The sequence below is a fragment of the Tympanuchus pallidicinctus genome, unplaced genomic scaffold, assembly GCF_026119805.1.
Source record: "Tympanuchus pallidicinctus isolate F22 unplaced genomic scaffold, pur_lepc_1.0 scaffold1, whole genome shotgun sequence".
NCBI classification, from domain to species: Eukaryota; Metazoa; Chordata; class Aves; order Galliformes; family Phasianidae; genus Tympanuchus; species Tympanuchus pallidicinctus.
The window spans coordinates 63,266,043-63,554,400 of record NW_026294618.1 but is presented as its reverse complement, the minus strand read 5'-3'; the positions used below and the strand labels follow the sequence as shown (position 1 = coordinate 63,554,400).

Below are 288,358 nucleotides of genomic sequence, written 5' to 3'. Positions count from 1 at the left end.
ACACTTCAGTTTTAATTCATTAAAACTTCTTAAATGAAAAGCACTCTAAAAATAAGAATGAAGAGTATTATTCCTTTTGTTCAAACTGAAGATAAGAGGAAACAAAACAGCTTTTCAGACACTCCACTTTAAATTATTTAAAGCATTTAAATAGAGTTCTGTCCAACTTCACTCAGCTGTATTCTTTCAATACTTTGATATTCATGCCAGCTTGAAGTACCAATCAGTTCTCATCCCTCCATTTCTTGTAATTTGGATAACTCAAATATTTCAGCCACCCACTCTCCCCGAACACTTCTAACAAAGAAGCATATGTGCTACACTTAGCAGGAAAAACACAGCTGAATTTTCCCCACTGTACCTTTGTATTTATATACTGAGTAACAAGTTTCTTCATCAAATGCATCAGTCACTGAACTCTGTGACTGACTGACTGCTAAGCATTTCAGCAAAACTTCATGGCACACAAAACGCTTTAACCTTACATACCAAAACTGATGGCATCTAACAGAAAGATCTTAAAAACGTTCAGGAAAGAATCAGTTGGGGAATATTACTGGACAAAGAATGCAATTTTATTTGTAGCCCTTTCACCAAAGCTCTCCTTTTAAGTAATTCCTGTCAAATACAACAGTCTACCTGCTGATAGACCAAAACAACCTTGGAATTTTGCATCAGTACTAAAACCAAACTCCAGGTTTCCTGGAGTCAATCAGAACAGAGATCTGAAGGAACCTCTTGGATTACATGTTTATTTTAGAGCACTTGACACATAATGGAAACAGCCTTGAAAAAGAACAATGTTTGTTGAGAATGAAAAAGACTTCATAGGGCCCAGCCCTCCCTGCATCTAAATACAGCCTGGCTCCCATCAGTCTGGTAGCAGCAAAGCTTAATTTAATCAGTAACCCACACAATTACATTTTAAAATAAATAAATGTTTACCTGCTTTGCAAAAAGCTGTGCCCCTGGCTCAGTTTAAGAATCAAGCTGTTTCTAGACCAGGCAGCAGGTTTGTTAGCTAGAGCACAGAGCTATGCTAGCACTGCTGTCTTGCTTCTAGGCCAAAGCTGGCTTACATTCAGGCTGCTCAGAATGCAGTCAACCAGAGCTCATGTTTGCCTGCACCATTTGTGTAGACATACCCTAAATTAGTCAACTACCATTAAATACTACCTTTAAATAGCCCATGTGAGCTTGCACAGAAGTACATTCTATTGAGACAGTAAAACATCCTCCTCCCTAGCATGCTATCTTGGTCTTTACAAGTCAGATTGTGAAACTCGAGTTGTGTGATTATACCAGCTTATCTCAAGCTCCAAGGCTCCTTTCACACAAGCTAACCCTTACCAAAACCTAACGATCTCATAGAGAAAAATGAGATTTTGAAGTGTGTGAGAAGGAGACAGAACCTGGTAAAAAACATTAAATACCACTAACAGTTTATGAAGACCACATCGGATTCTAAAATATCATATGCTACCAACAGGTAGATGCTAATTCTGATAGCAGATGTTTTCAGCTGGTTTTTTTTGGTTGGTTGGTTGGTTGGTTGGGCTTTTTTAATAAAGAAGCAGTTATGTAAGCGAACAACTAAATAGCTGAAAAAAATCTACTCTCTCAGAACCTTTAAATTAGAATTTTACTGACACCTACAAAAGCCATATTGGTATTAAATGTTTTTCCTATTAAAATTCAAATCCTGTGGCTCTATGAGCAATACATGATCTAAAAGCTATTTGGACATCAGTAGAGCATCAGCATGACTTTCACTACAGTTCTGCACAAGTCTTAACTTCATAGCACCTGCTGCAGAACTGCTTGTGAACCACAAAACTTAGTAACTCTTTGATTCACCAATTAAGTGTATCCACACATGAATCATTTTCCTTTGAAGTTCCACAAATGAGGTATTACTACACAGAGAGCATGAGCCACCACCTTCTTCCCAAACACTATTTGATGAAGAAAAAACTATTGGATAAAGGATAAAGAAAACTATTGCTGGATGCAGCAAGCTCTGAAGCTGTGCTATCGATTACTCTGATAGACAAAAGTGAAGACCCCGTAAAGCACACCAATGCTGACCAGAAGAAAAACAAGCTGTCATTAAAACACATGCAAATAACATTTACAGTGTTTGTACCCCATTATGTTTCTTGCCACAATTTGCTGAGAAGACAAAATGTCAAATCAGTGACTATAGCAAGAAGGAACAGCTGTCCTTTTCTGATAGCATAGTGTCAGCAACTAAGTTCAGTTCATATGAGATGCTTAAGTACACGCACTTGACTGTTACCAGCAGAGAAACCTAAAAATACATCCAGTTCCAATGAGGTGACCACTGGTCTCAGAATTTGTGCAATCACTTGATGTTATTGTACATACTATACAGTCAGCTGACCAAATCAGCCAGAGCATGCTTTGAAAATCTGTCATAATTAAAAGGATTAAAATTCCAGCTGCTACAGCCACATGATTTTCAGTTGCTGTTGTAACACAAACATTAAAATAGCATAACAGGAGTTTTGAACAGTCACTGCACAATAGTTCAGCTTAAGCGGGAGCTCTGTCTTCTGTACCACAAAGCGTAAGCGTACTTAGTTTTAACAAAGTTGCAATCTGCTTACTTACTCCCCTCTACATGAACTCTTTGGTCCCAATAAGAAGGAAATCATTGCAATTACTGCCACTGCTGGAACCTCCATTACTCAGATGCTTTCTATTCAACAAACCTATAAAAGCTCACCTCTCTTCAAGACTCTTCCGTCTACCAAATTTGATTAAATAGGCCAACAGGTTCTTAAATTACTGGTGCGAGGAAGTAGAAGAACAGAGATACACAAGCAGCACTACAGGTTTAAACTCCCAGGAGCATCCAAAACCACCCACAAGCAACCATATGTATGCAAACCATTCTAAAAAATTTCCTGCTGTTCTGGAGATTGAACAAGTCACTGAATCTTCCATCTTTTAACCATCTCCGTGGCTAAGATTAGATAGCAAGAAGAAGAAAGAGAGCAACATAAGAACGTTTTAGAATATTCTGCCAAAAATAGAATTGGTAGTCCTACAGAAAGCACAGAACAAACTATCTTGTTTTCCTACATTCTCCAGTGCATAGGAGAGTATCATTAACCTTGACTGGAAAAGCTGCTGAAAACAAATTTCAGTCTTCTAGAAGGTAAGCTATTCTTGTCACAACTGTCTTGCACAAGTATAACAACTTTCATACTTACAAAGCATACAGAATATTTGTGTTACGCATGTTACACTCGCTTTCTGTTGTTGGTTTTGTTTTTTTTTTTGTGGAAGTTTTATCTGGTTGGTTGGTTTGGGGATTTGTTGATTTGTTGTTGTTGTTGTTGCTTGGTGTGGCTTTTTCTGATTTATCAGTTTTCAAATGATGGATAACATGAACTGGAGGTTTGTTCTTCTGACACCATTCCAACAGGAGGAATGACAGGTATCACCACTAGCTGCCATCCCAGCTTGAGACAAAAAAAAGGCAAATCTACTCATCAACCTCTGCTCACCAAGACTCAACAAGGACCAAGGTTAAACAGCCTCATTCTAAGGCTTCTTCAAAACCAATGCAGCCTTTGTCCCCCACGTTAGGGAGCAGGTCACCTCAAATCCAACTTAAATTTTTGTCTCTCTACAGCATTGGGAAGACAGGAAATAGAAAACACAAATATAGAGGAAATAGGAAATACAAATTTTAATCTAATGCTACACTAATTTTCAGCTACTCCTTCAAGTGACAAATTCTGAAGCACAACACTCAACATTACAAACTGCTAGATCCTTATGTGGAGTAACATTATGAAGAAGTGACAAATTTACACATTATGTACTTTAGCTGCTCAAGTAATAGGGTAGTATATATAGCCACCTTATATCTTATAGTATCCTACATATGAGGCAATATATATTTTTTTTTAATACAGCTTTCCTAGTTCCAAAGAGAAGTTCTTGACAGGGATTTTATGAAGCCTTATTTCTTCAAATTGGTTTATACCAGAGAGACTTCAACAAAGTAAAGTCCTTTCAGATACCACACTTAAAACCTCAACATTATACAAGTGACTCTTTTCCCCCATTTCTCAGAGTTCATCAAGTTCATCAACTCCAGCTTCTGTTACAACTAGGTGCATCGCAGTTATCAACCCAAATGTTCTGAATGTAGTTTTAAAAAGTTTTCCCAGCATACCAAAGACAACAGCATCATCCCTGGCTGGTAGAGAGTGCACATGTTGGATATATGAGATTAAGTCAGGATTATTTCATAATCAGTGAATGCAGAACAAGCAGCTTCAATTAACTAAAGCCCAAACTACTACACAAGTAGTATGCTGCTTTCACTATTATCATCACAGGCTACAGCAATTTACATGTAACACATCAAAGAGGCAGAAAATGATCAGGCTCGAAACATGGCTTCTTACTGCAAGGGAAAACACAAGCATACATCCTTCTGCAAGGTTCTGCTTTTATCAGGGATATAGCACAAAGGATAGTATTAGTATTAACTGTTTTATGAACTAAAATTTAAAGTTATCCACCTACTTAAAAAATACAAAGCAAATTAGAAATTTCTAACTACAGCAAAATAGTGAGTGTTAGAATTTGTAAAAAAAAAATAAAAATAAAAAAAGAAGTGCAAATTTTTACGTGCCAATCTTGAAAAGAAGAGCTTTTCTGTGTCTACCTCCTCAAAATATCCATCCTATTACACAAGCTGACCTGTATTTTGCATTCTTTTGGGTAACACTTTAGGAGTTCCTTTTTCCCCAGTGGTAAAACATCTTCCTCCCATTCATAGAATTCACTGAGATATTTCCTTTCAAATCACTGCAGATGAAAAAATAGAACCAAAAGCAAAACAAAACACTGCTTTGACTGAAGCAGACACTCACTATGCTTTGTGTATCTTGACTGCTTCCACTTTACAGCAGAACACTTTCTCTACTGCTATCAAGATCCAAGAATGTAAAAAAAAAAAAAAAAAAAAAAAAAAAAATACCAACAAAAAACCAAAACCAAACTACTACGCTTTCCTTAGAGTACTTTTGTGACAGATTTGCCATGCATTCTTCTTGACACATTCCCCAAAGAAGAAACCAGAAGGCCTAAATGTGCATTTTGCCACAGGACAATCACACCAGGAACAGCTATGCTTGCTGCATGGCTCAGGCACAAAAGCACTCTACCTGTTGAGATGGTGACAGGGCAGAGTCAGCTAGAGAGCCAGCAGATTTCATGTGTAAAGTACTTCTGAACTTGAGCTCAGTGTGACTCCTTTTGATTGCTGCAGACTCTGCAAAAAAAAAAAAAAAAAAAAAAAGATCAAGGTTTGATTTCTGGGATATAGATTGCTTTCCATATGTACAATCCTCTGAGAAGGTTGTTTGGTTATGCTACCTGTAGCTACAAATGGTTAAATATTATTGCATTTTTCAGAGAAAAATAAACAGGTCTTTAATAGACTTTAAAACTGCAATGTCATTCTAGTTTACTTCTAGCTGTTAGTCACACTAGATGGTTACTTCAATGTAAGGCTAGAAAAGACTGCTCTTCAAAGTTATTATTACAACCTGCTTCACTTTATTCTCTGGTTTGGCTCACCAGGAATCCTGCAGGAAAAATATGCATGAAACTTGAATTAAAGACTGCAACAGTTGGAGAACTAAAAAAACATTTCAAGTTTGATTATTTTATAAACTGCCTTTTATTCTAGTTAAAATTTGTCCAGCTTCAGTCTTCAGACTTAAAAACTTATTAAACCGTTGCTTAATATGAATTAGTTCTTTACTAAACAGGCTTCTTCTATGTGTTCATACACATGCACTTATTAAAACTCAACAGTGATGGAGCAGAGGTTATATATCTGAATAAACAATGCCACGCTCAGATATCAAGTCACAAATCCTACCGAAAACCAGAAATGAAAATAAACCATCCTCAGAAATCAGAACCATAGCTACTGCTTAAAATGTAAAGCTTTTTTCATTGCAGCTGGTAGTTGTACATCCAGAAGAAGGCAAAACCAAATTCCTATTCTTCTCCTTATACAATATTTTAATTCATACACGGTGCTGCAGAATACCTGCCCTTACATTTACAGAGATCAGGCCAAAAATCTTGTTACTGTACCACTTCAGGTCTTACTACGCAAGTTGAACCAGTTCCCACAGCTATGTAATAAAGTGACTGCAAAATGGAACGTGAACACAACTGAATCTCTAAAACCAAAACACAGATGTAGTGTTCTCTGCACACATAAGGATATTTTACTATTAAAACATATATCCCTGCTAGTGGCACGGAGCCTGATCACTTTATAAGAAAAGCAGTTAGCATACCAAAATCTTAACGTTCCATCTACCTCCTCCCCACTGCATCAGATAATAGTGAACTACAAAGACTATCCTAAAATAATTTGAAATTTTTAATGTAGATGAGAAAGAATAGGAAAACAAGATCAGAAGTGATGCTAGGAATTTCAACCTATCCCATTTTCAGGTATTTGGCTTCCCCCCCAACATACTACATGGTTTTAAAAGCAATATCCAGTTTCAAAGAAACAAAAACCAGCCAACCAAACAATAACCACAACAAACAAACGAGAAGCAGCAGAAACCCCCCACCATTTTCTAAACAGAACAAAACTTATCTCAAACTGCCCTTGGCAGGAAGCTGGCAATTTATCTCCTGATGAGCATGTAATATGCTGATCTTTCAATGCTTGTAACTCAGATCTAGAACTGGAAAACACACAGGTTTGTGGACATACAAGTCATCAATTTCTGATCTCTAATATAAATTAAACCGCCCTTCCCAAGTGTCAGTGGGCACAAAGCTATTACTTTTTCCACAGACTCCAACTGAACATTCCCATCCAAATACATCCCATGGCTGATGACAATAGTGACTCAGCTAAAAGAAGTTTTTGGAAGAGCATTACAGTTATGAAAATAAAGAACACCTGAAAAGATCCTATTTGCAAAAACCTGGCATTCCAACAAATTTCTCTATCCCACTGGATTTTTGGAGAACTACAGTTTATACTAGAGATGCTGCTAAGTAAACAAATATGAAGCTTAACTTCCATAAGCAACCACCATATCATCTGTCTCCTGGCACCTATGAGACGAGATCCAACCCAGGCATCACTACACAAAGATCACTGAATCAACAACAGAAGTTCCACACAGAATGCTGTAACCACACAAATTGAGAGTTTATCTCAGTGAGCCTCTTGTTCTCATGCCTTAAGTTTAAACCTATCAGGTTTTCATCATGGTTTCACATTAAGAGCTCAGAGATCAATGTTTGACATTTGGTCAACAGTGCAGTCTACTCAATTAGATGTCCTACAGGCTGTAAAGGTTTGCACGGTATTTTACATTCAGATGGCATTAACAGATTATAATGAAATGAAAAACCATTAAAAACAGCAGCTTACAATGAAAGTCAGAATCTAGAGCTCCCCTGCAACTTCAATTTCCTTGGTCTGTTTTATACCACAAGATTTTACTGTCCACGCTAAAAAACAGTGTCTGGACCTTGAAAAAGCTTACATAGATTTCTCTATAATCCTTACTCAATTTTAAACCCTCACTTTAGAGCTGTCCTTTCAGGAATATTCAACCTCTGAACAATCAAGATGCCTCACTGACAGAAACTCAACACATCTTTACTCTTACTGTTCAGATAAGGAAATTGAAAGAGAATTGTCACCAGTGCAAATCATCATTACCTATGCGATTCCCTATGCTCATCCCTGTACCACTTGTTCCCATTGCCAGAGGCAAACAGCATTTGCTTCATTTGAGATGGAACTCACCAAAGGAATGTGTTCATCAATAAGAAGGAAATTATGTTGATGTGTTGGTTTTCTTTCAGTTCAATTGAACACAAAAGCACATGTTTGTTACAATGCTGAAATCCCCAGCAGCTGCAGAAGAGCACTCACAGACTGACATCCCTATGCTGTCACAGCCACGTGCTTAACATAAGTACTGGAAAAAGCCCTTCAGGACATAGGTTAAAAAAAAATAAAAATGGGTTGCCTATGAATGTACAGAAATCTTGCCAAAAAACTTTCCGACCAGGTACTGCAAGTTAGACATATCACTCATTAAACTTCTATCATCAAAGTAAGAGGCGAATTACAAAGTTAATTGAGTAAACCAATAATTTAGTTACAAAGAGAAAGAACATCCAAGAAGCACAGCAAAGACACTGCTTTTGCTTAGACTTTGCCCATTCTGCTAGGACTCTCCTATTCTCTAACACCTTCCAACTTGAGGAAAGAATGAGACAGAGGTCCCGCAAAGAGTCTCAGTTTGCAATACATCTTCAGTTCATTGTGAATCTATTTCTTTTCCAAGTGCAGCCAGACCAGTATTGAAAAAATACTCAAAGCCGTTTAGAGGCAAACAGAGCAGAAGACAGACTAAAGTTGCCAGTGTATCTCTTTGCTTACTTTGCTCGGCAACCAACGAGCTTAACAATATTTTCTGTACTTGTAGAAGAGAAGTGTTGAGAGAAAGACCACAGAAAAGCATCACTAACATTCTCATCACCACACATCACTGGGGATACATGAGCCTTAAGCTTCCAAATCACAGCACAAGGTGTATGACATGCATCAGATGGCAGCAGCTGCACAGGGAAAGGATTTGAGTACCAAAAGTGTTCTTCAGGAAAGAAAGAAAAGACAAAAACAGAGAAAGCAGAGGGAGATCTCCTTCCTTAAGCAGCAGCAGAAGCAAAGTGATGCTGCAGTTACAACAGTACAGGCCCAGTTTAGGATCAGCACACTCACACACTCTGATTCTGGCACAATAACAACACAATCAGCAAAAGGGAAGCAAGGATTAGGAAAAGCTCCTCGGCCAAACCTGCGCAGAACTTTACAGAACAAAAGAAAGCCCTCTCTCCGGCCCACGGGATCCCTCCCTTGGGATTTCAAACAGCGGCAGCACCGCAACTTGTGAAAGCGCGGCTGCTGCACCGTTTCAGTGCCTCAGTTGCGTGCCTCAAACCAGCCCCTGTCACAGCCCGACACGCGACCGATCACCGACCTGCGGGGTCACACGAGTGCAGCTACGCAGCCTTCCTCGCCTTTACGTGGCAGACAGAAGCTTCCAGCACAGGCCTACAACCCGTTAACAAAAGGAACGGAGAGAAGCAAAAATTTTGAGAAAGCGCAACGTCTTGCATAATCCGAGCACGGCGGCTGGGAACCCGGGGGGGATTTTACAGAGGGCTTTCGGCAATACCTCTGGATTACTCCCGCTCTTCCCCTCTCACACCCGCAGACCTCACCGGGCAGCCCGGCCCTGCCCCGTCCGTGCCGGTGGCGGTGCAGGCGGCAGTGTTCGCTACGCTCCGGGCGGCGGCAGGCCCGCGTCAGGGCCGAGCGGAGGGGGCGGGGCGGGCACCCTACAAGGCCCGTTCCCACCGGCACGGGGCGGGGAGGAGGGGACACGAGCGAAGAGCACCCCGAGCCCCCGGGCCGCCTAAGGGAGGCCGCGATCGGCACCGCCCCCACGTCGGCCGGGCGCTGTCAGGGACCCCGGCACCCCCCCCGCCCCGCCGCCGCTTGTTTACCCCCGGGCTGCCGGGTGGCCGCCGCCGGCCGGCCGGCAAAGGGACGCGGCCCCGCTGAGAACGCAGGCCTCGGCCGCTGATAGCCTCAGCTCACCCGTCGCCGTCGCTCGGCAGGCAGCAGGGAGCGGAGGAGAAGGGCCGCGTCGCCGCGCCGCGCCGCGCCTCGCCCTTTCCCCGCTGGGATCTCGCCGAGTGCCGGGCTCACGCGCGGCCCCGCTGCCGGCCGCGCCCCCAACGGCCGCGCGCGCGAGGCGGGCGGGCACGCGCGCGCGAGACGAACAGACGGCTCCTTCTCGGCTACGGAGGGGCGTGGCCACGGGGCAGGGCGAAATGCCCGGATGTCGCGTGCTTTCCCTGCACTCTCCCCCATCCCCCCACTGACGCGCGCCCAAGGCGCATTAGCGGCAGTGGCAGCGGTGGAGTCTGCGGGCTCAGGGAGCCCCACTGAACAAAACGTTTTGGGTTTTTTTTTTTTTTTCTTTTTGTTTTTTTTCCTAGAAACCTGGCCTGGCTCCCGGCCAACTGCAAGACAGCCGCAGCCAACTCCTGCCTAGGCCGCGGTTTTTTTGTCAGGATGAACACGTCCTGCTTCGAGTGCATACAGCACGCCTTCTGCTGCAAGGAGAGCAGCTACGTTTTAGCCAAGCACTTGAAGGAGCACAGTAACGTAAGCATGCTTTATAGTCACTGGAAATAGAGATTCACGGTACCAGTCTATTGACTTGTGGATGCCCCATCCCTGCAGGCATTCAAGGCCAGGCTGGATGTGGCTCTTTGCAGTTGGTCTGGTGGTTGGTGACCCTGCACATAGCAGGGGGGTTGAAACTAGATGATCATCCTGGTCCTTTTCAACCCAGGCCATTCTACGATCCTGTGATTCTGTGACTTCAGTGTGGGAGCAAGTAAAAGACATGGAAGTTGCAAGTTTAAACATTTAGAATCCTTAGAACTTATTACCTCTACTTACTCTAAAAATAAGAGAGCATGGAAGAAAGATAGATGTAAAAGAAGCCACTGTGTTAATGTTTGGAACATAAGAAAACCTAGGATGACCTCAACAGAAGGCATCATTGCCAGCTCTTCCTTTAATAAGCATTCTCAGGTTTGCCCCACCCTTATACTACAGCCTTGATCTTCCTCGATCCTGAGAACAGGCCATATATTTCCTTTATAGGTTTGATTATAGGATCAAGACATAATCATCTGGCCAAGTGAGCTCCAGAAAATGGTAGGGACCAGCTCCGTGACTCACAGAAGCCAAGCAAAATAATTTCATCTGCGCAGCAGGCAATTACACAAATTGCTGGGCAGAATCCATGTAAGCACTCACTGGTTTTCGCAACTGCTGCTGTTTATTGGTAATGTCTTCTGTGGGACAGATTTAGTTTGCTTTGTTGTTGCTTCTCCCCACAGAGTGGAGTATAGTCTATGACTGACAGATCGACCTGCTGCAATAGTATTAATTACATAGGGCGTTGTAGAGCTTTTGTTTCTGATGGACTGTGCGTAGCAACCACGCTTCAATGATGGAAATGGAGCCTTTTTGTTTTACTTGTCTCTTTTGAATGAAGAAAATGAACTTCTGTGGTTTAGACTTCCCTCATGACTCAGCTGAATCTCGTCTGGTCATTTGGTCTATTCAGGGAAGAGTCTGCTGCTTCTGTAATGCTTTAGTGCATAGTGGTGAGCAGGCCCTGAGCTAGCCTATTCTGCCATTCAGTGTGATCCAGCAAGTTGGAATCTCACTGTTTGGCTTAGTACCATTGCCCTACAAGCCAAAAAGTCTTGGAGAATACTGTCAGTGAACAACTGTAGAGGCTCTTTTCTACTGGCTTAAGTCCAAAGTGAATGAAACTTCATTCTGGTTGCTCATAAATGGAAAATGAGCATCTGTATCTGGTCCGGTATTGTTCTGTACATGACACTGACACTGAAGTTGTCAGAAGAGTGAAGTGTAAATTGATTCTTGTGGCAGTGTAATTCACTTATCTTCCCAAGTCTGAAGCAAAACCTGTATCAAATGCTGAAGCAGTCAGTGAGATGTGCAGACTATCTCCTGTAAGCTGCTAACTGTGCATGAAATAAAGCAGATTTCTTCGTGAGGTCATAAAAGGTGAAATCTGTTTACCAATACGCTTTCTAATAAAGGCAAATAATTTAGGCACTTTCTAGTTTCACATCCTAACAAATCACAGTTGTTTTTCTCTGACAGTTGTTTGTGTCTGGAAATTCTTTTTACATGCAGATATAGAAGAAAAAAATTACAAATGTTTCCGAAGCTCATTTGCAAGTAGATTTATTAATGCTTGAATGTTCATATTTAGCAGTGTGCAAAATAAACAGCTGAGATCTGCCCACAAAGCCTCATAAGCAATTTACACTTCACAGCTTTGAGAGCAAAATATTTCCAAACAACAGAGACCTCAGCAGAAGTTTTTTTACACCTCCTGATTTCATTTTCAGCTTAGGGCCATAAGGAGACTTGAAACTTTACTTAATATCTCTATGGTAATACGTCTCCTGTAAAAGCCTTTCCCTTCAGTAAGGCACCTCTTCTGTCATTAAAAAAGACATAACCTATAAATTTGAAATGATGCAGGAGTCAGATTCTCCTTTGCAAAGTTTTTGATAGTAGCCATGTTTAAGCTTTTAGAAGTCCTGCTATACAGAATGTAAGAGAATCAGTTACAACAGCTCTTTTGAATTTTGGTGCTTAAGATTGTTTTTACATCATTCTATCTTCAGTATGGGAAGGTTTTTATGATGGGATAGTCCACATTTGCATCAGGTCAGATGTCTCAATTTCAGCATAATTGCCCGCCTACCTGGTTACAACCATAGAAGTTGTGGTGGGTGGGTACTGCATATGTTCTGGGGGAATGCACTGAAGCACAGGTACTGGGATATAAATACCTTCAAGTCAATCTAATTTTAATCAGTCCAACTGTACTCCCTTTGTTGGCCATAGACCTATGGAGGAGCAAGACAGAAAAGATCAATGCTTTTTCACAGAGCGAAAAAAAATAATGTTACTGCATCAAAACTCTTTTCATCAAAACCAAATTGAAAACTCTCAGGTGATAGTTAGATACCTTTCTCATAGGTTAAAAACAAAAAACAAAAAACGCAACAAAAACAACACACTATAGCTGTAATAAATTATAGCATTTATATTTCAGCTAGTCTTAGTGAACTACATGGGAGGACTAAAGTAAATATTGAAACATCAAAAACATTAGTTCTGACACCTTCAACTTTATATGGAATTAAAAACCATAGACTTCAGCAAAATAAGCTTCAGTTAGATTTTCTTGTGATAATTGAGACCAAATACTGGAAGACATGGCAGAGAAATCAGCAGATCATGAGGCTATTTCTAAGTTGTGAAAGTAGCATAGTCAGCTGAGCTGGCAGAGAAGGGGATGGTTTTATTAGATGAAAGAAAAGTTTTCTAAATATTCCACTTACGATTAGAAGTACCATCAGTGCTCCCCTAGGGACTAAGGTTTCAGTTGACTGAACTTTTAGTCTGGAGAGAAAACAATAGGCAAGGTTTATAGAGGATCCTCTTCCAATGAAATCTAACCAATAATATATTATCTTAAAAGAGATCAGGTTCCCTCACTTCAAAAGCGTTTATGAAAGAACATTCCTGCAGCAGGAATTACCACTGCAGTGTTTATCTGAGGGGGAAAGGAGCTAAGGATCAAGTGCTACATCAGGTGATTCAACTTGGGAGTACCGGGTCAGAATATCAAATACAGACTGCTGCTGGTTGTGCAGTTCTGTAGCTTATTTCTGTCTTTGGCAGCATCGTGATAGATAGATTGAAAAGGAGCAGTCAGGAGTAACTGGAATGCAATTAGAGCTGGTTGGTCTATCAGTAAGCTGTCAAACACGTCACAAACTTGTGGCTTCAGTTTTGATCATGGCTTATGCACAGGAAGGCATGGTAGCTCCCAGTCTTTGAGACTGGTCAGGAAGCTAAACTCATTAGTCACACAGGAACATCAGGCTGGGTTGTGCCTGTACACGCTAATCCATAAGAGTACACAGATAAAGAAATCATGCCCCTTCACAGCATGTGCACAAATACATTCAAGTTTTGGGATTGCAGTAGATTTAAACTATAATATACTCAAACTGTGGTAAGAATCAATCTTCAAAGCATTGTCAGGTTGTATTTTTGTTGCTGTTGTTTGTTTGTTTTTTTCTTTAGAAACTTACTGGTGAATTTCACCAAGCTGTCTAAAAAATTACGTTTTAAATGAACTGCTTTACAAATCACTTACTTCAAATTGCTTCCCACTGTCCGCTTAATGGAACTACAAGGTACAATGTGAACTGTGTGTCTTTTATTTCTGGTCATTCCACCATGGTTAGTACAATGCTTGTAAAAGAAATTGCAAATTACCAGACTTGTATATGTTTCTTTAAAAAAAATAAAATAAAATTCATATACAAAAACATCTGTTTAGAAACAAAAAGTCACCAGAAGGTTACCATGGAGCTCTGTGAGGCCCTATAGAGGAGTTATTTTCTTTCAAGAAAGAGCTCTAACACCTATGTATGCAAACCAATACATCATGTACACCAGAGATACAAGACATAACTTGTCCTGAAGCCAAAGCAGGAGCATCTGCTACTGAGAGGACTTGCGGTGGAACACTAACTTTGTTTTTGTAGACAGGCTGGTTCAAAGTCATTTGAGGACAGCAGCGGCCTGAGCCCACAGACCAAGACAAGGAGCTGCAGACAGCCTGCAGCAGCCTGCATGGGTATAGCTATGCCATAGTTCATTTCCTGCCACTCCAAATCAAAAGATTCTTAAGAACTCAGCACCATTCACAAAAAGATACAAGCATTACGTCTGAGAATTACCTCCCAATCACATATGCTTTTAGTCATATAGGTGGATACACTCAGCAAGAAGAACAGTGAAAGAAATTTATAGTGTTTAAGCCTGAAAATTTTTGTTTCACACCATGGGGTTTTTACAAACTCTTCCAGTTTGTCTGAAACTTGAACTGCAGCTACATTTCAGAGCTCTTACCAGCAATGTCAGTACATTTACTGGTCAGATTCTGTATGGAAAAGGTTACTGGTACATATTAGATTATAAAATATTAGGGTGCTAAAAGACATACTAGAAGATACTTTAGCATATATATATATACTTACATATTTATAAATATACATTATAAAGAATATAGGTGGTTTTTTTGTTTGTTTGTTTTTGTCAGCGCTTGCTCTCATGTGGATCAACTTTCTACATGCAGTGAAAATTCCCAGCAATGGATTAAGTTTTGGTGAACAGCAGACACAGGGACAACTACTGTGGCTACTACAGAATATGAATAGTACATGCTTTGCTCTTCATGATAAAACTGGAACTGTTCTGCTGCAGTTTTGGCACTGCAAAGAGAGACTGCATGGCTGCAGGGCTGTCAATATGGTACTGGAGAGAATAATTCTTCTTGGAAGAGAGTGTAACCAGGAGAGCAGTTTTACAATGAATATTCAGATTTAGCAGTTTACAGAAAAACAATGTATGGTGTATTTTAAGCCATTTGAAAATTTGGCTTTCAATAGTAGTTTCCCTCTTTCCACTCTTTCTTTCTGAACAAGCAGGCTCAACCAGTACTCTCTGCAAATAGAAGATAGGCCAATTATTCATATTAAATGTTTCTGCCTGTAATCACAGATCAAATTTGGCATCCTGCACACTCCCTTTTTCCAAGAACAAAGCCTCATACATAGTGATCCGGTTCTTGAGAATGATGCCGGGGAACTCCACTGAGCAACGCCAGTGAATCTCTTAGCATCTTGCTTGGATCAGGGTAGGGAATTCCCAAAGCGCTCAGTCATCTGGGGAAAGACCTTGATGTCGGTGGCATTGACCTAGTACAGAGATATCCAGTTCTCAAAAAGAGTGAATTTCAAAAACAAGACCAAGGATTAAGGAAGAACTTTCACTATCCACAATAAAACATATCAGGATTCAGAAATTCTACCCCTTTCACACCCTTGCAACATATCCAGGACTGGACATCCAGGTCAGCTGCAGAGACGAAAATAAAACTTTGCTTCATTGGTTGGGCTCTCAGCCCATGATTCCCTCCAGTCACAGCTGTGCAGGAGAGTTACTAGGGCTTTAGCTATCCCTCCTCCTTCATAAACACAAATTCTAGAGGTTTGGATCTGTCCAGTTAAAGACATTGTGCAGAGTCAAATGAGGTCTACAGAATGAATCATTGGGCATAGGACTTCATTTATAGCTGTAAGATTTCCTACAGCAGGCCATTTTCCTTCTGGTAAGTGAGATACTGCATCTTCTGATCCTAAGATATTGCAAGCACTGACAACTTTGTAAGACCAGAGAAGGACAGTGCTCATACATTAGACTAAGACCTCAATGTCACTTTGTTCCAAAACAAAACAAAAAAATTAGCATGGCGAAAATCTGCTTTACTCCACAAAGAAAGAATGGAGGCAGCTACAAATGTTGACCACATCAGGCTGCATATTTTGAAAAGGAAGCAAGGTTGACCATGCATTAAATTTTTTGGTTTTTTTTTCTTTCCTGTAAATTCTGCTCATTTGTACATGCGTCACAGCTATCATTTATTTATACTAATACAATTGAAAGGATATTCAAATCCCTTTAAGATAACTGCTACTTGATAGCTCGCTGTGATGACATCAAGAATGAGTCTTCAGATAAATCCTGTTGAAAAAGCTGAGGAATCTTCGAGTCTTACCTTAGTAGTGGTCACTATGGAGTATGCCCTCCTTGCTATGGTGCCATAGCATCCTTCCTTACCCCAGTGCTAGATTGGATTAGGCTAGAGACTATCAGGAAAAATAAGTAAGTCAGAAGCAATAATAAGTGACTTATTTATGCCCTTGAATGTATTCCATTAAAACCTGGTAACATTGAATTGCCAAGTTCTTGAATCACAAGATAAACTAAACAGTGATGTAATAAGATCACATGTTACTGAAGGTTTTGTGCTTTGTCTTTTCAAAGGAAGTCCATGCTGTTGAGTGAACAACTTACATAACAAAGTCTGAAGCAATAAAAGACATTTATATCCAAAATGAGAAGCAATCCCTAGAATTGTTTTTGTCAGATTTTTCTTGTTGCGTACATTTACAATCTTGTGACTTTCAGACCCAGCATGCTGGCATTTCATATTTCTCTTTAAAAGAATAAACTGGCTCATAAAACCTTGCTGTCAGTGTTGCCATTAATGTCTAAACTTCTACCACCAGAAACCAGTGAAAATATGTATTGTATTTTGTGTCATAATATCTCACAAACACTGAAAGCATCGTATAGCATTTTATGTTCAAATCTACAGAACATTCCTTTCATGTGTTTGACTAATAAATCTTATCTCCGTTACCATAACGAAAAGAATTCCACAGCATAAACACCTTTAAAGCTATCCATTCTTCTGGATGGAATATTATATTGCTCCTATTAGAAGTCTCCTATTTCAAGAGCCCGTAACTCATTACCTGAATGCTTGTAAATGTCACCTAGTTGGAACTCAACAAGCAAGTACTAGTCTGTGCTTTCTGGTACCACATTACACTGTCCAATCAGAGAAAGACAAATTCTTTGGTGTTTGTTTTCCTTTGGGACTACAGATGTACAATTTAAGATGTAACCTACCATCAGCACAGATCTTTTTTTCTATGCATGGCATTCTGTGGACATGCTGCTCTAAAAATAATATTAAGTATCAGTCCAAATAATGTAAACAAAACACAAATAGATTTCAGTGGGACTTTTGCCTGTTTGATCATGGTTAAATAATTTGATACATAACTATAAATCCAAGGTTAAAACAAAAATCGTTGCTAGTGCTCCTTGTTTGCATTTCTGCTGAGTCACAGCCTAGGCTTGCAGTAGGAATTATTATTCTTGAAAATGGGGATGCTAGGCTTTGTGGTTGAATGACTTGTTGAGGACTACACACCAATTCAGTGACGACCATTGGGTTCTGAAACTCCTATGAGGAATGTGCTCTCAACTTATAAGGTCAGCAGTAACATAATTTCATCTTTGTCCTCACATCACATGCAAAGAAAAGCTTATGGGTTTGCAGACAGTTGCACTATTGTGACACATCTGAACTTTGCTGTGTAGAAGAGTGTTGTAAGAGACACCAGCAAATCTGGACATTTGGATCCTAAACACTGCTTCCACTCCTTCTCTATTCATTAATAAAGTGTTTCATCATTGACAACTTGTTGGCAACTATATAAAACAAAAGGTGTGGCACAATAGGATCCACATGCCACAGAACTTTTACTGTGGAACTGATTCTATGAGACATTGAAGAGATTTAACTAAATAGGATTTGGTGACTAAACTTGATATTTGTTTCATCCCACAAAATAATCAAAATTAGAACTAAAGGAAACAAAATAAGATTGAGAAAAATAGCAGTGAGTGAGATTTTGCTGATATTTTATTCATAAAGTGACTTCTTATTCAGAAGGCTGTTTAGAAAAATGCATTCACACCTTTTCACTGTAGAAAGTCTCAATTTGCACATCCTCTTTCAATTACTACTTCAAATTTTCCCATTATTATTTAAACATTTCTTTTTTTCCAGATTTTTGTTAGCCAGCAGATCTTAACTACACAGAATAGGATCATAAAGTAACTCCAGGAAACATGGTGCCATCCTTAATCAGAATGTTTTAGATTTTAGGTTTTATTTCTTAGCATTCTTAATGAAATACAACATATCTGGAGAGGGGCAGGAAAGAGGAACTCTATTTCAAACAAATTTTCCTCTAAGAATAAGTCTTTCACTGTCTGGAACATTCAAATCTCTTTCTTTTTTCTTATTTTGTTTTGTGTCCTGCCTCTACCTATGTTAATTTTTCTGCACATTTAAAATCATCCAATAAAATTGGAAGCTGTGACGATCAGTGTGCTAAAAGATTTAATGATAAAATTGCAAGACAGGCCATCCTAAAATTACTGGAATGCAAATGATTTGAGTGCAGCCACCAAGAAGTTCCATTAAGGATTACTTGCATTCAGTTACAGGCCCTAAGGGAAAGGGCATACATAAATACGTCTGTCGTGGGGAACAGCTTCTGCTAGTTTACCTATTTGGCTCATCAGTCAGTAACCTGCTTCTGCACCCTGGTCCAAATTAAGGCCTGCTGCTATTTAAAACATTTTACTTCTTTTTTAATCCAGAGTTCTGAGCTGAGCTGGTAAACCAGCACAGAGGAGGTTTTGGAGAAGAATGAGTGATGAACAGCTGGGAGACAGCAATATCTTAACCTGGACCAAGAGCAGCTGATAGTCAAACAACAGCCCCTGCCCTTGCAGTCTGCAGCACCAACTATTGCTCATCCGCTGCTTGACGTTCCATTCATTGCTGGCAGATAAACACATTGCTTGGTGTTTCTGCTCAAATTATCATCAGTGAAAAGGCAATATATTTAAATTAGTACCAATCTTCATTTTACTAATTTGCAGAGGTGAATTGCAAGCCCCTTTTAGAACCTGATGTTCTGTGCAGACATACAGAGTGCAAATCTACATTTACACAAATGCACCCTTACCCAGTGCAAATTTGTATTTACTTAACGTGTTCTAAGTTTTATATCCTAGCTGCTTTAGCTGGTAACTATTGTAACCCAGTCTCAAATTCTGGACCTAAATAAATAAATAAATAAATAAACAAATAAATAAAATAACATTTTAAAATATGACTGTTCTTTAGAACATATTACCTTCAAATTCAGTTTGGAGAGAGGTTAAACCAACTCATTTCAGTTCTGCAACTAGTTTTGGATATTACTGACATTATTCCTTCATTGTAACGTCTGACCCTCTTTCCTTAAATATTTGTTAAATATCAGTGAGAGCTCTCTTAAATTCATGGTGAAGTACACTGGCTGTGTCAGCTGTTTGGCACCACTGCCTCTCTTCCAGTCCTCACCTCGAAAGTATTTGAAAAAAAGAATTAGTCACAGAAGATACCAAATTGATTTTAACAAAAACATCCTCTTCCAGACTCAAAAAGGTTATAGTAGTCCACGTATCCTCAAACTTTGGATCTTCTGATACCAACAATAAGATACAGAAATTCCCATCTTCTGTGTTTATTGTAATCATTTGAGATTGACCTCAGGGTTAGACAGCCTATGAATGGACTACAAGAGGTGTGGTCTGAGCTATAAAATTTCTCGTTCCATGCCTAAGTACTGTACATTTTAATTCTGATTTTGTTTCTTGGGATGCTGAAGAGCCTCTTACTTTAAATATACAAAATTACTGCTTTTAAAGTCACGTGAACCAGCATATTTTCTGAACAGTGATAGTGCCAGACTCACTGTGCTTCTGTTGTTTTCATTTGACAGATGATAAATGAAACTGAGTTTGTTCCAGAGCTCCATTCAGCAAAGCTGTAAATTAAAACCCAAATTCTACTCAGTTCATGAGGACGCTGGTGTGGGGGAGGGAGGCTTTATGGCTGGCTTAGGACTTGTCTGTCCTCCCCTGAGGGGCTACGTCTGTCCAGTGTTCATCATGCTCCCTGCAGCAATTCAAGAACTTTCTGACTTTGAGACTTTGATCTACAGGATCCTGGAAGAGTTACAGAAAATTTGTAGGTTTCTATGGCCTAAATTGAGGCCACAATGGAAGTTAAAACTTCAGCATGCTAAGTAAGCTCAGAAGTGCATAAAGCAATTGAGAGATCTTACAATCTGAAACAGACCAAAGCAAACCCTGTTAGCCTCGCTCCTCATTACAGCAGATGATGCACAGCAGGATGAAGCCATTTGCTCAAAGCCAGACAGGAGGTGCAGGGCAGAGTCAGACAGCAGATGTGGGACTGAGTCAGTCCAAGCCTGAAAACCCTGCGTCTGCCCTGGACAACATCAGCTGTCCATGGATGATGGACAGGTAGATCCAGATGGGCTCAGCTGGAAAGGCACTCTTCGGTCAGAAACATCACTTGGCTGCTCTTTTTGGAAATCTTCAAGCAGAACAGTTCAATAGCACCAGTTAGGAAAAAAATTACCTGATGTCAACAGTGATCTTGTTCTCCCCATTAGGCCCTTGCTCTATATAACTAGAAGATTATTGGCTGATAAAGGTTCTTGCAAGCACATTGGAGAAATTACTCTGCACTGTGTTTGCGAAGACAATATGTGCATCATCAGAAGTCTGAAAGTCAATAAAGAAACATTAGGAGACTTGCCAGCAGTTACTGTTTATGTGAAACCATCATAATGGGAACATTTGTATCACTGCGCTCTGCAGAGCTCCATTACAAGTAATCACCATTAATAACAATTATGTTTACTTTGTTAACGCTGAGATACAAAGAGAGAGCTCTTCTCCCACTGCGCAGAGCACAGACTGCAGACAGCCTGCGCTGGAAAGCTTCCCATCCTCATGTTCAGGTTTGGCTCTGTCTGCAGAAAGAGACAGCATTTTGTCATTTAAACCCCCCAGGAACCAGATAGCTAGAAGGGAACCTTAGGCCAATACTCCAGGCTTGCTTTTGTCCTCACACCAGCCCACCCGAGCACCTCAGCACATTACAGTGATGCACTCAAAGCAGCAGACAAGAGCCTTAGGGAGTAGAACTGCTTCAATCACACCACCTGTCTGCCAGTGTAGTCCTGGTTGCTTTTGAGCCAAGTTCAAGCCATGTCTGGTAAAGGTATAGTTCCCAGAGACAGTGAGGTTTCACACATACTGAACATAAAACAGCAAGTAGGCGGAGAAGGAAAACCTCATCAGTGCTGACAGAGAGTAGTGCCACATCTCTCTTCTCTTTTCCATCTTGAGTGAACTGCTGGCCTGGTTAGCATTGGGCTCACCAGCTACAAGACTGACTGGCCATAGCCCATGGCAGGGTGTGTGGTAAATACTGGTGCAAGTTTTTGAGGGACCAAAAGAGATGTGAGGAAGAGTGGGGGGTATTGCACAGGGGCCGAAGGGAAAGGAGGCAGCAGCGTTGGCTAGATGAGGACCCAGAGAACCTTATCCATAGGCTGACATTTAACACAAGTTAGGACCACTAGTCTCCACAGGCCCCACCAGCCCAGCTGCCCTGTGGTCAATTCAACAAATGCTTGGCAAAGGATGGAAGATGCAGAAGACTTGAAAGAAAACAGAACACTGTGGTGGGGGCAGCAACAGAAGCTGATAGTGCAGGAGTGGAGTGGAGGCAGGAGATAAGATGCAAATCCTGAAGGAGCCAGATGCAACTCAAGATGAAAAAATGAACATTCCTTAAAGTAATTTCAGGCTAACTGTTGGCTCCAGACATGATTAAAACCACACATCAGACTGGTTGTAGAGCCAGAAGAACTCAATGACCTTTTCGGTGATAGGTGTCTAAAACTCAGCAACTCTCAAAAAATCCTTTCTTTCTGCATGAAGGATTTCCTATGAAGTGGCTTTTGAGAGAATATTTTTCTCTTCATTTCCTCAATATACACATCTGTTTATCCTGATTGTTTTTTTTTTAAACATATTTCATTAATTTTGATTGCAAATTGTAATTATGGCTGTTAATTTAAGGAATGTAGCTGAAGAAAAGGGCTGTTCTTCATTTTATTTTTCTATTTGCCTATGGTAGACCTTCTGTATCTGACTTTTTTTTGGCTGAGATTCCTTCTTTACTTGTATATTCTGAAGCAACATGTATAACAAATTCATGTTTGTAGAAAGATCAGCTCCCAGGGACTGAACAACATCAGCTCTTTGATTATTGTCTGTCAGTACTTCAAAGAAAATTACAATTTCGCAGAATATGCATAATTGCTTCTGTTGCCTAATGCTTTCAGTATCTTACTAATGATGTTATTCAAACCATGCATTAAGTTTATGCGAACTTTTCCTTGTCACTGTACTTTCTGGTAATATCAGCAGTTCTCATGAATGTTAGGGTGAATAATAAGAAACTATTGCAGAGCAGCAGCAGCAAGAGAAGACAGTAAAAACGCAGAACTGTTTGCTTCAGCATCAAACACGTGTGCTATTCTGTAGCTTAAGCCCCAGCTGCAGCACCAGAAGAAATAAACATGGCATTGGAAAGAAAACTTTTTTTCTAACAGCAGCCCTTTGTACACATTACCGCTCTGCTTCTGCAGCCTGTCAGATTGGTTTTAATGCTGAACGCATAAATGGTTCCTTTTTCAGTACCACAACATTCAGCACTGTTCAGGTATAAATCAAAGATCTGGAATAAAACGATCATTTTTAACAGCTTATTATGTTTTATCAGCTCATTTTATATCTAAATGGTCATTATCTTATTTATGCACTTTCCAAGCTCTGAAACAGAGCACTTCATTGCTAAGAACGAGAGCAAACAAGGAGCTGTTAATCCTAGCCAGGCATTTCAGCAAAAAGCCCCTCATCATTCCAGAATGTTGAAATGGGTGCTTGGGTGTCGTCTTTGTATCAAGTTCTAAACTACTGTGAGACAAAATGTGGCTTGCAGAACCAGAGGATGTACAGCTGATGATTTAGAGCTGCACGGGCAAAGAACAGCAAGTGAGAGGGCTTCTGTGTTCCCATTCGCCCAGAATTCCTGCGGTAGTGGCACAGAGCACACAGTTAGGCTCAATGTACAGCCCTGGAGTACTGCAAGGAGAACTGTGATTTTTTTCTTGCAGAGGTTTGCTGTTGAATTGCAAAAAGAGAAGTTCTCATTTCTAATCATCTGCCTGGATTATCTGTACCGGAAGACAGCCGTAACACAATCCTCTAAACTTGATTTAGGGAGCTCCAGCAAAAACCTTGCTCCTTTCTTTCTGTGAGGTTTATGCCTCACAGGAGTTTTCTTAAATAACAGATGACTTTCCCAATAACTTCCATTTATCAGTACGTTTGGACAATTAAAGACCTTTTGTAATTGACTGCCAAACCCAAGAAAGAAAAAACACTGTCAACAACAATAAAAAGCTGTCTGTATAGGAATTAAATTATTTCCTGACTAAAGAAGCAGAGCAACAAACAAGAATGTTTTGAACCAGTTCAAACGCTCACTTTTTCCTCAGGTCAACTCCAAAATGAGAAATCTGATTTTAAAGGCAACTAACATATTTCAGAAATAATCACACACATATATATATATCTGTATATACGCTTATATATGGTATACATAGTATACATATCCTATATATGTTTACTTTTCCAGCATGAGACAAATCATTAATAATGTGGAAGCAAAATATTTCAGTGTTACCATAATTCTGTTTTCTTTGGTTTTGACTGAAGTGCATGGTAAAATTCAGCTTAAACTTGCGTATAGGTCCCCCCCTCTTTTTATGACACAAAATCCAAGCATGTTTGATTGATAAAAGAATAATAAATTGCCCAGCACAAGGTAAGAGATTAAAGCAAGACAGTAAACACCATGTGAAGATAGTAAACAGCACATAGGTGTTTACAGCTCCAGCAAAACGCGTGCAAAGAACAGATTTCACCAAATTTGTCATTTACACATCAGACCAGATGGCAAACTGGTCTCATTGTGCCCTATGAAGTCCCTGGAGAGATCAGTCTATATTAGGAGGTTTGCAGGTGAACTCAGGAGTGATGGGGCTGGTACTCTTTTATCACTTCTATTTTAACATCTTCTGTTCTTTCTCCAAGTTGATAGCCTGCAGTTATCTCCACACCACCACGTCCTATTTTTGTTTTCTTAATTACTGAAAAGGGAAGAACTCTAGAAAGAATTAAAGAGATGTTTGTTCATCCTTTTTGCCCGTCCTTCTGATGCAAAGATTGCCAGTGAGACAAATACATCCAGATTAAAGTCTAGAGGGTACTGCAGAGCAAGGTCCCCCATGATTTCAGAAATGCCTTGCACAGCCTGTCAAAACTCAGGAGATTTTACACTATTACAGTAATTCCAACTATAGGAATATGCAATCATCACTGATACCAAATGAAAACATACTGATTATAAGGTAAAAGACAGTTGAAAGCATAAAAATACCTGATTTGTTTAATGTGGATGTGCTCATAGTATCATGGAATCATTAAGATTGGAAAAGGCTACTAAGATCACCCCATCCAGCTACCAGTCCACTCCCACCATGCCCACCGACCACATCTCTCAGTGCCACATCTACATGGTTCTCAAACACCTTCAGGGACAGTGACCCCACCACATCCCTGGACAGTTTTTGCCAATGCACCACTACTCTGAGAAAAACTTTTCCTTATATCCAACCTGAAGCTCCTCTATTGCAACTTGAGGCCATTACCTCTTGTCCAATCAAATGCCTCATAGTATATATGGAGTATTTAACCCAGCACTTTAAAGGAAAACAACTAAAAAAAAAAACACCAAAAAAACAAAAAAAACCCAAACAAGTAATAAAGATGAAATCCAAGAAACAAAATACCTGTTAGAAGGAACTGGGTGTTGTGTTGAAGATGTATTTAGCCTAGAAATTATACATCAGCTCTAGAAACAAAAGTGGAGTAAGAGCTCTAGTCTCAACTTACTGGTTATACCTTAGGAGTCCCTAATGACATGTAATGTGTGTACAAGTGCAACTCAAGCACAGGTTTTACTTTGAGGAAATAATTCTTTGTATCCAGCCATGATAATCACATCTCTGGGCTAACTCCAGCTGTGGCAGCACCATTTCCTTGTGGTCTGCTTTGCCTCCTGGCAGTGGCCATGGCTCGGGCTGCTCACACAGCATGGGGCAGCTGAGTAGGACAGCACTGGTTTTGCAGCTGCAGACCCAGTTTGCTTGAGTGGGTGACTCAGATTGCCATCATGAAACCTCACCATGCTCTGCCCTAACCTAGCAGTTCCCTACCTTGGAGATTGCTGTCAGGAGATTGCTGCCACAACATGCCAGGAAAGCAGTAATTACTGCCTCACACCTTATTGCACTAAGGAGGTTAATGATCACGGAGACCTCACCACAACCCACTGGTAGTCATAGAGACAAAATAAACCTTTTATGTGTGACAGCAAATGACTTTCATCGTCAAAATGGTTCTGTTACTTCATCTTTTCCAAGGCCAGGTTAGATGGGGCCCAAGACAGCCAGATCTAGTGGATAGCAACCCTGCCCACGGCAGGAAGGTTGGAGCTTGATAATCTTTGATGTCCCTTCCAACTCAAACCATTCTGTAGTTCTATGATCGTTAGGCTAATTTTTACAATGCAAGATTTCTCTGATAACTGTTTATGAATCTTTTAGGCCTGATGTCCTCTTTCTCCTTACCCAAACCACTCAGGGCAAGATCCTTAGCAAAGGATAGTCCATCAGATAGAAGTAACACAAACCTTCTTCGTTCAGACAGCAGTTACAGCACAGACAGCAAGACGCCAGCCTGGCCCTATGCTACAGCAGAGGAAGGTGGAATTGAGGATCAGAGTGGCAGCCAAGGAGTGGCTCAGCTGTTGAGTGGCCCCAGAGTGCAAGATGGAGACGTGTGGCAGCCTGAGGAGCGGCTAAAGGAAAAATAACATCATCTGCTAGATGTAAGCCAAGGTGTTTATTTTCAGTTTCATTAGCACTGCTAAATATACACTCCAGGGAACTGGAAATTAGCTCGGAGAGATCTGGTGTGTTTATGTTCAGTGAAAGAGTTACAAGCACTTGTGTGCCCACATCTGTGCCCAGCACAGGGACACTGTGTACACCGAACATAGACAGGAATGTGAAGAGCATCCCACGGGTTTCCGGGTCAGACATGGGACGTTTCTGTCCAGATCTCAGCAAATGGTGCAAGGAATTAATTGTAATGTGGAGTTCATAACAGGGGAATCATGGTTTGTTTTGCAGATTCTTCCTAGTAGCAATGCCATCAGTGCTGAAGGCAGCTCACAAACCAACAGGGGCTAGACTAAAGTACATGAACAGGGGCCATGAGACCCAGAAAGTTCACAAGTACTTACAGCTTTGGCTGGCACAGAGAGCAGACTGTGCTGTTGAGGGGACATTCCTGCCTCTCAGCATGAGATGCTAATTTTGATTAAAGTCCAGTACGGCTGCTGGAACCAGAGGGGTTTGGAGGCATCCACTCTGACACTGAATGATATCTTGGCATCATTCCATGAGTGCTGCCCTGAAATGCCCTCTTCCAACCACGTGTCATCCTGCCTTACAGGTGAACCAGTAGAAAGGCCACTTGCAACCTACTACCAGAAAGCCTGCTCTGAAAAAGGGCTCCTGGAATAGGGAGGCACAGGCTTGTCCAGAGCAGACTGGAGGACTGTTCAAAATGTAGGAGAAGCAGCTCTTAAGCTGAAAAATGATCTGATAGTGGGAAGTTCCTCCACTAGTGTATACGTGAGTATGTAAGAAAAGTAACAATGAAATCATGCGTTGCATAGATTGATGAATAGATAGGTGATATTCAGTTTCATATCACTGTTGTGGCAATTCCAGTTGGTGCAAGAGATGATCTCCAGCAATGGGAGACTGTTACGTTCTGCATCACAGGCTGGGAGGGCTGGTGAATTCAGCATTAAAGCTCTGCAGCCTTTCTCCCTCTAGCATTTATTTAAAAAAAAAAAAAAAAAAAAAAAAAAGAAGAAAAAAAAAAAAAGGGGGGGGGCAGATTATTTCTTCATTTACAGAATAAGCACCCCAGTCTCTGCTTAGCACTGAGTCACCCACTCAGCACCAACAGACAGCAGTGCACTCCACTCTGCCTCAGCAGGGCAGCTCCTACTTACTGCCAGCTCACCCCTGGCACAGAGCTACAGCACTTCCGCCACATCCTGCTGGTTTATGAGCAGCTCTTGCTGTAACTGAAGCAGCTCATGCAGGCCTTCAGGCATTGTCTTCCAGAATGACATGATGGTTATGGTTACTGGTTTTAGACCTGCGTTCTGGAGTTGTGGGAGGTAACTTGATCTGCAACTCAGAATGTCTCTGAACTTTAGACACACAGGAGGTATGAAAGCCAGTGCTGACTTTCTAAACAATCAGCATCACTGTCAGTTTTCATTGTAGCTCAGTTAGCCCTCTCTTAGGACAGAGACCCAGGTATTATCAAATCACACGTGCCCTGGTGTGGGACAAGCTCAGGCTGGAATTCTCAAAGCATGGGAGAAGGCTGCTCCACTCCCACTGCCATTTCAGACTTAAGTGTATTACTGCAATTAGAAAATGCAAGGCAGAGGAACTTCTCAAGCAGAGGTTTCTGTACAGGAATTAAGAGAAGCTAATTTTAAGCCTCCTGAATGTAGGTTTTCCTGCAGAACAGAACACTGAGAGCAGATGCTGTCCTCAGGTTCTCAGATGTTTTTCTTGGAAGAAACCCTATGCTCCTGTGAAATGGTCAGCAGGGGCCTGATTCTTCTCTCATTTCTATAAACATCCCAGTGTTTACAGCAACATCCCAATGTTAAGTGTTACTGTACCAAATCCAGATGTCCCAACTCATACAAAACTTTATGAAGTCAACAGGAATGCTTCTGTGGATAAAACAAGCTGCAGCTTGCTGTAGATGGATGTAACCAGAGCCAAAGTTTACTCTCACAGTTGTGCTGGCAGGAGGAGCACAGAAACTCCACAAAACCCCAGATTTAGAGTGGACTGACTGACAGCAAAACGTGTTCCCAGGGTACTGAAACATACTCAAAGGAACAAACTTGTTTTAAACATCTTGATGGAGCTGGCCAGTGGAACACTCTCACTTTCGATTTTTCTTGCCTCCTGAGACTCCTGTTCAGCTTTTATCTCTATCAGAAATGCAGGTCTTCACTTTTCCCACACCACATGAACACCTAACAACTTTTTGTTGTCAGGAGACTGTTGTCCCCTTTGTTTTCTCAGCCTCCAGTCGCAGCCTTTGCAGCAACACAGCCCCAGCCACTGACACCTGGCCTGCACGTCTCCAATGCTGGAAGCACCTTCTGACTCAGAGCAAAACCTGGGTATGAAATGGATGTTTTCAGGGTGAACCACTGAAATCCTTTTCTCCCATTTCCATTTCTTCCATTTATATAATCCTTCCATATTTAAGAATAAATGGACCTCTGAGAAAGTTTGGGCTTATTTAGCTTGGAGAAGAAAAGTCTCCAGGGAGACCTCATTGTGGCATTCTGGTACTTGAAGGGAGCATATAATCAGGAGGGGGAACGGCTGTTTACAAGGGTGGATAATGACAGGACAAGGGGGAATGGCCTTAAACTGATACAGGGGAGATTTAGGTTAGATACTAGGAGGAAGTTTTTCACACAAAGGGTGGTGATGCACTGGAACAGGTTGCCCAAGGAGGTTGTGGATGCCCCATCCCTGGAGGCATTCAAGGCTGGGCTGGATGTGGCTCTGGGCAGCCTGGTCTGGTGGTTGGTGACCCTGCACACAGCAGGGGGCTTGAAACTGGATGATCTTGGTGGTCCTTTTCAACCCAGGCCATTCTATGAAAATTTAAAAAAAAAAAAAAAAAAAAAAAAGAGGGAGAAGAACTCACAACCCTCAATTCCTTAGTGCAAGTGCTGGTACAGACAGCTACCATAAGATACTGTCATCACACTGACAGCCTGTCACTCTCACCAATTATTTTCTTTTCCGTTCAAGGAGATCACCCAGTGTGGATTGTCTACAAGAACTTCTTTTCAACAACCAGACTCCAAAGAGCCTTAGAGCTTTCCTTTATCACATTTAACACTCAGTTACTTATTTAAGTGTCTATAAAATCCTGACCAGCGAATGCAGTTGTTTTTGATTGCTGCAATCCTTTGACACAAAACCTTCATCTCCCACCTATTTACATCAGAACCATTTCAGCACATCACACTGTCAGACAGTCTGTTCTGTTAATAGATGTGTTTTTACCAAGTCATACCATCTGGTAAAAGCTGTAAACTAAAGCGTGGTGACACAGGACACAACCTAGCTCTGCCTGCACGCAACAGCAGGGAGCATTGTGAGGAACAACTGAGCGCCTTTGTGGAGAGGCATCCATACACAATAACACAAACAGCAGGCACAGGGCCCCGCTGTGTGCCAGCAGGCACAGTGTGCAACAGCTCGAGCTGAACACCTCCAGCACTCACTGTGCCAGCAGCACTGTATGAGAGGCATCCCAACATCGATGCTTCTGACCTGGCTTCCCATGGGTGAGGGGTCTCCTTCCTCTACAGCAAGAAGGGGCCAGGGCGCAGAGCTTCTCTGTCAGTGCCCATCTCTGGGTGAGTCCTTGAACTCCTTGTGTCCTTCACAGCTTCTGTGTGCTTTGCTCACAAGTCCTCCCTCAGGGGGGCAGATCTACAGACTCAACAGAAAACATTCAATCTATCTTAGATCTGGAACATGGATGACAGTCCAAGCATTTGCATAGTGCCCACAGAAACAAGGACATGCTGGAGTGCTGACTTAATGCTACCTGGAGATACCTTACTGCCAATATAACTTTTCACGCTTTGTCAACATTTTCTCTTTTTTGCAACATTCAGTTATTTTCCTCATTCTTCAGATTGTAACTAAAACAAATTATGCTGCTTTTTATTTTTCAATCATTTTTAAAAAATGTTCAGGGGAATTCGTAATACCTGAGCTGCAGTGCAGCAGTGGGTCCAAGAGGACTATTATGACACTACAGTCTTTAAAAAAAATAATGCTTTGTGCATTGGGATTGACCAAGGATGACTTAGAGTTCTAGGAAGGCAAACATGATACAGTGGATCCAACAGGCAGCTTAATGAAGATGTCTCAGCCCTGGTCTCTATAGAACAGGGGACCACACTGAAGGAACACTATAGAGAAACATTTGCTGCTTCCAGCAAGCAGGCAGCTGTGGTAGAGCTGGGTTACTGATGCTGAAAAACATGCTGAAAAACTATAGACTCTTGGGCTTCCACATACACAAGAACTGTAGTTCTGAAAAACAATTATTTACACATGCAGAGCATTTTTATTAATTGGTATGCTTTAACAGGCAACATCTATCGCACAACTCAGTGACATACTAAGGAAAACACAGATTACTAAGCAGTCTCTCAGAAGAGGCACCAGCTACTTTCCCACAGATCAGAGAGGAGGAAAGAAAATGTTATTCAACAAATCTTAACATGGTCATCGGTAGCATGATAATATAAGACAAAAATTTGTGTTCACAAAGACTTTGGAAATAGCTGCAAACTGTAAGTGATGATGTGATGCAATTCTAAACTGAATGCAGAATGAAGGCTATTGGCAGGAATGTAAAATTATTCAGAGACAAAAGGAAGATTAAGTTCTAGCTCTATTCACCACCGCTATGTTTCAAATAAAAAAAATACTTTTGCTACTTTGTAGATATATTATTTCCTTAAGTAAAATATTCTGTTGGATGCAAGGAAACAGGTCAGGTAATCCAAATAATCATTCTTGGCTCATCATCTAGGAATGTCAGTCTTGGAATACAATTGAAAATTGCTGCTTTCACTCTCATGGGTTGATTTCTAGAAGTCATTAACTCACCACTGCATAAGTGATGAATTTCACTACCCTAATGATAGAACAATTATACTCTGTTTCCACAAAGAACTCTGTAATTATCAGGTAGAAAAATAGAGAAGTGCTTGTAATTACCAGGCAAAATATTTTGTAACATTTATTTACATAGAACAAATATTTCCTGTCAAAAATTTATTGACTTCATAATAATCTGATGACTAAAAATATCTAACAAAAACAAAGAGTGTAACTTAAAGAAATATCTGAGGATTAATTTGCAAATACACATTAAACTTAGCATTATTACAGTAATCAAATCATAACAAATAAATGAAGAACCAGCATAGCTGATACTTAAGACAACCAAACGTGGCACTTCAAAATCTGTTTCTACTTACATCTAAAACATTACAAAGATCCCAGCTACCTTTCTAAAAGAAGTAGAAAAACTCAGAGGTTATGAAAGAAAATTTGTTTTGGTAATACCTAAAAATGTTCCGCTTCCCACTGTACCAATGTGACATCATTTTTTATCATTACACAATGATAACAGATTTCTATTTAAGTTTTAAACTGACATCTAGACCAGCATTCACTAAACAGCTGGCTCACAGGGCTTCTGCATTGCTACAGCTTCTCTCTCCTCCATGGTAACACCCTTTGTTGATAACCAATGACGGTGTTTCCTTCAAGAAAAATACACAAATCACTCTCCCTCATGCCAGCATAAGCTGCTGAAGTTAAAGGCATCAGTGCAGAGGCAGGCAGGACACCAAGCAAGCAACATCTGCTAAGCACATCCAGCATCGACCTTCCCTGTGGTTCAAAGCAATAAAGCTAAGACCAATTTGAAGACCTCCCTGTATCTTTGCCCTTCCAGTTGCTTTCATTGGCGGGAGTAAAAGTCAGGTTTGGGGCTTTTTTTTTTTCTTCTTTCTTTCCCCAGTAGAAAGCACCCCTCAAGACATTAAGTCCAGGGTCATCATTTTGTCTTTAAAACCTCTGCACAGAATGAAACATCTAAAAAAAAAAAAAAAAAAAAAAAAAAAAGCAAATGGTGTCCTGTGCCCTATTGGACTCCTAAAGCTCCTCATTAGGGGAGACCAAGCCTACTCAAAAAGCCTTTTCTAGAACTGATCGCCCAGGACTTCACTTCCACTTGCATATTTCCCTCTTGTGCTACAGCAGCAGCACAGTGTGTTTGTTACTAGGCAAAAGAGAGTCTCCCTCACTTCACTCACCTTCTATCCCTTTTGGTGCTTCAAGCCGTGCAATTCTACCATGGAAGCTTTTCATGAGAGCTGTAAATGAGTCAGAGGCCACCTTGGTTAAGATTGAATAGAAAAAAGAAATGCTCACAAGGGAAACGATTTACAGAAAACATACACTTACAAGATGACTGATGATTAGAGCATATAAAGAGGAAAGATTACCCCCAAAACTTCTTTGAGATGGCCCTCATTGACACAGCAAGCTCAAACCTTTGGCAAGATGCCTCTGCACCATCTCCCTGAAGATGACAGGGCGAAGACAGCTCTGCACTTATTGCCTCCCACCTCCACTGCTGATATGGGGGGTTGCAGGGCACAAAACTTCCCAAGTGTGGCAGTTACTTAGTCTGCTATCTTGCCCCATCAGAGACACTTGCCCATTCACAGCAAAAGTGGTCAATTACCTTTCCTTTATTAAAGAGGATTCAGCAGTTTGTTCCAGGAAGCCCATGCACTCGTGAATTTTAACTGATATCCTTCACAAATCCATACCGTAAGTCTCGCTATGATGTCCTAAAACCTTTCTTACATGCACATTAAACGTCAGGGCTACAACTTCTCAATATTCCTATTTTCTTAGTCACCACAAAGCCGTGTATACTGATATCCCAAGGTTTCAGTAGGAAAATGGCTATAACCTCCAGCCATGAACACACAGAAATGTACCACTGCATTAGATGAACGCTGACCTCCAGTGAATAAGTTACATACAGGATCTGTCACTGTTTATTCACTGCTCATATCAATGACTCATTCCTCCCACACGAAAACCAGCAGAAGGGCACTCAGATGTTTTTTGTCTATTTGTTTCTGTTTGTTTTTATTCCTTAAAGCTCCCCCAGTCTCCTTTCCCCCCAGCTCCATCCAATCTAGATTCTTGCTCAACAGCAGCAGAGACAACCAGAGTAGCAGGTATGAATGAATCAACACAATTCACATACTTTGCTTTTCAGGCCAGCTGAAATGCTCCGAGATCCTCTGCAAGAGGAGCTATATGACAATGTCTTTTCATCAGATCTAACATTTTCAAGATCTAACAGTGGTGGCAGCAGTTAGTACAGTATAATCTATTTCCACAGAGTCATGTGTTGCTTTAGTAAGACTTTCAAGAACATCAGGAGAGACAATGCAGGTACATGCTCTCCTTGCTGCTGGCCCCTCTTCCTGTGGAAATACAGCCTGTCAAATTGACTTACTGTAAAACTTTAAGTGCATATGAAGGAAACAGTGAAGTAGTGGTTTCATACCAATGTACAATTTCGATAGCAAACATCTGATTACCCAAGACTATACACTGAATATGTATATGAATATACATATGCTCTATTTGTGCAGAACAAGCCATAAAAAATGGCTGAATGCGCCTTGATGGCTAAGTGCCACTTTATGCTCAGAAACAGGACAAAACTCCACCAAGGTAACAAGAACAGCAGCCTAGATTTTCTTCCTTAACCTACTGACATAGAAAAAAAAAAAACCCCAACCAAACAAAAAAACTAGGTACACTGGCAAGTTATTTGACAATTAATGGCAACTGGTTTGCATGCAAAGAGGGCACTTCCCAGTGACACAGTGTGAATCCTAACTCCCTACACCCATGACAGGACTGGAGGAAAAGCAGAAGGAAAAAAGCAATCTAAGCCAGCTTATGTTAACAACCAGTCAGACTTTATACTTGGTTGGATAAATACATATCACTAAGGAACTGGGAACTCAAGACCTGGCAGGTTAACATCTTTTATATAAAACAGAAAATGAAGCCAGAAGTTGTCAGAAACAACAGTCAACCTTCAAAACAGTGTTATTCTACTTTTCATTTACTTTCTCACCTGAGAAAACGGCCACAAGTTGCACCAGAGGAGATTTAGATTAGACATAAGGAAGACCTTTTTCTCTTAGAGAGTGGTCAGGCACTGGAATGGCTGCTCAGGGAAGTGATGGAGTTGCTGTCCCTGGCAGTGTTCAAGAGGCATCTGGATGAGGAGCTGCGAGGTATGGCTTAGTGCTTGTGGTAGCAATGGTAGTGGGAGGACAGTTGGACTAGATGATTTACAGGTCCTTTCCAACCTTGTGATTCTGTGATTCTTCCCAGATGACTTAATTTCAAAGCCACAAGTTCAATAACTGTGCTCTGTAAAGTGCAACAAATAAAATCACTGCCTAGAGCTGAATACATTATTGCAGTGATTCAAGAGTTCCCTATTCTTGGTCCTTCTCTGAAGAGAAAAGGAAAGAAAGGGAAAAAAAAAAAACCTGGATGCACATGGACTTGTGATAATGGTTCATGCGCTCTGTTTTAATCCCAAACTTACAGATGTCATAACTAAAAACAAGTAAGCATCACTGATTGCTGAGTAATTAGATTACTGGAACTTTTTATATGCAAGTTGTACAACAGAAATCCATAAATATAAAAATTCAGACACAAATTAAACACCTATAGTGAAGAACAGAGGTAAATAAAGACATCACAGCTAGCAAACAACCAAAAACCCCAGCAAAACTCCCCACAAAAACAAAACCCACCATGCTGAAATTCCCTTCCTGCCTGACACTTCTCTGACACAATCAGCCAGTTTTACTGCAGCCATTTCACGGGTTGTGACTCACCTACTCTACTTCCACTGAGCAAACGCATTGTGTGTAATAAGCAGAACAAGCTGTGAGAGAAAGAGAGGGATGGGATGGATTTCTTGGACCGACTTTTTTCCACAGTTCGAAATTCTTTTAACTTACATTCAAAGAACATAATCTTGTAAAGAACATACTCGCTTCAGGCAACCAAAAAAGGAAGAAAAACACAACTACAGTAGCTTTGTAGCTGGCTTCAGTGTCTATAGCAAAGCTCCTCACATAGCTCCTAAGCAGAAGGTTTTTAGATTAAGCCTTAAAAAATAAGTTTATATATACTTATATACGTATGTATGTTTTTTTTTTTTTAGAAACTCATCTAACTCCTTACTTTCAGGGCACAATACATTTTGATGTTAATTGACATTCTCCAATACAAGAATGACCTATAATTTTTTCCAACTCTGACTTACCTGAATAATAGCAGCTATTAAAGGAATAATTCTGAGTCTTGTGGAAAGCCTATATAGTCATAAGGACTGCAGAAAGAGGCTGGAAAGAAGACAGCAGATATTCTTTCCGGTGTTTGCACTATTTGTGTTGGAAAAGACATTGGTAGAAAGTTGCCAAATGGTCCTTACCCACTAATTCATACAGAATCACACAGGGGAAAGTATGTCTAATAATGGTTTTAAGCAAGAAACACCTGTACAATTCCACTCACACTCATCTTGAAGCGCACTTTTAAAGCAGAACACATTTTGCTGGCTGACAGTTTGTCAATATCCAAGTGGAGACTGGTGATGAGTGGCATTCCTCAGAGATTGGTACTGGAACCAGTGCTATTCAACATCATTATGGGCAACATGGTATGGGTAAACAGACAGTGGGATCGAGAGCACCCTCAGCAAGTTTGCAGATGACACCAAGCTGAATGCTGCATCTGACATGATAGAGAAAAGGGATGCCACCCAGAGGGACTTGGACAAGCTTAAGCAGCAGGCCCATGACACCTTCATGAAGTTCAGCAAAACCAAGTGCAAGGTCCTGCATCTGGGTAGGGGCAAATGGAAGCAGAAATACAAGCTGAGCAATGAATAGCTTAAGAGCAGTCCTGAGGAGAATGATTTGGGGATGTTGGTTGATGAAAGACTCAATGTGAGCCAGTAACACACGCTTGCAGCCCAGAAAGCCAACCATATCCTAGGTTGCATCAAGACAAGTGGAGCCAGCAGGACAAGAGAGACGATTCTGCTCCTTTACTCTGCTCACATGAGAACTCACCTGGAGTACTGAGTCCTGTTCTGGGATCCCCAACACAAGAAGGACACGGAGCTGTTGGAACAGGCCCAGATGAGGTCCACAAAGATGATCAGAGGGCTGAAGCACATCCCCTACAGGGACAGGCTGAGAGAGTTGGGGCTCATCAGCCTGGAGAAGGCGTCATAGCAGCTTTCTTGTACCTGAGGGAGGCCTACAGGAAAGCTAGGGAGAGACTTTTTACAAGGACTTGTAGCAATAGAATGAGGGGAAATGGCTTTAAACTGGAAGAGAATAGACTTAGACTAGACATTAAGAAGAAATTCTTTACTGTGGGGTGGTGAAACACCAGAACAAGTTGTTCAGTAAGACTATGGAGGCCCCCTCCCTGGAAGCATTTGAGGCCAGGCTGGATGGGGCTTTGAGCAAACTAGTGTAGAGGGAGGTGTTCCTGCCTATAGCAGTGTGCTGGAAGTAGATCATCTTAAAGGCCCCTTCCAACCCAAACTATTCCATGATTCTTTGATCTTGAATGCATCTACAGACACTGGCAGAAAAATAGTTTTAGAAAACGCATCTCACTAGAAGCATCATCAAGTCCATAATAACAGCATACAACAGTCAGTATTTCCAGATTTCTGCCTTCTGTGGAAACACCATTTCTATTGGCATATTGGAGCTATTAAGACACGACAACGTTCATTTCCAATTAAGATGCTGTCTTTCAAGAGCATTTGCTCCTGACAGAGCGAAATCATCACAGCACCACGAAATGAAGCTCACTCTGTTGTTGTTAAGAGACTAGCACTGCAGAGACACAAGCTGCAATCTTGGCAGAAAATTAGTTCATTTCATGAACCACCTTAAAAGCATCTGAAAAATCTTTGTTAAATAACTTAAAGGTTGCAAAAAGTAATTTAATTACTTTTCAATCTCTTTTCCAATATTATTCTTTATATTTAATCTATGTACTTAATGTAATGGGACATTTGAAGACACTGTTTTCCTACTGACACTAACAGTATACTGCAGTAATTGAGTTTTACAATTGCAAGATACGATGCTGTATCTCCAGACTGTGTGATCATACTCCAGTCCTCTGAAAAGCACTAAGAATTGGCATTGCATGCTGTTACAGAAGCATTAAAAACCACTCAGGATTAGAAAGTCTCATGCACCACTTCATGAGAAACTATGCTTTTGGCTGGGAATTCCAGCCTCACGTTTTTGTAAATAAACATTCTAACAGCCATCTTTATACAAGCAACCCAAGAACTTGCAGAGCTTGGGAAGTCTCCCACAGAAGAATTATCACTTTGCTTCTTTGCCTTCACATTCACTGACAACTATTATTCCCACATCCAGTTATTTAAAATGGAAGCTATGAATGTAAACATTATTTGTTTCCACATTGTTTTAAACATAGATGTATCACTTCTCACAGTGAATAGCAGCTCTTTGTTCAGTCATGTTGCATAATAGATACTAAAATTCACTGAGGATGATGAGAAAATTGGAATGTTGCTGCCCTTAGAGTTCCAGGAGTATGTGTACAACACGATATTCACTATACTGTAAAATAACTGAAGCTGAAAGAGATCCATGGAGGTCATCTGGTCCAACACACCACTGACAGTAGGGCCAACTCTGAAGTTATATCAGCTGGCTCAGGCTCATTTGAGTTCCAAATACATTCAAGGATGGAGACATCACAGTCTCTGTGCAAACTCTTTGATCAATATCACTGAAAATATAAGTCTGTTACCTACTAAGTTCCCCTCATTACAAACTGTAACCTTCAGGACAAGTGATTTCCATAACAAAAATACATACACATGTTCAGTACATGCTATAATACAGGAAATAATGATGTACTGTCTGTAAATTTACAGAAATTTAGAACAAGCAATCTTGATTGTTCATCTGGGCCAGTGAGAATGCCAAAGATGGATTTCTTGATATAACATTTTCACGTAATTCAGTTCACTTGTCAGCAGAGAAAAATCTGTCTGCCATGCAGACAGGCCTAACAAAGGGCAGCACTGTGCAACTTAAAACATCGCATACTTGAATACAGTAAGCAAGAATTATATGGCAAGTTTTTCAGCAGACAAATAACAAAAATTTAACATTAATTAACATAAATTTCTTAAGGAATTTTTAATTTCAGTCCCAAGTACACAAAAAACAGTGTCTGGTGAAACAGTAAATATTTTAATCTGAGGCAAGTAGCCTGTTGCTTACGCACAGTTTTCCCAGTTTCTAAACATAAAATGGTGCTACCACAGCATAACTGAGCTTCCTTGATGGTAAGCAAATGTGTGCCCATAACCTCTGCCAAAAAGTTGGCAATTTAGCTTCCCTACCTTCAGTAGTCTAAAAGTCAATCTTGATTTGTTTTCTAAATCTCTAATAAAGTAAATTGAGGTTGGCTAGAGTGATCTCACATCTAAGAATGAAAAGTTTCATAATAGTTTTAATTTCTTTTCACTGATTACCTAACTTAGACTAGGCACCTACTACTTAGACTGCCTAACAATCTCAAGTATTTTGAATACTTAGACTGCTGCATCTTTGAGGGGTTAAAACAGACAGAAATCAGGACGAGTAAATGTACACAAACACCAAATCATTAAGTTATCAGCAGCTTAATTACTTCTCTAAAATTCCTCAACAAATGATTAAAAAACCCCACAGCACTAAATTAGTAATGGTTTCAAGAGTAAGTGAAAAACATGTACATTAAGTTCACGTGTTTAACTGATTTCCAGACCAACACACATCCAAAAAGCATAATTTAATTTAACATGATTTTGCAGTGAGTGAGCATTAACAATGAAATTTAATCGTCACACAAATCTTTATGAATATCTAAAAGTCTAATACAAATATCCAAATAATTAGTAAAGATTAATTAAAAGTGTTACCAGTAAGACATTCAAGAACATGGCAATAAATGCTAACAACCTTAGAAGCCCTTTCTAGAATATTAATTTATAGTCATTCTTCCTAATAATTCTTTGTACAGTAAAAAAAAGTATATTTCTGTTTTTCTGCTTCTCTTTTCCACCCCACCACCACAGTTTTGACCTCAGACTGAACCACCAGCCAATCACACCTGATGGTAAAAATCCAGCAGTCCAAGATCTCAGTGTCAGCATCCAGCTCAAATGTTCTTTGGGAATAAAATCCACATTTTTGTTTTAAGTGTAAAGTGCAAGTTTTCTCCAGTGCTATCAGAAAAGCGTGCTGCTAAGAATGTCACCACAGAATATTAACAATTAAAAGACTTATCTACATCCAGTAGCTCTCTTTAGGGCAGTTATTAGATAGTGTTTAAAGGAATAGCAGGTCAGTATTATATACAGGACAGTATTATATAAGGTACTTTCTGATTTCATGAGCCGATGTCTTCACTCAAGTTCTTCAGTTTCCTCTGTAAAAAGGTCAGCCAGGTCCGCCACCGTCAGAACTGAAGCTTCTGACTGTTTCATGGAAGAGCTTGTGTGGCTGTAGGAGAAAGTTACATTCAGACATCAAAGAAACAATCAACTCAAGTAACAAGCAGTATGCACTGAAGACAGGCCACATGGTTTAGAGGCCAATAACTGGCTATGAGCTAAGCAGAAGAAAACCCTTCTTACTAGGGCAAGTACATACACTGAACAGCCACTTCTCTTGCACAGATTGAGTCCATCTACTATCCTTAACTGTGGTGAACACGAAGCACTTCAGAGGCAGCAGAAGATGGGATAATCCACTTTGTCGTCTTAACATCTGAGGTGCTGACTTCAGATTCCAAGCATAAGGTTTGGTACTACTTTCAGAACATCAACTCTCACTAAATCATTACATCACAGTATATTCATCTGAAGTTTATATGCAAAAGTAGGGCCACTACACAGATACGGAAAACCATTCTTCCAGGGCTAAAGTTGAAATCTTTCGAAAGTAAAGCCACAGATTTGCATGAATATTTTTTTGGTCTCATCATTTTGACAGCAAAAAAAAAAAAACAACACACTGGAAAAGTGACTCATTTTCCCAAGCAAAGGCCTCTTCCTGGATTTTTTTTTTTAAATGTATATACAGCAATGTGTATAGTTAGAGACATACAAAATTCTTACATTATCTGCACAAAGAATGTGAATGCTGCCTTGTTTCAGACTTGGTATTTGTTACTTCGTTTTCAGAAAAGTACAATAGTGCAAACTGCTTTCCACCTGCACACCCAACTGATGTATGAGCTGGCATCTGAGCAACACTTATACTGACTGCAAAAATCAACCTATCTAACACAGAAGTGTCAGTCGAGGTTTGTTGAGTTTAAAAAATAAAGAAATAATAAGGTCAGATATTAGAGCTTACAATACATGCTGTTGGTCCATTGGCACGCTTAGTAATATTTCATCTGTATCAATGCTTTTATAGTAACAAATAGTTAAGCTGAAAAGGCAAATCACAATACAACACATATCAACTAAGACAACTGGTCTTGTCTGAAGTACAATACGCAAAATGTAAACAAAATATTCTTCAGAGAAGTGGATTACTCTAAGCTTCCAGGTTTCCCAAATTAAGTTAAAAAAAAAAAAAACAACAATTTTTCAAGCTCTAAAATTTTGTTTCAATCAAAAGAATCTGAAGGAAAATGAGTGTTCGTTTCTAAGACAAAAAAAAAAGTATCTAATTGTAACACAGGTATGTCCAAGAATCACTTTTTCAATTTCATTGCAATAATAATGTTTCAAAAATTTAAACACATACCTCCTATCTACAGTTTTTAGCATAGTCTGCATTCTTTCTTCTATTGTTGCTTTTATCAGGAACCTATGGACAATGGTAGACCTGAATGTGTTTTAAAAAAAATGAAACAAAGATAAAGTTGTTACTCTCAAAAGTTCAAGATCACTTTTTCTCGTATTAATTATTTTTAAGACTCCCCCCCAAAAAAAAAGCAGCAAAAAGACACTGTATTTTAAGACAGAAATTGTACAAGGTAATTAATAATATCCACTGACATTTAAAGTCCATCTAAGGTCACATGCTTTCGTCTGGCTGAATCACGTACTAAATTAATATACACTGCACTAACTAAAGTGTTAAAGTAGATGCTGGGCAAAGTTTTACTTTCTGTGTCCCTATTTCTAACAAACAGCCCTAGAGAGTCTCCTGTGTGGTTTAGAGTAATGGCTTGGACTCACTTTCTATAGGCAGTGTTTAAACTGCATTGTCAGAATTCACTCCAGGAGATGGAGCTCAGTGTAATTACTGAAGCTAGCTTTAATAGCATTGTTCTTGAAGACAGCAACATTACATAAAAATTTGAAAGACTCAGTAATTGAAGTCAGTAATCATGACACAATAAACACCAGAAAAATGTCAAAAGTAAAACGTCAGTATGCAGAGCCCTCCAGAGGAGGGCCTTAAAGATGATCAGAGGGCTGGAACACCTCCCCTATGAAGACAGGCTGAGAGAGCTGGGGCTTCTCAACCTAGAGAAGGTTCTGAGGGGACCTTCTAGCAGCCTTCCAGTACCTGAAGGAGACCTACAGAAAAGCTGGAGAGGGACTTTTTAATAAGGTCATGTATCAAGGACGTGAGGGGAAATGGCTTCAAACTGGAAGACAGTAGATCTTGATTGGGTATCAAGAAAAAATTACTTACTGTGAGGGTGGTGAGACACTGGAACAGGTTGCCCAGAGAGGCTGTGGATGCCCTTCCCCAGAAGCATTCAAGGACAGGCTACAGGGGACTCTGAGCAACCTGGTCTAGAGGGAGGAATCCCTGCCCATAGCAGGAAGGTTGGAACTAAAAGGTCAACTTAAAGGTCTCTTCCAACCCAAACCATTCTGATTCTACAATCATGTTTCTCTTAAGCATTAGGACATAAAACTAGTAGAGAGCATCCAAAACAGGCTAAGATTGCAAAGGGTCTGGAGGGCAAGGTGTATGAAGAGGCCCCTGGGTTGGCCCAGAGCTGAGAAGAGGCCTCATGGCAGCTGCAGCTCCTCACAAGGAATGGAGGGGCAGTGCTGAGCTCTGCTCTCTGTGACAGCAACAGGGCTGAGGGAATGGCATGGAGCTGTGTCAGGGGAGGGGCAGCTGGGGGTGAGGGACAGGTTCTTCATCAGAGAGCAGAAGGCATGGAACGGGCTGCCCAGGGCAGTGGGCATGGCCCCGTGCTGACCAAATTCAAGGAACATTTGGACTATGCTCTTAGACATAGGATGTGGATAATCTTGTATGGAGTCTGGAGTTAGATATAATGATCCTTGTGGGTCCTTTCCAACTTGAGATAGTCCGATTCTGTGAACTTTCCATTAATTACAATAAGATGACTAGTACTCTAAAGCAATAAAGTGAGAAAGCTATGTTATAGAAATGGTAACTTGTATTATTCAAATAAGATAAACTTCCTTTTAAAAGAAATTATATTACCTTTTCCAGTTGCAGAGAAGATATTCTCAAAATACCTCCCATATCAGCTCTAAAATACCTCTCCCTGCTTTCACAACTACCAGGAAATATTTTACCTCAACAGAACAGGGCAGCTCAAAGTTATAACCATAGCATGATTTCTTAAAATATCTCCTTAAAATAAACCACAGTACAATCATAAGGAGTTCTCTGCATGGAAAAACTATTTCCTATTGTGATTTGATCCTCTGATTGTGACTCTTTTGATCCTCATTCGCACACCTCTGAACTTATGCATCCTGTGTTGTTTGCAAAATTACTTCCACAAAAGTGTGAACACTGAATGTCGTTTCCATCTTGCAAGCTTTCTGCAACTCTCAGATAGTTTTTCTGTTTTTTTTTAAACATAAAAGAAAATCCTCCAATTTTATTATACACTTTTATTAAATTATTTTGAATTTGTATCTATTTATCTATACACAAACACACACATACAGACACACAAACAGCTTGAGCCATTCTCTAATCATATAAAATGAAGATAAATACTTGGAAAAAATACAGTGACAGACACTCTGAGTTGGAACAATTCCTATCTAGTCTACTCATCTGTCTTTGATGGGAACCAAAGCCAGCAAAAGACTATTTAAAATGTACAGAGAAGGTGTAAAAGACTATTTTTCCCCTAATACTTTCTACTCTATAGCCATAGCCATTTGCTAATCAATTGAACCAGATGCGGTATTTAGGGATTTCTCTTCTGAATTTTCTCAGTACCTATTAACTAAGATAAGTACGGACAGGGAACTAAGCTAAGACAATGATTAGGGCATTCTCCTAAGTGGAAAGCACACTTGAATACCGAGGCAACAAAGGCTGGAATGTTAGCTTAAGATACCCTGGTGAACGCTGCATTTTCTATCAAGAGAGATTATTCTCACTATAACAGCATCGACTGCAAAACAAACGTTATGCAGCTTGTAATTTGGTGCTGGGAATGACCAGACAGAATAAGCTTCTCAAGGAAACCTGAAAGGGCAATTCCTGAACACAGCCCCATATGACAGAAACATTGAGTTGCGCCGACCTGCAAATCTGAGATGTTTCTGGACACGTCTACAAGTAGAAACTTCAAAGTTAAAATCTAAGGCTTCAAAGGCAAACAAATTTCCACTATCTCCAAAACTGAGAAATTCAGAGAACTAGATTTATTCTGAGTACAGTACATGGCTCTATTCTGAACCATATCTAAACCTCTTAAAGCAATTTTAATTCTTACTTTGTCTGGCCAATACGATGAACTCTGCCAATGGCCTGAAGCTCATGTGCAGGATTCAGAATAGGTTCCACAAGGAGAACGTGAGTTGCTTCTATTATGTTTAATCCATTGGAACCAGTGTGAAGAGGTAGCAGCAAAATATTTATCTTGGGATCATATTTAAATGCAGAGAGATTTTCCTGAAAGGCAAAGATCACAGTGTGATAAAAACTGCTCAATAAAGACCGTGGAGGACAGCTTTATATTTTCAAATAATTATAGCAGATATGACAAACCCCATACTGACAGCCTTGCAGCATGATTGATTGAAGACTAGTCATCACCAAACAGATGCAGGCAGGTTATCAGGAAGGCAAGCAACACTGACCAGCATCTCATCCTTAACATTTCAACACCAGCATGAATATGCCAACATTACTTTTCAGGAGATAATTTATTGTTTTTATCTCCAAAGGCTTTCAATTGCGTTTTTTGGTAAATACAATTTTTAGAATTAACTATTTGGAGATAAAAGATTCTGCTAAACACATTTCCTGCTCTTTCAGTTTCCAAAATGAAACAATGAAGTAGAAGGATCAAATTGATTTCTGTGACTTGCAATTTTCTCCCACTGAAATAATCTAAAGAAAAATATCCTTTATGTACCTGAAATTTACTAATTCCATTGATTTGAGAAAAAGTCATATTGTTGTCGTACAAAGCTTTAGCAATTATGTCCAACACATCTTGCCACTGTAAAAAAAAACACAACAGAAGTAACTCTATTACAAACAGTAGGGACAGCTTAAATATACTAAGTCTATTAAAAGTACTAACATTTAAGGTTCAAAAAAAAAAAGTTGTGTGTGAGGTTTTCTAAATCAAAATAAGAAAGGTAACTAAAATTCAGCTTGAATAAAAGAAACTGTCAGTCTCAAAAATGGTCTTACGATCTATCAAAAATATATGGACATCAAATTTAAAGACATATAGAATTTATAATTCCTAACTTCTCCCATTCAAGTGTTTGTTGACAAGCTGTTACATCTGTTGACAAGGATTATTGATCATGCTTCAGGAAAATGAATTGTTCTACAAATTCTCAAAACCATCAAGAGGCTGCAGAGAATGACACAGTGTTCTGGTACCTAAAACTAAATCCCTGAGAACATTATGACTGTTTTAAACTCACAGAAAACACATACACAAAGACAATATAGAAAATGATAATCAGTACCGTTGAGAAAACCAAGGACTTAGCCCCCGGATCTTTAAATTGAATTCTCTTCAGTGTTCGAACCACAGCTTCCACTTTGGTGGAATGACTTCCCTTCGAAAACAGAAGAACAACATTAGTAGAGTAGTACGTTAAAAAACGCCTTCTAAATCCATTCTTTTAATAAACAATTCTGTATTAGGACTCTTACATCTCAGAAAGAGATTGGCAAACTGTTCCATAAAGCTGTGCTTTTTAAAAGAGAAAAAAGATAATACTTAAGTTTTGAAGATTCCTGACCCATCTAGATGACAACCCTCCCAGATAGAAACAGGGAACAAATTTAAACGTTGCCAATCACAGAATCACAGATTCACCAAGTTGGAAAAGACCTTCAAGATCACCCTGCCCACCTCCATGAGCAGCCCATTCCAGTGCTTGACCACTCTTTCAGAAAAGTAGTATTTCCTAACATCCAGCCTAAATCTCCCCTGAAGCAGCTTGAAGCCATTCCCTCTGGTCCTATCACCAGTTACACGAGAGAAGAGGCCAACCCTCAACTCACTACAGCCTCCCTTCAGGTAGTTATAGAGAGCAATAAGGTCTCCCCTGAGCCTCCTCCTCTTCAACTTGGAGGAAGGATAGGTTAAGCAGCACTGAACAGCTTTTAAACCTTTCTTGTAATACACTGTTATAGGATCAGTGATGTATTACAGTACAAGCAGTAGCTAGAAGAAGGCCTACAGATGTATGTGTCTAATTCTGGATGAGACAGAACAGACAGCCCAGGTAAAATAACCGCACTAAACATGACAGCTAGGCTTGTTGAGGTTTAAATTACCAGCATGTTCTTTACAAAGTTTTCCAAACTGACCTTCCCCTCCCTTCAAACTTACAGAAAGGTTTTCACAAAAACAACCTGCATGAACCTTTTCTGTGTTGCTTTTGTTTCTCGCTCTGGCAACACTAAAGTTACACTCAATACTATAACGCTGTCTAATTATCTCAAAATATTAAGAAATGAGTATGCATGATGAATGTAATTATTGAAAGATTGTGCACTGCCATGAAAACAGATTCTGCATTGAACACTGCAAGTTCAGTGCTTAAGGAACTCAATACTACATTCTTCTCCTTGTTCACTTTTGCTTCTGTAATCTTCCCTTTCCCAATAAGCTGGGAAAAGGATTCTAAAAAAGTACAAGGACTTCTTTAATATCCCCCTGTATTTCTTTCAGCATTTCTATTACTGTACTTTGTATTACTGTAATTTTACCATATAAATATATGTAATGTAAAAAAATAAATATTAAGCAGCCCTTATTTAATTGCTTATTTGTCCTTACATGCATAGCAATTTTGAGTTGCACAAGATTCAACTTGACGAATAATGTTTTATTTCTGTCTGCACCTGTCCTCTGAACATTGAATTAACTATGTTGGCTTGCTACAATGATGGATCAAGTTCACTCAAGTTATGCTGCTCACAGAACTCGTGGGGAAGGATGACAGCAGTCTAAGTACAAGTTGGAAGCCAATGTTTGCCTGTGTGGTCATTCATGTGTTATGCAGTTAAGTGAATGCTCCTGAAGACCTTCTGTAGGCTGATTTATCAAGAACTGCAATAAGCAATACCACTGTCCTTCTGAAGGTCTTCCATAATGATTGCAGCTCTGTGTCAGAGACACAGTAGCAAACTATTTTCTTCATGACACCTCTGTTGCTCCTGGCAGACATGAACACTGTTTTCAAAAATTGAACAGACAATTAACAAGGCTTAGGTATTATGATCTGCAAGGATGAAAGACATTTGCAGTCTTACAGCTGCTGCATAGCATAACCATCTTCAGTTTGAAGATCTGAAGCTAACTTTAGGCAATTCCAATAGTCTCCAGGATCATTTTTGTGTTTTTCTGAAACTATCTGTATGTAATTCACTGATGACAATTCTAGCTACTATGCTCCAAATGGGTTTTCCACAGATACATGAAAGAAAAATGAAACAGAAGGAAAGGGCAACCTCTTCATCTTCAGACCACATTTTATTTTATCCTGTTCACGTAAAACCTTTCACACAATTAATGAAGTTTGTATAAACTTAGTGAACAATATAGTGAAGTTTACTCTAACAGCATCTAACTCAATTTTAACAAATGGCTAAGTTAACCACTTATCCTTACCCTAGTATGTTTCTGTAAATTAGTATAGTTTTGTTACTTCACATCACTTTACTTTGCAGAAACTGCATTTATATTATTCAGAATCTTCCACTGTTTGTAAAGCAATTATTTTTTTTACATACAACATCAAATGTGCTGAGAAATGAAAAGCAATTCACTAACCATAAACTTCTGTTAGTAAGAAAACTACTTGCTGGAAGCCAATCCATGGCTTCCAAAGCAATCCAAATCAATGCCTTCTGTGCTCAACCTGCATACCTGTGTAGACAGAGTAACCTTCACACTCTTCAAGTATCAATCTTTCCTGCTGATATTCTTCATTAGGATTACTTGCCTCAGCATTCAAAGCTAGACACTGATGGCGAATACATTTCACAGGTGTGAATTCCTACAATACTGAAGTCCTGTGCCTTCTCCACAGGCAGGGCATGAACTAAATTTCAGCTAGCCATTATTTAAGTGTGTAAGTAATCTTTCCAAGCTTTTAATACTCCAGTATTTTTGCCAAAATGAACAAAAGAAACAAGTCAGCTTTCACTGTTTTTCTGGCAGTTTCTTGCTGCCTGCAAGTTCTACCCCTTCCTCTAAAGAACTCCCACAACCTTATCAAGTCCAATTTTTCCTTTCTAGAAGACACAGTAGCTGTAGCCACTGTTGATTTTTCCACCCATTAAACTTCCTGTGACTCACATGTTACAAATCTGACTTTGTACACGATCAGTTACAGGAACTATGATGGAGAAAAAAGCCAACACAGTGCAACACTCTAAGTGCTTACACTTTTTGCTCTATTTTTTAAAACATAATAGCAAAGTACAGAAAGCTTTTCGCCCCACTGCTTACATCATACTAGAAAATTTTAGACCTGTCATGGAACCAACAACTGACCAAAGCTTTGGTTCACAGCACACACACACAAAATGAATTTTGTTCTCAATATTTACAGTGAGGTGATAGTAACAGAAGAACCCTATTACAAGCACTTTGTAAAGGCTAACTGAAAAACAAAAGTTACCCAACTCATTAATCATGCACCTTGAAGTTTGTTATTTTCTTGAATATCCAGGTAAGAATACATAAGTAGATGAGCCACTTCTAGTTATCAAACAGGACCCATTAGAGTTAAAACTACAATGTCTCAGGTGACAGACTAGCAATACCCACTGTAACACTAACCAGAGAGTGGAAAGAGAGAAGCAAAACATACAGTAAAGCTTTTTCTCAGTATAAAACACTTCCTTTCACAGTAGTCCTTTCAGGTCTAATTTAGTAACTTCACATGGCTAATGCCAGCAGAAAGTATCAAGATGTATATGGCAAAAAGGAAAAAGTAGTACTGAATGTTGAAAGAGATCAGTGACTGAGAACCTCCAGATGAAAGCATCAGTGCTGAATAAATGACAGTTGTTACACATTGCAGCTGAAGATATTAATCACAGCCTCAACATTTGACAGTAACCATGAGTTAGTTATCTTTTGTCAACAACTGTCCTTAGAGGAATACAAAGTGAAAAGTTAAAAATAATTCTGTCTGATTTGATAGTAGATATGGTTAAGCTACAATACAAATTGTTCCTCTTTAAATGAGGTAATACAAAATGCAAATTCATATACCTCAAGTTTCTGATGCAAACATTTTATGTATTGCAGCAGATGACATGCTCCTTCTGCATTTTGCTCTAGAAATTTAGTTATTTCACTTTAAGTTGGTTATTTTACTTTAAGTAACTTACCAAACATATTTGAAGTTTTCTTGTTAGAATCAAGATACTGTATCTAGACACTTAATAAACAGTATTTTCAAACATGTCTAAAGTGAGGTCTTCAGAAGCAGCACTTCAAAAATGCAGTCTATTTACTCCCCCTGGTGCCACATGCTGTCAACTACCTTAACTCCAATAATTTCATTTATGAAGTATCTACTTAAAAAGAAATTCCAGTTCAACATGAAGGCTGACGTAGAAAGCACGAGTACGGCAGCATTAACTTCAGCAGAAGTCAGCATCTCTAGTATACCCACAGGCTTCAATGAAGAGTTGCATAGGTAACATGGAAGTCTCTCAGCACGTTATTACTTTTAACTATACTAACCAAATAAAAACTATGATTGTTACATCCAGATGTATTATTAATCACATTTCAGAAAAGACAGCAGTATCCAGTATCACCTAAATCAAAATATTAGTGTCTTCTACCTTTGCATTTTTAATCCAGCACAGCCAGAGTCTCCCCTCATGCTTTCAGTTTACATTTGCCCACATTTAAAGAGTTGCATTTTTCCCCCCGAATGATGGTTTGTATAGCAGACATTTCATTGGTAATCAAAATGCAAAACAACTACTGTATGCAGGAAGCTCAAGAAGCATTTCAGATGACTTATCTTTGGTTCAGAAACAGGATTTATATCCTCTGGCTAACTATGAAGTTTTAATCAATTAACCTAAATATTTTTATTTTAATAGTCTCATCACAGAATCATAGAATGGCCTGGGTTGAAAAGGACCACAAAGATCGAGTTTCAACCCCCTACTGTGTGCAGCGTCACCAACCACCAGACCAGGCTCCCAGAGCCACATCCAGCCCGGCCTTGAATGCCTCCAGGGATGGGGCATCCACAAGCTCCTCGGGCAGCCTGTTCCAGTGCGTCACCACCTTCTGAGTGAAAAACTTCCTCCTAATATCTAACCTAAACCTACTCTGTATCAGTTTAAAACCATTTCCCCTTGTCCTATCACTATCCAACCACGTGGACAGTGGTACATATAGCAAGAAGCTAGGTGAGAAGCTTTATTTTAATTAGCATGTAATTTTTAATCCATTTACCAGGCACGCTTAAAAGACTATGCATCCAAAATATATCCGCTTTCACCTCACTTCATGTTTTGCGCAATAAAACATTTCAATGCTAAGTTTGGCTCTGCGAGCTTACATAAATGTTTTACCTTTACAGGAATATCATCATCTTGATTTGCAGTTTCAGCAGTAAAGACATATGATATTTCTTTATGAGATGTTGTCTGCCTGCAAATGGCGCATTTAATTGAGCTCCGGCGGGTGCCAACACTGTACTGCTCTATGATGATAGCTATACACTCATTACAAAAACAATGCCCACACGTCAGCACAGCCCACTGTACAGGGAACAGAAAAAAAGAGCAACAGTTTCACCTAAACGTGAAGGAAAAGCAGTTCCTTAATACATATTAAATTACATTTTCATAGCAAAATTATTTCCATTGAAGTCAGCAGATTAAAAATGAAGAATTTTAGAAACGTTTTCAGGATTTTAAATTAGAAGACATTACAGTCTCATTTCTGTAAATGGTCACCTCTAATGCATAGGCAGAACAAGAATTTACAACCTTTTTAAAAAAGATCATGCAAATGTTAACATAGTAAAAGTCACAGTGGTTTGGGTTGGAACCTTTCAAGGTGCTACAGGCAGGACATCTTTCACCAGATCAGGCTGTCCAAAGACTCATTCAGCTTGACTTTGAGCACTTTCAGAAATGGGGCAACCATGATTTCCTTGGGTAATTTATTCCAATGTCTTCAACTATACTTTTTTTTTTTTTTAAATAATAAAGATACAAAAGAAATTAGAACATCTTTGGATTTTAAGATTTTGAACAGAGAATATAAACCTTTTATTGACAACCTTTTATTTCTAATGCAGAAACTATTTTTCATTTGAGGGATTAAATCTACATCTCATCTCTGACCTTCCTTATCAGAGAAGTAATTTGTAAAACAACCTTTTTGTGCTACGAATTAGAGTCTGAACAATTTTTGTGAGTCCAGGAAGCAGAGGGAACTAACAGAATGACTGACAAGCAAGAAAGTTACATTTGAGGCTTTGCGAGGTTTTTCCAATTAAGTGAATGGAATTAGGACTGCTCACAAATGAGAAAGATGTTATTTCAGGGGAAAGGATGGCACATTAGAAGAAGGGTTTAATTCCCATTCTAGCATCACATTCAGTTAAAACTATATGTTGAAAAATTGACATATAACTGACTCAGCTCCAGGTAGTCTTCATAAAAGCAAAAACTGCTGTCTGAAGCACCTTACCTGTTTTCCCAGTTGACGTGCACAGATAGGACACGGTTCTGGATTAACTCCCCCAGTAGTTTTATGTTGAGACTAGAGTACAAAAAATAGACTTTATGAATTGAAACACAGAAAGTTAGTCTATACTTACAAGTTTCTAGAAAAAATGAATGCTGAAACCCTTAAAGTGCATACATACATTCAAAAATTTCACTCATGAAAAACTCTGTTTTGAATTAAAAAAAAAAACAACACAGTTCACAGTAAATAAATGAAGTGCTGCTCATGCAGCAGTCTTGCAGATGGCATCTGCATCTCTACTGCAGCTTTAAAAAAATCTGAGCACAATGGAAGCTTTAAATGAGATGCTCCTCGTACTTTGCATCAGTTTGATATTGTAAGAAAACAAACATACTTAATCATGCTTCCTTAAGCAAAAATTGCACATACTTGAACAGTAAGATTAACACTGCAACACACATGGAGTTGTCTTTTTTATATTCATTTGATATATGAAGCTGCTTTTCCTGTTTAAGGAGATAAGCTCTTGGTAAAATAGCAAGAGTACTTGACAAGGTATGTAATTTTACAAGGCTTCTACTGAACATAGTCCAGTTAATTTAGAGAGTATTTTAACTGTAAATATTTCATAGTTTTATGTTTGTGTAATTAAGCGAATGGTCAAAACATACAATGTAATAACTATGACAATACAGTAACGTGGAGAATAGCACATTTTTGACACATACCGAAGCACTTTCAAAAAAAGTTTTCTGTAAAGAAAGTTTTAAATGAAAATTTTAAATGAAAAGTTTCTTCAGCTAGGAAAATACAATGCATCCGTTTAATTTGGTAAAGAGCAAGAGCCATAAACCTTACTTTCTCCAGATTAGTGAGATATAGAAGTTGTCCCAGTTTCTTTTGAAGCTGTGATTTAGCAACTGCCTTATCGTTCAGAAGTTTCACGCGGTTTTGCTCCACCTATGGAAACAGTTTTAAACATGTATAAAAAATTGGAAAGAACACACAGATGGAATGTCTAATTTCCAGCAGAGAAAAGAAGCTTTCTTATCTAACACTAAGAAAGAAAAAAGGAAAATTTCTATTTTTGCAAAAATAATAATAAAAAAATAGGAGGTTGAATTAACCCATCATTTTCTTTACGTTCACGAACGGAAAACTGCCCGTACATTTCATGTAAAACAGTATTTTTCTTTGCTCCTCTCAAACATCCCAAAATCAAAACAGAGACATGCTATAGGCCTTACGTACAGATCTTGATACATTTTGCTGCTGTTTAAGAAAGTCTTCATTTATTCTATAAAATATATATATTTTTTCCTGTCAGTGTGTTTACCTCATGCGGCTCTATGATGTGGAGAACTGGTGGATTTGGTTTTGGCTCATCAGGATGACGCACCCTCAGCCGTTCTGTAGCCATTGCTAGTTCATCAATAGCAGACACGTGATCCCTTAGTACCATCCAATATTCATGAAGTAACTATAAGAAAAGCCTAAACAAATTAGCAGCAGAACTGAGTTGAGATCCCTTTATACGAGTCCACCATACAATACATATTATGAAAATATTTTTGGAGTAAGAGATGATATTTCTTTACAGAAATTCAGAGACCACAACAAAATATGAAGGAAGACAAGATTATCCCTATACCTTTTGCTTGCTTCTCCGGTTTACTTATAAAACAAGTATCTCTTATTTCTATGACTACTACTACAATAGGTAATACAATGAAAAATGAAGAAAACAAAAAAGCAAACAAAAAGCATTGCAAGACTAAGCAAATACTGAATAAGGGGAAATTTTTTGAAGAGTTAGCTATTACAGCTATTACAGCACAAAGATCAAAGGCAAAGCGGAGAATGGTCTCGATGAAAGAACAGACAAGCAAAAGGTGAAGATTAAATCGGACTCAGACCTCTCAAGCAAAAGGAAGTGCTGACTTCCTATAAAAGAACTACTAGGAAAAAAATCAGAAAATCTACCAGTTTACAAATTACTGGTAATACTGTAAAACTTCTTCCGAAGCTTTTCATAATGTATGTACTATATAAAGTAGTCCTTATTGACCTTACTGAAATTACAAGATTTTTTGCAAATGCCAAAAATCACTTTTTATTGATCAAAAATGAGAAGAGGAAACATTCAAAAGAAACACTTTTCATTGCATCTAGTTAATGACACCTCTGTGAACAAAAGCTCATCCCCTTACTCTATCACTTATTTACTGCAAGGAAACCCAGTCATGCAAGCAAGCGTGAATAGAGCCATAGAATCCTCCAGTAGTTCCCCCTAGAAGAGGGAACATGAGACCAAAGGCTTTAGATTATACTGTTTGGCAAACAACATCTAGGAAAAAAAGCAGTAGTGATGGGACATCTGTAAGCAGAAGACAACTGAAGTTGAATTAAAGAACTGAAAAACATCTCATTTGTGAGCCTCACTACAGTCTGATTTAACTAAATATAAAAATGCATTTAATTACATCTGTGTACACTGTCCTAGGAGCAACAACAAAAGCACTTACTAAATTGCTTAGCTACCAGTATGGCTCTTTTAAAAATCCTTAAATCAGATCTAAATCATCAATTCAAACTGTGTAATAAGCACCATGAAAAATGCTTTGTGAAGACAGACTTTCAGGAGCACAACTTAGATAATTGTTCATCCACAGCTTAAGTTTGTTTATATTATATAAAACGGACTATATAACTGTTTCTTTGCCATCTCATTTACTATACCTTATATTCCTTTTTCCATGCTTCAAAGAGTTCCAGAAATATGCTACCTTCTTCAGTTAGCTTAACATCCAGCCGGTGTGCTTTGGCAAAGGAGAGAATAGCTTTCAAGGCACGCTCAGTTTCACTAGCTGCCCACAGTCCTCTACTCGTGGTGGGCAAACGATCATCAACAAGTCCTTCTTCATCTTCTATCATCTCTTCAAATATAGCCATTTGGCCTTTAACACTTAAAAATCAAACCAGCAAGTTAGCACTGATACAGAACTCCACATCAGTTTCTAACTATTTATCATATATTTCAACCTTCTAATATTTGATTAAAGGAAAAAGCAAACCAAACCAGTATAGACATCTATTTCACTATTTGATATCTCAAAAAACTTACTTCCAACACAGCAAATCCAGCACCAGCAATTAAATCACTGTATGTGCTATTTCTCAACTCAGATTCATTAATAGCTTTTTGTAAATGCTTAGACATCTTAATTACCTTCATAAGTTAAGAATGATTCTAGAATACCACATTAAAAGAAAACCAATTGATTTCTTTAATCAGCAGCAGAAGCAAATTCTGAAGCAAAATAAAATGCTGCGCACTGCACAAGAACAGCATAGCTTCTCTGTTCTCTCCTTAACAAGCAAGGCCTATTCAGAAAACACCCTAATGTTTCTTAATGATCCCATTGATCATAACAGAACTCCCACTAGCGCAGCAATCTCAAGATATTTGACTTTGGCTTTGTCATTGCGAGGGATATAAGAGAGAAAAGTTAAAAAGGACTCAGAGGGCTGTAATCCACATCTCTGCACTGCTGACTATGTCAATTTCTTTCAGACCACAGACTGGTGTAACCTTTCCTTCAGGTCACAGCTGCATTCAGACCTTTGAGGTTTTAGTAAAATCGTGTTGAGTTTGTACAGAGTAATTAAAAAAATTAAAAATCAGAAAGGATATGGTATTACATCATTTACAACCAAACTGCAGACAAATACTTGTACAAACAGGAAAACCTTAATTTAGTATACCTGCAGTTACAACATCCACTTTCTGAATACTTCAACACTGCGTTTCAAACACACTGCCAAATTATAGCAGTCTAAGAAAAAGTGGCATGTATTTGCTCTATCTACACAACTTTTTCTAATCAATTTTTTTACACAAAAAAATAAATCTGAATAAAAAGAAATTGCTATTGAGACAACAGGCAAGGAGTTGCCATAACCTGTTCATAAAGTATCCCACAAAACGCAAAGCAGAAAATAAGACAATCCAGTTCACTTCTGTTTGTAATGAGAAATTTATAGTTATGTACTTACGTATGAGAAAAGAGTTTTGACTCATATTCTGTGAACAACTCATCAGCCTTACAAAAGACACAGCTGCAATACAGAAGATTGGAAAAAAACCCACTCAATTTGATCAATTCTGCAATTTCTTATTCCAAAATAAAAAACCCACAGAGGGCCCTCAAAAAAAAAAAAAAAGCAAATTAAGTCTTATCTTTACACAGTATAGCATCTGATGAGAAAGCATTTCACAGGCATAGCATTATTCTATCATTCTATAAAGTTCTCAACTGATAGGGTGGCCAAGCATAGGAACAAGCTATCCAGGGAAGTGGTCATGGCCCCAAGCTTTTATGTGTTCCAGAAGCATTTTGACAATGCTCTTGAATATATGATTTAACTCTTAGGCTGCCCTGTGTGAAGACTGAAGCTAGATTTGATGACCATCATGGATTTCTTCCAGCTTCAGATATTCTATGACTCTATAAAGACAACATGATTCTAACAGTTGGACCTGTGATGTCTATGTACGTAAAAATCCTGAATACCAAATGAAAACTTGAATCTTTTTTCTCATTTCAAATAAAGGAAAAAAATCATTAAAACATCTCTAAAATGTATTTTACATTTCCTAGACATACTTGTTAAGTGGAAGTCTAACAGGTCGCAAGTGGCAAATAGTGGCAGCCTCAATAACCTCCTTTGAGGGAGGGCCTTCTAAATTTTTCACTGCTTCTCTTACAATCTTCTGGAACTTCTTCACTTCATCCATCTGGGTTGTGAGCAGGTATTGAAGGCCTCTACAGTCTCTGAATCTGATACAAAGAAAAAGGGAACCAATAGCACACAGTCACCTAATCCAAATTTATTTCAGTATTTTGAAGAAGTAATAATATTTAACAACATATCAAGTTCAAACAAATGCTTACTGCTAATGTGATGCTAGCTGTTAGGAATCATTCTGTTGCATCCCTTGAGATGATGCCTGGTGTTTGTTGAATAAAACGACTCTTCCCAAGGCTCAAGTGAGACCAAATGTTAGTAGCCAACACTAACCAGCAACATTCTGAACCACACTACAAATCTACTGAATGCAAGCAACTATGTATTCTCATATGTCTCATTTGCATCTGTTGGCCAAACTTATTTTCAATAAGCTGTGTAGTTCGCAGCGAACACATGCGTTCATTGCAAGAAGTACACTGCTCATTAAGTAGTTGACTTACAAAGAAAATCATTAAAAATGGACATTAAAGCAAAACATTTTCCTGGAAACATTCCATTTTCCATGCAACATGAACAACCAGTAAAGTACTTCCTATACTGCGTTTTTCCTGTGGGCTCCTTTACTGAGGGTTCACAATGTCTGACACTCATATGCAAGACAGTTTTGCAAGACCGTGCTTCTGTGCCTTAAGGGAAGTTTGATCAAAAACATCCTTTTTGTAAAGCGAGGAGAGAAAAGCAAAAGGTTTGCCAGCACTACTGAAGTTTGGATTTCAAAACAACCTAGTTAAGCAAATATGAGTTAGCTTAACCAAGTTACACATACAGTGGAATCACAGGTCTACTGTTAATAAAATCAGCTATTTAATATTCCAGATTTACCGCATGGGAGAAATCTCCATACAAGTTGATGAACATAAATCTCTGAGCAAGAGTTGGAATCTATAAGCAAGGAGGAGTTCTGCTAGGTGACCTCCAGATGTCATTCCAATCCATTATTACATAATTTCACAAAAACTGGAATTGCTTCAGAGTACCACACAAATACTACTAACTGCTTGACCTGATGTTCCATATCAGAAGTTCCATTCTGTACAAGTACAATAAAGAGTACCCGGTAAGATAATTTGTTTACATAACATGAGCTAGTAAAGCACTGCTTCCCAAGTTCAGATTCTTTCTAACATAGTGATGCTATTTTATGTTGTTAAAGACTTTCTGATACAGTCTGTTCGCTTCCCATTTCTGTGAATCAGATTCTTCTAGACGTCATCCAAATTTAATGTAATGAACATTCAATCTCTCATCCAGCAGTTGCTATAAAAACTATAAAACCACAGTATGATAATACAGAGGAACACTTTAAAGAATGCTTATCTAGGAAAAAAGTGTAATTCTCCTGTTTTTCTTTCCAAGCCTAGGTAGTTATGATTTTTTGGACAGTAATTGAAACTTAATTACAGCCTAGATGCTCTGAAGCCTAAGTGCCTGCTATTTAACTGCAACTGTTAGCAAAAACTGATTAGAAGACTTGAGCAGACATAACTGTATTCATTAGCCTAATTCAGCTATTATCTTACTTATCTGCCATGGAGAGTTTATTTGTCTGTTGTTTGTAGTTGCAGGTTATTTCATTTTGCACACGCTGAACAAGCTCTTCATCAATGGCGTACTGTATTGCTGTCTGGATGACATCCAACCACCAAGGAGAACTAGAATGTATCTGTCCACAAACAAACATTTATCTGTGACCATTCAACAATCAATTTACACCTTGTGGCAGAGGCTTATACTGCTCTTTAAGCTACACTTCAACACAGAATCGTATATTCCCATTCTGATATATACGTGGCAGAGAGGCTAGCGCCATGGTAGGAAATTTGGCTTCTTGGACCCTGGGGTGATTTGCTCGGTGCCTGTCCTGAAGGCTGCTGATGGGGCCCACCTAGGTCATAAGGGGAAAGAATTTAGGCCCAGGAAATGTCTGGGCTCACTGACAGGGCTTTAAACTAGGTTTGAAGGGAGAAAGGGTGATAGTAGGGTCACCACTCAGTCACCTTAATTAAATTAAAAATAATCGAGCCTTCAGGATAACAACTAAATGCACATCAGAAAGGAGAGTTCCTTTGGAAATAACCGAAATACCATCTGACACTTCACAGAAATGTTTCAAGGGCAAAACCTGCAACATACTGACTAAAACTGTATGGGAAACACAAAGTTAAAAAAAAAAAAAAAAAAAAACAAACAGCATGGTATTAAACTTTACTAGAACCATCTCACCACTATCCCATGTTTCTTTCCTAAGCCATCTTTTCACCAAGCATTGTGAACCTCTTTGTGCAGTCAACAGAATATTTTGAGGCTCTGTGTATATGCACATACTGCCTAAGTCTCACTACAAACACAGCTTCAAAGAACTGTTATGGACAATAAGAGACTGGAATTCTGGATAAACTAATTTAAATAGCTATAAGAATATCCAATGACTAAACATGTACAAGGTACCTGCCTTTCTCTGGAGCTCCCGAATGGTCTGTAGAACTGGCTGTAAAGCCTGATGGGCTTCTGCAACTTCTGCATTGGATTTACTCATATAATGCTGTCGAAGTTGTTCTGCCTGTATGGAAATGAGAGTTTAACTTACTTATCCACAACTCACATTTATGTAGTAGAAAAATGCAGAAACTCCCATGTTTCTTTCTCCAGCAATATTTAGGTTTTTTCTCCCCCCTCTAGAATCAAGCATTTACTAGTAAGTCCAAAGAAAACACTAGAGAGGTAAAATTATTGCAAATATATTATGCCATTTTGCTTTTGGACTAGCCCTAATAATACACTAAGAATACAGTGAATTATAAAAGGAATGGGAATTTAACTCATAATTCTTACTTCTCTATATATTAAAATACATTACGTTGAAGCCAAACAATAAAGAGATCCTAGAATAATGAGAACCACACAATTTAACTTCACTGACATACAGAACTTACATACAGGTTTAAATTAACAGTTTAAATTTTATTATTTTTAGGTGCATTTGATTTTTTTTTTTTTTTGTAAATAAGTTACTTTTGACAGTGAAAACCTGTTGCGATATGCATGATACTCTGCATGCTATCATCTCTGTGATATTTTCAGTACCAGCTTACATATTATCTTACTTAAAACCTGATGAACAGAAAACTCTGCATTGAAAAGAAAAAAAAAAAAAAATCAGAAGATATCCTAATACAGAAAACTGATCACCATGACATAAATGGAGATGCTGAAAGAACTGGACTTGTGTGATCTAGAGCAGGAGGACTTAGAGGGTACAAAATAGCAGATTTCAAAAAGCAAAATGGGCGCCACCAACAACAGGGGGCCCGTCACATTAATGAAGTACACTGAAGCGTCACAGGGAAAGTGAGGATTCAGGATAGCATAGGCTGTGTATAATCAATGAATATACAGATGTTATAATTAAGAAATAAACAAGAGAGTTTGGCTAAGCAGGTTATTATACCAAAAAGAGAATAAATAGAGCGCTTACCCTTCTCTTGGGCTCACTGTAAAACTCCAAAGGAGAGATCTCCAGAAGAGATCCTTCCCCACTGGTAGCCAGCTCTTAAATGGGTCTAGGAGAGATGGAGCCAGGCTCCACCCCTTCCAGCAGTACAGGTGAATCGCCTTCACCTGTGCTCCCCTGGCTGACTCATGGCTCGCCTCAGGTGATCAATCAGAGGTTCAGGCCGTGATTCAGCAGTTCCCATACAGCCCATCAGGAAGAATCTACCTCTGAGGTGCCCTCAAAACATCCTTGGGCATATCACAGTTGAATTACTGCACCACGTAGGTTGACCAGGCTGCAGCCTGGTGGTCTCCCTGCTCCATGAACTTTATGGAACTTACACTGGCACCACAAACTCTCACAGACAAACACAAAGGAAGCAAAGGAGTGCAAGTGCTGCATGAATTCAAGGATGATGACATATGCTAGAAACTAACTGGAACATAAGATGACTGTGAGCTCATCACAAGCACCAGATTTAGTTAGTTTGAAAGGACTGAGTACATAGCATAAGAAAAGGCACAATAAGAAGGAGCCACATATTCTCAGTGTGGATTCAGACTTGCACTCAGTTGGCCTCCAGATCAATAGCCCACCCACCATCAGAAGGAAGGACCCTTCTGCCAAATGCCAGGGGATAAACGAACACAGCAGGGCTGTTTTCCCAGAGGAAAACCAACACCAGCAGGAAGGCTTACAGGACGTGGGTAAAAGCAATAATTTTTGCATCTGTGTAATCTGGAGAAAGGCCTTGAAGAATTAATTGCAAATACCCACCCAGCTTCATCAAAGAAGAACTAAACTTCTCCTTTTTCCCCACCATCTCTCCTTGTTTCCTTTGTTTTTACTTGGCCTACATTGATGGGACGTGATTAGACCCAGAACCAAAAGAAACCCTGAGCATCTCTTTATTATTTGTGAGTCATACAGAACAAGAAAACAGCCATAAGTTGATATGGGAGGATCCCACACCAGCACACAATACCAGCTATTTCACCAGAGATTTCCCTGACAAGGATACAGTTTAAAAAAGCTTATATAGGGTGATTTTCATGTGATTGTCATGCAGTGACTTGCTTGTCTGGCCAAAGATGGTCAATTTTTCTGGACAGGGAAGAACTTGCGACAGCAGGATATGTAAGTTCAACATAAATAATACAGGGAATAAGAAAGCAGTAGATTTTATTTACTATAAGACAGGAAAGCTTTTTTTGGAATTGAGGGGACCTGTACAGGAAAAACAAACTTAATCTACATAAAAAAGACCGACTACCTGCATTTAAAATTATAAAAATTAAGTGTAAGGAAAAAAATCAGGAGGCACTCTTCATCAGTAACATCTGTGCAAGTTATTTACATGTGAATATTGTAGGGTGGGGGAAAATCATAATTCAGAAGAGTCAGAACTTCTATAAAACACACTCACAACATAATAAGTAATGAAGCATTAAGAATAGTGTCATTTTGCTGGTCATTTCTGTTCATATCTCACACATCAAATATCATTTGATTTTACCAACCTGAAAAGGAATGCATGCAGTTAATTTGAAAGTTTTGGTTAGAGAAAATATTTAAGGATAAAAAAAAATAGAAGGGTGCTCTTCAAAATGTATTTATATAAAAATGAACGAGATTTACCTCTGCTGAAAGCTGACTGTCACGCAAAGTTGGAGGAATTCCTGTGTGCTTTGCCAACAACTCCATCAAGTTGTGTGTGGAATGAAGTCTCTAAACAAACAAAAAAGTCACAGTAGTAATGGAAAGATACATTGCAATAACAATGACAGGAGATGCTTCATCAGTAATTAAATGTAACAGCAAGAAATCAGTATTCATTTAAATGATTTCTCTCCCCCCCTCATGAAAGTGTATTATAATAAACATTGTTTTTCTCATTTTACTAAAGATGGAATGAAAGTAGCAAATCAATAGGCAAGTCTTCAGACTGTGTCCTGTACTCATCCTCTGAATTAAAACTGCCTTTGACTATTAAGGAAAACAAGTTATTTATTTATCTTACAGCACATTCTTGGTAAATAATTCAGAAGTTTATATGTAGATGTCACATGATCTACTAAAACAAACAAAATATAAGGGAAAAAAAGCTCCAGAAAATTTTAACCATTTTTTGTAAATAAAAGGTGACTGCATAAAACAAATCTTTTTGCTTACTTTTCAAGGAAGGAGGAAACTACATTATTTCAAGACTACTCTCTTCCCTCTTATCCTAGATTCATCCTATCTGTCCCAAATCAGACTCCTAATGTTATGCTGCCTGCATATTCTGTAAACTTCAAATAACCTCCACCACCATATTCTTGTTCCCTTCTCACCCCCTGGATTCACTTCATTTTTGCCTTATTACTGCATTAAGCCATTGAAGAACACCAGCCAGCACAGCAGTGGCTTGCTATTTTCCTAGAGTCAAAGCTGGGAAGCACTCAATAGAAGGAGAATTTTATTACACAGAGTCAATAATACTACGCAATGTACATTAAAAAAAATAAAGTTACTTCATATTCACTCCTGTAAAATAGATTCATTAACAACCTTGTTACATGTTACTTAAATTTATGCTGATATGGTTACATTAGCTGAAAAGAAAAAAAAAAAGCCTCAATTTTACAGAGATTGAAGAAGTACAATGCAAGCATCAAATAACCAGATAAAGTCACTGAAAGACTGATTGAGTTGCTTAATGGAGCAAGCAAAGTAAAGAAAATAGATAACTGATCACACTTGAAATCTGTCATACTGAAAAGAATTTTGGTCAATTTAGAACTGATAATTCTTGAAATATATAGCTGTTACTAACATAACTGTTTATTGATCATTAGCATATATTCATATTTTTATATTGTATTCAAAGCATATTCGTGTTTTAACTGAAAATTGATTTCTCCATGTTTCAGTACAATTTCAGAGAACATCTTGTACAGTGCAATAATTGTATTGTGTACCATTTGGGACATTAATATCATTCTTAATGTCATCCCAGCATCCTATATTTGCACTAGCATGTAAAATAATACCACTAATGGGAGCAGTCATGGTCACATACACAAATCTAGGAATTCAGCTTGTTAAGTTTATTACAGAACAGCAGGTGGAGATCACACACTGCTTCTGGGATATCATTAAGACTGAGAAGCAAGAGCTTTTTAGAAACACAACAGCTTTTAAAAAAAGACAACTGAAGGTCACTATAGAGATTCCTAGCTAAAGACCACGATAATGACAGCTGGCTGTAAGAGTCAATCAGTTCATCGCTTGGGGAAAAGAAAGGCATAACCTGTTAAATTAAATCGAGAGTATTCCAATTATTAACCATGTCTTTCTATGTCATAATGTTCACTCACTTGCAAGGAATCTGTTTTGAGTTTTTCTTTGTGCTCTTCAGAAGAACGTAACACTTCTCGGTACAGCTCTGCAGCTAATGTGTATTCTCCTGGATTAAAAAAAATAATAATAATCAAAACAAAAACATCTATATACACACACTGTGTCATCTTTAAATATCCTGGCTGCCAGGACTGACTATCCAACATTCAAAATTAACTAAGATATTTTCAGAGAGGCTGTATAACAAACAGCTTGCTGTCAAACAATCCATGCTCATTCTGCTTGCCCCAAAACTAGAAAAGACAAACAGCACTGTATCTTACACAGAGCAAGGAAGTTTCTAAGCTAAGTATCATTTGTGACTGCAAGCTTTTAAACTTCGTGATCTTAAAATATTAATCCACAGTTGCCTACAAAAAAAAAATCTTACACATCACACTGAAAAAAAAAATCCACCATCTACAACTCACTGCAGGTATTTAGTTATAAATGTGCATTACACGTGTTAGTCTTTCAGAGTAGTAACTACAATTGGTCATGCTTCAGAAACAGAAATAATTACACAAATGCTTACACCGTAACTGCAGATGGAGCAGCATCACAATCACTTCTCAGAAGACAAATTAGATAAACTCATTTAAGAAAAAATACAAAATTAATGCTGTGTACATAAAACTGGAAACATTAAAGAAAGTGGAAATTGACAATCAGCGCAATACAGCTATAGTCTGATACAGAATACTGGCTTGTTACTGATGTCTATGTAAATAGCTCATTCTACAACTGAAATCATATACAGAGAGAAATGCAGGCCTAGCACAATAGCAGAGGCTTTGTAAAGATACAGGGTGTAGAATAGAAGAGCACAACAGCCATGGCATAATGCACAGGCTTGGCAGAGAATAAGGAAACCACGGCTATGAAAAAAATTCACAAGCAGTTGCAAAAAATGCAGACCTAGAAGTGGGCAAAACTGTTTTTAGGGACAACAAAGATAAGGAGAAATAGTGCATCACATTAACAAAAGGCATTAACATTTACTATAAATTTGGTACTAATGTGAAGCTACAGGCAAATGAAGAAAAAGAAAAGTGCAGAAGCATGAGAGCAGACAAAAAAGACCCTAACTGCATCCTTAAGAAATCAACACACTACATTCCTTCCATGGAGAACTTCATATGCTGACAACTAGCCTCACACCTCTCTTCCCACCAGTATGAAACCACCACCAGCACTGCAACACAGAGGAACAGCGGGAACCAAGTGTGACTACAGCAATTTTAACTACATTACTTTTTTTTCTGCCCGTAACAATTCAAATTAATAATGATTAGATTCATAAGATCACAGTTACACTAATAATCAATGCTTAAGTAAAAAGGTATGCTTCCTCCTTGCTGATCAAGAAGACAGCATAACAGTAATTCTGGGGGAAAAAAAAAAAAGACACTAGAATAGAGCTGTCTGACTTCTGTTTCCAATTAATGCTTTTTTTTTTTTTTTTTTTTTAAATCAATTTGCTCCTCAAAGTGAGCTGGGAAAAATTCAAGCATCTTCTCAATTTTAGAGTAGTAAGTACTAGGCAGAGAGGCATTTCTTTTACATTCATGCCACTCTAATTTATTATTATTTTTGTTTTCTAGGACATTTAAAAATAATACAATTGTTTTTGTTTTTCATTCAAAGCTTTTTTCCTCCTAACTCACATTAAACACATTAACAGAGCTGAACAGCAGGCTGCACAAATTTAACTGCTAGGCAAAAGCACAGACTTTGAAATGCAGCAAGTAGCCTCCAGAGTTTATTAAGACTTGCACATGGTAAGGGACACATAAGAAGCCCAGAAAGAAGGGTGCTGATAAAACATAAGCAACTTAAGCAGAGTTATACATGTGATTTATTTTATTCTCCCAGTACACGTAAAAATGACAGAAAGATAGAAATAAAGAGGAAACAAACAGGAAAATCAGAAGTAGTTTGCTCTGTCATCTAGGAATGTTGGTTTTGTTACAAACTCTTTAATAAGACTCCATACTTTTCCCAGGGTTTCACACATGAAAAAGCCCCAATTTCAAAAATGCTTTCAAAACCATTATTGGCCACTAAAAGACTTAAACACAGAACAGATATCCAGTCTTACCTTTAATGATATGGATACCGGCTAAGCCATTAAGAGCACACACCAGCTGTCGGTGAGCCTCCTCACACTCCGTTCTACATTTCTTCTGCAGAGATGTAAGCAGCTCTTCCATGGTCATGGTGCTGGAACAGAGACCAAGTGACTCAAGTTTGAAACTAAGCCACACGTATGGGAACTGTTGAGTCACAGCCTGAACCACTGATTGAGCACCTGGGGAAAGGACCTGGTCAGCCCTGGGAGCGCAGGTGAAGGCAATTCAGTTGTGGGACCAGAAGGCGCGGAGCCTGGCTGTACCGCTCTTAGGCTTCATTTAAGGGCTGACAGACACTGAGGAAGGATCTCTTTCTGGAGAAAGCTTTCCTGTAAACCTGGAATTTTCTGATATCGGAGAGCAACCTTCTTCCATTCCTTCATAGCACCTTTCTTTTGTGCTAGTTCTTCCGTCATCACACCTTCGCTGTTATGTCTTTCTCATTATATTGATCTGTCCAAAACTGCTACACCACAATAATACAGAATTATAATTGCCATGCTGTGTAGCATGAGATACTACATTATGTACAACAATGGCTGTGCAAATATTTATTAGAGACTAAACATTAACACATTTTTATCAGCTGCTCTTTCAGATATAATTTTCCCCCAAACTGAGTATGTCAAGAGATTGAAATCTAGTAAAAATAGGCAGAAGCATGACAAGAAAAAACATTAGAACCAGGTAAAATAAGAGTGCAAAATATGTTGCTCTGTTATAGTAGAGAACTAGAAACAGTCAAAAATAGATCTCATTTTGCCAGGAGATGAGAGAACAAAATGAGAAATGAAAACAGTCATGAGAGACTATATTTCCCTCTCCATCAGCAATTAAATATACAAAACTTATTAAATATTGAGGTAACGTATATGCGGAAAGAAAACAGCAATGATGAGCAAGTACCATTATAGACTTCCTTTTCTACATTTGTTTGTAATTGTATTTCTTCAGAGGAATTTAGTTAGAAGTGAATTAGCTGAAAAGAAAAATGAAGGAAAGGAAGAGATAAGAAGAACAAGTAAGAAAAGAAGTGAGAGGGAAGCATAAAGAATAGCTTGAAGCAAAGCCAAGGGACAAATTCAGGCAGGAAGAAGAATTATGTAAAGAGATGTGAAAGTAAAATGAAACAACAGTCTACTACATCTGACCTGAGGTTGCTTCTATGACCAACTAAAATGCTAAAAATGCTAAAATACCCTTCTACCCTCCTAGAGATCTGCCTCTCACTTCATTCACTTTATGGAGAAATATTTACTATTTGATGTACGTTGTTACAGAAGAGTAAGGATGACACCACTTGTGTGCAGTCTCTGCCCAAGCATGCAGGAAGGGTATCCCTGACCATGACCTTAAGTGACTTTTCTTGCAACATCGTTCTATTTACGTAATTGGTTCCCCGAGTTCCTATTCTGGTATAATAGCAGAGCAGGCTTTAGATTACTATAATCATAATTTATAGTTAGCATAATTCTGCGATGTACTAATAAAGACACAACACACCCACTACTCATAGTCTGATCCTTCTACCACTACTGCCTCTCTTTCGTTCTCAAAACCATCGGAGGCTTCAAGAAAAATTACAAAAACAATGGTAATAGCAATAGGTTTGGTTCACCAATACATACAGATAGTGCTTGGAAACAAGTTTTCATAGTATATATCATCCTGAGATAGATTTAATTTAATTTTCATTGTTAGCTTTCTTTTTTTTTTTTTTTTTTTTTAAACCCACAGTTACTACGCAGCTGTCATTCCTGAGGCTTTCCACTAGAATCACTGCAGCTCCTAAGCCATTTCCAACACACAGTTTTACATATTTTTTTTACACTCCACTGGCACATCTGAATACAGATTATGTCGTAGGGACATTGATTTTTCTCTTGTTCTCTTCTCTTGCTTCCACATTAGTAGAATGCGAGACAAAGTGGCACAGCACAGTCACTACTGTTGGTCCCTGGTGAAATAGCTGTGAAGTCAGTTAGAGCTGCTTAGACACACTGAAGGTGCCCTGTATGAGGAACAGGAAGGAACAGACACAACACTTCACAAGAGGATGGAAAGAAATTGAAAAGATGACCAAACACAGGAAATAGTAGAAATAATATTGCTAGTAATGAATACATGTTCTTCCTTGCTTGTAGCTTAAAAATGAAACAGTGTAAGGAGTGCTCTAATATTTTAAAATAGAAACACCTTGTTCTCAAAAGCCTCTTCCAAAGGCATAAAAAAAAAAAAAGCAGCCATGTTTTTCAGAGAGTGCTAGCAACATAGTTTAGGTCTAATAAAGACTAACACACAGCTGGACGCTATTTGCAGAGCACCTATGAAAAGGGTGATCATAAAAGCATGCAAAAAAAAAAAAAAGCAGTTTTCACATTCTGATCTACATTTACTAGTTGTGCAACCTCACATTGAAAAAAAAATTGATTTAAAGAACTAATCCTGCTTATTCATTTTCTTGGTTGTTCTCAATGAAAGCTAGCTTTGTGGGAAAGAAGAAAATTGGTGTTCTAGTTTAAAACTGAAAAAGAATGTTTCGTTTCACACCGTGTCACCTGCAACATCCTAGTATGCAATAGCATCATAAGCCTAACTTGTTACTGCACAGTCAAGTGTCTCTCAGTACTATTCATGTTCTTTAGCACAAGAATTACACTAATTACCCTACTGTCTTCAATTCAACCTCTGATGTCAGTTAGCTGGACAGTGACATAGTTGCATAGTTAACTAAAGAAGCTTATTAGGCTTGTTTAAAAGTTGTACAAGATAATGCATTGTTAGGGACAACTGAAGTTTTGCTTTAGATAAAGCAAACCATTTAGGAACTGACAAAAACTCACCTCTTCTGTAAGGGCAAGAACTCTCCTCGAACAGCTTGTGGATGACAGCAGGCCTGCCTCAGCCGCAACAAAGGGTACAGAATGGATGTCACAGTCCTTCTATCTAGGCTACTAAGCTTAAGAGTCCAATCCGAAATCTTCCTGAGTTTTGCCAATGCATCCTGGCAGCACACCTCATGCTGGCGATGATAGAAGTGTCTCTCCACAGGAGAAAAGTGAAGCCAGTGTATATTTTCTGTCTGAGGGGGAATTTGAATCTGCAATTAAAAAGAAAAAAAAAAAACAAAACAAATTTGTAAATAAAGCTGTAAGTCATCTTCATAAATTTTAAAACAAAAAAATCTCATTCTTACTTGGTCGATCACATCTTTCTTTGCTGATCTCCACATTATCTTGGCAATCAGATTATAGAGAGGCTGGGAATTTTTCCTACAATAAGGTCGATACAAAAGTTGGTCCCACCAATGTTTGACCCAGTAAGGATCAATTCCAAGGAAAAGGACTAATCCATATAGATCTGCCAAGAAAAGGAAGTTTTACATGTTTTTAGTATTTCAGAATATGCTTTCAAAAAAAAAAAAAAAAAAAAAAGTCAATTTTCACAGACAGTTTACTATACCAAAGTCAATTTTCACAGACAGTTTACTATACCTGAAGCAAATATATTTTTTTAGCCATCACCTTTTCCAGTTATTCCCTCAAAAAATAGTTACCAAGAGGAGGTAGAGGACTTGGTGTGGAAGAGGAGCCTCTTCGCTGGTTAGTTGTTGATTTTTATACAACTTGTTGGAATATGGCTGTTTGTGAGACAGTTCCCTAACTTCAAGTTCAGCTGAACACTGATGAATCTAAATCTACTCAAAGTACAGGTGAGAGGCAGAAATTACATGACGGCATATGGTTAGCCAAGTTTGCCAGCTTTTTCTCAAACAATATTGCTCAGTATTATTGCTTTACAGCCTGCTGTGCACCAACTGTCTGCTCACCCTCCTAAAGTGGCTGTAATTCAGGAGATGTTCACCCTTCAACTATAGCAGCAGAAATTAACAAAATACATTACTATTGTTTTCTTCCCTTGACAGAACAGAACTTGCTAATTCTGCCTAATTCAGAAGTCCATCATTTTGAGAGGAAAAACTTTTAGAACATGCTAACTTTAAACTTGTACCTGAAACTTACTGGAAAACTACAGGAGTACACATGAAAAGTGCTTCACGTGAACAGCATGGAAACAGACACACGTGACAGTACTCTCAAGTTCTTTAAGACCTGGTAGTGACTACATTCTATACTCTTTTAGCTTGATGATAATCTCAGTATTCAGCTGAGAGCCGTAAGAATTCACCATATACATCTTAAGGGACGGGAAGCAAACTCCTGGAACCTGATCTGCACAAGAAGAGAGCGATTCTTACTTTATTACAGCAGTGGCAGGTACAGATTCAAATTAGCAGTTTTCATGTCCTGTGTGGCAGGGGCCCCTATTTATAGCCTGAGTGATAGACCAGCACATATTACAGACAGTATGATGTTTCAGATATGTATCAAATCAATCCTATCACATACAAGGGACTCAATCAAGGTAATTGAGACAATCAAATCAGTCATTTTCTACTACAGTGTTTTCTTTATTAATTATGAATGCTCTAATATATGCATTATAAATTTTATTCATAATTCCATAATGGATTAATATCCAATACTGACTTTTACAGTGATTTCATATCTTAACAATAGACTAGGAATGTACATAAATGCTTACACTGATTCATCCACTTTCAAACTGATTGCCTCAATGTGTAGCCTTTATTCCTAAATCCACCAGAGAACACAAGGAGATGGGAAGATTCAGTTAGTTCCCTTTCTTTATTCCTATGTTTGCCTAAAGCCTGTCTGCAAAAACTGAGTACCTCAGGAAAAAGACCAGACAAATGACACCTAACATACAGCTCCCTACTCCACAACTTATATTAATTCATTAAGTCCTTATATAGACTTAAAACAGTTTCACGGAGCTTTATTTTAATATGATTTCTAGAATTTATATTAGTGGTTGGTAAGTACATAGCAGTCAGTGCCCACAGTATTTCTTACCAGGCTACATAAAAAGCAAACACAGCATGACTTGCTGTATTTGACAGATTGTACAACCAGAGCAAACTCTTTAGTTATAATACAGAGGTTAACAGTTACCCACTCTTATATGGAAGAAGAGGCCTGAGACATCTGCTTGACACATAGCTTCTCCTTTCCAGAAGTACTTTTCCTAACCCAGGGAAATGAGATCTCAGCTCAGCAATTTTTATATCAATACATCTACTGACGTCTTTATTACATATTTACAGTTTCTGACTTGCAAAATCAGAGTACAATGTAAATTCTGAGCAAAACTTGCAGACATTTCAACTGTTTCAAACAACTGCCTAATCATTAGAACAAGGAAAAGTGACAGCTGACATTGTGGCATTAAATCTCACCTTCTAATCCTCGCTGCACGGGAGTGCCACTGACACACCAACGATTGATTCCACTTAAACGGAGTGCCATTTCAGCAGCCTAGACAAAAAGGCAGAACAAACAGGAAGGAAAACAAAATATTTTCAGACTGTGTTCCCCTATTTCTTTTTGTTCAGAATACATTATCAGTCTAAAAAACTTAACGTATCTATAAGCAGCATCAGTACAATATATTACGAAAACGTGTCCACTTTGAAGAAATCAAGTGCAATCAAATGTTCACAAGAGACAAACAGTTAGCAAAAGTGGTGTACATAAAAGGAACACTATGACCTATACACCATTATGTAAGCAGCATTTTTGTCTTCTTATCTTGGACAAAGACTGGAAAAGCACTATTTAAAATTATCTGCCTCTGCAGACCTAAGAATTTCCAGAGACACTGTAGTTTATTTTTAACTTCTAGACCCAAGCTACGTATCTAAGCCTCTGAATCATGTTACAGAACAGGCTAGCATTGTTTGAAAATTATCAAACACTACATACAACATTGTGACCTAGTTCTTTGAACTGTCAGTATAGATTAGGCTTTTTTGAGCTGGATATATTTCAGTCTGCTAAAATTTCAACAGAGAAACATTTAATAATAAAAATCTCCAACAGAAAATGTACTTTGAAAGAAGATGATACAAGGACAAATGACCCAAGCAGAGTGAATGTTAGGAGCTGGGGTAGGCTAGTTTAATTACTTTAATAAGCCTGTCAAAACCTTTTCATAGAATCGTTTAGGTTGGAAAAGACCTTAAAGATCATAAAGTCCAACCATGACCTAACCATACTACCTCAACTCTAACAACCCTATGCTAAATCATGACCCCAAGCACCACATCCAAATGGTTTTTAAACCCATCCAGGGATGGTGACTCAACCTCCTCCTGGGGAGCCTATTCCAGTGCTTAACAACTCTTTCTGTAAAGAAGTTTTTCCTGACATCCAATCTAAACTTACAGTGGCACAGCTTGAGGTGATTTCCCCTCATCCCATCATCTGTGAGAAGAGATCAACCCCACTATGGCTGTAAGCACCTTTCAGATATTGGAAGAGAGCAATAAGGTTTCCCCTCAGCCTCCTTTTCTCCAGACTAAACAGCCCCAGTTCCTTCAGTCTCTCCTGGTAGGGAATATTCTACAGGCCCTTCTTTGGACCTGCTCCAGCACCTGAATGTCCCTTCTGTACTGTGGTGCCCAAAACTGAATACAGTACTCTTGGTGAGGCCTCAGCAGCGCCAAGTACAGGGCAGGATGACTTCCCTAGTCCTGCTCACCACACCATTCCTATGTATTGCCTGATACAAGCCAAGATGCCAACGGCCTTCTTGGCCACCGGGCACACTGCTGGCTCATATTCAGCCAATTGTCCACCAGTACACCAAGGTTCCTTTCCATTAGGCAGCTTTCCAGCCACTCCTCCCCAAGCATGTAGGGTTGCCTGGGGTTGTTGTGACCAAAATGCAGGACCCAACACTTGGCCCTATTGAAACTCACGCAGTTTACCTTGGCCCATCAATCCAGGCTATCCAGGTCCTTCTGTAGTGCCTTTCTCCCCTCTGGCAGATGAACACTCCCTCCCAACTTGTTTCATTGTTAAATAACACATGACTGGGAATATCGTACATCATACCTTTGCAGTAGTACATTCAACCATTTGTGCTTCATCAAGGCAGATCCTCCACCACTCCACTGCTACTAAGGGGCTCGGGATGGCCATGTAGCGCTTCTGGTTCCTGAAACGGCGCCCATCTTCGCTGTTGCTATGGGGTATGTCCACATAGTTCAGTTCAGTACGGAGGACATCGTACGTTGTGATAACCACATCCTGCTCTGCCAACATGTGTGGCTGCAAAAAGCCATGCCTCTTCACACCTTGATACACCTACGTTGATTTGTTTGCAATAATATACGAGAAAAGAATTTAACAATAACGCAAAAATATCAGTATAGCTTCATACATGCATACTTTCAGAAGTGTTCTTATAAAATAAGACCTGTATTCATAAAGTAACATAGTGGAAAAACTTTAATAATACAGGTAATAAATGCAATACATTGATGCAAATTTTTATGTATAATTATTTACATATGTACAAGATTTCAAACTTTTTTTTTTCTCCTCTGAAAAAAAGAAATTTTAGGATTTGCCACAACAGTTATTTGTTGGGGAAGTTGCAGGCAAGATTAAACATCCTGTTACACTGCAAGAAGCATTCTGTCAGTCAGCGTCACACACTCTCTCCTCTCATTTACTGCAGCTGGACATTACCTTTCTCCTCTCATTCCCCTTATCATCCACACCACAGTAATTCCATAAGGAAAAGGCAAAAACAGTGGTATGCAGCAAAATAACAAAATAGTTGAAAACAAAGTGATACTTTGGGTAATCCCTGATCAACAAAAACAACCTTTAAAGAGAGTCATAAAATGAAAAGAATACCCCAGGGAGAAACAATCCCTGTGCACTGATAGAGTTGTATTATAAATCCTTCATAGCAGCACTTGTTCCAGTATCAGCATTTTTCTAATCTCCCTCATCATTTTAAGTGTAATCCTTTTTGAAACAAACAGTAGTTTAAAACAAACAAACAAAAAGTTACAAGTTAAATCAAACATTCTACTATGTTTCCCCATGATCTCACTCTATATCTAAAGAAAACACACCTAATATTATGTCTCAATATATAAGAATATCAAAACAGACCTGTATTACTATTTAATATTAATCCTAATATTAAAATATTTAAGATTTGCTTCTTATAGATAAAGGAATATCCTCCATCTTCATAGAAACAATTTATAATTCAGTTTCATCTTCAAACAGTAATTATCTTCTTGTACTTCTCTCATTGAGATTTTATGATTACATAAACACTTCAATCAAGACAGTTTGTTCTCAACTAAAATTGTCTATGAACACTTGTTTTTATTAAGCATACCACATTGCCTCCCTAGTCCTTCAAATCACAACAAATCTTTAATGTGCTCTTAAGGCAACAAATAATTAAAAATACCAATCACAGAATCACAGAATGGCCAGGGTTGGAAGAAATCTCAAGGATCATGAATCTCCAGTCCCCCTGCCATATGCAGGGACATCAACCTCCCCATTTAATACTAGACCAGGCTGCCCAGGGCCCCATCCAATCTGGCCTTAAACACCTCCAGAGATGGGGCATCCACAGCCTCTCTGGGCAGCTGTTCCAGCACCTCACCACTCTCTCTGTAAAGAATTTCCCCCTGACATCCAACCTAAATTTTCCCTCCTTCAACTTAAAACCATTTCTCCTTGTCCTGCCCTTGTTATCTACCCTTTCAAAGAGTTGATTCCCCTCCTGTTCACAGGCTCCCTAATACCAAAATTCATTTGATCCTATGAATCCTTAATTATTTACCCTCCCTCTTCAGCCCCGATCTGTTTACTTTCCACTGCTGACTTCAGCTGTTTATTCTCACTGTCACACTGCAGTAATCTTCTAGTTCCACATTCCTGCTTATGGCAACAAAGTTTCTGTCAACTGAAATAAATGCTTGCTGAAAATTCTTGCTCAGGTTAATGCAGGTGAACAAGGGAGAGAAAAAAGACTAAAACCAAAATGCTGAAACACAGCATACTCACAGATGCAACTGTTAAGAAAAAACAGCTATTAAAAGTCTAATAATCTCTTCTCAGCATTTGTGAACAGACTTTCTGGAATCTGTAACTTCACCAAGCTTTGGTTGTTTCCACAGCAGCAGGAAAAGACAACCTGCTGCAAAGCAAGGCCTATGGATAAATTATAATTCCTCATTCTATTATACAAAATCATTACAATTTCATATAGGTCATAAGCAGTACAAAATCTGTTAACACGGGAAAGTGGTTCTTTGAAATGCCTGCACTCTTTTCATGCCAACTTCATAGAAAAAAATAAATGGGAACAGCACCAAAAGCCAGCGTGGATGGCTTACAGTTGACAGTTAAAAGAAAATGTAAGCTGTGTCTTAGAATGCAAGATGCCGCTACTTTAAAGAGCTGACATCCAGTATTTCATTGGCTTTACTGCTACTATTCTGACAGTTTTCAAAGCCAGTACAAAACTCAGACTGGGTCCCAGGAAAACTGCACGTTATGCATTTGTCAGCTGCAGCACCAAAGCTAGATGTCTAAGCTAGTTATAGACTACTCACACAAACAGCTTACTGGTGGCCTTGATTTCAGTTGTACTTTGGACATCCATGCAGATATCAGATACATTCCTGGACGCAAAGATTCCTCTCCTTATCAACTTACAACTACTGCCATTTTATTCAAAAATGAGGGACCTGTGGTTCTCTGAGCCCTTCACCATTACAAACATTCTTGCTTATTATAAATACAATGGACAAGACTTGACTACATCATTAGCCACCTAATAATTTGCATTGGAAGGGACTTTCCAGACAAGCAGTTCAATTACTTGCCTGATCTAGACATAAATTAATTTTGGTAAAAGATTATGTTTACTCTTTAATACTGCAAGTATTAAAGTATAAGTATATATTAAAAAAAGTACACTTGTTACCTACTGAAACTTTTTTTTTTTTTTTTTTTAATCTGGAACTAACTGAGAAACAACTGTCAGGGAGCTATGGGCATAACTATACAGTTGATTGCTACAAGTCTTCTGTAGCCAGGTCTCTGTAATTCCCTTGGTAATTTTTAGAAAAAAGATGACATAAGAGTTTTCCTTCTTAGAAATTAACTTGTTCCTACTACATGAAATTTGCTTCTGTAAAATAAAGACATCTAGTCCACCCGTACTGTCTCCCAATGATCAACTAGTATGAAAAAAATAGAAGAACTAAATGCAAATAGTTTGTTCTGGAAGCAAACAACCCCTGTGGTGCCAAAACAAAAGTGTTGATCTAATAGGAAGAAATACAGAATTCTAGAAGAGAAAACAGATACTTCTAAAATTTACAAAATGCAGAGACAGATAGGAAACTCTGAGCTGTGATAAAGACTCTCCAGAATATGAGGTTATCTCCTCTTACCAGAACTCGAAGAGATGATGATCTCACATGCCTGTTGATCTCATCTACCCATTGATGACAAATTGAACTTGGAGAAATGATCAGAGTTGCTCCTGTGGAAACTGGTTTCATTGCCACAAGGCAATGAGGACAGTAAAAGGGCTTGATTTTCAAGTTCTCCTCTTTATAGTTTACACATTCTGCATGCTGCCATAAATGGCATTTCAGGCACTGCACACGAGCTTTATAGTCAACCAATCCAAGCTCGCCACAGATGCATTCAAAACGATATTCAGAGGTATTAAATGGAAATACAGAGCTGGTCCGTTGCACACTATTGCTAGCATGTTCTTGTGAATGTGAAGATTGTGGGATTTCCTGCTGGGCATCAGTTGCGCTTTTAGAAACATCAAAATCAGGATGACTGCTAATGTCACCAGAAATGAGGAGCTTGCCATGCAAGTCCGGAGATTTGGAGACCACAGCTTTCTGCTCAATGTTATTCTCCTCCACAGAGTTCTCATTATCTGTTTCAGATTTCCTGTCATTTTTGTTAGTTGCACAATAATCATGTTCTTCTGTGGCAATACTTGTTCGTAAAGGGATTTTAAGGACATCTGTAGAAGTGACATCACTGTCCTCTGATTCTTTGGTTTGAGTATTAGCATCAGACAACTGCTTCTTCTGAATCCTTTCTGAAGTCTTTGCTATCTACAAAGTAAAATTAAACAAGTTTGTCAGACTTCTTCCTTTATTTACAGGAAAAACAATAATATCAAGGCATTGATCTTAACATTTTATATAACTAAACCCTGAAACCAGAGATTTAATGCTTACTAGAATTTACCACACAGCTTCCTGGTAAAAGCCAACAAACCTGCCTGCTTCTACAGCAGTATTTCAAAAGTATTAGTTAAATGTTTCTATGCCAGATTTAACCTTCTTACAATCTCAGCTTCTTGGCAAAATTCAAAGCAAATGGTGCAGCTTTTGTTTTTACAAATAAGCTAGCATCACAGAACCTGCACACACAGGCAAGTGGTATGCAAGCAGTAGAAAGATCTGTCTTCACAACGTTCTTTGAAATAGCAACTGAAGCAAGTTGTACCTGCTCTTTGGTTCTCTCTCGTCTCTTCTGCTCCTTGTAATTCTTTCCCAGCTTGAAAGACCCAGCCAGACCATGTCCTTTCACTTGTTCTACTACTTGTTCTGCTATTAGTTTTTCCAGTGTTCTTTTGAGAAGTCGTCTATTTCTCTGTACATCATATCTATATACAGCACTGATATACTTAAATATTGCAAAAATGGATGCTCCTTTCTTCACGTTCATTTCCTTCACAGCTGCTAACACCATCACTCTTAAACCTGCATTGTAAAATCAAAGCAAAAAAACTAAAGCTCAGAAAATTAGAACGACCTTGGAGAATGAATATTAAAGCATCTCCAAACACTGTTTGTGCTTATTGAAAGGAAAGCAAAAAAAGCGTACAGGCAACAGTTTTAATTATGTGCTTTACTTGAGGTACAAAGCATTGTTTTGCATATGAGGCATATGCACTACAAGACAATACTAACAATAAAAGTCAGTCCCTTCTGATTTTCTTACTGAAACTTATTAAGACAACGTATCTCAGTTTAATGAATAAACTATATGATGAATAAATATATATATATTTATATATATAATGATATAGAATATATATATTTATATACTATAATAAAATATATAATAAAAGACCTCAAGGTATACGTAGTTCTGTAGCACAAACATCTGAGTTAGTAACTTTCAAATGCAGATCACCTGTTTGTAGTACACAATCTTCCACCACAGTGCAAAAGAACCACTGCATTCTGTAGAAGCAGAGTGCCCCTGAACTCACAGCCAAAGGCCATGAATTATGCCAAGAGCAAAATGTACTAAGTCAGCAGAAATACTTACTGGGATATTGTATTTTTTCCTTCAATTTAAGTTCCATTTCTCTTGGTTTCTTCTTTTTACTTCCTTGTGAAGGTTGAGGTGGAACAAAGAAGTTCACAAGTTCACCCTAATGCAGACAACATTAAATAGTGTTATCAGCTCACGCCTTTTCACAGTAATTCTAAACTCAATTTACTCTTTTACATTTGGAAAAAGTCTGGAGCCACTACAGAAGTATGTACTCTTATGATTCGCACTCACTAATTTGCTCAGCTCGTTTTAAGTATCCAGAATGATATCCTACTCCATTCAGCTTGATGTAAATAGCGTTCAGCATTCTACTCTGATAACTGAAGTGGAAGAGCAGCCCAGCAAGCCTCTTGAGCTCTCACCCACTTCAGAACTGAGCAGCAACAATCTACAGCTGTAATTGATCAATGTTGCTGATGAGGAAGGGTAGGGAGAGAGTACAGTATATATTTTATATATAGCCAAAAAGAGAGAGAGGGAGACAAGCAAAGCAACACAGGTTGAAAAGCCTAAATTATTTGAATAATAAACAAGTTTATCTTTTTAGCTTTTGCCCTAAATAACATTTACTCTGTTATTACTGATTCAAAACTAGTGATTTAAGTTGATGCATACTCAAGAATCTGGATATAAATAAGAATCCCAAAATGAAAACAAATCAATCAGTGCCAATTTTTCTATGGTTAGTTGTTACACAGACACATGCTCTGACACTTCATTCACATCATACAACTTTGTTGATAAACTAATAAAATATTAGCTAAGATGTCTATCCCAACTAATTTTAACCTCTCTGGGCAGCCTGTTCCAGCACCTCACCACTCTCTCTGTAAAGAACTTCCCCCTGACATCCAACCTAAATCTTCCCTCCCTCAACTTAAAACCATTTCCCCATGACTCCTTGTTATCTACCCTTTCAAAGAGTTGACTCCCCTCCTGTTTGTAGGCTCCCTTTAGGTACTGAAGTGCTGCAATGAGGTCACCCCACAGCATTCTTTTCTCCACGCTGAACAAGCCCAGCTCCCTCAGCCTGTCTTCATAGGGGAGGTGCTCCAGCCCTCTAATAATCTTTGTCCCTATTCTGGACCCTCTTACTCAGAGAATAAAGTCTTTGACTCATAAATTTGTAAGCAAGCAGGAGATTATGAACAGATGTGCAACAAAACAGGCTGCCATGAATTCAAAATAGGGGATCCCATAAGAAAGGTGAGAGTATACAAAAGGATAAAGGCTCTCTTTCTTCAGAAAAAAATGAGGTTTTTTTTGGGAAATATCAATTTCACAGGATGCAGGACAACAGAAATAAAAAGACAAGAAAATTGTTGCTAAATAAACCCATCTATTATCTAAGATTGAAAGGATGCAGAAATCTTAAATTAGAGTTTAAATCATCCTTATTTCTGCATAAAATGTGTGTCTAATGGATGTTTAATACTCACTAACAGAAAGAATGGCACAGGAGGGATTTCCAACATTGGAGACTAAGTCGTGTATTTATGCTTCCACTGTACTTGAATCCAACTTTCATTCTGGACTTCAATAAGCAGAAAACAAGGTACTCCAGGAAAAAAAAGCATTTCACTAATTCTGAAAAGTATTTTCTTCATAATAAATATTCCCATAGTTTTCTCACCTCAGGTAATGTCAGATCATCTTGCTTAATGTCTTGTCGGGTGTGAGTCAGAATAAGAGCCAACACTTCTACTGTTTTTCCAAGACCCATCTCATCTGCCAAAATGCCACCAGGCCACTGAGGTCCAGCAAATGGATATTCACGAATAACACTGAAATTCAAGTACATTCCCAAGTGAAAATCAGCAACAGAAAGGTGTGACAGAAACACGTTTTGAAACAAACACACAGTATAGCTTCAGAAAAGCGAAGTTACTAATAAACGATGCCATGCCTTGAAAAGCTGAGCTGATAAGAGCTAGCAAGCTTGTTGGGTACTCAAACTTGATAGAGATGTATGTGTATGCCATGTATGTTTGCATTTTTTCCCTCTGAACAGGCCTTATCTTGCTAAACTAATATATTATAGCATTAGCCTCTCTCTCTCAAGTATTATATAATATATATTTATTAAAAAAACTGAAAATTTACTACAACAGCAAAAAAGCAAACTAGCAAGACTCTTTTCTAACCAAAGTAAAAGAGCTAATATGTAGGTTGCTCCAAAGGTAATGCCTCCTATTTGTTTCCTTGGAAAATGTAACAGATACAAAGAACACAATTACACTATTTGATAGAGGAAATTTTCAGCCACAAACACTTTTTCAGCACAGTCAGTACCATTATCTATGCATTTCACCAGCCATGAAAAACAACCTGCATGCAGCACTTGTAAAAATCTGCACCAGTGAACCCACTGCCTTACTGTGCTGACATCCACTATTTGGTCTCCATTAGTGCTCAGGAAGCATGAATGAAATATCAATGGGAGCAAGTTTTTCTGCAGGGAGGAATTCAGTTCCACACCTTGGCTTCATCCACACTTCTGTGTCAGACACCATTTTGGTCAGACTGCCCCTCCGCTGCCATCTGTCACACAGCAACAAAATTTAACTGAATATTGGTGGGAAGGTTCAACCTCTACAGCCACACAATGGGCCAACATAAAATAGGAGGTGTTACTTTCAGAGCAGCCCTCATAAATGCAACATTCAGTATTAATAGAAAACATTATATTGCCTCCATCCTTTAGCTTTTAAAAAAAAATTTAAGTGAAGGCTGAAGACTAGCATTCTTTTCAAATTAGAGCACTAATCTTGTAAATATACATCTGTACTGAAGTTAATACAAGCAGCAAGAACTATGTCCTCAAGATTTACTTATTTAGCCATGTGTTATATAAGCCAGTTTACCTTAAAAAACAAAATAAAATATTTGAGGTGTTCACAGAAATAGATAAGCACAAAAACATACCAGCCAGTAAAGGGATTATAGTAGATTTTCACTCCATCCAGAGTGTTGACCTCTCGCCATAAGAAATGCAGTGCATTTTCTATAGAGAAAGAGGTCATGTTACTATGACAAAGGTTTCTTCACAAACAGTATGCTAATCAGAACTGCTTAGCCACACGGTGACACTTAAACACAAGGCAGACATCTACCTTCACCATGCTTGATGAGCAACGAGACCAATCGCCTGCAGCTCGAAGCAGGTTTATTATCTCATTTACTGCACTACCCAACAGCTTTTATAAAAATGGTAGTAAAACAATTAATGAAATTTCTAACGAAATAGCAAGATGACATTGCACTAACAGTGCAATGCCATTTTCCTTGCTTATACAAGTTTTCCAGACTCATCTACTTGTCACCACCTGGAGTGCTTGTGAAGTTCTCTCGGTGAAGCATCCAATTCACAGCTTCACTTTGGTATGGCCTTAGAATGGGAATTAAGGCAGGATGCTGCACATCGTCTCTCAGTAGTTGCACATCCTGCTGATGGGTATGCCTTACAAAGTCATAAAGCTCTTCAATATTTTGCCGCTCTAGCTCCATGTCAGATTCTTCCTCATCTTCCTCCAACACATCTGCATACACAAGAGATGCAGTGTCATTCACTTTTGGTCAACATTCCAGTAAGTTTTGCTGCAACTTATTTAGATAACACATGAAAGCAAAGCCTCAAAACCCCTTTTAAAGATAAGTCATGACTGCACCTGACTCAGCTACCAGCAGTTTCCTAGAAGCTAATGTTAACACTCTATGGCCATTACACAGATGTATGTAACTGGCAAAGCTCTTCCTCTAAGCACTAGAATAGGCTCCCCAGGGAGGTGGTTGAGTCACCACCCCGAATGTGCTTAAAAACCGTTTGGATGTGCTGCTCAGGGACACGATTTAGCAGAGGGTTGTTAGAGTTAGGGTAGTATGGCTAGGTTGTGGTTGGACTTGATGATCTCCAAGGTCTTTTCCAACCTGAGCAATTCTATGATTCTATTCTATTCTTAGAATTCAGGGATAGCATGACTAGGTCTTATTTGATAAGCACCTTCTTAGAGAAGGAGGGGGGGAAATAACAGTGGGCAAAAGATTTGTACATTTTTGAAGAAATAAGCCCTTTCTTGATAAAAGAACATATTTTAAACATCAAAAAAATCTACTCAATCAGCTTAAGTATTATTTTTAAATTATTTATCTGGTAAAAAAAAAAAAATGGCAACACATGAGTCTCACCCTTTATATGAACGTAAGAAATCCAACAAATCATACTTCAGAAATTATAATCTAGCCTCAAGAGATGTATGTCTAGGAGGCTTAGAAAGACCTTGTATTTTGAACAAAAATTGCAAGTATGGGCATATGCAGAACTTCAGTACCATAGAACAAATATTCATGCAAAAATTCAAGGGTCAAAATTTTAGGAAACTGAAGTAAGATCAAGCAAAACGACATAAGGACAAGTTCCAACAGTGTTTTAGGTCTCAAATAAAAGGAATGGTACCAGTAAAACAGCTTCTTGTACTTACCTGGGAACAGGTGTACAACTCTACAGTTCAAAGAAAGATACAAAGCCTAGCTAGAATTGGAGGGAAAGCCACAGTGTAACATTCTTCTCAGAAAGCTAAAATTAAACCATCTACAAGGACATGAACAGGATGGGTACACTGAGGAAAATAAATACATAAAAACAAAATGAAGGGATAGGGGCGGACATCTCCTTATTTGGAGATTATTTATTATCCAAATATACTTTTGTGTGCAAATCCATAATGCAATTTTCATTATAATGACTTTACAATAAAACTGTAACAAAAATTTTGTCGCCACAGTTGTATGTTGGGCACCAACCTATGAACAAGTGTTTAATGAGTTTAATTCCTCTGTTGTTTTTTCTTTTAAACCTACGTAACTTGGGTGAGTCACCCTACATCTAGTCAAACAATTCACAAGAATTAATGAAAGTTGCATTTACTCCCCAAACAGTAAGCTCACAAGCTTCTATATGCCTCAGTACTTTATCTGCAGAGAAGAAATGTTATTATGTATAACTTGACCATAAGTTAATTAATATATGATTAATGATCAGATTCTAATACAGGCAGACATTAGCTAATATTACCACCTAAAAATACAGCTGCTCTAGAGGGCAGGAATAACTTTAAAATGCCCCTTACGTTTAAAATTATTAGAGTGACATTTTTATAATTAAAATTATTCATCAACATTCAATCAAGCCTCATTACCTGGAATTATAAAACTATGGAACTTCTCCATGAGTTTTTGAACTAGCTGATTAGCTTTTTTAGGTCTTCCACCTCCATCACTGAGAAACTCTGGTTTACTTAGCCCTGCTTCCAGAAGGTAGATTCCAACCTGAGAAATGTTTATAAAATTGATCATTTAGTAAGTTATCAGAACACCAAGAATATTATAAACAGAAGAACATGAAAATAACAGTGCTAACCATAACCACCAAGTTTTCAAAATTAGCAGAAGCAAACAGGTGTGATGAACCTACCAAAATAGCTACGTGAAAGAAACAAAATGTCACAGGCAAAAGTTCCCTTGATTCCTTTGAGTAACACATTAGTAGCAGTGCAACAGTAAAAGGTAATTTTAGAAAAAAAAAAAAACACAAGTGAAAAATAGTTTCTACATGCTTATGCAAATATCTATGTCAACACATTATAAAAATACAACAGCTGCCAGACTTGTTAGTGGTTTTACTTATATATATAAAAATATAATACTATTAAAAATATATATATTTTAATAGTTCCAACAACAACAAAAAAAAAGAAAACAATACAAATATAAGAATCAATACCTTTAGAGTTTGACCCTCTCCAGGTCTTTGATAAAGTCCAATTATCTTTTTATTTTGCAGCCACCTCAAGCCTTCTAATATTTCATCACCTAAAGTTGGTTCCACCAAAATAGTTTGCCCGTAAGCACCCAGGCATTCTTTTGTTCCATTACTGTACTCTTCTTCACTTCTTTTATTGACACAGACCAGCAGGTGATTGTCAGAGTCTCCTCTCATTAATGTAAAGCCCCTTTCATGGAATTCCTCATTTACAACTTGCTCAGCAGGAAGATAAAAAGCAAGTTCTCCCAATAAAACTTTCCAGGACCCATCTGCACGATATGGCAAGACTACAATATTTAGCTGTACTGACATGGGAGTTGAGGTGGAATTAGAGTCTTCACCATCATTAGCTGTCAAAAACTTCTCAGATTTTGAATGACTGTCATCTTTTCGAATGAGATCTTCCTCAATGCTATCGTCGTTTATAACAAAGAAGGATGCAGAGGAAGTGCTAGGACCTGGAACATCATCCTCAGTAGTCAATTCATCATCTAATGTCATCAACTCATTTCTCCGGTCCTCATGCATATTCCAACAGAGCAGTTTCTTCTCCGCCTCATCTATTTTTGATGGAGCAGCACGCTTTCGACGACTACTCATTTTGTTGTTTTTCTCAACTGTATTTTCAGTCTCTGTGAGATGAATTAGTATTAGTCAGTGATAAGTAAAACAAAATCAAATGCCCACACTGAAATTTCACTGTGCAAGAGCTGCTAAATTCTTCAGTAGATTGTTTTACAGAGCATCTCCTGCTCCCATGCAAAAAGCTGGACACAAAGCACTTTCTTTGTGCTCTATTTTATTCTGCCAGAGAGTTACAGAGGAAGATCAACAAGAATGATGCATTTCAAAGCTGCTACTCAGAATCTTGTGGGACAGATATAAAAACAGAAGCAGTGGAATCTCTCAATGTTAGGGGTGGTGGGAGACAGTAAAATAGACACAAATAACCACGCAGGATGAACAGGAGATTTGGACGTGGGACTGGGGAGAAGACACGCATTTCTCCTTTTCCTTCAAAAATTACATGGGAATTATACTCATGGGAATTATACAAACTCAGCAGAGGGCTTTGTCTCCAGCCTTTAGTTTAGAGCCTAAACTCTGAAATTCTGTCCTTAGAAGTCCTTACTAGCCTTCCTAAAAGCATCAAAGACTCGATCTTTTCAAAAACTTATACATCCTGAGACCTGAATATGCAGACTGCTTGCAGCACAGCTCTTACTTAATCCACATGCATTTCAGTGGGACCAGCAAAGTAAACACATCTTACTGATTCTGACTAACCACAAAGCTACACCCAGGTACTCCTCCAGCTTGGACACTAAAAACATTTTTAATGATAAAATACTAGAAAATAAAGGTTGTATACTAAACACATAAATTGTTTGTGCTGAACAAAAAGTATTTATGTACAAGTAAGCAAATTAAGGAATCTATCTGGGAAGTGACTACATACACAGGACTACATGGTCATGCTTAAATACAGATTTAAAGAGTTATTTTTTTAAAAATACTACTTTTTGACAGGTGTAGTGGTTTTTCTACAGAGCTTGAAGACAGTAATAGATTTCTTACCTCACATTACAGCACTTTCTTCAACAGTAAAGACAGAAAAATACTTAGACATCCATGTCAACTCAGCTTCTGCATATGACTGTCAATGAAACAAGGCACAACTGCTAACAAAGTGTTGGAAGATGAGGATCTAACCTACTAACTCCTGCAACTCTAACGTTACAGGGTAATTGCCAGAAAAACAAACAAACAAACCACTTAACTTTTGACAAACCTATAAAAGCCAAACATCCTTCGTTTGAAATGGAGGATTTCCTTACAAAGAACTTCAGCAATTGCGGCGTTTGAATTTCAAACGCAGGATAGAATTTTTCCAACATAGTACTCAGGTGGGACGGGAGAGTCGCTGACGCTTAAAATCAAGCCCTAAGGGGTAGCGTATATCATAACCGAAGAAGGAAGATTCCAGCCATCGGCGCGGCTCCTTTGCACCTGATGTTCCCCAGCAGGCTCCAGCCCCCCCCCCCCCCTCCTCAGAGCCCAGCAGGCAGAAGGCCCACTCCCCAGAGGCCGCCCAGCCGGGCGCTACGCGACGCCAGGCGGACTTTCCCCACAGCGAGGACTCGGGAGGGCCCCCAGAGCACAGCCAGCAGCCAACGCACCTCAGGGTGAGGCGGCGTTCCGCCCTCGCGCGCAGCTCCTTCCCTCCGCAGAGCAGGGCCGTGCGGCCAACGTCCGGCAGCAGAAGACCACGGCGGGGAGGGGCGCCTCAGCCGACTGCGAAGTAGGAACGACCCCGAACGGGGGGGGAGGCGGGCACAGGGATGCGCGCGCACCCGCCCCGGCCTGCTGAGCAACCAGTGGGATCCGCGGAAGGTGACAGCCCGTCCCGCCTCGCTCACGGACGTAGCAGGCAGCGTGACAGCGACGGTGCTGCGCAAGCGCGGTCAGCCCCCGCGGGGTGAGGGGGCGGGGAGTTCGTTGTTTGCCCACAGAGGGGCGGAGCGAGAAGGGGGCGGTGGCGTCGGGGCGTCGGAGGCGGAGAGCGCAGGCGTATGGGGAGGGTGCGTTGTTTGCGGTGGGAGGGGAGGAGTTGGGGAGTGCGATTAAGTCGTGCGACGGGCGTTGTCTAAAATGCGTGGTTTTGGCTGGTTAGCGCTGTAGAAAAGCAGCCCAAGGGATTTCTAAATGCAAGTATTATTTCAATAAAAACTAGGAACACGTTTATCTTCTTGTGAAATAAGCAGATCCACACGCTGTAAATAAAGACGTTGGAAAGCTATTTAAAATTAGTACTTTTTTTTTTTTCCTTAGGGCAGCTGCTTAGCCCATTTGTTAGTCTCTATGAATGAAGCCTACGGAACTGTTTTGTGGCTGATTCTCCACTGCTCCCAGCCATCGGGCTCCTGTGGTCACAGGAGAGCTGCCCAGCACTGGGTAGGCAGCACAGAAGGAACTTTTTGGATGCTCACAGCCACGTGACAGCAGGTTAACTGCTTTATTCCCCAGCACATGTGTTGCTGAGTGGCCGCTTGGTGCTCCTGCATGAAAATAAACTTCAAAATCATCATTTAATCACATTTTACAACTGTAAATTTACAGTGAAATGGACAACTACTTCATACTCCCTATTACATTTGTATACATTTGTATATACATATACATTTGTAACCAAAGTAAGATAGCAAAGGAGGTGAAGAGGAAATAATCTGCTGGGGACATCCCTTCTAACAGCTGAAAATGGAGTTGTCAGGGCTGCCTGTGGTTCCATTAGGGCAGGGCCAGCAGCCCACCTTGTCCCTCCCCACCCACCATGGGTATGGCGCCAGGACACCAGACACCTTCCTGGGGCTGAGCCAGGCCATGGGCTTGGAGTGGGGCAGGGCTTTGGGCAGCTGGAGCCCAACCCTGCTATCACCTTGTTAGGACAGGAACTGGTGGCCCCAGGCTGATGGAGGTGTCCTGTTAGTCTAAAAAGCTGAAAGTTTGGATAATTGTGAGTGTAGCTCATCACAGAACCCATGATGTGATATCTGGCTGGGAGAACAGTGCCCAGCCCTGTGAGTGAATATGTGTGAACATGCCCTCAAATGGGGCCTGGGCACTGCCACACGCACACGTCCATGGTGGTGGCTTGGAGCTGCTTTGGGAGCCTTTCTGTCTTTTCGTGACCAAAAAGTCTCATTAGATGATCTTTTATTGTTACTGTTTTTAAATGTAAGCCTTGATTTTCTGCATGTGCCTTTTTGAGAATTAGCTGTTAACTCAGTAAGTGAGAGAAGGGACAATTCCAGCTTGGTGCTTCCCTAGGAGTTTCTGAAGCTGCCATGTTCCACTCCCATATCCTGGCAAGCAGCCATATTCCTGGATAGATTGTTCACACCAAAGGATGACACCCAGGGTCACATTGCAAGTTGTGAACATCAGGTTTTCCTGTTCTTAAGTGTTCTTCAGCGAAAGGAGCTAGAGCAGTTAGAGAACAAATCCCTTAATGGCTACTGCAGTGTAGGGGCCATGGGAGTGCTGTGCTGTCAGTCTGGGACTGGGGCATTTCCTCAGATGGAACCTCAGACCTCAGAGTCCTCGTACGAGCTTTCTGCACCTGCTATTGGCAGGAAAGATTGGGTCTCATGGTGGGCGCTGCTCTTCCACCTCTACTGGATGAAATACGGATTACACCAGCACTAGGAAACAGAAAAGAGAAGGGAAACCTTCCAGCTGGAATAAACCCCTTTTCCTTTAGTCCCTAGCCAAAGGTACATGGGAATATGTGGAATATATAATTTACTCAGTTCGCTATGGATCATTCGCCCTTTTATTTTGTATTTGGATGTCTCTGAAGCTTTGTCTCTGATCTAGCATTAGTAGCATCAAGCTTCCTGACTGTCCAGTTGTTGAGATTAGAGACCAGATGTTACATCAGGGCTGTGACCTTATAAAGACAGTGCAGGGGCATTCACAACAAGGAGGGGCAAAGTATGTTTCAGGATACTTCTCATGCTGAAGGTCAGTCCCGATTAAATGCAAACTGGCTGCAGCTCTTTCCTAAAGGCCTCAGATACAATATAGGCTGTGGCACTTGGCCAGGAACTGGCCTGTATCCACTGGCTTGTCTGATAGAGAGTATAAGTGTGCAGCCTGAAGGGCTACCTGTAAAGATCCATAACTGCTGTCAAATCTAATCCAAGGCTAGTAATAGGAAAGTGTTATTAATGTCCTGAGGTCTACAACTAGCTATAAAGCTAACAATGAACACTGCTATGCCTTATACTATTATAAATCTGTAAAGCTTTCTTGAACATGATGGATCTATTCTGCCAACTCGTATTTTTATAACTCAGGATTTTCAGCCCTCCATAAACTCTTTGTTAAGTGAATATTTTTAATTTCTGAGGGAGCTGTAAACTTTTGGCATGGGCTTCTCTTCTGCATCCAATAGGTGATGAATCATCCAGAGAAATTTTCCCAGTCTCCTTCAGACTGAAAAACCCACTAGAGATGTAATTTTCTAGCAGTATCAATCTTACCTAGCCCTTACTCTAGTTCTCCCAGGACATGATGACCAACAAAACTTAAAACCCTTCCCACTAAATGTGCAAAGAATGCTTCATTCACTTGGACTTCTCTGATAGAAATATATGGCAGCACAAACAATAGCAGACAGAAATGCCTAACCAAAAGATCACACCAGACTCTCTGCAGGATTATCTGTGGGAAAAAAAATGAAAAAATAAACTACACACAAAAATCACAGATTGCAGTCAAGTCACTCACCAATTATTAGAAACTCAGCATACACTTTAAGAATCCACATAGAAATAGCAGGCAACAATCTGTGCTTCAGCAAGCTTTGTTCACAGGCTAACAGCTGTGAATCTCTTAGTTCTCATCCTTTAATTAACGTTGTATTTCTTTATTATGCATTTCTTCTCCAGGCTTTGTATTTGTGCTTTGGTTTGCTGGGCACTTTTTGCTTTTTTTTTTGCTTTTTTTTTTTTTTTTAATGATCCTGTTTTTTGAAGACTAAATAAAAAGCACTTGTGAAAGTGGTGAACATGAACTTCATTTATCATCTTATCTGTATGTCATCATAAAATTTGTAAGCTTTCTGCTTACAAATTTAATCTAAGAGGAAGCTTTCTGCTTTCAAAAGAGGGGATAATACAGTGGCACCAAGTGAGTGCCTATTATGCACAATGATTTCTGCCCAAGTCTGTGTTTTTCTCTCACTCCCATTCTGCAGGAAATATCTTCATTCTCAGGATAAACGAGCTCTATTTTGAAATAAGGGTCAAGAGCAAGTGGAAGAATGCCCATTTGTATTCAGCAGCTAATAACTAAGGAACTAAATGATTAGTACCTAGTAATTTGCCTCCTGTTCTAAAGAACATGGATGCATGAAAGAAGATAATTGCCATTAAATTTAATGAAATAGCAAGGAATTATATAAAGAGAGGAAAACATGACATAAAAGAAGACTGTGTGGGTTTTTTTGACCGCAATTGAGAACACAGCCTTTCTTCTTTGTGGATACAAATTCCGCTTTGCTCTCAATAGCAACTTTAAATCCCAGTAAGCTTATAAAAGCAGCAGACATGCAACTTTGCAAGCACTTTCTTTTTTGAGGGTGGATAGAGAAGAGAGAACAACATGGTAGTCAACATACAATATTTTAATCAAAAAGACAAGCAGCAGTTTTCTAAAAGAAATCTAGATTGTACTTTTCTCTAAATTGGCTGTGGCAGCAGGAAGCGTGAATGGTCGCAGTACGAGAATAAAATGGAGTGTAGATGTAATGTGTTCCTTGTGCAGCAATGACTGTATAATGCTGAAGAGCTAACTGAGCCTCTGTGTGCCTCAGCAAATTAGGTGAAGGAACACTCACTGTGTTAATTGGTTACTTAAGTAATAAGAGAAATCTTTTGAGTCCTATAGGTGAAATCACCATATAGAGGAAGTGAAAAAATAAACCACAGCAGAGGCATAGTCTGTAGTCTATAGAGGCTTCAATCTATTCCAGATCAGTAAACTGTATGTCTGTCTGTATGCTGGTAGGAAATTATTTGTAGATTCAATTCTACCCAACTTCTATGGTGTTTGGTATTTCAAAGTAATGTAGCTATCATAGTGGGGTTTGTAAGTGTTTATCATAGAATTGCTGCCATTCACACCTATAAAACTGCTTCAGGGAGGAGTGGAAGATTTAAATATTTTTCTGCAAAGAACAGAGTATTTTTGTTTGCCAAAAGCGATCGTGTAAGCCAGTAGGCTAACTCCCCAGCATGCACAAAACAATACCAGTAGCCATGGGATTACAAGCCTCTCATTTTTCACTTCACCTTCAGGGCTTCACTTCTGTTTCCTCAAAAGAAAAAAGTTTAATATATCATCATGTCCTTCTACCTCTTATCACAGCATCTCCTGGAGGAGCCCCTCTACACCCCACAGGATAACGCTCTTTGGGCCATCTGTCTCGGCTCACGCGTACACACAGTTCTCGCGCACCCTTGTCCATCTGCCGCACAGCTGAGCTGCGTGCTGCTTTTGTGGAAAGCAGGTGACGCACCTGACCTCAGGACTGACAGTAGCAGCTGATCAGTCGCTGATGGGAGTTAAGCCCATCTCCCTTCTTCCAAGAGAAGAGGACGGTTAAAAAGACTGTCTAAATATAGAGCAGGAGAAAAAAAATAACCATGTCATTGCATCTAGGACATTGCTGGAGTTACAATCTAGGATTTGAATCCAGTTCTTGAAGTTATTTAAATATATGCATAATAAGGTTATTTCACTGCTATAATGTTGCTCTTAGGAGCCTTTTTTTTTTTTTTTAACATAAGAAAAATTGAGTAAATAAAAAGTTTGCAGGTTCTGAGATAAAGCAACCCCTCCAAATAAGACAGAAATTGAATAAGTAAAATATTTATTATAAAATCATTAAAGGCATTTGAAAATTTAGAGTCAAAATATTGGCATTTATGAAATGATTAATGACACTATGTTAGAGAAGAACACTCGTGGCACATATTTCAGACATTATCTACTTTTTTTCACAGGTTTTTTTTTTGTTTTTGTTTTTTTTTTTTTGTTTTTTGTCTGAGAAAAATCTTCATTTTCACACCCTAACAAGAGAGGATTTGAATTCACAGCTGACTCTGATATGGAGATTAAACCTTAAACTCTCTTTTATGCAAAATTCTTCTGTGTGGTCTGTGCTGTGGGTTAAGAGACAATTCAAAGTGAAATTGAAGGAAAAATGTGCAATCTTCAGGGACAATTTTCCTTTGACCATTTCCCTTTTTAAAGAAGTGATAAGCAGTCTTTGCATCTTCTGTCAAAGAAAACATAAATTTCACCAGTGATCAGGTTATTTCCTTGATTTATAAACTGAGAGGTACACTAAGATCTGCAGTACTCAGACTGCCAACCAATGTATTTAAACAACACAGATGAAAATCTCCCAATAAATGTTTTCCCTAAGTTAAACAAGGTTTGGCTGTAAAATTAGTTCATAAAGATTGATGTTGCTTCATGAAAGATTAATAACAGTTCTCTTCAGGGTAGCATTGTACTTAATTATCTGTCCAGAATTCATCTTTGATCCACCTGGATTATTGCACTGACTCAGGCGAACCTTTTAGTTTTATATGGTAAGAGGTGATATCCACACTGTACAGCATTTGTTTTCATTCTCAGCTTAGGAAAGAGGTAGTGTTGATTCTTATACTGAGCAGCCCATAAAACAGCCAAGGAGATGCTACAAATCTGTCAGCAGACTACCCCATGCTTCAGAGTAGTTGTACATTATCTCCACATTGTTAGTGCTAAGCAGTACAAGACAAGAATATTTCTAACTACAGCGGATGGTGTAGTGAGATAAAAGAAGCTCACGTGGCACTACACAATTCACAAGGGAATTTCAGCAAAGCAGGCAGCAGAACTGGCTGCCTTGCAATGCTTATGCAATGAAATCTGGTCACTTATAGTAGAGATATAAGTTAAGAGCCCAGAAGCCTCCAGCCTCCTGTCCCCTGATGCAGTGTGGACCCCTGGAGCAAGTCTCTCGTCTCTTGCATTTGGTCTGGTGGAAAGGAGCCTGAAGTATCCTGGACATGACCTTTTACTTTGGCTTGGGGCATTAAATTGCTAAGGCAGCAACCCTAACTGAGGAGAAAGAGTAATCTTCCTGGATGTAAATGTCCTTGTGCTTCCAACAATGTATACACATATGCATTTATTAATCAAACCATGTTTATGCGTGTCTTTGGCCTAAAGTGCTCTGAGAGTACTTTGCTCTAAAGTGTTCTCCTTCATGGCGCCCCATTTATGAGCTGTTCATACCTCCTGGTTGGAACTGGTGGCATCCACCTTCTCTGACTGAGGAAGTGAGTCAGCAGAAATGACCGTGCACAGCTGAACGCAGTCTTAGGGGAAAAGCAACTTATCACTCAATAAAACAATGAAATATTACATCTCACAATATGCGTGAATAAAAATAAGTCTTCATAATTGATGAGGTAATTGGTGCAGAGAGGTGGGAAAACATTTGAAAAATGTTTGTGTGAAAAAATAACAGGGCCAAAGCAAAATAAATTTTTTACTACTTCCCGCTCCCCCCCAACAAAGTATTACTTTTCACTTACTTTGGTTTGTCTCTCTAGGCAATAGTAACAGAACGTAAAAAGGTTGCAGGAATATTCTGGTAAATACTTACAGACCTGTGGATGTTCTTAAGAGATGAAGCCCTGAGTGTGCAGCACAGATGGAAGGTGATAAATGATTAAGATGTTATAGGATATAAATAACAGTACTATCATGTTGTGTGTAGAGATGTCAGCAGAAGCAGGAATGCTTCTAAGTATCTTGTTTATGGACTGTCACGAGTTTCAACAGTGCTGGTCCCTGCCAAAGTGAACCATCTGTATTAGGGCAGTGGGAGGACTGCCTGCATGAACTGCCCCTGCCCAGCCTCGAAATGCAGAGCCAGCCCCATCCTGAGTTCAGTGCATCAGCATGGTGTTGGGAGACTTGAGAATAGCAGACAAATATTGCTGGTAATGCACTAAAGGCTGTGTTAATTTCAGAGAGTCATTTAGAAGTTATCAGCTAAAAGATTTAATCTCAGAGTTTTGTTTTTCTTTGCTACTTTGGTAATTCCAGGAGAGTTGTTTTCAACTGCTGGCATTATTTAAAAATGTTGCTACTTGTTCGTAAGTCTAATAAACACAACAGTTTGAGATGAGTGATGGGGAAAATCAAGGGGCAGCATCTGCACGAAGCGAACCCACATAATCTCCCAAGACTTCTTGCCCCAGCTCCTTGTGATTGATAAGCTTTCCTGGAAGGCTTCTGCCCAGACAGTCACATTGTCCAATTCTGCCTAATTCTGCTTTTGCAGAAGCAATGCAGCTCCCTCTGGAGCCATGCTGATGCTTTCCCATTTATGACTTGTTTCCGAGAGATTCTGGTGAAGTTAAAGTTGTGGCAAGCAAGCTAACATCAATTTGAATGATCACTAAGCTATAAGGTACCATTTGCTTTGAAGTGGTCCTTATTGCTTATTCTTCAAATCCAGACACTTTCCTGTCTCATAGTCCTAAAGTGCTGCATGCCAAGCAAATGGTTTCTCCTGAACAGCCATGTTCCTATGCACAATTACTGTAATTAGCGTAGGTATCATACACTTCTGTCTATAGAGGAAGAACTTCATCTGATGAAAATTATCCCATATACTATACAAAGACATGATACTCTTCAGCAGCTTTGAATGCAGACTGCCTTCAAGAAAAGGTTTCTGAATATATTATCTACACTATGGAATTAAAAATAGCCCCAAACTGGATAACAGCTTCCTCTCACCCACACTGCATATCCCCAACGAAGACAGTTAAAATGTGCAAAGGGAAGTTTAACTTCAACATTTACAACCAGGAGATGTTAAGAGACTCTTCCATAACACCCATCACAGTTTGCTTCCACTTTCTCAAAATATACTCTGTCACCACAAGGAGCCAGAGTGAACCCTGCTCCTGCAGCTTCAGGTCTTCCTTGCAGCAACAAATAGACCTATGTCTCACTCTTCACTTTTGGGGGTCTTAAGCTAGGAAGGATATACACTACAGAAAGCATAGCTGTAATGCTCAGAAAACATATGTGGTGTTCCTTTAATAGAGTGCTACTCCTTCTGAGTATTTACCGTGCAGATCTTTTTTTAGGGGTTATTTATTCATGAAGCTTTTACTGCGTTAAAATGAATAAACAAAATTAAAAATGAAATAGACAGCTGAAGCTGAAGGCTATCTTCTGAGCTCGTATCCCTGAATACCTTACCCTCCTCCTCAATTTCCAAAAAAGAAAACTGAGGACACAAACTTAAAAGCTCTGTTAGATGAGATTGGAATTAAATGTATGCCCAAATACTCTTTGGGGGTAGGTTCTGCATGTTGTGCCATTAGTCTATTTGCATGTAGCCACGGAATGGAAGCAAATGGTAGATTTTTAATGCAAATTTTGGCTGAGTTAGGAAACAGACTGAAAATGTTGCATAAATTACTTGAATGGCACATACTAAATTGGCTGGTAAGTGATACTAAGAAGAAAGAATGATGTGCGGATTTGTTTCCTCTGTTGACAGTGGTTGGAATTTAGAGAAAAATAAAAGCCAGCTAGGAAATAAGATATTCATTTAGGCCAAGAGATCTAATAATACATTTGAAAAATACATTTTCCTGTGATTGAGCACAATTCAAGAAAGACAAAATCAGTGCAGGTACCATTTAGAAATAGAAACACGTGGGAACTAAGATGTTTCCTATGTAGCACTAGCAAGTGTCTGTTGAATTTAAATAATGACATGGAAATCAATCTCTGCCCATTCCTGTAGTGACAATTAGCAGCTGTTAAATCAGTTGAGCTGGTTTGGGGTAATTTATTGGGAATTCAGGATTTGCAGCTAGAGAAAAAGTGCAGTGAAAATGAAAAAGAGCCTTTTTAGAGATTGTTGCCAAGAAAGAGGAAAACAAAAATGAAAACAAGTGTATGCTGTTGCTATCAAGGTGATGCCCACTGGAATAAAAATAAAAGGCTATGTCACTAAATTAATATGTTCTCACACAACAGGATTGAATGAATGATTTGAAAACCATGAGGACAATTTACTTTAAACTCGTCATTGAATACATACAGATGTTCTCTAAATAATACAATCAACTGCCATTTAGAAATTTTTCCTTAAGTGAATTAATTCAGTGAAGTAAGTGTTGATTACATATATACTTTCTGATTTACAGGATGATGGCAGAATACCTCAGCCATGTGTTCTTCCTGTTTCTTCATTCGCTGCAAATCAGGTTTCACTAATCACCTTATGAGTTACAATTAGTAGCCTATAAATAGAATTTACACAAATGACAGAATTAGTGTTTCCATAAGGAGCCCACCTTCATAACCAAGTCAGATAATTATGCATGCGTGATCCATCTGCCTAATGATCACTCCACCTCTGGTGGTTGTCTCTCTTTAGTCCCTAGGGCAAAGACATTCCATCCCGTGGTTGGTCCAACACAATGCCAACTGGACACCTGGTTGTCTCTGGTAGTTATTTTGCCTACTTCTCAGTGTGGTTATTTATGTAGGCCTACTTCTTCTATTCAGCTATAGACCTTCAAAACATTGAACAAATATGTTTATCTTTGAGACTTTTTCAAATTTCACTGAATTTTATTTTCTAGTTTCAGACTGAATAGTTTCTGGTAACTGGGTGGTAGGGGGGTGTTACATTAGTGAGTAGAATAAATACAGCAGCTTTTTCTCCTTAGACATCTAAGATAAATTGTTCTCTAATTAACCATATGTGAAGTTCTTCTCTGTGCGTTTTGTTCATTGCTTCTGGCCTTCCTTTTTGGTCATTTTCAGTTTAAGTCCCTGGCTACAGACATCAAGTATGATTTTCTAAAGAAATGAATGGGCTTAGATGCATCATTTTTCTTAATGTCCAAATCAGAGCTTATGAGAGGGTCTCAAATTTCAGAGCATTTTTACTCAAGTGTTTACAAAATATCAGGGCCTGCTTGTGTTTTATAGCTATGTTTTTCTCTGTAAGAACTGAAAATTTTGTAACAGCAAAATGTGAAATCAAATATGCTTTTGGGTTTAGGTGAATAATTAGAATTACAAAAGTATGAGGACTGAAAAATTGCTATGAAGTTTTTGAATGGCTTTGAACAGGTTTGCTTGTCATCAACAGCTAACAGTGACATGCAAAAAAATGACAAATAGCTTGTCTTTTGTTCAATATGTTTAAATTTAGCATAGTAATGAGTGTCCATGCTTTTGGTTCTGTAGCATCACCAATTATTCAATAAGTAAATGTAGATGTTCTCAGCTTTGATTCCACAGGACTTCAGCAGGTGATCCAAACTACCACCTGGCTTCTTCATTACTTACGATTCCCCTTCCAAAGACAGTGACAAGCAGATGTCTTTTGCATTGTAAGTTGAAAATCATCCTTATGGGGCATTACAAACTCTACTGTCTCAGCACATCTACAGAATGCTCCTGGTTTCAGCAACATTCTGAGCATCTTCCTGATTGCAATAGTATAGCATGGTACAGCATAGCATAGCATAGCATAGCACAGCATAACATAGGGAGAAAAATAATTTGGCACTTTGCAAGACCTGTAGGTCTATATCTATTATGTATTTCAAAGACCAACAGGCTGGAAATCTCTGAGCAGTGGGGTAACATGGTCCGTCTCATGAAGTTACCACAATTGTTCATCCAGGAGGAGGTCTGCCTGAGGAAGTGGTCTGCCTCAGCCTGCTCTTAGGCAGATATGTATAGCTGTGTTTCCAGCTGTATTAATTTTCAATGTGCTATCAAAAACAAATATTCACAAGACCAAGGATTATACAACAAACTAACACAGCAAAGGACTGCTGATCCATTACAGGGATTTAAAGGCCAGTTACATTGTCATCAGTATCAGCATGGTACTGTAATGGTCATGAGGTGCTTCTGAGAAGTAGTTGAGCCTACAATAATCACAGCAGGATTAACTGCTGGGATCTGGGATACAAAAGCTGGCTGAGATCTGACCCATATCAGACTCAGAAAAGGAGGAGTATCAGTCATTTAAGAAGGACATGCAGGAGAACAAACACCAAGTACAGTGTTTGAAGGCCTGTGACCTGATGCATGAACCAAATGGGAGCCATTCATCATAATTGAATTAGAGAAATAAAGAAAATATTACCTAGTTATCTAATCTGTGTCAAAAGGCAAGTAGCTATTGGAAATGCAAGACAGAAAGCATTTGATTATACGTACTAAGACACAGCATGCATAATCAATGCATTCAAGCTGCTGGATCACCTGGACGTTAGCCATTTCATCAGCATTGCTGGTGTTATGCTTAATGTTTCTTATTCTGCCTTAATGATGGCAATTTGATGATAAATCCAGCGTTAAGTAAAGTTGCATATCTGAACAAGAGTAAAAAAAGTCTGATTCCGGAGAAACTCAGATTTGAAGCACCATAAGGACCAGGCAGTTACACCTTGTGGCTAAGGAGCCAGGTACCCCAGGTGAGGAACAGGCTCTCAGCATCCCTTAACTGGCCATGGGCCTGTGAGACAGTGCAGCCATTTGAACGGAGTGAAATCACAGAGAAAAAGCAATTAATGTGTCACCAAACCACAGCAGCATACTGTCAGGGAAGTGAGACAAAAGAGAGTTATTACAATGATCCTAATAGATCTTGAAGTAATGAAATGGTTCCAGAAATGCTTTGCCTAGCTAGATAGTCAAAGTGATAAAGTCTGCATGGAAATGCTCTTATCAAGGCAATTCCTCATGAGGAATATAAATAAAAGAAGTACTTAAAAGAAACATATGTACTCAGATATTGTTCTTGTTTTTATTAAAGAAGATGCCAGGACACATATAAATGCTTATTAAGAACTATTTTATATTTTCTCTGAACTAAGCTGTTACATTACAAATATGGTTTTTTATTTGTCGATATTCTGAAAAAAAGAATTAAACATTGTGCACCTGTGGTGGAACTAGATGATCTTTAAGGTTTCTTCCAGCTCAGGCCACCTTGTGATTCTATGAAATGGTAAAGTTTGCATCTTATACCTGAATATTAGCTTCTTCATTGTGTATTAATTTCTTAGAGTAACAGCTATGTATTAGAAATAAATACTGTGTTGTCTAATATTTTACATAATATTTCATTGGCTGAACCATTGGGTTTTGTCACAGAGAATTTTTCTACTGCTGGTTACAGTATACAGTGCATTTCCTGTATCTCTTTATTTCTGTGTCTGTGTAATACGAATCCAAACCATATTTTCTTCATCCTGTCAATCTGCTCAGTTACTTTGTTCAGTTCTTACTGTTGATAGTACAATGAAGGCAAGGCTGATACAGTCTCAGAGAGGGGAAAGGCATGACACCACAGTCCCTTTGAAGCCACTTACATCCCTGCAGCTTACAGTGTCTCAAACCATGGATCTGCTCTGAGATGCGCCTATTCTTCTAATATTCCTTCTCTGTGTTCATTTAAACATGTATACAGAGAAAGTAAAAGGAAGAAAAGGAATCTGATGTTAGTGGTTTTCAGGCACACTATCTGCTCAGAGCAAATATAAATGCATAAAGAAGATGCAAAGTAGAAAATGATATCATTTCATTTAAAGGTCACCATGAAATTCTACTTATCTTTAAGGTTTTCCGTTCTCTCATTCCTTATTTGCTATCCCAATACTTCAAAACCAGGTATTTATGTAAGCTGATAATGTGTCTTGCACACAGTGTTACCTAAATGGGAAAAGAATGTAAATTTCTGCCTAAGTCAGTGTCCCACTTTGATCCATTAATTTTGGAGGGTTTTTGTTTGTTTGCTTGAGGGTTTTTGTTTTTGTTTTTGTTTTTGTTTTTTTTGAGAATGAAATATGTTTTTTGAAATGTGTCAGACATTTATTATACATGGCTTGATTGCTAAACTGGCATTTGCAAAGCCTCTGTCAATTCTTTAATCAAGTGTAAAATAATAATCCTGTTTGGGAAGACTGCTAGCCTTTCCTGTCTCTGACATTTGTGATTTTTAATGTGACTTTATTTTTCTTTCTTTGTTGTACAAAATATCTGGAAGGGAAATACATGGTGAAATGAAGGACACAAATAACAGCTGGTAAATACAGAGCTGTTTTCTTCAGTGCTAACTGTAGTTACATGAGAAAATTTCAGAGATTAGTATATACTTACAGGTTCCCCTCTGAGTGGTGCAGAGATGTGTTGTCATACTGCAGCCTGAGAGTGAACTTTTGGTTTTCCTAAGTTACCTTTTCCTTTTGTAACTAAATTTTGCAGTGTAAGGGCTTACTGACCCACAGCTCTGGTATGAAAGACTGGGTGTCAGAAAGAACAGGAATATATTTTCATTATCTGCACAGCGAAGACTTTCTTTCCATAGGTTTTACCGGTTTTCTATGGTACCAGATTGGATTCCTGCAGGTGGCTTTACACAGAGCTGTCCTTGAATATCTCCAAAAAATTTCAGCCAGTAGATGCTTATAACTGTCAGATTTCCCACAAGCACAGCACCAAATTAAGAGCACAGTGAAATTCTGCATCCTGTTAGTTACAGTCAAATGCAGTAGATGTGTCCAGTTATCCTGGACAGTTATTTGTGTTCAAACCATGTAGCCAAGGTAGCATCTCTCTCTTCACAGTTACATAGCGGAAGTCCCTGCCTAGTAAGTCCAGCCAGAGATGTTCATACCAGCATTTCCAAATGGACCTGGGAGTCTGTATGTTTTAAACAGGGAGTCTGAAACTCAGAAATGGTAGCCCTTTGAATCTGACATGCTTTTCCCTCTTTGGCTTGATGTAGAACAAGATTGTTGGTATGCAGGTCCCTGCACAAATCTATCTATTTGCTCAGCTTGCATCTTAGGGGATTATTTCAGGGAAATCAGAGGATTTCAGGACAAGAGAGCTAGCTTTATCAAAACTGAGCTGGATAGAGTCAGCTTGTGTAAGAATGCATCATAAATATTGTGCAGCATTTTGGCCTAGAGGGCACCATAAGTACATTTTTGCAGTTAAGAAATAAATAAATACAAGAGTGTCCTGGAATATTACCTAGGAATGAAAGTCCACCCTGCCTTACACTGGAGACAATCATTTGGCTTCTCATTCACTCTAGTGAGCACTTCCCCACAATCAGAAAGACAAAACTCTTCAGATACCCTCATAGTGGGGATCCCCGGGTTAGGGCACATGCCTCTTTCTGTAGCAATGGGAAATGGGGTACTTTCAGCTGTTGTGTGTTGTTTGGATGTTGTTTCATTGAAGAGAAACCATTTGGGAGATGAACTTTTCTTTCTAAGAAGCCAGGCTCTGTCCTTTCAGGAGCAATCTGATCCCTCTCCTTGACAGTCTTCACAGAGAACTTCTCCTGAGGGTTTCTTTTTTAATATGACGTTATGAAGCAATCAGTTGTTCATTTAAAAAAAAAATAATCTTAAAAGAATCAATTTTAGCTTATTAACAGCTCTGCTAGGCAGAAATTGAAACTGCTGAATGTATGAATAAGCCCAGTCTATTCATCACATCATGGAGCCTATAATCCTTAGAGAGTGACAAAAATCCACAAGATGTCCCTGAATGCTGAATTTTGCATTGATTTGGATCTCACATTTATTTGAGAGACCTTTGAAATCATAACAAGGCAGACAGTTCTCTCCTAACTAAATCTCTGAGGAAGTATTTTGGTTATTTTGAAAAGATGTGAAGTCTCCTCAGTCTGTGAAACACACTCAGGTTGCTGTGACATGAGACAGGGCATGAGCAGGAGGTGCATAACTAGCAGTGGAAGCCTGCACATTCCCAGAGATCCTTGTGGCCAATAAATACACGTGTCTGCCATAAAAAGAGCAAAGAGCAGACCAATATAACCATAAGTCTGTGTAGATGCTATTGTTTAAAGTGTCACGGAGGTGAGTCCTAAATTTCATAGGTTAATCCTATTTAGTTTTATTGGATCTCCTGGTACAAGGAACAGCTGAGCATTCAGATCTTTTTGAAGCTCCGTATATTCTGACATCAATCCATTCATGTTCATTTTCTAGCTCTTGAAGCAAATAAAAATATTAAAAACAGTTAAAATGCTGTTTCTTTGTTTCTTAGCAGATAGAGTGACTTAATAGCTTAAATATAAGATAGGGTGGAAATGACAATGTAGTTAGCACATTCCTTAAATGAAAACCAATGAGCGGCATTTGCTTTGCTAAGGAGCATATTCTCCTCCTTTCTGAGGAGAAAATATACCAAATGTATTAGTGAGATTAAAATCCCTGTGTCAACTGAATAAGCCTGCTACATGATGACTGTAAACCTTGGTTCACAAGCAAATATTTCAGTGCCTGATACAGTGTCTGTGCATGTTTTGTATGCATACTGTGTATGTACAGAAGGTGGCTTCAGTAAATCATGAAAAGAAAGACTTTGAGTGAGCAGAATAGAAAATATTACTGAGAACTCTTACATTAGCCAGTATGTGTGTTAGCCTTCAGACAGGACAACATGAACTTTGCGTTTGTTTTCAAGACATAATAAAATTACACAGTTTTAGAGGTATTGATTCACACAGAATAACTTTAAATCTGCCCAATATTGTAGCTGGAGAGGCTGCACAGTTAAAAAGCCAACCTAACTTGCCTCTGGGGAGGAGGTGGCAAAGGAAGGAACTGTTTTAACAAATCAGAAGTAGGGGCTTGTTAAGTCTGGTTTCAAGCTGTCCTTGCTTTTCCAAACCATCTCCTTTTCAAATAGTTTTGTATAATACACCGCTCTTACCTCTTTACAACTGACCAGATCTTTACCAACAGAAGATTCTCTTATGAAAGAGGCCGTGTTGTTGAAATAAGAGCATTTAACAGGAGTGTCCCTGCTGTTGAAAGAAAAAAAATGTATTTGGGAAAAGAACTGGAAAAGAACCTCAATTTTAAGCTGATGATTGATTTCATGTGAAGTAAAAATAATGATACACTGTGTTTCATAATAGGAAATCTTTAAACTGAAGTAGGAATAAAACATTTTTATACTATTAAAATAAAATATTTCAATAAATCTGTATGTGATTTTTGAATTGTGTTTCATGGGAGACTGAAAATTGTTCACTCCATGTCCAGGAAGAAAATAGTCAACATCACATAACTTCCCATGCAATGCCGGTGTTACTTACAGCCTAGCTCCAGTTCTTCTCTGCTGTAGCCCCAATCCCCTGACTGTCTGATGGCAGCTCCTCTCTGCACAAAATCCTATGCAGTGCACAAGATCCTCTGCACAAAGTTCTGTGGAGTGCCACAGGGATGGCTACCTGGTGGTGAAGGCTCCTTGTGTTCAGAAACATGGGACAGTGGTGACACTGAGAGCATGGGCTGATAGTGCAGTGAGTTGATGCTGGTTCTATAGGCTGGAAAATGTTCAGCATGGCACATGATGACACCTCCCTATGTTCATATAACAGCAACAACAAAATGGCAGTTCTATCTGGTCTGCTGGGGCTGATGGAACATACCAGGCTGCCTGTGTGGGTGACACCTGGAAATACCACTAGAGGGAAAAAGCAATACGATGGCCCTGAGGTCTCTCTGACTCTTTGGGCTTCCAGGAGCCCTTCCCAAAACCTGCAAATATCCCAGGTTCTTCTCATGTGTTCCAGATCCCTGCCAGCTGCCCTCCTAGCTTTTTAGTTATGTCATCATTGGAATCATTTGTTGGCACAAGTTACTCAGAGAAGATGTGGATGCCTCAGCCCTGGAGGTGTTCATGGCCAGGTTAGATGGGGACCTGGGCAGCCTGATGAGAGTTGACAACCCCACCCATGGCAGGGGATTGGAACTGGGCAGTCTTTAAGGTCCCTTCCAAACGAAGCCGTTCTATGATTTTATAATTCCATGATTATGTGATTCTGTGTTCTGTGCCAAGAACAGAGAATAAACTCTAATTATTAAAGTGTGGAAAAAGGGGAATTTGTTCTCCCTTGAAGGGCACACCTGGATGCCCTCAGGCCTGGTGCTGGCAGTGCTGTCCTGGGCCATTCCTCCATAAGAAACATGCCAGGTCACAGCTCTGTGATTACAAAAAGAGCACAAATATTGACATGGGGAGGAGGCAGCTCTGAGGCAGCATTCGTTGCAAAGCTTCTCATTCAAGCAATAGTTAAATGTTTGTCCTTGCCTCTTTCTTTCAAAAGTAGGACAAATATCTATAGAGTTCCCAGCGGGGAGGTAATCTAACTTTAACTTTCCCACAGCCAAGTAAAACACCCGAGACTTGTGTTAGGGATGCAAGCAGGTCGTCTGAATTATGATTATTCAATCTGGTATTATTTTAATCTGACATGCCTCTCACATGCCTTTAAGGAGGCTCATCTTGACCTTAAAACAGTATTCTCAACGCCTTTCTCCTTACAGGTGATTTATCCTGTTGCAATACATTTATAAATACGTGTATGTATTTATTTTCATAGTGACAGCCTGGCTGTTGGGTCCCCCAGCGTGGTCTGAGCCCTTTCCATGTGCCAGTCCCTTGCTTTGGATTTCTCTAATTGTGGCGAGAAGATAACGAATAAAGAGCCGCGGGGGGAGAGACCAACACCTCCCCGCGGCGGCTGCGTGCTCCGGGTGACGCCTCCTCGTTCGCTTCCAAGACAATAGCCGAAGAAATTAAGGAGGGGGAGAAAATGCCCGATCCCGCCGTGTGAGATAATGGATGAGCGCGGGGTGACCTGTTTTTTTCCTTGCGGTGGAGCGGTGCTGAAGACAGAGGGCACCAGCGACCAGCCCACAGCCGTCGCCCCGCCGCCAGCGCGCCAGCTCGGGGCGCCCGGGCAGCCGCCGGTGCCTGCTTCGAGCGGGCGGCGAACGCCGGCCTCACCACGCCAGGTACGCCCCGGGCTGCCAGCCCTGCGGGGCGCTGTGGACCGGAGAGGGCGAGGGGCGGCCGGGGAAATCCCCCACGGGCAGCGCGGCTCTGCCCCGGGACTCAGCTGCCCCGCAGCGTGTAGTCCCGCCGCTGCGGCGGCATCCGCACCTCTGCGCGGTGCTTGGAGGGCAGATCGGGGGGAACGGCCGGTGTGCCTCGGGCTCTGTGTTCCGTGGCAGTGTGGCGGTGTGTCGTAGCGTCGCCTTGTCTGGCCGTGCATGCGGGAAGACAGCAGCGGCTCCAGGCGGGGGCAGAAGTTTGGGGGAAGCGTCCGGCGGTTGGGTCGGCGGTGGCGGGACCGGGGCAGCGGAACGACGGGACGGCGGGGACCGCGGGACGCCCGGGTATCGGCTCCAGGGCGGCGGGATGGGGCGCGGGCGGTGCGGATGCCGGGGCGGCAGGAGCCGGGGCCGGGCTCAGAGCGCCTGTCGCCGGGCGCTGTCCGTGGTTCTGACGGCTCCGCCGCGCAACAGGGACTGCTCTCCGGCTGCCTGGCGGCGGAGGCCGTTTTCGCGGTGCTGGAGGCGGTGGCCTTGCCGCCCGGCCCCGAACACGGCGCGGAGCCTGCAGGCACGGTAGCCGGGCTCGTCGGTTTCCCTCGCCAGAAGGCTGCCTGCGAGGCGTGCCGGCAAAACGTAGCAGGACTTTGCCAGCCGTTGCCGTAGTAACTGGAGTGTTTTCCCTGGGGTCAGGTGTGCGTCCCTGGTCGGAGTACAGCTTTGCTCCTGACAGGCGGAAAAGTTAAGCTAAAAGGGGCCCCTTTCTTCTCCTTTCCGCTGACCTTTAAATGACATTTCCCGTCGGTGGCAGAGCAGAGCTCTCGCTCTCTCTTCATCCCTTTTTTATCTCGGGAGAGAAAATTCCCTAGCTGAGGACCTGAGGATTATGCGTTCGGACGGCAGTAAGGCGAGAGGGGCAGCGCTCGGCACCATGTCCCTGGCTGGGGAGGGCTGTGCCGCCTCCCGGAGCGCCGAGTGTCCCGTCAAACTTTCGGCTGTGCCGCGGGCGGGGCGCGGAAAGGCGCGGCCGCCTGGGCTGGAGAGGCGGGCTCAGGAGCGGTTCTCATAAACAGACACAGGGGAGTGTGGCAAGGCAAATAAACACACACCTTAATTCCTCTTGAAACATACTTCAAGAGCCTTTACCGGGGGTAACTGCCCTACAAAAGCATTGACCTCCTCGAACTGTGCCGCTCTGTTGAGCTCTGATTTGACGTTGAATCCCCAGTGAGCGTTTCATACCCCGTTTCTGTGCCACCAGGTTAAAAGTCACTAGGATGACAGCTGCCTATGCACCCTCGAGAGTTGTGCGGTGAGACGTGGCTGCGATGCTATTAGGAGCAACCCGAGAACCGGCGGGGGGCAGCGGATGCCGTTCCCTACATGTGCTCACAGCGTACTCATCCAAGAGGATCCCACCGGAGCCATAGCCCCACCGCGGACAGCACCGTGCACCGCAATGACCGCTGTGCTGCCTCTCGTGCTGCCTGCGCTGCTGCTGGCAGGTGCCGCGCTGCCACCAGCTGCCGCCTCTGCGCAGCGCTCCGTGGCCCGCATGGACGGGGATGTCATCATTGGTGCCCTCTTCTCGGTCCACCATCAACCGCCAGCTGAGAAGGTGCCTGAGAGGAAGTGTGGGGAGATCCGGGAGCAATACGGCATCCAGCGGGTGGAGGCCATGTTTCACACCTTGGATAAGATCAACGCTGACCCAGTGCTGCTGCCCAACATCACGCTGGGCAGCGAGATCCGCGACTCCTGCTGGCACTCTTCGGTGGCCCTGGAGCAGAGCATTGAGTTCATTCGGGACTCACTCATCTCTATCAGGGATGACAGGGAGGGTGGTGGGCGCTGCCTCTCCGACTCACAACCGCAGCCCCCAGGCCGCCTGAGGAAGCCCATTGCAGGAGTCATTGGCCCTGGTTCCAGCTCAGTCGCCATCCAGGTGCAGAACCTCCTGCAGCTCTTTGACATCCCACAAATTGCCTATTCTGCCACCAGCATCGACCTGAGTGACAAGACTCTCTACAAGTATTTCCTCCGTGTGGTGCCCTCTGACACACTCCAAGCCCGCGCCATGCTTGATATTGTGAAGCGTTACAACTGGACTTACGTGTCTGCTGTGCACACTGAAGGTGGGTCCAGGGGGAAGGTGGGAGCCCACAGTGCCCATCTGCTGCCCAGGAGCAGATAGGTTCTGCCTGGGCTGAGTCGAGACCTTGTGGTGCCTTTCCAGGGTGTCCTGTGGAAAATAGAGGGCAGCAGGGCTGTTCTGTGGGATTCTAATGTAAAGATGTTGACTTGAACAATGTGTTCATAGTCAACAGATTTCCTTCTTTTCAAATGGCTTATATCAAAAGAAAAGGTTGTTTTATAAAGGAGTGTCAGCTTATAGGTGGGCTGGCTGGACCAACATAAATTAAAGAAATTATTTTTTCTTATAGAAGGCAAAGTCTTGTGATAGATTACTGTGGCATTTCTATAGTCCAGTTATAGACACAAAAATGGGATTTTCAAGTATAAAATTGCAAAGCTGATCTTATTATTGTTGTAATTGTGCAGCTGTTTTCTTTACCTGAGCATATATTTGCTGTGGATTTGATTTACGATTCCCTCTCTGGTTACAGAGCTGACTCCACACCTTTTCTTCTCACAGAGATGGCTCAGTAAAAAGTGTGAAGAACATACGCTGTTATGAATAAATAAAGAAATCTCCAGTAAGATTTGCATATACAAAGATGAATCGGATTAAATTGAATACTTAAGACATAAAAGTGCTGCAATTCTGGAAAAAAAAAAAAAAAAAAGCATATGTAAGAGCAGGAAGCAATGACCTGACATTTGCAGTTCATTTTATGCCCTGTCACAGATGAGAAAATGAACTGCTGGAAGGAGTGGAACACGAGCTCTTAGGATTCCTTACTGCTGACAGATAGGATTAGATATTGTGCCAGGCTGGGGTGAAAAATAAACATCGAGGGGGTGAATTATGTGTGGATGCAAACTGCCGAGCTCCACTCCATGCACTTCTGGGGAGCTATGAGCTCACCCTGGCTGAGAGCTGCCTGAGGGGATCTGTTCACTCCGTGCAGATACAACTCCTTAATGCAGGTAGGATTTATCTCTCTAGGAAAAAAAAAAACAAAAACAAAAACCAAAAAACTATAGCTTCTAAAGGTCGTTTGTTTATTCATTTTAAAAGATCATTGTAAGTAGTAATTTCATCCATTGCTCACAAGAATTTTTAATTCCATATCTATTTTTACTATAGATGGTGATTGAGGAAAAACGGTTGTTGCAAGACATTTTTGCAGGATTTAGACTGATACTGTTGAAAATATTGGATCAGTTCTGCCCCACGAAGTAACAATCTCCTCTTAGGAAATGTCATGAGGATTTTGCAGATTATGCAGTTCAAGTTACATGTTTGCTTTTTTTTTTAAATCTCTATCTGCCATACCCTTACTGTTAGAGTGAGGCTGCAAATCCCACTGCAAATATATATAACAAACCTCAACTTCTTTGCTTCTTCCAGGAAGATGTCATTAACCCCATGGCAATTGCTGATGGGTGGATTCCAAAGGGTTTTTTTTTTTCCTGTATGAATTGAAATTAGTAGACATGAAATAGCTGTGAGTTATTGCAATTCTGTTACTTGAAATACTGTGCACTCACAGTGAGAGCTGCTTGCTGGTATGTTAAAGGTGGTATTACTCTGCACAGGAAACACAGAGTCACTCTGAGTAATACTTTGTGAATAGGAGCAGCTCCATCCTTGCTATGTTTGGAAATAGAGGGATAAAGTGTAGTTAGAAACGTTCCTCCTCCACACTTACTCGTTGGCCTCTGCACCGTCTTAATAGTGGGCTGCAAATAATTCCGGGGTCTTACTGGTTGGGGAATCACATCAGTGGGCTTCATGAAAAATTCCTAGGAAGCATGCAGGTTGAAGTTGTGAAGAAGTTTCATTTTCAGAGTACTTCAGGTCTGATCTGACCACCTCTTGAGAGCTCAGAGATGCTGTTTCTGCTCAGTCTCTCACTCTTACGGGGCCTCGCAGCTCAGTGCCTACAGGCACCCAGCCACAAGAGGCTGACACAACACCACCAGCCTTTGGCCTGTGGCAGCCAGCAGTGCTCTATCAGTGACAACTCAGAGCTGACCTGAACATCTCGGCTCCTCCATTCCCTTTCCTCTGCTCCCATACACTGGATGGAGCTATTTGAGAGCCCCAAATGATACTGGTCTGCAGCAATGTACTTCTAATGAAAATCAGAAATAAATGCCTCACAGTTCAGTGCCAATTTTCTTATCATGGAGCCACAAGGATCAAAAGATTAAAGTCATCCAGCCTGTGGCATGATGACTTTCAAATAGTTACCAATATCCTTCTTTGCATGTGATGTGAAGACCACTCTTCTTGTGTTAATGCCATTACTGGTGACTATATTTACCTGTACACAGTCTCTGTGCATTAATACATGATGTTTCATGGTGTACTTTTTGCACCATTGTTTATTAAGGTATATAAATGTTGCACTTGATTAGAAACTTGTTAGTGAAAAAACCTGTTTTCAAAGGCCTGCTTAGCTTTAGATTAAAACTGACACATACAGCTCCACACTGCAGAACAAACAAAGGCAAGTTACTATGTCTGGTTGTTATGTATCTCAGTTGAGCATACTTACACATGGTGAGAGCACATTTATTTCAGTGTAGGCAGCAGTCATGAAATGATGTGAGAAATCTGTGCGTATGCCTGTGGAAGGCTGTGTGACTATAAAGTAGCTGCAAGGCATTTTCAAGACTATTATTTTTTTTAAGGATTCTTCAAAGGTACTTCAGTGTTGGAGTACTTGGCATGGGTACATCTTCTCAGCTCTTAGGCTTGAAAGGCATCCTCATCTAGAAATGCAGATAAGTGTCTAACTCCAAACCAAGGCTTCATATGGAAATCAAAGGTCTTAAAAACGCATGTATGAAGTTGGGCACAACTCTACGGGTATTCCTGAATTCAGGTCATGTTCATACATACCAAGTGTGATAAGGGCTGTTTCCAGAAAGCACAGGGCACTTATTAGATTGCTGTGCATTACACTAGCTTCCCAGACCCTTAAGATGCCTGTATAATAGCTGGTGCTCAGCAGCCTCCAAAAAATTCCTCATCTTTATCCAAAAGGTAGGAGAGATGATGGTTTAAGAAGGCTTTATATGATCTCGCTTTCCAAGGAGGTCACTTCAGAATAAGAAAATAGAAATAGTTAATGCTTAGGGCTGAATTTTCTTTTCAATTACTGGGCTTACAAAATGTGTGAAAGATTTTTGGTTTTGTGAACAGATCTGTTTGTCTACTGACCATCTGCTATTTATGGACTATTCTTGCACTTTAGTGTACAAATAGTCCTCTACAAACAACATTTAAATTCCAGCAGGTTAACATGTGGACTTGGTAAAAATATCTTTAGAAATGGACCATTTAGTTAATTGCATCAAATTGTGATTATTTATAGCTTTATTTTACTGATAGCACCAAAATATAATCAATTTGTCTGATTTGTGTCACAAGGCTTGAAATAAATTATGACAAAATGAATGGGATAACTGTAACAACTTTCCTATCAAAGCAGACAGCAATGTATTTAATTATCTTCACAGTGATTTTTTTATAACCTGACTACCACACACAGTGTTCTAGTAACATACAAGAAATTCATATGCACAGTTATATATACATGTTGGAACGAAAGTGGTAAGGAGTAGACCTTGCTATTCGCTGCAGATTTCACAGAAAAAAAAAAAAAAATCTTGCATAGAACTCACTGAAGTAGCTTTAGTTGTGCTAGAAAATAATACTCCTGTTTAAAGATAAGTGGGGCAATATCCAAATGGTTCAAAGGAATAATTTTGATACAATGAAATTGCTTTATTTCTCACAAGGTGTTCTTACAAGCTATTTCTAATAATGATTTATCATTAATTTCTTGGTGTTACTAGGGTTGGTACTTTTCAATTAAATTATGGTCAGGCAATAGTGAACAGCATCTTCAATTCCTACACTTGAAATTTCAGAATTTACCAATATTTCTATCAACAGCCGTAAAAATTTTCATAACCTCATGAAGTGTGAACTGTGCCTGAGATGTTTGTTCCCAAATACATTCTCCTATCTATTTTTTTTTCTCCATTTCAATAGCTTCACCTATCATCATCAGAGGCTTCCTGATAGGGAAAAAGGAGAGAAAAATGTCCTAAGAAGGACAAATAGTAATTTAAAAACAGGCAAGGACTAGAATTCTCCCTGTATTGGACACATTAATTATATTTATTATAAGGTGTTGTGCTAGGAGAATCACTTACATTGATTGATGTTGACAAAAATATTGTGTGTGACCAACACTGCAGAGGATCAAGAGAAATTCCTTCTGAAATATATATTGCTTTGCAGTACTCCTAAATTCACAAATAATCAAAGTTTTCAACTGCACAACTGGCAGCTACATGAGTTAAATCACCTCAAAAAACTCATCTAACTTCTCAGCCTGACTTTGCAGCAATATTACTGGATACATATTTATCAGTAGGCCCTGTGGGTTCAATTGTGCTTCACTTTTTTTTGTTTGTTTTTTTCTTGAATTATTTCCCTGTTTTCGGATTTGAATGTTCCATGTTCCTTGCAAACTCCTTCAGGATTCTTGTCTCAGTGAAAACTGTTTTAAAAAAAAGTAAAACAATTCTAATGATCTCAAAAACCATGTGAAAATACCTCCATAACAATTCCTTTGAACTATTGTTCACAAGATGAAGGTGATTATTCTTAGTTTTCTCAGACAGAAAAATAAAAACTGTTTCAAGTGTTATAAGTAGGAATAGTATGATCCATTGAAAAAGAATCTTCAGGGGTCTGATGAGCCACTGAATTGGTAGCTGCAGTAGGAGCTACAAGAATGACTGCACTTGCCATACACAACCTAGAAAAATACCGGTCGAAGTCACTACTAACTGGTGCTCACTGACCTGTGTGAAAAACCACTGATTTTCTGGGTGGCAGGTGTTCACAGCATAGGCCACCATCACAGATGGCACTAATTAACACCTGTGCTGACAGTCTGATGGGAACGGCCAAATACTGGTCAGACATGAACTAGAATAGCTTTTCAGCAAAGGAAGCTTTCTCTCCACCTTTTCGCTAAGGGAATTGTTTATTGTGAAAAATAACCTCTTAACTGAGAATCATAGAATCATAGAATCACAAGGTTGGAAACAGCCTGCAAGATCATCTAGTCCAACTGCCCTCCCATTACCATTGCTACCACAGGCTACTAAACCATATCTCGTAGCTCCTCATCCAGACACCTCTTGAACTCAGTTAACATCTAGGGAAATATTCTATACTAGTCCTTCATCAGTGGGATGAATATTAAAAGAAAGAAGAGCAGAGCACACATAGAGCACACCTTCACAGCTACTAGATGAGAAACTGCCAATGGACCTTTCCTGTGTGAATTTGACTAATCCCTTTTTGCATCTATTTGTATACTTTTCTCTCTGGTGTCTTAACAGTGAATTTTATTACATAATTGCATGTTGTGTGAACTAGTATTTCCTCTTATTTACTTTTGTTTGTTCCTTATCGACTACGTTACATTCCTACATTTGTACAAAACTTCATATCATTTGTTACTCCTGATCATAATTTTGTTCTTCTGGTTTTAGCAGGAAATGCAGGGGTTACAGTTGTATGCATTGTTTGAGGTGGAATACACCATGGTTTAATTCAGTCATGAAGTAACTTGAAGTAACAAGAGCAACTGTATTGCTCTTGCACCTTTCCTGATAAAATTCTACTGGTCCACTACCTTTTCAGCTCCCACACTGCACTGAATGGATGCCACCAGAAAATACTTTTAAATACCACAATACCTTTTTCTTAATAGGCAAAGCCTAGATCATAGGCTGTCATACACAGTAGTTTCCTCATGTGTGTTACTCCATATTAATTAACACAAAATTTATTTCCTATCCTTTTGTTCCTATTTGCTAGCCAATTCTTAATCCATAACAGGACATTCTTTCTAATCAATATTACCTCTGCTTCTGTGAGAATCACTACTGAGGGATCTCATCAAAAGTTCTCTTAAATTCCAAATGTTTTATATTTATTGTATCATTCACATGGCTATTTGCTCCATCAAAGAAATCTAGTAAACTTCTGAGGTATGTATATAGGTCACTCTGAAAGTAGTGCCTCCTATTTATTTCAACGGAAACTACAACAGATACATAGAGCACAATAACAGAATTTTGTAGAGCAAATTCAGTGATAACGTCAGCTACAAAACACTATTTTTCAACACAGTCACCACATTAGCTATACATTTTTGCCAGTGATGAACAAAAGCCTGCATGCCGTACTTGTAAAAATCTGCACCACCAGGTACCCACTGTCACCACTGCTGAAATGCACCACCCACCACCTTACTGTGCTCACATTCACTGTTTGGTTCCCATCAACATTCAGCAGGGGTTGATGAATGCCTCTCTGCTGCCATCTGTCACACAGCAACAAAATGTAACAGAATATGGGTGGGTAGGTTCACTACTGCTGTACCACCAACATCTGCCTCTGATGCTGTGTATAGCCCTCATATTTTCTCTGTAGAAACTGTGTTGGTTCTTCTCTGATATGATATATTTATTTACTTGTGTATCAATACTGCTTTTGTTATTGTTTCAACCAGTTAGCTTTCTGTGGGAATGTCACAAGTCTTTTAATCATCAGGTTACCCTCTACACTCTAAACATTCTATAAATTTTCTTAGTGATTAAATCTGATATATAAAATGACTTTTTTCACTTTACCGCTGCCATCTGTTTTGGTACTAAGGCCAATTAAATTGGTATCAAAGTGCCATAGCAAAATTCTGCATGGAAAATTAGCTGGTCTTGGCAATTTGTTAAATCCATCTTACGGATTTGTTATAAAATATTGATACTCTGAGACAGCTGTTTAGACTTGTCCTACAGAAGAAATGACCTTTCTCTGAGGACTATCCTATCTCCCTTCCCAGACAGTGTAGATCCAGACAGCTAATTTAACTTTTCTGCTATGGTTTTATCTTCCCTAAGTGCTCTTTTAATGTATCTGGTTATCAGTGGATATAAGGCAAGTTTCTCATTTCTGGAATATTTGCAGAATGGTGGATTATGATATTTTATGTCGTTGTGTCTCAAAATTGTTTCATATTGTCTTATTGTGGTTTTATGTTTCATTTGCCAAGGTATTCTCTGTTCTCATTCCCTCGTTAAGACAAAATTTCCACTTGTTAATTTTTTATTTTTATTTTTTTTAGTTTTATTTTAATAGCTTTATGGAGCTTACTTTTCTGTTCTATTGTGCTGGCTCTTTGATCTTTTTGGAGATATGGTGATTGTTTTTGAGCAGTGGCATATAAAACTGCTCTCAGTCTCTTACATGTATCTAAGTCATTTCCATGTGATTTCTTAGGATTTTGATCTCTTAGCTGCTCCTTTCAATTTCCTTGAAATTGGATTTCTCTTTTTTAAAAAAGATAATTTATTTTGCTTTCAATTAAATATTACCATTACCAATTTTTATTTCTCTTGCATCTTTTTCATACCAAATATGTCTAAATTTCAGTCACAATTACAGATTTTTTGATACTTCGGTTATAATAAGGCCTTCTATACTGCTCTAGGCTAACTCTTCTTTTGTGAGCTCAGTGAGAAGATGAGGCAACACGCACATGAAAAGGAAATCAGAACACAATATGTAAGATTTACCTTCATTTTCCATTACCTAACTTGCAGTCTGGAAGTACAGAGCCAATGTGTTAGCAGCGGTCTGTGACACGTGGAGTGCTTTTTAATGAAAAGTACTGTGTATGCTCTCATTTCCTCCTGTGACATGATTCTATGCCACTACCTGGATGGTTTGTGTCTGTCAAGAACCAATGCTGCAGATATTTCATTTTAGTGAAAAGTCATGCTATCATACAACACAGTGGTTTGAACAATTTCTTTTTGTATTATCTGCTGAATATTTTTAAACAAATCAATTGGTTAAAGGATTCCTTCATTTTATTAATGGGAAGGAAAGATTTATAAATCCTTTTTAAATATGATAGAAATGTTGTAAGGATAGGCATTTGACAGTTCTGAAGACAAAGCAGATTATGTCCTGTGCTGGTGCAGAGGGTAAGTGTAACTGTAGGGCTCCCGATACAATCCTCATTGATCTTACCTGTTGGTCCTCTCTTTGAGATCAGTGGATCCTGAATGGGGATTAACATGGCTATCACATATTTACAGCTTATAGGAATTGTATTCCTCAGAGAACACTTAAGATCCCCAGGGCTTATGAATCCTTTGAGAAGCATCTCATAATTATCAAAAGTAGTGTAAAATTGTGTGAAGGCAAATTGCTGGATTTGCATAGATATTAGAAGATATTCATATACATAATATTTTCCTTCCAACTAGAAGAACAATGAGTCTTGTTCACTTCTAAACATGAATTCCCAATGAATTTTACTCTTGCAAATTGTTTGTGGAGCAGACTTTCATTTTCTTCAGCACTGTCACAATCTGTAGTTTGACAGGGGACTTTCGTATTATTCACCTGTGACTGTGTGTATTTGTAAAGGCTGGTAGCTTCCCACACATTTATTCAAACAAAACTCATCTGGGCAACAAGAACTAGGCATGAAAATCATGAAAGTCATTGGAAATCTGGGTAGATGTTCATAAAAATAAACATCAGTCTAGGTTCCACAGAACATTGAAGGTCTTTTCCAATACAGAGTAGAAAATAAAAGATAAATTCGTAATTATTTGTTGGGAATTGAGAAAACATTTCAGACAAACATATGAGCATTTTCTTTTACCTGCATGGTGCTTGCTAGAGAGGTTTGAGCGCAAGGAAATTTGGCATGTAGACCGTAGTAGGAGTTGTATTAAGTGCTGCGTATTGATAGATGGTAATCCTCTTAGAGAGAATGTATTTCTCTGACTGCAGGCTCTACCTGTTTTATTTCAGTCTCTTGCAGCAAGAAATTGAATATTGACAGTGATGCAAAGGAATGCTACATTATCATCATTGCCGAAACTGGTGGATTGATTTGAGAAACTGAAGAATTGAAATCCATTACCACTCAAGTGGGTAGAATAGGATATTGCCATGAGCCAGTAGCATTCTCTCAGGTGGTGCTCTTATTTTCCAGGACACAATCCTATGGGAGCACGAACATATATTTGGAATTAGACTAAAAATTCCACAGATATGTGAAGTGCTGAGCTGGGACAATCACTCTGCTAGAACAGAAGTTTTCAAGAGGCTGAGAAGGAAAAAGGGGGCAGGCAGAAGCCTTATAAGCCTGGATAACACACAGCCGCAAAACACCAATCAGTAACTTTAACTAAGTCATGTGTCTTTTCATTAGTATTGTTTTCTTCCCCCGCAAGGCACCCGGATCACGGTTCTCAGGTGTCAACTGCATTCTCTTGTAAAAATAGGATTAGCCTTTCTCTTTCATGTGGTTGTCTACCAGAGCTAAACCAATTTGCTGCCAGATTTCTGCAGGGTTCCAACATCCAGCAGCTCTGTCTGCACATATTAAGGGACAGTGCCTGTGGCTGTTATCCAGCACAGAGCTGGAGCTCCTCCTCCTTCCCAAACAGTGCCAATCTGCAAGTGGAATTACAGGAATGATGAGAAGACTTTCCAAGACCTTCTGAATTTGTCACTGGTCTCAGAATGAGACGGTCAATATTCTCTTAAACTACCCCTAAACATGTCCATAACTTTGTGCTCCACTGCTGGCATCCTGCAAAAAGGTGGCGTAAGGATGTAGAGAGTCTGACTCTGTCACATGAGGAGAGTGATGTCCAAGAGTGATGTTATGAAGGTGAGTGAGATGATGAATATTGGTTTAAATCTATAATGGAACAGGCAAAATGGTCAGCATTAGCTTGTGCCAAAAATCCAAAAGCAAAAATCAAGTGAGCTATCCCAGACAATTCCAGCTACCAAGATAGCAAACTCTAGAAAAATAATAAGATGGCAATTCAGGGTTCAGCTGACAAAAAGTTATAATTACAGCCAACCAGAGTGACTCTTTGGGAAATAGTTTACATACTAACTTGATTTTATTTCCTGATGAAAGTGCAACTGAGAAAGCTAAATGTAACTGTTCAGATTGAGTATGTCAGACTTCTATAAGGCAATGAATTAGTATCAAAGGTTATTTTGATTTTTAAAAAGTGATATACAGTATTGGAAAAACAGACATCAAATAAATTACAGCTCAGAACACCAACCTCAGTAAGTGGGGAGCAACCATCAAATGAGGTCATTTTAACAGCATTGCATAGAGATCAACAAAGAGTCTAATGCCTCACTGTCTTCATAAGTGATATGAAATACATCTCTGCTGACAAGATCTGCATCTGTGAGATAATAAGTAAAGGGGAGAAAAGGAAACATTCAAATCTCTTGGTAAACTAGGCACAGTCTAAGAAAATGTATGCTAGTACAGTCAAATGCAAACCACATATGAAGGATTAAGGCACGTCTGCCACTTGCACTTAAGTCCTAAATGCAATATACAGTTACAGAGGATCTACTTTCAAAAAACAGCTACAATAACAAAACAAACAATAAAGCCCACCAAACCCTAAAAAATCTACTCCACAGTACAAAAAGCTTGTGTAACTGCTCACAACTGTGTTGTGAGACTGGGAACTTTACATCCACATAGGGATTATTATGATTAATGTTGCTGTTGTCTTTTCAGTGCCATTATCAATATTTTAAAAGGAATTTAAAATATTGGAAAGAGGTCAGGATAGAATGATTTGTGGGATGAAAACAATGCCTTATCAAAGGAATCTAAAGCAGCTTACTCCATATGACTGGTCAAAAGATAGGTACAACCTATTTTATAAAAAAAAATATTTCCTCCAAGCAAACAAAACCAATAAGAAATAAATTTTTCTTTGTCTTAATGGTTAAAATCATAGCAAGTGTCATTTGCTGCTCAGTGAACAAATGTGTGCTTTTGAAGATGGCTGACCACTGGGACAAATGACTAAGGAAAATGATGCATGTTCGGTCTTCTGATGTTGTCTAACCAAAATATGCTGCAGACATTCCAGAACAGTTTTATTCAAATGCAAGTCACTGGGCCCAATGCAGTGCTATTCTGAGTGAACCCATGGGCTTGCATTATACAGGTGGTTGTGTAGATATAAAGAGCTGAGGTCCTTTCAAGCACCAAATTCTAATTATTTATTAATACTTCTGATTATGTAAGCAGAGAAGAAAAACATTTTAAAAGTAGCTTAACATTCATGAGTTCACTTTTGGTCTCAGCTGCCTCGGAAAATTAAAAGTATCTTATGCTGTAGATACTAAGTACATAGGAAAGCAATTCAGGATTAAATAACCTCCTTAGTCAGATAGTCCACTATTGCAATTTGTGTGCATTATTTTGAGTGTATATTTGTTCATTTAGTAGCAATTGGTGTTTTTACCATGCATTTTACCATTAGTTTACAGAATAATTTTTCTATACTATTTTTATTTTTTTGCTGGTTGAAAATTCTAGTTTTCATGCCAATTTTATACTGGCCTTTCTCTTTTTCCTGTGTCATAAATATTGTCCCTTGTGACTGAAGAAAACAACAAAGTTTTTTAAAAGAATGCAATGATGTTTTTCTCATGACCTCATTAATTTGAGCTCTACTTTGAATCTGAAATGATAGAATTCATCTGACAGGACATGCAAAATACAATAAACAGCAAACCAAAATGTGTGGAAGAGTAACAAGAAATTTGCAACTGGGTTAATTAACATTTTTACCCATCAGTTTTTCTAGAAAGGAAAGCACTAGTGAATTTTGTGAAGATTTGTTGTGAAAACATCGATGATAATGTTTTCTGGATGTTTCTTAACATTTATATAATGTATTATAGATGCTATTGTTTCATGCAAGAAACACATTAATGGGCTCTTACAAGGCAATTTGGAGTACTATCGTATCTGAAAAATCAGTGTCTTTGTTACACCTACTTGCACATTTTCTGCTGAGTTGCATATACATGGAAAAGTGTATTCCACTGTTTGTGTAGCTGTGGTATTGCCTTTGAAGTGTAAAGCAGAGATGTGCTGGTGCTACAAATATCTTGAGACACATCACAGCTTTTTATAGCTCATACCCTAAGGATATATGGATAATGAAACACTCTTTAAGATTCTGGCTATACATCTGTATTTACACTCAGACCTATGATTCTGCCTTAATGAAGTCAATGGGAGACTAGCTTTTGACTAAAATTTAGCTATAAATCTATCTCCACAGGGAGATCCGTTAAGGTGCAGAACACTCTTGTGTGATCCAAAAAGACATGTGAACACTGACTCAACTTTAACAACATGAATTATGGAAGACAAGAATTAACTGTATACTTACAAGACATTTTTTCTGAGGATTGCTCACTTCACAGAAGTGTCCAATGCCTTACTAGTTTAGGCACAATGTGCTTTGAGTCACATTAAAAACAGGCTTTCTGTGGATAAAATTAACATTTTAAAGCCTACTAAAGATCTGTGTACAGGGTTAGGCTATAGGGAGACTGTATGGCCTCTGAATTCTGCATTTCATAGGATTATGAAAACTGATGAGTGGATTTATGGAAGGCTGCAGCCCACTGGAGAAAAAGGACAATATTCTGTATGTATTGTTCTGAAGCGACAGGTAGAAGTTATTTTCTCTTTCTTAATTTAAAGAGGAATACTGAAATAACTGATCAGTTTGACCATGTTTTTAGCTTTGTAGATGAAAGATCAAGGTAAAAAGACAGCTAACTGAATGCTGAAAACTTCATTGCACCTTCCCATTTGGTAATTAGGATTCTTTTTTTTTTTTTTTTCTTTTTTTTTTTTTTTTTTTCTTCCCGTTTGTTAGCAATTGGATTACATTAGGATAAGTTTCTCCTGGATTTTTTTTCCTCTCTCATTTTTAATAAATACTTTTTATCAACTGTGTTCTGATTTGTAGGTGCTTAGCTTCACAAGCTCATACAAGACTTTTGTTGTAATAGATGCAGGAAAATAACATATAGAGAAGAAAGAAAAGGAATTACTTCTGTGTCTCTACCACACAAATATTTCTCTTGTCAAAGGCTGTCTTTTTGGTATTTCCAGCTTCCGTACACTAATACCAATTTTCTCATCTTCCAAGGAAGCTGTCTTAAATTTTCTAGCCTTTAACAAACACTAACTCAAAATACAGAATACACAATATTTTGTGAATCATATAAAAAATTACAAATTGCAGGTCATATTCAGAATATGCACTGTGTATGCTTCATTGTTCAGTAAGCAGGTTTCATTGCATACAGAGCAGAACATAAAAAGTGGCTGATGCAGGGATGGCATAAAAAAGAACAGTGGTCTGCCTTGTTTGGGGGAGAAATTTATTGAAGAGATTCTTGTAGAACTTTTTGATTCTTCTGAATCAACACTTTCCAAAGGAGAGAACTTTCTGTAGGAATGTTCTATGTAGCTCTGCTTTTAGCAATGTCTCAATCATCCTTCTCACAAAAATCACAGCCTGCACCTGTCTGTATCAGCTTCTTCTAATCTTTCCTTCAGCTCCCTCTCCCATTATACTAACATCAAAAACACTTTCTGAAAATCTTAGTTGATTATTCTTTTCAAAAGCTATTGCCTTCTGGAAAAGAACTTACGTATCTGTAAATCTTTCTTCTTTAGCATTGTTCTTTTCATGTTTTCATTGTAAACCATTGTATCACATTAATTTGAAACAATAGATGTATGCATCCTTGAATCATACAGAATTGGTGATTCTATCCTCAGTCACTGGGATGTATGTTTTCTATAAATTAGAAAAAAAATAAATCAATCTCAGCTGACCTGAAAACTTGCTTTTCAGACAGGGAAAGGTAAAAATTTGAAAACAGTGTAGTAGTCATTACAATTAGATCATAATTAACCTTTTATTATTGTAAGTTATTTTAATCTAAAAATAGAATTTGCTTTCAACCTGATGCCATTGACTTCAGTGGAAGATTTGCTGCTGATTTCTGTAGGAAGCATTTTTAGATATAATTATTACAGACTTTCAATTCAAATGTATGTGCCTATATATGTGAAGGAAAAGTCTAAGAAAAGAGGGGTGCAGAGAGAAAGCCTGCATATTTTACTAATAGAAATGCTATTTTATTAGTCTGCCTCTTTCTTCTTCTTTTTTTTTTTTTTTTTTTTTTCTTGCAGAAGTATTCCAGAGTTGCATTCTAAAAAGTGTAAATCTTTACAAAGAATTTCTTCCTGGTAATATTCACATTTGAATTTCAGTCTCAGGGAAGCCTGACTTTATGCTGCTACTAGTTATCTTTGTGACAAGGCCGCTGTTGCTTCAAAGAAAGGGAATGGGGTGTTTGGCATATTGTAACCTGGAACACCAATAAGGAAAGGGATACATTTTAATAAACAAGAAGGTGGAGATGATACACTCCTGCAAACCAAACTTTTTACCCTTAATTTCTACAGCTGTGATTTCATTCCAAGCATGTAAGTTATGCAGCAAGGAGTTCTGCTTCACTGCTAATTAGGGAATTGATCCAGTAGACAATGGAGATCCAAATATTATCCAGTTACATAAGGGAAACAAAAGAAATTGGGATATCTTACCTTAGTCTTAACTCAGTTTAAAATAGTGATTGGATCTGCTGTAGAACAGGATGATTGATTCCTGTATTTATTGTACAAAAACTTTCTTTGGACAACTGAAAATAAATCATTTCAGAATTTAAAAATATATTATTCTGTAGTAGTTTTAAAAAGAGCTAGGGAGGGAAACATGGTGGTTCTTATTTTACGTTCTCTCTCTCTATCACAATAGTTCAAAGGGATTCCGTGTTGTCTTATCCTAGATGATCCTAGAAGACTAGAAAATCCATTTGGGAAGCATTACTGTCAAACTTTACACTGTTGCATTTCAAAAGATTTTTTAAAGGTTCATTGGTCCATGTGGTGGGCTGACCCTGACCAGCAGCCAGCCACCCATGCAGCCACTTATTTGCTTCTCCCTGTCCTATGCCAAGGCAATGGGTAAGAATTGGAAAGACAAAAGTGAGAAAACTCATGGATCAAGACAAAAACAGTTTAATAGATGCTGGAAAGTTTTAAAAACAAATAAGTGAAAAAGAAGGAAGTTTCTCACTACTTTCAAGAGACAGACTCGTGCTCCACCAGCCAATGAAGAGCAACCACCTTTGAAGCCCCAACACCCCTCAACATCAGTTGTTCACAGGGTGCTGTGAAGAAGGTTAACACTATCTCAGGCAGACTCAGCGCAGTCCAGCACAGTAAATATTGTATTTCAGTAATTATGTCACTCTTCTTAAAGAAAGGTGTGGGTTTTTTTATCATCTCATGTCAAAAGTGAAGCTAATTTGTCCACTTCCCTGATGAGTGGTCTAAACACTGAACTGCTTGACTTGTACTTGCGTATCTGCAAAGGCCTCACTGAGTTTCTAACATTGGCATATTGCACCTTCAAAACTAACACACTGGAGTTAATAGCTGATAAAATACTGAGAAGAGTAATATTATTTAATCCAGATTTGCAACATAGACTACTCTGAAGAACAGTTCCCAAGTTGTATGTTTCTTGCTCAAGTATTCTGGATATCCATATTAACAACTGTGCTGACAAGTTATAAGGACATGCTATAGCTAGGTGACATTTGCTACACTAAGCTTGAAAGATTGTTCATTTTTAAGATACTACTAAGTGTTTTGGAAACTGTCTATATGAGAACTGCAACTGATTTGAAATAGGATACATATTTTAGGAATACAGTGTAGAGGCAGAGGTGTAGCATTTGAGCAAAAGGTTACCCAAGATACCGTCCAACTCAAAATCATTTGATTTTTCAAGTATGTTCTCCATGGACTCCCCACATGATATAACGGTATGTATACACAGCCCATTTTAAAATTCAGGCTGGTAAGTTCCTTAATATGAATGCTTCTTTTGGAACACTGACCTAGAATTTTATTTTTTCTATAGTTAAAAGCTGCTTTGGGTTTCATGCTTTTCGTTCTTGTTTTTATAGGAGTACATCTCTGTTCTTGAATAGTTCACTTTAAGTAACATCTTCCTATCTAGCATTGTTTTGAAGGCTACACCAGTTTTTCACCATTTTTAAAAATATTTTTAGTGCTGGATAGTATTACATAAGCAGTCATACTGTTGCCAAATAGAATGAAGGTAGTTTGATCACACAATTCCTACAGTATTTCACTTAATTACATAAATAAAAGAACAATTTTGTGTATATATTTAATCAGAGCATTACATTCAATGCTTATGTATTATATTCTGCAAGACAATAATTTTATTCCATGATGGGATTTAATAGCTTGTGTGTGGCATTTTTAGCTCCTGAGAGTTTATATTCATATGTATTTACCTGCATGTTTCTTTGTTTATGCCCAGTTTACTGAATGACCTAGATCATGCTATATTAGTAACTTCTCTCCCAGTCTTTCTGTCATTTGCAAATGTTATTGGTAACACTTCCGTATTTTTGTTTTTTTTCAGGTCATTGACTAATGTTAACTAGATAAATCTAAGAACAGATCCTTGCAGGACACAATAAAGACTCAGTCTATTAATATTCCTTCACTGCAAGCATGTGGCAAAACTTAACATCCAGATTTTAATCTATTTTGTGTATACAATACTGATTGTTATCATTCCAGGTCCATAGCAAATACGTCACACAAAATGAAGGTAGATGTCTTGTAGACATGTATCTCTGCTTCATTGGCATTATTACATTTTATAACCAAAGTTTTTAATCCATTGATTATTTTAGATAACTGAATTTGAAAGGTCTGTTTCTACCTATCTGTGACTGGTTCCTGTTACATTATACCATTCCTTTTTTATTATTATTATTATTATTTTTAATATCCTCAAGATCCATGTCAGTTCCTGAGTCATACTGGCCAGAATGAGTGTCAGGCTGACAGATCTGCAATTAATCAGGTGAACTCACTTTTCCTCTTAAAGTATTGCACAACACTATTTTTTTTTTTGCAGTCCTCTGGCACTTTATGACTTCTGGCAGCTATTGAAAATCATTTGTAGTAGTTCAGAGAAGTCATCATCCACTTCTTTCAAAAGTTGTCTGAGCACATCCATCTTAAAATGCGTGCCTTTTGGAGCTGCTGTTTCATTTCCTTCTGAGCTGGAAATGGGAACTATCCATTCATCATCCCCATCAACATCATCATTGTCTTCTGGTATGTATACATTATCTGTCTCTCAAAATACAGAAATTAGAAACTTATTTAATGCTTCTTCCTGTTCTGCACATTCCCTTCAGTTGTCCAGTTGTTCAGTGACCCAAGATCATTATCTTTTATCAGCGTTTCTTTCTTTCTTCTTTTCTTTTCTGTAGTTCCTAGCTTCTTGTATTTCTCTATTACCTTTTAGACTCTCAGACCACCAACTGTAGCCAAGTAGCAGAGTTATGTTTTTATTCAAAGACTGGAATCTAATCAATTCTAACCAAGGCACTTGGCTGGACAGGCTTTTTGGGAAAGGAATGCACAGGCCTACTAGCCAGTTTGTCCATGTTGAGTCTGACAGGCTGATGTGGTTGATAACTTTAAGGGCAAGAGGTGAAGTATTAGACTAATGAGCTAACGCTGCTGAGCGCCAGCTCCTGAGGGTAGTGATAAGGTCTCCTGAGCTGTATGTCTCAGAAACTGCCAGGAACAATCATGCTGTTACTCCAGAGCTTTTCTCCAGCTTTGTGTCCCAGGGACTCTCTTGGCTTTTAAAGCTTGTGCTTTTGATAATTTTGAATCAGTTCCAGTGACAGAGCTACCTCCTTAGCAGGAGGCTGTTGCTGAGTGTAGTCAGAAGGCAGCAAATATCTGATGTTGTTGCTCAGCCAGTATTTAACCAATTCAGACACTGGACCCAATTGGTTCTGCATTGAAAAGAAACATTTTATTTCTCAATGATAGTAAGTGAAGTATCTATTCCCCATGTAATTTATGATGATTTCAACTCTGAAAAAAGAGAGAAGAAAATAGTTTATTCTCCTACTGTTGTATGCACCTACATGAACATACAGAGAATTGCTCAGATGTTTTTATTTACATATATTTTCTGTTCATTACTTTCTGCTAACATGGATATCTTCTCCAAACAAAGGTATTATTTAGGAGAGGAGAAAAAACAACTAAACCACTTAAAGTCATCAAGATGAAAATAGCTTGTAGAGACCTCACAAAATGTTCTTTCTTTCTTTGACTTTCTTTAGATTTGCTAGATTAGAGTACAGGCATCATGTCAAAAGAGCAGCAGTGCTTGTGAGAGAGCATTTATCAAGGGCTAACAAGAGGATGAAGGAAAATTAAAATGGCATTACAATCTTATTCTTCATTAAAAGTGAAGTACTAAATTTTCCACTAATTCATTTTGACAGATATTATTCTGACAGAGCTGACACCTGTGACAAAATGTGATTAAAGTGGATGCAATTCAGGAAGCAATGCTTTAACTTTTTCCCTAGCTCCATGATGTCAGTGACATACATAATTCAGAATTGAGTTTGTTTTCTTAAATCCATTTATCTTTGGCCATCATTACTTATTTACTTATTGTTATAGATGGATATTTACCTTCAGAATTGGTGAAAACAGTGGCTTCTTAGATTACAGGCAAAATGAAGTAATTAATCTGATTAACTTTGTCATGAAAAACTGAAATATCTAACATCATTTCCTAGGCAATGTATGGTGACATGTTAAAGGATGACTTTTGTTAACAGTCTTTTCTGTCTCAAGTTGGAGTTTTCTTCATTGATGATCCAATATCATCTTATTGTAAACATTAATAAAACTTAACAGAATATGGATAGCTATGGGGGGATCTTTAGCAAGTTTGTTTCATGTAAAACTTGAGTTGTAGCTGTCTGGAATGCAAGGCTGAAAACAAGGTTGGCAGTTGTGGTTCTGTGAGATATTGCAGATGTATTTCAGATATAATTGTTACTCATGATGCCTTGATTGCTGATCACTGAAATTTACTCTAAGCTCTAGTCTTGGCTCTGTAGCCAAGAAGTGCCCAGTGAAACTCTCATACAAAAAAGAGTTCAGTCCTGATGAAGATCCCACCATTCCAGATATTTTTTTAAAAATGTTCTGATGAGGCTTCAATATTTACTGACTGAAAGTAATTCCAAGAAGAAAAAATATAAACCACACCTGCTTTTGGCAATTTGTACAGGGTAAAAAGCTGAAAAGCCACTGCACCCTTTAGAGACCAATGAAGAGATGTGGTTCTCCTTGGGCACAAGTATTAGCAGCATGCCACCAGCAAAGACAGTGACACTGCCAATAAGAACTTGGCCACTGATTGTCTTTTTGAGTGTGGTTTTCCCTCCCCACCAACAACTGAATGTCTCTCAGCTCCTAAGGAGGTCAGAGATGGAAAAAAAGTCATCAGATGTGATGCCTTTTGCTACAGACTACTGTGCAAAAAATATTTATTTCAGAAGACCCTGTATATTCATTCATAAAATACACTTTTTACTTGTTTCTTTCATTTTTAATAATTCCAGTAAGTGTCAGGTAAGAACTATCTTTAAACAATACTGATTATAATTTAGCTCTAGAAGAATCTAGTGGTTTATTTTTTATCAGATCTTGTCTTGTTTGTTTTCTAATCTCTTCATTTCATTTCTAGTAAATCGTATTGGTTTGATATGTCCTCTTTGTATGCTAAGGCAGAGGCAATAAGATGACTTGGAGATATTGTTATTCTATATCATAAGAATTCTTAGAGGTATTAGATAAGCCAGTGTCATGGTTCTATGTTTTTGGTTTTTTTTTTTTTTTGTTTTTTGTTTTTTTTGTTTTTTTTTTTTATGGTTTCAGTATTCCACATCAAAACATCATGTAGTGTACGGGGCATTAAAGTGTCACTGCCCCAATCCCAGCTACCTATCCCTGTACATTACAGCAGTCACGGGATCTGGCCCTTCCGGGTGGGGGGGGCGCTCTCTTGCTGCCTTGCAGGGGTGCTGGAGGGTGCTTTCCTAGCCGTTCCAAGCTTTTCAGGTTTGAATCGGTACCGGGAACTCTCTCTCTCATCTTGTCTGATTTATTAATCTCAATTTCAATTAAATTGTATATATTGTGTTATCTTGTATTCCAATATTATAGTAAAATAAGTTTTCCTTCATAGATTGTTGCCGCTGCTCTTTTCCTCCCTTCCTTCCTTCCCATTTTTGTGGGACTGGGGTGGGGGGGGAGGGCAGAGGCCTGCTGCCCCTGTCACGGACATAGATTGATCTGATCAACTCCGTGACAGATTTTGGCGCCCAACGTGGGGCTCGAGCTGCTTTTTAGCTGTTAGAACGAATTTCTTTTTCTCTCTGCTCTTAGAGAGCTTCGTTAGGGAGCATTATCAGTAGTTCAGGTTTCTGTGCTGGAAAACCTGACCTTGAAAGATTAGGCGTACTGCCAGTGTTCTGGGATATTTTGTAAACCTTGAGCACTGCTTAGTCTGGGTAGTGCCTTTTTTTTTTCTTTTTTTTTTTCCCTGCTCTTATTAGCTTCAATTCATTAACCCCTTTTTAGCAGGCACCTCTGATGAACCCACTTGTTATCGTGGGGGTGCTGTGTAAAGGATTTAAAGCAATGGTGTTACTCACAACCTACTGGCCAATAATCCATCTTGCACTTACGTGTGTTGGAATTGCAACCGTATATAGGTACCTAATGGCACTGATGGAGACACCTATGTTTCACCTACTTGCAATGTGGTATGATTTGAATTTTGACATTTACATCCCGGAAGGAATGGCTAATTTCACAAACAACTATATCCCAAATGGAATGGCTAATTTCACAAACAGTTACATCCCAAATGGAATAGCTAATTTTACAAACAACACGATGTTCAGACCAGTCTCCGGGTTTTCTTTTCGGTTTGTTAAACGTTTTTCAAATCTTGAATTAATACTCATGTTGGTGTGCGTGTCATCAATTCTCCTGAATGCATTTGTGATACGCATTTGTAATAAGGAGTCTTCTCCAAAACTAGAGAATGATGATTGGCAGGGAATATGGAGAGGTTTAGGAAAGGTCTTAGAAGCATGGGGACCTGCAGTGTCATGGGATTTTACCCTTGAACACCTGTGGGATCCTGAGAAACTAAGCCAGTATTTGAGTCAGGGACTATGCAGCTTACATAAATCTAAGGAGGTACAACTTATTTGGGGTTTGGCTTGTGCTTACCGTGCCCTATATAATACCATTCTGGAGAGAGAGAGTTTCCGGGCTGAGGTTCAAGCTAAAGGGGAAAATCCGCAAGTCAAATCTAATCAATCACAGGAGACACCAGTAACAATACCAGTTGCTCCTGTGGAGGGCAAGAAATGGAAACGAGTGTCTTCGCGTCTTGAACGAAAAAGAGAAGAAGAGGAGGAGGAGGTGGAGGAAGATCCAGGCGAGGGGCCCTCCTCAGGACCACCACCATCGCGAAAGGCAAAAGGGAAAACTAAGAGACGTGCAGAAGAGAGTGATGAAGAGGAAGTCTCTATTACTACTCGCCGGCCTCTAAAGATGACTGAAATCCAAGGTTCAAGAAAGGAGTTTACACGGCGCCCGAATGAAACTCTTGTTTCCTGGTTGGTTCGCTGTTGGGACAGTGGGGCCCATAGCTTATCTCTGGATGGTAATGAAGCTCGCCAACTAGGTGCCATTGCCAGAGATCCAGCTATTGATAGAGGAATTAGTCGATGTTCGGATGAGGCTGCCTCCCTCTGGGAACGAGTGTTAACAGCCGTGAAGGAAAAGTATCCCTTCAAAAATGGCTTGAAGATTGCAATGAAAAAATGGGATACAGTTGAAAAGGGTATCCAGTATTTGAGGGAGATAGGCGTGGTGGAAATGTTGTATGACCCTGACTTTGTTCCTAATGACCCACACCAAAACCGCGACCCTGAAAAAGTGAGGACAACGCCTGAGATATGGCAGAAAATCGTGACAACAGCGCCAGACAAATATGCCTCTACACTGATGTCAGCGTGTGACAGATTCAACGAACAACAGAGAACGCCTTTAGTTTATGAATTAATTGTTACGCTCCAAAACTACGAACAATTGCTGTCCCCAATTCATGCTGCCGTTGCTGCGATATCAAAAATGATGACGGAGCAAATGTCTCAACTGATTAACCGCGACAAACCTGTAGCAGTATCAGAAACGCTTGATGAAGATCAGGATAATCAAATGAGTCTAATGAAGGAGATGAAGGAGGTGAAGGAGACGGTGAAATTTTTGCGAGCCCACCTAACTAAAGACGAAGAACCTTCCTTCTCACGTGCACCATCAAAGATCTCAGCTGTTAGAAGCAAACGCTCTCCGGCTCAAGTAAGGGGTAGTACACCGCGAATTGCCTTATGGTATTACCTGCGTGACCATGGAGAAGACATGGGGAAGTGGCACGGTCAGCCTACTCCTGTACTACGAGCCCGGGTGAAAGAATTACAAAGCAGATCAACCACCAGTGCAGTTGCTCCAGTTACCACAGGTAATGAATAGGGGGGCCCTGCCCTCAGTCAGGAGGGGGAAAGGGATAATAGAGTATATTGGACTGTGTGGATTCGATGGCCTGGCACATCAGAACCACTGAAATATAAGGCACTGGTGGACACTGGTGCACAGTGCACTCTGATGCCCTCTGGTCACCAAGGGACAGAATTAATCCATATTTCTGGAGTGACCGGGGGCTCTCAAGAATTGACTGTGTTGGAGGCTGAGATAAGCCTCACTGGTAAGGACTGGCAAAAACATCCTATTGTGACAGGCCCAGGGGCTCCATGTATACTAGGTATTGATTATCTCAGAAGGGGGCATTTCAAGGACCCTAAGGGGTATCGATGGGCCTTTGGAATAGCTGCTGTGGACACAGACAACATTAAGCAGCTGTCTGTTTTGCCTGGCCTGTCAGAAGATCCATCTGTTGTGGGGCTGCTGCAAGTAAAAGAGCAACAGGTACCGATTGCTACAAAAACGGTGCACAGGCGGCAGTACTGCACCAACAGGGATTCTTTGCTCCCCATTCATAAGTTAATTCGTCAACTAGAGAGCCAGGGAGTGATCAGCAAAACTCACTCGCCTTTTAACAGCCCCATATGGCCAGTGCGTAAAGCCAGTGGAGAATGGAGGCTGACGGTGGACTACCGTGGCCTGAATGAAGTCACACCCCCACTGAGTGCTGCTGTGCCGGACATGTTAGAACTCCAATATGAACTGGAGTCAAAAGCGGCCAAATGGTATGCCACCATTGACATTGCTAATGCCTTCTTTTCCATTCCTTTGGCCAAAGAATGTAAGCCACAGTTTGCTTTCACCTGGAGGGGCATTCAGTATACCTGGAACCGTTTGCCCCAGGGGTGGAAACACAGCCCGACCATTTGCCATGGGCTGATCCAAACTGTATTGGAACAGGGCAGTGCTCCTGAGCACCTGCAGTACATTGATGACATCATTGTGTGGGGCGATACAGCAGAAGAAGTCTTTACAAAAGGAGAGCGAACGATCCAAATTCTTCTGAGTGCTGGTTTTGCTATTAAGCGAAGCAAAGTGAAAGGACCTGCCCAGGAGATTCAGTTCCTAGGTATAAAGTGGCAAGATGGCCGTCGTCACATCCCGACAGATGTGATCAACAAAATCACTGCCATGTCTCCACCCACTAGCAAAAGAGAGACACAATCTTTTCTGGGTGCAGTGGGCTTTTGGAGAATGCATGTTCCAAACTACAGCCTCATTGTAAGCCCCCTTTATCATGTGACACGAATGAGAAATGAGTTTACATGGGGCCCTGAGCAGCAGCAGGCTTTTGAACAGATTAAACAGGAGATAGCCCGTGCCGTGGCCCTAGGGCCAGTACGGACGGGACAGGGCATAAAGAACATCCTCTATACTGCTGCTGGAGAGAACGGTCCCACTTGGAGTTTGTGGCAAAGAGCCTCGGGAGAGACCCGAGGTCGACCCCTGGGATTCTGGAGTCGGGCGTACAGAGGGTCTGAAGAGCACTACACTCCAACTGAGAAGGAGATTTTAGCTGCATATGAGGGGGTTCGGGCTGCTTCCGAAGTAGTTGGTACTGAAACACAGCTTCTTCTGGCACCTCGACTGCCAGTGCTGAACTGGATGTTTAAAGGAAAGGTTCCCTCCACCCATCATGCTACTGATGCCACTTGGAGTAAGTGGATTGCACTGATTACACAACGAGCACGGATGGGGAACCTCAGCCGTCCAGGAATCCTAGAGGTCATCATGGACTGGCCTGAAGGTAAAAAGTTTGGAACACCACCAGCAGAAGAAGTATCACGTGCTAAAGAAGCCCCACCATACAATGAACTACCAGAGAATGAAAAGAAATATGCCCTGTTCACAGATGGATCGTGTCGTATTGTGGGAAAGCATCGCAGATGGAAATCTGCTGTGTGGAGCCCCACACGACAAGTTGCAGAGGCCACTGAAGGGAAAGGAGAATCAAGCCAATTTGCAGAGGTAAAGGCTGTCCAACTGGCCTTAGATATTGCTGAATGGGAGAGGTGGCCAATGCTCTATCTCTACACTGACTCATGGATGGTGGCAAATGCCTTATGGGGGTGGTTACAGCAGTGGGAGCAAAATAACTGGCAAAGAAGGGGTAAACCTATTTGGGCTGCTGAACTGTGGAAAGACATTGCTGCCCGAACAAAGACTATAGTTGTAAAGGTGCGCCATGTAGATGCTCATGTGCCCAAGAGTCGGGCTACCGAAGAACAGCAAAATAACCATCAGGTAGACCGAGCTGCCAGAATTGAGGTGGCTCAAATAGACCTGGACTGGCAGAACAAGGGTGAATTATTTCTGGCTCGGTGGGCCCATGAGACCTCAGGTCATCAAGGGAGAGATGCAACATACAAATGGGCCAGAGACCGAGGGGTGGACTTAACTATGGATGCCATTGCACAGGTTATTCATAACTGTGAAACATGTGCCATCATCAAACAAGCCAAGAGGATGAAACCTCTGTGGGAGGAAGGGCGATGGCAAAAGTACAAATATGGGGAGGCATGGCAGGTTGATTATATCACCTTGCCACGATCTCGCAATGGTAAGCATTATGTGCTTACTATGGTGGAGGCAACCACTGGGTGGCTTGAAACATATGCAGTACCCCATGCTACCGCCCGAAACACCATACTGGGTCTTGAGAAACAAGTCCTGTGGCGACATGGCACCCCAGAAAGGATTGAGTCAGATAATGGGACTCATTTCAAAAATTCTCTTGTAAATACTTGGGCCAAAGATCATGGCATCGAGTGGATTTACCATATTCCCTACCATGCACCAGCCTCTGGTAAAATTGAACGATACAATGGATTGTTAAAAACAATGCTAAAAGCACTGGGTGGCGGAACATTTAAGCACTGGGAGAAGCATTTGGCAGAAGCCACCTGGTTAGTCAATACCAGAGGATCTATCAATCGTGATGGTCCTACCCAATCCAGTTCCCTACATATCGTAGAGGGAGATAAAGTCCCTGTTGTACATGTAAAGAACATGTTAGGAAAGGCAGTTTGGGTTCTTCCAGCTTCTGGAAAGGGCAAACCTCTCCGTGGTACAGTTTTTGCCCAGGGACCAGGATCCACTTGGTGGGTAATGCAGAAGAATGGGGATGTTCAATGTGTACCACAAGGAAACTTGATGCCGGGGGAGTGCAGTTACTAATTCTATGTATATGTATATAGTCATGTGTGCATTTTAATCATTTTTTTTGTTTGTTTGTTTGTATATATGTATATATATATATTCTAAGCATGATGTAACGATGTAGAATAAGGGGTGGAATGTCATGGTTCTATGTTTTTGGTTTTTTTTTTGTTTTGTTTTTTGTTTTTTTTGTTTTTTTTTTTTATGGTTTCAGTATTCCACATCAAAACATCATGTAGTGTACGGGGCATTAAAGTGTCACTGCCCCAATCCCAGCTACCTATCCCTGTACATTACAGCAGTCACGGGATCTGGCCCTTCCGGGTGGGGGGGGCGCTCTCTTGCTGCCTTGCAGGGGTGCTGGAGGGTGCTTTCCTAGCCGTTCCAAGCTTTTCAGGTTTGAATCGGTACCGGGAACTCTCTCTCTCATCTTGTCTGATTTATTAATCTCAATTTCAATTAAATTGTATATATTGTGTTATCTTGTATTCCAATATTATAGTAAAATAAGTTTTCCTTCATAGATTGTTGCCGCTGCTCTTTTCCTCCCTTCCTTCCTTCCCATTTTTGTGGGACTGGGGTGGGGGGGGAGGGCAGAGGCCTGCTGCCCCTGTCACGGACATAGATTGATCTGATCAACTCCGTGACAGCCAGTAATCATCAATTTTATCAGCAATCATTTGCTTGAACCTCTGCTTTTAAAAACAAAATCCATAGAAATTCAGTTTCATGGGACAAATTTTAGCCCTCATGTTATCATTTAGTGTGCTTTCCAGTGGCATATTAAGTCAAATTATTAAAGCTGAAAACCGAAGTCTGCCTAAAGCGTCTCCTTTTCATGATATGTTAATATGAATAACCATATACTTTTCTGATTATATTAAAACCTGGACAGATATATAAGACTGTAGTTCCTTTGAAAATACCATAGCAATGAGAGAGATGTTTTTAAGGATAAAATTAATCTTAGACACTGAATTTCATACACGTAAAATTCAATAGTTAACCTAACTGTTGTTATGAATGAGAAAGAGCACTGAAGAATCTCTCAAAAGTCCAAAAGATGTCTGTATTCATACAAATTCTATCCATGATCTTATATTCACTATTGCCAAATATTCTGTAGGAATGAACATGCTCAAGTTGTGCCATTTATGCCTATAATCAGGTTGGTATTTCAAGTGCAGCTTTCTGCATTTGTTCTCACCCTCTCAAATGCAATGAAAACAGGCAAAAAACCCCTGTAGTGGCAGTGGAAAGGACATTCCACTGAAAGGATAGAGTGAAGGGAAGATGGTCCTTGATGGGCATCTTCTGCTCTCTCTCTATATGGGAAAGAAACAGCTTGGAATTCATTGCTTTGCATTGCTCATGGAAATTGTGTACATAATGGAGCTTCTCATGTTCTTATTTCTCTGAGTAAGCATCCTAGAGGTGTCTGAGTTGAATCCCCAAAGGAAATATGCAGAAATCAGTGACCAGAGGTTGTTTATAATTTTATTTATCAGAAGTAGTCTTTTATCCCTCCTGTGTATGTTGATTTTTTTTGTTTTTGTCATCAGAAAACCTGTAGAATTGGGTACTTATTTAAAGGTGTCCTGTAGGATCACTGCATCATAATCAGCTTTTGAAATGGGCAAGTGTGTATAAGCCAAACAAAAAATTCAGTTGCATGAAAAATAGTGCTAAGAAAGAGAACATTTAAAACACGTGAAAAGAACATTTCAGTGCCGTCTAAAGTGGAATGTGACTGGCATATCTCTTAGCTAAAAGGAATCATTAGCTTCTTTCTACAAAAGTGTGGGAAGCGTGTTTTTGTTCTCTTGGTGAAATCTTGGTACCGTATTAAAAACAATCAAATGTAACTGAAATATCTTGCTTATCTTGGAGAAGTGAATGTTGCGTAAGACTCATGCAAAGGGTAAGGGTAAGACTCTCCACTTGTACTGATAGCTGGAGCTGTCATGACCCAAGCACAGGACCTTGCACTTGGATTTGTTGAACATCGTGGTGTTCCTCTGGGCCCACTGCTCAAGCCTTTCTAGTCTCTTTGGATAGCATTAGGTGGTCAAACACACCGCACATCTTGGTGTCATCTGCAAATATGCTGACAATGCTCTTAGTCCACTATCAATGTCTTTGATGAAGGTATTAAAGAGCATTGGTCCCAGTAATGACCACTGAGGGACACCACTTGTCACTGATCTCCATCTGGACATTGATTCACTCACCAATACTCTTTGGGTACAATCTTGCAACCAGTTCCTCATCCATTGAATGAATGGTCCACACATCAAATGTGTATCTTTTCAATTTGGAAAAAAGGATCTTGTGGGGGACTGTGCTAAAGGCCTTACTGAAGTCCAGAAGTTTCAATCTTCTGAAGCTTAATTGCAATGCAGTATAGAAATAGTGAACTTTTGAGGGCATTCGCAGATAAATAAATAAAGAACAGGGAAGCAAGAAGATTATTCAGTATCATTAGCAACTGAAAATATGTTTATTTTTGGAACTGACATGTATTTTGGTATCAGCTTCAATTTAGTTGATTTTATTTGGATTAGATACAAAAGGCAGATGATATTTGGCCTTAAAACATTCTCTACATCTGAAAGATTCAGTATCTTTTCATTCTGCATTGCTTACATCTTGTCACAGAACATTATGTTATTTCATACCAGAGATGTGTTAGAGATGCTGTGTTATACAATGCCAAAATAGTTTGTAGTATCTAGCATTTTTGGGTCACAAGCCCATGGTGTCCAGGCAAGATCTCAGGGACTGATTTCCTAATACTCCAAATTGTAGAAGGACATCCATTGAACTGCAACACTCCTCTTCATCAAAAGTAGGTCCGATAGAAAAATATAGAATATATTAGTGCTGTGCTTGCACAAATTAGATTCACTACATTTGATGTCACAAGACCAAGACACTTCTGTGTGACCATTTATTGATTCAACCAAGGCAAACTTGCATAACACACTGGAAAGTCTCATCACTCCTCTGCATCCTTGATATAGACCCATGTTAGTTATATCTGGTACATGTGGGGCTGTCTGTCTCACAGCTCCAGAGCAATAATGTGGATGAGGCTTGGCAATGACTCCTGCCCAGCTGGCAGTCACCTCCTGCATCCAGGGCAACCAGACTGCTAGCTTCTGCTGCACAGTCCTGTAGCCTTGTGTTGGGGCCTGCCAGGGTCCTTTTCACCAGCCAGCTTTCCCAGCACTTTGTTTCTCTGAGGGCTGGATGACAGCACTCCTTGTGAGCACACATATGTTGTACTTCAGCACCTGTCTGTAAGACACAGGGCTGTGAGCATGGAGAAAGCAAATTCATGTCATCTGGGGAAGAAGTTTTGGCTTTATCTGTGAATTGTCTTTTCTTCTCTCTCAAAATCCTGGAAAGCCTTTCCCTTCTCCCTCCTCCAGCTGTTCTGTTGGCCTGCATTACTTTGTTACGTACATCTCTGTAATACACACAATGTGTGAATAATCACACCTGGCATGCTGCAAGGTCTTCTCATTCCCAAAGCCCTGACCCACCTGATGTGCAGAGTGGAAGGCGTTGGAGGTATCTGGGAGCATGCCTGTGATTTGTGTGCAGGTGCTGGAGGAATTGTAAACAATTTTCCTGACTTTATTATCAATGGCAGTGCACCCAGGTAAGAGGCAGCATAAGAACATAGAACACAAGGTGCTACAATCATTATGGTGCACTTGCTGAGGTGATATTTGTCCTGTCTTTACAAAATCTGTGTACCTTATTACTTTTTTTTTTTTTTTTCCTCAGCACAAAAAGTATTTTGTTTCTCTTGTAAGGCAGAAAAAAGTCCGGTGGGATGTAGCAATGTTATTTTGCTGCTTTTTCATCCTTTACCTAAAGGATCAATCCATACAGTTGCCTTGTACTCACCTTAATAAAAGAGTCGTGAGATGACAGCTGAATCTGGCTTCAAGAACTTTTTTGAAGGAAACATTGCTTCCAGCCTTCAGAAATCAGTAACTGTGAATTACAGAAATGCTCAATTTCTTTTGAAGAGGTGTGTGCTAATGAATGGCACGCATTCTTGCATGCTCTGTAGGACTCGATGGCTAACTTGATGCATCAAGTTTTCTTACTGCTCAACTAGGATTTTTTTCAGCTTTTATTTTTTATTTTCAGCTTTTTATTTAATATTTTCCAGGAGAGAAGAGCAAGAGCTCAAGGTTTGGTCTTCCTTTTGAAATTCCTTAGTAGTTTAGGTTTGTTATTCCGATCTCAATTAGCTGTAATACTATTATGTCTATACATAAAGACACAGTGCTAAAAGTAAACTGATCAAGAATGCAAGACCATCAGTCATATAATTTGTTGTCAGTTTTCTGACAGCTGTGACAGCTTTGTTCTTTTAGGACTTGTTTAACTCAGTGCCTACGCTCAATTGCAGTTTGTGATTCGGTAGCTTAGTGGCAAATCAGAGAAGAGGAACTGTTAATTTTTGCTCTTAATTCACAAGCAATGTTTTTTAAGTGTTGTATAATATCTCACATTTTCAACTTTTTAACTTTGTCCTACTTTTATTTAGCCAGGTTTTCTATCTCAAAAGCATGACCTTCTGAAGCTCCATCTTTTATATTACCTCTGTGGGAGCTACACAAAGTAAACTAATAATTTATTTTTGCTTATGGTAATCCAGCTTTTACATTCATTTCCTGTACCGGCTCTGCCTGGATTCTGAGCATTAAGCCACCTTTTCACCTGCAGATACTAGAGCAGCCTGAAGGGAAAGGTATTTCAAACATCTCACTGATCAGTATCAGACCTGCCTTTTAGCACTGTGGGATTTAAACATTTATATTGCGTTAATCCTTGTGGTTATGAACTCAATTGGAAATGCTGGCATCAATACCTCACCTCAGAATTACCAAAGGGAGAATTACTCAAAATTAAGATTTGATTTTGTTGTTGTTGTTTTTAATTTACTTCTGCTAGGCTCAAATCCTGCAGACACTTGTGCTAAGTGTGTAACACTTCTAGTGTAAGCATTTTAAAGCCTCGCTGTGAGTACTGAAACCACCTTATGTGACAGTGTTTGCAGAATAGGAATTTCAGCTTAGGGGTAGCTGGAAATATTCTGGCTGAATGTCTTTTGGCTGGGGGTTCTTACTGAAAAAATGTTGAAACAATCATTTTGAACATATTAATTCTCTAGAAGAAATAAGTCTGTTTAGATAATTTTGTTTTCTCTTACACATTACAGTTCTATTTACCTAAGCGTTGTTATTAAGAACATACTTTTGCTTCTTATCTCTAGCTTTCAGACTCAGCATCTAAACCATGTTCAGCTTTCTTACTTCCTTTATGTATAAATTCAATTGTTGAATTTATGAAACTATTTCTATTGTACTGTTACACATATATAATATTACATATATTGTTCTATGAATATTAAACAACTCTTCCTCTTGAATTTAATAAGCTATTCAGGGTTTCTTCTTGATGTTCTGATATTATTTATTATAAATGATAATTCAAAATAATCAAAATAAAAAGTAGCCTGTGAGGGTAAACAATTCAAATAATATTAGGAGCTAATATTTATTTTCTCCATTCTTGAATGGACCTGCAAGTCAAACCAGACACTCTATTTCATAAACAAGCTTAAATTAAAACACAATTCTTTAAAAAATCGTGTGCTTTTCTTCTTAATAATAACATCAAAATATCCAGGGATTTGATTAAGCACACAATGACAGAAAAATCTTAATTGCAATAAAACTTAGAAATTTATCAACTAAGATGAACAATTTCTTTGATGATGGATAAACTATAATTAGGTACAGTTTGTTAGGCAAAACACTAGGACTCATCCTGTATGTGTTATTCCAAATCTGATATAATTAACATTCAGAACTGTAGATAACAGCTCTAAACAGGAAGTGTTCGGTTCTAAAATCATCTATAAGTCAAAAGTACTCTAAAGAGTAAACCATAAATGTTTATATCTGGTGTTATAGTTCATTTAAGTGGCTTTTGGGATACTTTTTCAATGATGCATACTAAGAGATAGCAAATAATAAAATTTAATATTTTGTCCCTCATAAAAATTAATAAACATCAGATACTGTAGCTGCTGAAATAAAAGACTTCAGAAAGAATGGGTAAAAGTAATGATTTCTCCTTAATCAGAAAATGAATAGAAAATATCCTTCAAAGAGTAGTCTTATTTCTAATACTCTCCAAGTTCTTCCTAAAGCCATTAGCAATGCAGATTATCAGGAATTATTTCTCATCTTCCTGGAGGATCTCACAACTTCTAGCCCTCTCCTGCTGTTCCTATTATGAGTGTAATTTAGCACTAACAGTCTCAATACTTCAGAACTGACTTCACCTGTGCTTATATTTCTGTAAGAACATCAATTATTAGTTCAAGATGATGCACCTGGCTCATTCAGGAGAAGCCTTAAATACAACCACTTTATCTGACTGTAAACTTTCAGTTGCATCTGGGTCTGCTTTGCTGAGTTAATGTATTGCTATGGTGAGTTCTTGACAGAGCATGTATGTTTTGTTATTAACCTGGAAGGTAACCAAGCATTGATAAAGTAACCAAGTATTAATGAAGTAATGTGGATTTTCTTATCTAGAAAGTGATTTTCTTTTTCTTGAAGGTTGGACCATGATTGGAATGCCATGTGATTTCATATCTGTAACAATCACCCAATTTCTCATTTTCTGTTTTTATTTTTATTTTTTTATTTTTTTTGCTTTTAGTCAATGCTATTTGAATTCAGAAAATAAAAATACTAGTGCAGTCTCAACAGTTCTCTTTCTGCATCTCTGCAACAGCATGAAGTTCTGAAGAAAATAAGATATGAGCACAGATGGTAGAGTTTTTTGTTGCACTGAAAATGACTCAATTCATTCATTTAGCACATCTTTCTGGCTTTCATCAGACTAGGCTGCTGTTGTTTTGAAATCTGTGGTGAGTGGAGAAAACTTTATGAAGGTAGTTTAAAAGAACATGGGATGTTTATATTGCTACTAATATATATTAGTATATATATATACTATATATATATAAACTAATATATATATATATATATTAGTTTATATTGCTAATGAGTTGCCCACTGTCTTTAAGAGACACTGAGGCCTCCATCAAATGCAAAATCTCCCTAGTGCAGTCAGAAGTTAGCAAGGAAATGTAGAGGAAAATCTAACTTACCAGAGTAGTAAGTTGTTCTGGGATGCAAATTCGTCGTGGTAAGGAAGTCTGTAGTACATGAGAGCATACTAGGTTAAAAGGAACTTTAGAAATGAGGAACGAGATGACTGGATGAGAGCCAAAAACAGGCAGCAGGGGAGCAGTAGGCAGTTCAGCTGGTCTCCAGGAGGAGAGCACCTGTAGTCATTATCTGTGACTTTTGACCTGACAAACTATGTTCATGTGGTTATGTTACACTGGGGGCAATATCAGAAGACTTTTTGTTCTTTTCAATGCCACTGTAATTAAAGGAATTAAAATAACTACTTTAGCATTCTATGTAGAACAAGCTTTTCCTTGTTGTTTTATCTACAAGCCAGTTATAATGAATAAGAGATGGGGCTTTCCTTTTAAGTTTTGAGTGTTACACTGGAATTTTAGGCCCAGTGAAGTTTTTGTTGTTTTGTACTTTCTCCGCTGTTCTGCTCTGTCTGAAATCAGAAATAGAGCCCATGGTGATGCGGTGTTCGTCCTCCTGTAAAGTGACTGGTCCCTTGGTATTTCTTGAGTGTTTTCATAACCTAGTTCTTCTGCTTTGAAGTTGTCCCTTAAAACATGAGTGGAGATAATATTCAATCAAGAAAATGGTGCCGAAAAAGCTATCAGAAATCTGAAAAGAAACCATGCGGTAAAGGGCTTTATTCAGTGAAGTCTACATGAAGCAAAGAGCATTCAGTGAAAAGACAAAGATAAATCCTATTTGGAATAATGATAACTTGAAAAATTCAACATTTCCTGGCATCTGCAGCTTTAACCTTGAAAGAGATTTTGTAGGGAAACATGGAAGTGTTTCATCTTTAACCTTTGCTCACCAACAGGAAAGTCTGGCAGAGGGGAGGGCCTATGTCAGCTCAATTCTTCTGAAAGCCCTGTGCCAGCAGGCTGGTTTTTCACTCCTCCGGAAGAAGGTAGGAGTATGCTGTTGGCAGGTGTATGGGAGGTACAAAAATAAAGCAGCTGGGCAGTCCCATTTCTTAAGTGTTTTTTTTTTTTTAGCCCATCTACTGCACTGATGAAACAGCTTGGGACTTTGACATTTATTTTTAATTACATAGATCAAAGGTGTGGATAAACAGGTGTGAGAAGTTGAATTCCTGCAGATTAGAGCGACGGCTTGTCAGCTGAGTTAACTGAGGACTTATAAGTTCCCAGACTGTAAGTTGAATTTTTTCATTTTAGTTTTCAGTGGACTTTAGTCCAGATTTGACTGATAGGAAACAAATTTAAATGAGACATCTCAACCTTTTACTCATTAACTCTTCCTATTCACAGATTTGCTGATAGTTAAGGGAAGTAAAGGATTTTGTAATTGACAAAAATGGGTGGGGGGGAGAGGGAAGTGCCAAGTTTGATGTATGGTTCAAAACCTTCTGGTCTTGCCGTGCTTGTCTTTGAAAACTATGCAGTGTCATATTTAACAACACCATTTTTTTTTTTTAACAAAACCAGTTGTTGGAACAAGTCAGAAAGCTACTTAATAATTACGTCTTGTCCTTGCTTTACTCTTCACAGATAATCTGTCTTTGGAGTGGAGAAGATTTTGAGTAGATATTCCTTGCTGTTAAGTCATGCAGCCATCTTGTTTTCTCTCTGCCAAACAGCCATTGATCAGCTGAGGAAAAGTTGTTTTTATAGTGCTTTTTGCTGAAACGTTGAAATGAACTCCATACCTTGGGCAGTGTATCTACAAGCTAGGGACAAATAAGAAAACAGAGCATAAATCAGAGGGGAAAGAAGAGGATGGAGAATAGTTTCTGGCTTACTTATGTGAGCAGAGACTTTCCTGTGATATGACTGGCCTCTGGTCTGTCTGCAGGTAAAACCCTGCAGTGAAACTAGATTTTGTGGTTCTAATTGGTGCACTTCCTTCACCGTATGTTTGCAGGGTATGCTTGTTGCTGTTTTATTCACCTTTAAGTTAAATTGTGGTTACTGCTACGGTTGAGAGGAATAAATGTGGGCCAATAAGCTGCCAATAGCACACATCTCCTGAAGGCGTTGCTCACAGTCCATGTGGGTGAAAAATCTCGTCTTTTGCTATTTAAGTACATTTGGGGCATTCTTCCATGTATAGTCGTTTGTGGGTTTTTTTCCTTCTTTTTCTGTTTTCCGGGAGTATATTTAAAGGTGGTGTTGCAGGGATCACTAAGAATGAAGTTATGCTTATTAATCCTGAAAGCAAAGAGGGGAAGAGTCTTACATAATCTTCCACTTGAGCATTGTGATGGTCTTTTAAGATATTCTTTTTAAGATCAGATGCTAGCTTATGGGTTTCAACAGGATGCTTTCTGCAGCACAGATGCAAGTAGTTCGTGTATTCTCATGCTGCTCCACAAAGAATTCCTATCCTTGAATGAAATCAGCCATTGGATTATACAGGATGCTCTGGATGCCCTGGAAAGTCATCACTTGGTCATGTGGCTGAAGAACTGTACAGCTGCTCTATTCATCCCTCAAAAAGACAATTTCCAGGATTCTCATAAGCATCTAGTTGCTGAGGCTATGTTTTCTCCTCATCTCATAAATGAGGCATAAATGGTTCTCTTGACAAACAGGATGGAATTAAAATCGCCAAACAACTGTAATAGGAACAGTATAAATGTTTTAGATAGAGCTCCTGGGCTCTGCTCTCCACACTGCTGAAGTGCTAATAAAAGCAAATAGTTCAACTTCCTTTGTCAGCTGTGACACAAACACAATACTGTCTTCAAAGGAGCAATTTATGAGGCTAGATTTTTGAAGTAGTTTGGGGGTACTGTGTTTCCAAGTGTTATACAAGTCTGGTGTTAAGTATATGCTTGAAAATGTCTTCTGTTCATCAAGGTGACATCTTCATTTTTTTACCAATGCAACATCTCAATATTTCTATTATTCAAATGCATGGAATGCAGTGAGTTAGAACAATTCCCATTGTGTGCATCCCTCTTCAGTGTCTTCAAATACAGGGCTCCCTCAGCAGAAATGGCCTAAAGTTGGATTCTTTGAGTCCTGAAGCAAAGCTGTCTTTGGCACTGAGAGATCAGTGCCATGAAAGAAACTATTAGAAAAACTGCAGCTGTGATAGGACAAGAATTTACTGAGCTGTATAAAAGCACTAAAGCATGAAGGGTGAATGTCTGATTTTCTGAACAGGATACAAGTTGAGCGAAGCTTTGATTTGTTTGTCTGCTTATTTAGTTGTTAAAAGTGATAAAAACAACAAATTTATTAAAAATTAGTGAGTTACTATGAGGCTTGAAGTATGTTACTGGCCCAACTAGCTTTTGAGTACAGGTCTGTGTGGGAACTGTTGAATCAGGGCCTGAACCACTGATTGAGCACCTGGGGAAAGGACCTGGTCAGCCCTGGAAGCACAGGTGAAGATAATTCAGTTGTGTGACTGGAAGGGGGGGGAGCCTGGCTGCACCTCTTTTTGGTTTCATTTAGGAGTTGAGTGCTACTGGGGAAGGCTTTCTTTCTGGAGATTCCTCTTTGGTGAAGCTTTCCCCTGTGAACCTGGAATCTTCTGGTATGAGTGAGCAATCTTCCCTTCCTTTAAAGCACCTTTTTATTGTATCAGTTCTTCTGTCATCGCACCTTTGTTGCAATGCCTTTTCCACCGCATTGATCTATCCAATTGCAACAAGATAAAAATGAAAATTTTTTGTGATCTCAAGGTAAGAAATAGATAACCCGGGAAATACTGAAGTTTTTATTATCCTTGTAACAAAAAGGCTGTTACAAGTGAGTTTGGATCTTCAACTGTTACTTCAAAGCAAAAATGGTTTGCAGCTCGGTGTCCATCTGAAATTGTTGATCCTGCTGTAATTTTTCACTGCCTTTCATTTTATGCAGATTACTTTCATTACCTTTTCCCCTCTCAGCTGTTGTACATGTTGATTGATGTGGATATACCTAGCAAGATGGTACAGATGGATGTGTGCTTAGCTGTCACACAGAATTAGTGATTTCTATTTTATATATGTCCTTACACGGTGCTTACTCCAGTAGCTCAATGCACTGATCAGTGTATCTCCTATCTGTCACGTGCCTGTTTTTCTCCTAATCTTTTCTGCTGGGGGAGAAGAAGGTATGCAGAGTACTGTTTTGCTTTGGGATTGCAGGAAACAGGCTTTGAAGGGGACCTCCTGGGTCATCATGTCTCATCTCTGGCTGCTGCAGACATCTATGTTATATAATGCTCTTGTGAGCTTACCCACCTCCATTCTAAAATAAGATTTCTTTTCTTGTACTGCTTTTGGAAAGCTGCTTCACTACTTCATATAAGGGTTAGAAAGTTTTCATTTTCAGCCTCAAATTTTGTTTTTTTTTTTTCTTTGCTTATTTGATCTGTTAATGTTGTTCTTGATTTTAATTAGCTTTTATACCTGCTAGGCTCTTAATTGCTTTTATTGAATTTATAGGCAACAATCCAACTTTCTCTCAGCTTAGTTTTGGTGGGCTTTTTTACTTCTAAAACAGGTGTGGCTGCAGGTTTGAAGTAATTCTAATTCCATCTATATTAAATCTGGGAAAAAGTGTTGCAAGGAGATTTCTTTTTTAATAATTTACTTCAGTTACAGCAGATTGTGTTGATTATAATATATGAAAAATTCCCTTCCTAACCATATATTTAGGATGATATTAATTCAGGTAGAAAGCATACTATATTTTTAATGTGCATTTCCAAAACATCTAAGACAACTCACTCCAGGGGCTCCTTTGAGGTAAGATGTTAGTTCAGGATGAATCCCATTGATTTTCAGTGAGTTTACATGTTGCATAAGGTTCCATGTGAAGCTGGAAAATATATTCCAATTTCCTTCTGAACCATGGAGTGCTTGCTTATGGCAAGTCAGCAACAAGGCTGTCCTGCTGCAGATTGTGACCTAAGATGGTGCTGTAGTTCAAATTGTCCAGCCTCAGGTCCAGGAGAAAATCCCTTGGTGACGGTGACCTATGTATTACACTTAAATGCAAATGTCTTTACAGCTTCTCCTCTGAGCTTCTGCAGCAGCAAACCCTACATGAAGCATTAACACAAGTGTGAGATCATGGGGTGGGCCTGGCAGTATGGGGCTGCTTGATACATTCCCACTGGGCACGGCTCTTCCAGTCCTTTCCACACACTCACGCACAGCCAGGGCCTTGCTCCTGTTCTAGAATACGTCTGGTTGACAGGCAGCAGAGCAGACTGATTTGCTTGCTGTATCTGTCATTGAGTAACAGATTGGAAAAGAGGCCATATTGCTGTGCTGCAAATTTGTAAGAAACTAGGACAGTTAAGTGCAAAAGGCTGTGGAACTTGAGGGGTTTCTGACATCAAGTGTGGAAGGTTTGGATCTACGTCATAAGTATGACTACATGAAACTGCAGTTTGTCTTGTTTGCTGCAAGTGATGAAGATATCTAGAAAAATGCACTTATTTTCTTGATTTTTTTAAAAGAATGCCTGAACAGTTTCTTGCTGATTTTTTTTGTTTTTCTTCCTGGTTGCTGTGCCTTTTGAGTTGCTGTATTTTTTTTTTTTTTGGGATGAAGGAATTTAGGCTGGTTTAGGAGTTCTCCTCATTCCAATTTGCCATTTGAAAATGTCTCTACAAAGAGGAGAGTTGCATCTCTTCAGCTACCCCAGGTTTGAAAAGGGCTGTGTCTAGAAATACTCTACATATCTGATGTTACTCTCTCAAGAAATTTAGTAAATGTACTATGGATCTGGATAGCATAAAATTTATGCTTTTCTTTTTTTGTATAATTTCTTGTTACTCTTAATAGACAATTTATTGTAATCCATCTGTTCCTCTTCCTTGATTGATAGGCATCACAAATCTTGTGCTCGTGGCATATATAAAATATTCAAAGAAAATCTAAGATTGCACTCAGCTGAAGGCAGTTTGAGTTTTACAGAGCTGCTATAGAGCTTCCAAAATGTATGAATACAAAACACTTTAGAATCAGATTTGATATTGTCTGAACCATAAAGTTCAAATATTTCTCTATTAGGAAGAGAAATTTTGGAAGGTCTTGCAGATAAAGTTTATTCCAAGAGAAACATCAGACCTAAATTTTGACTCTCCTTAACACTGCTTGGTCAGGCTATTGCACGTGGCTTTTAAAATTCTATCAGACTAGGACATTTTAAGTTAACATTAATCTTTCATTCACTTTTGTGCATTAAAAGAGGGGTGATCAGTATAGAGAGGGAGATGATTGTCCCTTTCTACTCTGCCTTTGTGAGGCCCCATCTGAAGTCCTGTGTCCAAGCCTGGGACCCTCAGTACGGGAAGTATGTGGAGCTGTTGGAGCAGGTCCAGAGGAGAGCCACAGAAATTAACAAAGGGCTGGAGCACCTCTCCTAAGAAGAAAACTGGAGTGTGTTGGACTGGTTTAGTTTTGGGAAGAGAAGGCTTCATTAAGACCTCACTGTGGCCTTCCAGTACCTGTAGGGAGCTTACCAGGAGAGGCACTGACTTTACACAGTCTGAAAGTGATAGGGCAAGGGGGAGTGATCTGAAACTAAAAGAAAGGAGATTTAGGTTAGATGTTATGAAGAAATTCTTTAGTCAGAAGATGATGAAGTGTAGGAACAGACAACTCAGAGAGACTGTGGATGCCCCAAACCTGGAGTTATTCATGGCCAGGCTGGATGGGGCCCTGGGCAGCCTGATCTGGTGGGTGGCAGCCCTGCATGTGGCAAGGGGTTGGAACTGGACGATCTCTAAAGTCCCCTCCAATCTAAACCGTTCCGTGAGATGATGATCCATTCCGTAATTTTACTAACAGGGACAGTGTGGGTTACAGAACAGCTTAGAATGAAATCTTCTTTTTCTCTAACTGTCTTTCTAGAATAGAACAACTGTGATAATTACCGAAGAACTGTTAATAAAACTTGGAACTAATAAAACTACTGTCTGAGCTGTCTTTGCCCGTCTTTCTACTTCTCTACCTTGTTTGCCTTTGATACTCACTGGTAAATCGTTGTAAGGAAAGAAATCTGCAGCCCCCAGGTCAGTTAGGAACTAGAAATACACAGTTATTTTATTGCTCCACTGAATATGATTACTTTGAGACTCTTTTGTTCTTTCTGCAGATACTAGCTAAATTCTAAGGAAAACTATTCCTTTCTCACCATACTACCCTCTCTTTCTTAATTGGTCAAATGCGTTATATAATGTCAACTGTTTTTTTTTTTCTTTCCTTTTAAAACAGGAAATTATGGGGAAAGCGGAATGGAGGCCTTCAAAGAGCTGGCTGCCCAAGAGGGTCTCTGCATTGCTCATTCTGACAAGATCTATAGCAATGCTGGGGAGAAGAGCTTTGACCGCCTGCTCCGCAAGCTGCGAGAAAGATTACCCAAGGCTAGAGTGGTGGTTTGCTTCTGTGAGGGCATGACGGTGAGGGGGATCCTCATTGCCATGAGACGTCTGGGAGTGCTTGGGGAGTTCCTGCTAATTGGAAGGTAAGGCTGTAAGTGGATTTCATTGCATCCCTTCTTCTAATCCTGAAAGCAGTCCTTTCGCTTCAGAACGGTGTGATTCAGGCTACCCATCATTTCAGTATTTACTTTTCTAATGAATGAAAAGAAGTGAGAAGATGGTAGAGAAAATAAGTTATGTGACAATTTAATTGGTAGTGTTATCTTTTGCTGAAGTTAGTGTTAATTATTGCCTGTTTTTTTTTACCGATATGACATCAGTGTTTTTGTGTTTTTATGTACTCTAGAGGAGTATTTCTTACACATTTTTAAAGAAAAAAAATAGAATGAAGAATCTTGATTTCAGAATGTGATCTGGAAGTGTGGCACATGACACTACTAAGGAGAGATTGAATGTTCCCTGATAATTTAAAACTGTAAATTATCAAATGGTTTAGATTGCTTGAACTGTTGTCAGTCTTGTGATTCTTGATTTTACACTTTATTCTTATCTTCGCTATTGAGAGCTAGGATATTATTGCACAGAATTTTAAGCATCAAACTTGCAGCCAGCCAAGTCAGTATATATGTGTGCAGTTATGTTACTGGAATAAACAGTGCTACTATGTATTGAAAAGATAGACTTATTTCATCTAGAATTTTAGATTTTTTTTAGATGTTCACTGAACTATGGATGTGATCTATCCTCATTCCTTTTTGATGATTCTTATTTTGAGGCTTCTTATATTTAACCTTGATTTTTAGTGTGTTTATGTTTGGTTTTCTATTTCAATGAATCTTGTTCTGATGATGAAGGATGACATTTTCTGTCTTGCCTGTTAGATTGATAATGGCTGTTTTATTCTCCCTATTCTGTTTCTCTCTAATCTATTGTTTAAACATAATTCCTTTAAGGCCTTTGAGAGTCATCTCTTTACCTACTTTGCTTTTGTTTTCTTTTTATTCTGTGTTTGTTCTTATCTATAAAACTTTGTTTTGTTCCTTTCTCTCCCTATAGCTTTTCTGTCAGGGCTGTGTCTGGAATGCTCGCTTTAGCTCTGTGATGCAATATTAGTATTTTCCTGTCTGCATCCCTCAAAGCCCACAGTTTGTACAACTTACTTTGCCTAAGTAATCTTCCTATGACAATCAATGATTCTCTTTCCATCACTACTTTTTTTTGTTGGTAATATTTGATGACAATCAACTTGGAGCAGAGGCTGCATTTCTTTCTAGAAGTATGTGTAGACAAGATATGGCACATTTGGAAGCCATAGATATTAAAATGAAACAAAGTACTGAAAATCATGCTCTATTTTAGAACTGTGCATATACCTTTCATCTGTCACATTCACTATACATCATTTGAAACAAATAATACATCATTTCATTCTTCATATGTTGGGTTCTTTTTTTCCAGTGAATTGAAAAAGTCATCTATAATAAAATTAGTTTGGATCACAGCATCTCTGGTCATTTTGTAAATATCCTGGTAGCTTTAGGCAGTATATTGCATTAATGTATTACTGCTTTGTAGTAGTGTCTTATTACTCACCTGATTTCAGTACTTCCTCTGATAACTGGCCATACAAAGAGCTAAAGGAAATGAGTCTTGTACAGAAAGCACCAAAACATCTGTAGTATAAATCTTAGTTTCTTATTAGGCTATTTATTTGATTCTCTTATCCATGGATAATATGTGAAAAACTTTATCTTCAAAGTCTGACTTTAAGCCTTTACACCATATATTATGATACTGTTTTGATTGCTCAGAGTTTGCCCAACAGCATTATTCTGAACTTGTCAGGATCTCTCAACTATAAAATGTTAATAACTGAATTTCTTTGGAAATCACAGCACATTTTTCAGGCAGGTTTCCATGCATTCTTATTTTATGCTGGTGATTGAGTATGAGTGAACCATTTTTGGGGATGGGTGGGGTGATCTGGTTATAAAACATTGACTGTTGCTGTAGATTGGGTTGTGCCCAATAGCTGGCTGAATTAAAAAATATTATAGGACTTGCACATGTTTTAAAGTGCATGTAGAACTAAAAGGAAAAAAAAAATTATTTGAATTGTCTTAAGTGATTTTAAAAAATGGCAAATCTAGCAAACTTATTCACAAGTTACAGTGAAACTGCAATGCTTTGAATTTGGTCATCTGTATACAAACAGGAGCTGAAGCATGCATTAACATTGCTCTGACATGCAGTTTAGTCATTTTTATTTAAGTTTCTAACTAAGCAAAAAAGCCCAAAAGCCTTTAAAGAGCATTCTTCTTATTGACGGAAGCAGGACTGAATGTGAAATTAAGATTTTTTTGCAATAGTGGGCCTAAACAAAGCCTTTAATTTACTCATAGGTTTATTATCAGCTGCGCTGTATCAACTCCACAGTTTGCTCTGACTCACTGGAAAGAAGAAGCCTTTACAAAAAGGACACCTGGCTAAATAGTGTTTTCCTGTGAATTCTTCAATATTGCTATTGATCAAAGCAGACCAGCACTAGCCTAGCTCAACTAAATATAACATAAAGGAGAGCTGTGAGAAAAATCTAACTTCAGTTTAATTTGGGAATCATACAATGGGAATTATCGAGGATTGCACTGAGCCAAGACTAGACTGTTACACTGTGGAGGCATACACTTCTCAGGCATGGAGTCAGGATCCTATTTGTGCCATACATAAGCAAGTGTTCCCAAACTCAGATTGAAGATCTGACAAGAAATTCAATCTACTTTGCTACTGGAAGTGAGAATCTGTAATGTTAGTGAGAAGGTCAATTCCTGTTTCTGGAGGAAGCTAGTGTGAGATAGGACAGGTGAAAAGGTTATAATCTTGCCTCAGGGAAAGTAGCAAAGGATTCTGAAATTGATACAGTGTCCAAATGTAGTGGAGATTCCAGTAAGAAAAAACAAAATATAAAATTAAGGATCATGAAGCTTTAAAAGCAACGAAACACTGATCATCTAAATAAAAGCAATTAAAAACTAAACTAATAATCTAATGGAAAAAGAGAAAATCAGAATGGCTTTGTTTAAAACCAGTGGTTGTAATAGTATTAGAGTAACCAAGGGCAAAAAGTGTATTAAGAGAATAAGCCGCACTCTTAAGGAAATTCAGGCAATAGCTCTTTTAACAATGATTAGTTTTGTAAAGTGACTATGTAGAAAGATGTTTAGCATCATGCTGCTAATTATGTTAACACAGGCTACTAGGTTTTATACTACTTAATAAGCATAAATTAGGTTTTGTGAGAATCTTGCAAGATGGATCAAACTTCTGTATGGCTTCTGAAATGATGTGCCAAGTCAAGGCATGCAACTTAATTGTCAGCATTTTGAGGGTTGTGCAAAGCAAATGAAAGATTCAAACAAATCCCTGAAGATTAAGAGGTTACTCTGAGATCAGTAGAGAATTGTCATGATATATAAACTTTTGGATATGAGAACTCACTTCTGTGGTTTGAAAATTTCTTAAATTCCTACACGAAATAGTTTGTAAATATATGAGGATCATATATTTACAGAATATTTACAGAATTTAGAGAGAGAACAGATACACTAATGTATGTTCTACTTTTCAGTGTAAAATCTGGTAGTAGAATAAGTACTGTTTTACTTCTGTAGTCTTTCTAATGTGTTATGGTCTTCATTAGTATTTCTTTGTAGACTGTTGCCCAACCACGAATTCTGTGTTTTGGTAGAGTGGTGGAAAATTTGGGTGCTAGACAGAGAAGATGCAACTGGTGTTACTGCTGTCAACCTAGTGTGTTTTCAGAGGGACAAATCAACTTTTTTTCCTACCTAATAAAGCTCTTTTAGCACAGAGTGATGAAGGTTTTCAGGTGCATAGTGTGCAGATATTTTGTTTGACTACCTTCCAATATTAATAATGGTGTTTTTGACATTAAACTTCATGCTTTCTGAAATATTTGAAATATTCATGTTTAGCAGGGAAAAATAAGTGTTATGGTCACATGGCACTAGTGATTAAGGAAAATCTAGGGATGTATAAGTGAAGATAAATGGTAAATAAATAAATTTGGTTTCTGTATTTCATAAAAGACAGAGACAACTAGGAAAAAAAAATTTTTTCTGGTTTCTTGGGCAAGCATATGCATCCTCTGAAAAAATGTAATCTATCAGCTCACCTGAGGCAAGCAATGAATCAGCCATGGGAGCACAGGTGAAGGCAATTCACCTGTGCTGCTGGAATGGGTGGAGTCTGGCTCCACCTCTCCTAGACCCATTTAAGAGCTGACTACCAGTGGGGAAGGATCTCTTTCTGGAAATCTCTCCTTTTGGAGTTTTCTAGCGAGCCCAGGACAAGGGTAAGCCCTCTATCTGTTCTTTTTGGTATAATAACCTGCTTAGACAAACTCTCTTGTATATTTTGTAATTATTACATTTGTATATTCATTGATTATACAATCAGATATCACTTATGGACATACTGTATGTAGCACAAATGCTAAGTCATGGCTTGAAGCAGTGATTGAGCACCTGGTGGGAGGGCAGGGTCAACCCAGGGGAGATCAAGTACATACAATGCACCTGAGTGACTGGAAGGAGTGGAGCCATGGTCCACCCCCTCCCAGACTGTATTTACGAATTGGCAGTAGAGATGAGGGCATCTTGCTGGGGATCCCTGCCTACTTGAGGCCTTCCATGGTTAAGCAGATTATTTTATTGATTTCTGTGCCCATGGCTGCCACATTTGAGCATATCTTCACTTGCTACAGGCTAGGACTTCGCAACAATGCTATCATTGCTACATTGTTGGAACTAGTGGGGATGGAGCCTTTATGGAGCCATACTCTACATTTTTGGCTAAAACTGTTTGGATAACACAACACAAATGTTTTGAATGTTGCTGAACAGTGCTTACGCAGCATCAAAGATTTCTCCCTCCCAAACTGATCAAAGGGATGTTTTATTTCATGTGACATGTTCAGTGATAAAAGTGCAGCAAAAAGATAATGGGGGGGTGGGGGGTGGGAGAACATGGTTATGGTGCTAGTTTTCTGAAGGAATTATTACATGTGCTGAGAGATCCTGCTTTTCAGGAAGTGGCTGGAGGTCTGCCTGTCTATGGGGAGAAATTAATTCCTCTTTTTGCTTTGCTTATACGTGCAGTTTATACTTTCCCTCTTAAACTCATTATTTTTATCCATAAGTTTCTCTCCTCTCATTTTCTCTCTGTCTTGTTGGCAAAGTGATTTAGAATTGCTGAATATTTGTCTGTTGGTCTGGGTCATTTTTTTATGCCAAAGGTGTGGCCTGAGAAAACAGCAGTTTGGATGTGAGTATGCTGTAGCTATCGTTAATGGCCATACTTCTCTTCTGGTCACAGAGCTTGCTTGATTTACTGTATATTAGATGTAGGGCTTGTCAACAGCTGCTTTTGGATCTTTTCTGTGCTGCTTATCATTCTATTTCATTGTGCCTGTGAACATTTCAATAAAAACAATGGCCATGTACTTGGGTTGGCGTATGTCCCTGGCAGATGATATTCCTTTGCTGGCTGAGGTATAATGTGGAGAGAATGAGGGATTACACCTTCCTCTTTGCCTCTGGCAGTGGCATCCTAGCTTTGTTGCATGAGCTCACAGGGTTTTTGTGCATCCTTATGCAAGTTCTTTGGCCTCGTTATCTGACTTCTGTTGGCTTTTTCTTGAGTGTATGAAATCTGATTTCATTGACCTGATTTTAAAGTAAACAACTTGTTGGTGAGTCAGAAGAGAAATGTGCCCTGAGGCAGTCAATACCTGGATGTCAAGGTAGGTAGATTTGAGCAAGTGCCTGGGGCAGTCACTACCACTGATAGGATGCAGCTGTATGTGTGAGCAGACATGTAATCCCATTGCATTGGGGCACTGTTGTCACAAGGATGCCTTGCATAGCCCACTGAGACATAGTAATTCAAAGCACTTAGGACTTGATTTGTTCTTGTTGAGTCATCTTTCAGCTCCATCACAGGAACAGAGAAGAAGGGCTCCAACATCTGAGAGTGCCACTGTTAAGATATAGACCCAAACCCTACCTACATCAATTGCTCCAGTAGTCAATAGGAAAACTGGAAGCAGAGATTAATAGGTCCATACTATCCATCAGGGAAGGAAAAGGAGGGAGTGTATAATTAGGAAGCTTGTCCTTTAGCAAGAAAGTGAGAAGAGAAAATGACAGAAGCTATCTAACAGTGAGAAATCACCTGGTCCCTAACCCTGAATTAACTTTAATTAACTTTAAGGTACATGGAAACATTACTTCTGCCACGCAGGTGAATGACTTTCAGCTTGGTTGCACTGATGCTGAGACACTGGGGATGACCATCAGGAATTAAGAAAATAGTTAGGAAAGCTGGTATCCCTCACTATGGGACAGGGAATTAAAAAATAAAATAGTAAGAGACAATAATCAACAGTTTTGGAAGTGGATCTTAGGGAGTGGTGAAAAGATATCCCCTCAGAGATAGCTGTGTAAATTATTGATGAAAATAGACTATCACCAAGGAACATGTTTTAGCTGCTATCTTTGCTTCCCACTATCCAGATCTATTTAAACTGGCAATAAATTGAATTGATTTGCTATGTTTATTATGTTTTTCCTGTGATGATAACCGTTAAGCAGCCTCCCTGAATTTATCTCATACCAGGAGATTATTTTATCCTATTTTCTACCCCGAAAAGGAGAGAGAGAGAGAGGTGGCAAGTGGCTGCAGGTGGGTATTTAACTGCTGGCCACAGTCTACGTGGCGCTGTACTGCCAAAAGCGTGATGATGGATAGCTCTCTATTTCACTCAGTTCTGAAATAACAAATATTACAAAATATCACCAGTATCACTTTTGTTATCTGACTAAGAAGACTGTTTCTTCCTTCCAGGAGAATCTCTGGTGCAAGTGACTTAGACATTAACTTACAGAGTGGTTGTGATTATATTGTTCTGGATCAGGAAGTTTTTCACAGTGATGACCATCTAATCATGTTAACATTCTTAAAAGTTAGAGTAGCTAGAAGTATGCTGTATTCCAAGGCAGTATTTTTTTTTTTTTTTTTTAATGACAAGGGCTGCCCGAAGTTCATGAAAAATCAATTAGAATATCTACTCCTCCCAAATGATTTGAGGAGTTTCGCAGGGGCAAAAAATATAACTAGCATTTTTTAAGGAGGTGATTGGAGAGAAGTAATGTCCAACAGTATGCTGGCAATGGGGAAAAAAAACTGTCTTGTGCTAGTCTAGCTTGTCTACGGATAGATCTGGACCTTATAAGTCTGGTAAAAATAGTAGATACAATAGTGTTGCTCGTGCTGGTGTTTTTTGCCAACTTGCCGTGAGCTATGATGTTCAGAAAACTGGTAGTAGTCCAACATAGCAAAATAAATATAATGGAATCCAAACCACTGGATTGCAATGTGCTCATTTTATTTGGACTGCAGTCTGAGTCAGAAAACTACTAGTGATTAGAAAGCCTAAAGCAAATGAAACTAGACAAGTGGGATGCCGGCAAATAGGAAGACAGTCATTTAAGCAACAACAGGTTCACTTTTCGCACTGTTTACTGTAGGTAGAGGACTAAGTCATCTGTCAGGTGCCTCTAAGGTCAAAGATATTCAGAATAATTTTTACTAATGAAACTGTTGTTACTGTTGATGCTCTAGTTAGTGTGAGACTGTATTTAATAAGTCGTGCAGATTGTGTGGATTAAAGTTCAGGCAACTTCCTTAAAACACAAAAATCACTCATTTTTAATCATCAAATACTTTCAAACTGCAACTGATGTTGACAGATAAGGAAAAATATTGTCAGTTAAGCGAGTGCCAGACAGCAGTGTCAGCCCATTTTCAAACATTATCAAGATTGGTATTAGGGTCCATTCCTAATTTTGAAGTCTAGAACTTCAGCACATGTCAGTCACTCCAAGTTTTATTCCTTATTGCATCATGATTCAGTTAGCAATTGCAGGCTAGCACCTGCTAACTGCGAATATCTTTTACAATCAATGTGGATGAAAATGTTCCATGATACAGGAAGAATATGGACAACCATTTTGTTTATCCTCTAATCTAAAATAACATCAGTCTACTTTAAAATAATCAAATTGCACGTCAAGCTTCAATAAAAGTAGAACTATATTACAACAGAACCACATTTGATTTGAGTTTCCCTGTAGCTTGCATTTAAAGTTCATTAGTAATCATTTTATGGTTGCTGCTTGGTGATAATGATGATGAATTAAGTATAAGACTATGGTTTACTTAACAGTCAAGTATCTTGAAGGGTGGCCCAAAATGTGAGACTTAATATTGATGATAGTAAAACTCGTGGGGGGAAAAAAATCTTGTTTCCATACTTAGGGTAAAAACTTAAACTATTCTTTAATGGTTCATGCTTTCTGCTTAGCAAAGGAAAGATAAGTCCTGAATCATTGGTTCCAAGTTGTTTTTTGGATGGATTCTGAGGAGAATTACCTATACTAGCGACGTCCAACAAAATGCAAAGGCAGATATTTACCTTTAAATTTTCAGCGAAGTCTTCCAGTGCTGATAAAGTGCAACACTTCCATGTTTGCATTTTGCATGTGAATTAATATGGACATTAGAAACACTGAGTTAATACACAGTACAGTATGATGTTGATGGTTTATTTATTGAAGTATGTTTTACCAGACACATATAGGAATCAGTAGCTGAATTGTTGCTGCTCACCTGGAAGAATATTTTGTACTTCTGTGGGAGTGAGTGATACAGAATAATGTTACATCAAAGATCTTTGCATAATTTGCTAGAGGCCAGATGTTTTTCAAGTGTGTCTCTGTAAGTCTGGGATTCTTTAAGATGGTTAAGAAATGAAGCAGTTGTAATTTTAATCACGGTAGTTAAAAGAAGACCTTGAGCGTGAACTTTGGAATTTCTGTTGTTTAATTCTGGTGTTGTTTCAGTGCTCAGATAGAGATACATCTGAAAGAGAAGGTAGAATAAGCAGCACGGTGCATATTTCCTGATTTCTGTTCATTTTTCCTTTTCCTTATATGAATGTCCTCAACCTTATGACTTTGCAGGACAGATCTCGGTATCTTTCCAAGACTGGAAAATGTGCCCGACATCAGCACTTGCAGAAGCTGTCCAAAGGGAGGCACTGGTAGGAACACATGAAGTGGAATCTTCAGATCATGCAAGGGTTGTAGGCAGGCAGCTGACCCACAGTGATACTTAGTCTGTTGTTTTTCTGCTGAAACTTTCAAGACAAATCCCTTCTGTTTCCCTGATATGGTATTGCTTTAGGACCAAAAATGATGTCAAGAACTTGCTTCAGATTGAAAGCTGACTTGCACGTTACAATTGCATCTTCAGCAGCAACCATCTGTTTTGATGTAGGACTGAAAGACTCCAGTTCTGCTGAGCTGGCCAACGCTTGCCCACATTTAGCTTCAGTCATTACTATCTGTGACTTTGTTCAGTTAGTTGTGCTTTGGAGAGGGAGAATTGAGGAGAGAATTTTGTTTCAAAGACTTTCAAATTCACTGTTGTCTGATAACTGACCTGGCACTTATTTCAACTGGTTTTAAACCGTATGCATAATTCACTATGTGCTATTTGTGGGTAAGCTTTGGTACCTAGGGCTCATGCAGTTATTTTCCATGCTAGTGATTTAGCTGTGTTTATTGTATGGGGGTGTTAGTTCCTTTTTTTCTCCTGTCCCTCTTTGGATAATAGACTGAAGGGATACAATACTAAACTAATTACAAACTAGAGCAAGATTAAGTTAATAAAGAAAAATGTATTCTGTTGTTTAGTAGAAAAAATATATAGTAGATAAAAAATATATAGTAGAAAAAAAATAAAAAAAATAGCTTGTGTTATTTTTCTGCTTAAAAATAACACTGAATTCTTTGATTTCAATCCAATGAACGCATCACTAAGAAGATGCTGTATATCAGCTCTTGCATGTTAACATGAGGATTAGGAAAACTGCATAATAGGTCTGATTTAAGCACTTCTGTATGCAGGAATGACAACCTGAAATGTGGCTTTATCATTTCTGATTTCTCACAGCAGGCTGAATCATTGTAAGATGCTATTTCTGATGGGAAATCTGAGATCTCTAATTTTTTTCTCTCTTTTTCCCCTAATAAATATCTGAATATACATTTTTCTTTGCCTCTCCTTACTGTTTTATATTCTTCACATTCTTTGGTTATTTGCTGTGTGCTGCATTTTGTTCCTTGTGTTTTCATCCATTCTTATTCCTCCTAACTACATTTGCCTGAATCTTGAGACTTCCCTGCCAATTAAATCCTGAACTCGTCAACACCCGAAACCATTATGGGACTTATTTTTGGAAGTAAAAATTCTGCACTGTTGTCATAGCTTTCTGCAAAGCCAGGAGGAGTTTTAGCTTTTTTCTTTTTTTGCATCAGGAATAGAGATGAGCAAAATCTGCTCTTGAAAATCCTACCCATATTCTGTGACACTTGCAGAAGAAATTGATTTGACAACTCATCTGCCCTATCTATTTGTTCATATCCTATGTTAGACATCCTTACTTGGAAATCTCATACAATGCTATAGTTTAGGATTGATGTGCACTGTTTTTGTTTGTGCCTATATGAGCAGTCAGGAGTTTAAAGAAAATAGAAAGGAGTATGCAGCTTTGCAGCTATGTAAGACCAAAGTCTTTTTTTTCCAGCTGTTCTTCTTAGGACTTTGTATCACTGTTGCTATGAAAAAATATAGGACAGAGCTTTGCCTTTTTAACCACAACTGCATTTACAGACCTGAAATTCTATGTAGTGAGTGACTTCAATCTGGTCTCACACATATAATAAAATTTTATCATAAGAGGATAGGCAATGGGTAATTGGGAAGACTAGGCAGTTTTGCAAGCTGGTAGTTGATCGTCTTCAGCACAAACAGTGAATGCGAGGACTCAATGAGAGGTGATATAATGTAAATGAATTAGATACTGCAGGCTGCTGAAAATGCCACTGTGAGGGCCAGTGCCAAGACCAAAACACCTAGAATATGAAATTAGATGCATTAACCTGCATGTATTTCAAATGAATTTGTCTCAGCAGTGTGACTATGAAGTATGTTAAATGAACTCAAAATGGGAATGGAGAGTTTAAAGCCTTTGTGAAACTTGGCAATGCTTCTCTGCTAAGCATGAGAATAGAAGAGAGAAAAATAAATTCTCTCTGGAGCTCTGTTGTTGAAATATGACTGATTCCCTTTTTCCAATTTCCCAGTAGGTTTGTCGGAAAACTTCTTAGGTGAAAAGTATAAACTTGAGTAATTGCACAATCTGCCATTCCAGCAGGGTTAAGAATTAGAATCATAACAGCAATTGTAGAACATAGAATCATAGAAACTAGACTGAGGAAGAGGTGGTAATAAAATGTGAGAAAGAAAATATATGTTCTTAGGGAATAAAGCACATAAAATGTGGAAGTGGGAAAGAATGAGTTACAGTAATTTGTAAATAGGAAGATGACAGTGAGTTATAGGATTTTGGTTTCAGGCATGCTTTGTTATTCTGATGACAGCTGAGACATGTTAGACAAATGAAAGAAACCAAGTGTCTGTAAATTGCTCTTCTGTGTAATGGAAGCACAATCATGATTCCAAATTAGAGAAAGCACTGGACACTTAATCCATCAGGATTCAATAGAAGAATGCTTCCTTCTTTTCTTGCTACAGCTCTGCAGGTCTGAGGGATGAAAGTTTTCATGCATTCATCTGGAGAGCAGTGCTACTGAAATGAGTGTGAACTGAGAATAACTTTCTGATTAACAGTGCTCACCTGTTAAAATTGTCCATGTCTTCTAGGACTATTTTTATTAGCGGTGAATATTCAGCGTGTGCGATTCAAAGAAAGATCTTTCATTTCTGTTTCTTTTTCCTCTGTGAAGAAACATTTACTGAGAGTATTTGCTGGCTGGCTGATTTGTTTCAAGTTGGATGATTGACATTCCTTGTAATTTTCATCCTCGGTATGGAAAATACAGATGTTGTGCCTGTTTGCTAAAGCTTGATTCTTGTTTGGATCTTCCAGGCTATTTACACAAAAACTTAGTGATGTCCATGAGTTCCATGCATTAGTCTGAATATAAAAGTATGTCTTCAGTGTACTTTACATTTGTTAGCTTTTAATTTAAATCAAGTTTTACTAGTTGGAGAGAGAATAGGAGTCTACCGAGTTTCATTTTCATTGTTAGACATAACGTCATGTTTAATCTTACAAAAGTTTGTGCTGTTTCTAAGGTTCTGCAGGCTACAGATGCTATGGGAAAGGGACAATCTTTTAGGTCAGCGCACAGTGCCATGCACAGCAGGAACCTCAGACCACAACTGTTTTTCTGGTCCTTACATGCATCTCAACCAAAAATAACTTGAGAAGGAATATATAGCAAATATCAAATACCAAGCAGAAGAGTGGGGTTTTCTGTTAGTATTTTTATTACGGTTTTTGTTTTTTGTTCTTTTTCTGTGATCTGTTTAAAACAGGTATTTTCTGCAGAATTAGGATACATTTTTATGTACTCTTTAAATCTCCATTATGAGTTGGCTTGAAGACAACTGCCTCAGTGAGGGAAGGTTCAGGATCAGTGCAGCCAGCTATGCCACTTGTCCTGATGACCCTGGAAGGATTTATGCTAGGAGTGTGGAAAGGAAAGTGTCTATTTCAAAGTGGTGTGTTTCTTTCAGACTGCATGAGGAGACTAAGTAAAGCTTCAGTTTCTCTGGCAGAGCTTCAAAAACAGGGACTGCAGAGTGATCAAGAACTACCTTGGCCTCCTCCTCCTTTGCCTGGCTTGAGTCAATGAGAGCTGGAGAACACAATCTACCTCTTCTTCTAAAAATCTCAGGTCTTCCTTATGTCAGAGTCAGAGAAAACTATTTTTGAGTCAGTTGTAATATCCAGAGCTCCATATAGTCCATGACTTTGAGATTGCAATTTCCCTGCAGAACTTATCATCAACACCATCTAAGAGTCACAGTTTAACTGCCCACTGTTTTACCAGATTAAAATTTACTTCTTGTGTTAACCCCAAATCACTTTTATACCTCCATAGGTATAGGAGAGCTTTGTGTATCTTCCTAATACTTGCCCAGATTCTCTAGTGCTCTGCTCCTGGCAGCCTTTAGAAAAAGCTTCATACATTGTTAATGCCTGAGTCTGTTAAAAAGCTGAAGTAGTGGAGGCATTAAGAATAAATTAATTTGACATAAAAATACAACACTGTTGTATGGACTGTATTATCTTATGTTGTGCGTAATTTAGTATACTAGTATAGTAGTATACTATAATAGCTATGTGATTCAATTAAATGAAACTGTGACATTTTCAGTCAGAGAAGCAGAAGGAGCCTTATAGTGCAGCTGAAATTCTCCTGTGAAGTATGTAGCGATTTATGTAACTCTTAAAGGAGATGGAGTCTCATTGTTACAGAGCACACAGGGAGGTAAATGACAGGGGCAGGTGTACTGTGGGAGAAGTGGCTGTACACTACTCTAGGTGGTCTGCATCTGCTTACCTCGGTTTTACAATATAGGAAATCAATTTCCATGGCAGAAGGATAGTTGTCAGAGGGAAAGAAGCCACAGAGTTATAATCTTTGAAATCTGTACATCCCTAGTTTCTGGATTTGTTTTATTTTGTCAAACAGCAGTAGGAGTGATATACTTTCCCTTTGTGAAAGTTTAGTGGCTGAACTAAGCGTTCTGGAGGAAGTGCTTGTAATGACAAGCTGAAACAACTTTCAATGAGTTTAATAGTTTGTTTTCTTTTCCCAGCAGGAAGAAAAATTATTCTTTGCCAACCTGAAATGTTTTTGTTAAATCCCGAACAATGTTGTCAATTTCAAAACAAATATGCTATTTCAAAATAGAAAGTCTGAATGTTCTTGTTTTGAAAATATTGAAATTATTTCTTCTAGAGAATGTCAAAATAAATTGTCATAATATTTAACCCTCCATGCTTTCCAAGTTGGTGAATAATTATGATCTCCCCACAAGTGTAATTTCTAGCAGATGTATTATTCATCAGTTTCTTTGAATTTAAAAAGCATTATTAAAACTACCTGTTGATAATGGTTCCACATACCAAAATCTTCCACCATTTTCGGTAGTCTGAGACTCCATTCTCTTCTCATGGATAATAATAGTAATACAAACCTTTGATTTTTTTTTTTTCTTTGTGAACTATTGCAGCACGCCATAATCATATAGATTCAAGTCCTTAGAAGTGTGGGACACTGAAACGCACTTCTTCAGCAGTGCAGGTTACCATGGACACATCAAATCTATCATCTTCTATTTGCATTGGCTCCCCACAGAAGAGTGACATAGCTTCAAAATCCTTAGTGAAGGTCAGCTTTTTCTTTATCCTTAAGGAGCTCAGTGATCCATGACAAACCTATCTAGAAGACATCCAAACCCTCTGGGGTAAAAGCTGCATCCAGTGCCTTGGCTCAGATGGCAAAAGGGTGTTTTCTGTCTCTGTAAAATGTAGTGCTGTTGAGATTAGCCTGAGGATGTAGACTCTAGTGTATAATACTTCATTGCTGGTTTCTCTCATCAATACTCATAAAAATATATGCATGAGAAGAACGCAATGCATAACTCTTAAAAAATAAATAAATAAAAATCCCTAGCAAGTATCTGCCAACATGCATTGCAAAAGAAAATCATCAAGATATGTACAGCACTCTATCAGAGAGAGGATGGACCCAGAGGAAGTTGCTCAGGCTCACAGTCCTTCTGTTAAAAGTTGCCTTTTTCCAGTAGTGACTGAGCATGGATGGCAGTCACGAGCTCCCTACAGCTATTAGAGCTGATCCCTAAGGGGTGGTTGTCCATCCATGTCCCCCTGCTTGCGCTCCACTGGTTAGTGAAGAAACATGCCCAAGGTTCAGCAAAAGAAAATCTAGTCTCTGATTTCTGTATCAGACATGGAGGTTTGAAGATGTTTACAGAACAGGAGTGAAGCAGGTTTTCATAAAAAACTTCTGTCTGTGTGGGGAAGCATTCTGCATGCATCTGCTGAGAAGGGGGGAAATTTCCTCAGTGAGGAGGCAAGAACCTCATTTCTTCCCACCCTCTGGTAGAAAAGGGGGCCTAGAGATGCAAATGTGAGCTGGAAGGTCACTTTTTAGTGCAGTTTTGCTTATTCTAGGTTAACAAAGTCTTCTGAGAAATATGATTATTTCTCCCAGGTGGGTTTCCCACATCTATTCCTGCATTTCTTACTGGCGCTGTCCATAGGGAAGCAGAAGCAATGTTCTTATTCTGTGTAACTTTATTTTTAAAAGGCTATTAAGCAACATACCAAGTCTTTCATTTCCCTGAATGTTTCCATATTCAGTTTTACTTTCTTGTGTTGTCTGTTTGCATACTCTGTCAGTGTGGTTATTTTTCACTTGTTTCCTGACTCATTTCTACATTACAAACTTTTTTTCCTTCAGCTTCTTGTATTCTACTTCATGTAGGACTCCTGTGTTACAACTGCCTGTCTTTCTCTCTGTAGCCTCGCTGTACAAAATACAGCTTGATAAACCTGCACCCTGCATACTAAACTTCCATGTTGATTCACAGCCGTTTTGAAATGATTACAGCCACTGCAAAATGGAAATCTGTGGAGATTGTTGACAGGCAAAGCTAGTATCCCCGTTGGTCTAATTTTTGCCTTATGATAGCAATATTTGAATTAATTCAGACTATAGTATCTATAATTGAGTTATATAATTATAATTATATAAGTTATATAATCTATAATTAAGTTAGAGTGGTTCCTTCCTGGAGGTTCTGATGCTGTGAAGCTGCTCATGCTTAGTATTTGGCCCCCTAAAGACTGGATGTACTAGTGTTGGAATTTTGAAACATTTAAAGGGAAATTGATTCAATTTCTATTTTTTCTGAATGGTCAGTTCATGTTTGTTGTCTTCTATAATGCTGAATTCTTTTTCTTTTTTTTGAAAATTAAAATACAATGCTGAGGGATATTGTTCTGGGAAATCATGTTAGTTAAAGATGACTGGAAAACACAGAAGGGAAGAAAATTCAGAAACAAGAAATGAGCTTAGACATTCTTCAGTCATGAAGATCAGAAAATCAGCTTGATCCAAAAGCTGATAGACATTTGTAATCATTGTATAACATAAAATGAATTTTCTTAGATATAGGCTCATTGTTTTATACATTCAAAGATAACTAAGTATGCATACTACACAGTAATTCAAAATTGTATTTATGAATTGATTTATGAATTCATGTAAATGAGGCAACATTTTTTGTAGTAAGTATGCAATTTTTTTATGATTTTCAAGGCAGAATTTGACTTTGGTCTACCATTTTCTTTTCTCCTATAATATCTATGTAATCACATCTCATAATGCTGACATCTGTTGTCTTTCATGACTAGCAGAACATATGTTGTATTTCATTTTTCTTTATTTACTCAGCATATGGTATATTTAAGATTTTAAGTTCTTTCTTGTCTTGTGTTCTAAGAACTGTTTGTTTTTTGGATTTTTTTTGAGGGTAAGTTCATTGAACTTTCAGTTTTTCTATGTGTTTCCAGAGTATATTTTGTGGCGGAAAGCCTAATGATAATTTGAAAGGAGGAGAGAATGTGCATCAAAACATTTTTTAGTAAGCATATACATTTCTGTTAGCAAAGTACTCGGTGCAGCCACGTTCTTTTTCATCATTTCTCCAGCCTTATTCTTCATATTATCCACATTTTTATGTCCCTTCAAAAAACAAGTTTAATGTTGGAGAAGATCATAGAATCATAGAATGGCCTGGGTTAAAAAAAGGACCCAGGATTGCCAACCACATGATCAGGCTGCCCAGAGCCACATCCAGCCTGGCTTTGAATGCCTCCAGGGATGGGGCATCCACAACCTCCTTGGGCAACCTGTTCCAGTGCATCACCACCCCGTGTGGAAAAACTTCCTCCTAATATCTAAAACTCCCCTGTCTCAGTTAAAGATGAATGTGTGCAATTCACACACCTTTTTTATCATATCTATAGCGTCACAGAAGTTTTTTACCAGTACAGAAACAAAAAGATTTATGATACTGAGACATTTTTCTCCTGAGTAATATTGGATTTACTTGTGAGATGGGAGTATTTTGTTTCTGAAGACAAAAGAGTCTCCAGGAGATGAAGTTATATATTGGAATCTCTGAAAAAGAAGTTGAAACTGGTAATAATAGGAAAAATAGAGCCTGAATTGTCTAGAGTGAGGTTTTTTTGCTTGCAGCTGTTGGTGTGAGGACCACTGGCCCAAGGATACTGATTCAGAAATTGGACTAGTCTCTGACCATAACGAGAGTCAACAACATTGGAGGCTCTTCTGGCCTTTCTTTGATACCTCTGGACTCTTTTTTTGATTTATGGTTTCTGTTGAGTGGCACTGAATGACTGACGTGTTTAAAAACTAGAGTCGTCCTTATGCTTCTCAAACAATGGGTATAAAATTTGTAACTGTGGTAGTCTAAGCCTCTTCAATTCACTATGTTTATTTGAAAAGTCCGAGGTGTTTCATACTGGCTTTCATAGAGCTATTTTAGGGAGACAAAAGTACCTAGATTTACAATGAATTTTTTATAGATAATAGAGTTGAGAACTAATTTCACATTTGTGGTAATAGAAAAGTAATTTGGATTCATGTTGACAATCAGTTGTGATATGAATGCACATTTCAAATTACTTAACGGAACAGTGTCCTATGTTATCAATTGAAAGTATGACTAATTTCCTGAATTTGTTTGTATTAGAAAATTAGATGATATACTTTCTGTTTACACCGGCATACAGGCTGTGCATACTTGATGCAATTAATGAAAGGCAGATATATTCTGATACAAAGGAAGATACGAATCAGTGACTTTCTGTCATAAAGGGTGTAATTACCTAATCTTCTGTCCTGACCTACAAGAAAAACTGAACCTTGGCAGCAACAAACAAGTAAATAGCAGCCCTTTACTCTGAAGAACAAAGGGTGATATTTGCAGCAAAGGCAGCATATCATCAGTGTCATCTCCATATTAGCAGCGACTCTTTCTGGTTGTTCCTATCATTTTAGAATTTCACCATTGTAAGTCTGGAAAACATTGAACATCTGATGGTTTTTTTTTTTTCTTTGATACTGAAAATATCTCACAGACTGTGTATATAATAGTATATTTCAAACAGCAACTTGTATACAAACTGTTGATATCCTTTCAGTGTCAGTGGCTGAGGCACTGGCCTCATAGAACCTACACAGGTCCCACATCCCCTCGCAAGGTTCCCTTGCCCAGCATTGGGATTCTCTGCAGGGTGTTCTTTGATTTACTTGACACATATGTCTGGCTCAGAAATACTTCAGAATAATTCTGCTCTTCTTTGAAGAGGAAAGCTATCATTTTTTTTTTCCATTTAAACAGTGTCAACACTGGTCAGGATTTTAGCTGTGCAGGAAAGATTTCAGAGCTGTTCATCATTAAGTAAAGCTAGACTTTTCTCTATGTGCTTAGCTCTTTCAAAAGTCTCCTGTAAATGTCATGCTCTAAGTGAGAATCTTAACAGTTATGAGAAGGATCCAGAAATATTCTGGTACCTGGATACACAGCACCAGGAATACTGTCGTGAAAGAAACACCAAAATCTAACAGTTATTGTTACTGCATTTTTCAGGACTTGTGGCTAAACAGCAAGAATTTCCTTTCTCCCATCCCTTCTTTCTTTGTCTTTCACCAGACATCTCTATTCTCTTTTGGAATTCACAAAGTCTCACTAAGCGCTTCCTTGATTTCCAGCTGACGTTCTCCATACTTGCAGCAAAATAAATCTTGATCATAAGCATGTTAGAGATGTGATGTTTAATGCGAGCTTCTAATTGGCTGCTAATTTCACATGCAACTACAAGGTTAGGTTTTTTTTGTTGTTGTTTTTAAGTGTTATGAAGATAGTCAAATGCCCACCTTCCCAATGAGTATGTGTTAATTTATAAGGTGAATTAACACTTATTTTCAACTTCTTTCTCCCCCTCTCCCCCCCCATGCTGACAAGGGTATCATGGAGAAAGCCAGAGAATGTATACTAATTAGCACGTTCTAATAGTGGAATGAGCCTGTCAGGAGTCTTAAACACAGAGGTTTAGGTAACTATCAGTTTCTTCCACAACTGTGATTATTTCACATCAGTTGCTGCTTCTTTTAGTTTTCACCAGACCATTATGTGTAAGCAGGAGCTGATGCAAGATTTGCTGAGCCTAGATAATGTATTTGGCTTGTCAGTGTGTATGGGTGGGGGAGGATTGCAGCGTTGTGCTGGGAGTGCAGCCTCAGAATTGTTAATTATGGTTATGACAAAGTGAAATGCATGGCTAAATGCATGTTTGCTTCATGAAGACAAATTTTAGGTCTCAGTCGTCTGGCAGGTATTTCATTTATGGCAGATGTAACATTTAAGTAGACAATGGGGAGCACATGCAATCAGATGAACTTTTTAAAAAAAAAACCTTTTAATATTTTGGAATATAATTGCTTTAAAGACTGATCTTTATGATTATGTTCAAGCTCTGTGGATTCTAATGTCTTGAAAGATATTTCTGACATGGTCGGTGTTTCCTGTGTACTCTGCTCTGTGAAACCAAGTTATGAGACACTGTTTGAATCCTGAATTTTGTTGTAGAGTGCCTTTGCACTACCCAGGAAAAATTTTTGAATCACAGCTTGGCATTTGTAGCATAGCTGACTTTCAGAACATTTAGGGTCACTAAAAGTGGAAGTGAAAAATCATTGTGTAAGGGTTACTAAGAGAACAGAAAAAACCCGTATTGGATTTCACTGTTATCCCCATCAGCACAAACACCTGTTCATTGTTTTTCCTTCCAGCACCTTTGGAAGCAGTAACCTTCAATGACTCTAGCTGTACCAGGATGTGTGCTACATTATTGGCCTATTTTTCCTGAGAGGGTTTAGAACTGTATCACTACTTTTCTTTGACCAGTTTTTCAGATTGCAGATTGGGAACTGTGTGTTTTCAGTTTAGGGAAGAGTTGTCCTGAAGTTTCATAGGAAGTGAATGCTGAGTTATCACTATTGTTTCTATTTTGTGACCTCGAGCAAATCACTCGTGTAAATGCCTGATTATTTATTTATTTATTTATTTAGTAGTCTGTGAACTGGATCTAGAAATGTGTTCTTGTCTTAACTTATCTGCAAGACTGTTAAGAGAATTAGTGTGTTAATGATCTGCTGTTGTCTTATGGATTAGAAGATCTGTGTTTTTAGGTGTTAACTCTGCATACTGATTACTTCTGTGTATTTTTCTCAGTTTTCCTGAAGTAAAAACATGCTGAAAGTCAAATGATAGTTTGGTTATATAAGGAAAATCGCAAGGGATAAATGTGTGCTATCTAATTGAAATACATTATTTTTTAGCTATTTTTTTTTTGAAAAAAGTGAAGCTAATTTTCACTTATGATACCAGAGGGAAAACAGCAAAAATCTGTTCTTTATGTAATAAACAGATCTAGTGCAACACCAAACAATATAGTGCCCAAAATGAAAGAGGACCCTTATCTTTGGCCTGCTGATCTGGTGATCCCAAATATTAACTACATCTGTTGATGTAGGAACTGGATTCACATCAGTAAACCTTCAGTAATAACCATTTATATGATGATCTACTCAATAAGTTTTTACTTTTGACAGTAAGACTGGATTTGTCTGCTGATGGAAAGCTTCATATCCCCATCTGATTCTTACGGATATTGATTTTGAAAAGAAATTGCTTGAAAGCACTAAGATTACTTTCTCTCACAACAAAGTTTAAAGGATTCAAAATCATGTTTGTAAATAAAAGTGTATTTTTCATCAAAGGAAATAGCTGGGGAAAGAGAATGCAGATAGATACATTTGAGATATAACTTTTTTATTCTTATAGAAAAAGATAATAATTAAAAAAAGCAATTTACTGTGTCCTAGAGTAGCTTTTTAGAATTTAGGACCTGCTCTAGTTCAGTTAAAAATATGAGAGTCTAATTCCAGCAGAGTCTGTGACTAGCAGCAGCTTGTTTTTACCTCAGTGAGCCAGAAGTGACTGGTTCACAGCAATCTTCATCTCTGAGAAAGTAGTAAATTGAAGGGGGAAGTAGTTTTCTCCTGTTGAAATAGGTGTTTGCGGTGTCCATCCCTCTATGCTCCCAAAAGCAGCCCTTGCAGCTGCTTTGTTAGTAATACGTTAGTGCATGTTCAGATGAACTTCTTCAATGGGGAAAGCACTAAGGGTAGGTTAGCTTTTACTTTATGGACAATCCTGCCTAGTTATGAAATTTTTGCTATAAAGGTGAGTGTGAAAAGAATTAATGTAGTAGAAATTCACTCTTTTTCTTGACCTAGCTTCTACAGGGGGGGAAAAAAAAAAAAAAAAAAAAAAAAAAAGGCTGGCTGATCAGGCCATCTGCCTGCCTACCAGGCAGCCTAGATAAGGCATTGAGCCTCTTGGCAGTTTCAAAAAGATATACAGAGGAGTTCTTCAAGATCTTAATCCCTACCAGACAGACTCCAATCAGTACCTGTGCAGTGGGGAAATGCCAAAGCAATGTCCTTACTGCGAGGAAATACACAGTGAAATCTCAGATTGCTGCTTCTGCCCTCTGTCTCTCCAAGGATGAAGTTCCCCTGGTCTGGCAGGCAGCGTGGTTGAGGCTTGGAAGCAACACATGGCACCGGGCCCTCTCTTTCCTGGCTAGTTGCCAAGGACTACTGGGTGAGCTGAAGAAACAGAGGGCTTGAAAGGGGCTGACTAGAGGTGTTTCTGTTGAGGTCAAAGAAATGAAGAGGTAGCTTAAGATTTGCAGGTGTTTACTGGGGAAGTCATCTAGGAATGCAGAAACCAAATAGTTAGAAAATTGATCCTGTTAGTTATGGTGCTCGTGGAATTGGTTTGTTATCAAAATAAATTGGTATAAATGACTTAATACTGTGAACCCACTATTAAAAGAGTATTTCACTGCATGAACTGGAAAAAAAACAACACATGGAGTTCTGGCATAATGAGGATGTAAGAAAAGATGAAAGTGATATTGTTCTTTTAATGTAACACAATTAGCATTGCAAATGGATTTCGCTATTGCTTCAGCTTTCTAACACTGCATTTACATAAAAAAGAAAGATGTTGAGCTGAGTTGTAAAAGAAAACTTTTAACTTTTCAAAAAATTTGGAGAATCTTTTTACGTTTACAATTTAAAGACTTAAAGTTGTGTTAAATTTGAAGGAGACATCTTGGTCTGCGGAGAGGATGATACAAAGTGAAGTCAAGCATGAAAATGGCCTTCGCTAAAATGAAGTAAGAGATGGATGATTTAGTTCACAGTAAATGATGTGACCTTGCCACATTAAATGAGATTCTCTGACTGTTCAGAAATGGTATCTGCCCACTAAGGCATAAGTTTAATATATGATTTAATAAAGAAAGTGGTTGATTACTCTCCAGAGGTCTTGTATCAGAGGATCCTAGCGAAGTATTTGGCTAAACTGCAGAATGTAGAATCAAGTGATGGTTAAAGCAGTCTACCAGAAAGCTTGCTAGAATGACTCCCCCACCCACGTATTGAGGCTGTACAGGTAATAGAACTAAATTCCTTTGGGAAAATGAATTTTGAAAGTGATAAAATGCCCATTATTTTGTTTTCTCTGAAGGTGTCTTGCCTTTGCATACTGATTTATGTCAGCAAGCACCACAAGCTATATATTTTGCCAGTTTTTATGGAGTATTTGCATTATTGGAGTAGTCTACAAAGCAAACTGACATTATGTGCATCATCTAATATGCTTTAACAATATATCAGTGCAGTAAAACGTTTATATTAAGTGAAAATGAGCTAGGCAGTGACTGGTGATGGAAGATGAACAAGAGGTTACCTTTCATTGCAGTGATAATGCTTTCAACAAAGCTAGCTGTGAAGGGCTACACCAGGGATGCTAGTTGTTTCTGTTAAGGTGGTAAAAAGCAGTCTGGAGATCCCTTTTATTAGCATACATAGACATGATAAATACAAGCCACGTATTCAGTCATCTGACCAGGCGCTGTCACAGTAGGAGGAGCTCATATCCTGGACTTTGTATTTTAATCTTGCAGCTGTTCTCATTCACTGAGTAGAAAATATATTAACCTGGTTTGACTAAGTGTGGTGACACAGCTGTTCAGATCATCCTTAAAAATGGAACAGTATCGTTTCTCTCAAGCAGGATGCTGAATGTGCTTTGCTCAGTGTTGATGAATGTTTTTTATTAGATTGTCATGTGAGGAACATCAGGGAGATGTTCCTACATGACATCTTATACATGCTTTTAATTTTGTGTGGGGAAAATGAATGCAACTTCCTAACCATCAGTGTGCTCTTAGAATAGCTCAAAGCACTAAAATGACTATTGCTCTTTAATGCAAGAGGGCTAAATGATACCTTGATAATGTTTTTGATGTCTTCTAGTTCAGTAAGTTTAAGACATGCAAAGGCAAGCTAGATAGACAAATGGCATATGAAGAGGTTGTCTCTCTTGTGTCATGTATTTCAGGGAACATACACAAGAATATTTTGCTTTATCATTTCAAAAGGATTTTGCAAGACAGGCTATAACTGAAATTAATTTGGGGTGAAGTCTGTTCTTCATAAATGTCTTTGCTGTTTGATACTTCAGATTAAATGTTTGCACCTACAAAGTATTTGTGCATCTGATAATTTGTTACATAAGTATTGGATTCCGCTGCTGTGAAATTTCAGAAACTGCACCAGAGAAGACGACACTCTATACAACTTCTGTTCACAAACGTGTTTGAGCAACTTTGCTTCCTGACCAATCCCCCGTAATCTGTTTTTCTTACTGCTTTTAGGTGGACTGGTAATTATCTGTAGTCTTTTTCTTCTTCTTCTTTTTTTTTTTTTTTTTTTTTTTTTTTTTTTTTTAATAATATCAAGTACCTTTAAAACTAATCAAATAACAGAGGCTCCGTAATTTTATCTTGGCAGCATATCCCACACTATTAATTCTACTTCAGAACTATGAATGTTTTTGTTGCTATACCAACAGTGTACCCAAAAGTTTGAGTATGCTAGTGATAGCTGTCTTGGGTGTGGAATATGTTTCCTCTGAGTGTTTTTGTCTTACTATTCACTTTTTGTAAGGTAACCTTCTGTGAATGACTGTATTATGAAGGACAATGCCACAATGTGAAAATAAGCTAGTTCTTTCAGATAGTGTGAATAGAATATGGAAGAACTAGATACCAGAAGGGGGAACCTTTAATAGCACTGTCATAACAACACTGTCGCAAAAAAGGCTTACCCTGCATTTAAGCAGAAGGGTTTCATATAACTTAGAGTAAGTTATTCTTACCTGACTACTTATAGATTTTCTTCCCATAGGGACTACATCTTCTCTAAAGCTTTCCAGTAGTCATGCAGTGTGTAATGGAGAAGATGTTTCTTTGTTTATCAACCTGGTAGTTATGCAAATAACTGCTTGAATTTTTTATTCCCATGGCAACTATGCAATATAAATAAAATTTTTAATCAAAGACTGAGCTTAGAATGCATTTGTTTTAAAATTTTGTATGTAAACAATGAAAATAGAGATGAGCATATGAAAAAAGGTGATGCCAAACAGCAGGAAGGAAGTAATCATACACAGAAGAAGTTGCACAATAATTTAACAATCAAGATAAGAAGAAACTAGCATGAAAAATTGTGATCTTATCCATCCCTACTGTAGAATGAAAATTTTCCCTTCACTCAGGTGGTATCTTACAGCTGAGTATGTAGTGACTATGTATCATTAAATAGAAGATTAGAGTAGCAAGTCTCCTTTGAGATTTCTGAAGACAGGATTCAAAATGCCTTTTTTGATATTTCCTTTGGGATTTGATTGTTGGATTGCTCGGCTGAGCAAACGGGTCAGAAAAGGATAGCAAGAGACTAGACACACAAATGTGACATGTTGCTCTGAGATATAGAAGAGATAACTAAGCATAGAAATATAACCTCCTATATAAGCAGACACAACTCATACTTCATTTCTTATATGCATAAGTCAATGTCAGCAGGCTTAACTTCAAGCATGTTTCTCCTCTGTTTTATCACTGTACTATATGGTATTCAGAAGTAAGTCTCAGATCCATGCTTACTACAGAAAACAAAGTTTTTATTAACTTTTTTTTTCCCCTAGAGACTACCAGATAAGTTTATCTCTGTCATACATGTTATGTCATACATAACACTAGCTCAGTAAATTTGGTGATCTTGTAACGTGTAAAGGGCCATAGGATTAGTGCTTGAATATAGGCACAGGCTTTGCTGGATTTGTCTTGACCTTCCTGGAAAATACATACCTTGCAGATTACTATCCAATTATTGTGAATTTTGATGCTTACTGTTGTTCTTGCAAGTACTAGATATGTCTTTGTGGAATGATCTGCCTGCATCGCAGAGTGGAAAAGATGGTGGATTTGGACTGAGCATTGAGCTGTGTGGGATCTGAGTGGCTTCATACAAGCTCCTTGAAGGCACAGGTGTTCTTAAACATGCTTTGTTTGTGGCTCAGTTAAATAACCCCTGTAATAAATAAATTACCTGCAGAAATCTGTATAAAGAAAAGATTTCAATACATGCAAACAACTTAAAAAATGGAAATGCTGGGATTTGGTGGCTAAAATTAAAGTACAGCAGAAACGTGTTTTGCAAAGGATTTTGGAATGGGATATTGCTTTTTTTTCGCTCCCCCACCTCACCTCACCCCCCCCCCCCCCCCCCCCCCACGTTGTGCTATATCACTCCATGCTGTTCATTTTGGGAGACAGCATTGCTTAAATACTACAGTAAATAAATAAATACACAAGATTGACTTTGTTGGAATTACAGCTGATATTTTGATATTTTCTCTAAATCTTTTTAGGCACTTTTTTTGAAATTCTGTCGTACAAAATTTCTCATTTTTGTGTCTACACAGAAGTGGTTACATAGCACTGTAACTGTAGCAGAGTCTGAGAGAATATTAATTTTCAGGCTTTATTCATACTAATGCAATAAAAAATCATTGCAGTCTTTTCCTCAGTTGTCCAGATACTCATTTAATTATCAAAGTGGTCATGATGAGTTTAGTCAAAGCATTTCATGTAATTGTTAAACAGTCCAAGAATGACAAATTTTAATCAACTCAACTGAATATGTGGTATCTCTCTTTGTACAGGTTTAGAAGATCACAAATAATCTCCTTAAGCAAGGGAAATAATTGCCTGATGCATTTTGCAGAATGGCTTAAAGCCTGAGAGTCCTCAATAAACCAATAAGTACTACTACCCTGGCATGCAAATCGTACTGTAATAAGGTTTTTATTTTTTTTACCTGTTTTAAAATACTGATAAGCTGCTTTCTAGTAACAAGTGATTAAAAGAAATATGAATTTGCTTGTTCAGTCCCTGAAGCGTGTTTAAACCTGTTAATAAAAAAGGAACAGTAGAATTTACTTGAGTTGTTTCTGAGCTAAGTAAAGATAGTGCAGATGTTTTTAGTTGCCTAAAATTTTCTGTGGGTTTGATACCTATTTCTGGAACAGACAAACGACAGTGTCTATGCTGGAACTGTTCTTTTAACTCAGAAAATAAATGTACTTTGGCAAGTCTGTTTAATGTTTGTTTTAGTAAAATGTTGTGTTTAAACTATGTAAAGGCATAGAAGTTTGAAATGCATAGTGCTTGATTCTTGACTGCTCTTCCTTTTCAAACTGAATTAGATCAAGGAAAGTACCAAGGTTGAGCTGACTTGGCCAGAATTGATATGGTGGGACTGAGGAAGGTTATCCAGTAGCTTGTTCATTGTGTGTCAAATTCCTTTAAGAACATAGCCTAGTTAAACCTTCTGTGCAGTAAAGCAATCCTTGGCATTAAATTCACTCCTACATATGAGGCCACACCAAGGCCATTGTTTTGCAGACACTTGAGCTTGAATGCATGAGCGTTCACCTGGGAGTTCATATGCTCAAAAACAAATTTTGCTTTTGCAAACGAGAGTGTGATGTACTACTATGTAAGGGAGGAGTAAGCACCTATTTTTATTCCTTCTGCCTCCACCATTGCCCTTTGATTGTGTTTATTTTAATTTTTCTTATATATGTTGGAGATGTATGTGCACTTTGACAACTTATGTGCCTCAGCTAAGATCCCATCATAGTTTCTGAAGGGCAAGTCAATACAACGCAGAAATTCTCAATCTCTTTAAAGCACGCATGCTGCCTGACTGTCTGAATCACCGTCTAGTCTCTGTTGTCTACATCTAATTAAGTTTGCTTTGGTTGCAATGACATCTTTGACATCTTGGTCAAATAAAGGCGTATCATTAACCATGACTATATGTACAAATACAAAGTAAGCCTGTGAGAATGAATCCCAACTGGTATGTTCCATTGAGATTGTGTAGATTCAATATAATGTATACAATTGAAGTTGAATCAATTTTGATGAAAGTAGTTCTGGAAATTTTTTGAAGTGACTTAATAGGATGAAATGGAACTTTTATTCCTTCTGTGAAATCATAAGCTCTTCTTTTCTCTTTTCAAAGCAACTTAAAAAAAAATTACTATAAAATATGTGATCCAAAATTTAGTATCTTCTTGAAAAGAGAAATTTTCAGAATATTTTTTCAGATTGGAATTTTGTATTTTTAAATTAAAAGCCTACATATTTCTAAAGTAAACTGATAAATCATCTGTGTAATTGCATTCTCTCACTGCTGTAGTTAGCATTGCTATAGTGAACTTGCAAGCGCAGAAAGTGTGTCATTTATGTCATGTATGTCATTTATGAACTTATTTTATTTAGATAACCAAGCCAGGTTGTCTATTGAACTGCAAATATCAAACGTTGAACACTTACAATGTGGCACAAACTATAGTGCCAGAGAATAGATAGTGCAAGATTTACAGGAGTTCTAAGTATAGTAGGAGAGTCAAAATCACAAGAGTCTCTTAGGTACTTTCAGTTTCGTATGAGATTTAGAAGAGAGTGTGTCTGTCTTAATGATTTTTTTGTTGTTGTTTTCTTTGTGTTACAGTGGTAATATAATAAATGCAGTTGGTAAAATCTAAATATAAATGCTGTGAAGACATAGAAGGTCCACGACGTGGACTTTCCATTTAAGCCAGAGTGAGGATGCTTGCATATAAAAGTACTCTGCTCAACTTGGGAACAAATCCTTCAGTGGTTGGGACTGTGATCTGTTTTATATGGATCGAACTGCAGAAAAATTGATCATTTAGTTGTGATCTTATTGAAGCTGATCTTATTGAATCTGCATCTTAGGTTATAGATAATTTACTCTTCATTTTTCCCAAATGCCCAGGTTAACACTATGGCTGACGAAACATTTATCAAAACTAGAAACAAGCCCATCTCTAAAGCTTTTCATTAGCTTGGCCTGTGAAGTATCCAGTTGTGTTTCTATAGCAACTGCAATGGACCAGTAATGATGTCATCACTCAACAGTCACCTTATTGAAAATGCTGGATACGAATAAACATTGAATCATCTAATTGCTAGTATGAATAATCCTCCTACTTTCTTTAATGATTTACTACAAAGAAGAAAAGGACTGGTCAAAATAGTAACCATATGCAGTAATTTGGAAGAGGGAGAAAAATCTTTGTTGTCAAACTACTCTTTTCAAGGATGTACAATACAGATAATTACTGACAAAATTTTTTGAGTTTGTGGTGAACTTGAAAAACTTTTTGTGGTGCTATATGTAAGTAGTGGGAGATATCTGTACTTTTATCTGCAAAGGCCTAAAATAATTACTCAAGCTAAGTCACTGGCACAACGGCACCTATTTGGCTCTGTAAAATGGTGATGCTTTCCAAACAGCGTGCAAGCCTGATAATGGAGATAATAGTTTCTGTCTGATATTCATCTTTGTCAGATCCTTTTGAAATGAACGGCTCAGGTTATCTTCAAATTTGGAAGGAATTAATTTGCTTTTGATATGTGTATCTGTCTTTTTCCTCTTATCATTGACCATAAATTAATAGACAAGTAGGAAGAGTTGGTCAAAATTTAGAACAAAGTTTATCAAACTTTATCGGCTTTGTAGCAAGATGATTGAATAATTTTCTGCTGAGTTTATGTGGAAGGGCTGCATAACACTTTGACTAGGAATGCTTCCTTCTTCCCCAAATAATAGGGTTCTGTCTTTAATTTTCTATGTCACTGTTGGGTGTGATTTCCAGCCAAACTAAAACTCAGCTCTTTTTATAAGTATGTTAAGAAAAATCTTAGTACTTGTAATCAAAGCCTACTTGACCTTCCAGGTATGTCCTCCTTTTGTATACCCATTCTGAGAAAATCAATTTGCCAGTTAAACACTGGTACTCTCAGTATGCTCGGTTGCTTTTTTCTGCCTTTGTCTCCTCTTAATATTGAATATAATGACCCCACCTACACCTTAACATTGTAATTCTGAACTTTTTTGATGGCTATCTCAGCCATCACAATTTCTATTATTTCTCTAGTCTGGGAAGAGAATACAAGCAGGAATGGCAAAATGCAAACATAATGATGTGATCTTTGATACAAAGCTCTTACTAAAAGAAGAAAAAATGCTATAATAGAGAAAGCAATCAGAAGAATGTAGATGATATGCAGAGGAGATGTTAAAGCTGTAAAATTAGGTTGCTTATCAAAATCAGCATAGTGGGAGAATTTTTCCTTTTCCTGTTTCCTGAAAACTTTTACAATTTCTTCTGTTCACTTGTTAGGTTTTGAGAATGTACATGTGTAGCAAGGACAGCACGCTAGCAGTAGGATAGGTAAAGTGAGAAACTGGGAATAAAACACAGAAGAGGCTATGGGAAGGTAGGGTACTGAGTCTGATAGAGGGGAAAGAGCTAAGTAATGTGACAATGAACATACAGCAAAACTGACAAGAAGAGTTAGGAGGGTGCTGTGTAGAGTAACCAATTGAAAAATTTGGCCTAAAATGATTAAATCAAGTGGCTAGAAAGGTTATATCACACAGGTTTGATTCAGTGGGACAAAGAAAGATGAGCAACAGTCAGACCAGGACTTGAGCTCTAAAGTAAGATGTGAACTGAATCTGTGTGAATGTTGTGGGAGCAGCAAAGTAAAGAGGGAATAAAATAAGAAATCAAGAAGAACCAGATACTTCGTAAATATTTTAAATCCAAATGATAATTTAAGTGTCCTAAAATCATAAGTGCTGCTATTTACAGCATGTCCCAGACTGAACCTCTGAAAGAAATGTCATTAGAGTGTCATCTTTTACAGTACATCTCTTGTCTTATACTTCTTCTCACTGTTTATTTGAAACTGGGAGTTTTCCCTAGATGAAATTTATTACTCTTGCTCCAACCTTAAGCTGAAGATAGATTACCGACATATTACTCCTTGTAGTGATACTTTAATTTCATTGTTGTGCCTGCATCAGCAAAAAGAGCAAGCATTTCTTCTTTGGCTAAGCATCAGACCCAGATGCTGGGAGAACAGTGAGCTTTGTGTCTAAGATATCAGACACCCAAGATATAAATTGTCCATACTGGCTTTATAGTTTCAGTTAAGGCTGCTGTCTTACTTTCAGCAGATGCTTATGTGCTTGAGCCCAGGGGATATCAGGGGAAGAACTGATATATGTTCTTCATTGCTGACATTTATGGTCAAGATGAGACCCTCTCTCACTGAAAGACACATTACACTAGAAATTTCAAATTAGTGTCTTTAGGGATCTGAACACTCAGATGAGAAAAGTTAGTTTTCCATTTTAAAGACAAATTGATGATCTAGACTATGTGCTCCATGACTAGCGCCAAAACTTCTGTGTGCAGTAAGATGTATAGCTGTGTTTCTAATCAGAATAGGGTTAAGTCTACTGGTAAATTGAAAATGATCCTACCTATTCTAGTTGCTTTGGCTAGTGAGCATTTTGATATTTTGAATTACATCACTTGCAGCAATACTTATGCTATTGTATTCTTGCGGATTGTAATGCTTGAAGATATTTTTTCAGCTATTCCTTCTTATTTTGATCTCTGGTAAAATCTAAAGTAATGAAATGGTACACATCAAGTGTCTGTAATGTGTCATTTCATGTATATTCCTAAATAATTAAAAAAGAATAATTATGGTTTTGGTAACTCATAATTAACAGTGAAATCCTTCAACTCTTGCTTATTTCAGAATTTTTCTTTAGTTAGAATGATAAATCACATAAGGTGAAAGCTCAAACCTTGTTCTGTTTCAGAACAAGTAATAATAACAGTGAAGATGAATGACATTGAATGACAAACACAGCAAATGTTGTGAAGAGGCAATATGCATCTACCATGTTTAAAACTGTACAAGAGAAATAATCTCAAGAATATTACCAAAATAAACAGATAATGCACAAAAGTTACCAAAAGAGTGATAGCAATTATATGATACATGCAGTCCTTTCGTTGAAAATGTTTATTTGTGCACTAAAGAACAGTGTTAAAACAGCCAGATTCTTCTGGGAAGTCCTGTAGTGCTTCAAGGAGAATTAAGATGCTCATCAGTCCTTGGGAATGTCAAATATCAACCAGTCTTATTTACATGTTTTCCATCAGACTGGAATCTGGGTTTTCTCCATATCTGATGGCTGCCATCAGAAACCAAGCAATAATAATTTTCTTCTATCACTTTGCATTTTCAAAGAAGTTTATACTGACATTAATTATGAGAGATCACCTTTCTTCTGACTAATAAACGCAGGTAATGAATTTTTTCCTTACCATTATTTATAGAATGTTTCTTCTCATTAATTCAATATCTTTATCCCTCATAATAAAAATGATAAGAGGAAAAAATGTTTATCAGGTCACGTAATATTAAAAGGCAACGATTTTCTCTAAAGTTAGAATACCTGCTGCAAGTGTGGTAGGGCTTTGTTGCATTTCCAAGGACTGTACGTTTTATCATAGAATTTAGAGTTGAAAAACTTCTGTTAATCATGCAGCCTAGTTCCTAAATAGCGCAAGGAAATTTTCCTCATTTTCTGCATTTGCAAGACCAGGCTGAAATATTGGAAGCAGTGGCTTTGTTGCTTTGTGCAACGGACTTTGAATGTTCCAAGGTGAAGTGGGCTGAACAGTCAGAGGCTCATGATGCACATCTCAGGTTTTCTTTTTGACAGTTTCTTTCCACTACATGTTGAAGTGGGAAACTGAATTGGTCAAAGAAGTTTTGTTCTTAACTTAAATGTATATTTTTCTGTTCTGGCCCCTTTGTTATTCGTGCTTACGTGTAGTCCATTTATAGTTTGTTCATGTCTCTTTGAGGGTGATAAGGGTTGATAAGGACTGACAGTTTGGTAATCCCCTGAATTCTTCCCTCTTACTCCCACACTTTTTAAAGTAGGTACAGTGTTCATCCTTCTTTGGTTCCCCAAGAATTCTTGAGTTCTTTCACGTGGTCTTATAGATAACTGCTAACTGTGCAGGGACTGCCTCCATTCATTCCTTAGTGCTCAGGAGTGTTTCACCACACTGACATTCTGCCTTTCCATTTAATACTGTGTCTCAGTAACTGGCACTTTTCACATATATATTACATTATGCTACTAAGATACTTAAATGTTCCCTGAGTTGATTAAGACTTTTCTACGTACCCTATCTTTGGTGACAGCTGTCATTCCATTCTTGTGATGTGACAGCCCTCCATATCAATTCATGAGCAATTTAATCCAAATTTATTATCTCTGCAATCTTCAAAAATTCTTCATTACTGACTGGAAACAAGTTTAAAATGTTATTTGCTGAATGAATTCTTCCACTTTCCCTGGCAAAGAATATGATCACCCTCCATAAAAGTATCAGCTACCACCCTTGGATCAAATGGTTTCCAGTTGATGGGTTGTATATGTATTGTTTCAGATTCTTTTATATAATCATCAAACATTGGACAAGTATTTTCCTCTCACTGCTTCCTGAATTTCAGATACTGTCTTCAGCCTTGCCAGGAATAGGAATTGTTCATTGCTGTGACATTTGCAGATCTTTCCTGTGTATCTTAAAAATTTAATATTCAGCCATACAGCATTTTGACTATAAATAGTCCAAAACAACTGAGATTTTTATTAACAGTTGATCCCTTTATTTTAAAGTTCACTCACATCATGTTGTTCATATGTACTGGTGTATTTGTTTACAGAAAATAATGAACCATCAGGAGAAATACCTCCCTCATCTCTGCCAAACTTTTTTCAGCATACTTTCTATCCTGTCTTCAGCAGAAATGTGAGATGGGACAAAACTGATCAGATGCCACCTGTCATAATAATTTAGATTTTTCTTTTTCTAAAAATACACAAACAAAACTAAACAATCCTTCATTTTGAGCAGACTGTTATCCTACCTTTAAATAGTCTTCTATAAATATTCAGACTAGCTAGTACAGAAGATTTAGTGAGAGTGCTATCTTCATGTATGTCAATGACATTTATTCTAATCTAGCATAATTTGATAGTTAGATGAGTCTCAACATAGTGCCAGTCAGTGCCTGTTCTGTATTCTCATGTAAATGCTCCTGTCAACAGGAGAAATCCTTGAAAAGAGAAGCAGAAGCAGCACGTTCCTGAATGTCTCATCCTGACAAGGCATAAGGCACAGTTAAGAAAAGCTGGTGCAGTCTTTTTTTGCTGTATCACCTTAACAGAATTTCTAATTATTAGCTTCATAGACTGGACTGAAAGAGGAGAAACACTCCTTTGTCTGAGCCCTGAGCAACTTTTCATTCCAGAGAGCAACATGGAATGAGTTGCAGCTAGTTGACCAAATTCCTGTGCTTTGCCAAGTATTTAATTTTGATTAAAATTCTTTTAAAGACACTTTCCTAAATCCAAGTGCTTTTACTCGGTCAGGTGGTTGTCCATTTGAGAAGTCTATGCTCTGTTGTTTGCTTCTAGTTTGCTGTGCATTGCAGGCGCTATTAAAATGGCAAGTGAGTTGGAGAGGGAGAAGTGGTGCTGATATTTCATCCAGGTTGCACAGAAACAGCCATGTTGAGTTCTGGAGAAGCATCGAGATTTGCCTAAAACCTGGGATGAGCAGAATTGGATTGGAATGTGCCTCCAGTAGTGACATCAATGATTCAAAGAAAGGTTGGAGAGGAGGGTCCCTTTAGGTTCTGCTTCAAGATATAGATCTTTTAATCTGGAAAGGAGGACTGCAGAAAAGAACAAGTATCCACGAAGAGACAGGAATCAGGGAAGGTTCTTTCAACAGCTGTCCCTCAGTGTGGTCCAGCAGTCAGAAGTCTCCTCTCTTATAGGGGCCATACCACTGTGGCAGCATCCTCACTGTCTGCTGAACAACCAGCCTTGAATGCTGGAAGCAGGTTTGGTTTGGTTTGTTTTTTTTTGGCTTTTATTTTCAAGATGAAGGCAAAGGGGCTGGGTGCATTTCAGAGTCTGAACAGCTCAGGATTGTGTCAGCCTTCTTTCATTCTCCATTCCTCAAATCAAAGGATTTGATTTGCAGCAGAAAATGGTGCAGTCAGTATTTTGGAGCCATACCTAATTTAGATCATTGCTCATGCATTGTGTTGACTCAAGCATCTTTCTTCTTTAAATGTATTATTTCATTACTGACAGTGTCTGTTGCTACCCTTTATTTAAGCTGAAGTAGAAATCTATGTTTAATACAGACTGTTGCTGGAAAGACACCAAATACAGTAGCCATCTTGCAGCCAGGGATGGTACCTCAGTAGAAACTACCTAATTTAAATTGAGTGTCATTTAAAGTCAAAAAGTATCAAAGCATTAGATTAAAGCTTTAGGTGGAATCAGAGTACATTACTGAAAGAGCATGTAGCATGTTTGCTAATAGACATGCTTTCTGTAGTAAAAAAAAAAAAAGACAATTACCAAAAGAAACCCACAAAAACTACTAACTTTATGCTTATATTAAGCAAAGACTGAATGTCTACCAATTTGGGTTGGTTTTTGGGTCAAAACACTTCTGGTTTAATAGGCAATACAAATAGCAGAACAAAGAATATGAAACAATACACTGTCAGATTAATCCAGATATTTCATTTCCAGCTAAAAGGAAAATGGAACTTCTGAAACTTTCTGCCCAAACACTTCTATCTTGCACTCGGTGATTTTGCTGAGGAGATGATCATGCTATTAGAAAAGGATACACAGAGCAGCCCACCCTGCCACACAACTGACAGAGAACTCTGTGGTTTTCTTTTAATTTCTTGTACACTTTTTTTGGTCTAGCTGAAACTACTGCAGTTGGGGGTGTTTGTGTGCTTCACGCACAGCTTGAAATACACCTGGAAACGCATACAGCATCAAAAATGTATTGGACTGAGTAACAGGAAGAACCCAGGTTTCTCTGACTGCTTGCACAGGCAGCTTCACGAGCAGGTTGGTAGCAAAAGTGCATGATGACCCTGCTGAGTCTGAGCCCTGCCCTGCTAGTGCTCTGGAACTTGCTGTTTTGAGGCAGGAGTGCTCCAAGAAGATCAAACTGTCTATTTCTGGTTTGCTGTTTTGGGATGCACCGAGGAGCCTCCCGTTACTCACCAGAGGTATGCATGCCTCTGCTGACTATTTATGGCAGTCAAACCATATATGGGAGTCAAACCATATTGGGTACTCAAATTGTTCTGGCATTTTTTTCACCCCTGTTGAACGGAATTTGAACCTTGTAACAATGTACATGCGTTATGAAGAGCTGAGAAGTTGAAAGAGATGCATATTCACATTGTAATTTCAGCTCTGGGAAATGGCTCTGTAACTTGTTCAAGCTGGTTCTGGAAATAATTGCACTCTGAAATATAAATTACTTTCTGAAAAATTAACTATTGCACATATTATGCTCTCCCTAAAGTTATTGACAGTTTTATGGGGGAAAAAACATGTCCAGGGATGGAGGTGCTTGCCATCTTATTGACTGACACCAGGATCACAGCAGTGTAGCTCCACTAGCTTTATTGGAGTCAGTTATGACTTGCACAGAAGGAAAAGCAGGTTATTGCTTCTCACCACAGTCTCTCATGCACCTCCCTTACATACTGCTTTAGATTAGGACAAAATTGAATTGAAACGTCCTTGTAACTTTACCACTGCTGTGTTTAGAAGGCTGGCAGCCTGCCATTTGCTCAGTTTCCCATCTGATGCATATGCACCATTATGTTTTGCTGATGTCTGGTACAATTAAGTCCTTACAAAACACCTCAACGAGCTAAAAGTTGGTTGTGACGACTGCAGATTCTATGCTGTTAGCAGGGGCTGTGAAGAGATTTTCTAGTGATGTTATTGCTGCTAGTCACTGGTGGGGCAATCATAGCTATAAAAGTTCATACACCTACCTGTGTTGCTCTCTCTCGTTGTCACATGAAGCATTTTTTTCTGAGGAGAGTTACAGAAAACAAACTTTCAAATGACTAGCCAAAGAAATTATCTCATTCCTCTGGAGTAAAAATGCACATTTAATGTGACTTTAATAGTGACGTTGAGCTTTACATTTTTTTTCATACAAAATGTGATGAAAAATCTCCAGGACCAGTGATTTAAGAACTTTCTCTAATGTCTATCAGATAACTTTCTTTCTTCTGTTGGAACTGGATCAGGAAAGACATTTCATATAAGCCATTTTCTGAGGTTACTGCATCATACTTCCCTTCTGCAGGAGTACATTTCAAGCTAATATGTCATCTTGAAATAAGCTTTAAGAATATAATATATGGGAAATGGGCTCTATTTTGGTTATCGTCAAAGTACAAAATATTTAAGTCATTGTATCTAGAACTGCTTTCTTACACAGGAAAATTATTGGGGGTGAAAAAGAAGATAAATGAAGATAAATTCTTATGCAGTCAAAGTGACCTATGCTGCAGTGGCCCAGCTTTAGAATTGAAATTGGTACAGGTCCATCGCTTGAATACAGATTTTCTGTGGTGCAGCACAATTTGTGTACTTCGTAACAGAGTGTATTCAGACAGACCTAATTGATGAGTTTTGGCCTCTGTATTGACTTATACCTCTGCCTCCATTATTAAGTTTTTTTTTTCTTGCTAGATAGCAGATATTAAAATTCACCATGCACAGAGCTTTCTAGGTAGTTTAAATGAAATCTGCTAACTCTAGTCATACAGCATTTTCAGGTGACTCAGTCTTTCAGAAGACAAGCTGAGCTGGTTGTTGCATTTAGGCTTGGGAACTCTCACCATCTGCGGGATATTCTTAACAGAAACCTGATTATTAATAACCACTCATCATCTGTCAGTGTTAGAAGAATATTAAGCTGCAGTATATTCCATCTTCTTGCTTGTGTATTTAAGGGCTGTAGCCCACAAATGTAAAGATTTCTGATGTATTTTCTCAAAAACAGATGAATTCTATTAGCAGTTCTCTTCCTTACTAACTGCAGAGATATTCAAATAGTTGACTCTTACTTGCTTTCTTAAAGTAGAAAAAAAAACCAACCATGTATGTGAGCTGCTCCAAAAGTAATGCCTCCTATTTTATTGTTGATTCATGACATCAGAAGCAGATTTTGGTGATACAGCAGTAGCCTTTCCATCAGTATCCCATTACATTTTGTTGCTGTGTGACAGATAGCAGCAGAGGGGGAGTCTGTCAAATGGAGTCTGACATGGAAGTGCATGTAAAGCAATAGTGTGTATTTGAATTCCTCTATGGGGAAAAAAATGTCACTCATTGACACTTGCTGGACACTATGGAGACCAAACAGTGAATGTGAGTGCAGTGAGGTGGTGAGTAATGCATTTCAGCAGTAGTGATAGTGGGTATCTCTGCTGGAGCAGATTTTTACAAGCATGGTGTGCAGGCTCCTGTTCATTGCTGGTGAAAATATATAGCTAAAGGTGATATGTTGAAAAGTGGCGTTTTGTAGCTAAGAATTTGCTCTATCAAATAGTTTCATTATGTTGTGTATCTGTTGTAGTTTCCATGGAAATAAACAGGAATAATTATTTACAGACATAAATATCCTTGTGTTGAAGACCTGTTGAAAGCACGTGCTTTGAGTGCTTTCTTTAGGAACATTATCCTCTTTAGTCTGTATTGAACTTATACCCTACAAAGATTTTTCTCGAAGAGAATTCAGTGCACTTGCATAATGAACTGCACATTTTTTCATGCCATCCTGCAATGCTAACCGAGTATGTCAAACAAATCTGCAAATATCTTACTTGAATCACTTCATGGTCCCTTCAGCATGGCTCTTTTCTGTAAATTATCTTGTTACACACTGAAGTAACAGCTGATATTAGTGCTGCTAAGGTGCTCACTGAAAAACAGTCAGTCATGGAAAATTCAGCTAAGGCATTTTCAAGATGTCGTTTACTTGCTAAGTAGGAAAGGGAGGCATGTGGAAATAGTGGAAACTATGGATATGTGACATGCTTGTCTTAAGCAATCATGTCTAACTTGTTTCTATGGGTTTCGCTTTCAGGTGGTTTGTTGGGCATAATCTGAGCACAGGGATGTGAGAAAGTCAGGCTTCACTGTTTCTCCAGCATCAATGCAGCAGTTATCGAGTGTGAAACAATAGCATGATCTTACCCTTGACACACAGTTTTACTACCCAGAAAGTTTAGCCTCTGCAAAACAGTAATTGGTGTTCCTACTAAATATTCAAGAAGGTGCTATTAGAACAGTACCTAACTGTTGATATCAGTGACTTTAAATTCATATTTTTGCTGTTGAAATAGTGATGGTGCAAAGCATCACTAGAGTAGTGCCACTGACAGTCTTTTCTAGGTTTAAGCAAATTATAAGCTGAACTTAAAAGAGGAGATTCAGTCAACTCAAAATTGATTTAGGTTTCAATTAAGTTCGGTGAGCTAAATTTGGTTGATAATTTCAGGTTGACTAAAATGTTTGGAGAGTTAGCTACCATTCAAAGAGCCAAGCAATCATTACATCAGTCATCTAAAGCTAACCAGCTGCTTCTATACACGTTAGAGCCAGAGAAAGGATGTAAACCACAGTTTTCTACTGCTGTACTGGGGTGTTTTGCTTTTTCAGGGACAAAATTCAGCAGTGTTTAGAAACTTGCATGTTCTATCCTACAGGGAATAAGATGGCTGGGCCTCTTGCTCTCCCGTGCTGAAATTACTTAATTTCATATGAACACCTACAAAGAAACTTAAAAGGGCATCTGATTTCTTACACAATTATCAGACTTTGTAGTGAATCTTGGTTACTCAGTAAGCATTTACTCCTAATGTTCAACTGAACATTATAAACATGACGAATTAACAAAAATGAAAAGCTTAGCTTTCTGCACGCAGCAGTGTTCTGAATATTTGTTCAGATTCCAGCCGTGCACCAGGTAGGATGGCATTCTGAATATAAGCTTTTCCATAACAAGTAAGAGTCCTAATCATATACAGGCATCTCTGTAATTTATCTATGCCCTTTTCTTTATCCAGTATTTTGCTTTTAACGTGAAGATCTAGAAGCAAGTATTGTTTTATTTTTATTATTTTGATGATATTACTGCAAATATATTTTATTTTGCTAAATTTTTATCCTCTTGATGTTGAGTGCAATTAGGACAGAGCCTTATGACTTCTTGCTTGAAAAAACAAGAATTCTTGAGAGCTCCAAAGAATTAATATTTATGGAAAAGGGCAAATAATTGCACATTAATAGAGACAACATCATTTTAGTAGAAGAATTTTAAAATATACTTCTGTTTTAGTGTCTTTATCCTATTTATGGCAAAATAAATATGCCAAAACCCATGTGAAGTCTTTGGATTATTTTGATAAAAAGCCAGAAAACAGAGCTATCTATCTATTACATTTTACATCAAGCTAAGAACTGCTATTGCTGCTGTCAGATGATGGCTTCAGGCAGGCAACATAGGTGGATACCAGGGTTTGATGTACAACTGGTAGCTGCTGCTCCATTAAATGGATTACTTGCATGCTGTTTGTATTGGTTGTGACAGGGCTAGGGCCATCTCCACAGCAGTGCTCGGTGCAGAGAAGAAAAATGTTTAGTCTGTTTGTGTTTGGGATATTTTTATGACGTAGAAACAGATGTGGAAATAGGTGTGGATACAAAAGATATGTGAGAGCATGTGAAAGCTTCCTGCCCTCATAACACCAACAGTACCTGTGCTGGAGCTGTGCATACCACATGGGGGGAACTTCTGACTGGGGTGTTCTAATCCTTCCTCTAATGATGCATCCAGCCCACACACACTGTGCACTCAGCACTGGAGCTGGGCTGAGCACTCTGCGATTGTCTTTCATAGTCTGAGGAAATAAAGAATTGAGAGGAGGTGTTAAGGATTTGGGGGGGAGCTGCAGCTTTTCCAGAAGTTCCTATTAAGCACTCGAGGAGAGGAGATTTTTGAACAGGTTTGACCACTGGTCTCTAACAGATGTTTTTTGTTGGTGGTGCCTTTTTTTTTTTTTTTGTTAGAGATATCATCTTGCATGTAATTTATTTTTTTGAGATGGAATGAAATAGCAGTTCCACTTGACTGCACTTCTTTTAAAAGCAATGTATTGGCCAGATATTCTCCTTTGGAAAACGCACTATGGGAACAAGGAAGACCACGTACATCACCACCGTGTGTGTATAACAGAGCCTTATTATTTGGTGAAGTAATTGCTTTATTCCTTTTTGTCAGTCCCATTTTTTCTTCTTTTATGTTTTTGTTTTAAAAGGGAAGAAATAACAGCTTGTCTCTTTGAGAGCAAATAACACTCTTTAAAGCAGTTGCCAAGCAACCTGCGTTTACAGTTTTGGTGGGCTGCTACATTCGTATGGAGCTCTGAACAGCAGTGAACCCTCCACTTCTAGCCCTAAGATGAAATAAAGTTGAAATACTGGAGCTACAGACCACGAGTCATTCTAGTGCTGGGCACATTTTTGGTACCACAAAGTGTCTCTGTTACAGCGATACTTGTTGTGGAGCAACCAGTTATGTTATGGAACAACACGTTCAGTTTGACAAAGGAGAATTATTTTCTCTTCATAAATTCACTTGTTTACCACAAGTTTGAGAGTGGAAGCAGAAAAAATGCTGATATTTTTCCAGTCAAATACAGAGAAGATAAAAATTGCATGCCAGTGCCCAAGAAATGCTGTGAATCACAACTTCTGGGAGTTGTAAGTGCTTGTACACTCTGAGTAGTTCTTTGTATTTGAGCTTGTATTTCTGGGTCATACATTTTGCCCCAATGCCAAATCTAAGCACCATGCATGCTCTGTGATGCTGCAAGGGAGCTGGCTGAGAGCCATCAGTGGTAAGGAACTGTTTCTTCCAGATGCTTTTGGCATGGGGAGTTTTTCAGCAGAGCTCTAGACAAAAACATGAGCAGGTGAGATGTAAATAATGTGAGAAAATTGCCTGACTTTGTCACTTCCAAGAGAACTTGTGTATTCCAGAGCAGAAATTATTGATGCGGATGTGAGTGTTTGCAGACAATTTCTGTATCCAGTCTTGTAATTGTAGTGATTCTATTCTGCATTTCATGAAGATGTCTGAGTTCAAGAAGAAAATGTTAGTCTGTGTGCTTTTGCCTTTCCAAAGGGCAAAGCAGAAGGACAAAGTTCATTTATTTTCTGCCTGTATGTATTCCACCAGCTGATTACTCTTTGATGGTTTGTCAGCTGTTCAGTATCCTAGATCAGTACAGTTCCCACCCTGCCGTATCTTCATTGTGAAATCATTGTGAATCTTCTAGACTCTAATTTTTAAATTTAAGCTGGAGCACAGCTCTAGAGCTCATTTCTCACCTGTGTTCAGTGTTTTTTGTTTTGTTTTGTTTGTTTGTTTTGTTTTTGTTTTGATTTGTCTGTCCTGTTGTTCTATAAACAACACATCTTACAGAACAGTTAAAGCTGTGTCTAAACTGATGGCAGACAACTGTTAAGGACCACACTAGGCCCTGTCCCCATCATGGAGCAGGATGCATTGACCTGAGCCCCAGAGCTTGTAGTCACTCCTGGATCGTGAAGTCCATTTGAAGCATTAGGTGTTCCAGATTTATGCTCTGATCTACCATTTCTCTGCTGCTCCATACAAAATGAAACAAGCCTGTACAGATCCTGTAGAGTCTCCTTTCAGCATTTCCTAATTTTTTGTAGCTTACCTAGATTTCAACAGTTTTTGTAGCTATGTTTTATGTCCTTGGATTTTTCTTATTGAGCTTAATTTTCCTTCTCTTTCTCTTTTTAAACTGCTGTGTAGTGCTTCCATGTATGACTAATACTTGTCTACTGCATCCTAGAAGTTAGGGAGTTTATTACAAGTTTTAGAGGTCCTCAACAGATTTAGTAGGGACTTAATCAACTATGATAGTATTCAAGACCTCGAGACATTGGAATACAAGAAGGAAATTAAATATAAGGCATGTAGAGGGCTGAAAGGATCCTACTTCCTTTGATTGCACAGTACTCTCCGTTGATATCAATGGTATTCTTTGCAGAACATTTCTTGTCTTAAATTCATCTTACTGTCAGTCCTCTCTGTTCTCTCTGTGTTCCTCACAAGAGAAAGCCACACAGCACAGCACATCTCTTTCTTGGATTGCTCTTGTCCCGTGACTCAATACTGAAGCTGAGAGCATATTGATTGGCACGTTTTAAGACTAACAATAGCTTAGGCTAGCATGACCAGTTGGACATAACTCATCACTTTTCCTTCTTTTGAGACAGGTTTTTATCTGTAAAATATAAGAAGCAAAAGCACATTACTGTCTTGGTGTCTCCTTGTGTTTCACTTGGAATATTTTTGCAGTTCTTTCAAGGTGAATTGCACTTTCATTAGCTTTTATTGGCACCTTCTCCAAATGAGTTCTGTGAGTGGCTTACTCTTCAGTGGCTGATGAAATAACTCCTAATATACGCTCAACAAATAATAACATTGAAGGATCTGGATGTGAGCCTGAGGAACTGTGCAAGCTTACATGGCAATCTAATAGTAAGGTTTCTTGGAACACACAGAAACTCCTGTGCTGACATGCCTCCTGCTCTCAGCAGTGCAAAATCAATGTAAGAGACTGAGGAGTCATTTCATGTTCTTTATAGCATCTGTAGGTTTTGGATGCTTCCTATATAGTGGAAAAAGGTGAACACCAAGTAGTATTCAAAGACAGAATTTGTATTGCACAAATAGGTTTTTGTTCAAGAGTTTTTCAGAAAAGTTCAGTGGAATATTCATGGGTAAAGAGCAGAAGAGGAAAGCCAAGGAAGTCAAGACTTATCTCAGAACTAGACTGAGACTGGCTGAGGAGGAAAGAAACCACTGCTCCGTCTGGTCCAGCCACTGATTGAGTAGTGACACTGAGCAGGAAGTAATGAAATCCTTTCAGAATTTATTGTATTGATTACTTAGTTCCTTTCTATGCGTTATAACAATACTTATGAAAAATAAAAATAAGTCTTCTAGGAAGTTAAGTAATGTAGAAAAGACAAAGAAATTAGTATTATTTGTCTGAAAAAAATTTCTTCTGTGACTACAGAAACTGTATTCACAAAAAGCTCAAAATGAACACTTTTTTAAAAGACTTTCAGTGTTGCTAGTTGTATGTCAGAAAAATCTGTGGATATGAAGGTTCATATCTCTTTTCAAGGGTTAAATCATCTATTGGTATCTATTTTTCCAGCCACTGAAAATGATTTTATTCTTGTTAGGGTTTCCTACAGTTCTGGTAGGACTGCTGCAAGCCAAGCTGACTGAAGCAAGAAGATGGCCGCTCCCTAAGTAGTGCTGATGCACAAGTAGGAACTGCCTCAGCCCTTTGCTAAGCCATTAACTGCTTCACTTCTGCTTTCAATGTTATTTAAGAGAAACAAAGGTTTTTCCCTCTGCTGTGATTATAATGTGATTGGCTAGAAAATCTGGTCTCTTAATGGCTTCTCAGCTGTACCTGCAGACTACAAAACTGGTAATTAACTGTTCAAGCTTGAAAGAGAAAGGTACTCATAGAGTGTAATGATAGAGACTGTGTCTTTTGCAATGTCTGCATACTGTTCCCTGTTTTGCAAACATTGAAGCACACTGTCTTTAATGCATAAATGTGTTCCATTAACCTAAACAAATATGTTTTTGTCTTCAACACTACATAAGTATTATGTACAAATTTTACTAAAAGCTATCTGTTTGCTCTGAGGAAGGGGAAACAGTAATTGAAGATACCCACACAGCGATGCCTGGTGAGAGTGTTGGAGTCTCCTCCTGGCTGCTGGTCAGTGCTTATAGCAAAGGATCTCTTGTTTCTCCTGTTCCTTACAACACAGGCAAGAGACACTAGAATATAACCTTCAATCAGCATTAGCTAGTAATGGGCCATAGCTGTTTTAAAATGACTTTTTTCCCAGCTATTTCATCTGTTCCAGATTCCAGTTAGGATGTTGTAAGTAACAGGCAAGCTGTAGTTCTGTGTATTATTCACTGCTGCAACTGCTACTGCAACTGACACACCATCAAAATACAGCCAAAACACTAACATAAATGACATGTCACAGAACTAAAAAGAGACATTGAAATGTTGATAGCAATCTTAGGAGTCTGGAAAAATATTTCACTGGAATTTTTTTGGCATGGCCTTTGGCTTGTGTTGTGACATGCAGTGGATTTTTGTAGAGATGTTGGTTATCATTACATAGACAAGTGTAACTACTTTTGACATTTATTCTTAACATAGGGCAGTTGTTTTACCTCGATTGCGTCGTGGTTTCATTCAATTTAAAGCTGACTCACCTGAAAGATTCCTCCATTTTGAGTGGTTTATGGATTATTTGTTTCAAAAAGTTCTTGTATGTTTTCATCTGTCTTTCCAAAGCTCTTTCTGTTTCACAAAATAATGTAGCATCCTTATCCTCTGGCTACAAACCAATTTCATTAAAAATACATAAACCACAAAATAAATACTGTGGCATTTTATGTATCTTCCACTTCCCTTACCAAAAGAAATTATGACTTCTTCAAACCTGCGGGTTCAGAGGTACATCTCTCAATTTAGACAATTTAAGTTGTTGGTTTTTTGAAAATTATTATTCTGTATTTGGGGAATCATAGGCAGTGTTTTCAAATTAACACTCCTAATCTTACTGTGTTTTCCATCGCAGATATGCTGTGTTCTCAGAACATTTACTCTAATTCAAAACCAGAGTAAGTTGAATTGGTTTTAAAAATCCTAAATCTAAAAATTTTAGACTTATTCAGTTTATTAACTATTTCCATGTATATTTGTCTAAATGGATGCGAGAACTGGCATTTATTTTCAGTGGACAATGAAAATTGATGGGTCATCTTTCTATTTTTTCTAGCAAATTTGCCTGACTCAGCAATATCATAGAAAACTTTGTTATACTGAAGTAAAAACCATTACAGAAATGCTTTATTAGATTTTTATGTTTTCAGTGTTTTGGAAAGATGTATATAAACGTATTACATCAAATATTTACTTTTTTTTTTTTTTTTTTTTTTTTAACCAAATCCCTCATTTTGTTAGTAGTCTGAGTCACAATGTCAATAAATATTCCACATTAGCTACAGCAGCTACAGAAGAGAAATGTGTTGTGCTGGAATATACGCATAGTGCTGCTGAGATACCTACCCATAATCAGTAAAGGATTTAAGTCATATTGATGTCAGAGAGGTTTGAGTATATGCCTAAAGGTAAGTTCTGTAATGAAAAAGTGCAGATTTGAGTGTGTTCTTAAATATTCTGCTGAACAGAAACCTGAATTTGTAATGCAATAACAGTCTATTGAATCAGTCTGTAGAGAAACCACTGAAATCAGTGAGCCTCTGCAGGGTCATAAATGTCTGCCTGTGTGGGGTTTTATGCAGGATTAGACATATAACAGAAGTGACAAGTGTTCATCCCCCTTGTTGAGATGTAAAGATGTGTTCTAAAATTGCTGTAGTACTAAATAGCTAATACTTGGAGCAAATTTTTCAATGAGAATTCCTTAAGATAAGCATATACTAATATTTTCTAATTCCTGAATTTGTTGCTGTAGGGTAGGTATTGTTGCAGCTGTGGCATACTTTGATTCAGTAGAGCTCCCTGTTTTTAATATTCAGTTTATACACTTTGCATTCCGCAGTTGTTAAAAGGTGGAAAATCTGTATAGATACATCCACATTCTAAGCTATAATTATTGGTAGACTTTTTTTTTTTTTTTTTTTTTTTACCATCCCACTGACCTTGGTGTTGATTTCTTTTACTTCATGCTCTTTAACAGCAGCTCTCTAATTGGAATGTCACTTTCTATTCATTAATTCAGTGTTTAGGCTGATTCAGACCTCTCTGAGATGACCAAAAAAATTCATGAATACTTTGAATCAGATTCACCATCTTAAATTCTTTAGCTGTCGATTAGATGCTACTGTCATGATTTCTCCAAATATAGGTTGTTGCTAGCCCATTTAAAAAATGCATGACTTGTATAAATTAGGGAAGAACATCTTCCCTAAGAGAGAAATCTAATATACTCTCAGTGAGGAAGGTCTATAGAATGGCTATTTAAGCTGCATAATTTGTAGATTTCAGCATCTCAATGATTAATGTGTTAAAAGGGCTAATAGGAAGACTAAGTTTTTTGTGGGGCAGGCACGCAGGCTCTTATGATTCTCCTTAAATTACTGCAGAACTTCAGTCAGATGTATTATTTATTTTTCGTCACATAGCACTTTGAAACCTATGCAAGTTGTACTTTGTAGGTGCACAAAAGTTTTGTTATTGTTTACTATTGCATATACTTTGTCACTCAACTCATGCATCACAGTGTGCTGGTGTACCAAGTGAGGATATTTCAAGGGAGAAGCAATCTCCTTAGAACTGTAGGACTATCTCAGTTTTCAGCACGTTCAAATTCAACCGGAAAGAGACACTGCAGGCTTCTTTCTCTCTCTTAAGAGCAGACGGTGACTTCCAGGCTTTGTGTAACAAAAATTTACGCGGCTAAGTCCTCCTTGGAAGTCGCTCTGTAATGGTTCCTGGGTCTTTATTTTCAGTTTATTCTTTCTCCAGATAAAGAAAGGAATAACTAGCAATAAATCTCCCTCTACACTGGTATTATAAGGAAATAATTTTCATCAGCTGGAGAATTCTATACACTTATCCCATTTCATAAATTGATTTTGGCTCACAAAGACGATTGCAGAAGGTACAACAGTGCAACGTGTTTTAGTCATTTGATTGCTGAGTGATGAGGGCAGTTCATAGAGGATAGAATTCATATATTGGGGATCATCCTGGAAGCTAATTTTGAGGGATGGCTATTACAGTGACTGATCTCTGATTTTATCCACTGTAATTTAGTGTTGAGAGAACTCATGCTGTTTCAATTATATTGAAATCCAGATCTTTTGCCAGATAGCAGCAGTACTTATTCAATTGATTCTCACCCTGACATTTTGAAAGCAGCGTCCAAGGTTTTAGCTCCTTGACTTGTGGTGATTTTAATGGAAGTACAATAGTTTAATTTCTATTTATTTTCCCCATTATTTTGAACATCAACTCTACAAACTGAGTAGCAAACGTGGGAGGAAACTTATTTTCTAGAAAATAGGGTATATTCAAAGTATTAAGCTTTGTTACTCTTGTTATCAAGTGTGGAGCTGTGGCCATTACTGTAAGAAGAAGAAAAAGTCAGCAAGAGAAAAAACCTCATAAGCTCTGTTCTGGTAGATAAGCAGTTCAGTCTGGTAATCACATTCTCCCCTGACTTTTATCTGTTCCAAATGTTTTGTAAAATTAAAATAATATATATATTGACACTGTTTAGTATTAAATATTTCAGATATTGCCCACATTTTTATTTAGAAAAAAGTTGAAGTACTGAAGGTTATGCTTAGAACCCAAAACAGTACAAGTCTTTACTTAGGACACAGAGAGTGCTTGCTTTTTAAGACTTTGGTTGGTAATGAACAGAAGGAAGCAATAAATTCTGTGTATTATTTAAAATGAGTGAGGTTGTTCACTCATACATCTCGCCTGAGCATCGCTTTCTTTATCTTATAGCCGTAAGCAGTATGTCAAGGGTGTTCATTTATCTGCTGTAATTTCCTGTTGGATACCTTCCTTAAATATCCCTGTATTGATGAAAGCAGCTAGAATTTTATTTTCTTCTCACAATATTACTATTAGTCAAGGCCAGCAGCTTTAAATTTGTGCTGAGGAGGTGGAAGTACATAGCAACAAAGTCATGCAAACAGTCTGTAACAGTCAATCCAGACAAATGGAAAAATATTTCTGGACATTGTTTCTTGATAAATATTTAGTATGAATTTACAAAATTATCATGCAAATGTATCAGCCTAAGCACAGTGTCTATTTTGTAGTCGCTTACTGACGCAATCATTAAAAAAACCCAACTCATTAAGGACATGTAAAGCAGCAGAAAGTGTTGGGGAAGCCTTTTTTCTCCCTTACTGTGCTTTGAAGAAAATGTCTGTTTAATTTTTTTATGAGAATCAAAATTCAACAATGAAAAGGTAGTCAAAGGAAGAAAACAAATAAGATCCAATGCTATTCTTTTCCTAATTGTTATTCCCTAAGCAATACTTTCTCTCTGTTTCTCACAGAGATAATTAGAGTCCACGTTTTTCTAAATTGTGTAGATTTTCAGGAAAAAAAAATACACCATTCTTCCTTGAGAATTTCAGTGACTGAGTACACAAAGCTAAATCTGAGCTTAAGAACTGAGATTTACTTCTGCTTAGTACTTTTCTTCCCATTTCATTTCACTTATTTTTTCCAAATTTAATCTTTTCTATCAGCAGTGAATTTTTCTTTCATGCTCTTGAGAATTTTGAGGAAACCTCTTGGCATGAATAAAGAAATAATAAAGATGATTAGAGCTGAGAATAGTAGATGCAGTTGTGCTGATAACAAGGAAGAATAAACATTCACCTCATAATGGCAGATAAGGGATTTCATGTCAATGTCATGAAGCATAGCAGGCATATCAGATGCTTTGACAGAACTTGCATTTAGGTGCAATCTACAGTAAATTTATATCTATTGGCAGCCAGTATATTCAGGGGTGGGAAGAATCCTTAGGAGGCATCATATTACCTAAGACCAAATTAATGCACTTAGAGAAGTGTATTAATACTTGGTTAATAATGCTAGCATAGAGTCAAATGCCCAGTTTTTAATAACACTGACCCAAAACCAAATCCAACAAAAGTTCCTTAATGGCCAGTGGGCAAATGTTATCCAACAAGATAACAGTTAACTAACAATTGTATCTTCCCTTAGGCATATCAGTACTTGTCACCGCCTCTGGAGGCATCTCATCCATGCTAGTAAATAAATAAATAAATAAATAATTTAAAGAAGGGATTATTATTTCATCCTGACAGTCATTTTCATTGTATGTGGGCTTTCTGCTATATTTTTTCTAAACTGTCAGAACTCATGTTGTTCATCAAATGACTGTATATACAGATTAAATGGATTCCCTGTGGAATATGGGGCAAAATCTACATATTCAATGTCACATACTTATTAATGCTGTTCTCCATATATTTAGACTGGTTTCTAGTTATGAGAATCCTTCCTTATCACTGTAAAAATAATGAAAGCAAGAAGAGGATCTGTGATGTAAGTGTGCAAGAATAAAAAGATGCATGAATCATCACAGCTGTGTTCACATCCTTATTTCTTTTCTTGCCTGATACAGTTTTATAAGAGGAGATAACACAAAGCTTATTGTACTCTATTATGAAGTGCTCTAGGGAAATGCTTCCTTAAAAAGAACAGAAATAACTGGAAGAAGAGGGCATCCATAATGTGCACACGTATACACAAACAGATTCACCCACAGAGAATTAAATTAAAAGCTTACCCCGAAGTTATAAAGTAAATCACCTGGAAGTTAAGAAGTGCCAGCATTAAGGTTATCCACAGATGTAAGAACGCAATATTTAATTACTTAACCACAAGATTCTTTCTCCGTAAGATGCTGCTTTATTTACTGCACGCTTCTGATCTCCCCTGGGGACAAGCAAGGCTGTGTCAGGAGGCAACTGATGTTTGGCATAACTTGGCCCCAGGGAATACTGAAGAAAACATCAGGTATGTAGTAAATAAAGTAGAGGACAATAGGACAAGGATGGAGAGTCTGTTGTTTTTGACAGTCCAATGCCATCATTTATGATACAGTTTTTGAAAATCCATATATCTGCCAGTACACCACATATCCATCAAATATCCCTGTGATACCGACTGAGTAATTTTGAATAAGATTTTAGCAGGTGGCCTAGCTCTGAATCCTTGGAATGCAATTGCAGAAGTGCTGAGTGCATTCAACTGTAATCAAAATCAGTGGAAAACACAGAACATTATATATATATATAAAATATTGTATGTATATATATTTGTATGTAATTCCGTGTAGTCTGAAAATCAGGTGCTAGATGTCTGTATCAGATATCTAAATTGGTCTGTACCTACTGACTTATTGTCTTACGTTTCAGCTCAGTTTCTATTAAAAAAAAGAAAACTGAACCCTTCTCCTCTTGCAAGAGTGTTGTGAAGACAAATTCACTGTTGTGAAGAAATTCTTCATATTCTGTAATTATGCAAATGAGAAAAATTCATAAGTAACATTGGAAGGCTTTTTCTTTAATTTTTAATACTGAAGCAGGCCTTTTTGGGGAATAAGGAATGTAGAAAAAAATGAGATTTGATGAACGTTTTGGTAATAATTGCTTTGAAGATTTCAAAGTAAATATTTTTTTGTACGTTTTTCCAACTGAAATGCCTTCCCTATAAAATGTTGTGTTATTTCTGTTCAAGCTTTTTCTAAGTCAATCTTCCGTCTTTTGTATTTAAAGAATTTTTTAAAATGAATCTTAGTGGGAAGGGGAAATAAAAGATTAATAGAAATTTTATCCTAAAACCGAAATAAAACATTGTTTTATGACCAGTATCTTCGACTAATCTTACATTTATGTCTTTTTGTTATTGCGCAAAATCTGAGAGCCAGGGCAATGAGTGGAGGCAAAGAATCTGTTTCTAGAATTTAAACACAGTGGACATGTATCTGTTTTGCCATTGTCTAACCATTGAGAGAAGTCATCATTCTGCCTTAAGAGCAGATTTCAGTACTGTATCCTGTAACTGGTAGTGATGTGTTTAGTGTTTGTAAAGGCTGTTCTTAAATTCTTTTCATAGGAGACGGATGTTTAATTTGTAGGTGTCTGTACCATTAAATCCCAGAAGCAGTCTCAGGTAAATAACACTGACTTTGTGGAGGTCCCTGCTGGGCCTTTTGGCCTGCTGTACAAGTCTCCTGTTTTTATGTTCTCCCTGCTCTAGCTCTGGTCCCATCACTTCTTGCCATGGGCCTCAGCCTGCTCTGGCACCTCACTGCTGACTATTCTGAGCAGGGAGGCTGAGCTGGCCTGACCACCCAACTGCCTCCGTCAGCACTGACGACTACAGGCAGGTTTTTGGACAACCATTCAGTAAAATTAATGTACCCACTTGAAAACTCCAAAGAAGAGTTTGCAAACTATCTTTTTTCTCAACTATTATTTTACAGATTACAAAACTGTTCTGGATGACTTTTAAAAATATATATAACTAAAAGGGGAGCTGGAAGAAAACAGCAGACAAATAAGATTTCTGTCCACGCAGCCATTTTTCCAAGTTAGAAATTACTGTAAACAAAATCTTACCTCAGGAAACAACAAGAAATTTTAGTAATAAGCAGAGATATCAGACCAAGTTTTAATGAATGTTCAGGATGTACTAGGTGGGTAAAAGGATTTGCTGGAAGAATTCTAGTGGGATTAAGAAGTCTGAGATACTTCAAGCAATCTCTGTTCTTAAATGGTGATTGATTTAGTAGGGCTTTCTCATGTTCAGTCTGGATGAATTGGTTGGTTGGCTTATTTACCAATTTTTATTCAGTCTCCTTATCTTGATTGTTTGAGACATTTTTCGTTTAAGAATACACAAAATGAGAAATTCTTGAATAGGGAAAGTTGATAAAGAGGGAAAATGAGCTCAGCATTTACAAGAGAAGTGTCAGCAATGAGAGTGTAAATAAAAACCAAAGGGTTGAGTAAAGCTTGGTTCCCAAATCTTAATACTGATGCACATGTGACTCAGTGAAACGTTTAGAAGATGCAGAGATGAAGTCCCTTAATATGTGTTATTATCAAGCTTTATTACAGTTACAGATTGATAAACACGTCTTTATACTTCCGTATTCTACTAGATAGCCATCTTCCTCACTCTGGCTGCAACACAAACAGGTACATATACACAAACCACGTTGTGTGAAATCCCCAGGAACACCTACTCAGGCACACTAGCTGGGGAAGAAAGACTTTTTTTTCGTGAACTCTTATGAAAATGACCATCAAAGACTGCAAAGAGCATTGAATGACTTAAAGCATAAAAGATGTAGTGTTTGTTTTTCTGTAAATTGAAAACGTATCATTATGTTACAAAAGGGACAAGACTGTATATCTTTGGATTCTTCTTTTTCTTCTTTCTCTCAGTGGTTAGTGTGATTAAAGTTATTCATTCTCCACTGCTTCTGGTCATTTTCTTCTTTTTTTCTCTCTCTTTTTTTTAATTGGCTGTAGATCTCTTTTTTTTTTTATAATCCTGTTATTATGGTTTATTGGCATGGTTTGTATTTCATGGGATTGAAATGGGCTGGATGTATCTCAGATTCTGAGGTCCCTGCTCTGCTATGCAGCTTGCCAAGAGGGTTATATTTTGATATGTCTTTCTCTTTAGCTTTTGTATTGTGCTATCAGATTTTGCTATGCACAACTTCTCTAACTCTGTGACATCAAGTCTTCATGGGGATGAATTTGACGGTGAACTTTCATTGTGTTAAGCCACATGTTCAGTAATTTTGTAAAATTATAACAGAAATTATGTTACTCATTTCTAAATATATGTGAGGGATTTTCTCTAGTATTTTCCTCTTTCTGTTACTCCCTTTTTGTATGTTACTACTCTAACTGTATTCAAATGATTGTAGATCTACCAGTTTGAATTTCCTATTCTCTGAGATACAGAGAGTTGCAGAACCAAATCAAGATCCCCAGTGGTCAAAAACAACGTTGGGAGTCAGTTAACACCTTCATTTATCCATGGGTCAGATTCAGACAATTCTGTCTTTGCATGGTCTTTGTGATTATATTGTTTACAAAATGCTACTTACACAAAAGGACAATATCAGAAAATCTTAGAAGCACTTGGCTGTCCTAACACATTAACATCTTTTTAGAAGTTTTGCTTTGATTTGATGTGAAATCTCATATTGACCTCACTAATGCTAAAAGTCCTCTAGGAGTTATACTTCAAAGAGCTAACTGGATTTTATCACCTCACACCTGTGGACACTTGCTCTGTTTTGTGGTTTGGGATGTAACTCAGCTGCACTGTGTTAGCATTTTAAGTACAGAGTTGTTTTTCCCCACCAAAAAAAAAAAAAAAAAAAAAAAAAAAAGCCATTTGCTATAGATTTTGAGTTGAGATTGGTAAAATAGTTCTGCTTCAACAACAGTTACACATCTTTGTCCTTACCAAGTTGGAATTGTTTCTAAGTTTTAAAGAATGCATTGTTTGCATGTTTTTGCAGTAATGCCTATAATCATAAAATGTCAGGAATTTTTTGCTACATTTTAAGATATTTTATAGTCATTTGACTGTGTTTTGAATCATGCATACTGGAGTAGGTTCTGGAAAATCCACTTTTCCCTGATAAGATTTGCATTATTTTAGTAAACTTTAATCCAAATAAATACTTGTGATGCTTTTGTAACATGTAGCTACCAGAGATTTTAGTTAACTACTATGTATACCACCTGTGTTCTTCTTGGTTCTTTGGGCTGTCAGGCATGGCTTCACCTTTGACTGTAAATTAGTGCAGCCTTGAAAATTGTGGCAATTCCCTTCTTAACACAGTGGAGTGGTTACTATCACTTTTCAGAAAAGGATCTAGTGTGAGTATATATTATGGAATTAATGAAGAAAGTAGGAGGAACACTGAATCTGCCTCTAGCTAGATCTCATATTTTTGCTTTCTGGGAGTTTAGTTCCATTTAAAGATGAGTAAATAAATAATCACGTGCTGTCCCAGCATCTAGAAAAAATTATGTGATGCCCTATGTATTTTAGATTCATGGTGTCAAACATGTATATCCAGTGACATGGACGCATTCCTTCTTCTCAAGCATGTTCTCTATTCAATTTCACATTTCAGTGCCTAGATTAAGATATGAAGTATTTCATAACCTCCTGTGATGTTCCCTGATGCCAAATAGGGCACACTAGATCATTACTCATTGTAAGTTTCTTTCAGTGGATGTATTTTTCCTTTCTTTCCCTGGAATTTCTGCTGAGAAGATGTGATATAACTGTGACTTAAGTTCTTCAATTCCAGATTTAATCATGAGGTGGTCATAACTTGTGGTCTTCTTCATTTTAAAAGTGTGACTCCTCCTTGACACCATAACTAGGGATTTGGTGAGTCTTTTCAAACTCCTACCAGCCTCCTGGAAATGCTTTGAATTTAATGATAGGAACACAGATGCCTTGGTCTGACTTTATGCAAAGTCAGCATAGTTCCTTGAAAAGCAGCAGAACTGGATTAGGCAAGCTCCTCCAGATACAAACTCCACAGAATGAAGGAGGAAACAGAATTGAGTGTTACATGACCACTACATGACCAATTTGTTCTACTCTGTAGGAAAATCAAAAACTATGAGAAGTATGCATATGCATGAAAGGTCTGAAAGTGGAGCTAATTCTGAATATAGTTGCTTCTGAATTTCTTTTGATTTTAATCTATTTCCAGACCTTGTTTTCTAATTTGTTTGCTACAAGTTTTACTGGATCTCCTTAAGTGAGCCAAACTATCTTTGAATTCTATTTCATGGAGGCACAAAAATGTGGAAAGAAATTTACTTTGTCTTAACTTACTGTATTTGTCATCTATCTTTAAATATGGTATCACATAATATATGTTCTACACTTTGCTTTCTGTCTTTTCTAATCTAAAGCTTATTAAATGAATTATGACTTATTCTTTGGCTTTCCTCAGTCATATATTTTAAAATTTTTACTGCAGTTCATGTTCAGTTATAGCTACATGATGTCTTTCTAATTTTCAGCTTTCTGTGCTAAGATCTTAGTAATTCATCCTACAGGTCACTTTCAGAAAAGTGGGACACTTATTCCTATAAGGTTATTCTACTACTGTTTTCAGCCTTCAGGAGATTTTTCTTTTTTTATTACTGATACTTTATGAAGACTGGGTGGTTTTTTGACATTTACTCAACCTGACATGGCCCTTTTTTATTAATAATGCTTTCTCTCCATGTCTTCCTTTTTTTTTTTTTAATTTCCTGGTAGCTGTTTTTCATAATGCCACAAGTAACATGGCCTTAGACTCTACTTTTGACTTATGATTGAACTATTCCATATTCTCAGGTCTTTCTGTTTTAATCATCTTAATTTTTACTCTTTCAAGATCTAATTTAGTTCCTCATGATAGGGATAGACATTTTCTCAGGACTCAAGATTGTGTTCCTGCTCTTCTACACTTTTTTGCATTAAGACAGTATCTCCTATACAATCTAAGTATACCTCCTCCACAAAGGAAATGTTGTGCTCATGGGAAATAAAGGCTTTTTAAAATGCCTTTTCAAGCCAAAAGGGTACACTGGCTGCAGCCATCATAATCTGCCCTGGATCTGTTTACTGTACTTCAATACCAGCTTGCCATACTATGCAACCCCGTGGCTCTAGGTGTTCTGAGGAGAGACAGACTATAAAGCAGATTAATGGAGTGCAGCTGAATGGTAGGGACGAACATCATTCTATTTTATTGTTTCACTGTTACCTCAAGGAGCTTTTGAAAGTCTAAATTAAAAGAGTTTAAAAGATAGACATAAACTGATACAGATTTTTATACTATGTTGTTCTGTATTCCTGTTAGTTTCTCACCTCAGTGAGGTGAGAATTTACCTTCCATGTTGGTCACAGAATTAAGATGATTGCACAGATAGTGGAATTTTTTTTATTTCCCAGCATTTCTGAATAAGAATTAGCTGTATAATTATTGCAGAATTACTTGAATCCAAACAATTTCACATTTCCACAGCTGTCTGATCACTGCTAATAATGTCACATCACTGTAGCTTGTTTTGAGGTACCCAGTGAAGCTTTGCTGTACTCTTGTGCTTGAGAAATTACTGATGTGGCTGCAGTTGTTCTAACTGCTGGTGAGTGAGATATCTACTTGCAACTGAGGTCCAGGTGGCTCTGCAACTTCACCTGTATGCAAAATTATACATTTACATTGCATACAGCTACAGTCTTCCCTCTTGGAGTTCTGATGTGCTATATTCATGAGGCAGAAGTCAAGTACACTACTTAGAGGGTAAGGAGTAAGAGTTTTGCTGGCAAACAGCAAAAAACAAGTTGCTAAGCTCTCTCTCACAATTCCAGTACTGTATGAATACAGATCACTTCCTGTCATACAGAAGTGTTTCAACTTTCTCGTTGTGCTGGAACAGAGAGTAAAAGAAGCACTTACTGGGTCAAGCCAGGTTCAGACACTAAGCAACTAAAAGCCAGTAGATACTTGAAGAAACTCTTCCTTGTCAACTCACACATTCATCAGCATTAAGCATGCATCTGTTGTAGCACTCATTGTGAACAATTTTCTAGCTAACTGTTCTGCTTTGGACTATCTGGGACTTGATATGGTAGTCACTGAAATCCATAATCCTCTGCAACTGTTCCACTGACTGAGTGGTAAACCATGATCAGAAATAACAATTTCTTCGACTCTTCGTCTGGCAAATACAGATGTAATGCTTCCCGTGAAAACTTTTTAATATAAATGTCTTCATGTAGGCTTAGGTACCCAAATAATAATTCTGGAGTATAATTTCTGAGATGGACTTTATTTAGTATTCCTATACACATTATACTTCATTATTTTCAGGAATTGACTAATCTTCAGGAAATTTTTATCAGTACTTTTCCTGGCTTATGCTAAATTTCCTATATTGTGCTATAATATGCTACACTGTGCAACTGAAGAAAATCCTTTTATTTTGCAGTTAAAACCAGTGCTACCTTTGCTTTGGGAGAAAAAGCTGTATGACTAGTTCCTGTTATTGCTAATGTTTCTTAAGTGATTATATGAAACTTTTTCACCTACTCTTTTTCTCTGGTGATCCACAGGGTCACTGCAATTTTCTAAGTGTCTGGCAATTAGCACATTCCATAAGAATGCTGTCCATTAGCTATTTTCCAAAGCATCTGAAAATGTCTGTCTGTGTACTGATAAATAGGAACGTGATTAATGCCGTAAGATTTGAAAGTCTCTGTCCATGCTGACATTTGAGTATCATTGTGTGGTCTTCTTTATAAGTGCTTGACAGCTACTAATAAAGACTGTCAAGTTTGGTACAAATTTTCCCAGAGATTTTACCATCTCTCTGATTTTGTATACTACTTTGTCTTTTGATTTTTGAAGTCTGGAATGAACTGGAATTGATTATTTTCTTTGTACCATGTTCTTTAGCTATTATTTTGAACAAATTCTGAAGAGTGAAGATTAACACTTGCTCTATAACTTGGATTCTATTTCACAGTCCTGTCAAATGCACTTTTTCGTCATTTGTGACATTCTGCTGCTGTTTTCTTGCATCATGTGAGAACATGATCAGTATATATTTCAACAGATAGGTTCAGCTCCTTCAGATAACATATACCCCTAAGTGCAAGCTCTGAGGAGTATATCTAAATTCAAAGGAAGTCTGTGAAGGTACAATATTCTGCATAATGCGTTGAAATTGTCTTGTCTTGAACTCCTTATCCATGAAAATTTTTAAGAGCAAGGTAGAAGTACTAAATATAATTAAAATATTAAAGTGTCACTTTAGTGAAAAAGAATTAATGGCTTGTTTAGTTCTCTTGGATCTAAGCATGAACTGATAATGTAGTTTCTTTAAATGTTAGTAGTTCATGTACAATAGCTTTTTTCTATTCTTTCTCTTCACTTGTTAACTAAATGGTCAAGTTTCCCTTTGGGCTTCTGTTTCATGACCACGAAGGCTATTTCTGGCTTAGAAATTTCTAGATGACCAGCATAAAGGGCCAGTGCACACATATTTTTAAAGATATCTGGCCATCTGTGTTACCCCTTCTGAGTTCTTATACCACATACTGCTTCTGCACCTTGTGCTGACCATACAGTTCTTCATTTTAGTTTCTCCCTTAAACGTTCAATTTTATTAGACTTTATTTCATTAGACTTTCAACTTTCTGGATTTTGGTTTCAGACTCTATTTTCTCTCTTCTCTCCTCACCTCTTTTTATAAACTTTTCATAAAACACCTGAAGAATATGACAAGTTTACCAATTATTTGAGTCCAGCTTAATATTCTTCAGTTGCAAACACTAGACCAGAGACACTGGCCCATTTCAAAGTCCCTGTATGCACCTTCCAGATCAGCTAACCTCACACTGGGGGTGAGTGCAAGTCTGAGAAGAGGAAAGACTGGGAATGTCATAGGGAAGCCTTGGAACCACACACTTAAGCACAACCCACCCAAAAACCACAGTAGATAGTGTGATATGTGCCAATACACACATTTTAAAGACACTATGGACAGAGGCAAGATAATCAACAACTCCACAAAACCCCACAGTGTGTTTTCTGTCTCTCTGAGGAAAGAGTCTGTGAGTGAAAGGGTCTTCCTCCTGAGCACAGTCCTATCTTAATGCATTGGGTTTCTTTTTTCCGGCTCAATGATTGAAGTTCTGAAAGCTAGTCACTTCATTTTTCTAGGCCATTTAACACTAGAAAAAGAGCTGAATTCACAAAACCCAAGAATTGAAGGCAGTGATCTCCTGGTTTCCATGTACAGTGCAACAAATGTGCCACATAGCAATATTCAGTCCAAAAGTTTCTCATCTTCCTCTGCTCTTTTCCCCATGCATGGGCACTCCTCAAGGCTTGATGACTCTTCCTGCAGAGACCAAGGCAGGTACCGGGAGAGCTAAGAGGAGCAGAGCTCAGTGGAGAGGCCTGAAAGATTCCTGTGCAGGTGAGGAACAGAATGACTGTTCTGGAAAAGTGTGTACACAAGTGTGTAGAAATATATAATCGAGATACATACAAAAAAAAAAAAAAAAAGTACACAGAAGTAATAATACAAAAAAATTGAGCCCTCTCAGGACAAATGCCTGCTCTGCTTCTACAGCTACTGTGAGCTCAGCATTTCTAATCATTCATGTACTAATTAGTATACATGTCTGAATATTAAATCAAACATGTATTAGAGAATCTGCTTCTAATTTGCATTATTTCGAATTAAATACTGAAATTCCAAAGAGAGGGATTTTTTCTTTCTTCGAACTTGCAATATAAATTACAAGAGAAATTATTTCAAAATGTATGTAAGAAATGCATATTAACAAGGTGCTACGTATTCTGCAGAATATGATTTGTTCAGCCTGGCTATTTTCACACTGTTGTTTTCTGCCAAGTGGAAGGATGTGACAGTAAGCCAAACAAGAACAGTGAGTGAAGAAAGGAAATTACAACACATATAGAAAGCTAATGTGTTAAGAGAAATCAGAGAGGCTTATACAATTACAATGAGGAAAAATAAATAGCAGGAAGAAAATAAACTCATGAATAAAGATAGAAAATAACGAGTATAAATGACTAAACTAGCTGCTGTTTAAATTTGTCTCAAGGGAAATAAAGATGAGGCACAAATCTAAAACATATTGAAGGGCATTTCAAATATAACTGTTGATATAAGGGAAAGAAATGAAATGTAGAAATGATTGAACTGACGTGTTAAGGATGTAAACTGTCAGGCAGGAGAAGGAGAGACACAAAGCTATGATTTGTGTGTAAGAACATTACAAAATAAAAATATATTGATGGAGATGATTTAAGGATAGAATAACATTCTAACAAATTCAAGGAAAGAAGGTCAGGAGAAGGTTTCTTGAATATATTTCTACGTGAACATGAGGTTCAAAATGGACAAAATTAATTCAGCATGAACATGCATCAGTTTTCTGAAGAGTAAGAATGCTCATTATCAGTATTTCCGTTTCTTTTTGTTTAATTCCATAACTTTTAGATGTCAGATCACAGATGCATTCTTGGTAGTAAAGAATTTTTCTGAACTAAGAAAAATATCTTATTTTTCTTTTTAACTTGTGAAAATAAATATGGTTATGCTATCCCCAAAGACTTGTTCTTGGGATATAGGAATCTGTTTTTTTATAATACCAGGACACAAGTGGCTGCTTCAGATGCACGCTCTAGAAGGGTTTCCATTAAAATGTTGAAGAAGTAAGGCTTCAGTAACAAAGTAAGGAGAAAATGGCTTTCCGGTCTGCCAAACTGTAGGATCAGCCTAACAAACCAAAGTGACTATATGTTGAAGATGCAAAACTTGACTTGTTATTGTCAGTACAGCACAAAGAAGCAGGTATATGTTAGATGAATATTTTCTGCTTTTTTTCTGAATAGGTTTTCTGGAAAACAGACTTGAGCAATAAAGCACTTGAGGAATAAAGCACTGTAGTTTTCCCAGACCTGCTAGACCTAGTGTTGTGTGCCTGTACTTTTGGCACATTGGTTATCAAGCCTGTTTCTCCAGTCCTAGTAGGAAGAGTAGAGCTGCATTCTTTTGTGTCTATATAGTTTATAGATTATTTGTATTTCTATTCAGCTCTAGTTCTTGAAGGCATGCTACAGTATGTTTTTTCCTTCAATGTAAATTTTGTGGCTCTGATGTTTTTAAAGAAAGATCTGAGGATTGAAATACATAAACTGTGAAGACTTGAAAAATTATCTGAAAATATCATATATTCCAATATCTCTTAATTTGTAAGCTTATCTTGTAATTTCATATTCTGTTCTCATCAAATATTTGGGTTACTGGCAATTATTTTTGTTTTTACTTTTAATAAGTGACAAAAATTCCTTCCAAAGCACGTAACATCAAATGTGAAAAAATACTGGATGGTTTATGCTGTGAAAGAGATTGGTAAAGAAGGTCTGGGAGCAGAGAAAGGAGAAGTATTATCCCTTCTTATTGTTGTTAAATGGGCTTGTTAGCTTTAAATGAGCTTACATTTCAAAACAACTAAAAACAGATCTGGTAATTAGATCCTTTTTTTTTTTTTTTTTTTTCATTAAAGAAAAAAAGAAAGAGAAAAAAGAAAGAGAAAAATCTGTCTGTATTGATCTTCATTATTATATTGTTTTTTTTTCTTTTTTTCTTCTTTTTTTAGAAAAAAAGATTTCTACAGGGAAAAAAAAAAAAAAATAAAGGCTGTCAAATTAATGCTGGTATGTTCTTCTCTAAGGATTTCCTGAATATGCCATTTGAATAGTTTATCTTATTAAATGAATTCCCATTGGACAGTTCCCTGTCAAACCTACCCTGCAAAATAACCCTTACTATTTTCTGGCCATTGATTAGACAAGCAAGTAATAAAGAAATGCTTCTCCTCTTTTTGAATATGAGGAAATACATTCCCAAGCTTGAATTCATTGATGCTTGTAGATTTTTAGTCTTGAGGTAGAGATTTCCCTAAGACAATAATTTCCCTAAGACAATAATTCCCTAAGACAATAATAAAGCAAGCTAGGAAATGCTACTTTCATTATCTTCTAACTTCATTGCTTTTTTCCCAAAGCCCTTTCTTACCTTGCTCTTTTCCTGACTGGTGGAAATATATGGCACACATATAAAACAACTACACTTGATTATAATATGACAGCAGGGTGTCTTTTTTGGGAATTATATTTTAGTTCCATAGCTCCAGTTTTTCTTCTATTCTCTGTGCAAAAACACAGTTACTGAGTCCTAACAGAGTTCTCACTGAAAACACTGAGATAATCTACTACTCATATTTTAGACAGTTCAAGCATCTCCTACAACAGTAATGGATCGAATTCCAAGTTTTTTTTAGAGATGTAATTTCGTTTTTGTTTTTGAGTTTAGAATGCAGATGTATTTACTGTATGATTAATGCTAGCAGTAGACCAATCAAAAATCAGTGTATCTGTTGGAGTACATGCATCTTGTTGTACAGTTAAACTTGATGTCTGTGGAGCAAAGAATAACATTCTTGTTGTGATCTCGATCTTTACACTAGGTCAGTCTTGCAGAACAGTTCTGTCCTTTTCTCAAAACTATGTAATACTATTTCACTCTTGTACTGCTAATTCTTTTTAATTAATGTGGCATCTTTCTACTTTTGCACTGTTTCAGTAGAAATTAAAATGAAGTTTCCAGTGTGCAATCACTGGTAGCACATATGGACAAACTGTCCATTAAAAAAAAGTTACTAATAAAAGGTGTCCTTTTCTTCATACTTGATGAAGTTTTATGTTTCTCTACCACTTGAATTATAGCAATATAGAGAGGCTTTCATCAAAGGAAGAACCAGTGTGAAAGGGTGGAGGTCATGCAGTGCAGAAAGGAAAAGTGAGGAGAAAATAGATGATCAGATGAGAAAGAAGAGTGACAGTAGGTTGCTTGGCCATAGTGGGAATCATTATGCAGGAGATAGTAAGTCAGCTCTAAATCATAGCATGGGAAACTTGCAGGGCAAGTGTCACATGAGGAAAACTGACTGGCAAATAGAGTTCATTTCCATTCATGCAAGTTCCCTTTTGATTTATATCCGTGATGACTACAGGTTTAATATCTGCTCAGCTTCCCTGCCTTCATCCCCTATAACAATTGCTGTGTAAAGTTCAGTGTACAAATTTTGAAAATATATGACTATTTCTAATTAATTAGTAAAAAAAACCCTCTGATTTTAAAGTCATTGGTTCTACATGCATCCCTTTTGTCTGGCTTGGAAAGACATGTGTGAAAGGAATGCTCATAAGTAGAAAAATGTTTATTTCTATCTGTACTATGTAAGAGAAAAGGCTGTGCACACACTCTTTAACCATCACGCCTTTGGGCAAAAGGTAGAGAAAAATCAGTTGTTTTTTTTTTTTTAAAGTTTACATAAGTTTTCCATTACAAAGTTGTGCCATCATCACTAATTAATAAAACTCAATCCTAGGAGAGTTTTGATTGTTTCAGGCTCAATAGATTAATAACCCATAAAAGAAGTTTTGGCTTCCTAATTAAAAGCATGAAACTTAAGTTATAGCAGCAAATTTGTTAACTCATAATTAGTAGGAAGACCTAAAGATAGGGACTGGAATTGGACAAATTACTTGAAGTGAGATACAAAGACAATGCAGCTTGCTGAAATATAAGAACTCTAGAGATCTCTTCTAACCTAAACTATCCAGAGAATCATAGGACAGAATCATAAAATCATAGAATCACAGAATAGCTTTGTTGGAAGGAATTTTCAAGATCAGCTAGTTCCAAGCTCCCTGCCATGGGCAGGACTATCACTCACCAGATCAGGCTGCCTGGAGAGTCATCCAATCTGGCCTTGAGCACATCCAGGGATGAGGTGTCCACAACCCCTCTGGACAATATGTTCCAGGGCCTCACCACTCTCTGAGTAAATAATTTCCTCCTAACAGATAACATAAATCTTCCCTCTTTTAGTTTAAGACCATTCTCCCTTGTCCTATCACTATCAGATTGTATAAAACGATCTCCCTCCTGCTTATAAACTCCCTTTAAAAACTGAAAAGCTGTAGTGAGGTCTCCCCAGATCTTTCTTTTCTCCAAGCTGAACAAGCCCAACTCCCTCAGCCTGTCCTCATAAGAGAGATGCTTCAGCCCTCTGATCATCTTTGTAGCCCTACTCTGGACCTGCTCCAAGAACTCCACATCTTTCTTGTTCTGGGGGCCACATGGCTCAATGCAATACTCTAGTTATGGCCTCATTAGGACAGAATAGAGGGATATGATCCATGATTCCAAAAACAAAGGGCAAAAGCATAGCCCAGTGCTAGAAGAAAGGCTTGGAGGACAGCCAGCCTTTGCTCTGCTAGTATGCAGTGTTTGTATGTGTTTGTAGGAAAACAGTTTTATCAGTCTCTTGGATAAATCCTGAACTCCTGCGTCTGACATTTAAAATGAGAGATACCTTCAAGATTCAGTTTTCTTACTAGTGCATGTGTATTTCTAATTCTATCTATAAATACTGTAAGTAATTATTTACAAACATTGTAAGTACTTGAAACTACATATCTGATACGTGTTGCTGTTTTAATTCAAATCTTGTGATGTTCACTTAACTGTTATGCTGTGATTGTACAACCAGGCAAATCTCTCTGTTAAAATCCCTCACAAGTTTGCAGCAGGCACAGATTTTAGATGATAAAAATTGTCAGTTGTCAGTGTTCTATCCTGTGCAGTTAAGGCAGTTCACTTGCCCCCAAATTCATAACAAAGAACACACACAAATGTAAAGAAGAATATTTATCCAGTAAGAAACAGTCTGAGGCCAACTTAAAAAGTTGAGGATTAAGAAAATCCATCAGATAGAAAATATGGTTAGACAGATTGGCAGAAGGGAAGTTTGGGGCACTTTCGTTTGTCACAGAAGCACCCCAGCACCAGGGCATCAGATGACTCCAACTGTTGCGAAGGGAGAGATGCAGGTACAAACTCACTCAGGGAGCAGTTTCTTTATGATTCAAGGATTAAAACAAAGCCAAACAGCATTCTTGGTACCATCAAAAGAATTTCTCATGATGGAAAAGATACCTTGAAGGATTGTGTAGAAAACGTCTTGCAATTCAAATATAAGTTGAGAACTTGAAGGAAAACAGCTACCCTCCCAAAATCCAGTCCAAAATTAACAAAGAATAACACTTTGTTTTATCCAGCCAGAAGGTAAAACCGATTATTTTGTCTTCATTTGGTGATTTGGAAATTTAGATCCCTTGAAGAATTGAAGCCTTCTCAAATATAGCATTGATTGCTGCTTTTCTGCATTCTTGATAAGTATGATGAAATGTGAGTAGTTTATACAATGGTGTATGTGCTTAGTTTTAAGTTGTCTTGAGCACATAAAAAGTACATTCAACTATTTAACTTCTCCAATTTTAAACATGTTTCAAATACCTTTAAGAACACATTGCCTGCTCAAGATATTGCCAAAGCGCTGATTTTTTTTCTAAGTGTACCTCTGTTGACTTCACTATTTTTATTAATGCTTATATTAGAATGATACTTTTACTCTTTTGTATATTGTGGTCAATATACTTTTCTGATTAGGGCAGCTTACAGTGTAACATGTAGCTTTTAGAAAATACTCTGCCATGCTCTTAAACATTTGGATAGATCTGCGTATTAATCACTATTTTGAAATGGAAGAAAATGATTCACCAAGTGCTTTTTCTAATTCCTAGATAGCCAGACTGGTAGACAGTAACTCCTGTATGCAATGTCTATATTTAAGCATGCATCTCACTACAGCTATTCTGCACCTTCACTGCCATAAAATGAGGTTACTGTAGGAAGCACTGGTAATGCTATTCAGCTACTGCATACTAGCAGAAGCCTGTGTGAACTTTTTCCTTACATCAGTGGTTATCTGCCATCTTGAACCTCTGGATGTCAGTCAGCACGATCCCTTGAATGAGTCACACTTGAACAATATGAACAGCAGTTAATAAGAAGAATTTAAGCAAGATTGTGTATTTCAGTGGTTCTTCTGAGCAAGATACCTGATCATTTCCAGGTGTATTCTGGACATATTTTGATTTAGTGTGGATTACATCTCAAACACCCAAATAACTACAAATATTTGGCATTCTAAAAATATCTAAAAATATGCTGGCATTCTGCTGTGCCTCTGCTTGACAAGGCAAATACTCTTAAGGAGTAGAAGGATGTTGGGTGATTTTTAGTGTGTTGTACTTAGTTTGTACTTAGTTTACTTATTTCAGAATTGTGTAGCCTCTACCTGAATAAACATTTATGATGTTAAGAAAGCATTAAGTACAGAAGAGTGAATCAATAATTCTTTTAAATATATTCAAAGTACTCTATACCAGTTGCTGTGTAGCAGTTGCAGTTTAGGTCAAGCATAACAGTATTACCTGAGCAAAGTGGGTTATTTTAAAAATATTTTTCAGGATATTAAACCTATTTTTATGTTCAGTAACTGTTTTTGTACAGATTGCTTAATTTTCAGGTGAATTCGCTATTCAGATTTTTCATTGGTTTCTTGATTTGCATGTGGCTCTTGAGCTGTTTAACACTGTAGCAGTATTTGTTTCTGATACATGCTAACTTTTCTTAATCTCTTCACAAGAAACATGCTTCTATCATGTTTCACCTTTAGTTTTCTATTTTATTTTAATTATGTTTCGAAAGTCCTGACAGTATGCTTTGGTATAGAGTGGATAGTGTGCTTTTACCCACACTATCTATTTCTCTAAGAACTACCAAAGAAATGAGCAGTTTTTGCATAAATGTGTGAAAACAGCACTCCAGAAATCTTGAGGACAAGGTTTTAAAATAGGGTGTCTATGAACCATTGAAAGCAACTTGATACAAGACGTAGGATGTCTTCCTTATATTTGCATATTTGAAATGTGATGTGAAAAAAGGACTATAAACTCCATACCTGTTTCTTCTAAGTGTTGTCATATAAGAGGATTATACTGAGGGTGACTTGAGGGATTCACATAAAAATACGCACCACAGAAAAAAAAAATCTGGTTTGTTGTATGAAAAATCAACATGGCTGTAAATCTAAAGACTGGAATTCAAGGTATATTTGGGTTTAACACTGTTTATCTGAAAAACTGAGAAAATCTATTTCTAGGTTTGTGTTTTCCTGTGTTTATGTTTTCCTGTTTTCCTGCTCCTCAGCACCTCAAAATAGAAAACGAGGGTAGAAGGAAGAAAATGTTTCTACTTTTTTGTTTGTGGTTAAGGAAAACGTCTATGATGATCTTGTAGGAAGCAGAAAAGAATCACACCCAAACATCCATCAAAGTCTACTTGAGAGGAATGGAGCAGATAGGGTCACATCTGTTCACATTCCTGCATGTATACCTTTTCATGCATTTCTAGACTGTTTCCCTCCATACTGGTTCTCTTTATCCAATCCTTCAGATCTAGCCCTCAGACATGAGTCATTTGTAGGTTATTGGATCAGTGGTAGGAAGCACACTGTTCTCCTTTATGTTTTGCAGGGTTGCACAGCCAAAAGCTTCAAGCTATCAGACTTTTAGACAGAATGGAAGTCTTACCAATATCATTTTCTATCCGTACTTCCAGAAAATGGGCAACATTTGAGTTCTTTGCAGCAGAAGCTACCTATTATTAGTAGTATTCATTCTGCAGTGGAGTCTCCTTGCTTGCAATCTGCAGCACAGTAACAGAAAAGGGATAAAAATATCCCCATAAACTGGTACAAAGAATAAGAGATAGAACTTTCTGTTGTCAAAATTCAGTATAATAATAAATTGATAAAAATCTTGGATTTGGTAGCTCTTGTTGGAGCCCAGGATGACATGTCATAATGCCAAGTGCTAAGATTAAGGCAACCTAAATTTGTGTTGGTTTTTTTTTTAAAATGAGATTCTCTCTTCCTCCTTACACTCATACTTTTATTTTGAAAAGACACTGTGCATTCATAATGTCTCAAGTTGTGAATTTCAAATATGCAGAACAAGGGTTCACTCCCCTTGACATTCTAGGGTGGAAGCATGTGTACATCTTTTAAAAATCAGTTTTTGCCCTAGAGAATACATGTATGGTTGCTGATTTTCTAAGATATGCACCATTGTGCACCCTTGAGAATGGGAAAGCCTTTTCTGCATAAAAGAAGACACTACATTTACAAAAAGGGGTATATGCCAACCGTGTCATGAGTCTTCACAGCAAAAACTCCCCAAGATAATGTCAGCATGATAGACAGTTAATTTATATTATGCAAATTGCATGCAAATATATACACTGCATCAGATAATTAAAACTTTCCTGAATACATATTTACAAAATAGACAATCCATCATGGTCCATGAGGTTATAATCTAAGTTTTTTTTAAGTGAGCAGTGCAAAAACTCTGAAAATTCACACAAAAGTGAATAATAATAATTGAAATATAATGACATATCATTTATTAACTTTGGTTCTGTACAGAGTGTCATTCATTCAAAAATCCACTGATTCACGAAGTAAAAATTGGAAGCTCTTTTCAACAACTTATGCTAGTGGAAAATATAGGAACCAATGTGCTACTACGGCTGTGCAGCATCAGTAACCATGGGCAGGAAGTGAAAAATTGCATATGCAGTGTTATGAAATGAAACTGACATGAACAGAAAATGTACTAAGAATTCTGAGTAAATGCTTGCAGAAGGTAGCCTTGGGGATTTTTTTTTAGACTTCATCTTCCAGCTTCACTCAGAAAGTAGCACCTTCTTTAGGACCTTTGAGTTCCAGCCGCGATGGTAAACACATACCTGTCTTAAAGGCAGCAAAGTTAATGGGTGAATATTACTGGACTTTTCCTAAATCGTATTAGTTCTCCCTAGAGATGCCCATCAAGTCCCAACAAGTTTTGACATGTTCTTCAATTAATAGTCATGACAGGATTATAATCCACAGGGGCATAGTAGCCCTATGTGAATTATGAGTCTAAAATCAGTAACTGCATTGTTTGGCTCCAATAATGATTATTAATTGCTCCTCTTCTACCTTCTCTTGTGCATGACAGAAATTGGTAAGGCAGTGATCTCTCCTTTTTACTTTCCATTGCCATCCAAGAAGTTGCTTCAGTGTTTTTCTTGTTCTGCTCCCATGTTGCATAGCTGATATTCTCATGATGCTCTCAGTTGATTTGAGTCCATACTAACCTATGAAAGTCCACATCCAGGAAAAATCTAAATGCTGGAATTCAAGGTACATTTTGAGCCTGGTATAGTCTATGGGAAAATCAGTGAATGGTTTAAGTTGGAAGAGACCTTTAAGATCTCTTCCAAGATCTAGTTCTAACCCCCTTCTATAGGCGGGGGCACCTCTCACTAGACCAGTTTAGGTTGCTCAAAGCCCCATCCAGCTAGCCTTCAACACCCCAAGGGAGGGTTGTAGGGGAACTCTTATGTCATGGCTTGGACTGGTGATTGAGCACCTGATGAAGGAGTGTGGCTTCCAGGGAAATTTTTACACCTGTGTTTTTTTTTCTTTTGTTTTTAAACCAGCTGGGTAAGTTTCGTTCTTCTTTCTGTATATGAATACTGGCCTACATGAAAATATTTTGCCTGATATCACCAAGATCCTATCAGAAGCAATTTTGCTTCCTCATAAGCAGAAAGAGGGGGCATCCAGAAACTCTCTGGATGACCTGTTCCTGTATCTCACCACCATCACAGTAAAAAATTTCTTCCTATTATCTAGTCTAAATCTACCCTCCTCCAGTTTGCAGCCATTTCCCCTTATTCTGTCTCTACATTCTTTCATAAAAAATCCTCCCCAGCTCTTCAGTAGCCCCTTCAGGTACTGGCTGCTATAAGGTCTCTCTGGAGCTTTCTCTTTTCCAGGCTGAAGAGCCCCAGCTCTCTCTGCTGACTGTACCTCGTGATGTGTGCTGCAAAAGACAGCTGGTTGGGGAAAGCAGTGTCTCCTTCCTGTGCTTGCAGAAGCAAGAGTATTGGCTTATTTACGTTGTTTTTCTCCCAATTGACAAGATGTAGTAAATTTTATTCTTGTTTTGAGCTAGGACAATGCTCAGCAAGCCACAGGTTGTAGTGTGACAGTGTGTAGCCTTTCAGCCTGATCTTCCCAGCAGTGAGATACAGGCTTACTTGTAGTTGGTGGACTTTAGAGTTTGGGTTTTGTATCGAGGGATACGGTTTAGTGATTACTATTGGTGATAGGTGGATGGTTGGACTGGATGATCTTGAAGGTCTTTTCCAACCTTGGTGATTCTGTGATTCTGTGTGACTAATCTGCACTGTCAGGATTCATCAAACATACAAAACTATGTTTAAGAGCTTATGGTTTTGTGGCTGAGGAATGCTCTTCTAACTTTAATGCTAGTCTGTAAGACTGTTGAACAAGATTAATGAATGAGGGCAAAAATAGCCTTTTGCTTCTAAGGTTTAACCTCATGCTTGTTAACAATAGTGGTCAGCACCTTTCTGCTGATGGTGGCCAGTAGGATTGATTCAAAGTGCATAAGCTGAAGGAGGAAAGACACTTTGCTAGCTGATGACTTGTGAATGTAGGATGGCCTTTGTTTTTTTATGTAAAATCTTCAGTTTGAGGTCTGTATTACATGAGAATTGAATATTTTGGTAGAGTTCCTTTTTACCAGAGAAGAGTTCCATCCTCCTTCACAATTAGCTATGTGGTTTTTTTTCTTTCTGTTATATCAGGCAGGCAAGATAATTTTTTTTTTTAAGTCTACTTCCAGAATTGGGTAGCCGAGAAGCCAGTTAGAATACTGTTTGTTAATGGACTCTGGGCCAATTTCTGCTATTCTTGCTCATACCAAGTAGCAACACTGACCTTCTTGTGGAGATGCATCTGCTATGTAGCACAACAGGAACTTTCAGGGCTCATCTTATGCTGAACTCTGTATTTTCATACATTCTGTCAGAGGAACACACAGCAGTTGTATCCTGCAGACAGAGGTTAGAATCCATGCCAGATTTTCCAGTAGGGCACTATCAGAAGAGAATTTTTAGAGAGAGAGAGAGAAATAGTCTTTCTATTCTTCTGGGTCTAATCAGCCAAAACATTGTCATTTATCAGAACCAAATTAGAAATTATTTGAACTCCATTTGTCTTTCTTTGAAGGGCTGTAGTGTTTTGAAATGCCTCTAAGTAACCTGTTTCTAAATAGTCAATGTCTGCTCCCTGCTTAGATAGTTTTGCAAAAAGCACTTTCCAAACAAAACATCAAAATATATCAGCATATAATGATTTTCATTAAAAGTAGATTTATTGACATAAATGACAAAATGGCCAAGACATTTAATTGAGTGTTGAACAGTCCTCATATTTAAATCTATTAGAAATTTAATATAGCAGCAGGTTATGGCGGCCTTGAGAGCAACGGTGAGAAGGCTTTCCGAAACACGCTTTGTGAATCTGGATATTTACTTTGCAAGGAAAGTATATTGACACGTGCTTTAGTTTTGTGGATACAGAGAATGGCAATAGACTCTTATCTGTCTGTGTGACAGTTATGTTTACCTGAGACCCTGCTGCGTTAATTGAGGAGGATATATGCTTTGCCTCATTTTATAATAGTAAAAAGAATATCTGCACCAGACAGGAGAATTACTGGAAAAATAGTTCACTTGGCATGTATGAAGGGCTTTGTGTTCTTAATTAATTTATTTATTTTATGAGACTTGGCCAATACAGAAGAAAAAAAGTTACCATGAACACAAACTTCTCAAGAAAACATTACCTTAGGTAGTACAAAAGGGCTTGATGAATCTGCCAACAACTCAATGCTCCATAAAAATAGACATGAATCAGTTGCCCTCCATCAAATCAAGACCTGTAAGGATGCAGCGTTCAAAGTGCCAGTCAGTTTCCATGACTGCCTAACATGTTTTGTTTTCTTTACCTATGAAAGAATGCTACTTTCTACAGTTATCGAAGAGCAACTTCCAAGTAGTCTTAATAATCAACAGCATGTGTCTGTCTGGTGTGTTTTTTTGTCTATTTGGGAAAGCCAGCTGAAACAGTAACACTCCAAGTGCTGTGCTGGGAAGCAGAGCCATACTGCTGCTGCAATTGAGTCCTGGGGAGATGAAAATAGAATGCTTGATTGCTGGTTATCTCATCAGCCCTTGTGAAAAGCAGCTGACAGTGTTCACGTTTGGAAGAGGAGAGGAAACTGGGAATCCATTACATTAGTCCTGATGTTTCAGTTACGCAAATATCCATGACTGTCATTCAGAAAACAGAGAGATGGTGCTTAAACCGTAATTCAGATATGTCCATTCTAATATAGTAACAGGATGGTAAATTGGTTAAGGAAAAATCAGCTTTGTTTCTTCAGACTCAGTTGGAGGTGTTGGAAATAGGACTTCTGAAGCTAGACAGGGTAACTGGGGATTTTCCCTCTCTGCCTGATTTTGTTAATAAATGCTGTAATTTGGATTTGGCATTGTGAATGTTAGCCACTAATTGGCATCTGAATTGAGAATAGCTGATAGAATATCAGTGGCCATTTCACTTGCAATAAACTCCACAAAATTGTAACAAAAGCAGTTGGTTCCTTCTCTCCTAACAGTGAGCAGTGTGGTTGCTGGTTTGACACCCACATGCTTATTCCTCCCCCAGTGTTTATGTCTTCACACTTTAAACTCTCTTGCAGAGCTTCTTATCAGCTATTGCACAAGATACCCAACAGGTTTTAAGGCTAGGCAGTTTCACAATACCAACAGTCAGCAGGGAAGGCATTTTTGGTGATAGATGTTGGACTATCTCTTGAAATCTTCAGTAAAGGCACATGGAAGAGATGTACTGGTAACACGCAGTGCTATTCTGTACTCAGTCAAATGAAAAAGGAAACTAAGTGGAAAGTACTGGATTCTGACAACAAAGAAATAGAATGCAATGTTCTGATTTTTTTAATGTAATTTCATTTTTCCTTTCAATCAGCTATTGGTCTTATGTTCTTGACAATGAAATGCACTTTCTGGGCTTCAGAATCACAGTGTTGCTCAGCTTTAGAAAAGTCTTTTTTTCATACTACCATCTGCAATACCATCCATTTAGTCATGTAGCACTAAAAATGCACAGTTTCCAGACCATTTTTAAATTAATTTTTAATTCCTTTTTTTCACAGTATAAAGAAATTTAATTAGATATTGTAAAAAGATCTTAGATCTCTGATAACCCTCCTCCCAAAGGTGCTGATGTGGCTGCATGGCCTGAGGGCACCTCTCAGCACTGCCAGCCTGAGGCTGCCAGAATGGCAGAGATCTTCTCAAAGACCAGAGGGCTTCTTTTTGCTTCCTTGATATTTCTGAAAGTAGAGCAGAGCTTCCATATAATATTCAACACATATGAACGTTTTTCTGATTTCAGAAACTTTTCTTCACATTTGGTCGGGAACAAAGCTTACGAGGTTGACGTAATAATTTGAGGAAGTCTAAGAAGGAACGAAAACGTCTGGGGCTAGGAAGAGATCTAGGTCTCTTGGGGAGGACCAAAGAAACATTAGGTGACGATCTGTGTTCCAATTTATGAGAACTTTTCCATCAGCTGCACTCAAAGAATTTGAAATGCACTTTTTTTTTGGTCTTTGTGGAATTGCTCTTCTTTGCCTTTCAGAGTGAATCTGGCAATTTTCCAAGGCAAACTTGCAAAGGAATAGAATAAATCACTTGCAGTGTTTGACTAGTAGGAATCCAAGCACTAAAGAAACTACCTCATTTCTAGAAAGCCTCGTAAAAAATGGCTGGGTTTACTTAATCTTTTTGACTCAGTAATATTTCTGCTTGAGTCTACAGTTTGCCAGCTATAAACATTGTCACAAATAATGAAGTAATCATGCAATTAGGACTCACTTATACTGTGACAGTGACCTCTTACTTTTTTTTCCCCCACATAAAAAGAAATAAATATTGTCTTTTTGTTCTCATTGGTGCTAGCTTGTTTTCTCTCCTGGTTTTACCTTTCTAGGGCTGCCTAGACTGTGTTCTGCTATGAGGCAGTAAGAGTGTACTGTATGTTTTGTTAGTTGCACTGAGCGTGAGGAGTAGATGAGCTGTGGTTTATTTCCCTCTCCAAAACTCTAGACAGCTGAGTGGGGCATGGAGCAGAAACAGAGCCTTCTGACTGTGCAATTCTATGGTAACTCAAAAGTAGCTGTCTAGCCAGGATCATACAACGTTATTATCCATAGGACTGTGTTGGTACAAAGACAGGACCTGAGCAGAGCAGGGCACTGAAGGCCTGGTCTAGAGCCTCTTTGGGGTTCAATCTTGTGTCCACCACCATTTCATAAAGAGACTCATAAACAGTTGCTTCTTCCTTCCCTGAACTTTCTGCCTGTTTTTTGGAAGTGGTTCAGCTACTTCTACTGCAAAGCTTTGGCAAAGAGGAAACAAAGATGAAACACTGGCTCAAACCAGCCATGTAATGCTGTCTTAGAATCATAGAAACCTTAGAGTTGGAAGAGACATCTGAAGACCATCTAGTCCAACTCCCCTGCAGTGAACAGCATGCCGCAGGTAGATCAGGTTGCCTAGGGCCTGATCCAGCCTCTTTTTGAAAATCTACAGGGACAGAACATTGACAACATCACAAAGTAACCTGTTCCAGAGCCTCATCATACTCACTGTAAAAGATTTTTTCCATATATCTAACCTAAGTTTACCCTCTTTGAGTTTGAAGCTGATTCCCCTTGCTCTGTATAGAAACCCTGCTAAAGTGTTTGTTCCTTTCTTTCCTGTAACTCTCCTCTAGATGCTGAGAGGCTGCTATCAGGTCACCTTGCAGCCTTCTGTTATCCAGGCTTAAGGGTCCCAGCTCTGTCCTCATAGGAGAGGTCTTCAGTGTGTCTTTGTGAGTTTCCAGGCCATTGGTCACTCAGTAAGTCTGCTGCCAGATGTTCCTGTCTGAAATGACTTCCTGTAATAGAGGCTTGTATCCTGTGTCCCATATGAAAAGCACTCAGTACTGAGCATTCCTGTTTTTCCATGGAGACCAGAATTTTTTTTTCCAAGTGCTTGAAGCCCAGATGCAGAAGTCAATGTAAATGTTGCTGAAACCATGCAACTGCTCAGTCTGGTGGCTGGGAACCAGACTCACAGATGCCCAATGCATAGTCACTTTACTTCTGTCTAGGACTGTGACAGAGCTTGCTGCTTCCAATTTTGTATATTCTCCACTTTGGAGTCCCAGTCACATCTATATGTCAAGTGTTTTATAAATGCTTCTGGCTTTGCACTTGCACCATGATGTTCTTCTCAAGGCTGTATGAAAGTCTCCTAAAGAGAGGTCAGGATGAAGTCACTGAACAGGGACTTTTTTTAATGATCTATCAAATTTTTCTTCTGAGAGTGCTTCATCTGTCTGCTTGTCGCAGCAGCAGTACTTCAACTTGATTCTGGATGCAGCTGGATCTGACGTGCCAGAATAATCTATTTCTCTTGTGAAATGACCAATGCATTAAAATTAAGCAGTGGCTGACTTAAATTTGCACCTAAATTAGACCTTAATACCACTATTCTTAGGAGACCCTAATAAGAACTGGAGAAAATCAAACAGATTTTCAAAATCAACAGATGTCTAATTTAAAAAACTAAACTAAAACTCAGATGCTAAGCAAAATTGACTCTGTTAAAACCTGTCAAAATAGATTTTCCATGAAATAATGTTTCCAAGAAAAAGTTTTAACCTCAGGTTTTGAAGAATGTCTCCTAAATGAATAAACAGAGAAGTAAAATAAAAATCAATTGTTTTAAAATAAATAAATTTATAAGAAAATAAAAAAGAAGAAATTTTATCATAGATCCCACATAGTATAAGAATAGCATGTGGTTTTCTTTTGAAATTTTTCAACTTTATTAAGTATTCTTGATAGATATAATATCCTACCCTCTTCCAACACAATGCACTTCTCACTTCGTGTGTGATTTAAATTGTTCTAGTAGCTATACAATCCACTCATGCTGAAAAGAAATCTCAGGATCCTTTGCTTTCAATTGTTATTAATTCTTTCAGTTTCCACCATCACAGGATAGCCTGAAAAAGGCGAGGAGATTCAGTCATGGAGATATCACAAAAGAAACTACACCCAAAAATTCTTTCTGAAGGGACAAAGATAAATCCTCTTCGTTCCAGATGAGTTAATGAGGGCTCGGCATGAAATCAGTCAGACTGCTCATTACAAGTCTCCTTTACTGTGCTTTCTTCTTTCCCCATCTGCCTGAATTTAGATATGCCTTCAGATTTTCCTCTAATCACTTGCTTCTGAAGATTCTGGTCTGCCTTTGGCCAGCTGCTTTTTCAAAACAAGTTTTCTGTCTCTGGATAATAAGGTATTTTTGCTTCTTTCCAGTGATGGTTGGGCAGACAGAGATGAAGTCATTGAAGGTTATGAACAGGAAGCAAACGGAGGCATCACCATCAAACTGCAATCTCCAGAGGTCTTGTCATTTGATGACTACTATCTGAAGCTGCGTCTGGACACCAATACCCGCAATCCCTGGTTTCCTGAGTTCTGGCAGCATAGATTTCAGTGTCGCATCCCTGGACACCCATTAGAGAATCCCAACTTCCAGAAGAACTGCACTGGTAATTTATCAGCTCTTTTTCCATTTCAATGTGTGCTCTGGGAAAAAAAAAAAAGAAAAAAAGAAAAAAAAAAAAAGAGCTTTATTTGTTTGCTTACAATTTATTAATAATAGTGAAAAGTGAGAACCAAATTGTAAATAAATTGTAAATACATAAGTCAAAATTCTGGGAGAAAAATATCCAGCACAGATTCCTCTCAGTATAATTTTGCTCCGTCATAAAGCAGCTCATTCCACTTTGAGGTTTTATGTCTGTACTGAGGCTGAGGTGAATGCCTAAATTTTTAGCATGGATACATGGCCATGAATAGGATAAAATAAGTAACAGTTAAATTTTAAGAAAAAAATTGAAACAAATTTAAACCTTTTTTTTTTCCAAAATCATTTTCTCTAACCAGTATGATAATCACAAAATTCAAAGAAAATACTATTGCCAAATAAATAAATAAATAAATATCAATGTGTCTTCAAACTAGGAAATCATCTGTTTCACACTTTCTTTTCTTCACCCATTAAAAAGCATACTTTTTTTTTCCACTACATAGCACTTATTTAAACATCAATGTCCTACAAATAGAAGCAATACTCACCTCATAGTAAGAGAAGTGTATCTGCTCATAAACAGTTTGTTTTTTTCTATGTCAGAACCTGAGAAAATTAACTATATCTTAGTAAGATTGAATGTACTGGTAAATTTAGACGGTTGTGATCACTTTTCTATAAAATACTTACTGAATAATTTTGAAAGTATTTAATTATAGTTGGTTAATATTTCATCTCCAGTCAAAAGAGTACATTTTAATAGTAAGGAAGTTACCCTGTGAAAAAAAATAATAATGAAATCTGACTTCCCATGAATTTTTGTCCTATTCTTTATGTCTCTAACCCCTTTATCCAATTGCAGTAATCTCATTTCATGCACGCTGAGATAACTCCTCACTGTATTTATAGTTCCTCTGCCATCAACAGCACTTCTTAAGAGCACCTTCCAACCTTCCACATTACCTTTACTTTCTCCTCAGTTCTCTTATTAATAGATGAGCCATATCAACACACACTGTGACTGACTAAAAAATGGCATTATGTGATGACTGGCAGACTGGCTGGGCTCATATGAGCTCTTGGGAGCTAGTAGGAAGACATACTGGCTAAGGAATTGTTGTGTGTTTTGTGTGATATTTTTTTACTCAGAGGAATTATTAACTTTGCATTCTACCGAAATGTTCATTTATGTTATATATATTTATTTTAAGACCGCATCACTTCAGAGAAAGTAGTTAACATAGGCCAACGAGAGCAGAAATTAGTAAGGAAAGAATGCATGATGGACACACAAAGCAAATATATAGTTTCTTTCTTAAGAAATTTACGATTAAAATAATTTTGCTTTGGTTGTGAAAAAGTTTCAGGCTGTTACTCAATAAAATGTCTGATTTCTGCTGAATCTCAGCAGCTGTAAGCATGGGTGGTATGTTATCCAGTCTCCACTAAACAGTAGGCAGGACTGGCATGATCATTCTTTGCCTACCATATTAAAAGCAAATATCAACTAGTGACATCAAACTGGAGTACATGGGTTACTTCTTCACAGTGAGTAGATGAGTTGTCAGATACATGCTGCTGTGGACTACAGATTTTTACTTGAGAGAAAAATCCACAAAAGAAATTCACAGGAAAAAATAATGGTCTGCTTTATGGAAAAAAACAAGCAAACACCACCTAACTTTTTAGGAAATCTTGGGGCTGAAGGCACTGAATATTGGAGAAGGTGCTGCAGAGTTACCATCTTCTGCTGTGATACAGGTACAAACCTGCTGTGGTGTTTCGTGCTACTCAAGCAGGTATCAGAGATATCAGTGTACTCTGACCGTTAATTGCCATAATTTAGGCACTCTAACATCTTTCCTTCCTCTAACAACCTCTAAAGTTTTTCACGAAGCTTCAAAATATGTGGTACTTTTTTGTGCTTTTCTCAAAAACAGTCATCTCTTAAACTTGAGAATGAGTTCTCAGGATCATCATGCAGAACTGAGAAGTTCATAAATGTTTCAAATCACAAAAGAAAAACCCACCATGTATCTATTCCAAATAATGGCATATCTGTAGAATCGACAGACCTATGTGTCCCCAGAGTGTGTGGGAGCAATGCACTATCTTATTGTATTTTTCTTTGACTGCACAGAGCTGACTTCATACACTCACACATACGCTTCACCGCAGCTTTCCACATGAATATCTTTATCTGAGTTTTCTGCTGGTTTAAGAATGCTGCTTAAAATACTAACAGCTCCAAAGCTTGCTGATGGAGCCTTCCTCTCCAAGGAGGTTTAGTATGGCAGTGTTAAGAAAATGCCTTTTTTTAACTTATACCTATAAATTCGGAGACAGGCCTCTTTATAAGCATGTGGGGAAAAAAAAAATCTGAATTGCCTCTCACATCCTTCACAAAGAAGGTTATGTGCACAGATTTGAAAATGAGGGTCACACAGGCCAATAAAAAAAAAGCAGTATTTGAAATCCACTAAAAGCACTGATAGACTACATTCTGACTTTGTTACACCACAAATAAAAATCTTGCTGTTACTACTCCATCACTCCAGGAAAGGTATCAGTATTGAACACTGGCATTAAGGTTCTCAACTCCATTATAGCTGAGAGCTTTCTTTCTTACCTCACAGTATGCCATTAGTATTCCTGTAACAAGGCGTACAGGATCCTGAATTATGGAAAACGCTGAGTCCCTTGTGCTCTCAGGACTCCTTGCACATTATTAGCATTCATTGTGACTAAGTCTTGGTCCTGATCTGTTCTGTATTCAAAAAGAGCACTGGTAGTCATTACTGAAAACACAGCACACCTGCGCTTCTGTATAAACAGAAATTGATTCAAAGGTAGTAGTCTGCTCAGATTCGTCTTCAGAATCTGAGGAAACTTTCTAATGAAGAAGAATACCAAGGGCAAAAGATACTTGTGTTGTCTAGGAGAGCATAGTGTCCTTGTATTTACCCATCAGTGGGATCCGTAAGAAATACCACAAGCAAGAGAAAACAATGTATTCCTTCAACTACCTTGTTCAGAGAGAGTCAGAATTCATGTTTTGTTCCAATTTGAAGAGAAGATTAATTACAAAGTTTGTATTTGAATATCTTCAATTATTTCTTGCCCAGTATAATTTTCTCACATACAAACTAATTCTTTTATTGAGTAATTCATTCAGAATTGGCACTGGAATGTGAAGTTCAATTTTCAGCATTCATGGATAGGCGAGGACTGTTCTTCAAACATTTACAGCTGCTGCATTTGCAATTTCTAAGACACTGTTGAGTCAGCACTAGATTGGGATTGCAGACTCTAGAAAACAAGGGAGAAGCAAATTCTTAGAAATCCTCCTTCCCCTATGACAGAAATTAATTCTCTCACTCAGTTCCTGAGAAGGTTGATGTCATCCTTCAGGAAATCTCATGCTGCACTGAACTCTGTGAGTATTTTTTGAGGAGGAAAGAGGAAATACCAGAAGGAAGCAAATCCAAGTGCATCCCAGTCTACAAAGCAGTCTGTGAGATCTGCCTTAAGACTGACCACAGTTGCAAGATAGTTTATCTGGATGAACTAGTACTATACGGTAGTAGCACAAATTCTTGGGAAGAGAAGAAAACCTGCTCTTTTGGGAACATTCACTTATTTCTTGCAAAAATTAAAAAGAAATATCCTACTTTTCCTATTTGGTTAGCAGCCAAAAGAATGGGAGCTATTTTTGACTCACTTTTTGCTGATGTTAGCCAAATGAGTCTCATAAATTGACTGCCTCTCTGTCTCTCTCTTTTTTCATGGATATACAGTATATACCAACATGGTAAGATTCAGTCTAAAATTTTTCTTCTGCATAGAAAAGAGATATTTTTGTGTAATTTTTTTTTTTTTCTCTACGCTTGATTTCTAGAAGGCCAAGACCACTTCCAGTACAAGGTTATTCTCAAAATATTCATTCCACTACTGAGTGTTTTCCATTAGTACCTACATTCTTCAGGAAACTGAGCATGTCCTGCATCTCTGTATGAATAACTGACTCATGGGGAGCTTCAGAACTTCACAATATTCTTTGTGGCCTTCAGATGACAAATCAGAACAGTGTAGTCCATTTTAACACTACCAGAAAAACGCTGCTTTTGAATTTGAGATGTTAAGAAACTACCTCAGAATGATCCTAATGCTATGTTCCTTTGGCATGCAACTTCCAGAACTGCTCCAAGCAGCAGTCACTGCTTGTGTCTATTCATCAGACAAATCAGCCATTTCTACATCTAGGAGACCGTACGCTGACTGCAAGATATGGTGATAGTCTGTATTGTCAATTGAAAAACACTTTTCCAACAGCTTTTTGGAGGTTTACTCCTCTCTGAGCTGATAGAGATAGCCTGAATAGAAGTCCTTTTCTCCTCACAAAACAACAGTTATGGATGTTTCTCTGTTGAACCTGACAAGCTCACATGAGCATGAATTAAATGCAATTCTCACATACGTGGATATGAGGTAGAACTCAGTGCAATTCAAACACTTTTATGGAGGTTTCGCTGCTTGTTTACAGAATGTCTATTCACCTCTTGGCAGATAATACAATGGCTGTAGTTTCTGTGAACTGGATAGGATGAATACTCCTCTGCACCACAAGAGAGTTACGAAATTTGTTATGGAACTTATCCAAACATCAGATTGTGTTCACAGCAGTTCATCTGCTGGGAAAACAGAATGCATAGACAAGCAATCAGCACAGACATTTTTCGACAGAGTGAAGTGGAACAAAGTGGGCAATTCAATGATTCATTGATTTAATAGATTTTTGACGAGAAAGATTATTTATCAGTGAACCTATTTGTGGTAGACAAGAACAAAAAATATAGATTTTTTTTTTTATTTGTTCCAATTGCAGGCCAGGTTCCCTTGGATGCTTACTCATACCTTGGTCATGCCGTAAGGATTGCTTTATCTGCTAATTCCTGTCTGGGTACAAGGAAAAGACAAACAATCAGACTAAGTGCAGCCAAAGTCACAGAATTACATAATCACTCAGGCTGGGAAGTAGCTTAAGAAGGCTGTAGTCCAACCTCCTGTTCAAAGAAGGATCAAGTATAAGTTTAGCTCTGAGGGTTTCAGGATTTTATTCACTGAAGGCTTGAAAGAAGCATGGAGGCAGCGAAGCCCTCTGGGCAACCTTTTCCAGAGTGAGGATGTGAAAAAGCTTGGCCTTATATTCAATCTCAGTCTCTCTTGTTTCAAGGTATGTCCATTTTCTCACACTCCCGCTATGTTCTACCATGAAGAGCCTGTCCTTTTCTTAATAACCTCCCTAGAGATACGAGAGGGCTGCTCTTGGGTTTTCCTTCGGCCATCTCTTCTGCAGGCTGAACAAGCTCAGGTCCTACAGTCTATACTCACAGGACAAGGATTGCACCCATCCTGATGGACCTCTGCTGAATGAGCTCCAGATTATCATTGTCCTTCTGTACTAGGAAGTCCTCAAACTGTACACAATATTCTAAATGCAGCCTAATGAGTGCAAAGTTTAGGGTAGCAGTGATGGTAGTTGTGGTGAGGTGATCACGACCGACAGGCATCTGTCTGTTCTGCTGTAGGTACAGCTGAGCATGCTGCTGGCCTTCATTCCTGCCAAGGAGTGGCCACTACATTCTTCCATCAACTTTGATACTGAGAAATTGTGTCTTTTTCTATCTTTCTGCATAATCAGCCTCTCTTAGAAAGAGGACATAGGACTACACCATACCTAAGCAGTTCTCATCCTCATATGATGCCCAGTCAGGGGCAGAACACACTAATGGTAGCAGAAAATAGTTTATAAGAAGGACTAAACATTCCAGAAAAGGTTTTTATGCTTTAGTATGAATAATGCTGACTCATAGCTTTTGAGACAAAAATTACATATTAAAAAATTGTAGTTTACTTTGTCACTGTGATGACCTTGTGCCATTTGCATGGCTTTGTATAGACCTGGTCTAAAAGAGATGTGGAGCATGGTGCAGAGATGCTTTAGAAATCAAAGACATATGCAAGAACACACAGAGCAGTACATTATGTGAAAATACTAGCTCAAGTCCAAGAGTGATATAGTTATGTGTGTGGGGTGCTATAACCAAAGTACTAAACCAGCAAGATAGCCAGATCAGTTAAGATGTCTCTGAACAGCATCTTTAAGTGTTTGCCACTGTTATCATCCACTCATTAAAAAGAACCTAGTTTTATCTCATTCAGACATAAACAGATTGAGTATAGTTTTAGTGAGGTGTTGTTGTTTTTTTTTTTCCTGATGTATGATAATAATGTCTTTTTGGAAGGTCTACAGAACCTCTACTTAAGCTTGTCATAGGGTTTGTTTTTCTCTGATGTTCTACTTGACTGCACGTATTACATCAGATGAGAAAATTGAAAATTGATGGCTGACCTATTCCCATCTGTAGACAGTACTAACATAATTCCTCTTTCAGTGTACATCCTTGTCCACCAGTAATGCAGTTCAGGACTTTTCTTAGTCATGGTCATTTTTCTTAAGACGTTTTAATTCTGATCAATTTATATGAAATAGCCTGGCATCCTCATTTACTCGTATTGGTGGACAGAGCTCTTAGGCCACATACTTGATTGTTTCTATCTTTTGTTTAAAGAATGAATAAATTTCTAATGGGAGCTGATCTGAGTGGTTTTCAGAATGTTTAAGGTTATGCTGTGTGTTGGACAAAACAAATCCAGCAGACTTTATTAGTGTTTGATCTTATGTGTCAATGGAGTCCATAGATACTTCTCTGAGAACATTCCTTTAATCTCAATATCTGCAAAGATGCTTCACAGAGCACCTGTGCCATGAGACTTTGCATTAGCAGAAGCATCTAAAGTGGGAGTTAATTGTAGTACTATACACAAAACTTAATTATCAGAAAAATTAAGAAAATTATTATTTAAGAAAGATTCTTATGAAGAGTCTAGGCACATACTCTTTCATGATAGTCACTGCTTGTAAGTTACTTGATGCAGTATATATTAAACACATTAACAGAAAAAATCAAAATATTGACGTAGCATGTCCTTATGTCTTCTGTGACTCATCCTCCTTAGCCCCTATTTTGGGTTCTAATTAAATTTGTAGGTTCTGAAGTAGAAAATAAGCTGAGTCCTATGTCACTTTTTATGCCCTCAGTATGACACAGGACATCCTAAGCTTCATCCTGCAGCAGGGTCAAAACTCTGATCTCAGTTTTTCAGGCACCTGGAATAAAATGTGTCTGGGACAACTTGTCTGAAAGAACTCTGGTTTCTACACTATCTAGCCAAGGCTTTTTTACAGCAGATAAGACAGGAGAGCTGTAGCCTCATTTTATTTCCCAGACAAAGTTACAAGACAACATATAAGGATTAATGAAGAGGACTATTAATAATGTGCTTTTCTGTGATATATCATAGGCATTGTTAAGAGAAGGCATTACCTTCTATCTGGTTTTTGTTCCTAGCTTCTTATTTCTGTGTTTGGAATGAAAGTAGCTACGTGTCAACGGTTTATGGGCTGGTCTGGCCCAGTTCCGTGACCAGCAGGGCGGAGGGATCTGCGGATCCGCGCCTCTGGAAAAGGGGAAGCAGGGGACCCCAAAATACTTGAAAAAACAACAGCACTGATCTGAGGTGGAACAAATGATTTTACTAAATATAGTATTAGTAAACTACAAAGAGAGAGAGAGAGAGAGAGAGTCTGTTTGAATTGTATAGACCTCACCACAATCCTGGGGTGAGAAGTGCAGTCCAGTTGAGTGACTGAAGTACAGACGGCGAAGTGCAGATGGCGAAACGCAGGCGGCGAAGCGCAGGCGGCGAAGCGCAGATAGCGAAGCGCAGACAGCGAAGCGCAGACAGCGAAGCGCAGGCGAAGAAGAGAGCTCAGGTGACCTTGCATGGAGTTATATCCCCTTGCTGACCGCAAAGCCTCCTGGGGAAATGTAGTTCTTCTCCGACGGACGAACATTCGGCAGATATCAAACCCCACCCCCAGTGCATTACATGATGTTATGGTGTGGAATACTGATGACCAAAAATCATAAAACCATGACACTACGTTGATACAATATTTTATCTTTTTCAAAATAATTTTTAAACAGTTTGTCAATCAAAATACAGTCACAGAATCTGTTTTTCTTCCTTTGGAATCCATAAAAATTGTTCTACATGTGCTGTTGAAACAGCATAGAAGACAGTCCAAAAAATATATTCATGTTACAGTCAGATATTAACAAAACTTTTCTGAATCTAATATTTACACCTACACTTTCCGTTGTGGATTATAACAGCCAGAGTCAAATGGGATTAGAAAAATCCCCAGGTAGGCTTGTGACATTCAGCCTTCTCCATTACATGAGTAAACCAATAGAGCTGCAAAGGAGCAAGACATATGAATCATGGTCCCTCATGCCTCTTCCATGCTCCTGTCTGCTGTGCCTGGGGAGCAACAGAGCAGTCCAGGCTATTGCAGGTGCTTTGAATTTTGTCAGTAGCATGGGAAGGAGAAAAGTGCATAATTAAAATTAACTAATTTGGTCTAAGAAATCATCTGTGTGTGTGCAGGTCACTTATCAGACGAATTAGCCTAAATATAAGCATTTAATCAAATCTGTAAATAAAAGTGATGAAATAACAGTGGTAAATGACTGGGAAACAAGGCCAACTGCTTTCCATGTTTCCTCCCAGTGTTTTTTTAGATTTTATCTTCCCTTTCCAAATGTACATGGAGGTAGAAAGCTGTATTACTCAGCTAGCAGTTTTATAGCTTTCCATTACTGGCATAATTACTCCATAGATGTATGTGCAAAGATGTATAGGTGAGTGCCTGCACATTCGCACCTTCGTGCACCAGGATATTTGCTGCAGAATTGGCAATAGGTTTCTTAAAATGAAGAGGGTCCTCTCAGTAGATCTTGGACAAACAGTGGTATAAAGAACAATAAATTATAAGCCTGAGCATTAAAACTTGAACCACAGAAATCACAAACCTTCCTACCTCGAATTGTGTTAATATCCATAAGAGGAATAATCTGATGGAAAGCACAAGCTCCAAAGAGTTAGCTTGCCAGAACAAAGTGCTACTTTTTCACTGACTCTGGGAGGACCAGGAAAGTGCTGAAATCTGCCAGTGTGCAGGAAACTTGGGAAAATTAATGAAAACAGCTTCTTAAGCTAGGCAACTGCTGGCTGAGCCAGAGAGAGCCACTGCAGCACAGCAGCAAGATGTGAAGCAAAATGATTTCTAGCTTGAATTTTTCTGATTTGTACAACAGAAACCAGCTTTGGAGGAACTTTAAAATTTAAACTTTTAATTTTTGCTCTGGATTCAGGCTTAGTTTTATGGGGACAGAAACTCAGGGCTGTTTTCTTCAGAGCAGTAGCACTGTATGCACCATGCTATGCTGTATATCATCTACTCTCTACAAAAGCCAGTTTGCTCTGTCTTTTTCCAGGCTTTGTCTTGAAGTTCACATCACAGGCACCAGCTTTCTTGTGAACTCTCAAGTACTTTACTCATTTGGGTTTAGCTGAGCTGAATAGCCCTTTTTTTTCTGCATTATCATATTTGGCTATGCTGAGGAAAACAGGAGATGTACTAAAGCGAATGCTTTTGAAATTCTTTCACATCTGGAAGATGAGCTTCTTCAGTATTCTTAAGCATGAGAATAAAGTTTAGGCCCACTAATTTTGTCTTCTGATTTGCTTAGCTCTATCTCACTACCACTAACAGCAATGCATTATCCTTGTGCAGATGTCACTCAGAGCTTCTAATCTAGGCCTTGCTTTAAACTGAGTCTTTCCTACAATACAGTACTTGAATACAGCTCTGGGTATGTATCCAGGTGGCATGTAAAGGAATAAATAAAGAGGATCTTTGTGATCTGTGCATGAGTGAATGTTTTGCATATTGCAAGGGCTGCAAGGAAATATAAGGATCCTCTACCCTTTTAAATCCCTCTTAATTTAACAAAGGAAACTGTGAGTGTGCTTTGCTAACTTTTACTGATAACAAGGTCCAGCTGAGTGCTGGACAGGTTGGCTGAGACCACTTCGCTCCTTTGTGCCAGAGCAGCTGCAGTAGCTGCCTTTGATCCCAGGAAGCATGAAGAATTTCAGCCTTGTCTGTATGACAGCAGTGATTCACCTCCTACATGTGAAGTCCACCCATCATCATGTAATCCAGATTTTTTGAGAGAGGAGGAAAAATGCAATAGCAGACTCAGGAAGAGGAATGTGGAGGGAGTTGTATTTTTGCAGAAGTGAGACATGCTTGTGTTTGTATTAATATAATGATGGTGTTCTTAATACCACCTTAACTTTAAAAACAGAGGAGAGGAAGGATTTCACTTTCACAATAATTGTGAAAGAAAACATAAAAAGGTAGTACTGGCTGAGGGGAGATATGTTGTCATGCAAGAATTGTGAAGTCCATCTTAAATCAGTATTGTCTTAAAGCTGGAAATACTAGATATTTCTCCTGACTGTTCTTCAAACTCACACAGAACCACTGGAATTTATGTTAAAAAACTGCATGGCTTGTCTGTGCCCCCCAGCCACAGGGAGTCACTAACCAACAAAACTAATGTTTGAAGGGTGTTGTCCAGTGTTAACGTGAGCTATTGACTCACACCTTTGAAGTCTTCAGGATCTCATGCTTGTATACTGAAAACTGGGAAATAGCACTTAGATATTTTGAGGTCTCAAGCAATGGACAGAGATGAGTTTGTACGATTTCTTCTGCTGTAACAGATAGGAGCACAGATCTCCAGAGAAAATAGATTAATGAATAATATGTACTTTATTATTTTCATCATGTTTTCAACCATAACTTAGAGAATTTAGTTTTAGGTGTTGTACTGGTGTTGAATATTTAACATCTAATGAGACTGCATTCTTACTAAATTCCCCATTCTGTGGTAATGCTGTCTATGCTTTATATGAAGGTTGCCTATTTTCCTACTCTAAATTATCATTTTCTAACAAAGAAGCTCAAAATTAGGCTCCTGAATTGTACGCTCTGAGACCTAGATAAATTGTCCTGATTTTTGAGGATACTGATCTTCCATTATTCCCATGGAAGTCAATAGCAACCAGAGAAGTTCAGGTATTAATCAATTCAATTAATTAGGGGCTTGAGTATGTGTTCAGGTTCCTAATATAAATATCCAAGATGTTTAATGCTTTGGAAGCTGCAGAACAATTACTGAGTTCTGTCTCTTTCAGATAAAGTCTGAAGCCTTATATGAATAGAATGACACTCAAAATTTAATCAGTCCTATTTCCTGTGCTCTTTCTTTTCTCCATCATTGCATGTTATAACTGAATATCTGTGAGGGTATCTGACTCAAAAAAATCATTTATTAATGGTGAAAGTCATGGCTGAAGCTAGCTAAAGAACATCAAAACCTGAAAATATTTCTTTAAATTTTTAAGTGAGTTTGATTTTGAGTGTGCTCTTTCTTGTCTCTTGTAAGAGTAGCAGCAACTCATTATCTGCTAGACTTGTTCCAAATAACAGGTATGTTAAGAATAGTAGTTCTAAATATGTCTTTAATGAAGTATGCAAGTAAGGCAGCAAGGTTGCATAGTTACCTGAGGGAAAGGGGAAAACTGAAGGTTGAATTTTCTTTTTTTTTTTCAATTGTTTCTTCACATGTCATATAGAAAATGTTCTCTGTGTAATCCTGCCTTTAGAGAAACTGGGTCTGTATCCAGCATGACACTGGAGGAAGAAGTTAGCTTAATCAGTTTGTAAAGAAAGCAAGAAAAACGTCACTGCAATAATAACCAATCATATTTAAATGGTGCCTGAGGCTTTGAGAGCACTCTGAGGGCATTTGTAGAACTCTGCAGAATCTCAAAAAGGGGCTTAGGGAGAGTTTGTGAATGGACTGAGAATGACAGAAGAAGATACAAAATATGCAGTAGGAGTAACAAATTCCCTGCTATCATATTTCTGAGCAAGGAAACAGAGGAAAAGAATTGAAACAAAGAAAAAACTATCAAAGAGTAACTTGAGATGGGGGGATTGCAGTGCCAGATTGGAATATGGCCAGTTCAGGATTAGACAGGGTAAAAGCCTTCCTTCCCACTCATGCCATTTGTGAATCTTCCATTAAAATAATCGTGTTAATGCCTACATCCTATAAACACAATGATTGAGCCTTGTGGGCATTTAATTTTAGCTAACAAAAAAATAAGATGGATATCAGATGCTATATCTGGATTTGAAATCAGAGTCTTTGCTGATTACATGTACAAGCCATTCAATCAGGGAATAACAACAACAAAATCTGCAGGCATATATTATTTCTGTTTATAAGATGAAATATTCATTTCTAATTAAAATAGGATCTGAGAATTAATGTCTTGCTGTAGAAGTGAAATAATAATCTCAAATAAATAATAGAGCATTTTGTGGTCATTTTACAGGCAGTTTGTATGCAGCCCACCTTTTAAGAAAAACAAAATTAATCATAATAAGTATTTGTCAAGCTCTCACAATAATTACTATATATCTGTAAGAAAGACAATGGAATCACTTCAATTTATCTCCTTTGCTGCATATTTCTGTATTCAACATGTCATTTAATGTTATGAAAAGGCACAAAGATAGTGTTCTAATGAGAAGGAGAGTAGAATTTAAGGTTAAACTGCATCTTATTCGATGGATTCCCCAACTTCAGAATCATAAGTAGAGTTTTACTGATTTCTAGCTTAAAAATTTGGATATGACCATTCATTACATTTGGATATTTGACCTTATGTACTAATAAACCACTGTAATTTCATTCCAGATTCCTGGTCAGTTCCATAAATCTCAAGATGATAATATTTTATTTCAGGATGAATTTCTACAAGATAGCAGTGAGATACCTAAGTTCTTCTACCATAAAGTAGATTAAATAAATCTTTACTTACTCTGTTCACGACAGAACTAATTCCAAGCTTCTTCATTAGAATGCACATAATAATGGAAGTTCATAATTTTCCATGCATTATTGCAGCCTTGTGTATAGTCTCAATTTGATGTATGAAGGCAACCCTTAAAAGGATGACCTGTATGTACAAAGTGATGCTTCTTTTAAACCATTTGAATGGATACTGAAAAATGTGACACGTGTTTGCATGGGAATCCGAGATACAGAAACAAATTCATCTCAAATAGGAACAATTTATTTTTCCTCTTTTTTTCCCCAGTCTATTAATTTCAAAATAAAGAAATAATGAAAAAATAAAATAATACTTAGACCAAGACCTACACACCACATGTCATACACTTTAACTTGGAGTGGAAATTCTCTCCTGGTTGTCCAGTTTCCTGCTCCTGTTTTTCTTGCTATAAACACTTTCTGTAGGCAGATATCCATGCAGCTTTTCAACTGTGACACTTTTGACTCTTACTGACAAGAGTCACAAATGTGTGTGCAGACCATCTGTGCAGGTCATGGACAACCCTGTAATGGTATGAAGCTCCACCTTGCTGGAGTCAGCCCTCTCTGGAGGTTGCTGACATTTGTTAGTGCGGTTTTTAGGTACAGTGTTACATTTCCCTTGGAGTCCTTTTACTGCCAATCAACACAAGAGAATAGGCAACGTAGAATTATAGGCGAAGGAATAAGGAAATTTTGTTCACTACAGGTCTGTTTCCCTCTCCAGTGACAGGATGCTGCCTAAGTCACAGTGCTCAAAGGTCCTCAGCTGCTCTCTTGCCTCTCCTGAATCTGGAGAAGGGCTGCAGCACTGCACAATACATAAAATCTCACCCAGACATGCTGTCCTGTTCACCCAAGCACTGTCACGTACAGACATCAGGCATGCCCCCTTTTCTCGTTGACATGAAGCTCAGCCAGCCTTTGGGAAATGACAGTCTCATCCCTTGCTTATGTCCTTGCATAAGTAGAAAGGAGATGTAAAAGGAAAGCTCTCTGCCCTTTGGGGTGCTGGCACATTTGAACACAGTTTTGTCGTCTCCCACACTGTGAACATGAGTTATGTGCATTATGTGCATGTGGTGTTTACATTTTAAATCTTCTTTTCCTGAAGTCATATATTTGTGTGAGAGTCTGAATGTCCATGGAGAGAAGCAGAAAGGGCAGGGAGGGGAGCTGTGTCTGCTAAGCAAATTTTGTTTTGTGTGTGGTCTGGATCCATGAGTTCAGCATGGCTCAGGGTTGGCAGCAATGCCGAGTTCCTTTTCTCCTGCCTAAAGCCTAGTGTTTCTAAGACTCTCTGGCCCCTGATTAATGAGTATGCATAGTCATAGTCATAGTCAGCTTGCATAGTCATTTCCACTCATAGTATTTCATCTTTACCATGGCATTGCTGTATTTTTGTATGCCAGCCTCATTCTAGAGATTTTGACACTAAGCTCTTAAAGTCGTAATATGCTTACATAATATGATATGGAGAACCAAGAAATTAAAATTAATTACAGATTTCCCTACTGCTTCCAACACAGAGAGAGAGACAAAAGGAATACATATCTTTTGAACACCGAAGGACTATGTGGTATCCTCACAAAAACAGGCATGAAAGCTGAAGACACAGGGGGTGTATGTGTATTGTGTATCTAAAAAGGGAACTGATCTTCTACGGTTAGATACCTGGAATGAGTGGAAACTTGTGTCTCTTAATGGCTGAATTAATATTTTGGCTTTCTTTAGCCACTGAATTGTCATCTGCGAAAGAAATGTAGGTAGAAGTAAGGAAAGAACAGCCTCTCATGTTTACACAATCTGTTTCTTTTCCAGGAGAGAAAGAGTCATTATTTATTTGTCTTACTTTATTAGTGACAATATATAACAACTTGCATGCAAGTATTGTTGCAGTAAGCATCCAGTTAATGCCTTCAGAATCTAGAGAAAAACAAATGTGAGGAGCTCCTGCTGAATGCCCACCCTTCGAATTGCTTTAATTTCTCCCTGCAGTATTATCGAAAACTTCAGTGGAAGAATCTCAATTAAAAAGCAGCATTCATCAGAAGTAGCAGTAATATCTGGGATACCCATAGATTTCCTTGTGCTCAGAAAGAAAATAGAAGAGTGTCTCAACTGCTAACTGGGATTATCTCTTTACTTTTCGGGGGAAAAGTGCATCAAATATAATTGCACGAATAGAATCTTTTTGCTTGGGAAAATTAAAAAAAAAACAAACAAAAAACAACAAAGAAAACAAAAGAAAACAAAAAACCATTTGAAGAATGGAAATTGAACCTTTTTGATTTAATGACAGCCTGAAAATGAAGTCTTCAACGCTGTGAATTCCATTTACCGCTTCACAAGTACTGTACAATTTGAAATATTCATTAGTGTGTTTTCAAATCTGGTGTAGAATCCACACCAGATATTGCTTACCTTTATCCACCCCAGTGAAAGATTTCTCTATTCTTGCCAAATGGCAGAGCCACCTGCTGTTCTACAGAAAGCACAGCATTATTTTGTACAGAATGGTGACATGATGCTCAGAAGGCAGTTAGGGAAAATCCCTTTTCTTAGAAAATACATCCTTCCTCACACTTGCCTGATAAGCATTCGAGTTGCATCTAATCAAGTAAATAGTTCACATTACAATGGGAATCAAGTTCTTCTTTTATCTTATGTCTTTTTGATAGCTCTTTTACCATCTCTCTTGTATGTGCTGTCAGTTAGGACCCTCTCATCTCTCTATGTAGCTGCTTCTTGAACTTGCCTCCCTGTAGCAAAGATACATTGAAGTGGGTAGTGACCATTACAGGTGATCTGCTTTGTTGGAAAACAGTAAAAGAGCTGTTTTCCCTGGGGTAGAAACCATACTAGAAAAAAATGATTTAGCATGATGGGATTGTTTGCTGTAGGTTAAATGAAACACTTGCTGTGATCAGTGACAAATTTTTCAGTCTAACATTCTGTCTCAAGAAAACCGAATGAAATGAAATAATATTTTAATTCAGATTGAAACAAAGCCTTTTTATTTCTTATCTGCTTTTTGCAGATAAGAAGGTAAAACAAGCCTGGTCGTTGGCGATCCTGCCTGTGGCAGGGGGTTGAAACGAGATGATCTTTGAGGTCCTTTTCAACTCCGGCCATTCTACGATTCTATGAAAAGCAATAACTTTTCCACAGTATTTTGGCAGTCACATTAGCTTGCACAGTCTTCAAGAAAAGTACAAGCAAAGCCTACAGCCCTCTTCTGTAGTTCCTTGTTGTGGTCACCTCCTGGCCTCACTTTCATAAGCAGGCAGATACTTTGGATATCTAGAAATTACTTCTAAAAAGACAAATTTAGTAATCCTTCTCAATGCTTGTAGGCTGAAAGAGGTGGGTGTTTGGGTGTTTTCATATACAATAGAGAACTTTTATGAATCTAACTTCTTACCTCTGACTGCATTTGGACATACTGAGTGCAGTGGAGTCAACAAGAGTCAGCAAGAGACGAGGATTTTATTCAGATTCCATTGCCATATAATATTAATGAACAGAATGCATTATTAAAAAATAGTATGAAGAGAACAAGCCATTTACTGTGCAGGTTGTGAACATATCATGTTCGTACTAATTGCATTTAGAGGCATTATAATCTGTGGTACTTATTTTGCAATGCCTTAAGGTGAAATTTGTTAAATAATTATGTTATCTTTGTTGTTAGATAACACAAGAGATGTTAGATAACATAAACAGTGTGTAAGAATGAAAGAACTGGCAATATTTGTAAAATACCTGAAACTGCAATGCTAAATGAGCTTAGAAAAACAAGCCCTTTTCAAAAATTGTTTAATAGAATCTTATTTTAGCTCATCATAATATGTTTTTTTGTCTTTGTTTTTTTGTTTTGTTTTGTTTTGTTTTTAAAGTTGAATAATTCTGATAGGTTAAAAAAAAATAATCAAGGAATTAGCAGGTCATGCATCCAAATAGAAGTGCCCTAATATTTCTAAGGAGCCAAGTATCCCAAATTTTTCAAAATGATATCAGTTTGTTCATCACTTTTCATGTGCCATTTAGTTACCAAAATAATCTGTAGCTGCTACTTCTAGTGACCGAGATTTGAAATGACTGTTCAGGACAGATACTGGCTTTCTGCCCTTCTCCCTGCAAGATCCTATGACACAAATTTGCTGTGGTCCAAGTTTTTCAGGCCTTCTGTAATGTGGGACACTGCAAGATATGTGACTTCTGTTTTGTTGTATTTTTTTTTTCCAAGGGCATGTCATATCCCTAGCATATCTCTGCACAGATTTGTATGGAGCCAGATGGACATGTTTGCTCCAAGTCACTTAAAGCAGTGCACATTGAAACTAAGAGAGAGGGCAGGAAATCTGCATTCCTGGTTTCTTCAATAAGAAGGGAAATTTTGTTGCAAGCCTGGGTGCTACTCTACTAGTTCTTGGTATATAACCTGTGCTCTGTCCCCTGGCATCCTCTTGGGGGGAACACTCATCTCTCTTTGGCATGGCTTTGCACCAGGCTATTGTGCACATAGATCAAGTATGGCAGTTTTCCTTTTTTTAGCATTCCTGAGAAATTTAGCCCTGGTTATTCTTCCACAACAATTTCTTTGTCTAAATGTGCACTTTACTGAATGTTGCCCATCACCATGCTGCTGGCAACAAACCTAAAATCTCATATTGTATACCCCGAAAGCATTTCAATCCCAGGACTGACCACTACAATTAAGGAAGGGAGTGTATAATATTTCTAAGACCTTCAGCCCTTTTTTCAGAACCATCAGAAAAGATTGTTACTTTCATAATAGGTCAAATGGAACAAACACAAACCCATGTGACATTAAATGTTCAGTTTGTTTGAAATCCTGGAAAAAAAAAAAAAAAAAAAAAAAGGAAAAAATATCTGCCCAATTCAGAAATTATAATTTATAATAATTTTATTCAACAGATTTTGGCTTTTATTCTAATCAAGAGTCATCTGTGAACAGATTGTGTTCTTTGTCAAATGTGTGTGTTTGTTCAAAATTTACCAACTGGCTAGCTATTGATCTGATTCTTCAACCAAAATGTTTCTACATTTCCTTCCATTCCATATTCCTTCCTGCCCTAACCTTTCTGAGAACTGCAAACAAGAAACCCTTTGTGCTTAATCTCTTTTGAGAACATCAGCACAGGGTTTTTCTACCTTTACGTTATGTCTCTAAGTTTAGGTCACTTCTAGCTATGATTTTGATAGCGTTTTTCTTAATTTCAGTTGATCTGGTGAAATTTGTATGAGTACTGTCTCTGCTCTTGAGAATGCTGATAGCCCCATACTTGCTTCACAGCAAAGGCACTAGATATTAATCGTTGCTTTACATTCAGCTCCGTCTAAGTCCCTGCCTGAAGATAATATTAGTTACATTTGAGGCACATTACAGTGAAAGGAAAGGCATCGCTTCATGAAATTTGTTCTGTCCTGCATTTTCTAAGGCTATTATTTCTAGCAATGTTGGGAGCATTTTTCTATTGTGTACAGCCAGAGTGTGTTGTTGTTAAAAATAATTTTTATTTTTATGTAGTTTATCTTTCTTTTTCATCTTTGATAGGATGACCAACAAAAAATAAAATTAAAAAAAAATATAAATAAATAAAATGACCCAAAGCTTTGAGGAACTGTTAAAAGGAAATGGCTAAGGGAAGATTTGCATTGCATCCAATATAAAAATAAACGTGAAATGTAGGAGACCTGAATTCTTCAATGTCATTCAAAAAGTTAATGACCTAGTTCGAGTGACTTCAATTAATCCAGTACTCACATAGCTTACAGTTTTTCTTTTCTTAATGAAAACTAAGGTCTCCACCAAAAATTAAACAAAAAAAAAAAAAAAAAAAAGGAAAGATAATAAAGCACTTTTCTGTTTTAAATGTTAATTTACCCTAGTGTTCAGAGTACTTTTGTAGATCAATGAACTTTTTTTCTTTCTTTCTTTCTTTCTTTCTTTTTTTTTTTTTTTCCAGAGGGTGAGAGGAGAAAGAAAAGTACAAATTTCTCAGTCCAGAGTTCTATTTTTCTCTGTTACTTTTCAAAGACCTTTTAAGGAAAATTAAGGCTTTACAAAGAAGCCCTGCACCAAACAAAATATAGTTCTTGCATTTATTAAGCAGCTTTTCTATGAAAACCAAATTGAACATTGATTGCCTGTGTTTTTTCTTTGGCTTAACATAATTACATTATCTCCCTTGTTTAAAAAGATCTGTTCGGTCTGATTCTCATAAGTGAATTTTTACAAGCTCAAATACATTTGTATATCAATAACTTGTGATGGTGAAAATGAAATAAATTTGATTTTGACAGCTGGAAGCTAAGTTTAGGTAAAGCATGACTTCTCATGGAAAATTTACTGTAAAATCTCTTATTTGCACATAGGGAAGTTTATATTACTGATATGTGGACAACTCATTACCAGATTAGGCTTTGCATGTTACTTTTCACTTGAGTACAACTATTTCTGTAAGTGCAGAAAAGCAGTCATCTCTGCAGTGGGACGCTGTGTTTCAAGCCTCAAAGCAAACAAGATGCTCACATCTAATTGTTCAAAAGCAAATCCTCCCACCATCAAATGTTTATTCTCTTTGGAGGTATGCATATTATATTGAAATATGAGAAACCAAATCTATACTTTGCTGTGTTAACATATACTTGAAGAAAATAGTCTCATTTCAAAACATTGGCAAGTTCTGCTACATTTAGGTTACTACTTCTGGCAGCCACCTGAACATTTGTCTCAGGAAAAGTATATGGATACTGTCATTATCTCCTGCAGATGTCACTGATGTGTATGTTTCTATACATTTTAAAAATAATTGAGAAATTAGGGAGGCAACTAAAATAAACTCTTGGGTAAAAAATAGTTGAGTGCCATGACCTATCAGTCGGCGCTTCAGCTATTTGCTACTGACAGGCTTCATGACAAAGAGAACTGCAATGCTGAGCTCAGGATCTTTCCACATCTCTGTCCTATCAGGATGGAGACCATATTCATTCTCTGTCTATAGGAAGGCAGGAGTGGTAAATTCACAGTGTTCTACGGGACTAATCTGCAGATGAAAGCAAAGAAGCTGAGAAGTCCTTCCACATCAGTTTTTTCCCAAGGATGAATGTAAGGAGTGTCTTCCTTATCTAGCTTGAAAGACATACAATATCTTCATTAGGAGAAGAAGCTGTTTTTTTTAACTTAAAAGTTTCTGTGAACTTGTAGATTTTCCTCATTTCTTTGTATTAGAATGACAGCTACCTTCTCCAACCTAGGTTTGAGAAGTGTCAGTTAACACCTTGTCTCTCACACATCCTACTTCCCTAGCGCAGACAAGGTGTTACTGTGTCTAAGTATCAGAGGCTGGATTGCAAATGCCTGTTAACACCAATGTGGGAGGCCCACAGATAGCAGCATTTTGCAACTTGGAGCATATTGAGAGAGAATGACTCAGGGGAAGGGAAACAAAACAGAGAGATTTCTTGTTCCCCCAGCCCTCAGGACCCGTGTGGTTCAGGCTTCTGTGACTCAGGGTTAGCACTGGCAGCATCCAGCAGCTTGTGACAGGAAATAGGGACAGCCTTACCCCCACGGGTTCTGGCTTGAGACGCAGCCGCAAATGGCACCCTCTGGCAGGGCCCGAGCGTCAGCAGATCAGAACTAAAACCTCCTCAAGAGGAAAGCCTTCACTGCCACATTGTTTCTGTTCAGTGGACGGAGACTCGTATGTCTGCTCACGCAAGATCTTCTAAGCTGCAGTTACATAAAATGCCTTTTAATGTTACAAACTTCCTTAGACTTTCTGTAGCAAACACCAATTGGCTTCTCTACTACTTTCTCTTTACTTTAGCTAACATAAATAACGTGAGAAGTGGTGCTGGTTTACATTGTTTGCTTATTTCCACTGGAAGGACATTGCTACACTGGTCCTTAAAAACTAAGAGATTAAAAAAATAAATAAATCTTCAAGTGTGACGAAAAATCAAACTTTTAAGCAAGTTGCATCCTTCTTATGCTGAGCTTTTTAACCCTTTTTAGCATAAGTAACATTGTAGAATGAAAAATGATAATTATTAAAAAAAAGCAAATTAAGGCTGACAATTTCATTAAGCTGTGGTTTTCTCTAAAGCCATTTCATTTCACTTTCAATGATTTAAAGATTTCTGGCAAATACGTATATGTAAATTTAACCCCCTTCTTACATTTTGTTTATACTTCTAAAGTTTTTAAGAAAAGCCTTTTAATCTCTTACCACTTTTTCATATTTTCACATTTTTTTCATGTTTATAATAATATTTTAATTTTTCCTGTTTTAGGTAATGAAAGCCTAGAGGAAAACTATGTTCAGGACAGTAAAATGGGATTCGTCATCAATGCTATATATGCTATGGCTCATGGACTCCAAAACATGCATCATTCCCTTTGCCCAGGACATGTTGGGCTGTGTGATGCTATGAAGCCAATTGATGGCAGCAAACTCTTGGAGTTTCTCCTCAAGTCCACATTCATTGGTGTTTCTGGAGAAGAAGTTTGGTTTGATGAAAAGGGAGATGCCCCAGGAAGGTAAAGTTTCATGTCGACATATTATACCAGATACTGGGATGTGGGTGTTGTTACTGGTTTGATTTTCTTTGGCTGCTTTGCTAAAGCATGCAGCAAATACACTCTGAAACAGAAACAGAGTTATCTGGGTGAGTCTTACTAGTAGAAAGGAATAACAATGATAACACAAGATAAATTGATAATTACAGCTTCTGTTGGGATAAGAGTTACTGTAAAGCCTGTAACCATTCTAGTGCTTTGGGGGAGGACAGACTGCATATCAGAGATTTTTGGTATCTGAGTTAGTAATAAGCTCAGCACTAGGACTTTTTTATGGGTAAGGCCTAATACAAGTGACTGGAGTTTAACAAAGAATTTGCTTGCTGAAATTTTAAAGTTAGGTCTATAGAGCATATCTTTTTCCAACCGGAACTCAGCTGGTCTGTGTGCCCCAGGACACAACAGTGCATCCATGCCAGAAAGTATTTAATTTTACTTGTTGAACTACTGTGTGCTCTCCTTAACTAGTTTTAAATAAATTCAGCTGTCCCAGAATTCACAGACAGGTCAGGCAGGATAATTAATGGTGTTTGCTAGAAGGTACTGTGTTCCTCTCATATGGGGTCCAGTAGATTCCTGTTATGGTAGTTGCTACTGTCCATGCCCCCTTCTCCCCCTCTCCCCCAGAAGACACAGTGTGCACCCAGCAATGAGAGAGACAGCAGTGGCATCACTTTGATTTCTCTCATGGAAGACAGCTGACAAATCTTTCCCTCTTCACTTAGGTTTATGGGCTCTTTCCAAATATTTTAAGTGACACATCTCCCAGATTAATGTATTTATTTATTTAAAATAAATATAATTCTGCTGCTGGTGCATATGATTCATTATTAACAGAATTCTGCTCAGAGGTTTCTTCATTTAAGTTAGTTTTCCTACTGAGTTATTAAAGTGTTATAAAAGACTCTCTCACTCCATCTTTGGGCTTATTGCATAAATGCATCTGAGTGCCAACACTGCACAAAAGCAGTGCTCTGGAATAAACAGTTTGCAGCCTTCAAGGAATATTTGCAAGACACAGTGGCCTTAAAGCAACCCTTGTATCTATTCCTACCTTTTGTTATCAGAACTTTTTTACTGTTCTTTCCATTGCTTTCTGCATTCACATAATACATGCATTTAAACTGCTTAATACATTTAGAATAAGAAAAAGCTGATCAATTTGGTCTTGTCTCATTGAATACTGCATACTGTAGATTTTTTCAGTTGAAGTGTAGATGAGCTAGGTCAGATTTTGAAATTAATGGGTAAGCAATTCCTTATATTATTACACATACTCATACATTCAATGCAAATGTATAAATCTTAGCACATATAGTTTAGATAGCATTGAAAAAGTACTGCTTAATATAACTCCAAATTTATTATGCACTATTTACATCCATAAAAGCATTTGCATACCTTGTTTTGTCTACTTTTTAGATATTTAGATTGATGTTAAATGCAATTTTCCAATTTTAGCTCAAATCTTGTTTAATATCTTGTCACCTGAGGGCATTTCCACAACTCTCATCAGTACAAATCCCAGAATCATAACAAATGGTTCTTGAATTCAAAATATAGAAGAGTTTGTAGTGGGGTATTTTTTTAGTAGGTCAGGATGATAGAATTTATTCCTTGATTTATGACATGGTTCTTTTTTTTTTTCTTTTTTTTTTCCCTCCCTTCCCTCACCTATTTAGAATGTGATTAGTTATTTTAGGTAATTTTTGCTCATCATTTATATTTTCACAGTTTGGTGAAGGAAGCTCAATCAATCTTCTTGTTGTTCATCCTGTAATTCTTCTATCATTCTGTGGTATTTATGACATGGGTGATATAATGTTAATGAATAATAATGTATATATGCAATGTGATCTGAAAAACAGGTTGGATCTTTGTTCTCCAGCAGTAGTTTATGCCTATATGTATGTAACTCAAGATTCATATTTGTGTTGCCACAGCCCTACGAAGAAAAGGTCTTTCTAGATAAGTGAATGTGCCATACATTTTGAATGTAACCAAAGATCATTTTATACCTCAGCAAAACATAAAGCCACACATTGCATACAGCATCTAAATAAGTCAGAGATTGACCAAACTGAAATTGCCTGGTTTGTCAGCTTTTCTATGCCAGTGCAAGAAGGTATCATAAATATGCAAAAAGTTTTTTGAGGTTATGTTACTGTATCATATAAACAAATCAACTCCACAAGATGTAAAAAGGCAATGTTCCCTCATAGAAGCCAGCAATTGTTAGCAAGATCTGTGAGTTTCTTTGAGCAACAGTCTCTCATAATCCCCCTGGTTACACTGATCACAGTTAGAAAAGGTAGAGATGCCCACAGTTATGTTTTCCTGGCATTCATACAGTTCTCTGTTTTGAATTCCTTATAGCTCTGGCAAAGCTTAACCATTTGTTTAGATAAAACTCTTTTTTTTTTTTCTATCTCAGGCTCAATTTATACTTTCAAGCTTTTATCAAAATGAGATTTGAAATCATGAGGCGATTTTGAAAGGTTTATTTCTTTGTGTGGAATCTTTTCTTTGGAGAACATTTATGCAGAACTGTGAAGCAGAGCTATATCAGAGGGGTACAAATGCACTCACTTAACTGATTTTACTGCCTTTAGGAAAAATGACCTGAATATAGCTCTGGAAAATAGACAACAGTACGTGCTCCCTCTACTGCTATTAAGAATACGCTTATAAAATTGCTGAACTTTTGACATTCACTGAGTATTCCCATTTACTTTCTCAAAACTAATCATGTCACCCAAATTCTCAGAATGGCAGCAGAAGGAAAGAGGGATGCAGGAATCCATGCCACATCTGTTTTTAGAACTTTGCAAGGGACAGAGGACAGATCCATGCATCTCATTGCAGAACATATTTGAGGTCTTGTCTGTTCCAGTATGTCTACTAGACATAGCAACCTTATGACTACTAGCTCCGAAGTTTTGAGTAAATTATCAGTGCATAATATAAGCATTTAAAATATATGCAGTATATAAAGGAACGTGGGGCACATAACTTTTTTTTTTTTTTTTTTTTTTTTTTTTTTTTTTTTTTTTTTTTTTGCACATACTTTGGCTCCATGGGTGGCTGTTTAGGCCAGTTACATCGTAGCATTGTTCAGCTTTGCTGTTTGCCATTCCTCCCTCAAGGATACCAAACTTACTGTCAATGCAGGTGTTATGACTGTTGAGCAAGTAACTTCAGCTATTTCAGGCTAACCAGAGATTTTTCAGAGTATGAATGCGCCCGTGACCAGCTCACAGTCTTGTTCACCTCAAAAATAACTTGTTTGCATGATTCCAAGTCATTGGTCATGGCATTTCCCAATGGATGTGAGAGGTTGCTCTTACATTTAAAAAAATCGTTCATTTTCTTATGTGTAGAAAGCTTTTATACCTTCTGTAAATACTGCCATACATGTATGACATCCAGCTGCCTCCATGATCCTCACTTTCTTAGAGCTTCACAACTCTTGTCAAACTCAGTTATTTCAAGATAATCATTTTTAGCTTGGACATAGGTCAAAACTCTTGAAGTTGTGTATGTCTACAAGGAAGATGGTGATAGAAGGAGGTATTGAAACACTGAATTTGTCCTTACTCAAAGCAGGATTTTTTCATTAAAGGAAAGAAAGAAAGGGTAAAGAACTTATGCATGTCTCCAAAGCAAATGTATTTGTTAAATCACATTCTTCCACTTAAAATTCAAGGTACGTATCAAAGCTTCAAGCACTGTATTACAACTTGTTAAATGCAAGACTGCTAAGATCTTGTAGTCTTCATACGTTATTCTTTAGCACATAACTGATAGAAAAGAGAGTAATGTTACCAGAAAATATAAGAGATATAGGCTTTCAACCTAAAATAAAATCATATCCTTGAATTTTCCAGCTCTTGACTGATATTACTGTAATGCTACTCTGTGCCTCATAGTATATTTTGGTAGAAAAGAAAACAATCTATGTAGGCTTGAAAATTCCATTAAGGGAATGTGAAGTTTTAGTAATCTTTTATTTTCCTTCCTGTGTTCGTTTTCCAACGCATAGTAAGTTGTTTTGTATTGATCTAATTCAAGGTCACACTAGAAACCAAGTAGGTTGTGCTTGCTAGAAAGAGGCATGTACATTCCTGCTCAATTATTCCTGTTTACTGAATCTACATTATAAAGCACCATGCTGTTACTGCTTCTTGCTATGCTGAAAAAAGCACACCTTTTTATGTTATTCCTTTGTAAGAGATGGGAAATAAGAATTGTTCTCTAGCGACTTTGAAATTTACTCCTCTTCTTAGCAACTCCTCAGTTAAGAGCCAGTTGGCAATCACACAGCTGCAGAGCTGGGTTTTGCACCTGTTTGGAGCTCTATTGAGATCAGTGGTGAGAGTTCCTTTTCCAGCGCGCCCAGTGAATCTGTGCAGTGGTACCAATGTTGTCTAAGCATGCACATTTGCAAGACTGAGATCTAAATACAGTTTTAAGTAGACGTTTTTAAAAACTATCTCTCTCTAGAGAGATCTCATAGATTCAGTTAACAAAACTGGGCATCCAGAGAGTAATTCTAGCACCTTTCCTCTGAGAACTACTGAGTTGTAATTTTTGCATATTTGAACCTCAACAGGGAAAAGAGAAATCATTGGATATTTCTCCCTGTTTGCCCTGAACCAAACATTCCAGTTTTATTTATAGCTCATACTTTGTTTACCTTTTATTCTTAATGTGAATACAGATAGGCAACACTCACTATAAACTAAAGCATCTTCTGTCCTGAGACAATCCAGTAAGGAAAAACAAGGCAGATCTGTAAAACAGAAAATGCTTTGTGATTTTCAGCTCTAGAGCTGAATTCTGGTTTGCAGTCCTCTTTTACCTCCCCTGTTCATACTTCCCATATAACTCTCCTCTTAAGAGGCCAGATGATTTGTTCATCCTCTTTTGTGGTTCTTCATCCCTGTGCTCTCTTCACTACTCATTCTCACGTTCTTGCTTATTTCCTACTATGAAATTACCACAAATAATCACTGCTTTGCACAAACCACATTCTGTTAGTAAAAGAAGGGACTGAACACTTGACAGTAAAGGGTGTGCATACACATTAGGCCTTACAAATGGAGGGCAATGATGGAGGTAGGGAAGCAGAATGCTTTCTATAGCAGTGTTTTACTGCTATATGTTAATGATTCTGAAAAGTGGCTGAATAATGCACCATCCAAACATTGCTTACATGTGAATTTTTAGCAGAGTTTGCTGTCTTTGTTGTACAGTTCTTCCTGGATACGCAGTTTTTTTTACCCACAGTTTTCTGTAAACAGGACAGGAACTCAATAATAATTTAGCAATAAGAGATGCTATTTATTGTGATTCTATTGCAAATCCTGAAGTGTTTGCTGTTTCTGAAAAATTCTAGTCCACAGTAAAATTTTATCTTTTGTATTGCAGGACAGTGACTCTCTTTGTATTTCTTCCTTTGAAGGTATGATATTATGAACCTGCAGTACATAGAGCCCAATCGCTATGACTATGTCCTCATTGGAACTTGGCATGAGGGTGTCCTCAACATTGATGACTACAGGATTCAGATGAACAAGAGTGGAATGGTCCGATCAGTGTGCAGCGAGCCTTGCTTGAAGGGGCAGATAAAGGTGTGCATTAGACACTTTCTGCCATAAAAATATGAATTACCTAGCAATGCTCTTTCACTAAACTTAAGCAATCATCTTTCAAGACAAAGGACGTGTTACTTAGAACTTTCTTTTCTATAAGAAAGCCAAAAGGACAGAGGAACTCTTAGATAAACATTTTGTTCTAGTGTCCCATACAAAGGTCCATGCTTTCTAAAACTGCCTTTTGTAATGACTGTATGGGAACTGCTGAATCATGGCCTGAACCTCTGTTTGATCACCTGAGGCGAGCACTGAGTCAGCCACAGGAGCACAGGTGAAGGCAATTCACCTGTGCTGCCAGAAGGGATGGAGCCTGGCTCCACCTCTCCTAGACCCATTTAAGAGCTGACCACCAGGGGGAAAGGGTCTTTTCTGGAGATCCCTCCTCTGGAGTTTTGCAGTGAGCCCAGAACACAGGTAAGGATTCTATCTATTCTCTTTTTGTTATTATAATTGGATTTGCCAAACTCTCTTGTTTATTTTGTAATTGTAACATCTTTATGTTCAGTGGCTATACAAATGATGCAGACTCTTCCAGGAATACAAGACTGAATTCAATTTTACCTTATATGAGAGAGAATGAAATCTTCATTTAGTCGTTGTCTACAATGGTCAGTGTCTAGGATTCACTTGGGGACAAATCCTTAAAATAGCGTAACCCATGAGAATCCACTATTTTGTTTCAACAATAACATCTACAAGAAAAAGGAGAAAACAGAACCCTGTTTATATCTCATGTTCACAACAGAAGGTATGGAAACAAAAATGAAATCACAAACAGTAGCATTTGAATCATACTGCAAATATTTTGCCACCTGCCATGTGTGGATGACATAAAGACATGTTCTACCACTATCAAAATATTATGGATGTTGTAAGCTTAAAACAGCAAGAAGCCTGTTAAGGAATGTCACCTTAGAAATGCCTTTTTCTTTTTAATTTCGTACAATAGGAACACTTGCAGCTTTTAAATTGTGTATTGTTGCTATTAGCAATTGATGATTAATTATTTAGCAAAGGCTTAGTGAAATTCCCTATCAAACCTGGAGGGGAAGCAGTATTGTATTTACTGCCCTCCGAAACATCTTTTCTCTGTTTCTGAGATTGTGCAGTTTGTGTATGTGGATATATGTAAACAACATGTATACAAAATGCCATCTTCAGCTTCTGTTGAAATCTATTGGAAAGTTTCCATAGAATGCAGAACACCCACAAAGCCATCATTTCATCATTTAATAAAACAAAATCTTTTATTTCACTTAACTCTGCATATCGATGAATACAAAGATCCTGGAGCAAAGGCTCAATTCCTCCTTTCTGACACAGGCAGAGTCTTTGGTACAGCTCAAGATATCCTTGACCTTTCTTGCATCCCCCATGTAGTGAACCTAGCAGCTGAGATGAGGAAGCAATTTTCAACATCGGATTACTGCACTTAGCAGCATTCACATGAGAGAAAGATACAGCTTTCAGGGACATTTGTCTCCAAAAGAGCTGTTCTGAACTGTGTTCTTGCTCACCACATACTGGTTTTATTTTCTACTAGAACAAAATACATCGTTTTTTAGTTTGATTTTTAATTTGCTTATATTTTAATTTCTATCTACACTGATGTGGTGAGCCCCAAAGAGATTTCATTGTAAATAAGAATTTGAATGCCCGTATTTCTATCTGTGCATACATATATATATAATGATAGTATATATAAATGCATGAATCACTTTGTTCTAATCTTTGACTTAGTTTACTGCTTTTTACTATGCAGAAGATATTAAGTGTTCACTGAATGACTTGTCCTGACCAGAACCATCTCCCAGATTAAACCTCCTCTCAAGTTTGATTGGGGATGTAACACTGTGCCACTGTAAAGTACAAAACCATTTTTTGTTTTGGTAACCTCAGGGAAGAAACAACACCACAATACCAAATACCAGCATAGAACAAAATGAAGTTATGTTTAGATATTATCCTTGATCACAATTTCTAGCACAGAGAGGCAGATACAGAATAAGGACAAATATTTTGTCATTGTTTACAGTGTCCCACACACAGAAATCCTATCATATTTTAAACAATGCAGGCAGTATGTATTTACTGTGGGAAGCTCTGTGCTGTCTTATACAGGATCGTTGCTGAGGGTATGTTTTGCATTTCAGGTGATCAGGAAAGGAGAAGTGAGCTGCTGCTGGATTTGCACTGCTTGCAAAGAGAATGAATTTGTTCAGGATGAATTCACTTGTAAAGCCTGTGAACTTGGCTGGTGGCCAAATGCTGAACTGACAGGTAGGGAGGTGTCCCTCAAAATGTTTCTTTTTGATAGGGTACAATAAGAATGGAGTGTGTTGAAGAATAAGGTGTTAATATGCAAAGATGTTAAAGGAAAAAACTTCCCAAGGCACATCAAGTTGAACTGTGCTGTATCTTTTGGCTCAATTCAACAGCAGTGATAATAAAGATGAAATTTGTACCAAGATAAAATGACGTACTGTGTCTGTTCCTCCCTTTCAGTTAACGTAAGTATTAATAAAGCTGCTAAAAATACTAATGAACGTAGCAGAATTTGCTGCAATTTTAGCAGTGATAATCACAAGGGCTCAGAGCATCATTGTCAGATTGACTTGATACGCTTTCTGCTCATTCTGTCATGCAAATAGTAATACTTCATTTGGAATTTCTGAGCTTTCAAAAACTATCAGAATTTCCTTTGGTATGAGCATCATTCTCTCTGAACCCACCACCACAGGGAAAATCAACATAATCCTAAGAAAGACAGATGAAAGAAAGGGAAGACAAGTTCTTGCTCCTCCTTTCCAAATTTTCCCTGTGTATATGCTTTAAATGAGTCGTATGCTATGGCATCTTTCTCTTATTTTGTACCCACTTGGGGGAGCTGCCCATACCTGCTCTGAGCTTTGCACTAGCCATTACCTCAAGGAAACAGATGTAATGCACTGAGAAGTACCACCTTGATCTGGGAAGCTGCTTTGTAAAGACCTTATCCCATGTTAAATCTGCAGATTTTCACTGCCAGAGCATCATAGTCAAAGAAACTATCTGACTGTGTAGCTGAAGAGCAGCTGTGCAACTTACTTATTGTCCTTTAATATAACTGGGTGGCAACTAAATGTTGCTTCAGCACTACGGATAAGTGATATTAAGCAAATTCACTGAAACCAAATGAACTTTCAGGAGATTTCCTCTGGAAGGGGAAACTGACCATTTCTCCAGCTAAAAATGTATTATAAATCGCAAAATAAACAAAAAACTGGAAAAATTGAGATGTTCCCTATTGCATTAGTTTTCCTTTTTGTTTTCTTTTGTTTGTGTGTTTGTTGGTTTGGGTATTGGTTTGTTTAAATGGAAAATAAGCTATGGTTGTGTACCGTGTGTGTGTCTATATCGTGTAACTCTGACTCAAATAGTCCCTTTCCCTCTCTTACTCTGATGTGCAATTGAACCTCTTTCAGCAAGTCTTGTCAGGATACAGAGATCTCAGTGATCATTCTGTTCTTTCAGGTTTCATGTAAATGGGCAGTAGAAAGAGGAGTCTTTAAAAAATACCTTCTGTAAGGGTCACAGTTGTGGATAAAAATATTATTTTTCTAAACCCTAGAAAATCTAGAGCACATAGAGTTATATATCTTCAATGCTGTAGAAGATAAAATTCAATGCTACTATCTATGATGCCCATGTCTGCTAGTGTTAAATCAGAGCCATGCTCTTTTAGTTTTGGAGGTTTGCAGAATTGTTTGTATCTACTATTCAGGGAAGAAAACTAGAGCTTCTTTTAAATCAATAAGGCAGAACAAGAACATGGTGGGAGATCAATGTGTACTTGAATGAATATGGTTGCCCAAAATAGCTCAAATAGGGGCATGTCAAAATGACAGGCACTGCTGAAAGGAGTTGAAGAAAACATGAGTACTGGAAAAAATCTCAGGGGCATGTTGCAATCTATTAACTTTTAATGAAATCAGTAAGTGACCTGCTGATTTGTGTTTCTTCTCAGCAAAGAGACTGGGCGGCTGCTGTCCTAAAGTTGCAGTAGCATCAGTCAAGTAATGGCACAGCCATCAACTGATTTCCTAGAGAACCTCAAAATGGCAGCATTGGCAGATGTACAGTTTCTGCACAGCTGCTTCACTCTGGGGAAAGATTTTTAACCCCTTTGTATCTACTTGAATTGCAGTAGGAATTACAAAGTTACAAAGAGAAACTACTGGTATCCTGCCCTTTAGCAAAGGGAAAATCAACTAAACAAACTCTGGCTTTTGGGCTTTGCTGGCATCTCCACTGGAACCTTTTAATTTGAAATTCCTCTTTCTTTCTAGCATTTTTTTTTCCCCCATCAAATATGGTTTTTTTTTTTAAAAAAAAATTTTTTTGTTGTATTCACACCCTTCCATTCTAGACACAGACATTAACATCTTGCATTCCAGATAGTACTTCCCTTTGCCTTAAATCATAAATGCTAAACATGTATGCAGTTTTATTCACAATTTTCCATTACAGATAGACTTTGAAATTATTAGACCTTGTAGGAAACGCGAATTGCATACTAACCTGTTTCCCAAGATGTGCTTTTCAAGGTTCTCATTTTTTCCATTTGAAACCAAACTATGCAGACCAGCGTTCCTTTCCTGATATTAAATTTTATTTTTAAATATAAAATGTTTTGCTTACTTCCCCTAAAAAAGTGGTCATTGGAGTTAGCAGACATAAAGAACTTCTCACCATAAATAACAAATGTATATTTAACCTAACCTGACAAATGGTCAGTAACAATAGTACCTAAAGGTCTTGTGCCAAGAATGCCATCCTTTACAGATCATAAGCTGTATAAAAACAGTGAATATCAAGCTAGTATACCCAGTTTTCTTCACTTTAAACAAGCAAGGAGAGGAAGTTTTATAGAACTATCATAAAATGGATTACCTGGGATGCTTTAATGACCTCAGAAAATATATTGGAGAGTTGTATTGGTTTTGCAGTATGAATATAATTTTAAAAAGTTTAAAAAAAAGTGAAAATCGATAAGCTTTCTACTCAGGGAGATGATTCATGGTTAAACTGTAGGGGACAATAATAGATGAAAACTACCAAACAGCTTTTTACTAGAAACTTTTAACAGTGAAGTTTTTGCTACTGATTATCTACTTCTTAAAATTTTCATTTTTTTAACGCATATAATTTGTAAGCATACTGTTTCCTGAGTATGTTCCCCCTATCTCAACACACTTCCTGAGTCCACTGTCTCCCAGATGGCAAATGATCCACCTTCACAGATGCTGACAACCAACAACTGTTTGCTGATATAAGCAGTGAAGGCACTTTTTTTTTTTTTTTTTTTTTTTTTTTTTTTTTTTTCAATGTTTGTAGCATATGTGGCTCTTGGGGCTTGCTGGTGCACAGGAATTGCACTGATGCAACAAAGCAGGTTTCTAAAACCTTGCAGTGGATAAGTTTAAAGCGATCGATATACTTACCCACATGCTGAATCAGGGCTATGGCTCTGAACACGTTGTTTAAGACTGAATGAGTATGGCTTACATTGCTAAGCACACACTGAAATGTAAGCCTTCCAGCAACCACATACTTCTTGTTAAAGGAAAGAGCTTTGCATGTGTTAATCAAAGAACAATTAGTTCACTTTTATATCAAACTAAGAGCCAATTCCCACTCTGGGCTGCTGCAGCCAGTGGCCAGAGCTCCTAATTCTAGTAAAAATTTTTGTGATTACATTTTGCCACAAAAATACTGGTTGGAAGAACAGTTTCTCTCCACCTGCCTGAATCCTGAGCAAAATTCCTTTTCCTTATAAAATACATCTTCCAGACGCATGCACCACCATTCTTACTGTTCTTGATGTTACAGGTGATGCATAACATTACCTGTATTTACGTCAGACCAGTACTTTTAGATACAAAGAGTTCAGAATGGTAAGGCATTCTTTCCTTTCAAATGACATTGGAAGACATTAAAAGCCTGTGCAGAAATTTTCCATGTCAGGACTTTGCCTCAGGCTGACTCTTATACTTTTTTTTTTTTTTTTTAAATCTTTTTTAAAATTTCAACTAAACCCTTTTCTTTCTGACAGTGATATCACAACAAAATTTTGCTCTCTCAGCCCTGATCTATACCTCAACTTGCTTATTCTGCATTTAAAAGGGACAACTTTACATTTTCTTGTATTATTGATAATGTTTTTCTTTGTCATCATGTGGAAGATGTACCTAGATCGAGAAGAATTCTGGGTGTCAGAAACTTTCATACAGGAAGACTTCTGCAGATATGCACCATACTGAGGAGGGAAGGGCTGAGTGTGGCTTTTCTCTTAACAAAATCAAGACCTTATTAAGATTCAGCAATGAGACAGAGTTTAAAAAAAAAAAAAAAAAAAAAAAACTTTTTTTTTTTTTTTTTACTAAAATCACCTTCAGTAAAATGTACTGTGTCTTTATTCTTATTTTGATAAAGATTAAATTAACCTGGGGAGGTTAAATGCTGCCATTCTGATTTGCAATAATCCTGTCCCTGCTGTAATAAAGTTTTGGTGCTCTTTGTCTGTGATCTGTTCCCAGCCCTGCCTTTGGTATGCTGGACTTGTCAGCATGTCTTCCAATGAATAGTAGAAGAAATATTTCTCCTTGTAGCATCATAAGCCAATGTTTGACTCACTCAGAACTAATGGTATTTTTTGAAAATATTTTGTCTAATCTTTCTTATGTTGTGGTTCACTCATTTGTAAAGTGGTCTTAATAGTCCATGATATATAGGCAAAAGCCAATGTTTGGATTATAGTAGAAGCCGGAAATAAAAGTTCTCTCTTCAAGCAGGTAACTTTCTAACACTCTGTTTCTTTTCTGTACACTGCAGGCTGTGAACCCATTCCTGTAAAATACCTTCAGTGGAGCAATATAGAATCTATTGTGGCTGTGGTCTTTTCCTGCCTGGGGATCCTGGTCACCATGTTTGTCACCCTTATCTTTGTGCTCTACAGGGACACGCCTGTTGTCAAATCCTCCAGCCGGGAGCTCTGCTACATAATCCTTGCTGGCATCTTTCTGGGTTATGTCTGCCCTTTCACCCTTATTGCAAAACCCACCACAATATCCTGCTACCTCCAGCGCCTTCTGGTGGGTCTCTCTTCTGCCATGTGCTATTCTGCCCTTGTGACCAAAACCAACCGCATTGCACGCATTCTGGCAGGTAGCAAAAAGAAGATTTGTACCCGCAAGCCACGCTTCATGAGTGCGTGGGCCCAAGTGGTCATTGCCTCCATTTTGATCAGTGTGCAGTTGACACTGGTGGTCACGCTGATCATCCTGGAGCCCCCGATGCCCATCCTCTCCTATCCCAGCATTAAGGAAGTTTACCTTATCTGCAACACCAGCAATTTGGGTGTCGTGGCTCCTGTGGGCTACAATGGACTCCTCATCATGAGCTGTACTTACTATGCCTTTAAGACTCGCAATGTGCCTGCCAATTTCAACGAGGCCAAGTACATTGCATTCACCATGTATACCACTTGTATCATCTGGCTGGCCTTTGTACCTATCTATTTTGGGAGCAACTACAAGATCATCACCACTTGCTTTGCAGTGAGCCTGAGTGTGACAGTGGCCCTGGGGTGCATGTTCACTCCTAAGATGTACATCATCATAGCCAAGCCCGAGAGGAACGTCCGCAGTGCCTTCACCACCTCAGATGTGGTGCGTATGCATGTCGGGGATGGCAAGGCACCTTGCAAGTCCAACACTTTCCTCAACATATTCCGGAGAAAGAAACCAGGGGCTGGAAATCCGAAGTAAGTGCTTGACTGAAGATACACGTATCTCTGTATTATACGTCCCTCTCTTTGCCATCCTATCTTGGTTGACCATATTTTTCTGAGTAGTAAGGTATGTAATATTTCTTCATCTCACATGTAGCAGAAAAGGTAGAAATTATCCTTTATATCTAAATTTTGGGTGGATGTTGATATGTTGCTTCTTATTTTCTTCACTGTTCTAAAGGCAGCCCTGTATACAACTCCCTCTACCTCTAGGACAGGGCAGGCAGTGGAAAAGTAATTAATTTCCAAATTCATCTCCTTCTATCTCTCCCTATATGTAAGGGGGACTCAAACCGCTACAGTTGCTCTGCACTGTTCTCCAAACCAAGGTGCAAGTGCTGCCTTTTAGGAAAGGAAACCAGAAATCTGTGTCTGAGTGGCTGTAAATCATGTGCAGTTGTCTGAGACCACTAAGGTTTGTGTGTGAAAGCTGAAGTTTGAACATTGGTTTGTAAGGTAGTGTTTTGTTATAGTCCACTTGATTGTCATCCAAAAGCACCCTTCATAATATTCCTGTGCTTTATTTAATACTCAGAATTATGAGCAAGTCTCTTAATCATCAGCAGTGTAAACTTGTCCATGTTCCCAAACCCAGTGTTTGTGTGAAAAGTTGCACTAATGGTGAATATGGGTTCGCATTCACATCTGTTAAGCTTGTTATTCCTCTTGCTAAAAATTGAAAACAGCCAAACTGCAGCAGAGGGAAAGAGACAACTGTCACTTCCAGCATCTTCCTGTGAGCAGCAGTCTCAATGTTTATGCTTTTTATGATCTTACCCCACTTTCATCTTTAAAGAAGCACAACAGGGCTAAACATGAACTTAGGTTTTTTCCCCTCATAATTTAAAATAAATATCAAAATAATAAAGAACCAGTGAAGTCCACATAAATTCAGTTAATTTCCATCTCTTTGGGATTTGTAGGTTTCTCTGAGTGGCATGCACTGGTTTTGATTTTGTTTGCATAAGAATGATTTTTGCATGTTTGTATGGGAACTGCTGAATTATGGCCTGAACCTCTGATTGACCACTGGAGGCAAGCAATGAGTCAGCCCTGGGAGCACAGGTGAAGACAATTCTCCTGCGCTAGCGGAAGGGGTGGAGCCTGCCTCTACCTCTCCTAGACCCCATTTAAGAGCTGACTACCAGTGGGGAAGGATCTCTTCTGGAGATTGCTTCTCTTACAGACTTCTCAGTGAGCTCAGTATAAGGGTAAGCTTTCCATCCATTCTTCTTTAGTGTGATAACTTGTTTAGCCTAACTTTCCTGTATATATCTTTATTATAACATCTGTGTATTCATTGATTACATGCATGTTCTGGAGATGGAAGGGCAAGGCTGAAGGCAATACCATACAAAACAGACAAGATAATGGCAAAGAAACTAATGAGTACATATGTAACCCAAATACACAACTCACTGTTCCATGGAATTGAGGAATTGAGTTGTGAGGGATCCCCTTGCAAGTAAACAGACTCCCTTTTATGGTAGACTGCCAAAAACCTCTAGTTCATTAGCTTGATTTCCTTGCTCAGATGAAGCTTCATCTACTTTCCTCTCATTCTGTGAACACTGGATTGGGTCTTAACACGTCTGTAAGAAACTAGGGTGGTGTGTCTGCAGTGTAGTCTCTGGCTGCTGCTATCTTTAAAGCATGTCTGACAAAAAAATCTATTGAGTATTTTACATTATGATTGTCTTAGTAACTAATTCTTCATTATTCTTTATTGTGCTCACTGTTCTTCTACCTTCCTGTAAGAAAACTATGCTTTAAAAAATACAGAGATACTGTACTTTAGAATCCAGTTTGCAACACGAGAAAACATTTCTCCCTCTTTAAAAAAAACCAGCTTCCATTCATCATTGTCACTTTTATAAAACAACAGAGCTTACCTGAGCTTTTAGGAAAAATATTTGTTGCATAATTTTAGCAAGCATTTCTTGACCTCTGTTGAGCCTGTGTGAATGATATATAGCCAGGAAGCCCACAGATTTTTAAAGACTAAAAACCCAACAATTATTTACTTTGAGTTTTATTTTTGTCTGATGTCTAGGGTCCAGCTCCTGTGCCAAGCAAAAAAATACTGAGAAAACCAACTTGCTAGAAGTTTGTAAGCATCTAGCCAACTCAAATATATGTTTGCATCCTTCCTGAAATTGGACTTGAAACAATTGAAAATACCAACAGGAGCAGTCTTCAGGAAAATTTTTCGTGTCTTTCATTATCTGACAAAACTTGAGATTAATTTTCCAGTTTTCTCTCAATAATTTAAATTAATTGTTTGTTGTTAGGCTTCTTTATTTTGTAATTGGCCTTCCCTATGGCCATATGTCCCTCTCTGTAAGTGGCAGGCAGTGTTTCACTCAGATCATCTGTTTTCCAGCTGTTTTCTTTTCTGTTTTCTTGTCATCTGTTCTTTTGCATACCAGCTAGTTTTTCTACTTTTTAATTTTCATCCCTCTTTTCCTGTTTGGACTGATCTTGTCTGCTTATCCAGTGAATTCCAATTCCTCCCTCTGAATAGAAAAGCACATTCATTTACGTTAAAATAGTGTGCAGGTATGGATTTAAATTGAGTTAACTTTAAAATTGGAAACCAGTTTCAGTTTGCAGGGGCAAGTCAAACTGATATAAACCTTGTACTTGCCTGCAACGTTGTGCAATTAGCTTAGCTAGTGTAACTTTGGATGCGCAGGAAACCAACCAGCTTTTCCTTTTTCCTTCCTGAAATATAACAGAAGAATTTAACCAAGTCTATTAGCATGGGATCTATTAATCAATAGAAAACTCCCCACTGCACCTAATGCTGATACAGAGGTCAGAATATCCTTCTGAAAATTGGCTATCTCAGCTGAACTACAAATGCAGTTCCAATGAAGATGTTCAGTAACATTGATCTTCAACTTAAATAAGAAAGTACTTTGCTTTTCCTTATTTGAGGCACTCTAAAATGCTGTCTGCAGTCATGAAGGTATGAACTCTCTTGTTTGGTTGAGTTGAATTGTGAGCAGTTACAGACAGCACTGTTTTAAACAGAGGTGGCTAGGAAGTTTCCATGGGGTACGTTTTCCATCAGAAAATTCTGGCCCCTTAAAGCATTTCAGAGAATTGGATTTTGACAGGAAGGATGTTCTTCATGCCAGAAATATTTTTTTTTTTTTTTTTTTTTCTTCCCTAAATGAGGATGAAGAAATTAGAAACTGTGAGGGAATTGTACCACAACAGTCACTAAGACTGTTAAGGTACTCAGTTAAATTAAGAGCACCTCCTTCAGAACTCAAGTGAATGTCCTACAGCTGCACCATTCACTGTTCCAGGGCAAATCTCCCCCTTTCTCTCTTTTCTTGACCATCAGTTGTCCTGGAGAACAGAAAAAAGTCCTGATGCAAACCCTAGAGATATGCTCTGTATTATTCTGTGAGACAGTTTGAATCTGGGTCTGAGAGATCCCTAGTGAATGTTTTTAGTACTAAGACACTGTCAGTCTCTTCCACTTGTCAAATAAATATTTAAATATTTATTAAAAATGGAACAGCTCCATCAGAAGAGATAGAGTGATCTCTGCAGCTTTTATTGGAGCTGTGTGGGGGCATTTATTGCTGGTGTGTGCTGCTTGGTGACATTACAACATCTACTGTCTGTTATAGAATGATGACATAGCATTTCTTTAGGAGAGTCTTTTTCATCTCCTTTCCAGCTGTGAGACTGTAACTTTCTGACGTAGATCTTGCTGTGATCATTGATCACTGACTATGAATACTACTTTGGTCTGTGAAGGTCAATCATGCTGAAGAGCAGCACTCCTATGAAGTGCCTGTAAGAAACAAGGGCAGATATGTAGGAGGGAGGACTAAGGAGGGATGCAGCTCCACCTATCTAGCGCAGCTCAGTTGGAAGTGTATTCCCTACATCTTCACCATAATTGCCTGCAGCACTCTTCTACAACATAAATCAACAAGAAAGTGGTGCTTTTTTCTGGTCTACATGTGGAAAAAAATAACCAGTGATACTGAAGATGATAATCTTCAGAATTCTCCACTCTTCTCTAGCTATTGCTTCAAGTGGACCCTGTTTGGCACGCTTGAGGCTGGAGGATGTCTTGCATTGCTTTTCTATACTCCACACATGCACTTCAGATAGAGCTTGAAATGCGCAGCAAGACTCACCTCTTTCCCATACTTCCTGCTAAGGGGGAATTGGAATAAGTTCTCTGTGGGTAATTAGCTAGAAGTTTGGTGGTAATGCAAAGCAATTGCTTTGGTTTTTGTGTATAAGTTGTTTAAAATTTTTTTATTAAGAGTCTAGGTCTGGACAGAATTTTAGTGCACTCTGAGTCAACAGAAGTAAGGACTTGGCAAAATTTGAGTTGAAGGGAAAGCCAAGTAGCAAAGACTCACTGTGTGGTCAGGACTTTGCATTAATGTTTGAGTCATCTCTATACCCCTTCTACCTTTAATACATCTGCATTCAATTATTTTTCCTCCAACTGCCTGCATTGAAAAATGAATGATTGTTTTTAAATACTTCTAAGCACATATTTTTAATTTATTTTTTGGACATTTTGTCTGTCCATGCCTCTAGGTTGCTCTCTAAGCAGTATTCGGAAAGTGACTTGAGCCAAAGGTCTCTCAAAAGGACTGTATTTTTCTCCAACAAAAGGGTCAGGCAACCCAACATCTCCAACTATGTTGTCCCTGACTTTCTGTTTCTGATCTTCATCCGTTCTCTATGTGGACTGTGAAATTTAGCTGGGATTCAAGTTTCTCAGCTGTCACTAGTAATACATATGCTCCCTTAACAGGGCTTAGGGAGCCATCTGCTTTTTTCTCCTGCTAGTTATAAAATTGTCTCCAGGTGTTCATAAATTACTCTCTCTCTTTAAAATGACTCGCTTAGTTGCTATTTCATCTTGAGCAAGCTATGATGGTATGCTATGTTTTTCTGGGACTCGCTTCGCTTGGCAACACAGGGTCCAGAAAAGCTTTTGGACTTCACCTCCTTCTATTTCAAAGCCACCCACAGACAAACAGCAAGGGGAATCTTAGCATAACTACAGTCAGAAGGTAGGACACTTTGTTTCACTGTTTATGGTGGTAGGAGGAAGCAAATGTACTGTGCAGCATGACAGGAGTTGAAGCTTCTGGAAACAAAGAGTAAATGTTCAACATGTTCAGTTACAGTCAAACCAGTGCGGATTTTTTACATCCTCTCTGTTCCGAATCAAGTGTCTCATCATAGGAGGAGATGGCTGGGAGTATTCTTTTTTCTCATTCTCAAGTTACTACTCCAGGCAGTCAATAAGGTATCTTAAGTAAGGGGTTATGGAGGCAAGAGGATAAGGGAGAGAAGTAGGAACAGAAAATGAAAAAAAAACTTTAATGCAGGGAAGGTGATGTGTTTTGTCCTGACCTCTGTGAAATCAAACAAAAACAATCTCAATTTGGCACAGCTGTGCAGAGAATATTTCACTCTGGTTAAAATGCATCAAAAGATCTGTAAAAAAAATGGCTTATTGGAAAGTGCAAGGAGAATTGATAATAGCCATTGTATCTTCTCATTTGAAATAGAATATATTTCTAAACTCCAGGACATAAGCCCAATCTGAGAAGTCTGCAATATGGTTTATTTTTTTCAGTCCTAAACTGCAATACATAGTATGCACCATGTAAGAGTTATCTTTAAATATTTGTTGTATAGGTTGGTTTCTCTGGTGTAGTTTTATCTTCCTATGGCACATCCAGATAAGTATAGAGACAATCACTGAATCTAATAGAAAACTGACTAGCTTGTTAACAGTTTAGAATATTAAACTGATGCAGTGAGCAAATTTCACAAGTACTGTGATATCCACAATAATGACATGCCATTTATTTTAACCATAACATACTCTGGAACACACTAAATTTAAGGCGCTTTCAAGAACAGCTTTAAATTTGTGGTGTGCACAGCTGTTCTGTTAAGGCTTTATGAGACACTTTTGAAGCAGCAGAGAGGTTGTGATCTCCTGCTAGATGCAAATAGAGCAAAGACTAAATGGGGGGGGGGGGGGGGGAAGAGGGGGAGATAGTGGGGGAAAAAATAATACAAAATAGGTTGGGTTGCCTATTTAAATTATTCATTTGTCATTGTATGCTTGATCTCCTCAATAACCCAGCAATAAAAGTCTAGGCCTCACTTTTGGTGAAAGGTGCAGGGTATGGTGCTGGTCCACAGCCATGCATGCATGGCTGTGTGTTCCCTAGCCCCATGTCAGGGCATCATGACCACAGTGCTCTTGATCTGTCCCTGTGTCCCTGCCCAGAGTAGGCAAATGCTCCTGTTGCTGGGCAGATGCAGAAGTGGCAGCTTTGATTTGGTTCCCTGCTGCCACGGATGTCATGAGGAAGGGCTGTCCAGCTCACCCTCCATCTCTGCTTGCTGAAGCCCTTCCCAGTGGTTGTCTAGATTCTGTGTGCAGTTGACTCCTTTGTCCTTTTCTGATGTTTTTTTTTTTTGTTTTTGTTTTTTTTTTTTTTTTGAGGAAAGCATCTTGTATGCTCACAGGGATGACTGAAGGTTTTAATGCAAGCATCTCTCAGCAGTTGGCAAGTTTGCTGGGCTATTTACCAGGTTTAAAACATTAATGATTTTGTGGACACAGCACTGTGACAGACAGCAGCTCTTACTCTGTTCTCTCATAGATGTGATGTGAATTTCAAATAAGCAAATTTAACAAACTCAGTCAAGCTGTTCAGTCCTTGTCAGCGTATTGATTTAAGTGAATATTTAAAGCTCCCAGAAGACAACTACATATTTCCAAAGGGGTTCTTACAATTGATGTGGAAGAATTGGAAAGAAATGCCAAGTAAGGGAGTTTGCAACTTAAGAATCTAACAGCTGTATCTTCTAGCTTCACTGCAGCATTGTCCATTAAGTTTGAGATATCCAATTATAGCTAATAGTGTGACACTACTTAAATTTATATTTGCTGTGATATAAATGATGTAACTCAGTCATAAGAATCTGAAAAAGCATAAAATAGGTGATAAATAAGTCTGAGTCACTTCCACACTTTTTATTTCTAGTGATTTAATAAATACTAAAAATCATATTCATTTAAAAACCAGACATTACACATGTGTACACCAAATTATATACCAAGATGCAAGTCTGCTTGTATTTTTGCAATATGACCAGTATGGAGACATAATTTCTCTTCTTCTTCTAATGAGGAATAAAGGAAAATGCTAAACAAGATGCTGTAAGTTTTTCTTGTCAATTAGCCCACCTAAAGATCATCCCAGCACATGCATAGCCAATTACATTTCACTCCTAAGACGAGAGCACAATCAAGTATCTGATGCTGCTGGGATAGTTGTCATGAAGTACAAGCTTACATGAAACGCAACACGAGTCATCTGGCAGTTTAGGCTCATTTCTCTGGTTTCCCTCCTATGATCAATCAGAGGGTAGCCAAGGCCACATCGAAAGGAAATTATAGAAATGCTGAGATGAGGTTCTTCAGTAGCCCCCTAGTAAGGGCGGTGAGCATAGTCTTTCCTCCCCACGCTACTCCCCTCCAGATGAAACCCACGTAATAATGAATTAGTGTACAGGGCAGTGTACCTGTACTCTGAGACCCAGCCGTATTTCTGCTGCTTCTTCATCGCTAGTTTTGAGTGTTTCCCTTTAGGTGAAAGGGCTGTTATGTAAGATTCTACATCATTTCCTCTCTTTCTCAGAACTTTCTATTCCTGGACTTTTGCCACTGTCTCTTCATGGCTATTCTCTGCTCTTCCAGGAGATTTTGCCAGGAAATAAACACAAGGAATGGTGTCTGGATGGTTCTTACCAAAGGAGTAATGGAGAATTTCTAACTAAGCTCCTTATCCTCTTTTGCTGCTCTCAGGATGCAGAATCATAAAAATGTTTTACTCTGGGGCATTGCTGTAGCACCACACAGCTCTTACAATGAATCCCAATACATAAACACAACAATGCATAGACAACCAGTCGTGTCAGAGGGTAACTTCATGGTTATGTACCACTTTCTCTTCTTCCTGACGTAAGGGCAGCAAACACGCTACTGCAGAAAGCCTAAGGGGGGCTAGAATCTTTCTTGGCATAAAACCAAGAGTAGGAACACCACTTGTAATTTAATTTCTTGCTTGACTGGATCACTTATTACATTTCCTTGTATTTTTGAATTTGTGTATATTATTTATTGCATTTTTATTCTGAATTGCTGTCAAAACAATCCAGTTAGGATGCAATAAAATCCACCAACTCAATAGTGAGTGATAAAAGCAATTGTCTTAGCTTGTAGGTATAAGCAAATGCTATTTATCTGTTTAGCACCGTTATCTCACATTGTTTTGATCAGAGTTCTCTCTATGAGAACAATAAGGTGGGAATTTTTTCCTGTCTGGAGTGTCAAATAAATAAGTGTTGAAGACTACATCCTGTTAAGTACTTAAAAGCCTGGATATTTCCTTACGTTTCCTACATTGTATTCCAGCTTCCATAATAGCATGCTTAGGAGAAAAGGCATTCAACTGGAAGGTCTGAAATAGCATTTTAAAAGTGCAATTACCATTCATTTGTTTAATTTAGCTTTTTTTTTTTTTTTTAATGGGAACAGAATAAAGAACTGACATGAAAAGTCTCTGAGAGGCTACTGTAAGATCTTTATGTCGAAATTGCATTTTACCTCCTTCATACCTTCAAAGGTGTGATGTGTCAGCCACGAGCTTCAGTTATCCACCTCCTGTCAGCAGAAGCAAATAGAGGTGTGATATTTCATGAACACATAATAATTTCTGTACAGATACTTGCAAGAATGAACACGGTATTCTGTAAGTGTTTATTCTGTGGGGATCTCTGAGCCTTGTAATTTCATACAGCTCTGAGCTGATTTAGAGGTGAAAAATAATTCAGGTATCAAATGATGCATTTTCTCTCTCTGATATTCTCTGGATGAGGTAAAGATATAAAGACATACAGGCACTATAAATGCTTATATACATTTAAAGCAGTGTTATTTTTTTTTTCTCTGAAGTCAAAATGTAGGCTGAAAGATATTCTCGATTCGTACTAAGAATTCGGTGCAAAGTCACCAGTGTGAAATGCTAATTTATTTAATCCTTTTTCGTGCTTGGGGACACATAAATGCCTGTCCCAAAGAAGACAGTGATCTTGTATGTCACATCTTTCACTGATGTGAAAGCTATCTCACATTCTGACTTGTCTACTAAGCTCATGCCTGCCTGCAGCGAACACCCCCTTACCTCAGGGGTACCCCATGTAATCAAGTGTTGCAAGCCAAACTGGAGATGCTGCAGACACCTGCTGATAGAGCACCTGATTTCTGGCAAAACTTTGTAGCTCATAGGTGAGGCATAACCCCAGTGAGAAACAATGCTGTGTCTCGGATAAAGAGCTAGAATTCCCAGGTCAGGCATGAATGGTCTTCTGCACAATTAGAAAGAAAATGTTCTGAGAAGGTTTTAATATCGATTATATAATATTAGTCTCTATATTGCTCTATGTTTCTTTAGAGAAACATCTTTGAAGCCCTTGGTGGAAAACACGAGTATATACATTTTGTGTGCTATGTGAGGAAGCCCACACATTGATTTGTCAGTTGATGTCTTAGGGAGCAAATCTGTCAGGATGTCTATTGTCACCTAGGCACAAAAATTTGTCCATCCTGACTTATGTTGTCTGTGTAATCCCTTTTACAGTGAGGGTAATGAGGTGCCAGAGATGTGGTGGATGCTCCATCCCTGGAGACCTTCAAGGCGAGGCTGGATGAGGCCCTGGGCAACCTGATCTAGCTGCACATGTCTCTGTTCATTGCAGGGGAGATGGACTAGATGACCTTTAAAGATCCCTTCCAACTCTAAGGATTCTATGGTTTCTATAAATTTAGGATGCTCTCCAAGGCTATTCCCTATCCTAGGGATGGTTTTGAAAACAAATTCTCACCAGCATTAGCCTAGGTTAGCCCTCTCACTGTCGTACTCTTGGAGCTACAAGTAATTTTCACAAATGGGACTCTTTGTAAGATTTTGAAACAAAAGCCAAACAGTCTCAGCTTGCATATGCCTAGCAGTATATATGAATATCTACCATTTGCACCAACCTCTGTGAGACCACAACCTGCGCGCATTTTTGCCTTATTATCAACATCTGAATTTCAGCTATTACAGAACATTGCACATTAACCAGCCACCTGCAGAAGCTCATTTTCCATGAAAGACTCCAGAAATGCAGACACATTTATTTATAAATGCCTGTATGACCTCCTCCAACATTTAATGCCATCCAAAATTACAATCCTTATGTTCATTGATCACAGATAGAGATGCAGAGATTGGTACTTGTTATGGTGTGTGGCAAAGCTGAGGCTGACTCCTGGTGGACTGTTCCAAATTCTGGATGTATTATTTGCTAAATGCCTGTGCCACTGCTATTTTCTCTGAAGAGAACAAAAAGTTGTTCTGTTTTTGTCTAGTGTTTTGGGAGTTTGAAAACAGAATAATGAGGAATTTCAAAATCTCTTCAAAATCTCAAGCTTCCTGCTTGATTTTGTTGTGTGTGTGTTTTTTTGTTTTTTTTTTGTTTTTAAATTTATTTTTTAGCCAGTGAGGTTATATGTGTTTCAGGAGATGGGTGAAAAACAGTTTTCCATCTGCCCCAATTACTGCTAACATTCAAAGCAGAGGTCTGATCATATTCTTTTATGTTCTCCTTGTTATTAGATCAGCGTCATCTGAACCCCAAATGGGCAAAATTAGCATTATCAGTTTTTGGGGGGGGATTTCCAGTCCCAAGGCTGAAATTCTGCAGAACAGACATTCACTGTCAAAGCATTACTAATAATTGTAGCCAACAAAGTGGTTTATGTCCTCTTATCTTCCCGCAGGATTCTAAGAAACATTAAATGTGGGCTGAAAAGGAAAGCAAATTGTATCAATAGAACATTCTATCTCCACATTGGAGTTGTTAAAGGGCATTTAATTTTAAAATAAAAAGTCAGGTAATTCTTCAAAGCGTAAACGTTCTCTGGCATTCAGCTTCCCACACCTGACAAGCATAGGTTAAAAGACATAATCACTATAAGCAGCAAACAATTGTGCAGGCTGGAAGTAATCACACAATTTGTCACTTTAAAGCCCACTTGAAAACTAAAAGCTCCAGGATTCTTATAACTGCTTTATAAACAATTTACCATCTCTAGCTTATTGCTTCAGCTATCTTTTCTTAAGCTGTTTCCCCTTCTCTACTCTGCAGCTCTTCCTTTGTGATGTGCAGGATGTGTTTTTTTTTCTTCCAGCTTGCAAAATTAACCTTACAGAAAAGGAAAAAAAAAAGCATCGAATCATTGTGTGGTGTTTTGTCCTTCAGCTCAATCTCCTCGAGGTCAGATAAACACTGATGTCAGCACCAGGGAGGCTGTCCATGCTGTCCCTGGTTTGGGGAGCAGGGTGCAGGTTGTCTCTTTCAGCAGCAAGCTGTTAGATTAGCTCAGCTCTGTTACAGCACCACAGCTGGAGATGTCAAAGCTGATCTTAACCTCTAGCAAAACAAGTGCCCCCAATCTGATTCTGGCAGCTTTTGCTAGTCAGTGGCTTGCTGCTGTTTGCAGTTTCACTTTGGTCAGTCCCACGTTTCCCCAGAGAATCACAGCTCAGTGTAAATGCCCATCTGTGAGCTGCCTTCCAGCTGGGACATCCCTCTCTTTTTGACCTAGCAGAGTGTTTGCAAACTGTAAATCTTTCCTTATCCGCAATGTGTTATAGCATGGAATTTCTGCTCTTGCTGCTTTCTTGCTTTAAGCTTTTGTTAGGCTTTCACTCCACTTCCATAGAAAACATCCTTTTCAAGTTCTCTTTTGGCCATTTCTTTCTGTGACACGAGCTAGATTGTTTTAGGTCATTTGGTCTAGGCATTTCAGGCTGGCTTACAAGCCTTATATCCCCGGATTGAGGACTGCTCAGAAACTGAAACTTATTCCCCATTAGTGTCTCCATCTCAAATCCCCCAAGCCAGTGAACTAGCCAGAAGCCGAGCAGCAAGATATCCCCAAATCAGCCGTTACCACCAACAAAAAAAGAGCACAAATCCCAGTGTCTGCACAATCTCCACTCCCTAAATTGATCTACCTTGAACAGATTTAGAACTGATGAGCGGTGTGCAGGAGAAGCATGTTGAGCAGGTCAAGCATGTTGGAACTGTACCCTCTGTGCCCCAGAAGCAGGTTGAAGCTACTGGAGTTCAGGGACAAGCCAGCAGATCTGTGAGATTCTGAGAGGCTTGTATAGGCACAGGCTGGGCTCACAGGTGTGCAGCAGGGGTTCAAGTGAATGTGAAGACTGGCCCCAGGGATATCAGCAGTCCTCAGGCAGTGAGCAGTCCTCCTTTACTTTTTCATGTTCTCCAAGACCTCAATTATACATACAGCTCAGCTTTTAGGTTTGTATCTTACCTCAAAAATGCCTCCTGCTGCTATCCTGGACAGCCAAGAGATTTACCTGTGGCTTCTTTGGGCTATCATAGCCTATAAATCCACAAATGCTTTAAGCTATTCTAAGCCAGAAATGATACCCAAAGCCTTCTTTATGCCACACTGCCCCTTCACCTACACAAGAAGTGCCTGGCTGCTGTGAACTGTAGCAGAGAACCTGCTTTTTTAGGCCCAGTTGTGACCCACATTAGTTGTCCCCATCATTCTCTGCCAGTTCATTGAGCAATTGCACCCAGGGCTGTGCTGGCACAGAGGGGCAGGTGGAGCTGGATGTCCTCCTGGGCACACAACTGGCTTGTACTGGCCTGCAGTGATATTAGGGGCAGCCTTAGCTGTGTCTCCACAGTGCAGCTCTATTGAGTTGCTCTGAGCATCCTGCTGGGACTGCCCAGTGACCTTTCTGTCCTCTTCAGCAGATGCCCACACTTCAGAAAAAGCACACTGCAGGATCCCTCCTGTTCCACCGTCCTCTGTGGGTAATAATTACCTGCATGTCTCACTGTGCTTGGCAAGGGCAAATGACCCTATAAGCTCCCTTCTACTTACAGCTCTCTCTGTTCCACAGCAATTAATGATTTCTTTCCAAAAACTGCCACTGACCAATTGATTAGTATAATTAAGTTAAAGTCAGAGCAATTATTTCTAACCTTGTGTTTTAAAAATTAATTTGTACTGAAAACCTGTCTATCTTCCCAACTTCATCTATTGCTTTAATGACATACATTGTAGAACTCTTCTGTCTGATCCTGCCTCCTACAAAAGATATTGAAATTGAAGCCCTCTTTTTGCAGGAGAAGGACATAGGCTTGCATCTTTTTTTAAATGATATCTTCTGATCCAGCCATGACAACCATACATAAAACCTGAACTTTCAAGGATATAAACATCAGAAGTTGAACATGCTCCTACTGAGAAAGAAGCTAGAGAGACGAGAGAATTTGGGATGTATGTTCTGTTGAGCATTGACTGATGAGATTCTACATACAGAGTACTTCTACTTCCCCAGTCACCCTGTAGGCTGCTAGGAGGTCAAGGAAGGAAGCAGCAGGCTGGAAGGTTTGTGCTGGAGCTGAGCTGCTCCTGGGGATGAGGAGGGCAGGCAGTCTGAATGCTGGAGCAGGAGCTGCACTAATCTTCCACAGGACAGGTGGCACAGGGCTTTTCTCTTCCTGCACTGAGGCTAGGGGTTGTAAATAAATTACTAAAAACTAAAAAATGTTTCAAGGTTACCATGCCAGTGTAAGTATCAGCATGATGCCCTTATCACTTCTCTTAAGTTCCCTTCCTTTGCTATCTTCCTAATGTAACTGATACTCAGTTGTTTCATATTAGATTGCATAAAACCTGAGTCCATGCTTTCCTATGTTTTTGACTATGAAAATACGAAAGCCTTTCTTACAGCTCAGGCAACATCTAGCATGGAAGATCTTAGACTGCAACTTCAGACAGTAGGTAATACAGAATCCTGCATTTATATCACCTTCAATGCCAGACAGATTCATTCAGAGTCCATTTGGTGAGTCTGGATGGACAGAAAGAGTAATTCCAGGGCAGAAGTTGAATTTTTGATAGCTACTCAGGTAGAAAATGTTACAGAGAGCAATTTATGCTTTCTTACAATCCTGACACAGCGGTTTACTTCACTGTATGATTTACACACTAGAGAAAAAATAGTAGCAAGAGTGACTCTTCTCTCAGATCCTTTACTTTCCTCACTGCAGATTTCAGCAGCTCTATTTCCTAGCCTGATTTCTTACTAACTTGCTAGAAATATTTATCTGCTTCAAAGAACAGAAAGTAAAGCAATTAATCCTCTTCCTTCAGGAAGCCCCTGCACTGCTACCCTGCTTCCTCTGACAGGCTCCCTGTTGCTGCACCTGGGACTTCATCAGAAAGCTGTTCAGACATTTTCATTCTGGTATGGCAACTCCTCATTCAAACACACAGAATATCCATCCTGCCTCTGGGCTCAGGCTATCAATAAGTGTTATTGGCTCAGTAGGCATTAAACATTGTTTAGAAGATGGCTGCCAAAGGCCCTTTAACCATCACTTTTTGAAGATAGGCAGGCTATCTAATTTTTTGTAATGGCATAAATGTGTGTGAAATGCCATTGCTGCCTACAAAACATAGAGAAGGAAGGATTAAGACATTATAATAATTAGAAGTAGAATGAAAAAAGTAAAGAGAGCGTTGTTTCATACTACTAGACAGGCAAAGCAAATCTACAAGGTTACTTCAAACTGAATCCTACAAAAGCATTTATTACTTATGCAGCCAACAAGGATTTATAATTGCAGAATAATTCACTGAATTATAGTTAACACATACACTACATTTCCCACAACACTATAAATCCAAATTTCAATATAAATCCAAATTCTACTGAAGTGTGAATCTTGAGATTTAGAGCTGCTATCTGTAGAGTATATATCATTTATACTTTATATCTTGATATGGGGATCTCCCTTGAACTTGAGCAAAGGGCATACCACTGCTTTAATGGAATATGGCAACACTTTAAAAAGCAGTCCCCCACAGAATGCAAGTCTGGTTGAGGCATTTAGGGGCTTACATGCCATTGTATATATTATCTGTTTTTATTTTGATTGAGGAGCACATCTGCAGCCACAGGAAAGCAAAGATTTCACTATAGTTTAAAGGTTAGGAGGTATTTTGGACTAAGGAAACAGACTTCTTTCTTCCTTTCACATATGAGAATTTCATAGCAAGGCTTACAGATGTCCATAGCATGGAGATCAAAATGCTGTGGACTGACTCTGGGAAAATATCTGCATAAAAAGAAGAATGGGATGGGAAACAAGGGATGCAGCTAAGGAAGCCAGAAGCAACAGGATATGGCACTATCTGAGGGAGAACAGCTAGTAAGGTGCATTTGTCTCACAAAGAGCCAGAGCACTTTTCCACCTGTTCCAAGATCTCTGAGCAAGGCTGTCTGTGGTTGTGTGCCCTCTACAGCATCTGTGTGTGTGGAGTATGTTCAGAAATTTATTTTCCTCTTATATAATCAACTGCATATTGCTACATATTTTGTCAAATTAGCTCCCGTGACTGAATAAATTACTAATTTGTAACTTTTTATAAAGCAAGCAAAGACAGTAGAAAGTTCTTGTTCTGACAGTAGGTGAAGAAAAGTTCTGTAGAAATGTTGGATGTTCTATTTAATAAAAAGCTTAATAATCTCTGTAACTTAAATAGGGTGTAAGAGAGAGGACAGTAGCTAAGTTCCAAATTATGATAGCTTTTACATTGTCAAATCTCAGAGAGATCATTATTCCTGGTAAGGAATGTAATTATTCTAGAGGTTTACAAAATTGCTCAGCAGTATGTCTTATTTTTGTTTTATTCATAATAGTTCAGAAGTCATCTCAAGGCATCTACCTCTCCAAAATGGGTATGCATGTGTTCTGTGTACATCACACTGTGCTCCTGTGCTTTAATATGTGGTGAGAAGAATGGCTTTTTTGGCTCATTAGCAGCTGTAATGAGTATGTAGTGCGTGCACATACCATCCATGAATCTGCTGTTTGAGGTAAACAGAAGTCTGGCAAGCATGCACGATAATTGTTTGTTTGATGGGGAAAAATGGTGATTTTTATTTGCATTTTATTTGCAATACAATGACAACTTTTTTTTGCAGAAGTTCATTGATACATTCCATGTGCAAAAATAATTTACACTTCTGTCAAAGCACACGCATGTGTACATATATATATATATATATTTACTGACACTGAGGAAGATAAATGAGAGCTTGCATCCACTTTACAGGGCAAGAGAAAGGAGAAATATAGTGGAAATTTTCTTGCATTCATATCCAAAGCTGTGATCTGCAATCCTTTTTGGAACTACCATGGCATATAGAGTAGCTAGGACACTTTGTTTTGTGTCTACTTCAAAAAGATCAATGTGCCAATGAGAAAAAATGAATCACATGCAATGAAATCATATGTAATGATAGCTAGTAACTCTTCAGAACAAACAAAACATTCAAAAAAGCAGACTGTGAAAGTAAGAGACATGGAGGAAAAAAAACAGAAGCTGAATGTGTATTAAAAACTCCACCAAAAAAATTTTGGTGATGCTTCTGTAGGTAAAATGAGAAAGGCAGATATTCCTTTTTCATCATCTCACCCTATGTTGAGAATACCAAAGGAGAATTCCCACTGGCAGCTGAATACACAGCAGCCCTTGTCATCTGGTTCATAAAGCACATCAGCATGCAGCATAAAATACAGGGACAAACACCATGAGGACCTGCTTTACACAACACTGTGCTGGAGCCAAGGATTAACGCATACAGAGGCTGAGGTGACCGGCCCAAGAAATGAGAGGAGAAAATATGGGAAAGACTACAGTGAACCCTAGATATAGGGCAGGGACAGGCACCCTATTGAGTGGTAAAACCACCATGTGTGCACATGTGTATAACCACTCACTGGGTGTCTTTTTCTTTTCAATCTTCAGGAAGAGGCAGCCAGAGTTCTCGCCCACCAACCAGTGTCCGTCGGCACATGTGCAGCTTTGAAAAACCCCACACTCCAATGAATGTGTAAGAGAAGCTGCATGAAAAAAGAGTGGTTTTACCCCTTGCTTTCTCTTTCTCATTGGTTTATCATGTCTAATGATGCGACAGATGTGGTGCATGCCAATAAAGATGGGAAATTTGCTTATGTCCCCTGTTTCAAACAATGCCTTAGTCTGATTATCCAGATGTGGTGAAGAGGATACTCAACAACTTTTTTGCAGCTTTTACTTTTTTTTTTTAAGTCACTTTTGTTTGTAAATGCCTACAACTTTGTATATATATGTGTATATATATATATATCTGTTTGGTTTTTTTGTTTTTGTATTAATTTTATATTCTTTTTTTCCATTTTACCATCCTTTTTTCTTTATAATTATGCATGGAGGTGACATTTCCCTGCATGCTTTAAACAACAATCTAGTGGCTGTCTCATGGCATAGCTCTTGCTAACTGGTTTGGTTAGTGAGCTGCGGCTGCAGAGCCAGCAGAAGGAACACAGAAAACACTGGTTTGGTGGCATCGGAGAGCAGGGAAATTATGTGCAGGCACATGTAAATAAAAGCTGCAGAATCTGACCCAGGAACAAAGAGTTGTTTTAACATATCTCTAAAGAAAAGCAGATAATTTTTTGCTGTTACAGATTTTGAAAGATGTTCAGATTCTGAATATTCTCCATTCAATGAACAGTAGCAAAGTGTAGTCAATCCAAAATAGAGGGCAAATACTGCCATCTCTTAAACAAACACAGATCCAGTGAAGAAAACATGCTAGCTGTTGCAGAAACAGGAAGGCCTCGCCCCATACTTTCCAGAACAGATTTATGATCTTCTCCATCTGATAAACTGCAGATGTGAAGCAGTCCTGGTCCATGCCCCAGGGAAGGTTGTGCAGTGATGAGGTGGAAATCTGCCGCTGAGACACTTACCCAGCATTTACAGCTCACCTAGTCAGCCACAGAACACTGCAGCCCCATATCTATCTTTGACAGGCTACATTACTTGTGGGCAGGTAACAATTATGTTAATCCAGTCAAATCTGCTCCTCTGGTTCACAGATCAGAAGAAATACATGCATTATATCATATACTTGGTGTAGTAACTGGGTTTGCCTCCCTAAAAGGCAGTGTAAGGAGCAGTATAAGCATTCTGTTGTTGGATAGAAGTTGCCATTTTCTGATGTGGAAAAAGTGGTGCAGATTTTCAGGGCACAGACTGCCAATTATCTGTCTTCAGAAATGGGTGATGAAATCTGCGTCAAACCTTTAGGAAGGAAAGAAAAATGAATGCAACAGATTGTATTCAAAACGCGTGGATACAACAGTTGAAATTCCTGAGCATGGAGAAGGATGAGCTGTTTGCCTACTCTTTGCATGGCAATGCTTGGGATTTTTTTTTTCAATCCAGAAAAAAAAAAAAAAAATCCTCATCCACATGATGTTCTGAGAAACATTTCTGGTGCATCTCCAAGCATTCAATGGGACTTCAAACACTTGTGGTAGTTATACAGAAAGTAAGGCTTTAAAAAGCAGCTGACCCTTTCAGATCTGCTAAGCACGGAGCTTGTTTTGTCTTCTTCCCCCTCTGCTGCCCTGGTACTTTCCCCTCCCTCCAGCTAGAGGATGTATTCAGAGGTCTGGCAGCACTGCACTGCAGTGCAGAAGGGTGCATCCTTCACCAGGGATGCCTGAGTTCTCCATGGCCAGGCAGCTCGGCTGAGCTATATAGTCATGCAACTGGCATGGCACTGGCTGTCCATCACTGCCACCTGACCTCATGGCTGAGCCTCAGTCAGAAGATCTGGAGCTCATCAGTCAGGATTTCCTGTGGAAACCCCATGCTTTGCTGCCCAATGTGCTAGAAATGAGCAAGAGTGTTGCCTTCCAGTTTCAGGCAGACAGGTGTAGGAACCTGAAACTCATTGTTTTGATACACGCAATACTTAGGATTATTGTGTTAAGATCAATCTCCATTCTCCATATGGTCTTGTGGATGTCCAGAAATGCAGAACCATAAAAATACAGAATAATAACAACTGATCACCATAATAAAAATTTCAGAAACATCAGCTTTGAGTTCCAGGGCTCTTTTCTTCTGAAGCCACAGTTATTGCCATGGAAACTTTCAGATACACCCAGAAAACCCACAGCCCTGATGTGCTGGTTCATCTCCTACAGCATATTAGAGCTATAGAGCTCTACATCACAAGTGGGGTGTCTTGTGACTAAGCTTCCCGTGGTAACTTTGTTAACGTTGCTTTCAAAGCATTGCCCTACCACTAGCAGTATGTTAAAGCAAGTCTGATAGCTCTTTGAGTACTATTTTAACTGTTAGTTTATTTTATTATCTATTATACCATTATCTATTTTCTGGGTGATGGTGAGAGAAAGACCACAGTGACTGCTAGTGCTATAAAACTGCAAGGGCCGCACACTTTTTGGCAGCAAACATACAGAACAACAACTGGGAATTTTCTGATAGAACTATTGACTAGGAAACATTATGGATTTTCAAAATAATTTTCACTTTTATAATTTTCTTAAGATTCTGACTGTGCACGTACATATTATGTGAAGTACCTTCTATACCCTGTGTTAATTCTTTCTCAGATATTTGAAATCCATTACTGGGTTGTTGCATCAAACTGAATATTTTCAGCTATTTCAGCTTTCCCTCAGACACTCTGATCTGTTCCTTATGTTGTTTTTCTTTTTGTTTTGCTGTTGTTGTTGCTATTCTCTATATAGCACTCAGTTAATCAGTATCTTCCTCATTAAAAATGTGGTTCTTACAGAATTACAGAAAGACTACAGAAAGCAAGGAGAAACTTACCACCATCTTAATTAAAATTAACCTACATTTAAAGGAAAGTTATTTCCTGTAAATTCCCAAAGGAATCTCTGTAGCATGGGTACTTTTGAGTGGGGAACACAACAATTTGCTGGTTATTAAGCTCTAAGGTCATTAAATTTCTTATTTAACAGCAGTTCTAGATCCCTTTCTGCAATGATTCTTTTGAAGGAATATTTTGGAAGGGTGTTGATCATCACAGCCTGCCAGTCCTACATACTACTAGGTCTTAGTTACACTCACATAAACTTGTCATATATTAATTTAATTCAATCATTTTCTTCCCATGTTCCTAAGCTTTCCAGGTTCCTTTGCACAATACACAGTAATTTTCAGTTTTCAAGCTGTATTAGCTGTGTTTCTTTCCAAGCCTGTCTGAAAAAATGTTTCACTTCAGGTATTGTCAACGAGTGCAATGCTGAGAATTTATCTTCAAGCATGCAGCATCAGGAACATTTTCAGATAACAGAGATGTACTTCTCTACTGATATCAGAGGATCTATGACACCAAGCATTTCCTTTGCTCTAATTTTGAAATCCTTTAAAAAAATCACAATTCAAACCAGTAAGGTGTATTTATTTAGAATATTTATTTGTAAGTAACACCAAAATAAATACTCTTTTTTTTTTTTTTTTTTAATTTTAAGATTACCTTTTAAATAAACTTTTATTTGCAGGTTTTTTGATCTTCATTTCTTGAATTCTGCAATAATTTCTCTGTGGCTTGGGCAAACTGTTCATTATCCTGAGTTTTGTATTATCTATTAAAATAAGTTCTTCTTTTTTCAAGCAACATTGCGGTAGCTATTTGTTATTCTATTGAAAATACTTAATTAATAGTTTGTGACCTGCAACTCTGCTCTGTAATCTGGGGTCATTCTCATATTGCCAAAGCTACTAGAGCTCTGCAAATATATTTCTTTGAATTACTTGCAGTAATTTATTTTTAATCATTTTGACATGACAGAAAAAGCAACTTCCTGAACCAAATTTTTCTGACCTAACCCAAAATCCTGTGGGTAGGATCATGGATCACATCACAGCATACTCAGGCTAAATACAACTTCTAACTCCACTTTACAGTATGTATGTTACCACTGAAATTTAAAAAGAGAGAAGGAAAGTCAAAAGTCAGCAAAAAATCATTTATCAATAGGGTTGTGTATATTAGAAAGCCCGAGTGTGAGTCAGATTAAAGAAACACTTAACTTTTGCAGCAGAGTAACTAAGGAAGGAATAACGAGGTAAGATTTACTTGACGCAAGGTAGAGGCAAGGCAGGGGGTTAGAAACAAGGCCGTGGGCTTGTGCCCACCCAGCCCACAACCTCAGGTTTCACTAGGCTCTGCCTCTGCGACATCTCTGACAGCGTTGTTTTCTCCTGTATTTTCTATATATCTGCTTTCTGCGTGCTGCTTCCATAACACATTTAAAGTAGCTCTCTAATTAACATAGAACATTTTGTCCCATGTACAAGGCAAACAATTTATTTTGCCCTAAAAAAAAACCAAAACAAAAAAACAAGGAGGGGAGAGGCAAGGAAAAGTTAGTTCAGTCATTTACATTTCCAGAAACACCAGTGGGAGGTTAAACTTTGCTCTAATTACACAGCACTACAAAAAGAGTTGGAGTCAGACTATGAGAACTACTGCAAGATCCTCTTATCACTGATGTGGAGATTACATTGTAAATAGACTATAGCTGAAATTGTTTGTTATTTTGCTTTTTAAACAACCCGTCCCCTTCTTTGTAGATGATAAAAAGCAATGTTTGTCTGGCAAGAAGCCTGAGCATACGTCAGATTGAGAGTGTGGTGGGAGATGACTCTCTCACTCAATCTTGGGTGAGAAACAAAGAAGTTAAACCTGGGTTAGGGAAAGAGGGTTAGGGAAAGAGATGAGTCCCTGGAAGAAATGCTAGAAAAATCAGGCTTGCAGGAACATGTTAACGATGTGCCCAGGTCTGCTAATGAATGATGGAGCTGCCTGCTGCTGCTTGCTAAAAGGCCCTGAGGAGATTATTCCCTTAGTACAGGAAAAGATCACTAACCTGGAGAAAAAATAGTTCCCCTCTTTAACCTAATTACACACTACTGTGGCCGTACTGAAGTGCATGGATGCTATGATGGAAGAAACCTTGAGACAGATGCAAAACACCTACAGTGTGCTGCAGTGGAGGTACTAATCTCAAATTCTAGACTAATATGTTTGAGTCCTGGGAGTGGTAAGGTTGCAGCAGGGCAGAGTTCTGCTCAGGTTTATTCCTGCTGCTTATATGGCTGCAGAGCTGAGGAAAGCTAGTTGTTCCTTTTTTGTAGGAACAGCAGGCACAGTAGGAACTCCCCTGCCTTGGGAGGGCTGTTTGGGCTGTCAAAGCTGACAAAGGCTTTGTCCCATGTATTTGGATGGGGCTTTTCTTCTTTTTTTTCTTTTTTTTTTTTTTGTTCTCCTTCCCTACTTCCATAGGTTAACTATCTCTGTATGAACGTGTGGGGACAAACTTACATGTGCTGATTCCTAGAGCATGATTTCAGGGGTAACAGTGCCACAGTGTGTGAAGGGTAAAACATCATTTGTTGATTGGGCAGTACCTGACACTGACCTCATCTGGTTGCTGATCAGATATTTTAGGCTTTGGTTAGAACCTAATTCCTGTTGACAAAATCTTTTGCTTTTTGTTACATTGTGTTTCACATCCCTTCCTTAAATATTAGTTCCATGGAAGATACCACTAGGTTATCCTAACGCCTCCTTCCATCTGTGGCATTTCAAACAGTTAGTGTAGTGATTACAAGAAGGTAGGTTTGGACAAAGCTTCAGTTTGTGAATGAAATGAAGGGAACATATCATTTCCTCTGTAACCTCTTCTGCTGGTTAAGTGCCACTGTTGCTTTAAAAAAAAATAATCTTATATACTTGCCCTCTAAAGATAACATATGCAACTCTGGCATCCCAAAAGGAAAGACAGAATTAAGCGTAATAGGTCAAGAAACTTCCCTTCCTTTTTGTTCTCAAAGACTGCTTTACTGCATGCCCGGCTGTTTCATGCTGGCAGTGACAAGCAATACATCAATATGATGAGGAACCATTTCTCAGTGTGTGTGTTCCTGAAGTTAGATTCACTGAAGTAATCTGGGAGTGCTATTCAATTTAACTCTTCTGTGTGATGTCATTTAAAGACTTTTTTAATGCATGAAAAGTTCAAGATAAAAGAGACAAAAGATTCAGCCTCATAGCTTATAAAGAACATAGTTCTCTACATTCTGGATCTCAGGCTGTTGCTTCACTGGTGAGAAGTGATAGGATCAAAGAGTTGCATTGACTAGTTTACGTTAGAGCACTGACTCTCAGAAATGGGGCAATCACCTTCCACCTCAAGTGCATTCAGTCTGTAAGATATGAAGAAACTTTTGCCAACCTATGGCCGAAGTAAAACATTTTCAGGGCCTTACCATATTAGGAGGAACCATCTATTGTGTGAATGTTTCCAGGCTTGATATTGCACCAAGGAAGACAACAAAGTCACATTCCACAGGCACTGGCAGGATCAGGACTTTCCTTTCTGCTTGTGTCTGAACTCCAGTCTAGAGCAGTCCTACCCATAAGCAAGTACAGGATTTGGGGCAGCTGAAGACTCTTACAACAAACAGTGAGCCATCTAAGAAGCTGTAGGCATGTCCTCAAATGAGGAATAGCTGGGCAGGAATATTCTGGATTACTGCCTCAGATTTGGACATATCAGTTCTTTTAAAGACTTTCTGCAAGTAACTATTAATATCAGAAATTCTGGCTTATTTTGTGTCTATAGTCATCAGCTGAAAATATCCAAAAAGTAACTACTCTGGAGTCATCTGGAGAAAACTTTGTAAAGGTTGATGCATGTAAAATTAAAAATGATGCTTTGAATTGCCAATGAAAAATAGCAATGGAGTTTCTCATGGTTATCATGCATCCAGTAAAAATTCACACAGCAAATGTATTTGTGCCTATGCCCCTAAAATACATAAGTACTAGACAAAGCTGTGATTAAAACTGAGAAACAGTAGCTAAATTTCATGTGTGTTCTTGCCTATAGAGAAAAATCAAGCCTATCTTGTATGTTAATAGGAGACCCAACAACCTATTTGGACATCTAGGCTAGGTGTAAAGATTTGAAGAAATAATACTTGGAGTGTTACACTGGATAATCACAACTGCAAACCTTAAGATCTCTTGAGACTCTATGGAGGTTGCTACCAGGCACTAAGTGTGAAGTCTAAATCCTATAGGTGTTTGTATAATGGTTAGATAAAGTTAAGAAAGGTAAATAAATGCATGCCATACATGAAACAGGTAACTTGTACTGGTTAAAGCAAGAAGACACCTCATTTCAGCTCGTCACTGGGCACAGAATGCCACATTTTCAATATCCTGAATGTGATCCAGCTTGGTACTCTCTCCTGACTTGGTATGGAAAAGCAGCCTTTCCCACATTCTACGTGACAAAAAGCTTTAATTTTTACCTTTTGCCTCTTAAGACTTCTTCCAAAATAAGTGTGACAGTCACTTAGCAGATGATGACCATACAGTCAGGATTGACCTGATCGCTTCACACCAGTGAACTGATTCCTATCAAACCAATATACAGTTTGAGTCTGAGCTTTTCCAGCCAGATCTTTACATTTTTCCTAGATGTCAATTAATGTCATTCAAGGTGACTGGCCTTTATTTCAGGATAGCAAGCATTTTTCTTGCACGTTAAATGTTAATTCTACTCAAATGTGTCAAACTAAGCAGAACTGCCAGCCAGCTGCCCAGCAAGATAGAGCCCATGTATTTCCTGGCACTGTGGTAACAGTCTCAAATTCATTGGCAGGTTCACGTTGCAGGGGCACAACAAGCAGAGCAAGTTGAGAGAGAGAGCTGGAGTGAGAGACTGAGAAGAACAGTAATAGAAAAGAGATTTCCCTGCAGAAATCTCCTGAATGACCCCATTGAGAGCCACTGTGGCTCTAAAGCTGTTTGTCACTGGGCTATCAGAGGCATGGCAGGCAGAGGCAAGACACGTCAACAGCACTAGCTTTCCTTGCACAAAAAGCTGGTAACAGATAAAACCCGATTAAGTGGTTTATTCATGTGTGGGAATTGTAGTCCCAGCACAGTTTGATTCAAGTACAGCTGTTACCTTGGGCTCGATTAAGTATGTTATGGAGAGTGCTACAGAAGAAACAAGTCATAAAAGCAGAATCTGAGTAAAGGGGAAGAAAGTGATCTGAATAGGAGGAGGAGACAGAGGTAGCAAGTTCCTTAAAATAACAGCACTTGCTTTTGATGTAAAATACAAAATCTTGGAAATAAATTTAGATACTAAAAAGATGGGGTGAGGTTGGATTCAAAAGTGAAATGATGCACCAGAGCTAGATACAAAGTGGTAAATATTGCAAAAGTGGACTTAGCTTAGGAGCCTACAGGAAGTCATCAAGTTTTTTCAGAGAAGACTTCTGCGGTATTTGTGAGCTACATAATGAGCAAAATACAGTATCAGAGCACCTGACTTATTTTCCACTCTATGTATGAACAGTTTGCAAATCTTGGTACATTAAAATATTACTTTAAAACTCATTCACGCCCAGTAGTTAGACTCCTTCTCTTATCTCAATGACACTTCAAGAAAATGTCATATCACAGCTCTTTTTGATCAGAACTAAAGTGCTTCTAAGCCTTCATTCTTATCTTTTCATTAGTCACTATAAAGAGGTTAGTTTCTTCAGCTGGGAATTTGGTTACTTTGTTTTCCTCCACGTGAAAGCTCTAAACACAAACAGGTTCTACTGACTACATGCTTTGGGGAGTTATGAATTTTTTAGATTGGTATGTTCTTGTGAGCCAGTTCCCACTGAGATGGTGAATCACAGGTCTGGAGTCTGGAGATGAACATCACAGTTTGGGTCTTCCTCAAAGCTCTTTTTTTTTTCCTCTAGCATTATTTACTGTTCAGCAAAGAAGTGCCATGTTATTACATACATTTCTTTTCCCTTTTGCTAGTTTAACATTTATTTGTGTTGTCCTAATTTCTCCCAGTTACCACAAAGTTGGCCAATAATATCTTTACAAAATTCAACTGGTAATTATTAACTCCCTGAGAAACAGAAGTGCAGGATTCACAACAAGAAAAGGCGAAATACTCAGAACATTGCAGGCAGTACAAAAGGAAAACAATCTTCTCTGGTGTTTGCAGCACCACCAGGCAGCAGTGGCTGTACCAGCCTCCCACCCAGATTGCCTCCCACCTGTGCTGCAATCTTGGGGCCTGAAATGTAATGTTTTGTTTGTTTCTGCTCCCTGAGAGTTGAAACTCTGAGATAAGGCTGCTTCCTACTAATAATTTCAGTATTTCTCCTTAGCCTTTGGTTCCAACCTAGGTGATTCATATTATAATTTCTGAATGATTCCTACTACATGACCTGCAATTTAGTAATTGCTTGATCAACTGAAACACCACTCAGCTCCCACCAGCTGCTAATGAGAGACAGCTCTGCTTTGAGTGCCGCTCTCTGGAAGGCTCAGGGAAATGTAAAGGCACTTTCACTTTCTTTCACATTCTTCCACTGTGAACCTGACACTCAGGTTCTCCTTTAGCCGTACACCCAGGTCGTGGAATCCAGTGTGGGATTTTGTTGGGATGTAGCCCACACGAGAAGTCAGAGAGCTCAACTCACCATGGTCATATAGCTTGTTCCTCCACCCACACAAAGTAACCGTTTTATCCAACATTTTATCCTGGTATGTAAATACTTGTCACTGGGGAAGAGCTTGGTTCTGTCTGTGCAGCAAGAGATCCCCTGCAATGTTTCCCAGTGGGGAGTGCAGCCTGGAGACTTCGTTTGGACACTGGGTGGTGAGATGGAGCCTACAGATGCAGGTGGAGGAGCTGGGCATGCTGCTACCCAAGAACTGAAGGAGGCTGTGGGTGTCAATCGTTTCTGTCAATGCTAATTTGCCCCTAACTGTGAGGGGAATGGGGAATTTAAAGAATGGGTTACTAATGCTTCCTCTTGTTATCCTGAGTGTTGAAGGCTAAGGCTGTAGGTGATTTTTCTTCCAACTGTTTGGAAATATTTCCTATAAGTTGTAAAACAGGCTTAGTTAAAGCTCTTCTTGTGATGTTATTTTTCTTTTTCTCTGCCCCTTTGCAAGATGTAGTAATCAAACTTAGATAAAAAATGAAATAGCCAAAGATCCTCAAAGTCAGCCTTTCTATAGCCCTACCTGTGGGCCGGGCTTTGCAGGGTGGCTGTGGGACACAAAGCCAGTGCCAATTGCCTCTGGCTGAAAATTGTTGATGTTAAAAGATGCTATTGTTTCCTTTTGTAGTAGGTCGTGAAGAACTGGGCAGGAGGAAAGGGAGGCTTTTTAATGAGGCGTAGAAATCAATTACATAGGCTTGTTTGTTATATTGTCTGTGCCTGAGTAATGTAAATGCAAATAAACCCATCTTTATTTTATTCATAGTTCTAATGGAAAGTCTGTGTCATGGTCTGAACCAGGTGGAAGACAAGCTTCCAAGGGCGAGCACATGTGGCACAGACTCTCAGTGCATGTGAAGAACCAGGAGACAGGGTGCAATCAGACAGCCGTGATCAAACCCCTCACTAAAAGCTACCACGGCCAAAGCAAGAGCCTGACTTTTACCGATATGAGCAGCAAGACTCTGTACAACGTGGAGGAGGAAGAAAATAGAGAGCCTGTCCGCCTCAACCAACCTAGCAGTCCCTCCATGGTGGTGCACAGGCGGGTGGCAACCACCCCACCCTTGCAGGCTGCAGTGGAGGAGACGTGTCTCTTCCTGCCCGAGCAGTCCTCCAAGGACCTGCCCCTGCAGCCCCGCTCTCTCATGGAGCAGTTGCAAGGGGTGGTCAACAAGCTGGCCACTGGCATCCCTGACTTCAGTGCTGTCCTCCCTGCACCTGGCTCAGGGAATGGTGCGCGGCCTCCCCAGCAGTCACCCCTGCTGCCTCTCCAGGCAGCTGACTTCGGCGGGGAGCCCCTGTCTCCCCCAGCTGAGGAAGCGGAGAGTGAGAAGCTGAAGCTCATTCAGGGATATGTCTACGAGAAGAGCACAGAGGATGAGGAGGACGAGGAGGAGCCAGCGACCAGCAAGCTCACCCTGGACGACTCACCTGCACTGACGCCTCCATCCCCTTTCCGGGATTCAGTGGCTTCAGGTAGCTCCGTGCCCAGCTCCCCTGTGTCGGAGTCAGTACTCTGCACACCTCCAGACGTGAACTATGCTTCTGTCATCCTAAGGGATTATAAGCAGAGCTCATCCACCCTATAGAGCATGGATGCTGCTGCGGGAGATGTGGCTCAAAGGACTTTGGTAGCTGCCCGCTGTTAGGGCCTGGGGAAGTATATCCCCGGGGTGGCAGAGAAAGAGTGAAGAGCAGAGTCATACATGACAAGAGCATACATACATGACAAACTTTATCCTGCACTTAAAGAATAAAAAAGAACAAAGAAAAAGAAAAAAAAAAACAAACCATTCTGAGGGCTTAACATTCTTTATCTGTGAAATTACTGTACTTCGAGCAAATGATAGGAAAAACAAAGCACAAACCTAATGGACAACTTCTATAGCAAAAAAAAAAAAAAAAAAAAAAAAAAAAAGAATAAACACACAGGAAAAGAAAATACACTCAGTCACACCATCTCTTGGCAGTGCTTGAAGAGGACTCTGGGAAGTGCAAACTGGGAGAAGTCCTTAGCGTGTATGGTGACTGCAGCCTGCCTGCTGTGCCTGAAGGTCCAGGAAATGGAAGGGGCAGTGTGGTGAGGTGGAGCAAAACTGCCTGTGTATGAGATACAAATGCATAAATCATTTCTTGGTTTCTGCAGGTGGTATAAATGCATAACCTGTTGGGGAGAGGGGACCTGAGATAATGTGAAAACACATGGCTCTTAATGACTTTTGTTGGAACAGTTTGTTCTTTGTATGAGGCTGCTTTTTGGGGGATCTGGGCTTTTTTAAGGATAACTGTGAACAAAGCGATGAATATTACTAAGACTTGAGAGGTTTTTGATGACAGTCCTTGTTGTAGTACTTGTAATATGATAAAGGCTTGGGAAAACTGCCCTTTTGTATACAATTGCAAACTGTGTTGGCTAAACTGTTACACAACATTTACTGTAGCAGAACAATATTTATTGACTGACTTTTCATAATACAACATACTTGCCGTGTGATTACATCATTCTTTTGTGTAACTATGAAATCAAATGCTTTGGAATATAGCTGTATACTTAGAGCAACAACTATTACTCTGAAAGGCAGTTCCTTATTGGGGGCTTTAGAGTCAGTCTTGAAGCAACAATGAGCGTATGTTTGTGTGTCTGTATGCGTGTGTACAGAATGTGTGAAATGTAATGTCCCATAACTACCATTGGAAGATTGTCTTATAAATATTCTATCAATATTTTTATGTTCCAATCGTATTTTATATTGCATTGTTACAAATATTCAATAGATCTTTGAAGGTTTGTATGCTGTGCTAATATGTGTTTTTTCATATATGAGCTGAGACAGTAGTTCCTATTATAATAGGGTGCTTTATTTTGCAGATATTTTATGAAGTAGATCTATGATATTAATAACCAGTGCATTGAGAACTTGTTACGTTGTGCGTTTTGTTACTAATGTAAAAAAAGAAATAATGAAAACACAAAAAGAAAAAAGTCTGGTTTTGAAATCTTGCACATACCAGTATAAGTCTATAAAGCCGAGACAGGAAATGTATTTGATATTTTTGTTTCTTCAGATAGTTAAAAATAAAATTATGTCCAGACAGGAACTTTCATCAGTGCTTAATGTGTACATTAGTCCCCTAGGTCTGTTCTAAACCATTCTTTTAATCTTTTTATTATGTTCATGTTAGTGCTTTTTCCATACAGTTTCATTTCTTCACTGTACAATAGTATGTTTTATCTTAAATGTCACTTGTAAGCAGCTGTACTCTGTCATTCAGTCCTGCTCCTCTATCCTTCATATATGTCCTAGAGATGGACCTAATATACAGCTCTGTAATGACTGGCATATTCAAAGTCCAGCTTTAATTGCTGTCTTTTGAACTTAGTTATTACTATCTGATTTATAAATGTGAATGTTACACATATTCTGGACAGGATTTCAGCTGCTATGAACTTTGTGCTCTTGAATTTAGTGGGGAATCCATCTCATAATTCTAAACTTTATTTTCAAAGATATTTTAAAGGAATATTTATAACCATACTTGTGAATATTCTATCAGAATTTTTCTGAGTTCTTCACTTTTCTGCTCTTTTTCTTTCTTTTTCACTAGAATTTTAAGTCCTGGTGCCAGTCATCAATTCTCCTCTTAAGATCCAAAGCTCTTTATTTTGATGGAAATATTGTGGTATTGAGAAATTTGGCTGGTGCTCAAAATGGGATGGAGTCTTCTTTCCTCATCCTCTTTTCACATTGTTTTCTCCTTTCAAAATGACTTGCAGCCAATTGCTGTCATCTTCCAGATGTGGAAAGCATGAACTGATTTTGCCCAAAGGCACAGTTATGTCTTTGTCGGTAGATTGACTTTGCTACTTTATAATGAACTGAAGCCACCTGAGGGTCAATTGATTGACTTTTGTCTGCTTGGGGCTTTTAGGGGGAGTTTTTTGTTGTTGTTCTTGTTTTCTTCTTTTTTATAATGCTGATTACTCATGAAAACAGTCAGAAAATGCCATATTTTCCTTGCTGATCACTGCAATGGCAATGAATTCTATCTTGTTGTAGTCTTAGTATAAGTTTTCTTCTGCTTTTTCTAAAAATTTATGTTGTTGGTAGCACA

The 288,358-nt window shown here is 38.4% G+C and overlaps 3 protein-coding genes across 14 annotated transcripts in view; 1 reads left to right on the top strand and 2 right to left on the bottom strand.

Moving 5' to 3' along the window:
• FBXO30 (F-box protein 30) overlaps positions 1–9,860 on the bottom strand; it is a 17,471-nt gene extending 7,611 nt beyond the window's left edge. Inside the window, exons 1-2 of one of the 7 annotated variants that reach the window (XM_052670946.1) lie at positions 9,716–9,860; positions 5,214–5,320 (exon numbers count right to left, since the gene is read on the bottom strand). The gene's annotated coding sequence lies outside the window, so the exon portion shown is untranslated. The other 6 variants (XM_052670968.1, XM_052670978.1, XM_052670957.1 and 3 more) reach the window with 6 other exon arrangements.
• Positions 9,861–38,937: 29,077 nt separating this feature from the next.
• On the bottom strand, positions 38,938–85,532 carry SHPRH (SNF2 histone linker PHD RING helicase). Of its 2 annotated transcripts, XM_052673722.1 has the most exons (31): positions 85,413–85,532; positions 84,811–84,889; positions 83,191–83,864; positions 82,607–82,736; positions 80,738–80,950; positions 80,337–80,415; positions 79,045–79,195; positions 77,403–77,508; positions 76,572–76,828; positions 75,485–76,174; positions 72,099–72,350; positions 70,439–70,517; positions 68,315–68,478; positions 67,962–68,218; positions 65,088–65,209; positions 62,965–63,053; positions 61,244–61,333; positions 58,565–58,672; positions 57,633–57,775; positions 55,968–56,141; positions 55,357–55,419; positions 54,040–54,265; positions 52,637–52,780; positions 52,159–52,260; positions 51,301–51,372; positions 50,172–50,360; positions 45,071–45,163; positions 44,500–44,586; positions 43,855–44,033; positions 40,923–41,003; positions 38,938–39,665 (listed from the first exon to the last, which is right to left on the bottom strand). In XM_052673722.1, the coding sequence occupies exons 3-31, from the start codon at positions 83,830–83,832 to the stop codon at positions 39,569–39,571; spliced, it is 5,079 nt and encodes a 1,692-aa protein (XP_052529682.1). In that variant the 5' UTR covers positions 83,833–83,864; positions 84,811–84,889; positions 85,413–85,532; the 3' UTR covers positions 38,938–39,568. The 2 variants fall into 2 exon arrangements, with proteins under 2 accessions (XP_052529682.1, XP_052529690.1); XM_052673730.1 differs by lacking the exon at positions 84,811–84,889 and having other exon boundaries at positions 85,413–85,527.
• Positions 85,533–103,465: 17,933 nt separating this feature from the next.
• Positions 103,466–286,187, top strand: GRM1 (glutamate metabotropic receptor 1). 5 transcript variants are annotated; one of them, XM_052670902.1, is made up of 11 exons: positions 103,472–103,709; positions 105,010–105,883; positions 146,036–146,285; positions 222,297–222,532; positions 243,843–244,089; positions 249,593–249,761; positions 251,939–252,065; positions 256,659–257,589; positions 273,501–273,539; positions 274,613–274,697; positions 285,044–285,155. In XM_052670902.1, the coding sequence occupies exons 2-10, from the start codon at positions 105,118–105,120 to the stop codon at positions 274,671–274,673; spliced, it is 2,826 nt and encodes a 941-aa protein (XP_052526862.1). In that variant the 5' UTR covers positions 103,472–103,709; positions 105,010–105,117; the 3' UTR covers positions 274,674–274,697; positions 285,044–285,155. The 5 variants fall into 5 exon arrangements, with proteins under 5 accessions (XP_052526846.1, XP_052526862.1, XP_052526853.1 ...); XM_052670893.1 differs by having other exon boundaries at positions 285,009–285,116; XM_052670919.1 differs by lacking the exon at positions 273,501–273,539 and having other exon boundaries at positions 103,473–103,709.
• Positions 286,188–288,358: the final 2,171 nt, after the last annotated feature.

What these genes read in the sequence shown, in the direction of transcription:
- SHPRH (XM_052673722.1), bottom strand. Translation starts at nt 83,832, where the DNA reads ATGAGTAGTCGTCGAAAGCGTGCTGCTCCATCAAAAATAGATGAGGCG. An exon ending in GGAAAAAATACAATATCCCA is followed by an intron (nt 76,829 to 77,402) that starts GTAAGTATTTCT and finishes TTTACAATGCAG; the next exon opens with GTTTAAGAGTGATGGTGTTA. An exon ending in CGTGCAGCGAGGATTAGAAG is followed by an intron (nt 68,479 to 70,438) that starts GTGAGATTTAAT and finishes TTTTCTTGGCAG; the next exon opens with ATCTATATGGATTAGTCCTT.
- GRM1 (XM_052670886.1), top strand. Translation starts at nt 105,118, where the DNA reads ATGCCGTTCCCTACATGTGCTCACAGCGTACTCATCCAAGAGGATCCC. An exon ending in GTCTGCTGTGCACACTGAAG is followed by an intron (nt 105,884 to 146,035) that starts GTGGGTCCAGGG and finishes CTTTTAAAACAG; the next exon opens with GAAATTATGGGGAAAGCGGA. An exon ending in AAGGGAGATGCCCCAGGAAG is followed by an intron (nt 244,090 to 249,592) that starts GTAAAGTTTCAT and finishes CTTCCTTTGAAG; the next exon opens with GTATGATATTATGAACCTGC.